At 37.2% G+C, this 288,358-nt stretch overlaps 3 protein-coding genes across 5 annotated transcripts; 1 reads left to right on the top strand and 2 right to left on the bottom strand.

Moving 5' to 3' along the window:
• Positions 1-23,457: 23,457 nt before the first annotated feature.
• LOC150085284 (solute carrier family 7 member 4-like) lies at positions 23,458-37,086 on the bottom strand. The gene is made up of 3 exons (XM_090373130.1): positions 35,472-37,086; positions 32,824-32,932; positions 23,458-23,909 (listed from the first exon to the last, which is right to left on the bottom strand). The coding sequence occupies exons 1-3, from the start codon at positions 37,062-37,064 to the stop codon at positions 23,689-23,691; spliced, it is 1,923 nt and encodes a 640-aa protein (XP_090229256.1). The 5' UTR covers positions 37,065-37,086; the 3' UTR covers positions 23,458-23,688.
• A 27,565-nt stretch (positions 37,087-64,651) lies between these two features.
• LOC150085283 (protein RER1-like) lies at positions 64,652-170,287 on the top strand. Of its 3 annotated transcripts, XM_090373126.1 has the most exons (9): positions 64,652-64,749; positions 83,799-83,887; positions 111,354-111,458; positions 127,887-127,986; positions 148,426-148,504; positions 156,082-156,217; positions 161,722-161,810; positions 166,399-166,522; positions 170,018-170,287. In XM_090373126.1, exons 2-8 carry the CDS (start codon positions 83,810-83,812, stop codon positions 166,505-166,507), a joined length of 696 nt encoding a protein of 231 aa, XP_090229252.1. In that variant the 5' UTR covers positions 64,652-64,749; positions 83,799-83,809; the 3' UTR covers positions 166,508-166,522; positions 170,018-170,287. The 3 variants fall into 3 exon arrangements, with proteins under 3 accessions (XP_090229252.1, XP_090229255.1, XP_090229253.1); XM_090373129.1 differs by lacking the exon at positions 166,399-166,522; XM_090373127.1 differs by lacking the exon at positions 83,799-83,887 and having other exon boundaries at positions 64,656-64,749.
• A 3,243-nt stretch (positions 170,288-173,530) lies between these two features.
• LOC150085282 (uncharacterized) lies at positions 173,531-258,401 on the bottom strand. The gene is made up of 16 exons (XM_090373968.1): positions 256,896-258,401; positions 251,822-251,900; positions 251,313-251,424; positions 243,442-244,180; positions 240,787-240,847; positions 229,712-229,907; positions 227,405-227,653; positions 222,916-223,151; positions 216,065-216,217; positions 212,628-212,829; positions 195,569-195,661; positions 194,403-194,569; positions 193,911-194,090; positions 182,967-183,046; positions 175,876-175,980; positions 173,531-174,666 (listed from the first exon to the last, which is right to left on the bottom strand). The coding sequence occupies exons 1-16, from the start codon at positions 258,205-258,207 to the stop codon at positions 174,518-174,520; spliced, it is 4,113 nt and encodes a 1,370-aa protein (XP_090230094.1). The 5' UTR covers positions 258,208-258,401; the 3' UTR covers positions 173,531-174,517.
• Between the last annotated feature and the right edge of the window lie 29,957 nt (positions 258,402-288,358).

The following is a 288,358-nucleotide window of genomic DNA, read 5'->3' as shown; positions in this document are numbered from 1 at the left end:
GTCAGGAGCGGGAGTGCAGTAGCACGCTCTTTGAGTAGACTGGGGTTCAAGCCCCTGACTGCTGAATACGGTCGATCTGCCAACCCACACTGGACCAGCGTGGCAGATTATGGTCCGTTTCCCTCAGCATGAATTGTTGAGGAGGCTTCCATCCTGCACTTTACTTTACTTTACACTAGCAAGACTTGTGGATTTATTGGATGACTGTTTTCTACAGCAACATGTTCAAGAGGCAACCAGAGGGAGTAATACTCTTGATCTGATTATCAGTAGTGATTCTTCATGCATTAAGAATCTGTGGATAAAGGAACCACTGGGCAACAGGGATCACAATGTATTGATGTGGGGATTACTTAAAGATGTAACTACATTAGGGCTAAAGGGAACGGCTTTTGTAAAGGTAATTATAGAGGTCTCAGACAGTTTTTAAATTCTGTACAGTGGGATCAACTGATCTTACCAACAGTGAATTCTAAATGGGAAGCCTTCAGGGACTTAATTTTGGAGACTACTAGAGTTTTCGTTCCAACTAAGAAATACTGTTCAAGGTTTAGGCCTAAATGGATGTCAGATGACTTAATGAGGCTAGTGGCAGATAAGAATGTATGTGATGCGTATAAAGTATCAGGCGATACAGAAGCCTATGGCAGGTATAAACTAGTCTGTAATCAAGTCACAAAGGAGGTTAGGCAGGCAAAGGCAGATTATGAGAAATCTTTGGCAAAGGATGTAAAGAACAGCAAGGAGTTCTTTACTTATGTAAACTTTGGTTGCAGCAAAAGAGCCATGTTATCATTATTGTAAGAAGGAAAGGGATGAATCAGATTGGATCGCTTAACATGATGGGTTGACTATTGATGATCATGCTCAGGTAGCTGATAAACTGAATGAGTATTTTGCCTCTACATTCACACATTAGTTATTCAATAAGGGGAGTGCCAGAAGTTGATCAAATGCTAACAGGGAGCCAAGTGATTTTATAATAACTTAGAGCAAAGTGTAGGAGAAATTGTTTTAAACATAAGGAAGGCACCTGGGATGGATGGGATCTATCTAGTTATATTAAAGGATATATTAAAGGAGATAAAAGTTATATTAACATCAGAAGAGATTGACTGGCTGGATACTTATCATCAGCAATGCAGAGATATAATAATAATAGGAGGCAGCAAACCCTTAGCCATAATTATGAGAGCTTCCTTAGACTCAGGGGAGGTCCCCATTCACTGGAGGTGTGCAAATGTGTCACCAAGTCACAAAGGAGGTTCAAAAGGTGACAAGTAACTACAGACTTGTTAGTTTAACTTGTGTTCTGGGGAAAATAATGGAATCACTGGTTAAAGAAGCATTGCAGGATCATCTAGACAAGACTGCAGTAATATTTAAGACATAGCATGGGTTTTTCAAAGGGAGGTCTTGTCTGACCAATTTGATGGCTTACTATGATGTGGTCACAAAGGAACTGAATGCCAAAAATAATTTTGATATCATATACTTGGATTTCAGGAAAGCTTTTGATACTGTTGCACATGGAAGACTGCTGTACAAATTGGAGAGGTATGGCATCAAGGGTAAGCTGCTACAATGGATAAAGGGATGGTTGAGTGGGAGACAGAGTGGTAATCAATGGACACTGCTCTTCATGGACAAATGTTATTAGTGGAGTTCCCCAGAGTTTGGTGTTGGGCCCATTGTTGGTTTGTATATTTATCAATGATATTGATGAATGTTTTAATGTCCAAGTTTGCAGATTATACAAAGGTTGGCATTGTTGTTAACGACAGTATGCTACTCCAACTGGATCTAGATAAGTTGGGAAAATGGACTGAGAAGTGGGAACTGGAGTTTAACATTGACAAATGCAAAGTACTGCATATGGGTAGCAATAACCAAAGAGAAACATACCAATTGGGTGGTACTACACTCAGAAGTGGAAAGTGAAAAAGACCTGAGGGGTAATTGTGCAGCCAAATATGAAGTTTGCTGAGCAGTGCAGACAGGCTACCAGAGCAGGTCATGGAGTCTTGTCAATGATATATAGGAATTTTGCTAGCAGGGACAGCAAGGTGATAATCCTGTTATACAAGGCAATGGTCAGGCCACACCTAGAGTACCGTGTACAGGTCTGGAGGCCTCATTTTAGGAAGGATGTCAAGTTGCTAGAATAAGTACAAAGAAGGGCAACAAGATTGGTGAGGGGGACAAAGGGGTGCTCTTTCCAAGAAAGGCTTAAGCTCTGCAGATTGCAGTGCCTGGAGAGTAGGCACCTGCGAGGTGATCTGATTGAGGTGTATAATGCCTTGAATGGGTTGAACAAGCTGAATGCTGATGGGATTCTTCGTCTTGCTCAGACTAAGAACCTGAGGGGGCACATTTTCAAATTGAAGAAAGATAGTTGTAGAATAGATGTGCAGAAATTCCTTTATCCAGCGGGTAGTTGATTGGTGGAACAGGCTTCCATCTTTTGTTGTGGAAGCTAATAGCCTAAATAAATTTAAGGCCGAGCTGGACAGGCATTTGGAACGAATGGAGGGATGTAATGGGAGGTTTTTTTTTTGGCTGATGCTGCATAAGCTTGCTGTCTTGCATCGTATGCCTCTACTAATGCTAAATGCACTTGGCGAATCACTTTTGGTTGCAGCAAAAGAGCCATGTTATCTTTGTAAGAAAAAGCTAACGTCTGCAATTAATTTTTTCTACTTAAAATGAAATTGGCAGGAATAACTATTCTAGGCATCCTGACACATCCATCAAAGGAGGGATAGTCTTAGAATTGGTGATTGATATAAGAAAGCAAGCTTATAAAGCATCAGAAAAAAAGAAAGAAAAACCCTTCCCAAATTACCTCACCATCCCCTCCAATAGTATATCTAGTTCTTGAATTAAAACTACTCTCCTTCACAACACCAAATGAAACTTTCTTCCAGCAATCAATTACCTGCTGGCCGAGGGAAAAGTTACATTCATCTATCTTGCAACCATCCTTCAATCTGAATTATGTTCCCTCATGTATGTAGTCTGAACAAGGAGAACAGTGCCATCGACAATGAGCTTGCTCAATCCATTCAAAGCCTTAAACATATCAATCAGATCACCTCACAGGTGATTAAGTCTACAGATGCCACAATTTGAAGAAATGAAGCCTTGCATGGTAACACCACCCTTTTTTTCCCCCCTTCTCTGCCCCATTCCAGCAGATCTACATCCTTCCTGATATGAGGCCTTCAGATCTCTATGCAGTACTCAAAATGTGGCCTAACCATTATCTTGGTGCAATGGGATAACCACCTTATCTCTGCTAGCAAAATTCGTGTGTATTATTGACAAAACCCCACGAGCATATTAATCTGAGATAACTGCTACCTATATGCAGTACCTCGCATTTACAGATGTTCAACTAAAACTCTGCATTTCTACCTGCCAAATATAACCCAAAAATTTCCAACTGCCCTATACAGGGAACAATTAATGTTTTATAATGTGTAACTTTTATTAACATGTAATTTATAATTGCAAAGTTTTTAGTATATTACATTGCTAAAATTATATAATATATATATATGTATGTATGTATTTAGAATTGTGAGCAGTGGTGTAGTGCTGTCTTGGGTAGCACAGTTGGTAGAATTGCCATCCTCTTCACACTGGATGGAAAAGACCTGAGTTAAAAGTCCTGTATTATGAGGAATTTATTTTTCACAAAGTGGCTGAGTTAGTCTGATTCAGACAAGGGTAGCATGGTATTCTCTGTTTTTCATCCAGAAAACCGACCACAGAACACAATTTACAGACAGTATGCATGGAGCAATATGGCCTTAGTCACTGCTGCTCCTATTAAAAAAAAATACACACTACAACAGTGGTGTAGCCATGGAGGAATAAATCTATAAAATATTAAATTATGCATTTTCTAAACTATATTATGATTATAGTATCAGGTCACAACGGTGAACTGCCACCAGGGATCAGCCCATGTTGAGTGTTGTGTGGTATTTCCAGCACTAATGAGCCATCAGTATTGATGAACACTTCTGTACACTTTTTATAGCTTTAAATCCAACATGTTCTTAAATGCAATGGTTTATGCTACCATAACTATGAAAGCAGTGAGAATATGCTTACTAGTCAATTTATTTTCAGAATAGCAATGGATTTCGTTTATTCTCAATTATTTGAGAAGAAATGAAATGAATACAGGGGGTCCCCCATATCTGAGTATTCATTATCCGAGTGCCTGCAGTCGTGAGGATTTGAAAATTAAAGCTTTCTCCATTGAAAAAAATTGACCAAACACTTCAATATTTTTTGTTTATTGTGTATCTACACAGTTATTATATACAGGGTGTCTCAAAAATATTGGTACAAACGTTTAGGGGAGGTAGGTAACATCTAAAGGAATGTGAATCGCATAGGAACCCATAACCGCAAACGTCACCGTAAGTCTGTACACGGCGCTGTTCATCAATTCGTGAGAGGGAAAATTTCTGGTTTACTCATTCAAGCAGTAGTTGCCGCATGAAGAGCATGCATCGATATACGAACTGTGAGCTGGCAGACATGCACGTAGTGTATGGATTAGCAGAGGGCCCACACTGTGTGCACCCCATCGCTTCGCAATAAATGTGGGCAGGTATAGTTGGTGACTGCTTAGTCGGCCCTTATCTGTTACCATCCCACAGGAACTCTGCTAAATATCGGATCTTTCTTGAAGAAGTTCTACCAGGGTTACTTGACGATGTTCCAGCAAATGTGAGACGCAACATTTGGTTTCAGCATGACGGGGCACCTGCCCATTATGGAAGGTGTGTTCGTGACCATTTGAACAGGCGTTTTGGGCGTCGATGGATTGGCTGTGGTGCACCCATTGCCCGGCCCCCACGCTCACCTGATTTATCGGGCCTTGATTTCTTTGTGGGGCCCTTAAATCTATCTTGTATGAATTGCCTGTGGAGACGGAAATGGATCTCATGGCGAGACTCGTCTGCGCTGCTGCTACTGTCAAAGAAACTCCAGATGCGTTCGACCGTGTCCGCCAATCCATGCTGCATCGGTGTCACGCATGCATCGCGTCTCATGGTGGAACCTTCGAGCATCTGTTGTAACATGAAATGCATCCATCTCGTACTCCATTGTTATTATGTCAAATAAATGTTTGCCACTAATTACTGTCTTGTGTCATTTCTGCTTCTTGTGCGTCTGCTACTACTTTCCCGTGACGTTTCCGGTTATGGGTTCCTTTGCGATTCACATTTCTTTAGATGTTGCCTACGCCCCACTAAAAATTTGTACCAATGTTTTTGAGACACCCTGTAGATACAGAATCTTAAACTCTTAAAATATGCCTAGTTGCATTTAGTTTTATTTAAACAATAAACATTACGAAAATTGGTCTCAGTTTTAAGTGGAATTTTCTGGAACTAATTATCCTCGGATAACGAGGATCCCTGTATCTTATTTCACCTTCCAAACTTTCGAATTTGAAAGTAGTTGAGTAACTTAAGTAACGCTTCACTAATAGAGAAAACAATTGTTACTAATTCTCAGTGGGTGCCACCACTCAGACGGCACCGGTGGGTGGGCAGTTTTTTTTTTATGAAAACCCCAAACACGATAGGTATTAGAACCTATAGTACTTAGTACCATGCTTAGGTTGGAGGTTGAGCAGATTTGTTGACATTAGACTTCTGTAGCATCTTTAAAATTTCAGGTGATATGTAAAAGTGAACAATTTTAAACTGAGATTGGGTAGCAGCAAATTGAGATTAATTAACATTAGCAGAGGCATGATGCAAGAAAGCAAGCCTATACAGCATTAGCAGAAAAAAAAAAAACACCTTCCCATTTCACCCATCCATTCGATCCAAACGTTTGTCTAGCTCTGCCTTCAATTTATTTAAACTGTCAACTTCTACAATGACAGGTGTTAGTTTGTTCCAACAATCAGCCACCTACTGGCTAAAAGCAAATTGATGCACACCTATTCTACAACTGTCTTTCCTCAATTTGAATTTATGTCCCCCCCACCTGAGACAATTAATCTAGGCAAGAGGAAGAATCCCATCGGCATTGAGCTTGCTCAAACCATTCAACACCTCAATCAGATCAACTTGCAGGTGCCTGGTCTCCAGGCACTGGAATTTGCAAAACTTAAGCCTTTCTTTGTAAGAGCGACCCTTTGTTCCATTCACTAATCTTGTTGCCCTTCTCTGTATTTGTTCCAGCAGCTCCGCACCTTCCTAAAATGAGGTTTCCAGACCTGCATACAGTACTCAAGGTGTGGCTTGACCACTGCTTTATATAAAGGAATATATCACCTCCTTATCCCTGCTACTCTTTAAGATGGTCTGCACCTCTCAGAAAAATTCATATCTGACTGCACAATTACCCCCAGGTCCTTTTAATTCTCTACCACTGTCAATATGGTACCACAGAGTTGATACGTTACTCTGGGATTACTGCTTCCCATATGTACTACTTTACATTTGTCAGTATTAAACTTCATTTGCTACCTCTCATCCCATCCACTCAAATTTTCTAGATACTATTGCGGTAGTGTACCGTCATTAACAACCCTGCCAATTTTCGTATAGTCTGAAAACTTACATTAAGCCTGCTGTACCTTCGTCAATATCATTAATAAATACAGAAAACAATAGTCAACACAACCCTTGGGAACATCACCAATAACAGTCCATGAAGACCAGTGTCCATTGATTACCACTCTGTCTTCTCCCACTCAAACATCCCTTTACCCATAGCAGCAATTTGCCCTTAAGGCCATAACTGCTCCAATTTGTACAGTAGTCTTCCATGTGCAACAGTATCAAAAGCTTTCCTAAAATCCAAGTATATGATATCAAAATAATTTTTTGCATCCAGTTCTTTTGTGACCACATGGTATCCAATCAAATTGGTCAGATAAGACTTCCCTTAAGAAACCCAATGCTGTGTCCGAACTGAAGTCTTGTCTAGATGATTAATTTGCACGGAACAGAAACTAAGTCTGTAATTACTTGTGTCAACCTTTGTGAACTGGGGTCACATTTGTCCATCTCCAGTCCATGGGTACCTCCCCTGAGTCCAAGGAGCCCTCTGAATTATGGCTAAGGGTTTGCTTACTTCCTTCGCTGCCTCCTTTAATATAACTGGATAGATCCCATTCATCCGAGATGCCCTTCCTATCTTCAACAAATTCTGTTCCACTTTGCTCTCAGTTATTATGAAATCATTTAGCCCACTGCCAGAGTTTAAAACATCTCTGGCATTCCCCTTCCTGAATAACTCCTCTGTGTAAATGTAGATGAAAAATACTCATTCAGTTTGTTAGCTACCTGAGCAAGATCATCAACAATTGAACCATCGATTTCAAGTGGACCAATCAGATCATCCCCTCCTAGAGTTTACATAAGTAAAGAACTCTTTGCTGTTTTTCTTTTCATCTTTTTCCAAAGATTTCTCATAATCTGCGGGATTATGATTATTAGCAATTGGATGGCTGAAAATTGGCCCTTAGCTAAAAGATAATTATGCCAGAGTAAATACTTAAATATATTATTATTATTATCCATGTGGTGCAAGGAAGCCTGAGGCTTATGCTGCACCAGCCAAAAAAAAACCCCACGTTACCCTGCGAGAGAGAAGTAGAAGGGAATCACCAAGAAGGCAAGAAAGAAGAATGATGATATCCAGCTCAGGACCTTAGGTTTGCTCTGACAATACTTGCACGATATAAATAAAGGGAGACTTTTTTTATTGCTACTATAAGAGTTTTCGTCCTTGCATCATTTCATCACTACTAGTCGTAACACAATTTTCGTAGAAACCAGTTCCTGCCATTGCACGGTAGAAACCCGTTTCTGCTTTGCAGCGGATCGGGACACTTAGCTGTGACGTTTGGCAGCCGTAGTCCTTTTGAAAAGGTTTTTGTATTAAAAAAACTATGGATGAGGCATCTGTTTAATAATAAACATTTTTATGTAAACCCGAAACACGAGGTATTAGAACCTATAGTACCTAGTACCGTGCTTGGGTTGGAGATTGAGAAGACGAAAGAAGATATTTGTTGACATTGGACTTAAACTTCTGTAGACTGTAATTTTCAGGAAATACGTATGAAGGAAGGTTGTTCCAGAAAACGGCAGTTGAACGAATAAACGAGGAAGATGAAAAATTGGTTCTGTGAGTTTGAAGTTGGACAGTAAATGGATGTTGGCTGGTGGCGGCACGTGTTTGGACTGTTTTGAAAGAGAGAACGGGAATTATAGAAGCCAATTCAGAAGAACAGTGCCCATGGAAGTATCTGTAGAAGAGGCATGCAGCAGAAACAGTACGTCTATGAGACAGCGAGTGGAGAGACTGTTAGAGATGAATCATTACCCTAACTGCCCTCTTCTGAATGGAATCAAGAAGCCTGAGAGAGGTTTTGGGGGCACCACCTAGATGTGGAAACAGTATTCCATGGCTGGGCGGATTTGCGATTTATACAGAGTGAGCAGCTGTTTGGAAGAAAAGTAAACCTGAGAGCGGAAGAAAAAACCAAGTTTTTTTGCTTGCGTTCTGCGGTCAGTGTGCCTCTTTTTTGTCAGCAAAATTCCCAGGAAAGAAAACTGCAACTTCTGAACATGACGGATTAACTCGGCCACAGTGTGAAGGCACTGTAAAAATTCTCCCTTTGACGGAATTCCAACCCAATTTTTTTTTCACAAGGTGTGAAAGCACGATGAATCGTCACCACTGCGCTACTCACAAGGAAGTTAAGATGGATCGACTCTGAAGATGAAAAAAATTTAATGTATGGTTTGCAGAAAGTCAATGAAGTGCATTTACTCTTGTAACCAACAATATTAGTTGCATTTGTGAGCAAGTTTTTTGTAATATAAATTATGAGTCTCTTTGGTATGGTGTATAGTCAACTGATGTTACTTTTTGCCTTTCTCAGTAGCCAATGATGATTTTCAGTTAATCATTGGTTTTGTAGTGCATCAGTTCCCAGCGTTCACCTGTATAATCGCAACACGTTTGAAAACGTTTCGCTAAACATGTTTTGGGCATTAAACTGAAACTAAAATATTAATTCTGAAGCTTTAAATAAATTATTACACCATTGGGATAGGAAGGATATCACCCATATGCCCTTGTTTAAAAATCGGGAAGGTGAATGAATCATTAATTGAAGAAGTTCATTAATTCTTTTCTGATTGTTCAGAACGAATAATGTAGAGATAGGGAGATCTATATGCTCTTGTTCAGAAATTATTATTATTATTAGCCATATGGTGCAAGGAAGCCTGAGGCTTATGCTGCTCCAGCCTAAAACAATGAGTTACCCTGAGAGAGAGAAGTAGAAGGAAATCACCAAGAAAGAGAAAAATGATGATATCCAGCATAGGACCCTGGGTGTGCCAAGCCCATACTCACCAGATGTGAGCCCCTGGGGTTAAATCTGACAAGGACTCAAATTACTAAAAATAATGCTATCTTAAGCTGTTTCCAAATACTCTATTTAAGGCAGTAACCATGTACAAATATTGCCTTTTCTTGTGCAAATGTAGTCAGTTTTTGATTACATATGCCTAAACATGTTACTGCCTTTGCAGCAATGCATTCCAGAATCGATTAGTCGGATCATGATTACACTTTTCAAATAACAGTTTTAATGAAATATTAAGAGTATCGAAATCCCAAGAAATCTTTAACAAAAATATAAAATACATGTACAGTACTTTGCTTTTGTTCTGGAAGCCTTTCTTGCTCTTCAGTTAGGTATCTTGTTGTATAAGGCAATGGCTAGGCCACATCTTGGGTACTGCATATAGGTCTGGAGGCTAGTTTTAGGAAGATTATAGATCTGCTGGAACGGGTGCAGAGAAGGCCAACGAGATCAGTGAAGGGAATGAAAGGGTGGGCTTACCAAAACAGGCTTCAATTCTGTAAATTGCAGTGCCTTGAGACTAGACATCTTCAAGGTAATCTGATCTAAGGTTTTAAGGCTTTGAATGGATTAAGCAAGCTCAATGCTGATGGCATTCTGCCTCTTACTCACGCTAGGGGCATAAATTCAAATTGAGGACAGATGTGAGGTTTGCTTTAGCCAGTGGGTGAATGTTGGAACAAACTTAAGTTGTGGAGGTGGACAGTTTAATAAATTCAAGGAAGAACTAGACAAATGATTGGAGGGGCGGACAACTGGTATGGGAAGTTTTTAAGGCTGATTCGTTATAAACTTTCCTTCTTGCATCATGTCACTAATAAGATTTTTCTCAGTGTAAAAAATAAAGGTGATAATGCAAGATTCTGTGGAAACGATGTTTTGTTATTCATATTATAGTGGCAAATGAGACAAGGAACCAAGTTTATCAGTAATGAAAAAAAAAAAATCAATGCACTGGTGAAACAGGGCAACAAGCGAGTGGATAGCTTGCTGCTTCCTCTTATACAACTTCTCTGGGACATTGTAGAAGGCGCCGCATCTACAGGGCGCTCCAGAATAGACTAAAATTAGAGTTCATAGAAGACAGACCCTTTAAAAAACAAATTATCGTCATGATTGTTCTGAATTATGGAATAGTTCCTAATTAAAAGATAAGAATGTATATATAGTTTATAATTATAACAATCTTTGTTCTTATTTTGGGCCCAAACGTTTTTTTTTTTTTTAACAAACATAACTTCAGTAAACTTTCCCACAAAACATAGCCCACTTTCATACTATTCAGCTTCATAAACCATTTACCGTTTCTCTTGTTTGGCTGTAAAAAATTGTCGTGTTTTAACTAAAAAAAAGCTTCGCCGTCACAACGAGTCGTCCTGATATTGCACTACTTTCAAAAAATCGCCAAAAAATTAATCTGACAGATTAAAGTTCAATATTGCGTTAGGCATTGTCCCCGAAATCCTATTACTAATATGAAAAATACTTGAAAGATGATATTATTACGACAGCATGTCACAAGACATGCTGCTCCCACTGCGGTACCTAGGTACGAGCAGACCGGATGGCCGCCCAGGGTCCGGGGGCCCGAATTCCAACGATATTTTAATTTTTTTAAATATAAAAAAATGGTTGTTTCCATGGGCGCCGGCAGGACATTTTGCAAGGCAGTGCATATAGGAATATAAATATTTATTCACCAAATTTTCGAATACATGCAATATCTTATTTTTCCATAAACTAAAGAAAATATTTAAAAAAATTGTGTATTACTGCTGGCGCCCATGGCCGTTTCTTAATATAATACTTTAATTATAAAAAAAATTCAAGTGCCTTATTTATTTTGCAGTAAATTTATTTATTTTATAATCAGATGTTAAAAAAATTAATTTTCCCCTATTTTTATTATTCAAACCTAATTTTAACGCAATATAAACCCACAATAATGGAGATTCACATTTAAAACTGTTTGCTTTGCTCTGAATGAAAAGATACAGTTACGAAATATTATAGTAGTACAACTGCATTAAATGAAATCAAGGAACAGGCCAAAGTAAAATATGCAAAACTGCAGTCTGAAATACAAGGTTTGTTAAAAGAAAGTTTCTTTTATTCTTTCTATGTTGTGAACTCCTCTGACCGTGTGGTCGTCCCGAATTATAAACAGAAAATATTTATTTTCTATTTAAATTATTTATTTAAAATTTATTAAAAGTGTAGTTGTTTGGTATGAAACATTGAGTATTATAAATAAAGTACAGCCATGCAAAGTAGTACAATTGATATGAACACCGCAATTATATTGACAGAAGGTGATCTTAGTCAACTAAACAAATTTAGAACATCAGGTCTTAAATTGTGCATGGATAAAGCCATAGGCATTGCACCTGAGTTGCAAGTACCTTCAGTGTTACCGGAAGTGCGAGTTTCTAGAAAAAAAACAACTCCAGGGGCTCACATCTGGTGATTGGCACATCCAGGGTCCTGAGCTGGGTATCATCATTCTTCTCTTCTTTGGTGATCCCTCTCTCGATAGTTCAGAAATTTTTTTTGGCAGGTGCAGCATAAGCACCAGGCTTCATTGCACCATATGGCATAATAATAATAATAAAGCGCGAGTTTACCTGTGAAACTTGCATCGGATGAACGCCCTATTGATCCAACCAAAAAGGTTCGAAACGGAATTTTAAAAAAAAAATCTATGCATCTATCGTTAGCTTACATGAAATATTTGATCTGATGAATTAAATATCCTCGGTTTTTCATCTTATTCTAAAATCAGAAAACTTCATGAATTTATTTGAAAGTGCAATAGAAACGATATATCAACACCTTGAACAGCGACATCGATGCCAAAGAGTTTCGTCAAGAAATCCAATCTTTACAACATATTTTAAAAGAAAAAAATAAAATAAAAAAAAAAAAAATATATATATATATATATATATATATATATATATATATGTGGTTGATTAGAATTATTGACAATTTATTTGTTAATTGAATTATATCCCATCACCATTTCTCTTCGGATATATTAACATTGTCAATTACGTTTGCGTCTGGAGAGTTTTTAAAAAACTCAAAATGATTAAAACATTCACAAATTGGCCAAGAAAGAATTAATGGGTTGGTCATTATGTCAATAGAACAAGATGTACTAAAAGATATAAAAACATCAGACGTTATAGATGGTAAATATCGTAAGATAATCCATGTGAAAACTTAAGTTTATATTAATAATGTACTAGTCGTTCAAGTTTAAATAAATAATTATGATTTGAATATTTTTTTTGGTGGTTTTTTTTTTAAATTTTACGAATTCCACCTTTAATTTTTGCGAGGGAGGGGTCCCAGATGAATATTTCTGCCCGGGCAAGTCTAGGTACGACACTGGCTGCTCCGGATTATTTATGGTCTTGAAATTAATTAGACTTCTTTCATCTAGAAATTCTTTTATTCGATAAAGCAATAGCTAAACGGAAGCACTATTTTTGTGCTTTCGTGGCTACCCAGAAAAGAACAAACTTTGCCTTCGCAAGTGTTCGCAGTTTAAATCCTGCTGACTGTAGAAACATGAAAATACAAGATAAAACCTCCAAAGTTTTATATAAAAAGTTAAACTTCAAATAACATGAATTTACTTAATAAAATAACAAAACTGGTGTGTTTTATGTTTTTTTATCAGTAAATATTTTCGACACCAGCTTCAGCAGCAGGACTGCAGGACATTGGAGAATTTATAAATCCATATCCTCCTCTCCCCCTCATCACATACTAATATCAAGTACATAAGAACTTAACGAAGGACTCTGTTCCGTACTTTGAACATTTGGACGTGCCCTACGATGACGTGTTCCACACAGTTAAAGCCACACCCTGCCAATCAGGATGCCGTTAATCGATAATCGAATGCGCCTGCATATAATGCATTCACCCTATCTTGGTTTATCACTTTATATTAAGTTAAAAACATGTAATTTTAATTGGTTTTAACTAGGTGAAAACCCAAGTCTATGGGATTACGAAATTGTTTGGATCAACCAATTAATTTCCTATTCTAACCCCACTGCATGTGCCAAATGCTTCCCCAAAACTTCCAGAATAATATTGAAAAGACTGTACGTAAACTGTATATGAAATCCCAATAATTGTTCTTGGTCATATAGTCAGAGGTTTTTGATTCGAGTAAGTGTGCAAACTTGGCTTTTGGTCACCATAGGCAAAAGGTCTACAGGCTCATATTTCGCATTTTTGTAACACCAATAGGGTGACGACTCAGTTACGGGATTTCACTCGACGTATTAACCTTATATTCGTCGGGAAGATTGCCCATCATTGAAAATGCTACAATGGTTTCTGCTCCTCAGTCATTGCACTGAACTATACTACACAATTTTCTATATCATGACAGTTCTATTACTCTTGATCTTATTACTCATCGATAAATTTTAAACAGCAAATGATTTAAACCCAATCCGGACCTCCAGGATATCCGTGAAGTCTTTAACAAAATATTGTGGAACCTGTCCAAAGATTCATTTTTCTTACCAGTGAAATTAAGAAATCAGTGTGGGTAGCACTCAAATTCACATTATTTCTGAACAATCTCACTCTGTTCACTTCTCTCCCTCATGACTAGAATTAGCTGCTGTAAGAAACACCCCCGCACGAGTTCACCAATACCAAATACGACTTTATATATTAAGAGAATAAGAATTATTCCTAAAAATACAGAACAGAAGGAAATTCTACCTTCTTAATGCACGAATACGCAAAAGTTTTCAGTTCAAATTCGATAAAATTTACCTACATAACAATCATGAAAATTTCACACAATTATTTTTGTGACTCCGATTTAACGAAACGATACTCACTGAGAAAATCAAATAAAATCCGTCCAGGACCCCACGATTCTAAGACCTAAAATATTTCCCAACTATCCTTTTTATACAGTGAACCCTCAGCTCAAAATAACGCTATAATTCGTATATTTTTCGTTAATAACTACTTCATTTTAAGAATGTAAAATTATTTCATAGTAATAAGAAACACTAAAAAAATAATAGTAATTGGAGTCGAAGAATATTTACACTTTCGAAATGTTATATCATGATTTTATCATTTTTTATGCTTTCAAAGCAAAGCATACTGTCCTGTGTTGAAATCACACCCAACAAAGCACAGGATCCGCAGGGATTGAACTTATGAACTTTTCTTTAACAAACTCAAATTTTTATCCCAACAAACAGTGAAGCCAATGATCCTATTTAAAGACATCGTATCTACTAATACCTCGTAGTTTTAGTTACCCTGGCACTTATGTTACTAAAAGTACTAAAAACCGAACCGTTTTCTCTTAATGAGTTGCTCCAACATCCTACAAGTTTAACATCTGAGTCTTGTTTTAGTCAAGGCCATCACGAGAAAGTTACTTATAAAGATCACTTCTGAAAAGGCAATATATATTATTACTTCATGTAGAACATTTATGGCCCTCCTTGGTAGCACAGTTGGTAGGATCGTCGTCTTCCCCACACTGGGTGGAAAAGACCTTAGTTCGAGTCCCGTCGATGACGGGAGGAATTTTTATGGGCCTTTCTCACAACGTGGCTGAGTTAGGCGAGGGTATTCATGGCTTTTTCTCCTGGACACTCGGGTTTTTTTTCCATAACACACAAAATCGACCTCAGAACACACGCAATTTACAGACAATATACACAGAACAATATGGGCTTAGTCGCCGATGCTCCTAAAACCCTACAGTACTATAATAACAATAGAACATTTATGCGCCATGATTGCTGTGTATACTACAAATCTCTCATTGCCATATCCTTAAGGAGAATGATGACTACGGATATATATTTTTTTAAGAATAGCCAGAGTAGTGTTCTGACAGAACTCTACGAACTAGGCTCCTTTTTCTGAGTCTGGATCTAGTTGTTTTAAGATAAACACCTAATGCCATGACCAATTAGTATACACCAAGCAGCCACTTTATTTCACAGTACACCTACACTTTTCATGACAGTTCCTTCAATAAGAGCATTGCATGTTCGTATGCGATATAGAGCAGGTGGAAAGATATGTAGAGATGCTGTATGTGCACGATTCAGTGCGACACTGGGCAAGACAAAGGATTAAATGACTATGAATGTGGGGCATGGTAGTCTGCGCAAGCAGCGCTAGTATGAATATCTCAGATGTGTCCAGATTAGTCCAATAACCAAATGACATCCAACCAATGTCGATTCATGGTCGGAAACAACTCGTTGATGCGAAATGTCAATAAATCAAGACACTGCCAAGACGTGCAGGGTAGGAGAAAGGCTACACTCGGTGAAATAACAACCCAGTACAACAGTGGTAACCAAAGAGGCATGTCAAAACTCATAAACCATCGTACCTTGTCATGGATGAGGTATCGCAGCCGATGACTGAATGGGAATCCACTCCAATCAGAAATAAACAAGGTACGATTATATTGGGTTTAGAAACACCAACATTGGACAGTGGAAGATAGACGAAATGTTGGCTACTCTAGCGAATTCCAGTCCCTGCTCTTTCATGCTGATAAGAGAAGCAGAACATGAAGAAAGCAGCATTATTCCATATACCCATCCTGACAGGGGTAAACATAACAGGGTGGTAGTGGTAGTTTAATGGCATTGTTGTTGTAGTAGGGTTTTAGGAGCATCAGCGACTAAGGCCATATTGCTCCATATATTGTAAATTGCATATGTTCTGAAGTCGATTTCCTGTTTGTTGGAAGAAAAAACCCGTTGGACGAAAAAACCCGAGTTTCCGTGAGAAAAAACCATGCTACCCCCGCCTGAGACCGACTAACTCAGCCACGTTGTGAAAAGGGCCCATAAAAATTCCTCCCGTCATCCACGGTATTCGAACTTAGGTCTTTTCCACCCGGTGTGGGGAGGACAGCGATCCTACCAACTGTGCTACCCACGAGGGGGTATAATGGTGTGTAAGGGGTTTTGTGATGCACACTGAACCCTCTTGATATCAGTGAAGCAATGGCTGCAGTGTATCTGTCCTCGAATAGGTTCTTCCAAAAGGATAGAGCGCCATATTACAAGGCCAGAATTGGTATCCACCCCATTAACCAGACTCAGTGCAGTTGAATTTAAGATGAAGTAGAACGAGTTCGTCGGAATAGAGATCCGCAGCCATCCAATTTTCAACAACCGCTGGAGCAATTGAGTCAACATGGAACATCTCTCACATGTGGCATGCTTTCGACACCTCATTGAATCCATGCCATGGCAAATGTAGGCTGTTGTGAGGGTTGGAGGGAGACCTGCTCGCTATTAGATGGGTGTACTGTACCTAATTAAGTGGCCACTCAGTGTATGCTATATCTTTAAAATGCTTGCATTTTATAGCATTTTTCATGCATGTGCGAAGAAAAACACTGGGTATTGAGTACCAGAATTTACGCATAGAAAAGGAATTCAACATTCTGAGCTGCTTTTTGATAACTAATGTTGTGTTCTACAATTCTAGAAAAAGATATTAAAATATGTAATTTATACAAGAGGAAGGAACCAAATTTTGCTTATATTTCCCAATTTTATTGTTGGCAATATTGTTGAAGTTTAGGATTAGGAGAGAGTTTGACCATAATGCTCTGTTGTGTATTATGAAAGTTGTATTTCCAGGACGATTTGTATGTTATGCGGGCTGAAAAACTCTGAATAACTCACAGGGAAACCCTACACTCTACGCCTGAGATCGGCTAACTACAGCTCCACTGAATTGACCTTTATTATTGGGAAATATATGATTAGTAGAAGGTGACATGCTTATAAAAGTTCATTACTTATTATTATTTTATCATTATTAAGTCATTTTACTGCGGTTTGCTTTACCTCTGAACAGACTTCAGCTATTCAGAGGGGCTAGATACAGGCAATAAATATAACAAATTACACATAAAACTAATATACATATGTATATTATTATTTATTATTTTTTTTTATGTTACAGCTGTATTAGCTGTTATAGCTAATACAGCTGTATACATGTCCTGTACCTTCTGGGTTCTATAGGCTTTCTCATCCAAGAACTTAATGCTGATCAATCTTCAGGGTATTAGTCATTTGGAGGGTGTTACCAAGGAAAAGTCTCCTTAGAGGACTGACTAACTTCCTTTACGGGAATCCACGCATCCTCGCAAATGAAGCGGGACAGCCTAGCTAGGGCCAGCAAGAAATTTGTGGACAATTTGGGGAGTCAAAACGATCGGCGAGGAGTTGAGAAAGGATACTTAAAGCCACGATAAACTGATACCAGGGGATGTAACCAAGGTTAGTATAAATTATATATATCGAGATAGTTAAAGGATGACCAGTAACATGATTCAACCATCTGAATGTCCGGTACTCGATATCTATGATTTTTTTATATATTGGGGAGGGAGATGGGGGTGCAGAGGACTATATCGTCGAGGCACACATGGCAATCAGAACAAGACATGATTGTATATGCTGATGGAAAGTTGCAGTTGCTTTGTTCCTATAATTTCCTGTCTTATCAGGTATATTGCTGACAGAGTTCTTGCCTTAAGGTTGCAGAAGTGCTGTTTGAAAATTAGATCCTCATCCCATGTAAGCTTGAGATCAGCATGATGTGAGACCTTCTGGACTCTAATACGGTTGATGTTGATGTCTAATTTTTTTTCTTCAATTTGGTAAATGATATTTGAGTTGGCTTGGTCTGGTTTATGGATAGGTCAGTTTTACCGAGTTCAAGCTCAGTTCTATTAGGGCATTGATGGCGTTAGTTTTGTCACAGTGTTTGGACGAGATGAAGAACTTAATAACAATTGCATAACTGCTGCAATCAGGATGCGAAATTACAAAGGGGTGCAAAGCAGCAGCAAAAAATAGGATAGATAGGACGCCATCTTAGGGAATTCCTCTGCAGGTAATGTAGTCCGACTAGAAGGTGTTATATTCAAATCTCAGATGCCTTTTTTGAGAATGGAACCAAGGATTTTAATAAGCCCATTGTATTTAAAATATCTTTTAAATATTGTCCTCAAGGCATTTATTGAGACAGTCGAAGGCAGTTTTAACGTCTAAAAAGATTACATCAATCTGTCCTTTGGCGCTCAGAGTCATCTGGATGCAAAATAAGGCGTACAATAAATTTGTCGCAGTCGATATCTTTGGAATCGCAGTATGTACGAGTAATTCTCAACATTCAGGCATTCATCAGAGCGCAATATCCTTGAGGGTTACGTAATGGTTAAAATAGCCCCCCTTCCATACCGAATACACATGTACTCGCCTTATAACCTTAGTAGCTTTGGTGCAGAAACAGTCAATCTTACTTTTTATTTAGAATTACCCACCTCTACAAGACTAAGTATTTATTCCAACAGTTAATCAGCCTTCGAAAAAGGGGCGTTTTTCACCCACTCCCAGTTCACCTTTTCTTAGTATAAATTTTTCCTCTTAAGCATATCATTTCTCTCGCGGATAGCACAGTAAATATAATCACCGACCTTCCACTGGTCGCAAACGCCTGAGTCGAATGACGCAAGGAATTTTTTTACCTTTTTTCGCAACGTGGCTCAGTCGGTGTAAGGTGGGGGCCGTCGTTTTTTCCTCCAAAATATTCGGGTTTTCTTCTAGCAAACAACTAATTCACAGAAGTGAAGAACACAATTAGAAACATAATGTACTGATGCCCCATAGCGAGAATACAGAGAATATCCAATTCTCTGCATTCTCACCAGACTTAGTTCCATGCGATTATCACCTTTTCTAAAAGGCATTCTAAGAGGACCACTTCTCTTTAAATGAAGAGATCAAAACGGAGGTGCATAAAAGTCTTAAACATCTTCAACAACAAACAAAACTTCTCTTGAAGAAGCTGGGCATTAGTGTAACGTTGGAGGAAGTGTTAACATAGTGGGTACTACACTAAAGATTGGCAGGATACTTTTCCTTATTTTTATTAGGAATATTACAAATTAACATATTTTTATTATTTTGCCGCTGCGTGTAGTCTAGTGGTTATAATCACCATACTCTATCCCAGGACGGAAACAGCCTGAGTTCGAATCCCATCAATAACATGAGGAATTTTTGAGACTTTTTCTCACATGGCTGAGTTAGTTGGTTTCGGGCAAGGATTACATGGTTTTTCCCCTTCAGGTTTTTAGCCAGCAAACGACGAAGTGACCAAGGAACACACGCATTACAGAATCAATATACTGAAATCTGTGTTACCCACGAGGGCAGCACAGTTCATAGAACCGCCCAAACCGGGTAGAGAAGACCTGAGTTCGAATTCTGTCAACGAAAAGAGGAATTTTTATGGGCCTTTATGACAATGTGGCTGAGTTAGTCGGTCTCAGGCGAGGGAGCATGTGTTTTTCTCTCGGAAATTTCCTCCAGAAAAAGCAAACCACTCTCCTGTGGGATCCTCCACTACTGCGGAGATCGCAATATAGGACAGAGTGGTCTATATTTGAACTGTGATAATGAAATATTTTTTACCTTTTGGGGAGGGAGTCTTAGATTTAGCATTTTAATTTATTTTTCCCGTTATCTAAATTCCTTTTTGATGAAATAAATTCTTACCTCACCAATTTTCACCACTTTATTATACATCAACTCAAATAAATTTACATAAATTTATATCACCACATATTTCTCTACAGAATTCATAATTTTATTTACATGTAGTCCCTGCGTTTGTTGATTTTTCATACATCCAGAATTTTTTTTTTTTCCATTTATTGCCATCTTTCTGAGATGTTATTAATAATTTTCAAGTTACTAACAGCCACTGCAGGTGAACTACTGGTCAGCTGCCAAACATTCAAAATATACAAAATATTTGGATTGAGATACGGATTTTGGAACCAAACATTGAATTTTGATCCAAAGTCCTTGACATTCTTTTGAAATTATCCAAGAATTAAGGTTTTCCAAAAAATAAATAATAATATACATTTATCTCCTAAATTTTTTTTTTTTGGACAACCTTAATATGGCCCTTCTATAATGGTCATATTTATATTAAACCCATTGTACCAGTTTAATAGATACACACAGGAACAGAATCTTAACCACATTATATATTAATAATACATCTTTTTAACTTAATATTAAATAAAATAAATTATACCCTATACATATGAAACTTCTGTATACTTTCCCTCAAAAGTCACGGCACATATTCAAAGCCACCAACCTTTAAATCAAAAAAAAAAAAAAAAAAAAAGGATGCAGGAGTAAGTTTTATTATTCGATTTGAATGTATTACAAAAGTGTATATATTGTACTATTAATTTAAAAAAGGTTTTAATGTAATTATCCTCGAGTTATAAAGGAAGACAGCAACTGCCTAGCCAAAATAAAATCTGGTGGACAGTGCAGTATATTGGGAAATATTTTAGGGTTCCTAAAACAAGTTACTGCTCTCTGCACTCCCACGTTATTGCATTTGGATAAACTAATGACTTTTTGACCATGGTGTAGATATTTATACTGCATTCGGTTGACCAATAAAACATATAATAAGCCAAACCTGGAGCCACAGAGTTTCCATTTCGAAACAGATATCGAAGTAGAGCAATGTAAAATGCTGCCATATGTGGGAAAAATGTGTAAGTGATCAAACAGATGGTAATACAGTGGAACTATTAAAAGAGGCAAAGAATCAGCATGATGTCGCCATCTGCAATAGCTTGAAATATCGATATTCCTTCTGTGGTGAAAGCAAAGGCCTTGTGTAAGCGAGGTGCAAGAAACTGGATTTTGCGTTAGGTACAAAGCAGAAACAATTCTATTTTAAAATTTTATAAAAATTTTAAAATAAATTCGAAAACATTCAGCGCGAATTATATATGTTTACTAAACATTCTGCTTTCATGCCCTTGTGGTAGCACAGTTGGTAGAATTGCAGTCTCCGCGGTGGAAAAGAAGAGTGGAGTTCAAATCCATCAATAATGTGAGGAATTTTTATGAGCCTTTTTACACAACGAAGGCTCAGGTAATTACAGCTGCCATTGCAATTCCAAAACATCCACCATTAAACCATGATAGAATTGACAATACACAGCAGCAAAAAAGGCTCAAAACGATGCTTGGAGGACTTTTCGACGACATCCTACTACGGCCAACCTAATAGCCTTTAAACTTGCACTCAGGAGAGGGTAGCATGGTTTTTCCTTCCGGAAACTTGGGTTTTTCATCCAGCAAACAGCAAATCAACAACAGAACACGCAATTTACAAACATATTATATAGTGTGCAATATGGCTCAAGTTGCTGATGCGCCTAAAACCCTACATAAAGTTTATTTCATTCATTTACATAGTCCAAATTGCTCACTAACTGGACATCGGTGCTGCTGAATCAGTTATTTCGAAGTGACCTGAGTCAGCCAGAAGACTGCCTCACTACAGCATTAACTGATCAACTAAAAATTCTCAAAATATCACAAAAGCAAGTAAAACTCATTAATCTATCACAGGGAAAAGATCCGTATTATGATCATAACTGCAGTTATGATTACAATTGATATACAGTTTTATTTTTTACTTTATTAAGAATAACTGAAATTCTAAAACTTACATCAGTCGTCAATACAACCTCAAATAATCTATACGTTGATCACTAGCACCACAGAATGTCACAAACCAATATATGCAATATTTGAAAAATTATTACCTACAAAAATCACGTTTACTATTTTGAAACGGTTTTAAACGACTATTTTGAGATAATACTCCACTTCACAAGCTCCTCAATACTGCACTTTCGTAGTTTTGCAGGTTATCCACAGATAGCGATACCATGAAGTGAATATAGAATTTTACTTGTAAATTCCATGTCTGCAGCACTCTTTTACTCGAAGTTATTCTCATTTCCATTCTCACTTGAAATATAGCACTGTATTTCTACATTCAACACACTGCATATGCAGACATTTTTCTCTGCATAAAAGAAAAAGCAAATGTAGCTATTTGGTTCTGTGGAAATTTTGCAAATATTCCCGAGGCACTATGGGATTGTTGGCAAAAAGATTGCAACATCATGCTGTCTCTAAACTTTTAAACGTACTACTTAATGAGAACTTTCATTGGATAATTTACATTTCTATAATTTTCTATCTCTATGTTTTATTTGTCTATTAATTAGTTCCTTTTATCATAACATATGCAACGAAATCCAACTTCTGCACTTTGATGAGTAGTATTACAGAAAAATAAATAATCTGAATGCAGCAATAAATCGATTAAACTATTCTATCCGTGAAATAGAATATTATGAATGAAAAAACAATGAATTTGGTGTTAATATATTTGCCAGTTTTTTTTTTTTTTTTCGTTTTTTTTTTAATATAATCACCTCAAAACTTACTCCTACTCCTTCACGCTAAAAATAATAACTGCCTTAGCTGCAAATAAGTTGTTTCAATAAAAATGACTTTCACTATACTTGTACATATTTCATTAATTTAGGAATCAACTACCGATTGCTTCTCTGTGACTGAGTTATAAAAATCGCAGACGAAATGTTATAAAGAATTGCAGACGAAATGTTATAAACGAATTGCAGACGAACTGTTATATAAGAATTGCAGACGAACTGCTATAAAAGAAATGCAGACGAAATGTTATAAAAAATTCCAGACGAAATGTTATAAAAGAATTGCAGACGAAAAGTTTTTAACTTTTTTTGTATAAATTAAGAAAATCAATTCTTGAAATTCTAACCTAATCAAGAAAAGAACAGAAGAAAATTGAAAGGCGGTGAATTTGAAAATTTTCAAGTACAATGAGAGTAGTAATGAGCAGAATGTGCAAAAATAGATTCCTGTTTTATTTATTTATTTTTTTTAGTTACTCTTAATTCCTTTAAAATATACAAAAATATTCCTTTATTCAAAGTCACTTTAAGAGTGGCTGATTTTGTAAATAAGGCAAAAATCTTTACCCTTTACTTCATGATGCTCTACACTATATCACATTATTAAAGTTTTTTTTTTTTTTTTTCTCATCTGTCTCCCGTTCAGATTTTGGAGATGTCTAAAGGAGGCAAAGTTGGACCTCACATTTACACAGTATCCTGAAATCTCCAGTTCGGAGTTACTTCTATAAAAATTCTTCTACAAGGAAAAACAAATAACAAACATCACCAACACAACGGAAAGGTATTTTGATACTAGTCACGTACAACTGCTCCTCACAACCCTGGATGAGAACCACATAATATATCACGGAGAGTTAGCATCTTCAAGTACTAAAGGCTGTTTATCATCAGAATCTTTTTTAGTTTCTTTTGTCGCTGTAGCCTCGGTGGCGAATTCGTGGTCCACTGAACCCCAACTTGGTGCAGGACTGAAGGCTGTTCCCAACAAGGATGATTTCGGAGAAAGTAGACCTCTATTGATTAATTTACTATGATGGATACCATACAAAAAATACACAAAAAGACCTGAAATAAAGAAAACAAGATTTGTTAGATAATAATTCAAACAAGTCATTTAAACTTTCAAAATGTTTTAGGTTTAAAGTAAACCATATTATAAAATGTATGAGTATTTTTGGAAAGGTGGCAAAATTAAACGCAAGTTCAACTCCGCTCTGTAATTCTGTGAGGCTAAAACTCTGTAAAAGGCCAGATATATATATTGTGAGATGTTTGTGTAATACGTGATGGGTAATACTGTATATGCTGTTTCTGGTTACTTTGATACTAGGAACTAGCCATCATTAGGAAAGCTACTTTTTATGGTACCAACCCTGCCATGGAGAGGCGGGCATTTACTTTGCACATGGCGTCTAAAACATGCTTAGAGTAAAAAACAATGTTGCATCTGCAGCGAGCAAAACAAGTACCCCCAAGGATGCCAGCAATTCTGTGTTACCAAGAGAGCTACCCGATGGCACCAACAAAAATCCCATCCCAAACAAGGAGCTTAAAAAAAAGGGTAGAACAGGAGAGATACAAACAATAATGAAGAAAGACGTAGAGGACAATACAAAAACAGCAAAATTCTGCACTGAAGAAAATAGTACTAGCATAGATCCAGTCCAGTATTAAAAGGTAGGATCGCCAGAAAGGTGAAAGTTAAGATGAGGAAATTAGGTCAAGTTGAGAAGCCAGAAGAAAGAAGTCTAGTTCAGTGTTACGAATCAAAAACTCCAAGAAGGTGAAAATCCAAAATCCAGGTGAAAACTATAAGGCCTAGTTGGCGAATTTGAAGGCAACATGTTGGTGGTTCTGTTGATGGTTGAAGTGATCACAGTAAGAACATCGGACAGAGATAGTGAGGTTAACTCCCATTAAATGGTTATATTATACTCTACAGGTTGGTTCAAGAGTTAGAATTGGCAATCAAAGATTTTCAATGGTAGAAGGCAGCCTTTATAAAAATCTGTGGACCATAAAAGTTTTCGCTGCATAAGAGAAGAATCAGTTTCGGTTTCAGGAGAAAAGCTAGAAATTCAAGATTGAAGCGGTTGTCACGGGTGATCCTGAAATGGGCATGTAAACAGTATAAGAGGAGTCTCCAAAGAAACAAGACAGAATTTGACAGTTTGAATTGAAATAATTTCACTTTATTATTTATATATTTAAGTGATCCATCACCTGTCGGTAGGAAAGATGTAAAAGAGTGTTGGCGAAAACTATTTTCTGGCAATTTTTGTTGTTGTAGGAGTCACATTGGATATTATAGTATTTTTGTTACAAGTCCTTTTTCTGTGGAAAACCGTTTTTATTGCCGACGATTAGCCAAATGTCTACCTTTTTCAAGTTTAGGATAGAAGCAATATTAGTGGATGTTCCTTGAAACTAAAGAGAAGTGCCACGTGGGATGAAATAACCCCTTAAACATAAAGAGTACGTCTAACGGGAGAACGCCAAAAAGAACCTGTTGGGCCGAAGTTGAGGCAGTATGAAGAAGAGAGAGGAGGAAAATTCTTTGGATGGAGGTTAGTTGTGGTTGCACAGTAGGTATGCAAGTCCCTCTGAACCAAGGACTACCAACAAATGTGATAATTGGTGATAGTTTTATACAACAAGGTGGAGTGCCTTGATATAAATCCGCCGTCTTCGGAGGGTCGTGCGGAGAAGCATGGCTGTAAAAGTCTTGACCTTATGAGCTAGATTTTGTATTTCAGCAGAAAAAGAGAAAGTTATCCATAATAACTTCAAAAATACTTAGAAGTTCTAAGAAGGTGAAGGGATTTTCCTTCAAGTTTGATGACTGGAAGTCTATTGTAATCGAGTTTAGTTTTGGAGATCATGACTTTTGATGCGGTAAGATAAACTTTAAGCTTATTTTGAAGAGTCCTAGGCATAAGTTCTGAGAGGACAACATTAGCTTGCTTTTCAAGCTGAGATCTAGAATTACCATGAATAAAAATCCAGAGATCATTGGTATAAGCCAACTGTCATACATAATTGAATGGCTAGTTTTAGGAAGAAGACAGTCATATAATACGAGAGGACCAAGAACAGCTCTCTTAGGGAAACTTTGGGAGATCATCCTATGAACAAATTGACTTTTCGTGGTATAGATCAGTTTCAAAAGTAATTTCACAACCAGATTATATAATTGAATAGAACAATGGATTTCTCTAAATCTACAGAAGTCGCTTTTCCACTAGAGCCCATCGAAAGGGCTCTGAAAGTCGACAAAATTAGGGTCACACATTAGGGTCACAGGTAGAGTCATCAATCAGTTTATGTAAATCGACAATACCATCTTCCCAGCCAAGACTAAGCTGGAATCCAAATTGTAAATAATACATATAGCGGCATCTAATCGAAGAAGGGTGATTCTGAATGTTATTAATCTTTCAAGGGCCTTGGCTAACGTTGAGTATGCAAGTTAATATATCAAATATTTTAAAAATACAATATGACAAAGAAACACATGGGAAAAATACACTGAGTAGCTACCTTATTAATACTTCTACCTAACAGTGAGTAGATTTCCCCTTTAGGATAATAACTCCAGGAGAAAAACAAAGACGAGTTGCAGATAAGGAACCGCAACTCAGGGTCGCATTTACACAGTTGGACAGTCTAGGATGATTCTTTCCAGCTAACACTTTACATGACCTAAATATGAACCCTGTAAAACTGTGCACATGCAAACCATATAGAAAAGCAGTTCTTGAAAGCTACCTGCAAATGCAGGTGTAAGGAAACAGATACAACGCCCTCGTCTTGCAGACATGAGCCGGTGGGCTTTAGGAATCCCAACTTCAGCATGGCACAGATGTCAATCTACGCCACTCTACTCCCACAGAAGAAACAGACTGCTAGAAATATTAAAATGAACTTCCATGTTTTTACGTTGTTTTATATTGTATCACTATGAAACCGGAAGTTTCATTGGTGCATGTTAATGTTGTACACTGTTTTGCTGTAAATATTTGTGCTTTTGTAAATAAGGTGAATCTCCCGCTACTGTGGGTCAATGCAGAAGTTGTGCTTTAAATGTAGCAGTATTAAGTTATTACCCGTTTGCATTAATTAAGTGATAAGCCTTAAGCAGATAACAAGATTGCATAATCCAGATATCAAATTTTACACGTATTGTATAAATCAGACAAGTATTACATGTATTTTAGAATTGTATATAGTGTTATATTCTGTACCATAATACACTGAGTAGTACATGTATCTGCACCCCCTGGCCAATAGCTGTAACCGGATGTCTCCTAGGAGAAATAAAGATAATACGTAATGATAATAATAATCTTCATAACGTATTGGACTCTTCCCACAGTTGTTCAAAACAGGATGGTTGCAGAACACTCTTCAGAATAGCTCGTTCCAGCTTGTCCCACACATGCTTGATTGGATTGAGATTTACTGACTGCAGTGACCACCACATTATGTTGAATTGACTTAGATTCCTGAAACCAGTTCTGTACAATTTTGCTTTGTGACAGGGTGCATTATTTTCTGTAAGATCCCATTCACAGATTGATACACTGCATGTGCCTGGTCGGAAACAGTTACCAGATAATCTGTCATCCAAAAGTTGCTCCATTGGTATCACGGGGCGCAATGCGACATGAAAATACCCCTCGTGCAGTTCTATCACCACTACTACTAGCCTGCACTGTTGACACCTACCAGGATTCGTCAGTCACAGTCGTATGTGAAAACTCCAGCAGGATTGTAATTTCCAAGATACTCATAATGGCGCGTCTGGCGCCGACTATCCTGCCATATTGAAAGTCATTTAAATATTTCCTCTTGCCCATTCTAGCACCGAATTGCACACATACAGCATGCTTACGTATATAGGATTTGGATTCCCTCGATTTGGAACCTAGTCCTTGATGATTGGCTGCTTAGGAGGACTGAATTTCAAAATATGCAACAACTTGCATATGCAGATGACCTTATCATTTTGGTGAATGGAAACGCAAGATCTGATTTAGAACTCTATCCCAATAAAGTACTCCTTGAACTATTATCTTGGTCCTCTAAAAACAAATTGAAATTATCCCAACCAAATCGAAGATCATGATTTTTAAACACAAATTAGACTATGGCATACCACTAGTTGTAAAACTTGACAAGAAATCATTTCCACTTGTCCGAAGCACCAAATTGTTAGGAGTCATCATTGACGACCGCTTTTCCTTTACTGCACATATTCAACATCTGTCCGTCAAAGTTAAGAGTTTTACCGCAATGCTGCTCAAAATTACCAGACAAGACAAGGGGATTGAACACTAAAACCCTACATCTATTTTATAATGCTGCCATAATCCCAATTACAACCTATGCTGCCAGCCTTTGGTTTTGACGTACCGCACTCAAAACTGTCCAAACCAAGTTATCCACTATTCAACGTTGTTTTCTCCTTAGCCTACTTCACGTTTTCCGACAGTATCAATTTCAGCTCTACAGACTCTTGCAGGCACCATACCACTTGACCTGCATGTTGTGTTTAGAGGGTTTTGCTTTTACATCCGCAGAAGAATTTCTACGGAATTTAAGGGAATCATTGTTAACCCTCAGGCTGATTCCAAAACTGAACGAACCCGATACTGGAATTTGTTAGTGAGCACCTGGCAGAACACATGGAATTCTACCGAAAAAGGAGCTATTACCAAAAAATTCGTTCCCGACGTAACTGCACTACTTTCATCATCCACCAGAAAATGGTTTTCACCCTCACTGTTTGCCTCCTACATACTAACTCGACATGGTTCGCTTAACGCAAAACTCTACCATTTCAGACAATACAATTTTCCAATACAGTCTCCTGTCGATGTGGGCTACCGGAAGACTCTCCTCACGTACTTTTTGAATGCTCCATTTACGAGGACCTAAGATTGGCTCTTAAGGCAACTGTACCAAACTTGTATCCCGGAGGTGAGAAGATACTCATTTTTGTCAACAATTTCCAGGCACCTAAAACTTTCTACAATGCTGCTTTTAATCGCAGGAAGACTTTTAACCTCAATGTTAATTCAAGAAATCAAACTGAAAACACACCATAAATCATAATACAACCTGTTGCCTCGTATGTCGTCCTGATGACATCATATACAAAATTGTTGTGGTTTTCAAGAACACGCAAAGGTTTTAACAGATGCTGCACTTTTCTGACTCATCCTTTATCAAGACTCTCTGCAACTAAATCCTTCCCTGCTCAGCGATACCGTCATCGACCAGAAACTTCTGACACCACTCCAGATTAACACAATTCGGAATTATATCTAGAACGTGTTGATCATGTTTGAATGACATTACTACTTCTGTTTGACTGGACACCTTTTCTCTTTGTGGACTACTTTGGGCAGCAATGCATAAAGACGTGGGCAAAGACATGGATAATGATTTTATTTATTTTTTATTTTTTATTTTGTTTTATTTTTGTTTTATTTATTTATATATTTTATTTATTTATTTATTTTACTTTATGCTATTCTCTTCCTTATTTCTTCGTTTTATGCTGTCCTGTCTCCTGGGAATGACTGTGTGTGCGTGTGTGCGCCCTGTTGCCGGCTTGCTGGCACGGGGTTCTTTTGAATGGCTCCAAACTGTCTTTGGACATTCTGTGCGTGACTGTTGAGGTTGATCATAGTACATGCGTAGTTGTGGCCCACCTCCCCGTGGTGTAGACGGACACTGGGTAGGCTTTCCAGGTGATCGCCTGCTTGGTGACAAAAGGGCCAGAAACAACTAAACAACACAACAACACACACTGCACGAACATGACATTACCCACATTTCTGGCCTGTACCAGTGCTCTGTAACCATCACAGTGTACAAAGACGGAGTTGAACTTTCGTTCAGGTGCCGTCCTACATAAGATACTATACATGTCTACATACACGTCTACACATGCCTACGTATTAGATACTACTGAAAGAGCGCTCCATTCCATGAATACGGTAGATGAACCTACAATACACAAAATAAATCATTAACGAAAGGAAAGTTACAAAAATATATTTGGTAGGAGAATTAGTGCAGCATATACACTCAGTAATCACTAAAATAAGACCACTCCATCCGTAATGGAATATGCTGCGTAGTTCGCAGTATAAAAATCCGCATAGCTTCGTACGCTGGAGCAGTAGTAATTTGCATCTCGTCATGCAAGTCATAGTGATAAAGTAGCAGTTATGGAACGTACTACAGATATCACAGAGTTTCAAAAGGACATGATTGTGGGAGCTCGTGCGTTGGGTGCTTCCATATCGGAAAAGGCATATCTCGTCGGTTGCTCACGGCTCACTGAGGTTAAGGTGTCCAAAGAATGGTAGCGAACGGGTAAAACCTCTACCCGACAGAATTGTAAAGGATTACGCAAGATTACGTTCGTGGTACAGCGGGTTGTACGGGCTCAACTGCATGTCTCTGTGCGACAGTTGACATCACAATACATTATGGAGGATGCAAGAACAATGTCTCAACTGATGATATGCCGCACACTTAGATGTATGGGGTTCCATAGCAGACAACACCAGAGATATCCTCTCCTCACCGTTGCTCATCGTCGACGGCGAATGCTGTGGTGTCAAAAACACGTGGCTGGACACTGGTGGACTGGAAACGAGTGCTGGTCGGATGAATTCAAATGTGCAACACGCCGAAGGACGCCTTCGTGTGTAGCGCAAAAAATAAGAGCCGATGGACCCACGGGCATGGTTCCCATTATCTAGATAGGTGGAGGTGATTTCTTAACATGGGATATGTTTTTCTGGCAAGAACTAGGACCCATGGTACGTATGGACAACGTTTCACTAGTGAGGTCTACCGGCAGCTCTCAGGAAACCATGTGTACCCTGCCATACTGCAGTTTTTCATGGAGAGAAACGGGATCTTGATGACGATAATGCGTCTTGTCATCGGGTCCGTACTGTGCACAAGTGGTTCGAGGAACACAGTAAAGATATCACCATCTTGATTGGCCTCCAAGTTCTCCTGACCTCAATGCAATTGAACATCGGTGGAATGTTTTAAAACGAGAATGAGGCGTACGAACAAGCAACCATCATCTATTCCGATACTGTGGAAAGCCTTGCAAATCGGCATGGCTGCAGGTCCCTCTGGACGTCTTAAGTCACCTAGTGGAGTCAATGCCCTTGGTAAATAGCTGCCGTTATCCGTGCGAACGGTGTTCCAAGACGGTATTAGGTAGGTGGTCATAATTCAGTGATCACTGAGTGTGTATATATATGGATCGTAATAATCTGTAAAAGAACTGAAATGGATATTGTTCAAAAAAAAATAATAATAATAATTTTAGTTGAACCATTGGGTTCAACTAAAACCTGTTGAAAAAAATGAGGGAAGAGTCAAGGAATTTTAAGATATACCCATTTTTTTTCCTTGAAAACCAACGAGTTGGAGAATGAAAAGTATAGATTAATGTAGTGTGTAGACGGATGAGCAAGGTTGGTGTGTGTGTGCAAGGGGGAGAAAATCTGAAAGGTGGTATCTAGTTGATGGACGGATATATTCCTAATATTAAGTGCAGTCCAGCCATAGCTGACATGCCTAGTAAAACTAGTCCGGAAATTCCATAATACCTGTAGATCCACCTTAGATCTCCAATTACTGTTCCACAGATTCTCTAAGCAATGCACAAAGCTCGGATAATGAAAACAGATTGATTAAAAGGAAGTGTTAGCTAAAAATAGTTTTAAAAGAAAGAAATTTTACTAAGAAAATTTCTTTCTTTAAAAAAAAGGAAATTTATAAAAAGAAAGGAAAAAATTAAGCACAAGGAAGGAAAAGAAAATAATCATCAAAGAAGTATTTAGTGTACCATACACAACGAAGAGAAAAAAATTTCTGCAATCATACCTAACAGAACTATCTAGCAACAGAAGTATTAGTGAAATCCTATTTGATACGCAGAACTTATCCAAAGAGGAAGATTCCATATATATATACAATTCGGAGATTTCTTTTGAACTGAAAGTGTTGTTTCGACGTGCGTTACTTCAGATCTCACCTTGAGAATGATTGAGAGTGAATGATATGAAACAACAACCAAAATTTCCAGTGCCAAATGATTCTAAGTGTTACAAGAATTACAGATTTTAATTCTTGTGTGAATTAAAATCTGTTCTGGTATATATGGTTGTTTTAGGGACTTTTGGCCATTGACTACGTTAGCCAAACTCAGTTCATGTGATTTATGGTGTATTGTCTATAAATTTGTGATCACGTGATTTGCATGTTGTACGGGCTGAAAAACTGAAAATTACTCGCTGAGCATTTAAGACAGAGTTAATAATTTTTCATTTTGTATAACAGGATATACAAATATCCAACTGTTGAAAACAGCTGGTTCATTTGAGATGACACCGAAGGTTGTAAGACTTGGCAAGATCACAGAAATGCTCCAATCATTAAAATTAATTGTTATTTTAACGGTTCCAGGGCGTTACCCAAATCTCTTTGTGTGTAAGAGAGTTCACGAGACGATGTGTATATGGTGGAGGTTGAAATACTCGCAATAACTCACAGGGGAACCTTAATCCCTCAGCCTGAGATAGGCTAACTACAGCCTCGATTGAAGAGGACTTTAGAAATCACTCCAGTCGTCGACGGGTTTCGAACTCGGACCTCTCCAAAACGAATGACAAGTGGTCCACTATACTATCACGTAGAACAAAATGCTATAGTCAGTCAAGTGACAACATAGTACAAGAGTGGTAACCAAAGAAGCATTTCTGAATTAAAAATACTCTTTGTACCTTGCTAAAGATAATCGCTGCAGACACTAAAATTAAATAATTAATTGAAGGGGATTTGCATATTAAATCTCATGCCTGTAACTTGTGTTTAAAGCCTCTGATTTGTTATAACACAATTAATACTGCTTTAAGACATTTAAATATATTCTTACCTACTCCCATCCAGATAATTAGACGAATCCATGTGATTGGTCTCAAGTTAGTCATCAACATGGCATTTGTCAGGATACTAAATGTAGGAAGAAGAGGAACCAATGGGACCTAATTAAATAGAAATGTCATATATATAAAATAAGATCAATGTCATTATGGAAATGGAAAAAAAATGTGTTTCTTTCCGAAAATACACTTCGAGAAGGCATAAATGCATCCATATAATTTATAGTCCGCTGAGAATTTGGATTATTTATATGTAAATATACGTGTTATTTATTTAGTAGATTAATTACAGGATGAATACAAATTAGCTTTACAACTCCATTATAAATTTAAAAAAAATAAAGAAGACACAGAAAAGGTCTGTTTAGAAAAATTCTAAAGTTAATGAGTGGTTTCATACTAAATCCGATACTCAAGCCCAAAGGAACTACCGGACAATGTATGAGATCCGATCCAGTATCACAACTATCGACGTATGCTTAGTATTAACTGTGGAAAGAGATGGACAAAAAAAAAAAAAAAAAAAACTGCTATATTAGGGTTACCGAGAACAACCTCTCATCCAACCATGAATATTATGTCAATAAATTGCGTGTATTCTGTGGTCGGATTGATTGTTTTGCTGTACGAAAAACCCGAATTTCCGGGAGAATCCTTGCTGTCCTCGCCTGAGACTGACTAACTTAGCCACGAAGTAAAAAAGCCACAAAAATTATTCGCGTCGTTGACGGGATTCAAACCCTTTCCACCCGGGATTTTTGGGATCAGCATGTTGTAATACTAATAGATTACCTTCAAAAGGGCTGTACTGTGGCAGCGAAGTATTATTCCAACCTCCTCATAAAGCTACGTGCTGCTACAAAATAAAAAAGACAGGAAAAGCTGTGAAAAGTTGTACCAATAATGCCCCTGTGCATTCCTCGCATACAGCAGTGAGGTGTGCCTACAAATGTGGGTTTGAAATATTGTCCCTATTTGCACCATCGATTTCTTCCAACCCTAAAGTACTTTCTTCGTGGAAATTATGCTAGTGATGATTAGATTTCTGCTGTCAAGTCGTGGTTTGAAGAACAGTCAGGGGACTACTACAAAACTGGCCTGAGACATTATTGAGAGAGGAAACAATGTCTCATTTTGTCTGATGATTATATTCCAAAAGTGTAATATGTGGTGTTTGTTTCAACCTTCTATCACGACTACTTCTGGGTGAATGCAAATCTTTTTTTGAACCACCCCTCCACTCGTAATAACATACCATGTCAAGATGATGTTATAGAAATTTAAATTACAGTTAGTGTTTAGTAAAATTTCCAGTGCCAATTGATTCTAAGTGGTCATTGTGTGAATTAAAATCTGTTCTCGTATATATGGTTGTTTTAGGGACTTTTGGCCATTGACTACGTTAGCCAAACTCAGTTCATGTGATTTATGGTGTATTGTCTATAAATTTGTGATCACGTGATTTGCATGTTGTACGGGCTGAAAAACTGAAAATTACTCGCTGAGCATTTAAGACCTTTAAGAATTTCTTCGGTTTAGAAAAGATTTTTCGTATTCAGCAGACTCCCATTATCGGATTAACAGAAGTCTTTATCGCCCCCGTTGAGCCTGCTTGGTCTCACATAAAGTTTCTACTCGACTACATGGAACAACATGGAAGCCCTATTTTCGATGACAAGCTAATGCTTCAAAATTTACGTAGTGCATTCTCAGAACGAAAAATATCCAGAGATAAACCAAAGTTCATTATTGTTTCCCTTTTTCAAAAACTATGTTCGTATTAAATTTTATTAAATAAATTGAGTGATTGGCGAAAGCCATTTATCTTACGTAGTGTTGAGCAAACTAAATTTGCTGTTAAGTGCACTGAATCTTTTATTGTTGAAGAACCTTCACCAGGAGTTTCCTTGGTGTTACACTAGTCCAAATAAAAAGCACTGCTCCAGTGGAGAAGTACAGTATATTGCTTTTTAATTTAAAGTATTTGCCAATGCCAAGACCCGAATTTCGACTGTGTTTGGAATTTTATCGGTGAATACTTCCGTCACTGGGTTGCTAAATTGCTTACCTACTCACTGATGAGATTAAAACTGGAGTCCTGGGCATTGACAAACACTTTAATTAAGAACTGGAGTAATGTGTCTTATTTAGAGTAGTGCAATACTAAGGCAACTCGTGGCGACGGTACCACAAGTACCATGCTTTTATAAATATGTAAATATTTATAAAAGTATTATCAATCCACTGCATTATCATTATCCACTGCAGAATGGAAGCCTACTCAGCGATTCACGTTGAGGGAAATGGATCATAATCTACCACGCTGCTCCAGTGCCGGTTGACAGATCGACCGTATTTAGCAGTCAGAGGCTGGAACCCTGGCTTACTCAAAGAGCATGTACTACTGCACTCCAACTCCTCACCACTTGGCTATCCTTGTGATAACGTTTCCGGCTTGCTGAATAGCTGGTCGATGTTCGATTCCAGTTGCTACCCTTAGTTATTCAGCATACTTGTGAATTCTGGAGGACCACCACTACTCTGCTGTATACTGACATAATATCAAAAGTGATTCTAATTACTTATATGTAATACTGTAAGTTATAACATTACTTTATTTTTTCTTTTAATATTTACTTACCTTATAACGAAGAGGTGATGTTGTCTGTTTATGCATGAGAATCACAATGAATGAACAGCAAATACAAAGGGCTAGTAGTATCGACACCAACAATGCCCACCACACATGGTCTTTCAGTTGTCTTTCCAAAAACTGCATGACAAAACACAATACAAAAAGAAAAACCACAATGATCAGTACACAAACTGTTACAACTTGACCAGGTTGTGTCTTAGATAGGAAAAGAGAATTGAGTACGTGAAATCTGTCTTTTAAAGTTCCTGAGGTATCATCCTCTATATCATGTAACTTTTCTTCCGAACTACTTCCCTCTGTAATAAAAGATAACTCTTGGTTTTCGCCAAAGGCAGCTTTTGTGGTTGGCTGGTATCGAAGGATGATGACAGAAGCGCTCACGAGCAAATAAGCAAGAAGAGTACCTATCGACATTAATTCTACTAACGTCGTAATATCCAAGGTAAGAGCAAGTATGGCGGACAAGAGAGAAAACATGTACATTGACACCAGTGGGATCTGTGTCTTTTCATTCACCCTGGAGAAGATAGCAAACAAAAGCCCATCGTCGGCCATAGCATAAATAATTCTAGTTAAGGCAAACAGCGAGCCAATCAGAGCAGTTGCCATCCCACATACGGCTCCAATTATCACAATGACTTTTGCCCATGTGGCTCCATGCGCAGCTAGGGCATCTGGCAGACCTGCGTCACTAGTTATATCTTTGTACGATACCATTAAGGTGAGAACGGACGATACACCAACGTACGCACTTGTAGCTATTCCCATAGCAATAAAAGTAGCATATGGAATGGATCGTTGAGGATCACGGGCCTCTTCACCAGATGTGGCTATGGCGTCGAACCCAATGTAAGCATAAAAACAGGAGGCAGATGCAGCAAAAACTCCTTTCCAACCATAAGGAAGGAAACCACCAGTTGCAGGATTTGTCCAGTTTTTGAAATCAGCGAAGTAGGCTCCCACACCAATGATAATCACGATGACACTCATATTTACCACGGAGAAAATATTGTTGACGTGAGAGGTAACTTTAACTCCAAAGGAAAGGAATCCAACAAAAAATATTATGATCAATAATGCCAAAAAATCAATATGTTCGGCGAAAAATTGGCCATGAATATGTCCCACAAAGCTATCGGTAGTATTTTTCACCACACCTCCCAATAACGAATCAATGTACGCGCTACAAGCACGTGCTACAGCAGCCACTCCAATCACATTCTCAAGGGCGACGTTCCATCCAACCAGGAATGCCCAAATTTCTCCAAGAGCCAAGTATGTGTAAGAATAGGCAGAACCTGCTCTTGGAAAACGTACTCCAAGTTCGGCGTAGCAAAGGGCAGCCATGAAGGAAGTCACTCCACTGATAAAAAACGCAACGACAATGCCTGGTCCAGCAATTGATTTTGCTACTGAGGCAGTCAAGACGTACACTCCAGACCCCACCATGTGACCTATTGCTAAAAGAGTTATATCGAAGGTGGATAGGCATCGTTTTAATTGGGTTTCCATCACGTCACTAGTAAGAGATTTTTTTCGAGTGAGTTTTGAGAAGAAATTCTGCAGTACGGCCGCCATGATTCGCTTGTGGACCAGCAGTCACCTGAAACAAATGATAACAGAATAAATTAGTTAGAATTATTAATAGAAAATTAATAAAGTATAAATAATTGAATGCATTCTACAAAATGCTGAAAAGACAAATTATTACTCTACAACTCACTTTACCATCTCTTTCTCACATTGGATAACTAATCCTAATATCGACCACATCTTTTATCAGTGCACTGTATGTGTGTTCGTGAGCCGATCTGCATGTTGCCTTCCTCTTTTTTTCCGCCTGTATCTTGTGCAGGCGGAAAAACCTAAAATTAACGGATAACACCTATTCTTCTTCCTTCGTATTAGTATTAGAATGGCTAAATGACACAAAAGGGACTTTTTCTTGCATTTGTCAACAACAAAAAAAAAAAAAAAAAAGTCCACACTCTTCCTGTTTCCAAAAAATAACTAAAAATTCCGCTTTTAATTTTAACGAACTCTCCACCCAGGCTAACAGCAGATAATTTATTCCAGTGATCTATAACAGCATGTTGCCGAAGATAAATTTCATGAGATCCAACTTTATTTTATTGTCTAAGACTTCATATTTATGATCCCTCCCCACACCATGTGGAAAATGCACGAGTTCGAATCGCAACTATGACGCGAGGAATTTTTATGGGCTTTTTCACAGTAGCTGAATTAGCCGGTCTCAGGCGAGGATTGCATGGTTTTTTCCTCTGGGAAGCTCTGGCTTTCGTCCGGAAAATACGCAAGGCGAAAACAGAACACACAAACAATTTACAGACAATATATAACTTGAAATATAGTCTAAGTTGCTGACAGGCCTTAAATCCTATAACAACAACTATATTCATCTGTATATAGTTTTTTAAATAAGTGGTAAGAGGTCACCCAACTGACCCATGGGTCATAAGTTTCTGATTACCAGTGTAATACATAGTTTCACTGTTAACTAACTTCAAGCTACCATATTTTACGCCCTCGTTGGTAGAATAGCTGGTAGGATCACCCTCCTCGCCACACTGGGTGGAATAAACCTGAGTTCAAGTCCACTCGACGAGGGGAGCAATATTCATGGACATTTTTTTCACAATGTACCTGAGTTAGCATTAGCAGAGGCATATGACGCAAGAAAGCAAGCTTATACGTCATCAGCCAAAAAAACCTTCCCATTTCACCCATTCATTCACTCCAAAAGTTTGGAGTGAATGGATAAAGGCAAATTTCTGCACATCTATTCTTCTACAACTGTTTTTCCTCAATTTGAGTTTATGTCCCCTCAAGTTTGTAATCTGAGCAAGAGGAAGAATCCCACCAGCATTGAGCCTGCTCAAATCATTCAAGGCTTTATACACCTCAATAAGATCACCTCGCAGGTGCCTAGTCTCCAGACGCTGCAATTCGCAGAACTTAAGCCTTTCTTCGTAAGAGCATCCCTTTGTTCCCCTCACCTGTCTTGTTGCGCATCTCTGTACTCTTTCTAGCAACTCTACATCCTTCCCAAAATGAGGTCTCCAGCCCTGTATGCAGTGATCAAGGTGTGACCTGACCATTGCCTTATAAATTGCCTTTTTTTTTATTAATTATTATTATTTAGTTATTTATTTATTTATTATTTTTATTATTTTTTTTTTTTGGCTGGTGCAGCATAAGCAATAGGCTTTCTTGCACCATGCGGCCGTTACTAATACTAAATACTAAAGGGGATAATCACCTCCTTATCCCTGCTAACAAATTTCCTGTATATCACTGACAAGTCCTGCTCTGCAGCCTGTCTGCACTGTTAGAAAATTTCATATCTGACTGCACAATCGGTCTCAGGAGAAGGCAGCACGATTTTTCTCCTGGAAACTCTTGTTTTACGTCCACTAAACAGAAAATTAACCCCAAAACACACAATTTACAGACCGTATACATGGAGAAATATGGCTTAGTTGCTGATGCTCCTAAAACAGGACAATAACAACAATCAAATTTTACCCAGAGAAAAAAGAAGACAATTTTAAAATTATGCGCTGATAAATTAACTTTACACTTAAAAACAAAAGAGATATATTTAACGTCCTTTACTTGTCGAAATCAAGACACTTACCATGAGAACAATAATCCACCAACACCTGTCTATTTTATTAAACTAATATATTAACCTGCAGGAGCAGTACAGGCAAACCATGTCACGTTCATATTGCCTGTTCGTGACATAATTTGGCAAAATCAATCATTCATTGTGATAGTTCAACAAACTGTTAAATTGTAGTGTATAATAGAAAGCCATTTGCGTTCGCAACATACAAAACCGAACAAATTAGAATCTATTACTTTTATCGCAAGTATGGCTTAATGCCAGTCCAAACAAACAAAGACAATAATTTCCACGAATCAATTCAAAGAGTTCTGGTTGACAAATCTGACCTTTATAAAAAAAAGTCCTGTGACAAAAATAGCTGCCTAACGATCCATTTACGCTAAAATGTCAGTCGTTAACTAATACAAAGTACATAAACCAAGCAGTAACAAATGTTGCACATTTGTTACTGCTTGGTTTATGTAATATGTTGCAACGTAATATTTTTTATGTAGTATCTAATGTGTTTATTGATTTAAAGAAATTTAAATCAACAAACACAATTAGGTAATTGGTAGGTCAGATCTTTTTCGAAGCTCGTTTATGGGCTACTTTTCAAGTCCTCGAGGTAGCACAGTTGGTATAATCGCTTTCCTCGCACAACGGGTGGAAAAGACCTGAGTCCGAGTCTCATATATTTTTATGGACCTTTTTCACAATGTGGCTAAGTTAGTAGGTCTTAGGAGAGGACAGCATGGTTTTTTTCTCCTGGAAACTCGGGTTTTTGTCCAGCAAACAGAAAATCAACCATAGAACGCATGCAATTTACAGACAGTATATACGAAGCAATATGGCCTTAGTCCCTGATGCTCCTAAATCCCTACAAGAACAACAATACAAGGGCCACTTTTCACATAGCGGCTGAGTTAGTTGGTCACAGGTGGCAGTAGCACGTTTTTTTTTTTGTTTTTTTTTTCTTCTGGAAACTCGTGTTCTTTGTCCATCAAACACGAAAATCAACTGCAGAACAAATTCAAATTTCAGACATAAATCGAATGTCGTGTACTTTTTTTTTTCCTTGTGTATTTTAATTTTGTTACGAACATCTGACGTGATGATTTGTTGATATTATTTTATTTGATACGTTTTAATTTTTGTAGCTATATACAGGATTTTTTGAAAGCCTCATAAAATTTTGGGGTTATAGGGACGAAAAATATGAACTTGGTCCCTAAGTGCTTTCTCTTTTCAGTTATAGCCCCTTTTTTCTCTCTTCCAATGAGTGAAGGTAAGGATGGCCGTCAAGTTTTTTTTTTTTTAATTAAAGTAATTAAAGCAGAGTTTAAGTGACCAATGAGAAAGTTTCAGTACGTCTACATTGCAGAAGGTGTTTGAAATGACCTCCTTGAACATCAATATACCTGTCAAAATGTCTTCAAATATATTATGGAACTCGTTCAAAAATTCCGGGAGCATTCCGAATTTTTTGACAACCATCCACGATTCGTTCTCGGAGAACTTCTGTAATGGGACCTTTTTGGTAATTCTTATACAACCCTATAAATGTCTCTTATACCTCTCCGACGTTTCTCGTTGTCTCCTCATTTCATCGTTATTTTAAGGTATACCACTATACCAAATTTTATCCCGCTTCATTGCAAGCAGTATCACGTTTTCTACGTGTTCTGTTACTTTTGTCGAGCAGTGTAAAATGTTTCGGCCACTCCTAATTCGACCCGCTCACAAAAGGACCTCTGCGTTCCTTAAACTCACTGCAGCTTTAAATTAAGAAAGGGACTCGATGCGCTGACTTTATACCAGAAATGGCAGAAAGTCTTGCATAACTATCATTAACGGATCCTTCGAGAGAGAGACCAAAAGGTCCATGTAACATTGCAAAAGATAAACTTTTTAGTCATAAATTATACAATTAAATTATTTGCTTACTTGCTAATTAGTTGATTTTGTTATTCCTTTGGTTAATTGGAGTTAATTACAACAAGCTATTAAAACAAACGCACCATACTATAATATATATATAAATATTAATATATTTATAAGGCAAGTGTTCTCCAAATAAACACAGCCCCATAATTATAACATATCCTCTTCTAGTGCTGTTACTAATGGATTGCAATTTTCAGTTATAATGTCCTGGCTTGTTAGTGGTGACGCATTGACGTAAACAGGAGAACAGCTGTTGATGGAAACCAAGCAAAACAGAACTAAACTGAAAGGCATGAGGAAGTTAGTTGGAAATAGGACATATGTGTTATCTGGGAAATAACCGATTCATTTATAAATGAGTAGTTAGTTAAAAATGTTGAAATCTCTACGTAATTCGTTCATGTGGCAGAGAAGAAAGTCACCTGTGATGGATGGGATCTATCCAGTTATATTAAAGAAGGCGGAAAAGGAAGTAAGCAACCCTTAGCCATAATTATGAGAGTATCCTAGGCTCGGGGTAGATCCCAATGGATTGGAGATGTGCAAATGTATCCGCAATTCATAAAGAGGAATCAAAGGGTGACACCAGTAATTACAGACCTGTTAGTTTAACTTCTGTTCCGGAGAAAATAATGGAGTTACTAGTTAAAGAAGCACTGCAGGATCATCTAGACAAGACTGAAGTAATAGTTCAGACGCAGCATGGGTTTATTAAGGGGAAGTCTTTTCTGACCAATTTCATTGGATACTATGATGTGGTCACAAAGGAACTACATGCAAAAAATAATTTTGATATTACATACTTGGATTTCAGGAAAGCTTTTGATACTGTTGCACATGGAAGACTACTGTACAGATTGGAACAGTATAGCATGCAGGCAAGTCGCAACAATGGATAAAAGGGTGGGTGGTTGAGTGGGAGAAGACAGAAAGTGGTAATCAATAGACACTGCTCTTCGTGGACTAGTGTTAGTTGAGTACCCCAGGGTTCGGTGTTGGGTCTATTGTTGTTGTTTTCTGTATTTATCAATGATAGTAATGAAAACATATTGGGTTTAATGTCCAAGTTTGCAGATGATACAAAGGTTGGAAGGGTTGTTAATGACAGTAATGACAGCATGCTACTGCAACAGGATCTAGAAAAGTTAGGCAGATGGATTTAAGAAGGGCCAACTGAAGTTTAACATTGACAAATGCAAAGCACTGCATATGGGTAGAAGTAATCCCAGAGAATCGTACCAAGTGTACGGTACTACATTGAGGGTGATAGACAAGGAAAAGGACCTGGGGGTAATTGTGCAGTCAGATATGAAGTTTTCCGTTCAGTGCAGACAGGCTGCCGGAGCAAGTCATGGGGTTTTATCAATGATATACAAGAAATTTGCTAGTTGAGATTAGGAGGTGATTATCCCTTTATATAAGGCAATGGTCAAGCTGCGCCTTAAATACTGCGTACAGGTTTGAAGGCCTCATTTTAGGATGGATGTAGAGTTGCTAGAACCAGTACAGAGAAGGGCAACAAGATTGGTGAGGGGAATAAAGGGGTCTTCTTACAAAGAAAGGCTTAAGTTCTGCAAATTGCAGCGTCTGGAGACTAAGCACCTACGAGGTGATCTGATTGAGGTGGATAAGGTCTTGAATAGGATGAGCAAGCTTAATGCTGATGGGATTCATCCTCTTTCTCAGATTACGAACCTGAGGGGCATAAATTTAAATTGAGGAAAGACAGTTGTAGAATAGATGTGCGGAAGTTTGCTTTTAGCCAGCGGGTAGAATCAGCGTAATACGCTGTACCCTTTACAGGAGAAGAAGGCGCAACAGGCGTCTGTGACAAGGTGATTCAATATAAACTCCGGCGTGGTATTCATAGCAGACGCCATTGTAAGTAGAAGACCAGTATCTCTCCATCAATGGGCTACATTGGGTGTGTCAGGTGATAAACAAGCTCTTGAGCGCTGTCGTCCTACTTCCTGCAGCAATAGAGGCGCATTGGTGAGTATTGACGGCTGCTGGAGTATAACCTACCATCCAAAGAAGGCAGCGAATGCAATGGCCTGAAACCTGCGGACTATATCTTGGACTAATGGACTACAAAACATTTTCCAGTTGAATATAAATTCTGCAGGCTGCTAATCGGCGCATTCTCATTGGAGAGCGCTAGGGTGAAGACTTCGGCAACATTGTGAAAAGAGATTGGTTTAAAGGTAGGTGCCATGGTACAGACAGGCTTCATTCTTCACGGATGTACTAATCTAAGCTTTTCGTGGATGGAAAGTCAATGAAAAGTGATACCCGGGTTGTAATCTCATTCCCTGTGTTTGATTATTTCATAGTACAATTTGGGAGTAATTCTGCCTAATGGGCGAAAACGCAACTCATATTAAGCACGCCTCATCGAATGTTTTAGGATAACAGAATAGACCTAACAGACTGGTTTCGGCGTTCCTTAGGCTTATATTTCACAAAGGATGCATGGGAAGACGTATTGTATTACGCGCACCACGTGTGATTGCTTTTAACCCCTGCTGGAAACAATACTTATCAGATGTTGGACGGTTCCCGTAATGGATGGAAGTTCATCTAAATGGTATCCAACCATATGAAATCTTTGATATTCTAAATGAAATCCTTACATTATTTTCGGTTTACAATTTTCTGATCTTCCTCCTATCTCATAATGATTTCCCTTACCCTGGGTGTTAAAGTCAAAGGATCAGGGCGCCCTATGGAAGGGGCGATCGCTATCAGACAATTTCAGGTTAAAGAAACTCAGACTGGCCAGACCAGCTGCAATCAGAGCCAGAATCCCATGCCATGCCAGCCGGAGGGGATCAGCATGGCAGTGGAGGAACAAAGAGTTTGGGTGCATCTCCAGACTTCAGTCATGTTTTGAGGGGAGTGGCTATCAATAGGGCAAGTACACAACCTGCTTCAATCACATACCTATCATTATACGAGTACGCAGGACGTTTTGATTTAAAAAAATATATATATGATTTTTTATATACTCTCACATTTCCCTTATTTCACTCAACAACTACCTTACACACTGACGGGATCACAGCACCCTGAATATGAACAGCACAGGTTACACATAACTAACACATTCTCATGTACTCTCTCTCACTTGCACAACACATTTTCAGTCATTACAGAACTCTGAATATAGACAGCTTTTCTTTCAGGTTTTAACACCATTTATTATCATACTTGGAGGGTCCCACAGAGCGATGGATCTTCGCCTGTGCAAGCCCCCTTCACACCTAATCATTCACTCATGCTCGCCTGCCCTGTACAATTATAGCTGTCTAGTCACAGGCACCCGGACCCCAACTTCGCACTGTATTCATTACACTGAGAGAGAGAGAGAGAGAGAGAGAGAGAGAGAGAGAGAGAGAGAGAGAGAGAGAGGGAGTTGTAGGATTTTTTTTATGCTCATCAGCAACTTAGGCCATATTGCGCCGTATATAAATATGCCTGTATATTGTATATTGCGTGTGTTCTGTGTCAATTTGCTGTTTGAACGAAAAACCAGAGTTTCCGATAGAAAAAACCATGCTACCCTCACCCGAGACGATTAATTCAGCCATGTTGAGAAAAAAATCCATAAAAATTCCTCACGTCATTCGAACTCGGGTCTTTTCTATCTGGTATGGGGACGACGGTGATTATAGCAACTGTGCCACCCACGAGGGCAGAGAGAAAGAGGTTTTATGATCTCAGCAGGCATAACATGCAAGACTATGAAGTATGAGGTAAAGGGATGACATCTCTTTACCTCATCCCTTTACCTCATTGTTATTATATGGTACAGTATAAGTATTATATAATAACAATTAAACAAATTATTAAGTATAACTGAATGATTGTTTTTTTCATCTCTAAAGCATTCATGCGTCAGAATAGATCGGTGGTATTTAATGCTTGAAAATTTTTAAGCATGAAAAACTTGCGCACTACCACGAGAAGCAGCTTTTAGTTTCCGAAAAATAAATTATGATAGGTTTGGAGACATGCAAGGGGATATAGTTTTTCCACTGGGGAGGGGGCTCTCGATTTTATACAAGAAATTCTAAGGATCATAACAATAAATCATCATAATAAAATAATAGATGACACGATGCCATTGAAATCAATTGTAAAGAACAAAACTTCCAAATGAATGTTCTTCGCAAACACCTGGGTAGGTATCTGCCCTTCCCAGGTGTTTTATTCATTTATTATTCAGTATTGTGTCAGGCCACATTAGTGACTGCTTTCCTTTTTCTCTTTCTTCTGCGTATTGGTTCAGTTCCCTTCTCTGATTGAAAAACCATCCTTGGAGCCCATTACTTAGTGCCAGATTTTCGATGATTGAAAACTTTTGTCATTAATAGTCTTCTTTATACCATTTCAAAGAATTCACCACCTGAGTTTCTGTAAATCAACGTTACATATATATGAAGATATCCCATCCTATGTTCTGCCTTTTTAAATGAATTTCCAGTTTCCTCTCTGTCTTCAAACTTACCAATCTATGTTGCAGTACGAGCTTCTGTTCTTTTCCACTTGGCAGATCTTCTTCAGCTAACTGGAAGATCATGAGTATATCTCCACCCTCCTGTTTAACCCTCCCCTACACAGGCACAACCCTTAAAATATACAACGGTTGCTTCAATTCTGATTTAAGCAGCTGTTCAGTTCGAGATAGCTCTCCAATATGAGATGGAAGAAAACAGTCAACTTCATATTTCTGAACACCAGTACTATCTGACCAAAACTGTTCCATAGCTAACATAGTGACTACACAATATTAAAGCTTTTCATATCAGAAAAGCAAAGTGTCTTTAGCTTATTAATAGAATAACATCTAAATATTCTTAAATATTTCCCATATCTGGGTAGGAGGGGGACCCAAAACCAACCTAAAAAGCTTCAACTCTATCGAAAAAAGACCAAAGAATGAGGGTGCACATATAAGTATGTAGTTTCCACTGTGTGTCTTTTCTATAAATTCTATGAACCCCTCTTTTGAATTGACAATCAGAATTGTGTCAAGAATTTTAAGTGCCTGGATACCAATAAGAAAATGTTTCCACCCATACATTACACGAAAAAGTCCAGTAATATTCATTTAGCCACTCCTGCTCTGGATGTAGTCGCTTCGTGGCTTTCATGTTAACACGGACATTTCTCGCATCTATAATTTTTGTTCTTTCTTCTAGCCTAGCAACGGATGTTCGTATGGGGGTAATTCTCCCCCTAAGATTATTCAAAGAGCATGTACTTGCATTCCACTCATCTGCATTCAGAAAACAGAACAATTTTTAAATGCTATTACCTCCTTGTTTTCCTAAGTTCTTAAACCCCCCCCCAAAAAAAAAAAACAAAGGCTGATTCGCCCCTATAAACTAGTGAAAGTATGTGCATCAGCTATCCAGCATCCATTAATGTTTCAATTACAAACTCTGCATTTCTTTTCTTTTCTAGAAAAAAAATTCTAATTTATATAATGAGATATTGTCTTAAAAAAAGGGCTTGGCAATCAGCAAAAAAGATAATTATTTCTCAACCGATATTTCAATATATAAATATAAACTGACTAGATATCGGATATAAAGCCTGATAACGGAAATAAGAATACCAAGATACTTATCAACTTCAAACATATGGCAGTCCCCAAGGAAACGGATGCTCATTAAGCCTAATTGAAAAACTCTACCAATATATTAAATGACCAACTCTAAAAGTGATTTTTAATTCGTATATAAATAATTAACACTAATAAAGTTAACTATAACGAAATACCATTTCAAAACAAACATCAAAGTAAAGGAAACACCCTTAGACGTACGCATACATATTATCATACAAGCAATTTATTCTTACCAACCTTGATGTATTTAAATATCGACTGTGCTTCTGCATATAGTGATAAAATACATGAACTAAGCAACAGGCTCAGGTGTGAATTGTACTTACGTGTTCCTCGTAATCAATATAAGAAGACAGGTAAGGCTTTTCACTTGTATCTTTCCCAATATCTTTAAGGAGAACACCAACACACGCTTGCAATTTCAATTACTACACTTGTTTTTTTAGCACTGACAGTAGTTATCACATTCTGAACCTTTCCCTACGTCCGATAGATAAACGCTACACTTCCGAAAATCGGAAATAAATGCGGCTGCAAATCAAAGTAACATGGCGACACTGGCTTCCGCCAGCATTAGACGCTTTTGCTGTACTACGATCAATAACTAGCTGTTAAGTTCACCGAGAGCAGAGAAGATGACGTCTCTTATCAAACAAACCAGCATACAATGACTTCGAAAGTCGTGAAATGTTAAAAGGCAATATTAAAAATAGATGGGGCTGGGCATTACGTCGCTAAAAGCATGATTAAATTAGTTTTTAATTATGTCACTAAATAAATAACACTGCAAATTTATCAATATTTATTTATTGTTACTTTTTCATTGACTCACTTTTATTCACGTTTTAATGGAAGCTGGACACTAAGAAAATATTTTTTACGTTGTTGTCTTTTACTTTGAACCAAAATAATTTAAATTTTTATAAACTTTCCTTTTCTTGGAAATTTTCTGCTGCGTGTTAACCGATTTTTATGTTGTGAGGGATGAAAAATCAGGAAAATTACTGATTTTTCATCCCGCGCATCTGATATTTCAATATAGAAATACAAACTGACTAGATATCGGCCAATTGCAATAAATAAATAAATAATAGCTGTATAAATACATCCTTCCAAGCAGTAGCATCTCTATAGTATGATTTAAATAATAACAAGTGTGAACATTAAATATAACTGCAGCTGTCATTATTTAATCAATTACAAGCGCCACAGATATCTAATATGTATTATTGATTCAATAATCTTTATTTCATTGTATTTTCTTTTCTAATTTAATTATAATTTAATACTATAATCAAATGAGTTTATGAGAAAAGCCTTATGCTACGAGAGTGTATAACATTATTGTACATGAATAGCCTCATTCTTTAAATAGCGTTGACTTTCTGATACTTAGTGACTTAGTGTACACGCATTCCGCCAAGAGTTGCCTTGGTATTGCAGTACTCTAAATAAAACGATCGTTTATTTAAAGACCTGACTTTCGGTCCTGGGTTATTCTGGTCTTCCCCATGCCTACTTTATTTTCTTATCTACTTTTTACTTTGTCTTTTATTTCCTCCTCTATGGAGCTAAGGCTTAGACACTGACAAAGAAGACCCAGAATAAGTTAAATGCTTTTGAGATGTGGTGTTACAGACGAACGTTAACAGTGTCATGGACTGATAAGATAAAGAATGATGAGATCATGAAACGAAGGAGAGGAAGCTAAAATATTTAGGACATTTGATGAGGAATGATTGTTTGTTTGAGGATTTTTTTTTTTTTTTTTTTGGCGCATTGGCGTCTGTGGCCATTGTGCACCAAATGAGGAATGACAAATATAAGATGCTGCAACTGATAATCCAGGACAAGATCAATGGAAAAAGAAGTCGAGGGAAAGAAGGAAATCTTGGTTAGAAAACCTCAGAGCGTGGTATGATCCGAAGAATGAGAGTTTGTTTAGGGTTTCTACCTCACGTTAGTTTGTTTAGGGTTTCTACCTCACGTTAGTTTGTTTAGGGTTTCTACCTCACGTTAGTTTGTTTAGGGTTTCTACCTCACGTTAGTTTGTTTAGGGTTTCTACCTCACGTTAGTTTGTTTAGGGTTTCTACCTCACGTTCGTCCATTGCAAAGATAGCAGCCAACCTCTGCAAAGAGACGACACACTGAAGAAGAAGACTTTTTACTTTTTTTTTTTTTTGGCCGGTGCAATCTTTTACTGCACCGGACAAATAATTAACCATACTGGTTAATTTTTAATAATAATGGAATGTTAACGTTTAATAATAATAATATATTTCAGAATAGGCGTTTTCAAAGTTGGGTTCTTTATGCTACTTGATCCAGGCAGTACTAACATGGTACTTATAACGAGATACATGCATGATTCAAAAGAATGATCGCATGCATCCTTAATAACGCCTCATCCCGATAAAAATATTCAGTGTGATATATATCTTGTTAATGCGATATTACATTACAGCGAAATACCAAAGCATGACAACTAGCACAAAAAAAGTATTAAATATGGGTTATATGTTATTACCATAAAGTTCATCTCTCAAGCGAAATTAAAATGTTGTAAAAACAAAAAATACTCACCTTTGAGTTTAAAATACAGCCTATTTGAAACATGAAATTCCCTGAAATATATTTTCAGACATTCTTTGCAGTCACAATTTTTGTTATTATATAAGAATATAGAAAAATAAAATTAAAAGGATATTTTCATGTTAATTATTCGGTTTTAGTGTTAATAGTAATATTAATTTAATATTATAAATACATATAATTTACTATTAATACTAAAAACTGCATAATTAATCTAAAAATATTTTACTAAATACAGGCTGCTCGTAAAATAAACATATATTTTAAAATTTTATATTCATGAGTGGAAAGCATCTCTTAGGTGAACCACAACTCTGCGAACAGCTTAATTCGTAATTTTATTTTTATTAACCAGGTACACCCTTTCATGGCAACGGTCTTTCCCTCTGCGTCTTTCAGCAGGATAATGCGCCATGCCACTCCGTCCGGATTGTTCGAGACTGGTTCGCTGAACTTCAGGAAGACTTCCAGGTATTGCCCTGGCCTCCAAATTCCCCAGACATCAATCCCATCGAGCATCTGTGATTTGTGTTCGAACAGCAACTCCGATCTGCGTCGTCTCAACCACAGACCTTACAGGAGTTAAAGGATCTTCTGGTTAGGTGTTCAGATACCACAAGGCACATTTAGAAATCTTGTAGCGTCCATGCCTCGCCGAGTACGAGCTGTTTTGGCTGCACGTGGAGGACCACCGTTATATTAGGTAGGTGGTCATAATGTTTTGTCTCATCAGTGTATTGCGGTAACTTTGGTTGTTTTAAATTTGTGTAAAATTTAACATTGTTTTAGTAGGGTTTTAGGAGCATCAGCGACAAATGCCATATTACTCCGTGTATACTGTCTGTACATTGCGCGTGTTCTGTGGTCGATTTACTGTTTTCTGGACGGAAAACCCAAGTTTCTTGGAGCAAAACCATGCTACCCTCGCCTGAGACTGACTAACTGAACCACGGTTAAAAAAGGTCCATAAAAATTCCTCCTGTCATCGACGGGACTCGGACTCAGGTCTTTTCCATCGGATGTGGGGAGAATGGCGATTCTATCAACTGTGCTACACACGAGGGCGTGAAACTTAACGTCTGTAAATTGTGTGTATGAGTGTATGGTACATTTCGCAATGAAAGATGATTCGAAAGTCGAATTTCCTTTCTAAAACAAAACAGAACTCATGATCATGAAAGTCAACGCTCAGTAACGGTTACAATTATGGCTTTCTCGCAGAAATTGGACATTTGAGAATGTAAATAAGTTGTGGTAGGATGAGTCACAGTATCTGAAAAACCTATCAAGTACTGAAAACGACAATACGTCAAGGCTATTCGTGACAGTACATGCGCGACATTGCAGAATTCTGTCCATGCATTTGATAACAATAACCCTTGGTATCATGTTCACAAAGTTACTAGGAACAAACTTTACTCCCTGAAATGTATAACTCTGTTATTGCTAACGATACAGAAACTATCACTTGTCACGATACTACACTGGTGTGCAAAACTTAAGTCAGAGGTGTTACACCCTACTTCCTGGCCCACCTCCTCGTGATAGTGGATGGCAATGGGGAACTTTTTCAAAAACCCCATGGAAAGTGGTCCCAGATGAACAATAGACCAACACAGCACTACATCGACCACACAAAATAACTCACACTATCTGGCCTTGACAGAGATTGTTCTGCAGCACAAAGTGCAGAACGCAGAGTTGGAACCTCCGGTGCCGCAAGTCCTGTAACATTAAACACTAAACACTGTCCATATCGTCTCAGTCTCGTGACATCTCACACGTCCTGTTGCTCGTGTCTCTCCGCAACGTTCCGTTTTAGGCCCACTCGTCTGGAACTTGGTTCTCAACAAGTAGCTCCTTAGGTCTACTCCTGTCTCAAAATTGACCTGTGATGATGACCTTATTTTGCTTGTAAGTGGAAATTCGCATTCTTAACTATAAACTGCTTCTAATTCTATTACGAATGATCTTTGCTCTCATTTTCTTGTAATAAATAATCTGTCTCCTCAGAGAAAACAAAAAAATTATATCTGAAAGGCAATCTTGGCATTCGACATCCTCCTGTCGTTAAATTGTTTGATCAATCATTTTCATAGTCAGCGTCCATAAATTTTTAAGTTTCATTTAAGATCGTAAATCAAAATTTCAACGGCATTGTTCTCCATATTTATAAGAAAGTTATGAAGTACGCATCCATTTTGCTACGAATTTAAAAACATTATTTGTACCTTAATTATAGAACTTTACGAACGTTTTACAAAGTGGAATTCTTTCCTATTTTTACATATATGGGGCTGGCATGTGGTTTTGGTTCTCTAGTAAAAGAGTCATTTAAAAGAAGCTTTTCTCTATTTAAAAAAGCAGTCTGCTTAGGAGTACAGCGGTTATAATCACTGTCCTCCCCACACCGAGTGATTATGATCCGGTTTCGAATCCTGTCAATGACGCGAGGAACTTTTATTGGTTTTTTTCACCCCGTGGTTGAGTAAAATCGGTCTCACGAGCGGATAGCAAGGTTCTCCTCCTCAGAAACTCGGGTTTTTCATCCTAGCTGTTCAGAGGCCCTAATATGACAGTTTTTTTTAATCCAAAGAGGCATATTACTTACCATGTATTATCGAGCTTACCGAACTGTTTCCATCCCTGCTTTGAAGTCGGTTAGTAAAGTAGAGCGTAAAGTGTGTTACCTGTCTGATGGCACCATCTCCACGTTGTATACTCTGTTTATGTATCACAGTACTCTGGGAGGCCAGAGATTTAAAAGTGTACGGGGAGTGAATGTCGTGTAGTATTATGTTGTGTTGTTCTTCTGACCATTTAGCCGTTGGGCTCCTAATGAGACCCACCGCTGCCCACACTTTGCCACGAGGAGGAAGGTCTGGCACCCAGTAGATTTTTTAAGTACTCTAGCAGGCCCTGCCACCTAGTTTCCGAAGATTTCAGTGGCAAGGACCTATACAAAAAAAGGAGAGCATTGAGGTGAATTTACAGCCAGAGTGGTTACATGTACAGTATCTTCTGTACAGCAGCTCCGGGAACGTTATTTCATCTCCACCATATTACTCTGTGATGATACAAAACTGTGTAGAATGGCCAGAAACTTGTAGTGTTATTTTTGCGTATATTATGTGTTGTTGTGTTGTTTCTGGCCTCTCTGCCACCGAGCAGGCGATCTCCTGGAAAGCGAGCCCAGTGCCCGTCTACACCATGAGGAGGTGGGCCACAACTAGATACGTCTCTAACCAAGTGGAGAGAGACCATTACACTCTTTGTCTACCTTGAAGTGGGCGAAGTCCCGCACCCACCGGAAGTAGTACTATACCAGTGGGTGCCAGCAAATCCCGTACCCATAGCTACCCAAACTTAGGGTACCATCATAGAGAAAAAAAAAAATAAATAAATAAAATAATAATAAAAAAATAATAAATTTATTAAAAATAATAAGTTAATTAAAAAATTAAAGTAAAATAAAATAAAATAAGATAATAAAAAATTTATAGATAAAAGTAGAAAAAATAAAATAAATAAAATATTTAAAAAAGTAAAATAAAAGAAAATAAGATAATAAAAAATATATAGATCCAAAGTAAAAAAAATAATAAATAAATAAAATAAAGGTGAAGTAAAATAAAATAAAATAAATAAATAAATAAAAAAGATAAATAAAATAAAATCATGCTCACAGTTCCCAGACTGGAGTACCAGCTAAAGAAATACAAGGGAAAAAAATAATAAAAATAAATAAATAAATAAATAAAATAAAAAATAAAAATAAAAGTGAATTGTCTAAGTTTGGACAAATTCCGCACCCACTGAAGGCAGTGCAATACCAGTGGGTGCCAGCAATAGTCGGGTTGCACAGGACTGAGGGAATAAAACTGAAAAAAAAAAAAGAAAGAAAAAAGAAAAAATTGGATCAATGAGGAGTTGATCTTCAAAAAGATGATCTTCTAAGAGCTATTCAAGATGGCAATATTTTAACTATGCAAGACACCACTCACTGTTGAGGCTGACAACATTATTGAAGGTGCTGGAGGCGCCATAGGAGGTGGCGGTGAAGCTGAAGCTGGATTGGCCAACAGAAGTTTTCTTCTAGCAAATAAATCAGAAGCAAATTATTGTAGGATTCCAAGGTGTGAGGCAGATTCTACTGGATGTTTTTCATTGCCAGTATTGTAGGGATTTCCGTAGATCAGAGTAAAAAGGGCAGTGATAGAGCAGGTGGTTCCAGTCTTCCAGTTGGAGATAAAGGCAAGAATCAGTACTGCTTATTCTGAACTGAACGAGTTTGGAGTTAAAAGAGCCATGTCCGGTTATGATAAATGATGTGTAGAGGTTTAAAGAGAACCATAGGGAATTTTTTCTGTTGGTGGTAAAGGAGACATCTGTTATAAATTTGTACGTAGTTCTGCCTTTAGGGGATGTATCTCAAAGATTTTGCCAATTTTTTATTAAATTAGACCAAACCGGGTTTTTTCAGCTTTGGCGTCTGCAAGGATATCATTCTGTATTCCGTAGAATTCTATGGAGGTTTGATATTATACCTCTTGACTCCCGTTTAGTTTAGGGGAAACTCGATTACTGTATCCACTTTGGAAGTAGTGGTGGTTGTAATCGCCGTCCCTCCACAACAGTTGGAAAAGGCTAACGTTCGAATTCCATGAATATCGCGGTGAACTTTTATGGTCTTATTTTTCAATCCGTTGCTGATAGCGAGGGGCTTTTTAAGTTTTTTTTTTTTTTTCGTCTAGCAAAATTAGGAAAAACAACTAAGAAACATGCAATTTTTAAGCATAAATACGTACAGGTAAATGAGGTAGTTTTTAGTGGCCTAATATTTGCAGAACTTCAGGTAGTTATTACAGCATTACGTGATCTACGAAATAATATTAGAAGTGAGCAAAAAAGCTGCTGGGACATTAAATAAATAAATAAACCTTTATTGTGAAGTACATAATTGCATACAACACAATACCCCATCATGGCGACCAGCGCCAGCGGTTCACATATAGGAGCTTGAATAAACTGATTACAAAATATAACATAATTTGTAGTCTATTTATTATATTACATCTACGAAATAATATTAGAAGTGAGCAAAAATGCTGCTAAGGGCATTGTAACTCCTCGTCACGAAGGTGAACTTCTACAATCAAAAGATGTCTTTAATCAATTACACACCTATGCTGACAAAAATTTTTCTTGTCGTTGTTCACTACGGATGTTTTCTGCTGTTTCTATTTCTGCACCTTGAAAGTGGTTCTCCTTTGTCACCTGTGACATCCTCTACTGTGGGATTCTACGAATGTCCCTCCTCTTTGTGGATTTCAGGACGCACTCATAGTGTTTTATTTTATTATTATTTTTTTTAATACTTTCAGCTTTATGCTGCAGGCTCTCTGCGTGGGTAGCACAGGGATACCTTTACTATCCTCCTCACATCGGGTTGGAAAAGCTTGGGTTCGAATAGTGTCGATGACGCGAGAAACATTTATGGGCTTTTATCACTCGGTGGCTGAGTTAGTCAGTCTCAGGTAAGGTTTTAGGTTTTTAAGGTTTTTTTCCCGGAACCCGCTGTTTTTCGTCCAGAAAAGCAAGCAAATCGACCAGAGAACACACCCAATTTACAGTCACAATACGCATTGGGTAGTTGAAGTGACTTTCTAGGTGACCTTAATGAATAGGTTTTTTTTTTTTTTTTTATGCTACATGCTGGAGCCTGGATTTGAACTTCCTGGATGCAGAAACACTGTCATCATCTGGTCTTGCATTAGAGTATGCAAATTTGTATACGTTTTTCTTTTTCTTTTATTTATTTTTTTTATGAATGACCAAAAATTCAGTGTGTGTGTGTGTGTGTGTGTGGGCATTCAGTCAGGGTATGCCATGATTCATGCTAAGTTATGATCTCCTCCTTGTGGTTTAGACGGGTACTGGGCAGGCTTTCCAGGTGATTGACTATCTGGTAGTAAAGTAGCCAAAACAACTGAACAATCACACAAACACACTGCACCAACATAATATTATACATATTTCTGGTTATTTTACAAATCCTGTAACATCACAGTGTACATGTGGGAATTGAATTAACGTTCTGATGACGCTCTGCATAATATACTATACATGACTGCATGTTTTAGTTTGTGGTAAGGGCAGTCGTAGGGAACACCGTTAATAAAATCGCCGTCCTCCCCACACTGGATGGTAAAGACCTGAATTCGAATTCGGTCAATGACACGAGGAATTTATTCGCCTTTTTCACAACGTGCCTGAGTTACTTGGTCTCAGACGGATAACATGGTTTTTCTCCCGGAACTCGGGTTTTTCATCCAGAAAAACAACAAAATGTTATTTTGTTTTTTTTTTTTTTTTTTTCATTGTAGTATGGTTTTAGAATCATCAGTGACTAAGGCTATATTGCTCCATGCATATTGTCTGTAAATTGCTTGTGATCTGTGGTCGATTTTCTAAAACAGCAAATTGATCAGGAACACACGCTACAGACATATTATATGACACAATATGGCCTAAGTAGCTGATGCACCTAAAACCCTAAAATAACAAATAAATATAAGATTATTATACAACGTTTATTGAAGAATAATCTCATCCACCCATATGTATTATGTTCATTAAATTTCATGGAGTTCTTTGGTGGGTTTGATGTTTTGCTCGACTAAAAGCCAAGTTTCTGAGAGAACACCCTTGCTATCCTAACATGAGACCTTGTGCTATAATAAAAGTTCCTTGCGTCATTGACAGAATTCGAACCATGGCCTTTTCCGCCCCGTATGGCGGTTAGTTGATTGTTTGACGTAGGGTTTTAGGCGCATGAGCAACTTAGGCCATATTGCACCATATATAATGTCAGTAAACTGCGTGTGTTCTGTGGTCGATTTGATGTTTGCTCGACGAAAAACCATAGTTTTCGGCAGAAAACGTTGCTACTGTCGTTGTAGTTAGTAGCACAGTTGGCAGAATTGCCGTCTTCCACACATCACGTGGAAAAGACGCGAGTTCGAATCTCATCTAAGATGTGAGGAATTTTTATGCGCCTCTTTAATAAAGTGGCGAGTTAGTCGTTCTCAGGCGAGAGTAGGATGGTTTTTCGCCGCAAACTTGGATTTTTCGTCCAAGAAACAGAAAATCGACCAGAGAACACAAGAAACATATAGACATATTATACACGGCGCAATATCGCCTTAATCGTTGATGCCCCCGAAACCCTAAAAAAATACTACTCTAGCCGCAGACCGACTAACTCAGACACGTTGTGAAAAAGGCCCATAAAAATTCCTTGCTTGATGGGGCTCGAACTCTGCTTTTTTTCCACTCAGTGTAGGGAGTGGTAATTATACCAACTGTGCTACCCAAAAGGGCCCAGTGCGTTGGAAAACAGTAGTTATAATCAGTGTTACCTCTGAGTACAGGCTAAAAATGAAGCTGCAACTAGATAGTTCACCTGGATTATTAAAATACCTTTTAAATGGGTAATTTTATATCCGACTAATTTAGGCTTACTCTAGTGAGTCTATTTTTTGTTTAGTGAAAGCTATGAGGCATTTGTACATCCTGTCCAAAAGCTGCGTTTATTTTTTGGTCGATTTTAATGGTTTAAAGTATGGAAAACCTGAGTATTCGGGTTAAAAAAAAAGAGCGTACAATCTCTTCCCCAGACGGTCTAACTGGGCCATGCTGTGTAACCTAGAAATAGAAGTTCCTCTTATGCTTAGAGAAAATATTTTCCTGTTTCAGCTGAAAACATAAATCGAAAGATGGCTTTTCTGGTAGTGTGAGAGATCAGTGGCACTATCTACTGCTGTACCTGCGAAGCCCTTTAAGAAGCATTGAAATGCCTTAGACTGAACACTACTGCTACTCTCGTGGTTATCAGAGTGATTATAGTCTCACCATATGGAAAAAGCTCTGAATTCAAATCTTCTCAAACAGGAAAGGAACTTTTTCTGGACATTTTTTATATTGTGGACGATTTATTTGCTTTCTGTTAATAAAGGGTAATAAAGTGCTTTCTCCCTGAAAGTCGTATTTTTTCGTTCAGCAGATCAAACAACCTGGCCGACAATACAGTTTACAGACAACTGCTTGTGTGATTGAACCACTGTTCGGGTAACCCATAAAAGAAAAAAAAAAAAAAAAAAAAATAGAAAGAAAAACTTAGATTACATGTGTTAAGTGTCAAGACAACTGAGGCTATGAGCCGTGGTATATTGTGTCTGTAACTGCATCTGATTGTCTGGTGTTTACTGACGAAAAACTCGAGTTTTGAGGAAAAAAACGATGCAACCTTCCATAAGACCGACTAACTCAGCTACTTTGTGAAAAAAGTCCATAAAAGTTCTTTCTAACGAGGTAGCTGAAAGTTGGACGTGGCCTCCAAAATGTATGTGTATGCCCATTTTCATAGTTCATTGGACCTGCAAATATAAAGAAGTGACTCAAACCGGTATATAAGGATGGCATATGAGTCTTAAGAATTAGTTGTTCTCCTAATGGCACTCAGAGCGAGCTGGCTAATTTTGAGATGGGTATTACTGTCGGATGTCACATTGCAAGCTTGTCAATTCTTGAAACTAGCGACAGCCTAAGGTACCGTCAGTGATGATTTCATGAAATGGAAACATAACGACATCACTAAGCTGTAGCAATGCACACGACAACCTCAGCAACTTACTCCACATAATAAGAGAGCACTTGAAAGATTAGTACCAGAATCTCCTCAATCATTCCTGTAAATATCCGCCAGGAATTTAAAGCATCAGCAACATTTGAGATCTGTACAAGTCCACTAAATATGGAGCTTCACAGTCTCGGTTTTCATGAGAGAGAGAGGCGGTGCATGAGTCGAACATCACCAAATATAATCAGCGGTCTCTGTGTTATGGTAGAAAGAACCCATAACTAGTCCATAGAGCAGTGGAAGTTGGTTCTATGGAGTGACGAATATTGTTACATCCGCCATCCGACACAACAATACACACACACACACACACACACACACTGCACAAAAATAACATTACACACAATTCTGTCCATTTACAGAGCTCTGTATTCATCACAGTGTACAAAAGCAGAGTTGAACTTTCATTCAGGTGCCGTCTTACATCAGATACTATACATGTCTACATCTGTCATCCGACTTCAAGGCACATCTATTAGAATGCACACAACTGTTAAATACCTTGGCGTCCTCCTCGATCATAAGTGGTCCGTGATACCGCATCTCGATTATATCAAGGACAAAATAAAGAGATACACGACCATGCTAGCCTGCGTGACGAGAACAGACTGGGGACTTAAGGGCAGAACTCTCAAACTCTTGTACTACGCAGTCCTCCTCCCAATGGTTTCATATGGTGCCCCTGCCTGGTTCAGTAGGGTTGAGAGGATCACCTTCTCCAGCAAACTTAATGGATTCAACGTCTCCTTCTCCTCCGATCCACAAGAGCTTCTAGAACTAACTCCACCCCAGCACTCCAGGTCATTTTCAGAAATCTACCATTATACCTCCACGCCGACCGGGCTAGCCGAGTGGGTAAAGTGCCTGCCTGGCAACCCAAGGTCGTGGGTTCGAATCCCGCCTCGGGCTTGGATCAGAGTAGAAAATGCAAAAACCATAGGAGGTGCAATATGGCCACAGAAGCCGATGCGCCAATAACTAACAAAAAAAAAAAAAAATTATACCTCTACATTGCTTACTGCGGCCTCTTGCACTGCTCCAGAAAGAACTTAGGAACTACCTTCATCGCTAACTCCGTTGCTACCGACGCTGACCTTGCAATCGAGAAGTAGAGACGCGGATCTGTAGTTTCCAACCTCTTGCAGTCCCTCTGGTCTATAGAGCTCAAGGGCGAGACAAGCAGAAAAATTTTTCCGGATATTGCTCTCCTCACAAAAAGTACCTTGACATCGCTGACCCTTAACTTAGAGACCACCTTTATGCTCACTGGGTACGGATCATTCAAAGCTTGTCTTCGTCATGGCGCAGTGGATGATGACACATGCATCTGTGGTGAAACAGAGACCTGGAATCACTTTACGCTCGACGCTGTGGTTTATTTAGATCTGAGACAACAACTCTTCATTCAAAGCAATTTGCCTGTTCTCCAGCCTGTACATGCTTTGATTAAACTAGAAAAATCTTCAATGCCTTCATACACTTCTGTACTGCCCTTTTCATGAGGAGGAGACACCTTCTGACTACTGCTGCTGCTCCTGCTGTCTCCTGGAACCTGACTAGGTTTCTCTTTTGGGAAACCTACTGGACTGTCCCCATTTTCTCGTCAATCTTGGGACCATCTTCATGCAAACCCTGACTTGGGACAGGATTTTCTTACTTTTATGCTGGCACACGCATCGCAGTGCAAGATTCTTCCACCTAGGTTCTTCTCTGTTAGCCTACTTACCCTTAGGAATAGGAGTAATCATAATTTTTATTTTATTGTTTTATTTATTTTATTTTATATATATATATTTTTTTTGCTGACGCGCTTCCCCTTGGCATGGGGTCTCCTGGTGCAAGCCCCATCTGCTGCCTGCTCCTTTCATTTCATTTCTTTTCTTTTTTTTTGCCATTTCTTACTTGAATGACTTTTGTTGTCCTCTCTCACCTTTTTTCAGGGTGCTCTCCCATTAGTGGTTTCCTGCCCTCCCGCTTGCCCTGAGGCCTCCCTTCCTCGAGGTCTCGGCTTTGCTTTCCCCTTTTCTTCTCTCATTCCCTTTACCCCATTTCATTTATTGACTCCTCTCCCTCCTTTCTTTGCTGGGGGTTTGGACTCCAACAGGTAAGCCTCTACTGACCTGGTCCAGCTCCTCGCACAGTGGAGCTGCAATAGCTCTTCCTAGTGAAGGGCCTTCCAGTAACTGAGAGGCCAGATGAACAACACGACATCACGCTGTCCACCATACCAACTCTACTCACACGGTCATTTGGCCTTGACATATTTTGCTTCTTCACAGCGAACGTTTTCTCTGTTTTCTGGGGGACCACTGGCACCGCTTACAGATACACACTATGTCCACTGTCCTATTGGGATCAGTAGACGGATGTAGACATGGAAGATGCCTGGAGAACTGCTGTTGCTGGAACGCATTTTGTTAATGATGTTCAGAATCGGTGGGGAAATGGTGTGGGACTGTTTCCCATATATTGGCTGAGGGCCTTTAGTGATTGTGCAAAGGAATCATGGATGCCAAACGCTATGACAGTTCATTGATGCAGATACATGCTCATTCCAAAAACACAATGTCCCCATACCATTCTGCCGGTACAGTTCTACAATTGATCAAGGATGTGAATGTATGGAGGTTGGAATTAGCGCAGCGTGCTGATTTTAACTCTATGGTATACCCATCGGACCAACTGGAACTCCGGGTGGAGGCTAGGCTAACGCGTTCCGCATTGGTTGCTCAAGTGGCCACTGTTCTGAAAAGGGGAGGACTATACTAGCTATCGTTCACTGATAGGCGCATACCTATAGGGAAGAAAAGTGTGAGCACGAGCAAGAAGCCCGAAATGATATCAATGCGAAATGAACAAGTGTCAGAGTGCTTTTTGGAGGTTAGTGTATGTTATAGATGATATGGTTACCCAAGGATCGACCTAATTCGCTAATATTTTTTAAACAAATGACGATATTTAAAGGCGAATCCGTCACTAAAAACGAAAACCTCCTAAGGTACCATTATGGCAACTGTTCGACGACTACTGGTTTCATCATCATATGATGGGAAGCTGCAGTACAATGCAAAGTATGGCTCTTCTGGTTTTTACAATATTCGATTATCAAGTATCTGCGATACTTGATTACTCTTGAACAAAAAGAGATGTGCTGTCATAAATTTTTATTTTTAAACTTGCTAAAAGAAGAAAACAGATATACAGCATTTGTAAAATGCTATTCCTACTTTTATTCTTCCATTTGTGATTCATAGATTGGACCCCTGAACGAAGCCCAGCTAGAACGCGAGAAGTAGTTCAGTGGTGCATTTAAGTGGGGCTTTTATTTGACTCTTTTTTTTTTTTTTTTTCACAACCATAGCCAAGTTAGTCAGTCTACGGCGAGAGTTGAATATTAATTTTCTCTCAAAAATTCTGGTGTTTCATTTTGCAAAGAAGACAAAGTGACCATAGAATACAAACACGTTACATGTGATTCATTAAGGTCTCATGCTCTCTAGCTGCCTCATCCATTAACATTAAACACTGCGACTTACTCATTTAAGAAACGGTCTCGCTTAGATCTTCTTAAGTCTTTCAGGGTAGAACCGTGGTCCTCTAATCTAACTACTCTGAGTGGAAAAGATCTAGTTTTAATCTTGTCAATGACGCTAGAAACCCTTACAGACTTTTTAGAACTCCGTGGTTGAGTTAGTCGGTCTCAGGCGTGAAAAGCAAGACTCCCCTCACAGAAACTCGACATTTTTGTCAATCAAAACAGCAAAATGATTAGAGAAAACACGCAGTTTACGGACAAATGCACAATGGGCAGAGGCAAAGGCGGCAGCAGTATAGTGCAAGGTGGTGCAAGTGTGGTGCATCTGGTGATGACCTTTGATTTCGAAATAATAAACAAATTTTAATATTTTCATTAATTTATTGAAATAATAAATCAATACAAATTCTACAAAAAAGCTAAAATATTAATTCAAATAGTTTATCAAAACAAAAACAAATTTAAATAACTGTTGCAAAACAGAATCAGACCCTGTTAATTTTAATCATTATCTTTAAATAAAAATTGCAATCTTCTCGGCTTCTCTGCGAATTTTGATATAGTTGCGTTCATAAAATCTTCATTACCATCAATTCTTTTCTTAATTTAACTTGACTTAATTAAGCTATTGCGTATATCCGAAAATTTGTTGAACAAAAAGTTTATTTTCACATGCACCTTGCAAAATAGACTGCCAGCGCCCATGGTCAGAGGAATTAGTTTTCAGGTGGCACTAATATAACACTTACTTTTATATATTTCCTGAAGTCCTGGTGACTTCCTGAAGTCACAGTGGTTTTAATCACAGTCTTTTTTATATGGGGGAAGTGGCACCCATTCGAATTCTATCAAAGTTGCAGTGAACTTTTATCTGGCTTTTTTCACTCCATGGCACAGTTAGTCGGTCTCAAGCGAGGACAGTAAAATTTTCTTCCCCAAAAACTCGTTTTTTTTTTTGTTCATAAAACGGGAAAACCAAACAGGGAACACATTAAATTTACAGACATAATATACGCAGGTAGATAAGGTAATTTTCTGTTGCCCTAGTATGACAGTTTTATATTTCTTGTATAGTTTCTTACAAAAAACCTTGTGATCACGTTTGAAAAAAATAGAGTTTTAACGAACAAATTAATAAAACGTGGGACAATCTTTTGCCACAGAGAGAGAGAGAGAGAGAGAGAGAGAGAGAGAGAGAGAGAGAGAGAGAGAGAGAGAGAGAGAATTCTTCCTATATGTCTGTTGCCAGTGACCTCGAATGTCGATTATAGCCCAGACAATTATTGGAAATGTGCGCATTAGAACTGAGGTCTGGATTCTGGGGCAGCCAGACCAGGCTGTTGTTGTTGTAGGATTTTAGGAGCATCAGCGACCAAGGCCATATTGCTCCGTGTATACTGTCAATAAATTGCATTTGTTCTGAGGTCGATTTTCAGTTTACTGGACGAAAGAACTATAGTTTCGGGGAGAAAAAAACTATGTTACCCTTGATGAGACCGACTAACTCAGCCACGTTGTGAAAAAGGCCCATAAAAGTTCCTTACGTCATCGACGGGACTCGAACTCAGGAGAACGGCGATTCTACCAACTGTGATACCCACGAGGGTGCCAGACCAGGCAGTTGTAAACTTCTTTATCTTCAAACTAGGTTTTCATACTGCTTTATCTATGGAACGGAGAATTGTTGTTTTGCCACAGGACTCATTTACAAAGAACCGCCTAACTGTGGGCATCACAGAATTATTCAGGATGCCAGTGTACCATTCATCATTAATAATTTTATTTTGGAGTTCAATTAATGGTGCAAATACGAACAAATAAGGTAAATAACGCACCATTAACCACATTGATTCAAAAGATATGTATGGTTTAAAAGGATGATGCTGCTCACATTGCTGAAAAAGTGAATAGGTATTTTCCGGCTACATTCACAGACGGGAAATTCTTTAGAGAAGTGGATGCCAGAAGCCTTATCGAATTTTAACAGGACTTAAATGATTTTTTGATAACTGAAAGGAAAGTGGAAGAGAAATTGTTGAAATTAATCATAAAAAAGCACCTAGCATGGATGCAATCTACCCGATTATATTAAGGGAGGCAGCAAAGGAGGAAAGCAAACCCTTAGCCATGATTGTGAGAACATCTTTGGATTCAGAGGGCCCTATGGCAAATTGCTGGTGTGGCAGTTTGCCATTTGACATTCGGTCCGATGATTAAACCACTTTGAAACACCGTATGCATCTTTCTTCAACACCTTCTGTATGTTTCCATTATTTCTACTATTGCCAGCATATTTGTAAACGAATTCCTGCTTTACACCTATCTTGTTTGCACCTTCCATTTGAAGACGTGTCGGACTACTGTTAGTAGGGTAGTGTATATATATATATATTTATAAATATAAATATTATTTTCATGTAATAAATAATATTAACTGTAAACGTTTTTTGCCTTAAACTGGGGAAATATTTTCCCTTTTTTTTTGTTTTTTGAAACTTTATTATGTCTTTATTATATTTAAACTTTATTATAAAGTTTATAAGTGGCCTAATGAATTTCATCTTTCTCTACCATGAAAATGGCCGCTGCTTGAAATGTCCTGATTCTTTTCATTACGAATTCTGTCGTTATATATAAGAAATATGTAAAATATAGTAATTCCATAAAATCATACCCCTAAAATAGATATGCGTGAAATAAACCTATGATTATTACAGTATTATGACTTGTCCTTGTGCAAGTTGATAGGTTAAATAAATTTAAGGAAGAACTGGACAAACATTTAGAGGAATTGTTTTGTAAATTTTTTTTTTTCTTTTTTGGCTGATGCTGCATAACCTCATACACTTGCTTTCTTGCATCACATGCCACTACTAGTACTTTGTTCTTATATTTGATATGCATATTTTCTTGTGTAATATTTACGAAAAGTGCAGTACCTTCTTCGCTGTTTGAAATTTGTGAAATATAATGATCGTCATTCTCAAATTTACGCATCTCATAGTTTTGATAATAGTATACCAATAATATATATTTAAAAATAATAAACATTTTTTATTTATAAAGCAATTTTATTAATATTATTGTTTATTATTTTAGAAAGTATACATTCGTATTTTGGCTGTATAGTGTCGCTGCACGTCTACTGATGTATGTCGAAGTCAAAATGTGGCGTTGACATTCCATATCCACTCGTCATCACTGAGGGATATAATCAAAAGGTATTACCCCATTTTATTCTATTCTTACCAGTAAAATTACCTTACCTTACAATATGAAGGAGTATTTGCATAATTTCCACTTTCCTTCAAATATGAAAATACACGTTCCGGCTGTAGTGCTACTGTGTAGTGTATACATCATAGCAGCAAACCTTGGGAAGCTGTGCAGAACACTTCCTTGTTTATTCATTCTATAACAAGTGTTATTTAGACTGAAATATTTATTTCTCGCATCAGTGGAGTAGCAATATTTCAAAAAATATTTGTGCTTTATGAACAACTGTATTTGATAACAAAAAATACTTTTATTTCGGAAATTTAAAGTAATCAAATTCCGCTCGTCTCTATTTTTTGCATATATCAAGGTTAACAGCATTTTAACCCGTTTTGCAAGTAATCGAAAAATTACAGGGGAAAAAAAAAAAAAAAAAAAAACGCCACCAAAGAAAGAGGATGTGCAATATCAAAGTAATGATAATTGCCAATTATATACCCATACTAATAGAATGACATAAATTGCTGTACATATAAACAGACAGATCTGACATACCTTAAAAATAACCATATTACAATTGCAGGACTGTGTTGAATAACTAATAACATTTATATAGCATCTTATGCTTCATGCTCCATTATAAAACAAAAAAAACAAAAGAGACCACTACATGTAAGACATTTACAGATATCCATTTTCAATAAAGTAGTGTATGCTGATATATGCAAAATAAATTATGGAACAAGCTTGGGCTGGGCAACCCAAGCAAAGCACGAAATAAACAAATTTTTGTTTTTCCATTGTGTCTATTCTGTTACCTGAATGACAGATCAGCCCATATACATTGCAGTGTGTTTTGTTTATGTTAATTTTAATAGGCTTTCCTTACCTTTATTGGAAAAGTACAATTAAATAATATAATCATGACTGGTTCTCGGGGGAGGTGGCTGTAGATGCACACTTGAGCCGCCATTTGAAAAGGGCCAAAATACAAATGAAGGGAAGGTACCTCCTCAGTCTCTTGACTGCCTCCATAGCTGAGTGGTCAGTAGCATACACTCTTTAAGTAGACTGGTTCAAGCTCCTGACTGCTAAATATGGTCAATTTGCCAACCTGTACTGGACCAGCATGTGCAGATTATGGTCCATTTTCCCTCAACACGAATCATTGTGGAGGCTTCCATCCTGCAGTGGATTGATAATGGCTGCAGTTTACCCTTTTTTTTTTTTTTTTTTTTAACTCCTCTGTCCCTGATAATCAAACTAATTTTAAAGTCTAAATAAGATTTAACTATTTAATGCATATGTAAACTGTTTAAACCTTACCTTGAAAGATGCATTGCAAGAAATTGATTTAATCCCATAGCCTAGCATTTCCCAAAGTGTGATAAATTGCCTGGTACCAGACCTTGAATAAAAAATACTGGGCCTTAGAAAATATACAAATAATCACATGATTCTGTTATTATTCCTCAACAATCGGGAATCATAATTGTGAAACTAGCCTCTTTTCTTTGGTTTTCTTCAAAAACAAGTGTAGAAATAGACTGAATATTGAACCAGATTTAAGGATAAAAATTCTTCTTTTGCCCTTGACATAAAGTTACTGTGTTATGTTACATGACACCATTATTCACTTTAGTTGTATCTTCTGAGTTGATTAAAAATTATAAAGACAATAAATTTTTTATTATAGCTGTAATAAATGGTTATGTTATAGGATTAAGAGTGAAATTTATTCCCTTTTTTGTTTTTTTTTTACGCCTTTAAATTTTGGGTCTCCAAAAAAAAAAAGTTGCTGAAAAACCAGTCCCTAGCTATATAAAGTTTGGGAAACACTGCCATATCCCACCAGTTCTTAACTTCTGGTTGGTTGCAGACTCTAGGAACATTGATACTGTCTAAAATTTAAACGGTGAATTAAAAAATTGCTTCAATTTTAAACAATTTTGACAGTTTTTCAATTTAGAATTTAAGCTTTAGACTTCATGCATTATAATATATGCTTTTCTAAAATTTCTCAAAAAATTTATGCACTCATTAATATTATCTTAACTATGGTGCATGAATTAAGAAATACTGTCTTAGCCTCTATGTAGGCTAGGGCAGCTTTTTTAACTGGGATCCATGAATTACTAAGAATGCCTGACATAGTTTAATAAGTGTTTTTAATTTGTTTAACATTATGCACAATAGCACATGTAAATCGGTAACTTTTATAGCTTTTGTGTATACCCTAGATACCACTTGTGATCATTTGACATCTGAATTTTTTTTTATAAAATTAATTTTGGGAATAAAATCAAATATTCCTATGTAGTTTTCCCCACCAATGTTTTCTAAATGATGATACAGTATTTTCTGTCTGTTTACAGCATATAGTTGGAAGTCGGTCAGGCACAAAACAAACAATTCAGTGTCCAGCAGACTCTAAACTGAATATGTTTCTTTGTGTCTAAAAATTGCTTTTTATTTGAGGGGGGGGGGGTTGTTGGCTGATGAAAATTTAGAAGGTTTGGGTAGGGAGGGCACAATATAATGTAAATGAAAAAAAAGTGCATACTGCACAAGACTCTGAATGGTGAGATAAATTATCCAAAGCATAATTAACAAAATACAATTTTCTTCAACAGAAAGCTAAAATCGGTTTTTTATAACAAAAAAAAAAAAAAACACAGCATCCAACATCCCACTTGAACAGAACACATCTGATATAATGTTTAATTGACATAGCAGCCGACCGGGCTAGCTGGGTGGGTAAAGTGCCTACCTGGCAACCCAAAGGTCGCGGGTTCGATTCCCGCCTCGGGCTTGGATCAAAGTACTGCAAAAACCTTGGGAGGTGCATTATGGCCACAGAAGCCTATGCGCCAACAACTACCAAAAAAAAAAAAAAAAAAAAAAAAAATTGACATAGCACAAGTTATCTTGATCAAATTACTTCAAAGCACTTCACCTTTGCCCAGTTATGTTTATCTCTGGATAATTCTGTATGCAACTACAGGATAATTCTGTCTAGATGGAACTATCCTGTAGTTGCACCATCACAAAAATACCAGAGGACCAAACTGATATTATTAGTTTGGTTATGTTTTAGGGGTGCACTGTATTAAGGATGCATGCAGTAAATATAATTATCTAGACATTGTTATGGAAGAGGGAAGTCTGCCTTATGGTAAAATATTGGCAAATATGATTGCAGAAAGTTTTTTGTTGTTGCTGACTGTTCATGTTGATCAAAAAAAAGCATAACCTTGTTAGTCAAATCAAGGTATGGAAAGGAAAGCTTGCATTAGTGAAATAAATTTATAAAGAGAAAGGTTTATATTAGTTAAATAAAGATATAAAGTGAAAGGCTGCTTTAGCCCTGTGGTTTTCAACTGGGGTAAGCATACACCAGGGAGTACATTGGGCATTTCATCCAGAATGGCAGATTTTCGTGTGCTTAGTTTTTAGTAAAATGTTTATCAGCGGATTGTGATTTTTTTCTGATTTTACAGTATATTTATTTGTGATGCCCTAAAATTTATCATGTTTTGAGAAAACTAAATCAAAACCAAACTGCCAAGCCTATCATAATGCTGAAGTGAAGTTGTGATTTCTCCATTAATCACATCTCATTTCATCTATATTTTTGTCTAGTTTAGCCCTTAGCAGTTTTTGCTATCCTAAATATAAATCTTGTCTAGGAAGGGATGTCATGTGCTGTTGCTTACAAAAATTTACATTGTAACTAATGTACTGCACTTGAAAAACGGTACCTGTATTCCCCACCAGAGGTAGCTGTTTGTAATTAGTGTTCTGCTGAACACTAATTACAAACAGCCCTTTTATTGCATCTCTAGCTGAGGGGAGAGACTGGCTCTTTACAGTAATTATTCACTGATGAATCCTGTTGTTTACAAAAATTACTAGGCTACTGAATATATCAAAGCAAATATACAGCCAATTTTTAGTTATTTTCCTCTCTTAGAAATATGGATGTATGCTAGATGAAAGTCCCAGAAATGCTTTGTGTTATGAGTTTTTGCTGGACGAATGTGGTGGTTTTTCTGCTTAACTATTTTTAATTTTTATTTTACACCATCCAATCATGGATAAATTTTTAGTATGAGGGACAAAGAGAAAGTTAGGTTCTACGGATTACAGAAAATCTTGAGAAAAGATGTGAAGATGAGTGAAGAACACCTTGATATGACAGACCAAGTGGCAAATGTAATCTTGACCATTCACCATGTCCACCTACGAGCAAATCAGCTCCAGATAAGAACCAAAAAGAAGTGACGACTTTATCAAAATGAATATTTGAAATATGTTGTGATGAGTAGAATCAAATCCCTCTGTGTTTACTATGTGAACAGAAGCTCAGCCATAACCTTATGAAACCCACTCTGTTGATGAGACATTTTTGAAAGAAATCAAGACTTGAATGGTAGGTCCATTGCTTATTTCGAAGAGAAAAAGAATTATTACATAAAAAGACCTCATTGTTAAAATCCATATTTCTAAGTCTTAAAAAAGAATTATTAGAAGCCTCACTGAAAGTGACCTATTGTATTTTGTCAAGGAGAGGCCCATGCTATTTGTGAAAATTTGATAATGCCATGCACTGTTGACATGTGCAAGGCATCATTTGGACTCAATGAATCAGCAAAGACTGTAGGAAATTTAAAATTGAGAAAGGAGTTCGACAGGGAGACACAATATCTCCGAAGCTGTTTGCTGCTGCCCTTGAGGAAGCTTTCAGAAGATTAGACTGATTGCAGAATGGAGTCAATGTGAACGGAGAGTACCTAAACCATTTACGATTTGCAGATGACATTGTGGTCATAAGCCACGATCCCAAAGAATTAGAGGAAAATCTTAATCAGTTATGCACAGTTAGTAAGGATTTTGGACTAAAGATGAATATGACTAAAACAAAAGTAATGATGAAAAGTATGCCACAGAAAGGGAAATAATGAGTGAAGGAGCAGTAATTGAAAAGGTGGAGTCATATACTTATCTGGGACAAGTTATTAGCTGTAATAATGATAAATGGCTGGAAGTCAAGAGAAGAATAAATTTTGGATGGATAGTATTCAGGAAATATAGTCACATACTGAAGAGCAATATCCCAGTTTGTCTGAAACGTAAAAAAATGAACCAATGTATACTCCCCACCATGACTTATGGAAGTGAAACTTGGGCACTCACCAAAAGAATGGAAGAGAAGCTGAGAACTACACAGCGAAGAATGGAACGAATTATATTGGGAATCAGACTGTTAGATAAGAAGAGAAACACGTGGATTAGGCAGCAAACTCAAGTAAAGGACATTCTTATCAAAACTAAAGAGCTAAAATGGTCTTGGGCAGGACACATAGCTCGAAGGAATGATGACAGATGGACTAAGAAAATAACAGAATGGTATCCAAGAGGAGCTAGAAGAAAACCTGGAAGACAAAGGCGGAGATGGATAGATGAAATTCATGAGTTTATGGGTAGTAAATGGATGGCCAGTGCTCAAAACAGAAGGAACTGGAAAGTTGCTCGAGAGGCCTTCATCCTGCAGTGGATTGAAAATGGCTGATGATGATGATGAATCAGCAAAAATAAAACGGGTGCTACTCTAACAACTCTGTAAGAAGAATTTTAATTTGCTCACCCAATCTTCTCAATGAATTCATTCATAAACCTAAGTTGTTGCCTTATTTTACCTTGCAACTCGATGAGAGCACTGATGTCAGTATTTTTTTAAAATAACTACAACAGGAGCTAATATTTTTGAAAAAAATCGACAGCTTTTTTTTGTGCTCATGAACTTAACTTAAGAATTGATGTCTGTACTGATGGTGCCAAGGCCATGCAGGACCCCATTTCAGGTGTTATTACGAGAATCAAGGCAGTAGCACACCCTTCCTGTTCAAGCAGTTACTGTATACTCTACAGGGAAAATTTAGCTGTGAAAAACATTCCTGCAAAACTGAAAGATATTTTTAAGACACTAATAGAAATTGCCAATTATGTGAAATCTAGTGCCTTAAATACAAGGCTTTTCTGGCAGATTTGCAATGAAATGGACAGCAACTGTGACTGCTTACTTTTTTTGCATGTTGGCTGAATTGAGGTAAAGTGCTGATGAAACTCTGAATTATGTTCTGAAATTATGATGTTTCTTACTGATCATAAAGCTGAAGCCACAAAAAAAACAACTCTAGGTGAACTGCAGAGATTCATCGACTTTGTCTAGTGATTATAATTCACAAGAAGTTGCATACCTTGCTGATATATTTGACACACTGAACACACTGAAGCTATCACTTCAAGGTAAAAACATGACACTTTTCTTGACTAATGATAAAATCTCTGCATTTTAAGATAAAATTATTCTTTGGAGAAAGAGCTAAAGCAGGACAATATGATATTTCTAATACATTTACTACATGGCTTGTTGAAAAAAACATCTCTGCAGAGTCAGATTTACAGAAAGCAATAATTGACCACTTCACACAGATGTCAATCTCTTTTGAAGAATGTTTTCCTGTCAATTGAAAATTACAGGTGGATGGCTAACCCTTTCTTGAAAAACCAAACTTAGCTGTCTGTAGTTACCCACTTCACCCTTTATGAACAGAAGATATGAGGTGTGGCTGTTAAATAATAAGGCTGTTGCAGTAAAATAAATAATGAAATATTTTGTAACTTACAAGTAATTTCTTCAAAATAATTCACTTGGGCTTGCACGTGCTGGCCCATATGTTTCTTCCAGGCTCAGAAACATTTCTAGAAGTCTTCTTCTGTAAGCCCTTTTAAAATGTTGGCTGTTTTTATTTATTTAATTTTTTTTTCTGTATGGACTGAAAATGGTTCCCTTAAGTACACTTTTCAGTTTAGGGAAGCGAAAAAAAGTTACAAGGGGCTGTCTGGTGAATAAGGTGCATGTTCACAAACAGGAATTTGTTTTTTCCCAGAAACTGGTGAACAGATAGTGCATTGTGTGCTGGAGCAGTGTTGTGATGGAACATCCAATTATGACCATGCCTAAATTTTAAGTTAAAATTTATCTATGTCCATATTGAGTTCTGATGCAACCATTTTAATGCTTAAACAATGATCACTTCTAATCATTGCCCTTACCCAATCCATATTTTTATCAGTTTTTGTGGGGATACTGGATGGCCTGGTCGTCCATCATCTTCCACATTCTTTCTTCCTTCTAAAAATATTTTATGGCATTCAAACTGTGAGCTCTTGGCATAGTATCCTCCCATAAACTTGATGCAACAACTCATAACTTTCAGCTGGTCTTTTTTTTAGTTTTGTTAAAATTTTGAGGTTCATTCATTGCCTGTCATTTTTCCAGCAAACTGCAAAAACATAAAGTAATGAAAACCTGTCTCACAGCAAAGTGAATGAATGTTTTGGGATGTGGTTTGGCAAGCAATTAGGGAAAGGTTCAAGATCAACTGCTGTACCTTCATTTCATAGGTGATGCTTGGTGTGTAGTGGCTTTACATGCCATCTCATTATTTAATAACTACACCTTGTACATTGCACGTCTCCAAGCTGCAGAGATTTTCCCTGAATTTAAGGATGCATTTAGTATTATTATTAAAGGTTCAACTACCTCTTACAACTTTGGTATTATGGTTCGGTGGTTGTTTAGTATTGGATTTGGAAAATGTGCTGAGGTGACCATGTTGTTGTTGTTATTATGGTTTTTAGAAGCATTAGCAACTAAGGCCATATTGCTCTGGGGATATGCGGTGGTCATTCCCTGACCTTCTGCATCCTCCGTATTTGGTGGTCATGGGCTCGAACCCTGGTCTAATCAAGAAGTGTGTGCTATGCACTGCTGCTCCTACCCACCTGGCTACGGAGGCACCCGAGGTGACCATGAAGCATTAGTATTATCATACATTGACAAATGCAAAGTACTCCATATGGGTAGCAGTAACCCAAGAGAAACGTACCAACTGTGTAGTACTACACTCAGGGAGGTGGAGAATGAAAAAGACCTGGGGGTAATGTGCAGTCAGATATGAAGTTCTCTGATCAGTGCAAACAGGCTGCCAGAGCAGGTCATGGAGTTTTGTTAATGATATATAGGAATTTTGCTAGCAGAGACAAGGAGATGATTATCCCTTTGTATAAAGCAATGGTCAGGCCACACCTTGAGTACTGTGTACAAGTCTGGAGGCCTCATTTTAGGAAGGATGCTGAGTTGCTAGAACGAATACAGAGAAGGCAACGAGATTGGTGAGAGGAACAAAGGATGCACTTACGAAGAAAGGCTTATGTTATGCAAGTTGCAGCATCTTGAGGCTAGGCACCTACGAGGTGATCTGATCGAGGTGTATAAAGCCTTGAATGGTTTGAGCAGGCTCAATGCTGACTGGATACTTCCGCTTGCTCAGATTAAGAACCTGAGGGGGCATAGTTTCAAAATTAGGAAAGACAGTTGTAGAATGGATGTGCGGAAGTTTGCCTTTAGCCAGTAGGTAGTTGATTGCTGGAACAGATCATCTGTTGTTGTGGAAGTTGATAGCTTAAATAAATTTAAGGCTGAATTAGACAAACATTTGGAGTGACCGGATGGGTGAAATGGGAAGGTGGTGTTTTTTTTTTTTTTTGCTGATGCTATATAAGCTTGCTTTTTTCATCATATGCCTCAACTAATGCTAATGCCCATAAATTTCTTGTATTCTGTACTCAGTGTCTATTTTGTGGAGCAAAAAACTTTGTTGCCCTAATGTGAGACTGACTAACTTGTCTACAGTAAGGAGGAAAGCAGAAATTCCTGTTTTCTCAATGGAAAGTATTTCGACTTAATCATAATAATAGCAATAAGAGCTTAATTGACAGTACTCACCTCAATTGATCTGTTTAGTTACATGGTATTGAAGTGGAAATGAAGTTTAAAATAAGTTATAAAGACAGAATTGTTAAAAACCTGTAATTAAAATTTGCTCAAGGAAGAAGAAGTGCACTACCTCGTCTCTGGTTGTCATTTATAAAATATTAATATGAGAACAATGTGAAGCCAATAGTCACAACGAGCAGCTTTCGTGAAAAACTTCTTCGGTTAGCGGTTTTGTGAAAAACGTTTTTCACGAAAGTCGGGGAAATAATAGAGTTATTGATTAAATAAGTAACATGGAGCTATCTATATACCACTGATTGTGTATAGATAGTGCAGTTATACTGCAGTTGACTTTTTGGATTTGTTAAGGGGTATCTTGTGTGACTGATTTGATTGTCTGCTGTGATGCAGTCAAAGGAACTGGATGCGAAAAATAATTTGGTATCATGTACTAAGATATCAAAAAAGTTTTGATGTATCAACTGTGTGGTACTACACTGACAGTGGTAGAGAATGAAAAAGACCTGGAGGTAATTGTGCAGGCAGATATGAAGTTTTCTGAGCACTGCAGATGGCCTCATGGTGTCTTGCCAATGATATACAGGAATTTTTCTAGCAGGGATGAGGAGGTGATTATCCCCTTATATAAGGCAATGGTCAGGCCACACCTTGAGTACTGTATACAGGTCTGAGTACAGAGAAGAGCAACAAGATTAGTGAATGGAAAAAAGGCTTAAGTTTTGCAAATTACAGTGTCTGGAGACTAGACACTTGCGAGGTGATCTGATTGAGGTGTATAAAGCCTTGAATGGTTTGAGCATGCTCAATGCTGATGGGATTCTTTCTCTTGCTCAGAATAATTGCCTGAAAGGGCATAAATTGAAATTGAGGAAGGACAGTTGTAGGATAGATGTGTGGAAGTTTGCCTTTAGCCAGTAGGTGGTTGATTGCTGGAACAAACTTCCATCTGCCATTGTAGAAGTTGATAACTTAAATTTATCAACTAGAGCAGAACTAGACAAACATTTGGAGAGAGTGGATGGGTGAAATGAGAAGTTTTTTTTTGGCTGATGCTATATAAGCTTGCTTTCTTACCTCATGTGCCTTTACTAATGCTAAGGCTGTTTCACATAAAAGACTACTTTTATGTGAAACAGTTTTAACGAGTACAGAGTGCATGTCTTTATTATCTGCTGCGCTAGCCAAAAAAAATTCCAGAGTTACCCTGAGAGAGAGAGAGAGAGAGAGTGGAAGAGCAAAAGTCAGAAGTAGAAAGGAATCACCAAGAAAGAGAAGGATGATGATATCCAGCTCAGGACTCTGGGTGTGCCGTGCCAAGCCCATACTCACCAGATGTGAGCCCCCTGGGGTTATATGTGTGTGTTGTTTGAGAAAGAATAAGTATGCTATTCTTTTAGGCCTGAAAAAAATGCTTCCACACTGTTGTACCCTTGTCATTTGTTTTTATTTTTTGTCCAGCCAAGTGAAATGTAAGCATGGCAAACAAAAAGAAGTCTGACAGAATCAGATGTGCTGAATAAGGTGTATACAGCATCAGTTGTATCTACAGTGGCACATTTTAATAATTGTGATTGCCAGTCTGTGAGCAGGAACATTGTCTTGTTGAAACAAGACACCTTTTGTTAGCATTTCTTTTCTTTTACCATCTCATACTTGACATAGTAACTTACCATCACCCAGAAGGGTGAGGGTAAGTTACTATGAAATGAAATTTTTCAGGATCTGTTTGTGCCCTGGCAAAAATTTTGAGAAAATCATATATGTTGACCACATTTTTAATTGGAAGGCAGAGGCTGTGCGGCCCCATCTTACAGAAGCTTCTGATAAACTTACTTCCTTTGTGTGTAGCAACTTTTCATATCCAAGGTATGTAGCAACTGTTCATATGAGATGCTTATAGCCTGCACTCTTTTGTGGGTTGATAATCACTACTCTGCCATTGCCATATCTTGTATTGCATCAATTTGCTTGGCATTTAGCAGTTGTTGGTCACCCACAGTGAAAGCTGTCTCTGATCCCCCATTTTGTCATCATGACAGATAGACCAGAGCTATGCAAATTACCATATCATCCATAATAGGATACAATAAATGAATAATAAGATAACTGCAAGGTAGTGATGGGTATAATTCATTATGAACTTTTGCTTTTGACAATTGAAAATCGCTTCCTATGGTGTGTGTGTGTGTGTGTGTGTGTGTGTGTGTGTGTGTGTGTGTGTGTGTGTGTGTGTGTGTGTATAACCAACTGGCATAAGGCAGTGCATGACTTGAGCTTTAGTTTTACAAACATTAGTTCTAATCCTCTACTGCTGTTTTCGATATCATTATTGAATGATTTCTGGAATCGATTATTTGCCCATTACCACTGTGAGGAAGTTGAATCCTTCATAACATACTTGCTGAAGAAGAATGTTAACCCTTTCTTCTTCAGGTATCTTATGATTTTCAAATTTTTCCATTATTTAAAAAAAAAGAAAAAACCCACTAAGTGCAATGTGTTCTCGATCAAATATATTAAAATTACAAACCTGTATTTTTGCATTTGTTTTTACAAAGGGCAAAATAACCAAGCAAAATTATATTCAGAATTTTATTTCTGTATGTGACTATGAACTTTATAGTATCCCCCATATGCACTTGCTGCCATGCAATTGTTTCATTTTTTAAAACAGCAGCAGTGAAAATAGTTTGGTAAATGGTCAACCGTGCATTTTTAGAGTCGTTATAGTAATGTTTTATATTATTCCATATAAATAACTTCTCTTACTGAATTGAAATTAAAAACTAAATATCTGGAGCTGAGATCATGGTAATCTTATTCAGGAGTACCAATGAATTTAGTTGTCAAATTGTGTAAAAAAGTGTTTTAATTGTCAAAAAACAATCAACATTGTTGGCTTAGATGCAAGTGAATAAATTACTACAGAAACCAGTAAGCAGTAACTTAGAGCTGTGAAATGATTTGTACTATTTGAAGACAGAAAATGTCATATGGGCTGAACTTCATTTTTGATATAATTTTCATGACCTTATACATGTACTTACTCAGATGCGTATGTAGTAAAATATTTATTCATACCAGGTATATGTCATAATTTTACACATTTTTATGTGGATCTTATTTTTTCACATTATTTTGGACCCCAGAATATTTTGTGTATACTTTTTTCAATCTTTCGGCTCCTGTTTTGTTTGTCAATTCAGATTTTATTTCTTATGTCAGCAGCTTGGTATTGGTAATTCAGCCTTATAGGATTAATAGTTCTGAATTTTGTGTTTTAATTCTAGGGAAAAATCTGCTACAGGCCCTCCCTGACTTACGTAATACATGACTTTTGTAAATTCAACTTTGCGTAAGTTTTTTCTGGCAGGTGTAAAAAAAAAAAAAACTTTTAAAAAATTGTGAAAATGTATTTTGTATCCTGTAAGAATAAATAGAGGGTGCTGTGTGAACCCAATAACACATTGTTTGGGATTTTTTTTTTTTTTTTTTTGGTAATTCAAAAAATTTCAATTGGAAATTTTCACTATATGACAGCTATTTATCTCTCTAAAAGGTCATTTTTTTTTTTTTTATGTAATGGAGTGCTATCCTTTCATCGTTATCATATGTTCTGTTATAAGAATCAATTTTGAATGGCTTTGCTGATATTTTTCTAAAGAACATTTTTGGAGGTCATGACCATACAACAATTTGCACTTTCTGATTTATTGGGCTTTTAGTGCATCTAATTATAAATGGGTAGTAAACTTAATCTTATTTCATTTGCGATAATCCCGATAACTGTAATTGTGTGGGTTTTTACATTATTATGGTGAAATATGTTCCCCTTCACTGAAATCTTCAATCATATAAGAAACATAAATAAATTTTCAGAATCTTCTCTTCGTTCCTATTTACTTATTACAATGATGAAGGCAAAATCGACCAATGGAAAGTGCAAGTGGTGGCAGTGCTAGGAAACCAAACAAGATTGATTTAGAAATGAATGTGAAAATGATTAAGAAGTAAGAAGCAGGACAAAGTTTGTCACCTATTGCATGGGAATTAAGTCTTGCTGCATCAACAGTGAATGTTATTTCAAAGAACAGTGCACGTATAAAAGAACATGTTAAAGGATTAACACATTTAAGATGAACAGTGATCACAAAATAGCGTTCAGGTGCTATATAGAAGATGGAAAAGCTATTGATAATACGGATGGAAAATCAGATTCAAAAGTGACTGCCCCCGAGTCTAATGGCCATTGAAGTAAAAGCAAGAAGTATTTATGAAGATATTAAGGATAAGTACAGCGAACCCCAAATCAAGTTCGTCTCAAGAAACGGGTGGTTTAATAGGTTCAAGCATCATGCTGGTTTCCACAAATTAAGTGTGCAGTGATGTCGCCAGCACCAATTCCACAGCAGCAGAGAAATTTTGTGATGTGTTCAAGAAAACCACTTCTAAATTTCCACAGCCATCTACCTCTGCAGCGGCGTACTTATCAGCTAGAGACGTTGATTCTGGAAACAATGCTCAAAAGGTAAAACTTGCTGACATAATGCCTGTCCCCTCCCTTTTTTTTAAATTTTATAATTTTGAAATTTTTGTAATTGCACACTTTTGTAATTTTTCCTCTGCGTGAGAGAAAAAAAAATTTAATAAATAATTCTATTTACATATTCGTCGAACATTTCTTTTTTTCTTCAATCAAATTCAGCAAGCATAGTTGTGAGTGCTGCATAAGCCTTTAGGGAAATTCCGACATGTAAATTTTGACTTGTGCAGCATTCTGCAGAACAAAACCATTACATAAGTTGGGGAGTGCCTGTATTTATTATCTTTTGAATTATTTAAGCTGTTTTGGTCTGTAGATAAATTATTGCAAATTAAAAGTATGTAGTTTTTAATTTATCAGAGAGATTCTTATCACTTTGAAGATTTGAAAAAAAAAAGGGTGTAGAATACGAATCAAAATCTGGAATTTTAATATGAATAAGCATAGGTTTTGTAATTTTGGTATAGTCTTGGAGTATTTTTTTTTTTTTTATTATTATTCTGCCTATCATGACTTGTGGACAGAAAATTTGATATTCTGCTGCTCATTCTAATTTGAGAACTATTTTGGATTTAAGGCATCGGATACTTAGGTGACTTGCTGGAAAGCTGAAGCTTTCAGTAGTTTCTTCTAGGACAAATCTCCTCAAGAGCTAGAGATCTTATACTTATTATCCAGTATTGATGACTAATTCCCTGGGATTTCACACACTGATGAATTCTGGGTTGATGTTTATGAAATAAGCTCATTCTGTGTCTAGCCATTGCCAGAAATAAGTTAATGCCACTTGTTTTTGAGCACTGCCCTTAAACTCTTAATATTTGAGATATTGATCCACATTTGTGGTCTTTTTAGTTGATAGTAAGGATGTCTTTGAAGAGGAATGTGCTACCTCATGATTCCAGCTAAACCATTTGTGTCTATGTATTTTTGAGATAATTGTTTACATTTTGTGTGGTTTTAGGCTAATTCTTTGTTGAATTATACAGCAGACTCTCGATTTACCAGGATCAGTTTAACCGGAAAGCGGATTAACTGGGACACTTCAAGACGCCAAAAGAAAAGAAAAAAAATAAACCAACCGGAAATTATAAAATTGAAGTAATAACTAGAATAGGTATAAACAGATGTTTTTCAAGTCGTAAATAAGTGACATGCAGGGCTTCATTGAGAGATAATTATATTATATATTATTATTATTATATCTTTAAACCCAACTCTAAAAAGAAAAAAAAAAAAAAAAAGATAACAAATGTTTAGTTTGTTTTAGTGCGTTGCTTCGATTGTGTTCCGTCGCACCGGAAAGAGAAAAAAATTTATTGAGCTTTCAATTAAACAAAAAACTTGAAATTATTCAAACGTTTGAAAACGGTGCATCTGTTAAATCTTTAATGAACCATTATAATGTTGGTGACCAAACCATACGCAACGTCATAAAAAATAAAGGGAAGTTATTAGATTTAAAATAGGCATCGAAAAAAATATAAAGGGAAGCATCGTATTGGACGTGTGAGTAGTGCGTGGTAAGTTTTTTTATCTATCGCCATATTTTTATGTAGGTTGCTGAATATTTTTCAATACAATAAGTCCCCGACTTACGTAACTTCGAACTTACATTAATTTTTTTTTACTGAAATTTTTTTTCTTCTTTTTTACGATTATAAAATTTAAAACAGAATAAATAATAAGCAATCAATACCGACAATCATGGCATGCACAAATTGCACAAGCGAGATGTGGAGTAACAAGCTTAAAAATGGGAATGAATACAAGATTCTTAAATTTATTTAGATTTTTTGTTATATGACTAAAGATTTCAGTGAAGGGGAAACATATTTCACCATAATAACGTAAAATCCCACAGAATTCCAGCTATCGGTATTATCGCAAATACAATACAATCGAGTTTACTACCCGTTTAGAATGAATTGCACTAACAGAAAAGTCCAGTAACCCAGAAAGTGTAAATTGTTCTTATTATTTTATGGTAGTGACCTCCAGAAATGTCTTTTAGTAAAATGTGAGCTCGCGTGGAGTGATAACAGTGAGTTTTTGCTTTAACTCTACCCCAGGGGCTCACATTTGGTGAGTATGGGCTTGGCACACCTAGGGTCCTGAGCTGGATATCATCATTCTTTTCTTTCTTGGTGATTCCTCTCTCTCTCTCTCTCTCTCTCTCTCTCTCTCTCTCTCTCTCTCTCTCTCTCTCTCTCTCTCTCTCTCTCTCTCTCTCTCAGGGTAACTCAGAAATTTTTTTTTTACCTGGTGCAGCTAAAGCCACAGGCAATTGATCAAGAAAAGGAAAGCGATCTAGTTGGATCAGAAAATTAAAATAATAAGGATGTATGAAAATAGCCAAACATTAACAAGTAACTCGCGGAATTCAGATTTGTCAGTAGCAGTGGTGAACACAATAATAAAGGACAAAGAATACGAGAAGCGGTGAAGAGATCGACACCAATGAAGTCAACTATGATAACCAAGGCTACGAAATACACTGGTGTGTAAAACTTAAGGACCAGTCAGGTTTTCACCTGTAGCTTCTTATAGGAGTGGCCTGGATACGGGAAAAGCATACCAAAGTAACCTTGTGAGGTACAGAAATGATGAAGGAAACAACACCGACACAACAATGGAAACAAAACGGTACAGAGGGACTTTATTCAAAAATGGCAACATAGCACTGGCTGCCATGATACAGATGCATCACTGCCAAAGATGGAACAAAGGGAAAAGGTGGTCCTCAGTAGGGTTAGGTTATGGCCACCCCTAATGTCGATGCAGGCTTTGCACCGCCTGTCCATACTTAGAACAATGTTGTTGATAAGTTTTTGCAGTAACATCGTCCATTCCTCTGTCAGCACCATCTTCAGCTGGTGAACATTTTCTGGTGGGTGTGGACATGCCGCTAGGCATCTCCCCAGAGCATCCCATATGTGTTCGATGGGATTTAGATCGATGGAACAGGCAGGCCAATCCATACGAACAATGTCCTCACTTTACAAAAACATATCAACAGCTGCAGTGCAATGGGCTGTGGCATTATCATCCATAAACACGAACTCGGGGCCAATGACATCTCGAAACAGATGCACATGGGGAAGGATTACCTTGGTACAGTAGCGTGCACCGTACCTGGAAGGCGGTTACAGTACCGCCTTCTAGTATCTGGAGAGTTGTGTACGTCCATCCAAGATAACGCTTCCGCAAAGGAGAACACCTCGACTGCCATATCGATCCCTTTCAGTGATGTTTGTGGGGGTGATACTGTGTGCCAACCTCTCGCCAGATTAGCTGACATCCAGAATCGCTGATGAGACTGAATCTACTCTCATCAGTAAAGAGCACCTTACCCCATTGCACTGCTGTCCAGTTCTTGTGTTTGATGAACTATTGTAAACGGTGTCTCCGATGGGCAGGTGTTAAAGGGACACAGCGTACTGGCTGTCGATTCACCTTTGTGGAGTTGTCCAACTACAGTAAATTGCGATATCCTCGTCCTGTGCAATTGATCCCGCTGTCTGGTGTCGGTCCCTCTTTACCTGTAGGAGTATATAGCGGTCATCATTGGGTGTTGTTTTTTGTCGATGACCACCGCTAGTCTTTCGAACAGCTGTACCTGTTGTTCTGAAGGCCAACAACACACGTGAGCGATGCTATGGGCGATACCGAACTCTGCAGCCACACTCCTCACACTTTGACCTTCCCAATTATTCGACCCCACGTAAAGTCATCCAAATGTTGTCTACTGGCCATTTCGTTGTCTGTAGCACTGTATGAAACCAATCGAATGTCTGTAACAATTGTGCTCACCATTCGGTAATTTGCACATACTGCTGAACTGCTGCTTTTATCTGTTTATGTTCTCTTCTCATCTGTTTGTTTTTTTCTCATCACGATTCAAATTTTTTTGGATGTGCACCAGCTTTCTGCTGAATGGCCACAGTTATGCAAATTGCCATAGGCTGTTTCATTTGATTTTGTGGTTGTAACCTTTAGAAATAGTGTTGGTCCTTAAGTTTTGCACGCCAGTGTATATATCAGATTTTACTATCAGTTTCTTCCTTTAATGTTTTCTTTTCTCTTGTGCCACTTCAGCAACTTCACCGCTGTCCCTAGATAAAGTTTTTAATTGAACTAATTAAAAATATATAACTATTTTTCTAATATATAACTTTTTTTCTTCATTCTTCTGAGGATATTATGTGGTTTTTGTAATTTTGGCATATCACGGATATAGGAGCAATATTTTATTAGTCATTCCGCGAGTTACGTAAAACTCAACTTAAGAGGTCCTGGAATGTGGCCCCTCCATAGCCAGGTGGGAAGGAGCAGCAGTGCATAGCACAAGCTTCTTGATTAGACCCGGGCTTGAGCCCATCACCACCAAATATGGAGGATGCGGAAAGGTTAGGGAAGGACCACCACATATCCCGGAGCAATATGGCCTTAGTTGCTAATGCTCCTAAAAACCAAATAACAAACAAACAAACCTGGAATGTATGTCGGGGACTTATTGTATTTTTGGATTAACCGGGAAATCGATTATCTGGGATTTTTATTTTATCCTATCTATCTTGGAAAATCGAGAGTCTACTGTATATCTAAGAGCATTGAAACTTGCTGGTGTTTTCATCTGTAAACTCCTATATAGGAATGGACTGGGAACCTCCTTTTGTATTTTAGTTGGCTAATAAAGTTATTTTATATGTATATACATGCACACGTACACATGCATGCTTTTGAAACATTCTCTCTCTCTCTCTCTGTGAGGATTATTTGTAAAGACCTTTAATTACAGAACAACAATATAACAAATGAAGGAATATTAGGACACTGTTTTTCAATGAAGTCACCCACCACATTCAGGCTCTTAGCCTGTTCTGTCATGATTCACACTCCTTTTTATAAAATTCAGGGACATTCCCACTCAACACAATGTTTAACTTCATTCATCACTGAATCAATATTAAACTGGTGTTCTATTAAAGGCCCAAACAAATGAAAGTTGGAAGAAGAGGTGGATGGGTAAGCACCTCCCATCCATAATCATGCAGCCATTGTTGGACTACACACACACACACACACACACACACACACACAGGAGCTAAACCCACAGAAAGTCTTCAACATCTTTCAGTTGCTGACAAATTTCAGTGGACATAGTTCCTTTGACATGTGGGAAGTCAGATGCCTACATGCATATGCCCTTCTTCACTGACCATGTTTCAAGGCAGGCAGCCACCTTGGTTTAGTCACCTAAATCAACAAAGTTATATAGCATCCTGTAACAACATCAGCATTTATGTGATATTTCACTGCTGTCGGATGGAAGTGTCTCCCCTAACACATCTTATAATTTAATTTCAGGCATTCGTTAATTAAATTAAAACAAACTTAATTTCATTAATTTCAGACAGCCTTTGTATTTAACCAGTTAAAAGTGTGCGATAATAAATTCATAATGCATATAAATTGATTGTTCTTGTTTCTCTGAAAGCATAAGACCTAGTGCAGTTGCACATGTAATGGTGGCCCTCTGTATAACACACACATTCACATAAATGTATATATATACACACACCTATATAACATACACACACATGTACATATATATACATACACTTTTATTATTTTTTTATTAGGTCAAAAAGCAATGGAAAGTGATTCAAGTGATGATTCGGTACAGCCACGATCATCAATCTGTGTGCGTGCTATAAATAGGGTTTCGCAGGTAATGTTAATATCTAATTAATATCCAGTATACCAAAACTTTAATTATTTTATAACAAAAGCTTTGTGTTTGGGTATACAATAATTATGAGTTGGGAAAAAGCCTGAGTTATGCATGTAGTTAAGAGCAAACTGAGTATGCTACTGAATAATTCAGTCTCACATTTTATAGAAAGTCACCATGACTGAGGCAACTTGTGATGACTTGCTTAACAATATGAAATTGTTGCATCTTATTATATATGTAAGTTGCTGTTAGCTACCTACATAACTGAAGCTTTTGTCATTTCATGTACATTGATGCTATTCAGTATAGCTTAATATATTAATTTTGTGTTTTTTTTTTTTTTTTTTTTTTTCTTTTTTGTTTTTATTATAGAATAAGTAAAATTTGTGCAAGTTAGTTGTGATCAATATCAAGTACTTGTAGTTTTTAACTTAATGAAAGTGTTTGTATTTTTATTTATATATATATATATATACACATGAGATATTTATTTTTATTTCAAACTATAAAGCTTAAGAAAAAGGTGTAACCATAACATAAAAAGGGTTCTTAACCATTTCAATATATAGCTAAGTCATACTGATTCCAATATTAACAAAATAAGCAATCAATATTACCATAATGTCGTTACTGAATAAGGCCTACACTGAAAGGCACATCAGCGGGGGCTAGCGCCTCTCAATATATGCCATCAATAACAACATGAGCTATCTGTTTCTGCTAGTTACAGGGTTCGAGCCCGTCACCACCAAATACAGAGGATGCGGAAAGGTCAGGGAATGATCACCGCATATTCCCGGAGCAATATGGCATTAGTTGCTAATGCTCCTAAAAACCAAATAACAAACAATCTGCTAGTTACATGCCAGGCTCACCATATTCATATATACTAAATACAGTATACATAATAGTGTTAAGATTAAATTTAAGTTTAAATTTAAGTAGCTAAATGAGCTAATGTAACCAAAATAAATATGAAACTCATAATAAAAAATTTGAACGGCAGACTGGCAAAATATAACTGCTAGCCCTACAGATAGCCTGGGTTTATGCCCTCACTATTTTTTCCTCCTGTCCATTTTGCTACGGAAACAGAAATACTTGTGTAAATATTCCATTACTGTTCAAGAGGTTGGCTATCTGTAGGGCTAGCAGTTATATTTTGCCAGCCTGCTGTTCAAATTTTTTATTATGAGTTTCATATTTATTTTGGTTACATTAGCTCATTTAGCTACTTAAATTTAATCCTAACACTCTTATGTATACTATATTTAGTATATATGAATATGGTGAGGCTGGCATGTAACTAGCAGAAACAGATAGCTCATGTTGTTATTGATGGCATATATTGAGAGGTATTAGCATTAGCATTAGTAGAGGCATTTGATGCAAGAAAGCAAGCTTATGCAGCATCAGCCAAAAAAAAAAAAAAAAACCACTTCCACTTCACCCCTCTGTTCGTTCAAAATATCTGTCCAGCTGAGCTTTAAACTTCCACGACAAGAGATGGAAGTCTCTTCCACCAACCAACCACCCGCTGGCTAAAGGCAAATTTCCGCACGTCTATCCTACATCTGTCTTTCCTCAATTTGAATTTATGCCCTCTCAGGTGATTATTGTGAGCGAGAGGAAGAATCCCATCAGCATTGAGCATGCTCAAACCATTCAAGGCTTTATATACCTCTATCAGATCACCTCGCTGGTGCCTAGTCTAGAGACACTGTAATTTGCAAAACTTAAGCCTTTCTTCGTAAGAGCACCCCTTTGTTCCATTCACTAATCTTGTTGCCCTTCTCTGTACTCGTTCCAGCAGCTCTACATCCTTCTTGAAATGAGGCCTCCAGACCTGTATACAGTACTCTAGGTGTGGCCTGACCATTGCCTTATACAAGGGAATAATCACCTCCTTATCCCTGCTAGAAAAATTCCTATATATCATTGACAATACACCATGAGCTACTCTTGCAGCCCATCTGCACTGCTCAGAGAACTTCATATTTGCCTGCACAACCACCCCCAGGTCCCTTTCATTCTCTACCACTGTCAGTGTAGTGCCACAGAGTTGATACGTTGCTCTGGGGTTGCTGTTTCCCATGTGTAGTACTTTACATTTGTCAATGTTAAACTTCATTTGCCACCTCTCAGCCCATCTGCTCAACCTTTCCAGATCCTGTTGCAGCAGCATAGTGTCAGTAGTGTCCTTAACAACCCTGCCTACCTTTGTATCGTCTGCAAACTTCGACATTAAGCTTGATATACCCTCATCAATATCATTTATGAATACAGAAAACAATAATGGACCCAACACCGAACCCTGAGGGACTCCACTAATAACATTAGTCCACGACGAGCAGCGTCCATTGATTACCACTCTCTGTCTTCTCCCCCTCAGCCACCCCTTTATCCACAGCAGCAATTTGCCTCCAATGCCACACTGCTCCAATTTGTGCAGCAGTCTTCCATGTGCAACAGTATCAAAAGCCTTTCTAAGATCCAAGTATACAATATCAAAGTTATTCCCTGCATCCAGTTCTTTTGTGACTGCATCATAGTATCCAGTCAAATTGGTCAGGCAAGACTTCCCCTTAACAAAACCATGTTGTGTCCGAGCTATAGCTGAAGTCTTGTCTAAATGATCCTGCAGTGCTTCTTTAACTAGTGCCTCCATTAATTTTCCTGGAACAGAAGTTGAACTCACAGGTCTATAATTACTTGTGTCAGCCTTTGATCCTCCTTTGTGAATTGGGGTGACATTTGCACAACTCCAGTCTGTGGGTACCTCCCCTGAGTCCAAGGAAGCTCTCATAATTATGGCTAAAGGTTTGCTTACTTCCTTTGCTGCCTCCTTTAATATAACTGGATAGATCCCATCCACCTCGGGTGCCTTTCTTGTGTTTATCTTCAACAATTTCTCCTCCACTTTACTCTCAGTTATTACAAGATTCTCTAGCTTACTGCTAGAGTTGAATACACCTCTGGCTTTCCCCTCGCCAAATAACTCCTCATGTGTGAATGTCGATGGAAAATATTCATTTAGTTTGTTAGCTACCTGAGCAAGATCATCAACAGTTGACCCATCGATATCAAGTGGACCAATCTGATTCATCCCCTTCCTTCTAGAGTTTACATAAGTAAAGAACTCTTTGCTGTTTTTCTTTGCATCCCTTGCCAAAGATTTCTCGTAATCTGTCTTCGCCTGCCTAACCTCCTTTGTAACTTGGTTACAGATCAACTTGTATCTATCATAGGCTTGTGTGTCATGTGTTAATTTGTATGTATCCAATGCATGTTTCTTCTCTGCCATATGCCTCATCAGTTCATCTGACATCCATTTAGGCCTAAACCTTGAAGAATATTTCTTAGTTGGTATGTATAGCCTAGTAGCTTCCAAGATAAGTTCTTTGAATGCTTCCCATTTTGCATTTGCTGTTGGTAACATCATCAGTTGGTCCCACTGTATAGAATTTAAATACTGTCTCAGTCCATCGTAGTCGCCTTTACGAAAGCAATAACCCTTCCCTTTATCCCTAATGGTAGTTACCTCTTTGATTAAATCCCACTTCAGCACACTGTGATCACTGCCACCTAGTGGTTCATTTATCTGCAGATTTTTAATGCATGAAGAATCACTGCTGATAATCAAATCAAGAGTATTCTTCCCTCTAGTTGCCTCCTGAACATGCTGATGTAGAAAACAATCATCCAATAAATCCACAAAAGCCTTTCTTGTGTGTGAGTGACCAGCCCCCAAATTCCAGTCAATATCTGGGAAATTAAAATCTCCCATTATAAGACTCTCTGATTTACTGTCCCACTCTATTTCCTTCTACAGTATCTTATTATACTCATCTGAGTCATTAGGCCTATAGCACACTCCTACTCTCAATTTTGATCTCCCAATGCTTATGTCACACCAAACTGACTCGACACTGCACTGTACAGCGATGTCCACTGGCTTCACTTCTTTGGATTTTATGTATTTCTTAACTAATAGCATAACCCCTCCTCCCTTCCTATCCAGTCTATCCTTTCTGTAGACGTTGTACTCCCCAAATTCCAGTTCTGCATTCCTTATATCTGTGTGACACCACGTCTGTGATATCCCAACAATATCTGCCTTTCATGTTTTGAGCAATACCTCAAATTCATCAATTTTATTTACTAACCTCCTAGCATTGGTGTACACGCAAGTATACATGCACCTATTTCTATTCTTAGCTACCCTAACATAACCCATGTGTTTATTTGTACCGCAATGACTCCCGGCAGTCTCTGAAATATCCTGCATCTTGTTTTTCAGGCTTCTGCTCATTCCAATAGAAGCAGTGCAAGAATCTCTTTCACCTCTGCCAGTGGCTACTGTTAATCTATTCGTCTTTGTCTCCCCCCAAGCTAGCAGTTTTCTGACTCACCTAACACTGCCTCGATAGCATCAGCAAATATTCTTGCACCCTTTCTATTTAAGTGTATCCCATCCCTGTAGAAACAATCTCTCCTGTTAACAAGTACAGTCCAGGCTGAAAAAAATTCTACCCCTTGAGCCTTGCACAATCTTTCCAGGGCCGAATTGATCGACAAGGTGCTAGCGTCTGTTGACGTGCCTTTCGATGTAGGCCTTATTCAGTAACGACATTATGGTAATATTGATTGCTTTATTGATTGTTTATTTTGTTAATATTAGAATTAGTATGACTTAGCTATATATTGAGACGGTTAGAGCCCTTTGTAGGTTATGGTTGCACTTTTTTCTTAAGCTTTATAGTTTGAAATAAAAATATCTCGTATTTTCACAGGCTTATGTAATGGTAAATAATTTCTGATGGCATTAATTTGTCCTGTCCTGAATATATCTGTAGTTTAAATGATCCAAAATTATCTAAATAATATGGATATTAGTGTTAATTCTGCTTCTTTATATGTATATATATATATATATATATCCCCCCCCCCCATAATATATATATATAGTAGTAATATAAGCAGAAAAAGGGAAAAAAAACAAAAGTTATCGTATGTCTAATGCTCCAAAACACCCATTTATTATTATTATTTATTAATTCTTATTATTTTTTTTTTTTTTTTTTGCTTCCTCAGTCCCAGTTAATTTTGGTACTAGATTTTTCAAATTCTTTCACCTGTTTAACCACTACATCACTTGCACTTTCGACTATCCCTTAAACTTCTCTTAGTTCAGGCACCATGTGTACTTTTCATTTCCATTTTTCTCAGACACTTTATCTATTTTACAAACCACACACACACACATTATGGGGGTGGGGATTCTATCAATGATATCCAGGAGCTTTGGCAGCTGGGACAAAGGTGATCATCCCATTGTATAAGGAAATGGTTAGGTTACATGTGAAATATTGTATATAGGTTTGGAAACATCATTTTAGGAAGGATGTAGATCTGTTGGGAAGGATGCAGAGAAGAGCAACAAGGTTAGTTGGGGACATAAAATGATATTCTTACTAAGAAACATTGGGGTTCTGTAAACGCAACATCTAGAAACTAGGCATCTGTGTGGTGATCTAATTGAAGTGAAGACTTTGAAAGGGATAAGTAAATTTAAATGCTGATGACATCTTTACACTTTCTCAGATAACAAATGAGACACATTTAAATTGAAAAAGAATGGTTGCATAATAGAAGTGCAGAAATTTGCATTTAGTTGTTAGAATGAATAGACAAATCAAGTGAGTATTTTTTTTATTGGTGCTTTATAAGATTTGCCTCTTTGCATCACATTGCTAATAATAATAGTGATCGTCCCTATTTAGAGCTCCCTGGAATGTAGCTTAATTGAAGGAAATGCAACAAGATTTTTCTGCGAACAGTTATTCTGTTACATGATCTGTGTGTTTGCACATACCTCAAATGAAGAACATGCTGCTAATATCACTGTATTGTTTGATGTTTTCGTGTAACAGCAGTACATTACACATGGCATGGCATACTGCTGTCAAGCACATTGCATGACACTAACAGTGTGGTGGTTCCTGTTTCAATTGGTGATATTGGATTCATCAACTGAGCTTAGTACATCCCTTGCTATGGTCACTGTTGTGGTCTTTGAAACTCAGACAAAGTAACAGCATGGTCAACTGCAGAACATACAGTCAGTTCTGCTATAATGCAGTACATGTGTTCCTAAAAATCTCTGTGTTATGGTATTTCACACATTAAAAACAACAGGGCTTATGGGAAAAATAGGGATAGGGGCAGAGCACTTATAAAAAATGTTCAGGGTGGTAAATAAAACTAAAAAAAGTTAGAAACCCAATAAAATTGCTGACACAGGTTTAAACATCTTAAATTTCTAATAAGTAAATAACTATGACAGTAAATATAGCACTGTAATATATACATATTAATTGATATTTCTGTTCACTGACTTTTTTTTTAATCACAAAATTTAAAACAGTAAAAAAAGATAAGCAATCAATAACGACGAACACTGCATGCACAAGGAGATACTCAGTAACAATTTTGCATATTAAAAATATGAAGCTTAAAAAATAGGAATGAAGGGAATATTCTGAAATTGTATTTATATTTTGATGTGAATAATGTCTATACTGGGGGTACCCTAGGATGCTCAGGGTGTCACGAAAAGTGAAACGTCTAACTGCTGTTATATCTCTGAAACTAATAGACAAAAGTATAATAAATTTATACTTATTTTGTCAGGTATATGATGCCGTTGATGAATATGCAAGAAAAAATTAGAAATTTTGATATCTAATATAATTTTTTTTCGAAAAAACTAAAAAGTTAACATTTTAGTCATTTGCCATAGCGCCTTGGTTACGTTCACTCTCAATAGCAGTGATGCAACAAGTTGCGTACATTTGAGCAACAAAATTGTCATCACCACAACAACACAACTGCACTACTCTACAAGGTTATATAAATTGATTTCAAATCAGGTTTTTAGTGTTCAAGAGTTGAACAACTCGTTGAAGTAGCTACTTTGTTCAGTTACTTCGCATTTGTTGAGCAGTGCAGTTGTGTTGTTGGCCTATCCACCCGTAACCTGTTTGAACTGGTTTCAAGCAGTATGAATCAGAGTTATCGACCGTCAGTGGGATGATGTCATTTGTTCTGAAGATCCTTTGCTCAGTTACTTTTCATTTGTTGAGCAGTGCGGTTATGTTTTATTTAGTTAATAACATCATGTGAAATGAAAAAATACAATTTAAGCTTAATAAAATCAGCTTTATTTAAACGGTATTTTCATTTCACATGTTATTCATGGATCCATGGAGATAACATTGATTTTTTTATATGATTGAAGATTTCATGGAAGGGGAAACACATTTCACCATAATAACATAAAAACCCACAGAATTCCAGCTATCGATATGATCGCAAATGCAGTAAGATCAAGTTTACTTCCATTTATAATTAGATTGCACTAACAGAAAAGCCCAATAAATTGGGAACTGCAAATTGTTTTTATTTTTTTATGGTAGTGACTTTTATACTTCGCGTCGCCCTTTACTTAAAAACCCTTTGTCAGTGAGAAATTATGGGAATGAATTTGAAAAAAATGTAATTGATGATGTTGAAATTTCACGTGTTTATTTAATGAAAAAACTTTCGAGCCTACAGACCAGTAAAGCTCCTAGGGTTGATGGCATATACCCTATAATCTTAAGGGAGGCAGCAAGTGAATCCATTGAACTATAGAGGCTAATTATGAGAGCATCAATGGACTTGGGAATGATTTCATTGGATTGGAAAAGTGCCAATGTATCTCCATTACATAAGAGTGGTTTTAAAAGTGAAGTGGGAAATTACTGGCTGGTTAGTCTAACTTCACTATTAGGGAAAATCATGGAGATAATGATCAAGGGTGGAGTTTTGTAAAAGGGAAATCATATTTAATACGTTCCCACTAGGGCATTTATTTAACATGATGCCTAAGAGATGGATAGACTCACGCCTTTTATTTCCTAAATGACGATTGTTTTTTTCATAATTTGGTTCATTTAAGTGACAAATAACACAGTATGTGCAGAAAAAATGGGTTGTCATTTGTTTTTCGTGAAAATTTGATAGCGGCCCACCTGTGATTTGCCCCCCCCCCCCTCCGTGGCGCTATGCATTGTCAATGAACAGGGATAAATGCCAGTGAGTCGCCAATGCGCATGCTCGAATTACTTCCTGGTACCACCATGAGCATTGTTTTCCAATTTGTTCGTAGTCTGCGAGACTGACAATAGTTATTGCCTCCATATAGACTTCATTTCAAATATGTGCATGTGTGGAGAACATTTTTGTTTATCATTATAGTCTAGAGATTGAGGTAAACTCTTTAGATATTTCGAATTTTCGTTTATCGTATTTCGTATTTATAGTTACCTATTTCTAAAAGATTTTGAAATGAACTCCTCCAATTTTTACGGAAAACGAGCTAAAGACAAATGTTTGATGAATAGAAGTGATAGTGATGATTCAGATGTACCTCTTTTGAAAGAAAAAGGTACCCAAAACATGATGAAAATGGTCCAGGGATATCGAGAACAGAGTTGAATTTGCAGACAAAAGAGAAGCCACAATATTTCTTTAGTGATGAATCTGACGACAGGTCATGATTTAGACGTACATTCCAATTACAGTGATGGTGATAAGATCCAAACCTCAGAAGAATCTGATGAAAGTGATGAATATCATGAAATCAGTGATGAAAATAATGACCCAAATTCTCAAGTAATCACCAATGCATCCAAGTCTGAAAATATTATTTGGCAAGAGGTAAGAAAAACTAAAATTTCAATTAATAAATATAATAAAGATGCTGAAATCCTTGTTGATGTTGATTTGAACCAACCTTACCACATATACAAACTGTTTCTAACTGACGATATCCTTTAGATGATGGTGACTGAAACCCAACAGATATGCACAGTACTGTTTGTCATCAGCAGCTAGTAATATACGAACACCCAAAAGGAAGAAAGCTGATTGGAGACCAACCACTGAACTGGAAAAATTTCTTGGAATATTATTGATAATGGGAATTCATGTCCCAGATATTAGATTACACTGGCCAAAAAAAGATTTATACTCGATTAATCCCATTAGGAAATCTATGAGTAGAGATCGTTTCCTAGATCTACTGAATTATTGGCATTTCTCTGACAATGAAACTGTCAGTGGACAAGACCATCTCAACAAAATCAGAATTTTATTAGATAAAGCCAATAGGGATTTTCAAAGCGTATTAAAGCCAGGAAAACACCTGGTCATTGATGAAAGTTTGATCCCATGGCTTGGAAGACTACTCTTTTGCCAGTATATCCCTAAAAAATCTCATAAATATGGGATCAAATTTTATAAATTATGTTTGCCTGAAGGATATACTCATGAAATCTCTATTTATGTTGTTGTTGTTGTTTGGTTTTTCGGAGCATTAGCAACTAAGGCCATATTGCTCCGGGGAATATGCAGTGGTCATTCCCTTACCTTTCCGCATCCTCCGTATTTGGTGGTCACGGGCTCGAACCCCGGTCTAATCAAGAAGCGTCTGCTACGCACTGCTGCTCCTGCCCACCTGGCTATGGAGGTGCTCTCTATTTATACCGGAAAGGGTGATTCAGTGGAAGGAAAAGGACATGCCCATGCCTTCACAACGAAACTGATGGCTAATCCTGCTCGATGAAGGACATGTTCTTTATTCAGATAATTTTTACACCAGTTTCCCTCTAGCACAAAAGTTATTAAAAAAGAAAACCTTTCTCTGTGGGATTCTAAGAAGCAATCAAAAAGGAATATTACAGAAAAAAATGAAACGGGGAAACATAATTGCTCTTCAGAATAACACAGGAGTGAAAATCATGAAATATATCGATAAAAGACCAGTGATGATGCTAACAACATGCAAAACTCATCAGTTTAAAATTATTGAGACAGGAAAGAACAATAGAAAGGGAGAAAAAATCGAGAAACTTATGTTATTATCAGCTGCAATCAAGCAAACAAGGGAGTGGATATATCTGACCAAATGTTAAGTCTGTTTGGTGTGACATAAGCACTGGGAAAGGAAAAATGAGAGTAGGGGTGTGTGTTATAGGCTTAATGAATCTGATGAGTATAATCAGCAATTCTGCAGAGAAATAAGAGTGGGCCAGTAAATCAGTGTCTTATAATAGAGGATTCTAATTTTCCAGATATTGACTGGAATTTGTGGGATCGTCACTCACACACTAGCAAGGCTTTTGTGGATTTATTGGATGATTGTTTTCTACAGCAGCAGCATGTTTGGGTAGCAACTAGAAGGAGTAATACTCTTGATCTGATTATCAGTAATGATTCTTCATGCATTAAGAATCTGCAGATAAAGGAACTACTAGGAGGCAGTGATCACAGTGAGCTGAAGTGAGATTTACTCAAAGAGGTAACTACCATCATGGGTAAAGGGAAGGGTTTTTGCTTTCATAAAGGTGACCACGGTGGTCTGAGACAGTATTTAAATTGTATACGGTAGGACCAACTGATGATATTAACAACAGCAAATTCAAAATGGGAAGCATTCAAAGAATTAATCTTGGAGGCTACTAGGCTTTTCATACCGAACTAAGAAATATTGTTCAAGATTTAGGCCTAAATGGATTTCAAATGCACAAATTAGACATGTGGCAGAGAAGAAAAATGCATGAGATACATATAAATTAACAGGTGACACAGAAGCCTATGATAGATATAAGGTGGTATGTAATGAAGTCACAAAGAAGGTTATGCAGGCAAAGGCAGATTACGAGAAATCTTTTGCAAAGGATGCAAAGAAAAACAGCAAAGACTTCTTTACTTATGTAAACTCTAAAAGGAAGGGGATGAATCAGATTGGTCCACTTGATATTGGTGGTTCAACTGTTGATGATCCTGCTCAGGTACCTAACAAGCTAAATGAATATTTTGAATCTACATTCACACATGAGGAGTTATTCAGGGAGAGGCATGCCAGAGGTGTATTAAACTTTGGCAGTAAGTTTTTTTTTTTTTTTTTTTTGGCTATTGCTGCATAAGCTTGCTTTCTTGCATCATATGCGTCTACTAATGCTAATTATCTTTTAATAACTGATAGTAAAGTGGAGGAGAAATTTTTGAAGATAAACATAAGAAAGGCACCTGGGGTGGTTTGGTTTGTTTTTTTTTTTTTTTTTTTTTTTTTAGGAGCATTAGCAACTAAGGCCATATTGCTCCGGGATATGCGGTGGTCATTCCTTGACCTTTCCGCATCCTCCGTATTTGGTGGTGACGGGCTCGAACCCCGGTCTAATCAAGAAGCGCGTGCTACGCACTGCTGCTCCTTCCCACCTGGCTACGGAGGCGCCTCACCTGGGGTGGATGGAATCTATCCAGTTATATTAAAGGAGACAGCAAAGGAAGTGAGCAAATGCTTAGCCATAATTATGAGAGCTTCCTTGGACTCAGGGAGTTACCCATGGACTGGAAATGTGCAAATGTGACCCCAATCCACAAAGGAGGATCAAAGGAGGAGACAGGTAATTACAGACTTGTTAGTTTAATGTCTATTCCATGGAAATTAATGGAGGCGCTGGTTAAAGAAGCATTGCAGGATCATCTAGATAAGACTTCAGTTATAGCTCAGACACAGTATGGGTTTGTTAAGGGGAAGTTGTCTGACCAATTTGATTGGATACTATGATGTGGTTACAAAGAAACTGGATGCAAAGAATAATTTTTATATCATATATTTAGATCTTAGAAAGGCTTTTGATACTGTTGCACATGGAAGACTCTTGCACAAATTGGAGCAGTGTGGCATTGGAGGCAAATTGCTGCTATGGATAAAGGGGTGGTTGAGTGGGAGAAGACAGAGAGTGGTAATCAATGGATACTGCTCTTTGTGGACTAATGTTATTTACAATGGGCAATGGACCCAATTCTGAACCCTCAGGGTTCAATGTTGGGTCCATTGTTGTTTTCTGTATTCATTAATGGTATTGATGATGTTATATCAGGCTTAATGTCTAAGTTTGCAGCCGATACAAAGGTTGGCAGGGTTGTTAATGACACTCATGACAATACAATGCTGCAACAGGGTCTAGAAAAGTTGAGCAGATGGGCTAAGAGGTGGCAACTGAAGTTTAACATTGACAAATGTACAGTACTGTATATGGGAAGTAGTAACCCCAGAGTAATGTATCAACTGTGTGGTACTACACTGACAGTGGTAGAGAGTAAAAAGGACCTGGGGGGGGGGGTATTTGTGCAGGCAGGTATGAAATTTTCTGAGTAGTGCAGACGGTCTGCAAGAGTAGCTCATGGTGTCTTGTCAGTGATATACAGGAATTTTTCTAGCAGGGATAAGAATGTGATTATTCCCTTGTATAAGGCAATAGTCAGGTCACACCTTGAGTATTGTATACAGGTCTGGAGGCTTCATTTTAAGAAGGATGTAGAGCTGTTGGAATGAGTACAGAGAAGGGCAACAAGATTAGTGAATGGAACAAAGGGTTGCTCTTACGAAGAAAGGCTTAAATTTTGCAAATTACAATGTCTAGAGACTCGGCACCTGCGAGGTGATCTGATTGAGGTGTATAAAGCCTTGAATGGTTTGAACATGCTCAATGGTGATGGGATTCTTCCTCTTGCTCAGAATAATCACCTGAGAGGGCGTAAATTCAAATTGAGGAAAGACAGTTGTAGGATAGATATACAGAAGTTTGCCTTTAGCCAGAGGGTGGTTGATTGCTGGAAGAAACTTCCATCTGTCGTTGTAGAAGTTGATAGCTTAAACAGATTCAATATATTTCACAACTAGACAAACATTTGGAGCGAGTGGATGAGTGAAATGAGAAGGATGTGTGTGTTGTTGTCGTTTTTTTTTTTTTTTTTTTGGGCTGATGCTAAATAAGCTTGTTTTCTTGCATCATGTGCCCTTTCTAATGCTAATATCTCTAGAAATGTACTCCTTCTCTCATGCTATCCCGCCTCACGAAATTTCTGTTTGAACTGAAAAATAAGAGCACATCTAAAGAAGAGTCAGCCTACAATATCACATGTTATCTTGTGAATACAGTGAATAATAACAGTGTCTCTGACCAATACAATCACAGTAAATGGGAAATATATAGCTCTCACACATTTTGTGCACTTTTTAAGCTTCGTAAACTTGTATATATTGCTGCACAGGTTGCTATGTTCAGCTTGGTACAGGTTTTGCCTTCACTTGGTGTAGCACCCATGAGCCAATGTGAAAATTGTGTTATACTCATATTGTTCCCTAATATATTAGTCTCTTTGGAGCAAATTTGCATTGTCAAAATGTGTGTTATAGCAGAACTCACTGTACATATAATGGGTTGATATTCCTTATGTGCTGTGTGATGCTATCCTTTGTGGCTGCTAGGTCAGGAATTATGCCACAGTACTCATCATCCTCCAGGCAGCTTAAAGTCAAAAGTCACAAGAATAGATTTCTGTTCTTTTGACTTTTGTCAGGTGATTGAAGTTGTTACGTTGTAGAAAATTGGAAATAACTGATCACACTTTGAGTGGTAAAAGGCTGTTGCAGCTCTTCTTATACATGTTTTCTGATATGTAGAGGTGAGTCTTGCCGAAAACTGTTGTTTCCTGGCATCCTTGCTGTGGTAATTGAGAATAAAAATAATTGCTAATGTACCTTGGCACTGCTTGGTAGTTACTGAGCATATTACAGGCCCATTAAGATTATTTTTAAGTAAAGTGCCCATAATGGAGGTCATCATGAAACCATGCCATGCCAGGTGGCTTGTAAAGCGACTTCCTCTTGTAAAGCGATTGTAGTTTTAGGCATTTATAATTCCGTTCAAGTAGAAATGAGCCTTGTCTCTTGAAAGGATATTCCATGACCATTTTGTTCGCATATAACTCTTATTTATATCAAGAAATTGAGAGCAGATGTCAGTTGAGTTTTGGCATTACTTGCCTGCAGTTGTTGCACGTAATGGAGTTTGTATAAGTAGAACTGAAAAAGCATATGCAACACCTTCCATACTGTTCCATATGGGATATCCAGCTACCTTGCTGCTGCAAGTGCACTAATACTAGTATGCCACTGTCCGTGGATCCTTCTACAACTGCAATAGCAATATTCTCAGTCCCTTATGGTTGAGAGGTTTGCATCTTCTTTCTGACTTCACTTCTAGACGTTGTTTTCCTGAACTGGGCAGTCGTTTTTCTGATTCCATATGGTGTCATCAGCCCTCTTTGCTTGTGCCTGTATTGCCTGTAATCCAGAATTGCTGCTGCTGTATTGCTTCCATTCTGGTAGTTGAGCTTCACAAAATGATGCAAGGAATCACAGCTTATTAGTATCAGCAATAAAAAAAAAATAATAAAAAATAATAATAATAATGGCCACTTCATTTGCCTCTTCCTACTAACAATTTCTCCACTCTTTCAAATTTATTCAAACTATCCTTTCCCACAACACTAGGTAGAAAATTTATTCAAACAATCAATTACTGTCTAGTTGAAAGTATATTTCCATAAATCTGTTCTGTAGCCATCCTTTTTTAATTTAAATTTATGTTCCCTTGTGTGTCTGGCTCTCAAGTTCATATTAATTTCTTGCTGTTAATTTGATGTGCCAGAGAATTATGTAATCTTTGGTAACGACATTGCAGCCAAGGTCAGAAGAGTTTACAAGGAGATTAAAAAAGTACAGTTAACAATAAAATTGGTTTTATTTGCATTAGGTCAGATATGAATATAAATGGGGGGGGGGGGAGAAACACAAACACAACCTTTGGTAACAACATACCCATTAAGGCCAAGGCCAAAAAAAGGTATACAAGAGATTAAAATAATATACACATAACAATAATACAACCGAATTTATTATTATGTTTATAATAAATTGAGTTTTGAGTGAAACAAATAAAAATAGAAGCAGAAAAAAAAAAAAAAAATGCACAAACACACACATAGACATTACAAATTAGAAGATAGAATGCATTAAAAATTCACTTGCAGTACTCAGGAGTAATGGGCAAAACCTCATTACTGCCGAGAAGAATATGCCAGCCAACTTTACCCCCTATACAAGGGATCTGCTATGCATTTGAGAAGGGTTTGGATACTGCACGCACTGATTTTATCCATAGTTTAAATTTTCTTTTATTATGATGTGAGAGATGGTATATTCATAGCCAGTTCATAGGTTTGTTCAAGTTGATAGCCTATATTCCACAGAGAGGAGACTCTTAATGTAAGAGGGTGCTGCAGCAGACCGAATTTCTGCATATAACACTGAAGGAAGAAGATTGGTTTTTAATGTTGTGGAGGACAATAATCAGGATTGAGACAGGAAGCAGCTATTGTCTTAATATCCACATCCTAGAGTTTTAAGAAGGTTATTGCAATGAACAGCAAGTTTTGTCAAAGAGTACATCCAGATCTTTATAAGAAGAATTGATTTAACAGGCTGGGTTCCAATGAGGGGAGTGGGAGCTAGATTAAAAGGTGAGGGTTTCCTAGATAAAAAAAATATGGGCACACTTATTAGTGCGAAAGCCAGAAATATTTTCTAGGTCTACCATGCCAACTGAAAAAGAGGGTCAAATATAGCAAGGATTAAGGGAAAGGAGGAACCTTCTCCTTAAAATAGCATATGGGGACTTTGCAGTGGAATTGCAGAATCTCTGTATGCCATTTTAAGATCAAGTGTTTCACTTGTGGGCTTCCTGATTTTAAAGGAAAATTTAATATACACACATTGCTCAGTGCACTCCGACATTTTGAAATACAGTGAGATGTGAAAATGCCTTTGTTATCGACTGACAGTAACAGACTGAACAACTTACTGCATTGGGGTAAGGATGAGACATGTCTAAACGTGTTATGTTTTTTGTAATGTGCTCTGTCGTCTCAGCCTTTAATAACAAGCATAATCCAGATATTTTGTTAACGGACTTGGTATATTCACAATGGTAAGATTCCTGACATGGACAAGTTGCAAACAAATTTGCGCCAGATTCAGCCTGTAATTAAACTGTAATTAAACTGTAGAGATCTATTCTATACAGGAATCATAAATAGGAAGTTGTTCTTTCTCAGCTTGTCTTGGTATCATGACTGTCTCACATTCTTTTTTTTGACGAGGATTAATGGCCTTCTTGTGTATGACGACTGACACATTTTAAACGTTAGGTACATTTTATTGAATTTCCAAATTTTATTAGTGCCTATAATTTATCTGTTGCTTGTTTTAACTGGCTGATTGAGTGTTATACATTCAGATTTTATGTGAATACATAACACTTAAAAATTAAAAATGTTGGATACAACATTTATAATTTTTTACAAACCATAAACCTGTTATCAAAACATATAAAATAGTTTTATCTTATTTTAATCTTATTTATTTTTAATATTTGTAAATACAGAAATTTATGCAGGTGTTTTTTTGTTTTTTTTTGTTAATTTGTCATTTTTTCTGACTTTCTATTCCTTTGCTTATTAACATTTACTGCTTAGTACCTTCAAGCTACTTTATTCTTGGACTTGGCACATTGTGGATTAAGCTGATGACGTATCACTACGAATCAAATCAAATTGATTACAGTGGAAACTCGTTATCCAGACTTTGATTATCTGGATTGCACAGGGCAAATATATAATATATATTACATTGTACAGAAAAATATATAAAGCGGATATTATGTTATGCAGTGTTGCATAATGCACAGTGAAGCAGTAGATAACGGGCAGTACATGTGTCAATATGGCATGTAACAATTCGGCATTTGGAAATACACCCATTTCCTTTATCTCATGGGTATTCCCAACCTCGTATTGTTTGGCATTACAAGAATGCAAAATGGGATGACCTGCGAGACTTCTTTTCTTCTTTTTCTTGGTCTGATTACTGTTTCAAAACTTCTGATGTCAACGTTTGCTCAGATCGTGTCAGTGAAATTATTCTTGCAGGAATGGAATCCTTTATCCCACACTCCACTTTAAAATCTCGTCCCTTATCTAAACCTTGGTTTTCCAATAAATGTGCTAAGGCTGTCCAAGAGAAGAATGTTGCATATCGTAATTGGCTTGTTTCTAATTCTTCAGTTTCATTTTCTGCCTACACCAAAGCTCGCAACAATTGTAAAGCAGTTATTAATCAGTCCAAACTAGAGTTTGAACAGGCTAAGAGTAGAAAACTTGCTTCTTGCCCTAATGGTAGCCGAGCATTCTGGTCTCTTGCCAAAGCTATTGGCCGCAACTTTTGCCCCTCTCTGCTCCCACCTCTGTCCAAACCAGATGGTTCTGCTGTCACTTCAGCCAAGGATAAAGCTGACCTGGTAGCATCCCATTTTTCTTCCAGCTCTTGTATTAATGATCTTGGTAAAACACCTCCCACCATTCCTAACACGCTCCATTCAATGCCTCCTGTGGTCTTCCGTCAAAAGGATATCAGAAGGATTTTGATGAATCTTGATGCTAAGAAAGCTCCAGGTCCTAATGGTATTTCTCCAGTTGTTCTCAAAACCTGTGCTCCTGAACTTACTCCTATTCTTTGCCGCCTTTTTTCACTTTCTTATTCCAAAGGTGTTTTTCCTTCTGCTTGGAAATTTGCTCATATCCAGCCAGTTCCTAAAAAGGGTGACAAATCCCTCCCATCCAATTATCGTCCCATTGCAATTACTTCTACTCTTTCTAAAGTAATGGAGAAATCAATTAACCGCCAACTCTTAAACTACCTAGAAACCTTCCGTCTGATCAACGATCGCCAGTATGGATTCCGTCAGTGTCGATCCACTGGTGATATTCTGGCTTATGTTACCCATTTATGGACTAATTCAATGGAAAGGTTCGGTGAAACACAAGTAGTTGCTCTTGACATCTCAAAGACTTTTGATCGTGTTTGGCATAAAGGTCTTCTAAACAAGCTTCCATCTTATGGTTTGCCAACTGTTTTTAGTAATTGGTTATCCAGTTTTCTCTCTGATCGCTCACTGAGGGTGATGGTAGATGGCTCTCTGTCTTCTAACTTCTCCACTAATGCCGGTGTCTCCCAAGGTTCAGTTCTTTCCCCCGCTCTTTTCCTCTTGTATATCAATGACCTTCTTCCATTGACTGGAAATCCTATCCATAGTTTTGCCGATGATAGCACATTGCATTCAACTTTCCATTTTGAGAAACCTTGTCCTGCTCAGTCAGCTTCAAGTTCTCGAAAATCTGCTGCCAATTCCTTAAATGCCGATCTTCAGGTAATTCTCCAGTGGGGCAAAGACAACTTAGTTGATTTCAACCCTTCTAAAACTCAAGTCTTGTCTTATATCTCGCAAAAAGGATTCTTCTGCTCCTATGGTTATCTTTAGTGACACTCCAATTTCTAGGCAAAATGATATATCTCTTTTGGGGATTACCCTGACTTGTAATCTCTCTTGGCACAAGCACATTACAAATATTGCTTCCTCTGCATCTAAAAAACTTGGTTTTCTCTTTCGCTCTCGGCGTTACTTTTCTTCCAAACAGCTGCTCGCTCTGTATAAATCGCAAATCTGCCCTGCCATGGAATATTGTTCCCACATCTGGGGTGGTGCCCCCAAAACCTCTCTCAGGCTTCTTGATTCCATTCAGAAGAGGGCAGTTAGGTTAATTAATGATTCATCTCTAACAGAGTCTCTCCACTCGCTTTCTCATAGACGCACTGTTTCTGCTGCATGCCTCTTCTACAGATACTTCCATGGGCACTGTTCTTCTGAATTGGCTTCTATAATTCCCGCTCTCTCTTTCAAAAGAGTCCGAACACGTGCCGCCACCAGCCAACATCCATTTACTGTCCAGCTTCAAACCCACAGAACCAACTTTTCATCTTCCTCATTTATTCATTCAACAGCTGTTTTCTGGAACAACCTTCCTTCATACGTATTTCCTGAAAATTACAATCTACAGAAGTTCAAGTCCAATATCAAAAAATATCTTCTTTCGTCTTCTCAACCTCCAACCCAAGCACGGTACTAAGTACTATAGGTTCTAATACCTCTCGTGTTTGGGGTTCACATAAAAAAAAAAAAAAAAAAAAAATTTCCTGAGTGCAGCTAGCCAATGCATCGATTTGTTTTGAGTGGGTATTTTTTCAGTTGCAGTTTATAAAAAAAATTGTTTAATCCTTATATGTCACCAAAAAGAAAATATGTTGTGCTAATGTTAAAAGACAAAATGATAATAATCAAGGCCTTGAAAAGGAGTGAATCAGGATGTTTTTTGGCAGAGAAATATGATATGGAGTTAGCACATCAACAATCTCAGGCATGAAGAAAAATAGTGAAAGCATTATAAAATTTTCTAATCATCTGATGAACGAGAATGGCAATTTAGAAAATGCAGTAAGCATTATGAGAAAAGTCCAAAATGAAGTTGAATAGGCTGTCTAAAAGTGGTTTATTCAAAAGCAATCTTCTGCACAGCCAATATCTGGTGTTTTATTATATGAAAAAGAAATTTTTTAAATTCAAAATTAAATGGAGACTAGAACTTCAAAGCAAGTTCCTGTTGGCTCAGGAAGTTTAAGGCATGACATGATATTAGAGAACTTGAAATTCATGGAGAAAAGTTTTCTGCTGACATACCTTCAGCAAACACTTTTATAGAAACATTGAAATTGTTTGTAGAGGAAGAAGGATAAAATGAAGACTTCATTTATAATGCTGATGAGAGATTTAAACTGGAAAGCACTCCCCAGCAGAATAGCATTAGTAAAGACACATAATGCAAGAAAGCAAGCTTATATAGCATCAGCCAAAAAAAAAAAAAAAAAAAAGATTATTAGCCTTGTGCCATGAGAGTACTGCACCAGGGTACAAAACAAGCAAAGAATGTGTAACCATAATGGTTTGTGCCAATTCAACTGGCAGACACTAAATGCTGTTGACTCTTATCAGGAAGTCAAAAAATCTTAGATGCTTCAAAAATTGATGGGGAACTCCTTAGTTTCCCACTTATGTATGGTCATCAGAAAAAAACATGGATGATTGGTGAAATGTTCAAATAATGGTATAAAAAAAATGTTTACTATGGAAGTGAAAGAATATCAAAAATCAATTGGTAAAGAGGAAAAAATATTATTATTACTCGATAACACATCCGTTTCCCATCGATTGATAGAATGCCAAAACCAGATTGGCAAAATGGTTATGGTTAGATTTCTTCCACCAAATATTACATCTGTAATACAACCAATGGATCAATGTGTAATGGAAACACTAAAATGCCTGTATTGAAAACAATTCCTTTGATGGCTCTTGTTAGCTGAAGATAATGATGAGGAATCTGTTATAAATTTCTTTAAAAATGGCAACTTAAAGGACTGTTGCTACATGTTAGTGGAATGTTGGAATTCTATAGATCTATAGATTATAAAAATGAGGTGCCAACTCAACATTGTTATGGTCCTTTATGAGAGCTTGAAGAACAGGGTAGATTCCCTCGAAGGACTTAAATTGAGGGGGCCCATCAAGCTGTCAGCTGCTCACATCAATGCCAGAGCTTGCCCTTGAACATCAGGCAACACAGTGGCAATCCCCAAGGCAGAATGCACTGGTCCCACAGGAACTAGTTGTTTTTGGTGACTCTATTGTCAGGGAAATGGGGAATATGTTGTGTAGAAAAGATAGGTGGAACAGGACCTATCTTAAGGGCACAAAAGGTGATATTGTTGTACACGTTAGCATCAATAATATTAAGAGTAGGAGAATGGCGGAATTATTTAACAAGTACAGGTCAGTGTTAAAAAATAGCCACGGTTTAGGGTTGAATTTGAAGGTGTCTGCAATTCAGCCCTGGAGAGATTGTGCAAGGCTGAAGTGGTAGAATTTTTCTCAGCCTGGTCTGTGCTTGTTAACAAGAGAGACTGCTTCTACAGAGATGGAATACACTTAAATAGAAAGGGTGCAAGAATATTTGCTGATGCTAGCGAGGCAGTGTTAACTGGGTCGGAAAACTGCTAGCTTGGGGGAATACACAGCCTAATAGATCAACAGTAGCTGCTGGCAGAGGAGAAAGTGATTCTTGCACTGCTTCTATTGGAATGAGCAGCAGCCTGAAAAAAACAAATGCTGGAGATTTCAGAGACTGCTGGGAATCATTGTGGAACACGTAAATACATGGGCTGTGTTAGGGTAGCTAGGAATAAGAATAGGTGCATGTATACTTGCGTGTCCACCAGTGCTAGGAGTGTAGTAAAGAAATTTGATGAATTTGAGGTGCTGGTCAAAACACCAAAGGCAGATATTGTTGTGATATCAGAGACGTGGTGTCACCCAGAAATAAGGAATGCAGAATTGGAATTTTGGGAGTACAATGTGTACAGGAAGGATAGCCAGGTTAGGAAGAGAGGAGGGGTTATGCTGTTAATTAAGAAACATAAAATCTAAGGAAGTGCATCAAGGTGATGTGGGTAGACAGTGCAGTGTTGAGTCTGTTTGGTGTGATATAAGCACTGGGAAAACCAAGTTGAGAGTAGGAGTGCTATAGGCCTAATGACTCTGATGAGTATAATGAACAGCTGTACAGAGAAATAGTGGGCCAGTAAATGACATTGTGTTATAATGGGGAATTTTAATTTCCCAGATATTGGCTGGCACTTGTGGGTTAGTCATTTGCACACTAGCAGAGCTTTAGTGGATTTATTGGATGATTGTTTTCTACAGCAGCATGTTCGGGAGGCAACCAGAGGGAGTAACCAATCTGCAGATAAAGGAACCACTAGGTGGCAGTGATCACAGTGTGCTGATGTGGGATTTACTCAAAGGAGTAACTACCATCAGGGGTAAAGGGAAGGGTTTTTGCTTTTATGAAGGTGACTATGGATGTCTGAGATAGTTTGTAAAGTCTGTACAGTGGGACCAACTGATGATGTTACCAACAGATAATTCTAAATGTGAAACATTCAAAGAATTAATCTTGGAAGCTACTAGGCTTTTCAAATCTACTAAGAAATATTGTTCAAAGTTTAGGCCTAAATGGATGTCAGATGAACTAATGACATGTGGCAGAGAAGAAAAATGCATGGGATACTTAAAAATTAACAGGTGACACAGAAGCCTGTGGAAGTTATAAGCTGATCTGTAATCAAGTCACAAAGGAGGTAAGGCAGGCCAAGGCAGATTACAAGAAATCTTTGGCAAAGAATGCGAAGAAAAACAGCAGAGTTTTTTACTTATGTAAACTCTAGAAGGAATGGGATGAATCAGATTGGTCCACTTGATATCGATGGTTCAACTGGTGATGATCCTGCTCACGTAGCTAACAAACTGAATGAGTATTTTGCATCTACATTTACATGAGGAATTATTCAGGGAGGGGGAATACCAGAGGTGTATTAAACTATGGTAGTGAATTAAATGATTTTTTAATAACTGAGAGCAGCAAAGTGGAGGAGAAAGTTGAAGATAAACATAAAAAAGGCACCTGTGGTGAATGGAATCTATCCAGTTATATTAAAAGACGCAGCAAAGGAAGTAATCAAACCCTTGACCATAATTATGAGAGCTTCCTTAGACTCCGGAGGTACCCATGGACTGGAGATGTGCAAATGTGACCCCAAATCACAAAGGAGTATCTAAGGGTGACACAAGTAATTACAGACCTGTTAGTTTAACTTCTGTTCTGTGGAAATTAATTCATAGAACTTATCTTGGAAGCTACTAGGCTTTACATACCAACTAAGAAATATTGTTCAAGGTTTAGGCCAAAATGGATGTCAGATGAACTAATGAGGCATATGGCAGAGAAGAAAAATGCATGGGATACTTACAAATTAACACATGACACAGAAGCCTATGATAGATACAAGTTGATATGCAACCAAGTTACAAAGGAGGTTAGGCAGGCAAAGGCAGATTACGAGAAATCCTTGGCAAGGGATGCAAAGAAAAACAGCAAAGAGTTCTTTACTTATGTAAACTCTAGAAGGAAAGGGATGAATCAGATTGGTCCACTTGATATTGATGGGTCAAGTGTTGATGATCCTGCTCAGGTGGCTAACAAACTAAATGAATATTTTGCATCGACAATAACACATGAGGAGTTATTCAGCGAGGGGAATGCCAGAGGTGTATTCAACTCTAGCAGTAAGTTACAGAATCTTGAAATAACTGGGAGTAAAGTGGAGGAGAAACTGTTGAAGATAAACACAAGAAAGGCACCCGGGGTGGATGGGATCTATCCAGTTATATTAAAGGAGGCAGCAAAGGAAGTAAGCAAACCCTTAGCCATAATTATGAGAGCTTCCTTGGACTCAGGGGAGGTACCCATAGACTGGAAATGTGCAAATGTGACCCCAATTCACAAAGGAGGATCAAAGGCTGACACAAGTAATTATAGACCTGTGAGCTTGACTTCTGTTCCAGGAAAATTAATGGAGGCACTGGTTAAAGACGCACTGCAGGATCATTTAGACAAGACTTCAGTTATAGCTCAGACACAGCATGGTTTTGTTAAGGGGAAGTCTTGCCTGACCAACTTGATTGGATACTATGATGCAGTCACAAAAGAACTGGATGCAGGGAATAACTTTGATATTATATACTTGGATCTTAGAAAGGCTTTTGATACTGTTGCACATGGAAGACTGCTACACAAATTGGAGCAGTGTGACATTGGAGGCAAATTGCTGCTATGGATAAAGGGGTGGTTGAGGGGGAGAAGACAGAGAGTGGTAATCAATGGACACTGCTCATCGTGGACTGATGTTATTAGTGGAGTCCCTCAGGGCTCAGTGTTGGGTCCATTATTGTTTTCTGTATTTATAAATGATATTGATGATGGTATATCGGGATTAATGTCCAAGTTTGCAGACGATACAAAGGTTGGCAGGGTTGTCAAGGACACTACTGACACTATGCTTCTGCAACAGGATCTGGAAAGGTTGAGCAGATGGGCTGAGAGGTGGCAAATGAAGTTTAACATTGACAAATGTAAAGTACTACACATGGGAAACAGCAACCCCAGAGCAACGTATCAACTCTATGGTACAACACTGACAGTGGTAGAGAATGAAAGGGACTTGGGGGTGGTTGTGCAGGCAGATATGAAGTTCCCTGAGCAGTGCAGACGGGCTGCAAGAGTAGCTCATGGAGTATTGTCAATGATATACAGGAATTTTTCCAGCAGGGATAAGGAGGTGATTATTCCATTGTATAAGGCGATGGTCAGGCCACACCTAGAGTACTGTATACAGGTCTGGAGGCCTCATTTCAAGAAGGATGTAGAGCTGCTGGAACGAGTACAGAGAAGGGCAACAAGATTAGTGAATGGAACAAAGGGGTGCTCTTACGAAGAAAGGCTTAAGTTTTGCAAATTACAGTGTCTGGAGACTAGGCACCAGCGAGGTGATCTGATAGAGGTGTATAAAGCCTTGAATGGTTTAAGCATGCTCAATGCTGATGGGATTCTTCCTCTAGCTCAGAATAATCACCTGAGAGGGCATAAATTCAAATTGAGGAAAGACAGATGTAGGATAGACGTGCGGAAATTTGCCTTTAGCCAGCGAGTGGTTGGTTGGTGGAACAGACTTCCATCCCTTGTGGTGGAGGTTGATAGCCTAAATAAGTTTAAGGCTCAGCTGGACAGGTATTTTGAACGAACAGAGGGGGTGAAGTGGAAGTGGTTTTTTTTTTTTTTTTTTTTTTTTGGCTGATGCTGCATAAGCTTGCTTTCTTGCATCAAATGCCTCTACTAATGCTAAGGCACCTGTGGTGAATGGAATCTATCCAGTTATATTAAAAGACGCAGCAAAGGAAGTAATCAAACCCTTGACCATAATTATGAGAGCTTCCTTAGACTCCGGAGGTACCCATGGACTGGAGATGTGCAAATGTGACCCCAAATCACAAAGGAGTATCTAAGGGTGACACAAGTAATTACAGACCTGTTAGTTTAACTTCTGTTCTGTGGAAATTAATGGAGCCACTGGTTAAAGAAGCACTGCAGGATCATCTAGGCAACACTTCATTTATAGTTCGGACACAACACGGGTTTGTTAAGGAGAAGTCTTAGTCTGACCAATTTGATTGGATACTATGATGTGGTCACAAAGGAACTGGATGCAAAAAATAATTTTGATACCATATACTTGAATCTTAGGAAAGCTTTTGATACTGTTGCACATGGAAGACTACTGTACCAATTGGAATAGTGTGGCATTAAGGGCAAAATGCTGCTATGGATAAAGTGATGGTTGAGTGGGAGTAGACAGAGAGTGGCGACCAATGTCATTAGTGGAGTCACCCAGCGTTTGGTGTTGGGTCCATTGTTGTTTTCTGTATTTATTAATGGTATTGATAAATGTATATTAGGCTTAATGTCTAAGTTTGCAGACGATATGAAGGTTGGCAGAGTTGTTAATGACACTAATGACAGTATGCTACTGTAACAAGATCTAGAAACGTTGAGCAGATGGGCTGAGAGGTGGCAACTGAAGTTTAACATTAACAAATGTAAAGTACTGCATATGGGTAGCAGTAACCCAAGAGTAACATATCAACTGAGTGGTACTATGCCCTGTGGTAGAGAATGAAAAGGACCTGGGGGTAATTGTGCAATCAGATATGAAGTTTTCTGAGCAGTGCAGACAGTCTGCAAAGTAACTCAATGCGTCTTGTCAATGATATACAGGAATTTTTCTAGCAGGGATAAGGAGGCGATTATCCCCTTGTACTGGTCAGACCACAGATTGTGTACTGTATACAGATCTGAAGGCCTCATTTTAGTAATGTTGAGCTGCTGGAATGAGTACAGAGAAGATTAGTGAATGGAACAAAGGATTGTTCTAGCGAATAAAGGCTTAAGATTTGCAAATTACAGTGTCTGGTGACTAGGCACCTGCGAAGTGATCTGATTGAGGTGTATAAAGCCTTGAATGGTTTGAGCAAGCTCAGTGCTGATGCAATTCTTGCTCTTGCCCAGATGGGACATAAATTCCTGAGGGGACATAAAAATGGAAGTAACACAAATGAAAACATTATAAAAGAAGTCACTGAAACATTAAAACAAATTTCAATATGCAGAGAATGCAATGAAGAAGATGTCAGTGCATGGTTAAATTATGATTTTGATGAACGTGGATTCTAAATTTTGAACAACGATGAAATAATCAAGTCCTTGTCAAACATGGAAGTACAGGAACAGAACTGAGAAGATAATGAAGAGCGAAAATATTGGTCCTTCACATTCTGAAGCCTTCCAATGTTTAGAGGATACTATGAAGTAGTTCCAGAGACAGGAAGAATATGACCAAGACAACTTTTATTTTTAAAAAGTGTGAGTGACTTGGCAGCTATGAAAAGGAGCACAACTTTTAATCAAAAGTCGGTGACTTTATTCAAGAAACAATAATTTTCTTTATGTATATTATTATTATTATTATATAATTATTTATTTATTTTTTAATAAAACATGTATTAAAATTTGTAAAACTATTTTTTTCTTCGTTTTTTTATATAGATTTTTCATTATCCAGATAGATATCTTATATCCCTGTTAAACTGGATAATCGAGTTTTTACTATATTTATATAATCAGCAAAGGTTCCTCTACTTTGGGGACTCCAATTGTTTAGTATATTGATACTGATATTCCAGAATTAATGACAGTCTTAACCCTTTAAACCTACCATTTCTTGCGCCCTAAATGGAACAAATGCATTTCCATGTGCAGCATCTGTGAGACACCTTTTTTATTTTAATTATGAAAAATTATTTTTAGCTTTTTTACTTACTTGAAAATTGTGTTCTGTTAATTATGATTTGCCAAACTTAATTTCAAAAAAATTGAACAAGAATAAGCAAGAGAAAATAATAATAATAAATGTTTTAGTGATTTTTTTTTATGTTTTCAAGGTCCCCAGAATTGAAATATACAGACTTTCACGTGGCTTCTGGTAAATGCAATGTGAACATCTGTATTTTGTCAGCTATTTGCATTTAGTTTCTGCAAAGCCAGTGAAACCAAAGCTCTGTGGCAAGATTATATAGCTCTCACTGGCATCTCACATATGCCATATGCATGACATCTATTAAATGCAAACAAAAACTTGATTTCTTTTAATTTATAAAATCTCAAAACGAAAATAGCAATATATTGTATATTCATTTAGAGAATAATGGAAAGGTGTACAGGAGGATTTGATTTCATTTACAAAAAAATAAAAATAATAATAATTAAAAAAATAAAAAAGCAGTGTCTGTCACATTCCATTTCAGCAGCTGAAGATTAATTAAGATGGCAATGTATTTAAAACTAATTAGTCCAATATCAGATATAGAATTTCATGTGAAGTATCTGAGAGATAAATTAACTATGAAGATATAAACTGTTAAAATTTGGGACTGTAAAATCTTCAGGCATAATTTAACACCAAAGGGTTGAATATATTTAATGTAAAATAAATTCAGTTTTTGAGTTTGAAAATATTTTTAATGTTTATTTCTTTATGTTCTAGCTATATCAGCATTTACTGGATTCATGGACACCATATTCTGCTTTCAGATGGGTTGGAACTTTTGTCCTTTTGTTTCTCTATATGATCCGTGTTTTGTATTTACAGGTGAGTTATTATTAGTTTGATCACTATCTCTATTTTCTCCTTTGTTGATCTTTTATCATTTGTCTTTGTTTTAATTGTTTATCCCTTTGTACAAGGCCATGATTGGGCCACATCTAGAGCATTGGATATAGGTCTGGAGGCCTCATTTTAGGATGTAGATCTGCTGGAATGGGTGCAGAGAGGGGCAACCAGATTGGTGAAGGGAACAGAAGGGTGCTTTTACCTAGAAAGGCTTCAGTTCTGCAAATTGAAGCATCTGGAAACTAGGCACCTGTGGGGTGATCTGATTGGGGTATTTAAGGCCTTAAATGGATTGAGTAAGCTGAATGTTATTATTATTAACTATATGGTGCAGGGAAGCCTGAGGCTTATGCTGCACCAGCAAAAAAAAAAAAAAAAAAAAAAATCCTGAGCCACCCTGAGAGAGAGAGAGAGAGAGAGAGACAGACAGAAAAAAGGGAATCACCAAGAAGAGAAGAATGATAATATCCAGCTCAGGACCCTGGGTGTGCCATGCCCATACTCACCAGATGTGAGCCCCTGGGGTGTGAATGGGATTCTTCCTCTTGCTGAGACTGCACACATGAGGGGACATTTTAAGTTGAAGGATGGTGTGCGGAAGTTTGCTTTCAGCCAGCGAGTGGTGGTTGATTGTTGGAATAGATTTCCATCTGTTGTTGCAGAAGTGGATAGTTTGAATAAATTCAGGGAAGAACTAGACAAATTCTTGGAGCGTAAGGATGGATGAAATGTGTGTGTGTGTGTTTTTTTTTTTTTTTTCTTTTGGTTAATGCTATATAAGCTTGCTTTCTTGCATCATTTGCCACTAATTCCTAATGTATTGGAAAATCCTACTAGAGAGGGTTTTCTGAGCTTGTTTCAGTATTAACGTTAGTTGAAACATTCAAAAGTTATTAATGTTCTGATATTAATTAAAAAGAACATGCTGATAGTTTGTTGTTGAGGGTTTTTAGTGCATCAACTGTTTTTTCATAATGTTCCAGTTTATTTGAATTATTGTGCATTATATCTGTACAGGTATGATCAGGACTGATTTGCATGTTGTGTGAGCTGAAAAACCATGAACAATTCATTGAGGAGGAGGACTGCTCCACGTGCCTAAGATCAGCTGAGTACAAATCCAAATGAAGAGGCCTTTAAGAATTCCACTGTGAATGTAAAATTTGAACCCAAACCTCAAATTTTTTAATGAAAATCCCAAACATGAAAAGTATTAGAATTCATAGTGCTTAGTACCATGTATGCATTGAAGGTTGAGAAGATGGCATTAGACTTGAATTTCTGTAGATTGTAATATTCAGGAAATGCATGTGAAGGGAGGCTGTTCCAGAAAATGGAAGCTGAAGGGATAAATGAGGAGGAAGAAAAGTTGGTTTGTGGGTTTGAAGTTGGACAGTGAATGAAGTTGACTGGTTGCAACATGTGTTTGTACTGGTTTGGAAGAGAGGGGGAATTATAGAAGACAATTCAGAAGAACAGCACACGGGGAAGTGTCAATAGAAAAGTCATGCAGCAGAAATAGAATGTGTATGAGACAGAGTGGAAAGACTTCGTAGGAGATGTTATTAATTAACCTAACTGCCCTCTTTTATGAGGCACTACCCGAGTTGTGGGAATAATATTAGTAGGATTGATTTGAGATTTGTACAGAGTGAATAACTGTTTAGAGGAAAAGTAACACAGAGAGCAAAAGAGCAAGCCCAGTTTTATAGATGCAGGGGAAGCAGTATTTGTGATGTGCTTATGTCAAGAAAGATTAGAAGTCGGGTAATCCCCAGTAGAGATATGTGATCTTGTCTAGAAATCTGAGTGTCATTGAAGATAATCATAGATGCAGAAGAATCACTCATTGTGAGACAAGGCAGAAATGAGTTTTAGAATTATTGAAATTAACTCAGTTTTCTTTGCCCCATTGGAGAATTTCCTGGAAATCAACATTTAAGGAATTGGTAGGAATATTTGAGAAGTAGAAGCTGTTTGTGCAGGGTAAGGTTTTTCAAACTAGAGAGCAGACTGCAATATGCTGTCATGAACAAAAATATGGGCAGGATATCTGGTTAATGGAAGAAGGTCATTAATATACAAGAGGAAGAGAGTGGAAGAAAGAACTGAACCTTGGGAGCACCAGGAATAGTGGAGCAGTTAGAAGACAGCAATGTATCGTCACTCACAATGGGATGTCAGAGAGAAAACTGGATACCCAATTACAAAAAACAGTTGGCAATCCATAAGATGAAAGCTTATTTAGAAGACATTTTTGGCAGACATGATCAAAAGCCTTAGAAATATCAAATGCAGCTGCTTAAGTTTCACCAAAACTTTTCCATTGATGCAGTCCATAGACAGGTAATTAACTATATAATATCGGTGTAGATACACCATAGTTTACCCATAAATTTGAACTACATATGTAGTGTAAAGGCATTGTTTTAATTGTATCTCATATTGTGGGCGCCTTCACAATGAGATACTTCAAATAAATATCGCTTCTCTAGTAGAGAAGGCTACTGTTATTTATTTTCAGTGGATACCACCACCCGGACGATCGTTTCAAAGGTAGTTGGCTTCATCATCAGTGAGTGGGCAGGTACCCTGGTAATGCAACATGCCATTACAGTTGTGAAGTTATTTCCACAACATGAAGGCACCCACAATATGAGATACAATTAAAACGATGCCTTTACACTACATACGTAGTTCAAATTTATGAGTAAACTATGGTGTATCTACACCGATGTTATATAGTTAATTACCTAAACCCATAAGAAATTATGCGTTGTGCATTTCGTCTTCTAATAGACAGGTAACATAAGTCAGTATATCACTAGTGGATCGACATTGATGGAATCCACATTAGTGATTATTGATCAAATGGAAGGTTTCAAGATAGTGGAGTTGGTGGTTATAAATTTCTCCATTACTTTAGAAAGAGTAGAGGTGCAATGGATGATAATTGGCTAGGAGGGATTTGTCACCTTTTTTAGGAACTGGCTGGACACAAGCAAATTTCCAAGCAGAAGAAAAAAACACCTATGGAAAAAGAAAGTGTTAAAAGGTGATGAAGGACAGGAGCACAGGTTTGGGAACAACTGAAGAATTACCATCAGGACCTGGAGCTTTCTTAGCATCACGATTGTTCATAATTCCTCTGACATCCTTTTGATAAAAGGTCACAGTAAGCATTGGGTGGAGTGTACTGGGAATGGTAGGAGGTAGTTTACCAAACTCGTCAGTAAGAGTTAGAAAAACAGTAGGATGCTAGTAAGTTGGATTTATCTTTAGCTGAGGTGGCAGTAGAATCATAAGGTTTTAACAGAGGTGGGAGAGTAGATGGGCAAAAGTTGCAGCTACTAACTTTGTCAGGAGACTAGAATGCTCCCCTACCATTTGGCCAAGAAGCAAGTTTTGTACTCTTAGCCTGTTCAAAATCCAATTTGACTGATTAATAACTGCTTTACAATTGTTGCAAGCTTTGGTGTAGGCAGAAAATGAATTTGGGGATTGTGATGCAAGACAATTGAAATATGCAATATTCTTTTATTTTTTTAGCTTGAACAGTCTTAGTACATTTACTGGAAAACCAAGGTTTAGATAAAGGACAAGATTTTATGGCACAGTGTGGATTAAACGATTTCATCCCTACAAGAATAATTTCCCTGACCTGATCTGAGCAAACATTGACCTCATAAGATTTAAATCAGTAATCGAGCCAGTGAAAAAGAAGAATGGAAATTTTGCATTTTTGTAATGCCAAACAACATGAGGCTGAGCATGACCATAAGAAAAGGCTCCATGCCAACTGGGTTAGCCAGGTGGGTAAAGTGCCTGCCTGGCAACCCGAAGGTTGCAGGTTTGAATGCCGCCTCGTGCTTGGATCAGAGTAAAATGCAAAAAAACTTTGGGAGGTGCATTATGCCCACAGAAGCCGATGTGCCAACAACTAACAAAAAAAAAAAAAAAAAGTGCTCCATTGGAGAAGACCATCAATCAAGTTGTGATCTGAGGTGCTTAGAGGTCCACTCATTTTGACTGTACTTGGAAGGGTTGTTCGCGAGAGAAAGAGCCGGCGCCTCCGTAGCCAGGTGGGAAGGAGCAGCAGTGCGTAGCACACGCTTCTTGATTAGACTGGGGTTCGAGCCCGTCACCACCAAATGTGGAGAATGCGGAAAGGTCAGGGAATGACCACCACATATCCCGGAGCAATATGGCCTTAGTTGCTAATGCTCCTAAAAACCAAATAACAACAACAACAGCGAGAAAAAGATCAAGCGTGTTGAGTGGTTAGGATTGTATGGTATTCTGGTTGGTAAATGAACAATCTGTGCAAGGTGATTAGTAATTGCAAACGTCTCTGCATCCACCTGGGTTCATGTGACTAGAGCCTGAAGCCAGCTGGAGTTGTGAACATTAAAATCACCAAGGAAAATTACCTCATTGTTAGGAAAGTTGGACTGCAGGAAGTAGAGTTTCAAAGAAATTGAAGTCAGATTTCTTAGTGATTAGTGGAATTGAGAGATCAATAGAGGAAACAGATGAAAATGACACAATGGGTAGAGAGATTTTAAGCCAGAGAAGGTCAAAAAGAGGAGATTCCAAATTATTAAGTCTCTGACGAACAAGGAATACTTGGGCAGACATATGCACAAGTACCACCTTTGAAGCGAAAGGAATTGTGTAGCGATTAAGTAGAACAATTGAGGTAACTAATGGTCGAAGAAACCAATAATTGGGATTCTGTCAGAAAAGATAATTGGGGCTTGGCAGACTCTAAGTGAAAATGGACCTCGTTGAGATTGGAGCTGAGACCACGTATATTTGTGAAATGAATGAGGGAGGACGTGTTTGGGAGGTTTGACTGTTTTTGATATATTCAGTAATAAAGAAAAGATGGAGGGAGATATGTATGAAGTAATGAAATTTTTGATATGGCATATACCCAGCCCTTTGACATTGCGTAGTCTCAACAATACCCCCTCACATACACGCTACTCAGGCTCCCTCCGGTCATTTTCTGTCAGATTATAGGCAGTGGGATTATACACTATCTGATCCAGATGCCTTCCAGAGAGTTGCTAATAGGTCCAGTTCAGTGGATGTGTTTGGGATGGGGTGAACACTGTTTTGCAGCTTTGCTGAAGAGACTAGATGGGTTTCACCACTTCAAGCCTCAATAAGCAAAGTGGTGGTATTAAACCAGTCAGTGAGAGTCATCTGCCATCTAGTATTACCTAGTGACACACAGGAGTGGCATTCCTCGGTGTGGTATGGACACCACACCTCGACTTCTGCTTACATTGATTCACACCTAGGAGATCACCTCCAGTATTTTAGGACTTGCATACAGGGGTTATACTAAGGGTTACTACTAGTCTCACCATTGTGAAGGTTCCACAAAATGACCGGACTTCATTGAAATTCGGTCCACTTAACTTAGTTATCACCTGAATATCATTCCCATCAGAATTTTAGACTCCCAGGTAGCAAGCCCCAGCTTGTCATATCGGAGAGATTGTCTGTAACAAGCCTTAAGGACCAAAAATCGAGTCCTTAAGGACTCAATTTAATCGCCTGAAATCTGAGGCAATCAAATTATACGTTAACCGTGAGCTGGCTAAAGGAAAAATTCCATACAAGAAAGTGAACCCTCACTTTCCTTTACAACTCGATCCTGAATTGTGGCTCGATTTCGTCACAAGATTTAACCGTAATCCTATGCCAAACTCAGATCTAGCTCTACTAACATAGCCCATCCAGCAAGAAGTGTTGAACAACATTCAGATTACAAAACAACAGCTGATCGTAGCCATCAATTCTCTACCTGCCTCGTCAACCACCGGTGATGATGGAGTTCCCCAATTCATGCTCAAATGTCTAAGTCCGTACATTATTCAGCCACTTTTAATTATCTTCAACCAGTTACTCTCGAACAAAATTTTCCCACAGCAGTGGAAAAACTATCTCATCAAACCTTTAGCCAAAGTTCAGTCGCCATCGAAACCTAAACACTTCCGACCCATCTCCAACTCCTCCAGCCTACTGAAGCTTCTGGAGAAGGCCTTACTCCCTATCCTCACTAAGCAGATCTTGCCCAGTAATCCAGCCCAAATTCACTACTCCCTTCCAAACAGATCAACGATCACCAATCTGCTAGCCACCACAAATACTATCTTGTCAGCATTGGAGAATAGGCAGGAACTAGCTGTGACTTACTTAGACATTGAAGCTGCATTTGATGCCGTCCAAGTATACCAACTTCTCACTCTCCTGGAATGCCACTTCCAGATCACAGGGAACATATTATGCTTTCTCTCCTCTCTTCTGAATAACAGAGTTATAAAGCTTCATGCAGGAGATCGCACCCTTACTAGATCCGTCACTGCAGGAGTCCCACAAGGAGGGGTCCTTTCGGGCCTTCTGTTTTCATCCATTATCTTCCCACTGGTTGCACATTCTCGATGTCTACTAAGCTATGCGGACGATATCAAGATACTCACTCCCATCATCCCCGGTCAAGACCTAGATCTGGTGAAAGTGGAAATTAACAACACTCTCACCACAGTCACATCTTACCTCTGCCAGTTTGGGCTCAAGATCAATCCTGCTAAGTCCGAATTCATGGTGTATTCATTGAAGCAAACTCCTTCTTCTCTCCAGCCTTCGGTCGGCAACACCCTCATCCCAATTGTGTCCAGCCATCGTGATCTGGGCGTTGTATTCGACCCAAAACTTCGATTCAACGCCCACATGGATATGCTCCTCACACGTGCTTCAAGACTCCGGTGGATAGCAAAACAACATCTCCTTCATATCACAGATAAAAAGATAACCGTGAGGTACATAAGAACAGTTATCTTTCCACCTTTACTCTATGCTGCTGAAATTTGGGCGTCAGCGGCACCGTCAATAAAGAAACCACTCTTTGCCACAGAATTCTGGCTCCTAAAGTGGGCCAACAGGAAACACAATCTTCCAGATCTGATTCGGACCACACAGCTTGCCAACTCTCTCGGAATTCCACGGCTTCCCACCTTAGTCGACGACCAACGCCTCCTAGCAACAGTCAAGATGTTAACAGGCATAATGGCAACACCTTCATTCTGGGATACCTGTGGCTGGAGGATCCCCCCTGCTGCCCTTAGGGCCAATCCCGAGCTCCACTCGCTTTCAGCACGACTCCATCTCTCGGACAGGTTCCTTCCTCAGCAGATGCTCAAGCAAACCCAGGCACTGGACGCCGACCTGAACAAATTCGCTGCTGACCGGACTTACCGAAAAAAAATTATGACGAGTAGGACTAATCAGCAATGACTGATGTATACTTTGCATCTGTTCCTGTCTGATTGAGCTGGTTCTCTTATCTCGATGTTAAGCCAGCTCAAGCAGATTTAACTCTCGTAAGGAGTTCTCTCCTTTGTATTATAATATGTTTTCTGTTTAAAATTACCTTTTTGTAAATTTTTAATTGTTCAATTTTCCCGGAAGTTTGGGAAACTGTAAGCCCCTGGCTTTATGGCCGTGAAGGGTAATAAAGATTATCTCTCTCTCTCTCTCTCTCTCTCTCTCTCTAAAAAATGAATGATAGTGGCAGACCACTCTGATATTTTGAGTTTGGTGCAGTGATGAAATTTTGAGGTTAAAACCAAAATAGAAACAGAACAGTAATTTTATTTTAAAAAATTCAATAGATATGTATTTGGGTAAGATCATAGTAAAGGTCTTAGTCACAGAGAATTGTCCCCAAATGCAAAATAAATATATGGATATACATTGATGAGCCAAAACATTATGACCACCTACCAGATATGATGTTGACCTCCACGTGCAGCCAAAACAGCTCGTACCCGGTGAGGCATGGATGGTACAAGATTTCTAAATGTGGCTTGTGGTATTTGGTACCAACACTTAACCTGCAGATCGGAGTTGCTGTTCCAACACAAATCACAGATGCTCGATGGGATTGATGTCTGGGGAATTTGGGGGCCAGGGCAATACCTGGAAGTCTTCCTCATGTTCCGCGAACCAGTCTCGAACAATCTGGGCAAGGTGGTGCATTATCCTGCTGAAAGATGAAACTGTCAGAGGGGAAGATCTTTGCCATGAAAGGGTGTACCTGGTCAGCAATGATGTTTAGGTGTTTGGTATCCTGAGGGTCTAGCGGATCCTGAGATTAGCATTAGTAGAGGCATATGATGCAAGAAAGCAAGCTTATGTAGTATCAGCCAAAAAAAAAAAAAAAAAACTTCCACTTCACCCTTCCGTTTGTTTGAAATACCTGTCCAGCTGAGCCTTACATTTATTTAGGCTATCAACTTCCACAACAATGGATGGAAGTCTGTTCCACCAACCAATTACCCGCTGGTTAAAGACAAATTTCCGCACATCTATCCTACATCTGTCTTTCCTCAGTTTGAATTTATTCCCTCTCAGGTGATTATTCTGAGCAAGAGGCAGGATCCCATCAGCATTGAGCATGCTCAAACCATTCAAGGATTTATACACCTCTATCAGATCACCTCGCCAGTGCCTAGTCTTCAGACACTGTAATTTGCAAAACTTAAGCCTTTCTTCGTAAGAGCAACCCTTTTTTCCATTCACTAATCTTGTTGCCCTTCTCTGTACTCGTTCCAGCAGCTCTACATCCTTCTTGGAACGAGGCCTCCACACCTGTATACATTACTCAAGGCGTCGCCTGACCATTGCCATATACAAGGGAATAATTACCTCCTTATCCCTGCTAAAAAAATTCCTGTATATCATTGGTAAGACACCATGAGCTACTCTTGTAGCCTGTCTGCACTGCTCAGAGAACTTCATATCTGCCTGCACAATTACACACAGGTCCTTTTCATTCTCTACCACTGTCAGTGTAGTACCACAGAGTTGATACATTGCTCTGGGGTTGCTGTTTCCCATATGTAGTACTTTACATTTGTCAATGTTAAATGTCATTTTCTACCTCTCAGCCCATCTGCTCAACCTTTCCAGATCCTGTTGCAGCAGCAAAGCATCAGTAGTGTCCTTAACAACCCTGCCGACCTTTGTATCGTCTGCAAACTTGGACATTAAGCTTGATATACCATCATCAATATTATTTATAAATACAGAAAACAATAATGGACCCAACATTGAACCCTGAGGGACTCCACTAATAACATTAGTCGACGATGAGCAGTGTCCATTGATTACCACTCTGTCTTCTCCCCCTCAACCACCCCTTTATCCATAGCAGCAATTTGCCTCCAATGTCACACTGCTCCAATTTGTGTAGCAGTCTTCCATGTGCATCAGTATCAAAAGCCTTTCTAAGATCCAAGCATATAATATCAAAGTTATTCCCTGCATCCAGTTCTTTTGTGACTGCATCATAGTATCCAATCAAATTGGTCAGCCAAGACTTCTTAACAAAACCATTCTGTCCGAGCTATAACTAAAGTGTTGTCTAGATGATCCTGCAGTGCTTCTTTAACCAGTGCTTCCATTAATTTTCCTGGAACAGAAGTTAAACTCACAGGTCTATAATTACTTGTGTCAGCCTTTGATCCTCCTTTGTGAATTGGGGTCACATTTGCACATCTCCAGTCTATGAGTACCTCCCCTGAGTCCAAGGAAGCTCTCATAATTATGGCTAAGGGTTTGCTTACTTCCTTTGCTAGCTCCTTTAATATAACTGGATAGATGCCGTCCACCAAGAAGTATAGTAAATAAATTTGATGAATTTGAAGTGTTGGTCAAGACAGAAAAGGCGGATATTGTTGGGATAGCAGAGACGTGGTGTCACACAGATATAAGGAATGCCGAACTGGAATTTGGGGAGTACAATGTGTACAGAAAGGATAGACAGGACAGAAAGGGGGGAGATGTTATGCTGTTAATTAAGAAAAACATAAAATCAAAAGAAGTGCATCCAGTTGATATAGATGAACAGTGCACTGTTGAGTCAGTTTGTTGTGACATAAGCACTGCGAAAGCAAAAATAAGAGTAGGAGTGTGTTATAGGCCTAATGACTCGAATGAGTACAATGAACAATTGTACATAGAAATACAGTGGGCTAGTAAATCGGAATGTCTTATAATGGGGGATTTTAACTTCCCAGATATTGACTGGAACTTGTGGGTTGGTCACTCACACACTAGTCAGACTTTTGTGGATTTATTGGATGATTGTTTTCTGCAGCAGCATGTTCGAGAGGCAACCAGAGAAAGTAATACTCTTGATCTGGTTATCAGCAGTGATCATTCGTGTATTAAGAATTTGCAGATAAAGGAACCACTAGGTGGCAGTGATCACAGTGTACTGATGTGGGATTTACTTAAAGATTTAATTACCATCAGGGGTAAAGGAAAGGGTTTTTGCTTCCGTAAAGGTGAGTACAGTGGGATCAACTGACGATCTTACCAACAGTAAATTCTAAGTGGGAAGCATTCAAGGAATTAATCGTGGATGCCACTAAACGTTTCATACCTATTAAGAAATATTGTTCAAGGTTTAGGCCTAAATGGTTATCTAATGAACTAATGAGACTCGTAACAGAGAAGAAAAATGCATGGGATACATATAAATTATCAAGCGACTCAGAAGCCTGTGGCAGATATAAGCTAGTCTGTAATGAGGTCACAAACGAGGTTAGGCAGGCGAAGGCAGATTACGAGAAATCCTTGGCAACAGATGCTAAGAAAAACAGCAAGGATTTCTTTACTTATATAAACTCTAAAAGGAAGGGGATGAATCTGATTGGTCCACTTGACATCGATGGTTCGACTGTTAATGATCCAGCTCAGATAGCAAACAAACTGAATGAGTATTTTACATCTACATTCACACATGAGGAATTATTAAAGTTTGAAAATGGCAGAAGGTTATCATATTGTAGCAGGATACTTAATGAATTTGTAATAACTGAAAGCGAAGTGGAGGAGAAATTCTTGAAGTTAAACATAAGAAAAGCACCTCGGGAGGATGGGATCTATCCAGTTATATTAAAGGAGGCGGCAAACAACTAAGCAAACCCTTAGCCATAATTATGAGAGCATCCTTGGATTCAGGGGAGGTCCCCATGGACTGGAGATATGCAAATGTATCACAAAGGGGGATCGAAAGGTGACACGACTAATTACAGACCAGTTAGTTTAACTTCTGTTCCGGGTAAAATAATGGAGTCACTGGTTAAAGATGCATTGCAGGATCATCTAGACAAGACTGCAGCAATAATTCAAACACAGCATGGATTTATTAAGGGAAAGTCTTGTCTGACAAATTTGATAGGATATTATGATGTGGTTACAAAGGAACTGGATGCAAAAAATAATTTTGATATCATATATTTGGATTTCAGGAAAGCTTTTGACACTGTTGCGCATGGAAGACTATTGTACAAATTAGAGCAGAATGATATTAAGGGCAAGTTGCTACAATGGATAAAAGGATGGTTAAGTGGGAGAAGACAGAGGGTGGTAATCAATGGGTGCTGCTCTTCGTGGACTAATGTTATTAGTGGAGTCCCACAGGGCTCGTTGTTGGGTCCACTGTTGTTTTGTTTATTTATCAATGATATTGATGAAGGTATATCAGGCTTAATGTCGTAGTTTGCAGATGATACAAAGGTTGGCAGGGTTGTTAATGACAGTAATGGCAGTGTGATACTGCAACAGGATCTAGATAATTTGGGCAGATGGGCTAAGAAGTGGCAACTGAAGTTTAACTTTGACAAATGCAAAGTACTGCATATGGGTAGAAGTAACCCCAGAGAAACGTACCAACTGTGTGGTACTACACTTAAGGTGGTAGAAAATGAAAAAGACCTGGGAGTAATTGTGCAGTCAGATATGAAATTTTCTGAGCAATGCAGACAGGCTTTCAGGGCAGGTCATGGGGTTTTGTCAATGATATATAGGAATTTTGGTAGCAGGGAGAAGGAGGTGATTATCCCTCTGTATAAGGCAATGGTCAGGCCATGCTTTGAGTACTGCGTACAGGTCTGGATGCCTCATTTTAGGAAAGATGTAGATTTACTTGAGCGTGTACAGAGAAGGGCAACAAGATTGGTGAGGGGAATGAAGGGATCCTCTTACCAAGAGAGGCTTAAGTTCAGCAAATTGCAGTGGCTGGAGACTAGGCACCTGCGCGGTGATCTGATTGAGGTGTATAAGACCTTGAATGGGTTGAGCACGCTGAATTCTGATGGGATCCTTCTACTTGTTCAGATTACGAACCTAAGGGGGCATAAATTCAAATTAAGAAAAGACAGATGTAGAATAGATGTGCAGAAATTTGCCTTTAGCCAGCGGGTGGTTAATTGCTGGAACAAACTTCCATCTGTCGTTGTGGAAGTTGACAGATTAAATAAATTTAAGGAGGAACTGGACAGGCATTTGGAGGGAATGGTGTGATTATTTTATTTTATTATTTATTTATTTTTATTTTATTTTTTTTTTTTGGCTGATGCTGCATAAGCTCATACAGTTGCTTTCTTGCATCACATGCCACTACTACTACTACCCCAGGTGCCTTTCTTGTGTTTATCTTCAACAATTTCTCCTCCACTTTACTCTCAGTTATTACAAGATTATCTAGCTTACTGCCAGAGTTGAATACACCTCTGGCATTCACCTTGCTGAATAACTCCTCATGTGTGAATGTCGATGCAAAATATTCAGTTAGTTTGTTAGCTACTTGAGCAGAATCATCAACAGTTGAACCATCGATATCAAGTGGACCAATCTGATTCATCGCCTTCCTTCTTGAGTTGACATAAGTAAAGAACTCTTTGCTGTTTTTCTTTGCATCCCTTGCCAAAGATTTCTCGTAATCTGCCTTCGCCTGCCTAACCTCCTTTGTAACTTGGTTACAGATCAACTTATATCTATCATAGGCTTCTGTGTCATGTGTTAATTTATATGTATCCCATGCATTTTTCTTCTCTGCCATGTCTCATCAGTTCATCTGACATCCATTTTGACATCCACCTTGAACAATATTTCTTAGTTTGTATGTAAAGTCTAGTAGCTTCCAAGATAAGTTCTTTGAATGCTTCCCATTTTGAATTTGCTGTTGGTAACATCATCAGTTGGTCCCACTGTATAGAATTTAAATACTGTCTCAGACCATCGTATTCACCTTTACGAAAACAATAACCCTTCCCTTTACCCCTGATGATAGTTACTTCTTTGAGTAAATCCCACTTCAGCACACTGTGATCACTGCCACTTTGTGGTTCCTCTATCTGCAGATTCTTAATGCATGAAGAATCACTACTGATAATCAAATCAAGAGTGTTACTTCCTCTAGTTGCCTCCTGAACATGCTGATGTAGAAAACAATCATCCAATAAATCCACAAAAGCCTTACTAGTGTGTGAGTGATCAACCCACAAATTCCAGTCAATATCTGGGAAATTAAAATCCCCCATTATAAGACTCTGATTTACTGGCCCACTCTATTTCCCTGTACAGTTTCTTATACTCATCAGAGTCATTTGGCCTATAGCACACTCCTACTCTCAATTTTGATCTCCCAATGCTTATGTCACACCAAACTGACTTGACACTGCACTGTACAGCGATGTCGACTGGCTTCATTTCCTTGGATTTTATGTGTTTCTTAACTAACAGCATAACCCCTCCTCCCTTCCTATCCTGTCTGTCCTTCCTGTAGACGTTGTAGTCCCCAAATTCCAGTTCTGCATTCCTTATATCTGTGTGACACCACGTCTCTGATATCCCAACATTATCCGCCTTTGATGCTTTGAGCAATATCTCAAATTCATCAAATTTATTTACCAAACTCCTAGCATTGGTGAACACGCAAGTATACATGCACCTGTTCTTTTTCTTAGACACAACCCATGTGTTTACTTGTACTGCAATGACTCCCAGCGCACCTCCGTAGCCAGGTGGGCAGGAGCTGCAGTGCATAGCACACGCTCCTTGATTAGACCGGGGTTTGAGCCCGTGACCACCAAATATGGAGGATGCAGAAAGGTCAGGGAATGACCACCGCATATCCCCAGAGCAATATGGCCTTAGTTGCTAATGCTCCTAAAAACCAAATAATAACAACAACAACTCCCAACAGTCTCTGAAATATCCTGCATCTTGTTTTCCAAGCTTCTGCTCATGCCAATAGAAGCAGTGCAAAAATCACTTTCACCTCTGCCAGTGGCTACTGTTAATCTATTAGTCCTTATATCCCCTCAAGCTAGCAGTTTTCCGACCCACCTAACACTGCCTCGTTAGCATCAGCAAATATTCTTGCACCCTTTCTATTTAAGTGTATACCATCCCTGTAGAAGCAGTCCCTTCTGTTAACAAGTACAGACCAGGCTGAAAAAAATTCTACCCCTTGAGCCTTGCACAATCCTTCCAGGGCCGAATTTCTTCTATCTCCGAGGTGTTCTCTGTATCGAGTGACAGAAGGCTGTCAAGCCAGAGAATTAAAGTGTGTGGTCTGTTGTGCCCATTGTTCATCTTGCCTATTGGCCTTCAGCCACTTGATGGGACCCAACCTTGCCCCTACCATGCCATGGGGAGGCTCGCCAGGTGTTACCAGTAAAGAATTAGTACTCTGACAGGTCCTGCTATCTACTTTCCTGAGATTTCATTGGCTGGGACCTGAAAAAAAAAAAAAAAAAAACTGTTGTTTTATCATAGAGATTTGTTTTAAAAGTGAGAAGGGATTGTATGCTGAGTGAGTTTTATTTTTGGCCGTAAAGGGTTGGGCAAGCTATTTTATTGTAGTTACAATTTTGGCATGTGGCATTGTGCTCTGTGAAGGTAGACAGATTTGGGTGGGGAGGAGGAAGGCTGGAGGGTAGAAGAAGAAAGGGACTGATTGAGAAGGTGGCCCCTAAATGTTCAGTGGGCATGCCCATGCCACACCAGAAGAAAAGTGGGTTTGGCAGGGTGGACAGGGATGTCACCCCCACCAGGTAAAGGAGATAAAGCAGGCCCGGCAAGGTGTCAAACCTTGGTCACCATTGTTTAGGTAGCTGGCAGACATCAGAGTGCCCGACACATGGATGACTGGACCCAGGGTATCCCAGCAGAACATCACCCAAAGCATGACACTGCTGCCACTGGCTTGTTTTCATCCCACAGTGCATCCAGGCACCATCACTTCCCCAGGTAAACAATGCACATGTACCTGGCTGTCCACATGGTGCAACAGGAAATATGATTCATTGTACCAGACAACCTTCTTCCAATCACCGAAGGTCAAGTTTCGATGCTCGCATGCCCATTGTAGGTGCTATCGCCAGTGAACCATGGTTAGCATGAGCACTCAGAGTGGGCTGTAGCTACGCAGCCCCATTTTCAGCAGGGTTCGATGTACTGTGTGTTGTGACACATTACTCCCGTGACCAGCATTCCAATTACTGGCGAGTTGAGCCACAGTCGCCCTTCTGTTGCCACGTACCATCGAGGAGAGCCTTCGCTCACCTTGGGTATCGATGAGCCATGGTCGTCCAATACCTCGCCGGCTGTTCGTAGGTTTTCCCTCCTCAGACCACTTTCGGTAGGTACTAACTACGGCTGACCATGAGCACCCCACCAACCGTGCCGTTTCGGATATGCTCTGACCCAGTCGTCTGGCCATTACAATTTGGCCTTTGTCAAACTCGCTTAAGTCCACTGCCTTTCTCATCTGAAGAACAAGAGTAACACTGATTAACGGAGCTCAGTATTAGGTGTTTTTTATACCTTGTCCCGACCCATGCATGCGCCGTAGTTCACCTGCAGTTGCTTCGATTTGCATAACGACTTGCTGGTCATAATGTTTTGGCTCATCGGTGTACATGAGGAGCATATACATTTGTTGATGAATGAAAACATTTGTAAAATTTACTGAAGCTCCAGAAAACCTTGAAGTGAATATCAGATTACATATGAACTTCCCAAATCAGGTAATCCATTTTTGATGATGCTTACACCTCAGGTAACTGGCCCTCATCATTTTGGTAAAGCTGATTTCACCAGTAGCACTTTGATGTAAAAAAAAAATCTATTTTTTTTTCTAATAGTGCATAGGTGGATAATAAGTTCCTTTGACAACTTGTTGAATGCTGATTTTCCTCTGCATTCGACAAGCAAATCCTCTCTAGATCACCGCATAAGTTTTATAGGATTGGAACATCTCTGCTGTAGACTTGTAAAATAAGTATTTCAGAAGAATTTGATGAGAATGTTTCAGAAGAATGTTTTTTATGTTACTCAGAATGTATCATAGAACTAGTTTATAAATATTTGTTGAGTAAGTTACCAGAATGAGCTTTTTTTTAAAGTTATTGAATCCAATTGAAGTGCAGTAAGAATTTTATAATTTTAACCAAGGTTAAAGAAAAAATAATTAATTTCTTTTGATTTCATTAGTGTCCTTTTTACTAGATATTTTAAAATAAATTTTCTTTACAGGGTTGGTACATAATCACATATGCCTTAGGTATTTATCACCTGAACCTTTTTATAGCCTTTCTTACCCCTAAAATAGACCCAGCTCTTAGTGATGACTATGGTAAGTGTCAGTAAATTATACTTACATATATTTGTTGCTTATTTAATTTTAGCTACATTGTTTTTCATGATAACTAATTATTTTGATAAAATTCAATTACAGTTCCAATAAGATAAGTAGTATACGAACCGAAAACATTATTGATATCAAATGATGCTTTTTTATTTATCCAGTAAAATTTTATTTGTATCAGAACATGAAATTTTATTGTGAATTTTTTTATTATATTATAATTTTCTATTTGATGGGATTTGAGTCAATAGAAAATATATCCTGAATTATCTGGGAGGTTACTAGGGCACCATCAGATATAAAACAAAGACTAACAGAAGCAATGGTAGTAAACACTAAATACAGTAAATTCTCGATTTAACGGACTAATAGGGAGAAGGGGTGTCAGTTAAATAAAATGTAACCTGGGGGGGGGCATTTTTTATTGTTCTTAATGTAAAAAAAAAAAAAAACTTTATTACAATATACAGTACTGTACAATATAAAATTATGTTGCAATTTGGCCTTTGATTTACGGATATCAGAAATATCAGGAATCTGCTGACGAGGCTACTAGGGGACGGTCGTGTTCAAAGCCGCTAAGTGGATTTTTCTTATTTATTGATTTGAAATTATTGTTTTTCTAAAACTTTTGATTTAAATTTAGTAGTATAACATTATTTTGTGATTTTCTGATTAATTTGGTGTATTTATTCTTTACTCAGCCTTGTAATTGCATAAAAGTATCGGTAAGGGTATCCACGTGTTTCCAACTCCGCTGAACGAGAAGTTCTTTAGCCATATTTAGCCGCTTGATTGAATATTTTTTACATCGAATTATTTCTGTAAGTAGCTTATAGACCTAGTAAGGATCATTAGTTTATTCTGAATTGAGACAGCGAGATTTGAAAGTTAATTAATACTTAAGTGTCCGTAGATTTACCGTTCGTAACTTTCCCGCCTTTGTGATACGATAGTTATATACCGTACTAGATAGCGTTAGTTGAACTTCGTTAGCAGTTAAATTGTACTTTTAAATAAATACATATAACGACTTAGATTACAAATGTAATATAATTAATTATATTTAACATAATTAATAACATAACATAATTAATTATAATTAATTAATAAATTAATAGAATCATGACTCAGACCAGAGCAGCAAAGCAAAAGGCTCAAGCTAATGGAAGTGCTGTGGCTCAGAGCAGAACTGAGGGGGGCAGTTGTCCTCTGACTCACAGCCTTATAAAATGCACTGTTTGCTTGATGTTTGCAGGGCAATCAGGTACGGGACATGATACTGCCATGGGGGATGTCTTTGTGTGTGTGCGCGCGATGCAAGGAGTGTATCGATATCAGGCAACAACTCAGTGTTCTTGTGGGCCTATATGAGAGCTTGAAGGACAGGGTGGATGCCCTCGAAGAAACTAAATTGAGGGGCCCATCAAGCTCTCAGCTGCCCACATCAACGCCAGAGCTTGCACTTGGGCATCACGTGACACAGAGGCAACCCCCAAGGCAGAATGCGCTGGTCATGAAGGAACTAGTAGTTGTTGGTGACTCTATTGTCAGGGAAACGGGGAACATGCTTTGTAAAAAGGATAGGTGGAACGGGACCAGGGTATGTCTGCGAGGGGCAAAGGTTGATGACGCTGTAGAGCGAATATCATCTTTTAAGGGCACAAAAGGTGATATAGTTGTACACGTTGGCACTAATAATATTAAGAGTAGGAGACCGGCAGAATTACTTAACAAGTACAGGTCACTGTTGAACAAAAGCTGAGAATTAGGGTTGAATTTGAAAGTGTCTGCAATTCTGCCCAGACACGATAGGAGGGAGTATATGATGAGAGCCTTGTCGATCAATTCGGCCCTGGAAAGATTGTGCAAGGCTCAAGGGGTAGAATTTTTTTCAGCCTGGACTGTACTTGTTAACAGGAGAGATTGCTTCTACAGGGATGGGATACACTTAAATAGAAAGGGTGCAAGAATATTTGCTGATGCTATCGAGGCAGTGTTAGGTGGGTCGGAAAACTGCTAGCTTGGGGGGAGACAAAGACCAATAGATTGACAGTAGCCACTGGCAGAGGTGAAAGAGATTCTTGCACGGCTTCTATTAGAATGAACAGAAGCCTGAAAAACAAGATGCATGATATTTCAGAGACTGCTTGGAGCCATTGCGGTACAAGTAAACACATGGGTTGTGTTAGGGTAGCTAAGAATAGAAACAGGTGCAGGTATACTTGCTGGTACACCAATGCTAGGAGTTTAGTAAATAAATTTGATGAATTTGAGGTATTGCTCAAAACATCAAAGGCAGATATTGTTGGGATATCAGAGACGTGGTGTCACACAGATATAAGGGATGCAGAACTGGAATTTGGGGAGTACAACGTCTACAGAAAGGATAGACAGGATAGGAAGGGGAGAGGGGTTATGCTATTAGTTAAGAAACACATAAAAACCAAGGAAGTGAAGCCAGTCGACATCGCTGGACAGTGCAGTGTTGAGTCAGTTTGGTGTGACATAAGCATTGGGAGATCAAAATTGAGAGTAGGAGTGTGCTATAGGCCTAATGACTCTGATGAGTATAATAAGAAACTGTACAAGGAAATAGAGTGGGCCAGTAAATCAGAGAGTCTTATAATGGGAGATTTTAATTTCCCAGATATTGACTGGAATTTGGGGGCTGGTCACTCACACACTAGCAGGGCTTTTGTGGATTTATTGGATGATTGTTTTCTACATCAGCATGTTCGGGAGGCAACTAGAGGGAGTAATACTCTTGATTTGATTATCAGCAGTGATTCTTCATGCATTAAGAATCTGCAGATAAATGAACCACTAGGTGGCAGTGATCACAGTGTGCTGAAGTGGGATTTACTCAAAGAGGTAACTACCATTAGGGGTAAAGGGAAGGTTATTGCTTCTGTAAAGGCGACTACGATGGACTGAGACAGTATTTAAATTCTATACAGTGGGACCAACTGATGATGTTACCAACAGCAAATTCAAAATGGGAAGCATTCAAAGAACTTATCTTGGAAGCTACTAGGCTTTACATACCAACTAAGAAATATTGTTCAAGGTTTAGGCCAAAATGGATGTCAGATGAACTAATGAGGCATATGGCAGAGAAGAAAAATGCATGGGATACTTACAAATTAACACATGACACAGAAGCCTATGATAGATACAAGTTGATATGCAACCAAGATACAAAGGAGGTTAGGCAGGCGAAGGCAGATTACGAGAAATCCTTGGCAAGGGATACAAAGAAAAACAGCAAAGAGTTCTTTACTTATGTAAACTCTAGAAGGAAGGGGATGAATCAGATTGGTCCACTTGATATTGATGGGTCAACTGTTGATGATCCTGCTCAGGTAGCTAACAAACTAAATGAATATTTTGCATCGACATTCACACATGAGGAGTTATTCAGCGAGGGGAATGCCAGAGGTGTATTCAACTCTAGCAGTAAGCTACAGAATCTTGAAATAACTGGGAGTAAAGTGGAGGAGAAACTGTGGAAGATAAACACAAGAAAGGCACCCGGGGTGGATGGGATCTCTCCAGTTATATTAAAGGAGGCAGCAAAGGAAGTAAGCAAACCCTTAGCTATCATTACGAGATCATCCTTGGACTCAGGGGAGGTACCCATAGACTGGAAATGTGCAAATGTGACCCCCAATTCACAAAGGAGGATCAAAGGCTGACACAAGTAATTATAGACCTGTGAGCTTAACTTCTGTTCCAGGAAAATTAATGGAGGCACTGGTTAAAGAAGCACTGCAGGATCATTTAGACAAGACTTCAGTTATAGCTCGGACACAGCATGGTTTTGTTAAGGGGAAGTCTTGCCTGACCAATTTGATTGGATACTATGATGCAGTCACAAAAGAACTGGATGCAGGGAATAGCTTTGATATTATATACTTGGATCTTAGAAAGGCTTTTGATACTGTTGCACATGGAAGACTGCTACACAAATTGGAGCAGTGTGACATTGGAGGCAAATTGCTGCTATGGAGAAAGGGGTGGTTGAGGGGGAGAAGACAGAGAGTGGTAATCAGTGGACACTGCTCATCGTGGACTAATGTTATTAGTGGAGTCCCTCAGGACTCAGTGTTGGGTCCATTATTGTTTTCTGTATTTATAAATGATATTGATGATGGTATATCAAGCTTAATGTCCAAGTTTGCAGACGATACAAAGGTTGGCAGGGTTGTCAAGGACACTACTGACACTATGCTGCTGCAACAGGATCTGGAAAGGTTGAGCAGATGGGCTGAGAGGTGGCAAATGAAATTTAACATTGACAAATGTAAAGTACTACGCATGGGAAACAGCAACCCCAGAGCAACGTATCAACTCTGTGGTACTACACTGACAGTGGTAGAGAATGAAAGGGACTTGGGGGTGGACGTGCAGGCAGATATGAAGTTCTCTGAGCAGTGCAGATGGGCTGCAAGAGTAGCTCATGGAGTATTGTCAATGATATACAGGAATTTTTCCAGCAGGGATAAGGAGGTGATTATTCCCTTGTATAAGGCAATGGTCAGGCCACACCTAGAGTACTGTATACAGGTCTGGAGGCCTCATTTCAAGAAGGATGTAGAGCTGCTGGAACAAGTACAAAGAAGGGCAACAAGATTAGTGAATGGAACAAAGGGGTGCTCTTACGAAGAAAGGCTTAAGTTTTGCAAATTACAGTGTCTGGAGACTAGGCACCAGCGTGGTGATCTGATAGAGGTGTATAAAGCCTTGAATGGTTTGAGCATGCTCAATGCTGATGGGATTCTTCCTCTAGCTCAGAATAATCACCTGAGAGGGCATAAATTCAAATTGAGGAAAGACAGATGTAGGATAGACGTGCGGAAATTTGCCTTTAGCCAGAGGGTGGTTGGTTGGTGGAACAGACTTCCATCCCTTATAGTGGAGGTTGATAGCCTAAATAAGTTTAAGGCTCAGCTGGACAGGTATTTTGAACGAACAGAGGGCTGAAGTGGAAGTGGGGTTTTTTTTTTTTTTTTTTTGGCTGATGCTGCATAAGCTTGCTTTCTTGCATCAAATGCCTCTAGTAATGCTAATGCTAATCTGTGCAAGGTCATTAGTAATTGCAAAAGCCTCAGCATCTCGACCAGCTGGATCGGTGTGACTAGAAAATGGAAGCCAGCTGGAGTTGTAAACATTAAAATCTGCAAGGAAATTTACCTCGCTTTTAGGAAAGTTGGACTTGAGAAAGTCAAGTTGTAAAGAGAGGAAGTCAAATAGCTCCAAGTGATTAGTGGAGTTGGGAGAATGGTAGAGACAACAGATGAATTTGACAGAATGAGGTAGAGATTTTAAGCCAGAAAAGATCGAAAAGAGGAGATTCCAAATTACCACGTCTCTGACAGGGAATATCGGAATGGACATATGCACAAGTACCACCTTTGATGCAGACCTGGCTAGCCGGATGGGTAAAGTGCCTGTCTGGCAACCCAAAGGTTGTGGGTTCAAATCCCACCTCGGACTTGGATCAGAGTATAAAATGCAAAAACTTTGGGAGGTGCAATATGGCCGCACAAGCTGATGTGCCAACAACTAACAAAAAAAAAAAAAAAAAAAACCACCTTTCAGGCAAAAGGAATCATACAACGAATAATTTGGGCAACTGAGATGAGCAGTAGTTGAATGATCCGATAACTGAGACTGTTGTCTCTACCGTTCTCCCAACTCCACTAATCACTTGGAGCTCTTTTACTTCCTCTCTTTGCAACTTGACTTTCTCCAGTCCAACTTTCCTAACAGTGAGGTAATTTTCATTGGTGATTTTAATGTTCACAACTCCAGCTGGCTTCCATTTTCTAGTCACACCGACCCAGCAGGTCGAGGTGCTGAGGATTTTGCAATTTCTAATGACCTAGCACAGATTGTTCGTTCACCTACAAGAATACCGGACAATCCTAATCATACAGCCAATACGCTTGATCTTTTTCTCACAAACAACCCTTCTAAGTACACGGTCAAAGTGAGAGGTCCTTTAGGCACTTCAGATCACAACTTGGTGATTGCCTCTTCTCCAATGGAACCTTTATCTCATGGCTATTCCCGACCTCGTGTTGTTTGGCATTACAAGAATGCAAAATGGGATGACCTGCAAGACTTCTTTCTTCTTTTCCTTTGTCGGATTACTGTTTCAAAACTTCTGATGTCAGCGTTTGCTCAGATCGTGTCAGTGAAATTATTCTTGCAGGAATGGAATCCTTTATCTCACACTCCACTTTAAAATCTTGTCCTTTATCTAAACCTTGGTTTTCCAATAAATGTGCTAAGGCTGTTCAAGAGAAGAATGTTGCATATCGTAATTGGCTTGTTTCTAATTCTTAAGTTTCATTTTCTGCCTACACCAAAGCTCGCAACAATTGTAGTAAAGCAGTTATTAATCCGTCCAGACCAGAGTTTGAACAGGCTAAGAGTAGAAAACTTGCTTCTTGCCCTGATGGTAGTCGAGCATTCTGGTCTCTTGCCAAAGCTATTGGCCGCAACTTTTGCCTATCTCTGCTCCCACCTCTGTCCAAACCAGATGGTTCTGTTGTCACTTAAGCCAAGGATAAAGCTGACCTGCTAGCATCCCATTTTTCTTCCAGCTCATGTATTAATGAACTTGGCAAAACGCCTCCCACCATTCCCAACATGCTCCATTCAATGCCTCCTGTGGTCTTCCGTCAAAAGGATATCAGAAGGATTTTGATGAATCTTGATGCTAAGAATGCTCCAGGTCCTGATGGTATTTCTCCACTTGTTCTCAAAACCTGTGCTCCTGAACTTACTCCTATTCTTTGCCACCTTTTTTCACTTTCTTATTCCAAAGGTGTTTTTCCTTCTGCTTGGAAATTTGCTCATATCCAGCCAGTTCCTAAAAAGGGTGACAAATCCCTCCCATCCAATTATCGTCCCATTGCAATTACTTCTACTCTTTCTGAAGTAATGGAGAAATCAATTAACCGCCAACTTTAAACTACCTAGAAACCTTCCATCTGATCAACGATCGCCAGTATGGATTCTGTCAGTGTCGATCCACTGGTGATATTCTGGCTTATGTTACCCATTTATGGACTAATTCAATGGAAAGGTTCGGTGAAACACAAGTAGTTGCTCTTGACATCTCAAAGACTTTTGATCGTGTTTGGCATAAAGGTCTTCTAAACAAGCTTCCATCTTATGGTTTGCCAACTGTTTTTAGTAATTGGTTATCCAGTTTTCTCTCTGATCGCTCACTGAGGGTGATGGTAGATGGCTCTCTGTCTTCTAACTTCTCCACTAATGCCGGTGTCCCCCAAGGTTCAGTTCTCTCCCCCACTCTTTTCCTCTTGTATATTTAATGACCTTCTTCCATTGACTGGAAATCCTATCCATAGTTTTGCCGATGATAGCACATTGCATTCCACTTTCCATTTTGAGAAACCTTGTCCTGCTCAATCAGCTTTAACTTCTCGAAAATCTGCTACCAATTCCTGAAATACAGTCAGTCCTCGCATAACACGTGTTTACACTACACGTATTCAGTCGTACACAATTTATAAACAGGGGAACGATATCTTGTATAACACAAACCGAATTCGCTTATGCATGATTCGCCTTTGTGTTTACAAGAAATGGCAGTTGAACGCAGAATCACCCCAACCGAACGCAACACGATAGGAATGAAGAGAAGATTCTGAAAATGTATTTATGTTTTTTATATCAGTGAAGGGGAAACACATTTCACCGTAATAACATAAAAACCCACACAATTCCAGCTATCAGTATAATCACAAATGCAATTAGATCGAGTTTACTATCAGTTTATAACAGATTCCACTAGCAGAAACGCAACTGGAAATTGTTTTTATTGTTTTATGGTAGTAACCCCCAGAAATGTGCTTTAGTAAAATGTGAGGTGTTAATAGTGTATCTCTGCCTTTACAGTGTTGTTTATTCAGTTGCTACACGCGCGCAGCTTTGTTTATGTGTATCAAGCGTGCCTCCTCATTTTGTAATTGTGCTTTATTCCCTAAAAATTAGTAAAATACTTAAAAGGTGTGAAAAGGAAGCGTCCTGGAAAAGGAAGACACTGCAGATTCAGAGAGAAAAAGAAAAGCAATATCGATAAACATAGGCGGACTGGGTCAAAAATTCTTACCCAGGAAAATTTATAGTGGCCTCATACTATGGTTTATGGCCAAAATTACACTGTCCCACTGGGATTTCCCCAGTAAGTCTTATGGCCAGTCCACCTCTGTCGATAGAGAAAAAAATATGAAATTGTGAAACGCTTTGAGCAAAATGAAAGACCATGTCATATTTTGTGAAATGAACTAGAACGTGTTTGGGAGGTTTAAGTCTTTTCGCAGATAAGCTTACTCTATTAGTTTGTCAATTCATGGTATATTCAATAGTAAGAAAAAGTGGGTGGAACATGTATGAAATAATGAAATTTTTGGATATGCCGTAAGAATATACCCAAATCCTTGACATAACGTGGCCTCGACAATCCCACCCACATATACACTACTCGGACTCCCTCCAGTCACTGTCTGGCAGAGTAGAGGTTGCAAGAATAAAAACTATAAAGGGCATTTTTATAATGGAAATTGCACTACACTTTCATTATTATCATATGTTCCGTTATAAGAATCAATTTTTGAACGTCTTTGTAATATTTTTCGAAAACACATTTTTGGAGGTCACTACCATAAAACAATAAAAACAATTTGCACTTTCCAGTTTATTGGGCTTTTCTGTTAGCACAGCCTATTATAAAAGGGTAGTAAACTATCTTATTGTATTTGCGATAATACTGATAACTGGAATTTTGTGGGTTTTTACATTACAGTATCATGGTGAAATGAGTTCCCCCTTCACTGAAATCCTCAGTCATATAAAAAACATAAATAAGTTTTCAGAATCTTCTCTTCATTCCTATTTACTTATTATTTACTTATTACAATGATGAATTGTAAGTACCGGAAACGAAACAGAATTGATTTAGAAGTGGAAGATGATTAATTAAGAAGTACGAAGTAGAACAGAGTTTGTCATCTATTGCACAGAATTACGTCTCGCTGCTTCAACAGTGAATACTGTTTTAAGGGACAGCGTGCGCATAAAAGAACATGTTAAAGGATCAATGCATTTAACATCGACAGTGATCACAAAACAATGTTCAGGTGCTATGTCGAAGATGGAATAGATATTAATAATATGGATGGAAAATCAGATTCAGAAGCGAGTGCCCCTGAGTCCAATGGCCATTCAAGCAAAAGCAAGAAGTATTCATGAAGATATTAAGGATAAGTATGGCAAACCCCAAGCCAAGTTCGTGGCAAGCAAAGGGTAGTTTAATAGGGTCAAGCATTGCGCTGGTTTCCACGATGTTTAAGTATGGGTGAAAGACGCCAATGCCAATTCTGCAGCTGCAGAGAAATTTTGTGATGTGTTCAAAAAAAAAAAACCCTTTTAATCTCCACAGCTCTCAACTTCTGCAGCAGTGTGCTTATCAGCTGGATAGTTAATTCTGGCAATGATGCTCAAAAGGTAAAACTTGCTGACGTTATGCATGTCTCCTCTCTCTTTTTGTAATTTTTCCTCTGCATGAGAGAAAAAAAATTTAATAAATAATTCTATTTACATGTTCGTCGAACATTTCTTTTTTTGCTTCAATCAAATTCAGTGTGCATAGTTGCGAGTGCTGCATAAGCATTTAGGGAAATTCCAACTTACATAGAGTTCTGTGGAACACAACCTTTACATAAGTCGGGGAGTGGCTGTATTAAAGTCCAGGCTTTTATTTAAATGAAGGATAAATTAATAGAACTCATATTGTTTCAGAAGTGGTAATCCATGTTATAAGATACTGTCTGTGGATATATTCAAAAGTAATTCAGCGTTGTCACTTGATTTCAAGATTTTAATTTTTGTGAAACCCTCAGTTATTACGACAAGAATAGTGATTCTCTTGTAGCATCTCTAACTTGTTGATACAGAAAACACTCCAAATAGCTCCTCATTTTCTAGTCCTTAATTTCATTCCTTTTACATCCTGTTTTGATTCTGTCACAACTTCATCTTGAGATAAAATCTATTCTATTAGTATCTTACTTTTCTGGCATTGATTACTGGTAAAATTTCTTCTGCCACACTGAATATTTTCCACTCTGTGTATTCAGTTTTTTTTTTTTTTACAGGGAGAAGTTAGAAAATTCAAATAATTTTGATATCAGCAAATCTCAAGGTTCTAAGAGCTTTTCTTTAGTTCTTAAAACCTGTGCTCCAATGTGAAAAAGTTGACAGAACTCCCCATTTGGCACCTTTTTTACACTTTCATTCCACTAGTGCATTTTCATCTGCATGGAAATTTTCTTATATCAGAGAATTCTTCTGACCACATGCATTAATTAGTCAGCATCCATTCATAATAAAAATACAAATTCACCATACTAACTTCTATATTTACACTCTGGAACAACCTTCTTTCATATGTATTTCTGGGAAATTAAAACCTACAGAAATTAAGCATTAGGTTCTTCAGTTTTTTGGCTCTTGTCTCTTCTTGATTTCTAATTTTAACAACCATTTGCCATTGGCATCCTAAAAAATGGATGGGGACTCATCTAACCATCCCTTAAATGCATTGAGATATCAGATCATCTCAGAAAAACAAGTTTCTGATAATAAGACATTCTGCTCTGCTAATCTACTCCATTAGTCTGTATAGACAAATATTATATTCTTTTTAGTTGTTTAGTGTTTAAGAGGTATGCTCAACCTGCAGACTTAAAGTAATTCACTTTATGTTAGACAGCCTATGGACATGTAGCCTATGGCCATGTTTTAATAATATTCAATTTTTATTTATTGTGTTCTTATGATATTTTTGTACTTCCTCAACATTTAACATTTTTGTCATTTGTATTATATTATTACAGCCATATAATAAGAATGTTTTTTAGTATAATAATAGTATTATATTTTTGTATTTTTTTTTTTTATGAGAACCCCAAACACGAGAGGTATTATAACCTATAGTACTTAGTACCGTGCTTGGGTTGGAGGTTGAGAAGACGAAAGAAGATATTTGTTGATATTGGACTTGAACTTCTGTAGATTGTAATTTTCAGGAAATACGTAGGAAGGAAGGTTGTTCCAGAAAACGGCAGTTGAATGAATAAATGAGGAAGATGAAAAGTTGGTTCTGTGGGTTTGAAGTTGGACAGTAAATGGATGTTGGCTGGTGGCGGCACGTGTTCGGACTCTTTTGAAAGAGAGAGCGGGAATTATAGAAGCCAATTCAGAAGAACAGTGCCCATGGAAGTATCTGTAGAAGAGGCATGCAGCAGAAACAGTGCGTCTATGAGACAGTGAGTGGAGAGACTCTGTTAGAGATGAATCATTAATTAACCTAACTGCCCTCTTCTGAATGGAATCAAGAAGCCTGAGAGAGGTTTTGGGGGCACCACCCCAGATGTGGGAACAATATTCCATGGCACGGCGGATTTGCGATTTATACAGAGTGAGCAGCTGTTTGGGAGAAAAGTAACGCTGAGAGTGAAAGAGAAAACCAAGTTTTTTAGATGCAGAGGAAGCAATATTTGTAATGTGCTTATACCAAGAGAGATTAGAAGTCAGGGTAATCCCCAAAAGAGATATATCATTTTGCCTAGAAATCGGAGTGTCACTAAAGATAAGCATAGGAGCAGAAGAATCCTTTTTGCGAGATATAAGACAAGATTGAGTTTTAGAAGGGTTGAAATCAACTAAGTTGTCTTTGCCCCACTGGAGAATTACCTGAAGATCGGCATTTAAGGAATTGGCAGCAGATTTTCGAGAACTTGAAGCTGATTGAGCTGGACAAGGTTTCTCAAAATGGAAAGTTGAATGCAATGTGCTATCATTGGCAAAACTATGGATAGGATTTCCAGTCAATGGAAGAAGGTCATTGATATACAAGAGGAAAAGAGTGGGGCACACCGGCATTAGTGGAGAAGTTAGAAGACAGAGAGCCATCTACCATCACCCTCAGTGAGCGATCAGAGAGAAAACTGGATAACCAATTACTAAAAACAGTTGGCAAACCATAAGATGGAAGCTTGTTTAGAAGACCTTTATGCCAAACACGATCAAAAGCCTTTGAGATGTCAAGAGCAACTACTTGTGTTTCACCGAACCTTTCCATTGAATTAGTCCATAAATGGGTAACATAAGCCAGAATATCACCAGTGGATCGACACTGACGGAATCCATACTGGCGATCGTTGATCAGACGGAAGGTTTCTAGGTAGTTTAAGAGTTGGCGGTTAATTGATTTCTCCATTACTTTAGAAAGAGTAGAAGTAATTGCAATGGGACGATAATTGGATGGGAGGGATTTGTCACCCTTTTTAGGAACTGGCTGGATATGAGCAAATTTCCAAGCAGAAGGAAAAACACCTTTGGAATAAGAAAGTGAAAAAAGGCGGTAAAGAATAGGAGTAAGTTCAGGAGCACAGGTTTTGAGAACAAGTGGAGAAATACCATCAGGACCTGGAGCTTTCTTAGCATCAAGATTCATCAAAATGGGGTTTGGAAGACTGCAAGTGGAAATGGACATCGTTGAGATTAGAATTGAGACCACGTATATTTGTGAAATGGATTAGGAAGTCCTTGGGAGGTTTAGATCTTTTCGCAGATAAGCTTGCTCTATTATTTTGACAGTAATTGGTATTTAATTGTTACCCATAAAAAATTAAGCTGTAAATATAAGCACTGATAAAAAAAAAATTAACTCCTATTTTTAAAAATGTTTAATTTATGGTAAGGAACTATTTTTGGTCTGCAACCATTAGGTTGGACACCCTTAGTCTGTAACATATACTTTTATTTTTGCTTTTCCATTTCTTAAATTGCACTAGATCAGAGCTTCTCAACCTGTCCGTTGCAATGCCCTGGGGAGGTGCCGTAATTTACCAGTGGCGTCACTGACAGTGTAATAGTTTATGTAAGATTTCCATGGTGAATATTAAAAATATATTAAGAACGATTTTTTTACTGTTAAGATATCTACTACTATTTGATCTGTATTATATTTTTCAGGCTGTCTTGCCTGACCAATTTGATTGGATACTATGATGCAGTCACAAAGGAACTGGATGCAGGGAATAACTTTGATATTATATACTTGGATCTTAGAAAGGTTTTTGATACTGTTGCACATGGAAGACTGCTGCACAAATTGGAGCAGTGTGACATTGGAGGCAAATTGCTGCTGTGGATAAAGGGGTGGCTGAGGGGAGAAGACAGAGAGTGGTAATCAATGGACACTGCTCAACGTGGACTAATGTTATTAGTGGAGTTCCTCAGGGTTCAGTGTTGGGTCCGTTGTTGTTTTCGGTGTTTATGAATGATACTGATGATGGGATATCAAGTTTAATGTCCAAGTTTGCAGATGATACAAAGGTTGGCAGGGTTGTTAAGGACACCACTGACGCTATGCTGCTGCAACAGGATCTGGAAAGGTCGAACAGATTGGCTGAGAGGTGGCAAATGAAGTTTAACATTGACAAATGTAAAGTACTACATATGGGAAACAGTAACCCCAGAGCAACGTATCAACTTCTGCGGTACTACACTGACAGTGGTGGAGAATGAAAAGGACCTGGGGGTAATTGTGCAAGCAGATATGAAGTTCTCTGAGCAGTGCAGACGAGCTGCAAGAGTAGCTCATGGTGTCTTGTCAATGATATACAGGAACTTTTCTAGCAGGGATAAGGAGGTGATTATTCCCTTGTATAAGGCAATGGTTAGGCCACATCTTGAGTACTGTATACAGGTCTGGAGGCCTCATTTCAAGAAGGATGTAGAGCTGCTGGAACGAGTGCAGAGAAGGGCAACAAGATTAGTGAATGGAACAAAGGGGTGCTCTTACGAAGAAAGGCTTAAGTTTTGCAAATTACAGTGTCTGGAGACTAGGCACCAGCGAGGTGATCCGATAGAGGTGTATAAAGCCTCGAATGGTTTGAGCATGCTCAATGCTGATGGGATTCTTCCTCTCGCTCAGAATAATCACCTGAGAGGGCATAAATTCAAATTGAGGAAAGTCAGATGTAGGATAGACGTGCGGAAATTTGCCTTTAGCCAGCGAGTGGTTGGTTGGTGGAACAGACTTCCATCCCTTGTCGTGGAAGTTGATAGCCTAAATAAGTTTAAGGCTCAGCTGGACAGGTATTTTGAACGAACAGAGGGGTGAAGTGGAAGTGGTTTTTTTTTTTTTTTTGGCTGATGCTTTCTTGCCTCAAATGCCTCTACTAATGCTAATGCTAATGCTAATTATTAATGTAAATAATTATAGAAAATATTTGGGGTATTTTTGAGGAAGAGAACGCATCGTGTTCCGTGACTTCATTCATAGGATCTGGTAACTACGAGCGATTGGTTCGTGTATTTTGCACATTATTTGACCTTGCATGAGTCTGAACAAGGTGACAGTGGAAATCTGCTCGAGGTAACTGCATATTCAGAGTACAATCAGCCTTTTGGTCTAAGTGTACATGTATTTCTAATCACATATGAACGTCAACATTTTACATACGGTGAGTAGTGCAGTTTATATTAGACTAGTGTTGCACATATGTTAAAAGTAACTATATTAAAAAAAACCAAAAAAACCATAGGGTTACGTTACATCGTTGTTTTGTGTTTTTCAATCTATTATTTTTTTATAGTTGACCATGGCAGAAAAAATGTTTAATGTGAATAAAAAAGCAAGCACAAAACATCATATTAATGTTTTTTAAGAATAAAATAATATCCTGATTATTAGTTCTTGTATTAATAATTATTGTATTAACATATTAAAAATAAAAATTGCACAATTATAGATGTTTACTTCAAGGGAGGTGTCCACTCAAAGTTTGAGAACCTCTGCACTAAATGTTTGACTTATTATTATACTGACACATATTATTATACATACAAGTTTCATCTTGACTGTTAGATGTGCTCTTCTTTTATCTGTGTGCATTATAAACAAGAGCATACCTCTTCCATACTTTTGCAATATCTGTCGTTTTTGCATGCATTGTTCATATCACATTCAATTGATAATCCTTAAGTTAGAGTGCTGTTGTGTTTGTATTATTCCTATTATGTCAGCATTTGTTGTTTTTTTCCAGTACTTTCAATGTCATCAGATTTATTTACTGTCTTGGTGGTGTTTAACATATAAGCAAATGTCTGCCTCCTTGTACCCTTTCTTACTCTCTTTTTGTTTGTGACAGAACCTGTCCCCATCACTTCCAATTGTAAGTATATATCTATATACACTGAGTGGACAGAAATCATGGGAATACCTACTACCTAGTAATGGGTAGGCCCACCTTTTGCCTGGATAAGGGCAGTCATGGTAAAGTATTGAGTCCACTAGTTCAGGAAAGCATTCCACAGGTATTTCCATTCATGCTTGCTGCACCGCTTTCTATAATTCCATTGCATTCCTGGATGGAGGATCCAAAGCTCGAATGGACCTTCCCGTAGCATCCCAAAAATGCTCCACAGGTTTCATGGTGGTAAAACCTGCAGAATGCTCTTTGAACCATGTTCTTGTCACCACAGCTCTGTGGGGAGGACAATGCACCTCCCCACAGCTCTGTGGGGAGGTGCATTGTCTTGCTGGAAGAGTCCATTACCCTGTGGGTGCAAGATGACCATGAAAGGATGCAGGCAAGGATGGACATGTGACCTGGACCGTTCAGAGATGTGTCTAGACCATGGGTCCCTAAACTTTTAGAGAAGCGGGCCACATATGAATTTTTGGTGGACCCGAGAAAGTTCCTAATTACTGAAACTACGTTCTCTGCACAACTTTAATGTTATGCAAAGAAACAAATCTGTAGATATAGGTAGAAACAAATTTTTACCTATATCTACAGATTAAAAAATAAATCAATGGATATGTAATATAACATATACCAGTTTGTTTATATCAAATTTTAATTACTTATTTATTGTACTAATCACAAAAATACAGTTAGTAGTACAACGAAATTATAATTAAAGCAATGAATGTGGTCGTAGAGTGCGACTAAGTTTCGTAATATCAGGTTTTAAAGTACTATTTCCAATTCTTAAAAAGTCATGTAAACGTAGGTCAGTTAGACGTGATTGTATTTTTGATTTTACATATTTCATTTTTGAAAAGGTCTGCTCACATATATGTGTACTTCCAAAAATTGTTGTAACCTTTCTTGCAAAATTTTTAATTTTTAGGTAATCTGAATCAGCTAATGTTGAATAAAATTGAATTAGATTGAAAATCTACCAACCCTAATTGTAAATTCTCATCAACGTCATTGACGGGTACGTCAAATGGATTAAAAAAGTTCAAACACCTTTGAATTATTTTTAAATTCACAAAATCTAGTTGCAAAATTTTCCTACCACAAACTAACGTTTTGAATGAAATTTTCAGTGGAAAAATTACAACTAGCCATATTTTTAGATAAATTATTGCAACATGGAAAACAAAAAATTATTCCAAAGTAGCTGACTTAAATAACTTCCTTTTTGTTTCAAATGCTTTGACATTATAATACGTTGATGTTTGTGTCATCCTTGTAGTTTCATATTAAGAAAATTCAGTATTCACATATATCTGTTAAAAATTTAAGGTTCTACAACCATTTTAAGTCTGACAGTTCCGGAACAGGTTTCAATTTTTCATTCATAAATAGATCTATTTCGATCCTAAGTTAAAAAATCGCTTCAACACGGTACTGCGACTCAACCATCATGCTTCAATGTGGTATAACAAATCACCATATTCAGCCTCAATAGTTTCAAGAAAATTTTTGAATTGCTGATGATTCAGACCAGTCTTGCAAATAAAATTTACTGTTGATATTACACTTGACATGAATGAATCTATGCCCAAAAATTTACTGCACTTTGTGCGGAAAATTTTTGGTTTTTTAATATTTTTACTCAAGATATTTATAAAGCTGACCCATGAAACCAATTTTAATACTGACCATAATTTTAGTGCCGTCTGTCGTAACTGCTGATAGCAAATCCCAATTCAATTTGAGGCCGTTGATTGCTTCTGACACAGTAAAAAATATATTTTCACCTGTTGTTGTACCTTTCAAGCCTTTTAATGCAACTAACTCTTCAGTTACTGTAAAATTTTGATTTACACCTTGGATATAAATTAGTAATTGAACTGTATGACTTGTATCTTCACTCTTATCAATTGCTATTGAAAAATGTGTGAATTCACAAACTTTTTCTACGAGTTGATTTTGAATGTTGGCTCCTAAATCTTCAATTCTTCTCGTTACAGTTGATGATGATAAACTTAGATGCAAAATTCTCTACTTTCTCAGAACATACTTCTGCAATTGCCAAACTAATTCGTTTTACAAATTCTCCATCCATAAAGGCTCTTCCTTCTTTGGTAATGATTTGGGAGGCTCGAAAACTAGCTCTAACTGCAGATAAATTTTGATGAGTAAAAGTTCTAATCTTCTGTTGTTAACTTTGAAAAGTGTGTGTTAGTTCTTGGAGTTTTTTCTGTCGCAAAGCTCCTTGAAATTTATAATTTGAGACATGTTTTGTGGTGTAGTGACACTTCCCATTATATTCCTTGATCACCGACAAGACTTCATTTCAAATAAGACATGTGCAAGTATCATTGAGCAGTACAAAAAAGTAATTAATTGGCCACTGCTCATTAAAAACGCGACACTCCACATCAACTTTTCTTTTTTTTTTCAACATGATTTTTATGGGATCACTCGAATAAATAAAATACTCGTGAATATTGAAGTAAGTAAGCACTGACGTGTCTTAAAATTTTGTGAAATATTTTAACATATGAAGTTTATTATTATATTCTTATCACTCTTATATCATGTGAAATTAATAATATAGTTTATTAGGCTGTTTGTCTAATAAACTACATTATTATAATATAAGTATAATATAATAATAATATAATATAATAATTTAATAAGGTGATGTATCTTATTGATACCCATCATCAGACCATCATCATCAGAGTGGGGAAAACAAAAAGGGCTACAAATCTGAATATTTTAGAATATTACAGTTACAATTACCAATAATACAATTGCAATTACCAATGTTATAATAGAAAGCAGAAAATCTAAGGTAATACAAGAGTTAATTCATATCTGCTTCCTCTTGCCGATGCTATCAGAAACTTTGTGTATACAGGCTGCTAGCAGTTAATTCATAGCAGAGGGATTAACTTCATTGACCAATAGAATAGTGTCATGTTTTTATCTTGGATCCAGGGTTCTTATATACTAGAAGCCAGAGGTGACCATTGTTTCCATACTCTGAACATCAGGGTTCATGTGCAGGCTGGTTCAGGATCTTACCAATACCAATCATCAGATCATACTGCTGGTGCCAGGTTTTATCCTAGATCCGGGATTCTTGTGTAGTGAAGTTTATGGTGACTTTTGTTCCCATACTCTGGACATCAGGGTTGGTGTGCAAGCTGTCAAGGGATTAGGAAATCCCTAATTACTGTCTCTAATGCCTATTGTATTTAATGATAGGGTCAAGATTAACAGATTATTTTAACGATATTTCAAAGAATAGCTTTGTGTGGAAATAACAGAATTAATATCTAACACAAGACTAAGCTTACGACACAGAGGCGTGAACACTATTAATCAACCAACGAATGTTAAAATTATCTGTAAAGTATGTTTTTCATAAATTTTATTGTGATCTGATACAAACGTTAATTTTTACGATCTAATTGAAATATCCATGGCCCAGATAAAATTCTTTCACAGGGCATATTTTTGGATCACTGGTCTAAACAGGGCACACGTTGGAACCTCTGGTTCCAACATGTGCCAGTTGAACACACCCCAGACAAATTGTCCACCTGCTGAATAGTTCCTTGTTGACGTGATGCCGTATAGCTTCATGCAGTTTCTGCAAGATACGCACCCTTCCATATGCTCAAAACAACTGGAAACGGGACTTGTCGGACCAGGAGACCCATCTCCAATCATCCAATTTTCAGTGCCAATGTTCTTTTGTCCAGTTAAGCTGTAGAGCCCTGTGTCGTGGTGTTAGCAATGTAACTCTGGTGGGTCGGCAGCTCCCATAACCTGTTGCGGCTAATGATCACCTGTTGGTCTTGGTGGAGACGTTTCTGGCACCTCCCTTGAAGTCAGCGGTGATTTGTGCCACTGTTGCTCTCCAGTTGGCTGAAACAATGCGAGATAGACGTCAATGGCCACTTTCATCTACCACCTTTCTTTGCCCACAACACTGTCCACAATGAGATGTTATTCTGGAAATGGCATATTCCCGATGTATACTCTCAATACTGTCAAACGGGGATAGTACAATTTCTGTACCAGCTCTGTGATAAAGTGACCTTTGCATCGGGCACCCACTATCATCCCTCTTTCAAAGTCTTTTAACTTGAATTATCATCTACGTGAATGCATTGTGGCATACCTATATACCAAGCAGTGGGTTCATCCACTAGTGAGAGGGGTGACTGTGTTGCATTGCCCAGGAACCTGGTATTCCATAAATTCTGTCCTTTCGGTGTATAGATACTCTGCAAAAAATTTACCTCTATATTTTAGTAATCATTAAAATATGCATTAAAAATGTTTTTTTCCAGTCTTGATCCTTTTCAGAGCCCATCTCAACTTCTTTAATATTGTTTCCTGTACTGCTTATTATTACTTTTAATGTAATTGTATTTCAGTAGAACATTTAAAATTCTAATTTTGTCAGTACAAGTTGGGAATTCATTTCTTTCTTTCTTTCTTTCTTTTAATTATTATTATTTTATGAGGATGGCTCATATTTGACCTAAATATGATTCAACATTTGACTTAAATGTTGGGCCAGTGTTAGCAAATAAGATATTAAAATTCCTGGAGCAGAGACATATTGTCATTGCCACCTCCTACTGTAGTATACCAAGGGAATTGTTCTAAATTTATATCACATATAACAAATATAACTAAATGGGGGTGTATTTTCTTCAGAACATCCACTTTCTCATATGAAATTGGTGGCTCTGTATGCCTTTCCATTTGACTTTTTTTTTTTTTTTTTTTTTACTTCTGAGGAAGCACCTTGCAACACAAATTTTGCATTAGTTATGAAGTAAAGGACTGCATGATGGAATTTGTCATTATGCTAAGTTCTTCTAGACCAGTATCAAGAGGTTTCTGTGCTACTGGCAGTTTTATGTGATGAATGAACACAGGTATGTTGAATATTGACTACAATATCATGCAGCTCTTGTATGCTCATAATCTCTGGTTGAAATTTGAAACACACTTGTAATTGCTTTTATATCTTGAAAGTAAGATTAATTTTATTGTAAAATATTATTTCCACAATATAAATTGTAGTTTTTTGTTTTTATTTTTGTAGATGATGGGCCAACATTACCAACTAAAGCAAACGAAGAGTTTCGTCCATTCATTAGAAGGTTACCAGAGTTTAAATTCTGGTGTGTAAATTTTTCAGAACTTGCATTTGAATTCTAATCAGTACATTATTTTTCTGATGATAGCACTGTACAACATGCATTTTCTCCTTGGAGTAAAGTTTGGTGATTTTAGTGTATTTTTATGCTCTGATTACAAAAATGTTTCCAGATACGTTTCATCATCTGACTTTCTTTGACAAAAGTGCATTTGTGATTTCTTTAAAAAATATATGAACACTGAACATCTTACAAAGATTTTTTTTTTGTAGAGTGTCAAATGTGCAGCTGTTGGTCAAATTTCGCTTAACCTTTAGTCAGTAGATTGTTTCATGTGTTTATTGGTTGAAAAATTGCCATCTTAATTCCAGCCAGCTTTCTTACTGCCTATTGAATATTAGTTTTGATCTTTGTTTAATTACTCTCTCTGGCATGCCATAGAACAGCAATTTAATCTCTCAAAACTGTCCCAGTAATCACAATTTATTTTGTTATATGCTTGAGAATTGACTCTTGTCAATTCTAAAGCATATAACAAAATGTGTTAACACTTATTATTTGTTGTGTGTGAAATTGACTCTGTCAATTCTACACACATACATAATAAGTGTTTGCTCTAGTGATCAAGAAGGTATATGCATTATATTTTCAGTGCATGATTGGAGATTAGGATAAACGCTTAGCTTTTCACATATGTTACAGTTTGTTAGTTAGATTGTTGAGAGGATAGTTACAGGATTCTTGTTTATCAATGTCATTTGCCATTTTAATGGTATGAAGAAAGCAAAAGGGCCACTCAAGTGATTGCTATTTTTGTTTGGTTCATATATCTGAATTTTTTAAAACAAAACATTCTGTACAGTATCCAGTAGCTAACCAGTATCTCAGTGACCTGTAGGATGGACTCAGAAAGGAGGATCAAGTGGTGATCCACACAATGAATCGAATACTGTATCTCAGTATTCAATTCGTTTAACCAACTGTATCAGCGACCTTTCTTAATTTCAAAATCAGAATAAAATTATCTTTTTCAAGACCTGAACTTATCAAAAATCAGCTGAAGCCCTTAGTTTACAGATTGCAATGTTACAGCAGAAATTATGGTGATATTGTTAAGACAGTGCTAATTGCCTTTAAAAATGGGTTGTAATATCCTTAAGGTTATATTTCCAGCATTCATATTTAGATTTTTTTCCAGCAGATTTATGCTCTTAGTGATTAACTTGGTTTGGTTTGATCAAGAGATATCTGATAAGGAAAGAGATACTAGAGAAAGTAGAATCCGTATATGCCAGCTGAATGTTGTTGGAGATTGATCAGAGAAGCTCCATATGTCAGTTATAAAAGGAAAAAATTAAAATGTTTTGTGTTTAATTTGTTATATTATTAATTACAATGTAATTTTATTCTTTTATAAGTCTATTTTCCTTTCCCTTAGTGAGCAGGACAAAAATTTAAATTCAGCACATTCAAATTTGTTAGAATTACCTGTTTCTCTTTAACAGGGAGAAAAAACAAAATTGTACAGTGTAATGCATTGTCAGAAACCTAATATAAACTTGTCTAATTAGTCCAGAAACCTAAAGTGTAAAGCCATCTATACTTTCTCATGCATAATAATATACATCATGAGCTAAATGTCAGACCAAGTTAATTAACATTAGTTACACTGGTCTGTCGGATTATGTAAATGTAATAAATTGGTTTTATTGGCTTTCTCTGCCAATTAGTCCTGACTTGGTTCTTACTCTGGGGAGTTTTAGAAATTATGTACCATAGGCATTGTTCAGATTTACTTAGTATAGTGAACTCTTTAAAATACAGCATCCTTGGGAATTGAGAGGTGCTGGATTATAAAATTTTCCAGATTTTATAGAGGTATATCTATTGGTTGAATGGTTTTAAAGAGTACATTTCAATAACTATCAAGCACAAACAGCTGAACGTCTTTATATCTGTAAATAAGTTCATCTGTTTGGGCATGATAGTTATTAATAGTCATCTTTAAAATGATTATGCGTGATGAAAAGATAAACATTTTAAAGATGCAAACAGCAGGATTTAAACTTCATGGATGACACAGTGGTCTTAATTCTTACAGCAGAACAAACTTGCCTTTGTAATGAGTTAGCTAGATATTTCACAACTTTCAGCAGATAGCTTTAGCTGTATTACCATTTCAAAAGCTAATTTCATATACCGCATGGAAGCTCACATTGGGTGATACTGTATATCATGAAATAGCAATTTTGTCCGATTCTAATTTTCGTAGAATTGGACAAATGCTAATAATTTATTGTAATTTTTCCTTGTAGAGGATCTGCTATCTCATTATGGATTTAAAATAAACTTTGTGGATTTTTTGAAAAGGGTAGTATAGGCTGTTTTTGGAAATTTTAAAGGAATATTAAATTTTAAGAATATTATATATATATATTTTTTTTTTAACACAGAAGAATACTCATACCTGGGATTTTCTTCGTGGACGGCTGCATCTGGGAGAGGTGTAATTCAGAAGGTGTTGAAATTGCAAATTATATGGAAGGAGGACGAAGGAAAGGCCAGCTTTTGTCCTAAATCCTTGCATGGGGAGTAATTGTAGGCATAAAGGGAGATGATGTCCTGAAGCTTTTCATTAATACCATCTTCAAAGGAGGGTGAATATGTGTCAAGGCCATCTTTTATAGCCAGGGCACATTCCATTGCCGTATTTCAAAAGCATGGTGGGGGATTGAGTAGTTGGAAAAGGGTGAAGTAGAGTGGGGGGAAGGAAGAATATTCTGCCTCATCATATTACGCTTATAGTTTGGGAATTTGGAAATTGTAGGTGGTTTTTTTTTTTTTTTTTGAAAAAAAAGTTAGGAAAGGGACAGAAAGAAAAGGGTTTCACTCGGAAATTCAGGTGCATGACTATCCGTTCCCGTTAATAGAGGTCCTGGATTTGAAGGGGGTTTATGTTCTGTTATTAAAATTTAACTTATAGAATATTTGTTTTAGGTTCCATTCTTCAGAGATTATTATTGGCCTATGTATATTTATTGATTTGTTTGTTGATCTTATTGCTAGTGCCTCACTGGTTTCTAATTGAAAATTTGTGTTTTGTTTGTCAATTATTATCATGTTTTCGAAGGAGCGGTAATGTCCTGTGTCTAAGTGGTGAGCTAAAAATTCGGAACTATTATTTTTTTCCCGTTCGGTCTGTTTTTGCTTTATTATTTGCAGCTACATTTAAACTGCTTTTATGTTTTTGGATTCTTGTATGTAGCAATGTTCTTGTGCTGCCTATATATATGCAATTACAATCCAGTGCACAGGGGATTCAAACAGCAAACAAACGTAGTTTGTTTGCTGTTTGAAATCTTGTTTTTTTTTTGTTGATAGCTGAGCTTTTTAGCTATGTCTATAGTTTCTTGGAGCTGCCAAAGGCTAGATTTACTCTGGAACCTTTGAAGATTTTTTTCAATGGTTGTTGGTATGTTTCAATGTACGGGAGTCCTATCCATTGTTTTTTTGGAACTTCTTGTTTTGGTTTTTCTTTACTGCTTTTTTCGGCTGTATTTAAGGTGCTGTTTATGAGCCATTTTGGGTAACTGCTGTTGGAAAATCTATTCTTAAGTGTTTCAATCTCCTGTTTGTGTTCATCCTCCGTAGATGAATACCTGAAAGCATTGTTGAACTGGGCTGTTAGGATTGATTTTTTTTTTTTGTGAGAGAGGGGGCCACAGCTGTCAGAATATAATTCCCCTTATTGGTAGGTTTGTCGTGTATTTTTACGTTGATTTTGGTGGCATTTCTTATTAATGTTAAATTTAGGAAGTTGATGCTGTTGTTTTCTTCAATTTTAATTGTGAATTGTAGCCAATCATCTACATTATTCAACTCATGGAAGATGGTATTTATGGTGTGTGGTTTGCCTATAAGCAGACAATCATCTATATACCTTCCATAAACTTTAAGGGATGGGGAAGAGTACTTGGAAATGATGTGGTTTTCTATTTCCAGGAGGTAAAATTCGGAGAGATGTCCACTTATGGAACCGCCCATTGGTACCCCTATACTTGTTGGTAAAAATCTCTTTCATGGGTGAAATAATTCGCTGATAACAGTATATTTAGTATTAGTAATGGCTGCATGGTGCAAGAAAGCCTATGGCTTATGCTGCACCAGCCGAAAAAAAAAAAAAAAAAAAAAACCTGAATAAAACAATGATAATAAATAAATAAATAAATAAATAATAATTAATAAAAGGAAAGGAAATTAAACCTATCATCCTATGTGCTTCCCTGACCCGAAGGTACTATCCATATGACCTTTGAATTTCCCCAAACTGTCGGCCTCTACCACCCATGTAGGCAACTTATTCCAGTAATTTATAACTCGTTGGCTAAAATAAAACTTCCTGCAGTCCAATCTAAACATTTCCCCCCGTAACTTGAATTTATGTTCCCTAGTTCTAGCGTCATTTATAATCTTGAAAATTTTGTCCTCGTTCATTTTACTGCTGCCTCTCAGAGCCTTAAACACCACAATCAAATCTCCTCTAAGGAGATTGTTTGTGGTGTCTAAGGCTCTACCAGGGTTACTTGACGATGTTCCAGCAAATGTGAGATGCAACATTTGGTTTCAACATGATGGGGCGCCTGCCCATTATGGAAGGTGTTTTCATGACCATTTGAACAAGTGTTTTGGGCATCGATGAATTGGCCGTGGTGGACCTGTTGCCTGGCCCCCACACTCACCTGATTTATCGAACCTTGATTTCTTTCTGTGGGGGGAGCCCTCAAATCTATCATGTATGAATCGCCTGTGGAGACGGAAATGGATCTCGTGGTGAGACTCGTCTGCGCTTCTGCTACTGTCAAAGAAACTCCAGGTGTGTTCGACCGTGTGGTCGCCAATCCATGCTGCGTCGGTGTCACACATGCATCGCGTCTAATGGTGGAACCTTCGCGCATCTGTTGTAACATCTTGAAATGCATCCATCTCGTTACTCCATTGTTAATATTATGTCAAATAAATGTTTGCCACTAATTACTGTCTTGTGTCATTTCTGCTTCTTGTGCCTCTGCTACTACTTTCCCGTGACGTTTCCAGTTATGGGTTCCTATGCGATTTACATTCCTTTAGATGTTGCCTACCTCCCCTAAACATTACCAATATTTTTGAGACACCCTGTATAGTACTTCTGTTTAAAATATGTGCCTCCGTAGCCAGGTGGGCAGGAGCAGCAGTGCGTAGCACACGCTTCTTGATTAGACTGGGGTTCAAGCCTGTGACCACCAAATACGGAGAATGCGAAAAGGTCAGGGAATGACCATCGCATATCCCGGGAGCAATATGGCCTTAGTTGCTAACGTGCCTAAAAAAAACCAAATCTGTTTAAAATGCGTTCCCACTTATATTACTTTTTTATGAGTTCTGAGATGCTTGAAATAAATCTGGATATAACCACTCCTTTTCCTTTGGTTTTGGAAACTGGTGATAGAGATTAAATTCTAGGAATCATTTATTGTGCAGTGTGCTTACTTCACAGAAATTGTTTCTGTTGTAGGTGACATTTGTTTATTTTATATTTAACTCAAAATCTTCCCATTTATTGGTTTATTCACAAGCTCTTCTCACCCTTTTTTCTTTTTTTTAATTCAACATTATCTACTTTCCTTTCATCAATTAATCAGCATTGAAGGTTTTCAGTGTGGCATCAATAAATTTCATTAGCGGCAGGATCATTATTATTATAAAAAAATTATTATTAAGTTAATACAACTTCATTGTGTTTATTAGTGCTCAAGCTATGTTTAGCTCAATTTAATATAATATATATATACAAAGGGTACTAGGAAAGTTTTGCAATACAGCTTTGTTTATTTAATTTTTTCAAAGTAATTTCCTCTACATTCAATACACCTCTCCATCCTCCGAAACCAATCTTTAAACCAGTTCTGCCAAGTTTCACTAGGGAGTAAAGCACACTCGTTGTCCCAAGCCCGTAGAAAGTCCTCATCACTGGAAAACCGCCTCCCTTTTAGCTTCATTTTCACATGCGGGAACAGTGCAAAGTCACAGGGAGCAAGGTCTGGACTGTAGGGAGGGTGCTCGAGAAGTTTCAGTCCTGTCGTAGTCAAATATTCGGTGCAAGCTTTGGCGCGGTGAGCTGCAGCATTATCGTGATGGAGGTACCAGGTGTCCATTCTTGACTTTGGCCGCAGGTTCTTCATAGATCCAATGACTTTAGGCAGGCATTGTTCAGTATACCACTTAGCTGTGACTGTCTTCTGCGTGTCCAAAACGACACGTTCCACAATTCCACTCGATTTGAAAAATACAGCTATCATTTTCTTCTTTACAGATCGGGATTTTCTGACAATTACGGGTGTGTCGTCATCATCAAAGACCCAAACTTTGTTTTGAGCCTTGGTCGGCAGATCGTAATAGTACAGCCAAGTCTCGTCACCTGTCACGATGTTGTTCACATACCGAGATTGTCCCTTATCAAACTTTTTTAACATCTCCCGGCACCAAGTCACACGTCGTGTCATCTGCTCTTCAGTCAGTTGATGCGGCACCCAGAGAGAACAAAGTTTCTTCACGTGCAAATGATCTTGCAGAATCGAACGAATTGCTGGTGCATTTAGGCCCAAAGTATCCTCTATCTGTTGGTAGGTCACTCGCCTGTTTTCGTCAAGCATTTTCCTCACAGCAGTAACGTTTCCTCTGTAACTGACGTTCGTGGCCTTCCCGGCCTCTCAGAATCCTCCAGAGTGAAATTTCCCCTTTGGAATTCTCTATACCACCTGAATATCGTTGTACGATGTGGACAATCATCATCTAGTGCAAGAGTCATTTCTTCTAAGCACTGGTCTATGGTTAAACCACGCACGAAATTATACCGCGAAACTGTCCTTATCTCATTTCGTGACCACGATGCCATCGCAAGCACTTTACACTCTCACTACTAATGAATAACTGAGCCCATCGACTTGGCGCGGTGGCTACTATGCACGTATGAACATGTCTCAACATGCAGCAACAAGCAGCTTCCTGTGATTCATTGTTGCGTCATATTGCAAAACTTTCCTAGTACCCTTTGTATATATATATTTTTTTTTTCATTCTTGTTAATAGCATGCAAAGAAGGTTGCATTTAATGTGTAGGTTTTGCAAGTGACATAAAAATCAATATTATCCACCAGAATATTGATCTGCTTATAATCCTTCAGAAAGTGCTGTTATGGGAGTTTACTGAATTAAAAAAATGGTTTTATTATATCTATTGTTAAATACTGTTGCTATTTCTGTAACAATCTATTCTGCCAGTAATTCAGCTTACCGGTATATTCAGGAAAGCACTTCTGGTTTATTAATAAAATATAAAAAATGGAAATAAAATTGAAGAGTAGCACTAAAGGAAGTTAACTGATGAATCTTAAATTCTGTTTGCAGTAATTTTGATAAGATAATGAGAATCTTCCTTCAAATGCTTCTTTACTATACTTTTTTGCATTTCTTGTTGCTTATAATTCTATAATTAAATCAAATTTTCACTGTATATTTTATGTATCCTGCTTGCTTTTATCTCAAATACATTTATTTTCCTTTAGGTATTCAGCAACTAAGGCTATTCTTGTTGCAATGTTTTGTACCTTCTTTGAGGCCTTCAACATTCCTGTATTTTGGCCTATTTTATTGCTGTACTTCATAACACTCTTCTGCCTGACAATGAAGAGACAGTTAAAGGTAATTACATGAAGTAGTAATATCCTCTGAGTGGAATGGATAAATATGCAATAGATCACTTATCCATTTCATATTTATTAACAGCTGTTATGTAGTAATGAGCTCCATTTCTTTTGGACATGAATTATAAATGACTATTATCAAAGCCTATTCAACTGATGCTACACATATTTTACAAAAGTTATCTTTTATCCACTTGGTTTATTGTAAAAATGTCTGAAACATATATGTTAGCACAAATGCATCATGTTTATACATAGTACAGTAAGCTCGAGTTACATAATTTTTTTTCACTTAGTTTTTTTTTTTTTTTTTTTTTAAGGATTGTAGAATTTAAAACAGTAAAAAATAATAATAATAAGCAATCAATAATGACGAACACAGCGTGCACAAATTGCATAAGTGAGGAATGGAGCAACAAGTTTACAAAACTTAAGAAATAGGAATGAAGAGAAGATTCTGAATATTTGTTTTTTTATATGACTGAAGATTTCGGCAAAGGGCACACACATTTCATCATAATAACATAAAAACCCACAAAATTCCAGCTATCAGTATTATTGCAAATGCAATAAGATCAAGTTTACTACCCATTTATAATAGATAGCCTTAACAGAAAAGCCCAATAAACGGGAAACTGTAAATCGTTTTTGTTTTATGGTAGTGACCTCCAGAAATGTGCTTTAGTAAAATGTGAGCTCGTGTGAGGTGATAATAGCGTTTCTGCCTTAACCTTGCAAAGTTCTTCACAGAAATTTTAATTTTGACCATTATCATGGTGCCAACTAAGAGATTAAGTGACAGCAGTACTAGTAAATCTACTGAGAAAAGGAAAGCAATCGAATTTGGATCAAAAAATTAAAATAATAAGGATGTGTGTAAATGGTCAAACGTTAACAAGTATTGCACAGAATTTAGATTTGTAAGTGTTGACAGTGAACACATAATGCAGAACAGTTTTTTTTTTTTTTTTGTTGGTGCATCAGTTTCTGTGGCCATATTGCACCTCCCAAGGTTTATGCATTTTCTACTCTGATCCAAGCCCGAGGTGCGATTCAAACCTGCAACCTTTGGGTTGCCAGGCAGGCACTTCACTCACCTGGCTAGCTCAGTCGGCTGAGAACAGTTGTAAAGGAATCGGTACCAATGAAGTCAACTATAATAACCAAGGCTACAAAATACATATCAGTTTTTACAGTACAACAACATGCATTTTGTTCTTCCTTTTATGTTTTTTTTTTTCTTATGTACCACTCCGGCTGCTTCACCACTGTCCCCAGATAAAGATCTTTATCTGGGGACAGTGGTAAACTAATTAAAAATATATAACTATTTTTCTATATATATAATTAATATATAAAATTTATAACCTTTTCTTCATTCTTCTGAGGATATTGTGGTTTTTGTAATTTTGGCATATCAGGTATATAGTAGCAATATTTTATTAATCATTCCCAGGTTACGTAAAACTCGACTTGCATAAGAAGTCCTGGAACATATCTCTTACCTATGTTGGTGACTTACTGCGTAGTTAACTGAAGTTAATTGTAATAGCATCATTTCATTGCATCTCATATTGTGAATGCCTTCACAATGAGTTGCCTCTCCACTTATACTTCAAATATGTAATGCTTCTCCAATAGAGAAGACTTGTTATTTATTCTCGGTGGATGCCACCACCCAGAGCAATTTCAGGCTATTTGGTCTTCGTGGGTGGGCGGGTAGACACCCAATGGTATAATGGCTGGCAACCCAGTGTTAAAATAACTCCACAGTATGGGTGGTGGTATCCACTGAGAGTAACAATAGTCTTCTCTATTGGGAAAGCATTAAATATCTGAAGTATAACTGGAGAGGAAACTCACGAAGGCATTCACAATATGAGGTGTTATGAAACGATGCCATCATAATTAATTTTGGTTAACTATACTACACATAGACATGATGCATTTGCACCAACTTATATGTCTGTAAGTTTTTATGTAATCTGAGGCTTTTAGTTCAATTTTTATTGTCTTAAATGTGTGAAATTAAAAAACTAAGAACTTACTCCACATGAAGGTGCAAATTAGCATAATGGATTGTCATTCTACTAAAAGTTAAATAAAACATTGAAAAGAAAAATTTAAGATGAAGTGTTTTTGGATACCCAACTTCATGTGTACTATGACTCAATGAGTGGAGAGAGGTTAACTTAAATGACAGAAAGAATGTTAAGGAATCATCTAGTATAGATGTCATATACTTAACTCTCTGACTGAAGGAAACTCATTTCAAATTCAATATGTCCAAAAATTCATTTAAACGTTTAATTGAACCGTTAATCAAATGTTTAAAAGATTCATTTGGGGATATTTCTATCTGAACCGAGATATGACTAGTGATTCATAAATCTTTAATTTCAATTTGTGACAGATCTAATCACAAATCCAGACATTCAGATGGTCACTGAAGATGGTATAAACTTCTGCCAAGTTAAACAGAAGTTTATATTACTTCTGCTGAGAAAAGATTAACAGTCAGGGTTATCCCATAAACACATATGATCTGGAAGTCTGACTGTTGTTAAGATGAGCATGGGAGTATCAGACTTTTATGATAAATAAGCCAGGATTGGGTTTAAAAGGACTGAGGTTGACTTAAGTTTTATTCTTCCCCTTGGAGAATTATCTATAGATCAGTATTTAAGGAACTGGTGGGTGATGCATATTCAAAACGTAGATATTTTAGGCAGAGAAGGATTTGTGGAATGTGAGATCATGGTGTATTGTCATCAGCAAAACTATGAATAGGATTTTCAGTTAATGCGAGAAGTTCTCTGATATACCTAAGAGAAAAGGAGTGGTCAAAAGAACGGAACCTTGGGGCGCCTCCGTAGCCAGGTGGGAAGGAGCAGCAGTGGGTAGCACACGCTTCTTGATTAGACCGGGGTTCGAGCCTGTCACCACCGGATGCGGAAAGGTCAGGGAATGACCACCACATATTCCGGAGCAATATGGCCTTAGTTGGTAATGCTCCTAAAAACCAAACAACAACAACAGAACCTTGGGGACTCCAGCTTTAGTTGAAGTGGTGACAGAGCCATCCTCCACTCCATCACATACACAGGAAGCATTCAGAGAGAGAGAGAGGAAGCTGGCTACCCATTTGCAAAAGGCAGCCCATAAGATGACAGTGTGCTTAGAAGATCTTCATGGCAAGTACACTCACAAACCCTTGAACTGTCAGGAAGAGCTACCTGAGTTTCTCTTTTTCTTGTAAGCTTTTCCATGGAATTTATCCGCAGAAGTTTATAAGCCAGCATATCACCAGTGGATCGGCACAGATGGAATTAATCTTTTTAGGAATTGACTGGTTATGAGCAAATTTCCATTCAGAAGGAAAAACACCAGTGGAATAATGAAGGCTAACAAAATAGGAGTTAAATCTAGAGTACAAGATTTATGAACAGGTGGATAATTGTCATCAGAATCTGATGACTTGGTATTAAGACTGTTCAGGATTCTTCTAATCCAGCAGTGGGCAAACTTTGTTCATCTGTGGGCCAGGTCATAATTTTATATATTGCTGCATTCTGCTCATATATATGTGTGTGTGTGTTGTTTATATATATATTTATTTTTATTATTATTTTTTTTTATGTGAATGTGTAAATTACATTTTCGAGCCTAAATTTAACTTCCATAAATCAGAATTGCACTAACTAGTAACGTAGTTGATATCGGATAGCCATGCCCATCTGAAATTCAAAGCAACAACATGTAATACTACAGAAATCTGTGTATACTAAATATGCCAAATTAAGAAAAACTAAAAAAAATAAATTAAAAAATGCTAATTACCACATATTCACCATTAGAAAGACACAATATGGCCCTAGCAGCCTATGTGTCATTAAACTCAACAACAGCTAATTACCATTTACCCACTGATAGGCCTTTGTCTGGGCCAACACCTATCAATGCATAAATAATAAGTAATTAGTTTAATTATTATCTGTTTCTGTGCACTTTATACCAGCATTACATAGGCCTAGTGATGAAAGCTCTAAATAATTTTTTAACCTTACCGAGGGCTTCATTTTGTATCCTTACCAACTAGTCTGCCAAATAAGTGAATACCATTCACGATTCAAAATAGCTGCTATGTGAATACTAATGTTTTGCTGACAAGAACTAGGATCCTTAGTGCATATGGGCCAATATTTCATTGCCAAAGTCTACTGCAGCTCTTAGAGACCATGTGAACTCTGTTTGGAAGATCCAGTTCTTGGACAGAAACTGGATCTTCCAAGGTGATAGATAATATGCCATGGCATTGGGTCTGCACTGTGCATGAGTGGTTAAAGGAACACAGTGAAAATAGCACCCATCTTGGCTAGCCTCCAAATTTGCTTGTTCTCAGTCCAGTTGAATCACCTGTGAAATGTTTTGGAATGGGAAGTGATATGTATGGACACATAACCGTTATCTGTTCCAACGCTGTGGAAAGCTTTGCAGGCAGCGTGTAACAGATTCCTACAAGACCTCTAGTGGAGTACATGCCTAGGCAAATAGCAGCTGTTATTTGTGCAAACTGTGGCCCAACACAGTATTAGGTAGGTGATCACTGAGTGAAAGATCTCTATATGGTTTATAATTTCATGTTTAGCCATTACTTTTTATATTTGCATTTGATTTAGAACTGCTGATTTGCTGGTTCAGTGTTAAAATTTACATTTTATGTTATATTTGCTTTTTAAGGATGGTAGCCATGGCATTTTACAACTTGAATTTTACAATTCAAGTTTACAATATACTAAATTTCACTTTACAATTTGAATTTAGTCATTCATTATTTTCTCTCTGCATTTGTGGCATAGCAGTTAACATTTGGCTGGATAGCGATTAGTGACTGAAATATGATCCTTTTCAGATTTACAAGCACTGATGTCTTCTTGAAAAGGTGGTACTTGTAACATCCCTGTCTTTATTTATTTCCATTTATTTATTATGAAAATGCACTCATGGTGGTGAGTGTTGAAGGTGCATAACCTTGGGTGTTGAGTTATGCAGTTGCACTACTGAAAGTGAATGTTGCTTTGTCTGTTTTTATTTTGAATATTGGAGTATCTTGATACCCAGGTAGCAGAATCACACCTTGCAAAATTTAATCCTGATTGTAGCATTAATTTGCCACATTTGTTAGTTGTAATTAGTATTTATTTTTCTGTGGTAGCAAATCACAGAAAGTTTAGAAGATTGTAGTTAGAAATAGACACATATCATTGAGATCATTGCCAGAATATGGGAAGCATAATGAAATTTCATTATTTGAAATTGTGAAAAAAAGAAACTACTGTTTTTATAAATTATTGAGAATTAGAGAAAGATACTTTAATGCATAAAAGGACATTAAAAGTAATAAAAATTAACAATGATATTTTTTCTTTCTTTGCTATTTTTCATTAATGCTGACATAAACCTCTTAATATTTATTTCTCACAAGAAATGTTTGACTTACAGCATATGATCAAGTATAAATATTTACCATGGACAACTGGGAAAACCATTTATAGAGGCAAGGAAGATACAGGAAAAGTGATTCTAACCACGTGAGGACTTCTTTGTTTCTTGTACATAATCTAATGAAATTGTTGCCTATTCTAGCATGTATTAAAAAAAAACAAAAAAACTTGCACGTTTATTCCAAATGTGGCGATATTGAAATAAATTAATTTTCAAAATATATCCTTAAATGCAAGCAGTTTTTAAATTTTTTGAAGTAAATTATTTTGTTTACTCTGGTTGTGATGTTTATTACCATTTTTGTAAATGACTTTAATGATAATTAGCAGAATCTCACTTAATCAAATGAAAATTGACATTCACAAATTTTTTTCTTAAATGCGCACAGATAAATTGTATGCGTATTGCATTTGCATCATGTTCCTGCCCACTTACAAATGAAAATTTGTGATTTTTATTCATTTTTGCATTCTTAAAAACTCTTTCGTGAGATTTTATATGTAATATTTCACTTTATTTTAAACATTTTTTCTGTTAAGATCTAATTGTGATTTTCTTTTTCACATTCGTAAAGCATTTCGTCAGATTTTATGTACATTTCTTGAATGCCAATTTGTTTTGACTTCTTTTTTTAATTAAGAGTTTAAACATAAAGGAGATATGAATATTGCCATTTATGGCACATTTATTTGACACCTCTCTTTTAACTAATGATTGCTTAAAATAGCTTAAATATTAACATTTATGACATAGGATTGGTGATTGTTGATGTTCAAGATCCCAACTTTCTTGTGCCTTCTTGAAATACAGTTTCACTATATAATCTTAAAAGTTTATCAACCAAGGACTGCATGTAGGACACACAGTATGGCTGGCATGCTAGCTATGCCTAATCCCCATGGAGCCACTGAAAGGAATTGTATATACCAAAGTAGACGTGCAAGATAGAGCATTATAGTATTGCTAAATGCCTATTGTTATATTTTTTGTACTGAAATCAAAAATTAGAATAAAACATGATGAACAATTTGTGTTGTTTTCAACATACCACCGCATCATTAAAGTTACATAGGCCACCATATATGATAACCTGTGTTACATGTTAAACTCATTTATTCTCTGAGGGCCTATCTCTTAGAGGAGTATTTAAATCTCTGGTGGTTACACTAAAGAGAAGTCATGAGCTGGTGTTTCACAGAACTAGTAGGTGCTGCATTACATTAAACACCCAATATCTTGTGTAAGTGGCAAGAAATACGTTAAAAATGGTGCCCATTAATTCTCTTCTTTACTTTTCATACCTTATTGGATAATAAAAATTAATATTTTTAGTAACAGCAGTCTTGTTAACCATAAAAAAAATTTTCATGATTACCTCATTTCCAATAGTGATAGACATCAATACCAAAAACAAATTCAAAGCGCACAATAAAGAATGCCACTCCATGAATCAGTTACACCAGTGGGTGTGAATTGCATTTTATACACATCTGATATTTTTTTATGCTGTACTACTTTAATTAAAAAAATGAACAGTGGTGCAGGTGATAATACCGTGTTTGAGGAATGCTACAATTCCCGCTGTTATTTCCAGTAGACAATTAAATTTTTAAGTATAAGTTTTGCATTAGATTAACTCCTGTAGGGGTAAGAATTGATCTGTATTTCTAATTGTACTTAATATTTATTCAAAAACAAATTGTTAAAATGTTTGCTTTTTCAAAGAACAGAAATGGATTGTATTTAATGCAAATATTATTGCACCTGATTTAGTTTACAATTTCAATGATTATTAGTAGTAGCAAATGATTCAAGGAAGCAAGCTTATACAGCATCAGAAAAAAAAAAACTACCACCTCATACCCTTCTAATAATTTGTCCAATCCTTCCTTAAATTTCTTGGCGCCTCCGTAGCCAGGTGGGCAGGAGCCGCAGTGCGTAGCACACGCTTCTTGATTAGACCAGGGTTCGAGCCCGTGACCACTAAATACGGAAAGGTCAGGGAATGACCACCGCATATCCCTGGAGCAATATGGCCTTAGTTGCTAATGCTCCTAAAAACCAAATAACAACAACTTAAATTTCTTCAAACCGCTCACCTGCACAATACCAAATGGAAGTTTGTTCCGACAATCACTCTCTAGATGAAATAAATTTGCATGTGTCTATTCTGCAAATGTACCTTTTTAGACACTTCAGTCAGATCTCGGAGGTGTCTACTTTCCAGACAGTTTTTAGTTTGCAGAACCGAAGTGTTTCTTAGTAAGAGTACCCTTTTGTGTCCCTGACTGAACTTTTTACTCTTCTTTCCATGCATTCTAACAGATCCATATCCTTCCTAAAATCAAGATTCCAGACCTATATGCAGTACTCAAGATGTGGCCTAACCATTGCCTTATACAATGAGATAATTGGTTCCTAGTCCCTCTGGTAAAATTCCTGTGTATCATTAACAGACCTCAAACCCCGTGAGCTGTCCTAGCAGCCTGTCTGCACTGGTCAGAGAACTTCTTGTGAAACTGTACAATTACCTCTGTCTTTTCTGTTCTCCATTACTTTGAGTGTAGTACCACTCAGTTGGTATGTTATTCTGGGATAGCTGCTACTCCATGTGCAGTATCCTGTTGTTGTATTACTGCACTTAAAAGAAATTAATTCCTACATTACACAAGACTTTATACATTTGAAGTAAATACATTTTGTTTTTAAATTCCAAGTTAACAGTCATTCTTAAATTTATAAGCTTCAAATCAAACATTGTGAAACAAATCAGTATGTAAATTCAAAAGCACATTTTAATCAGAGGGATTTTTTAACCACATTTTTTTATGAATTGCAAGGGGAATTTGAAGTGCTTCTTTTCAACGTAGTCCCCTGTGGGGTCAATACATTTTTGATACTGATGCTGCAATGTGTTGATCCTAGCTGTGAAGAAAGTTTGTTTTCTCTTGGGGCTCCAGGAATGCATCCACTGCAGCAGTGATGCTACTATCGGTGGGGAAATGGATGCCAACCAGGCATTTTTTCAAATTAGGAAATAGGTGGAAGTCCAACGGTGAAAATGAGGGATGGTCCAAGATTTCAAAGCTGTATTCATGCAGTGCAGCCATGGCAGTGACAGACTTGTGAGCAGGCATGTCGTCCTCATAGAACAAGACCCCTTTTATGAGTTTTCCCCAGCATTTGTCATTGCTTTCACACAAATGCCACATAAGGTCTGCATAACATGTCCCTGTGACTGTCTGACCTTTCTGAAGGATCCACTAGCAGTACTCCATCAGCATCCTAAAAAAACCAATGCCCTCACTTTATCAGCACAAGGAATTTACTTAGCTTTCTTTGGAGGGAGAGAACCACTGTTTGGACTGTCCCCTTGTCTCTGGCTAAAAGTGATGGACCAATGTCCCATCTGTGGTCACAAACTTTGCAAGGAAATTTGTGGTATCTGCTTGAAAATGATGCAAATGTTCACTCAACTTTGACAAACTTGTGCATTTTTGATCTGCTCTCAATAATTTGGGCCATCATGCTAACACCCTTATCATAGCGACATAGTTATTATATGATATGTTGAGATGAGATGTCCAAGATGCTGGCAGCATACTGAACTGTCAACTACTTCTGAAGTGATGGATGTTGCAGGTCTTCCGCAGCATGGGTCATCTTCCAAGTTCTCCCTCCCTCTTTTAAATTGTGCTGCCCACTTCTTAACCATGGAACAGGAAGAGGCATCTGTTCCAGTGTTGTAACCATATCCTCATGAACTGCCTTTGGCATTAGTCCCTTTTTTTTTTCCAAACATTGGATGACTGCACAGTGACTTTGTTTTGTCCATCTTTTCTTGTTCACACAACTTTGTTGACTTCAGGATCTGTAATTTAAAAAAAAGACACTGAAACTTAGTGGGTTACTGTTTGATGTATTTTATGTTAATTACAGAAATTTTTAACACTGTGCCACTAACCTTTCATACTCAGGCCACAAACTTTAAACCCCTATAATGTGGTAGAAGATTTCAAATGTATGCTAATATGGCAAAATCTCATTACAGTTAAATTTCTGCAATTTTTTTTTTTTTTTTTTATTGCTTTTTAACCCTAATAAATTTGTTTCTATCAAATGGTAGTCTGTCCTTAGTATTGACAGTGTGGGATGTCTTTTCTTCAGTTTTAACAGAATGTGTGCCCAGAGTTTGATAAATTTTTCAGATGATCACTCTTCTTTTATATGAATGTACATGCTTTAAAATTTTCTTAACTGTAACAAGCATTTCAAATAGTTGAAGAATTTGAAATTTCAGGATTTAGTGAAATCCCTCCTCAAAATATATCAAGATCGTGTATTATTCAAAAAAGGCATTAAATTGGTACCATATACTAGATTTAATCGCAATTGCTAGAAAGGGGCTCCTAAAAAATAACATGAACACATTCGCATTCTGTGATATTCTTCAGCATGTCTGGTTTCCTTGGTGTTTTGCCTGTTTCCTTTGTCCTGCATGTTTAATGAATAATTCATTAGAAATTCTAATGTCTGGTATGCTCATATTTTGAAAAGTATTTCTTATAATAAATAACTGGATGGATGCATTTTGTCAAAGTCCTCATGGTATAAATTCTTACTCAATATTTGGCTGTTATAGCTCCACCTTTAAGTCTAATTTTTACATTACAGGGGAGCCTCCTACCTACCCTCTGATGAGACAGCGAATCTGGAGAAACCAGTATCAGGGTTGTGGAGACTCCCAAATAATCAAAAGAAAGATGAAATTACTGAGGAATAAGATAACCTTTTTCTGGTATAGCCATAAAAACTTAAGGAATTCAAATGCATACTCCAAGAAAAATGCATGTTGTCTCTTGTAAATTCATAAACTGGAAAGATATTTTTTATTTCTTTAAATAGTTCATTAATTTATATTTTAATTTAAATGTCTACTATAGATAGAGATCAGCTCGGATACGGATATCTACAGATATCCACATTAAGATGTTCACGGTGGATACAGTTAAATATGAGGGTATGAATACATGATACAAATTGATTTTTTGTCAGCCTGTTTAATATTATGGTTGCTAATTAGCCACATATTCAAAAAACTTACTTGAGAGAATTTAAGACTTGGAATTTTAGTTAGTTAGCTCTTTTTGTGGAGATAGCCTCTCCATTTGTAGAAAGTAAAAGCTGTTTCCTTTCTGTTCATATAGATGCAGATATTTGTAAACTAATGTTCATTTGTAGTAGATTAGTCATTATAAGACTGACAGCCATACTGTGGAGTGACTGTCCGAATAGACTTACAATCTGCATTCCATTCTGTTTGCAAATAACAAGGACTCTGATCGATGACTGAGGCTCGGGCTAAAACTTTTGCCCCAGAACCATGAAAGTTTTTTTCTGCTTTTCAATAACATTGGCTAGTCACGTTTTTTTTTTAATTTTTTTATTATTATTTTTAATATTCTCTTTCCAGGTTATTTCAGTGTTTTGCTAGAAATACAATGTGCATCTGAGAGAAAGAAGCTCTGTTTGAAATACAGAATAGTTAGTTACGAGCATACATTCTAAAATAAAGAATATTGATATTAATCTCCATTTTAATTGGAACATTTTTGTCCCCAAATCACAATACAAGTAAAGTTTCACCACTTTGGACCTTATTTCAGCCATTTAACAAAGACTTCGTATTTCGATTTCAGTTGAGAAAAATATATTAGGTGTTGGCAGTTTTATTTTTGCAGATGTAGATAAAAGCTTTACAAATGTGGTGTGGTTGTGAATCCAATTTCTGTTATCCGCGCAGAGCTCTAACTATAGATATATAAACATAAATTTTGTAATTGGCTGTTTGAGGACTTTGTAACCCATAGTAAGGGTTTTTGTGTAATATATGATTTGTTCCATTAATTTTTAAACCAAAGTAAACAATGATTTCTATCATTGACCAAAGATCCAGATCAGATTTAGAATGTCAGTACTGTATCGATTTGTGCCAAATTCTCATTCATGGCATGTACTGTTTTTAGGAAATGTTATTATTATATCACAATTATACCTGTTTATGCTAAATTTATAACATAATTATTTGTTTTAATATTTAATTTATTTCTGAGTTGAATTATTAATTATTGACAGTTTGCTGTGCTTTTTTTTTTTTTTTTTTTTTTTTTTTTTGCAACATCAAGTTAATTTATAGTTAATACAGAGAAAACTGATATAACTATTGCAGCTATTTTTATTTTCTAACATTCATTTGGAACCTTGCTCAGTTCATTACTTCAAAATCTAATCGTATTCTCTTCCGTATCTGTTTTTCTCTGAAATTTAGCTACCTTAATTTTTTTATTATTATTAAATATATATTTTTTTTGTTAAATAATACTTTATTATTGTAAAATCCCTGTGTACTAACTGGTCATTTCAAGAAGTACATGATTGCTTTTGATTTGTACATATTGCATTGGAAATTGTTTATGATAAATTAACACTTTTAAAACAAGAGAAGGTTATTTTTTAATAAGTGGAAAAGGCAGAAAATTTTAAATATTTTTTTCCCTCTTAATAAATCTGGTTTTACATATTTTTCTTCCTTGTTCAGTATAAACTATGAATTGCAAAATGCAGGAACTAGCCATAGTTCATTTTAGCATGTTTTAATATACATGTACAGTAAACTCTGTAAAATCTGGCACTTTACAATCTGGAATTCTTTAAAATCTGGCACATTTTACAAAGAAAGCAATCCAGCATTTGTATTGCACTTTTGTCTTTAATCACATTTGTGTTTAATAATCCATTGCAAAAAAGATGACTCTTCTCTCTTTATAAGATGCCTGTAGGGACTAACTTATCTAATCTGTTTTTGTCACTATATGGACTTAAAAACTACATGGATACTGCAATGGTCTTAATTCTTGCAACAGAACAAAACAAAACAAGTTGCTCTGGTATTGCACTACTTTTAAACAATGGCTTCACCAAAAGGTTAATTGGCTATTTGTTTATAAAGTGAGACACTGCTATGACAGCTTGTTTCAGGACTAACTTGTCCCCAGCCAGGTAGCAGGTTGATCACCAGACACTAGATAACCAGACAAAACAGCTGTAAATAAGTTGTTTGGTGTGAACTGCCATGCAGCATACAAAATCAGAGCTTCAAAGTTGTAATATAACTAAAGTTATCTGTTTGGTTTGAGTTTTGTCACTAGAGGCCGTCTGCTATCTGATGAGGGACTGGTTAGCAGTATCTCATATCTTGAAAAGTGGCCAATTAACATTTTGGCAAAGCCATCTGTTTGGAAGTAGTGCAATAGCAGGACAGCCCATTACTAAAGCAAGTTTGTCTGCTCTGATAATTAAGACCATTGCATTTTCTGTGTGGTATAAATCCTTCAGATATCTTATTTGTCTGAGGTTGTATAGCTTTAGTTATATTATAGCTTTGCAACTTAGTGTGAACTGCTCTTTCAAATTACAACTCTGTGGCTAGTTATAAGGATTGCAATAACTCATTATACAGCTGAAGAAGCCTATGTTAACCTCTTCCATAAACAGTAACTTAGTGATGTGCACATAACAAGGTTTTTGCCACCATTAAAACTAATGATACAGCTCATCAGCTGCATGAATAAAATAGGGAAAAAACAACAGGTGACTCAAGGTCATGTGGCTTCCCAATCTGTACTTAACACTGGAAAAAGCCCTCCCTATTTTATTCATGCAGCTGATGAGCTGTATCATTAGTTTTAATGGTGGCAAAAACCTTGTGATGTGTACATCACTAAGTTAGGCTTAAGGCTTCCCAATCCATACTATGGATTGGGAAGCCTATGGAATGATCCTGAGCCATCTGTTGTTTTTCTGTCTACTATAGTTGTAATGGTGGTAACAACAAAATGTAGCAATCTTTGTTATTATCAAGCATTCAATATCTATTTATTGCATCAAGTCAATACAGAGTGCTTAAGCAAACAGACTACACAGACCAAGAAGCTAGAATAAGACACTAGTATTGCCTTCTAGCCATTATAAATGTTTACAGACGTAAATAATTTCAGTCTGTAGCGCTTAACATTCATTGAAATATGCTTATAGAAAACTGCTAAACGTTAGGTACACCTCTCTAAAATCCAGAAAACTTTAAAATCTGGCATCTCTCAATCACCAGATTTTTAAAGAGTTTACTGTATAAATATTTATTTGACAATTATGAATTTTCTTTATTTTTGTGTGTATTTGTGAGAATAAGATCAATTGTTTAAGCATGCATCAAGAAAAATTGTTTTGCTTACAGTAATGGCCAGTAAGGAAGCTGTATTCAGAAGAGAAGAAAACTGCCTGGTTTGTTTGAACCTTTTAGGTGCTTTCTCTGTGTCAGTGTAATTGTTAGTTGGGGTGCCATCACTTAAAGTGAAGTAACTTGTACAAATATGTAAAGCTTAAGTGTGTCAACACACAACTGAATAAAATTATTGTTATGGATATATTAATCTTCTGGACATGAAATTTTCTTCTTAATTTCATAAAAAGCAAAATATTTATAAATGATTTTTAATATGCACTTTTATCCCAATTCTTTATAGTGAAGAAGTTTAGTTTGAATTTGTTCACCATGCTTGCATTTTTTCTGAGAATAACACAGTACAAGAGTTTTGTAAATACTGATGCATATACATGGTTATAAAATGAATCATTGTCAATAAACTGTTTCAAGTTTCTTTTGCTTGTTTTAGTGTTCATTATATACAGATTTCATATAATTTATAAGATTCAATAAAAGCTCTATATTTCACCATACTCAAATAATTAATGAAGGCAGTGAAAGATTGAAGTGATGAATTGTTGTCACACCTACCCTATTTTCCAAGTATGGCTCTGCCAGATTATGTGCTTCTGCACTTAAATATTTTATAAAGGGCAACATTTGGAATAGATATTATTCATGCAGTCATTGAGTGATGAGAGGACCAAGATAGCATTAGTAGAGGCATATAATGCAAGAAAGCAAGTTTATAGAGCATTCGCAAAAAAAAAAAAAAAAATTCAGTCCAAAAGTTTATCTAGTTCTGCTTTGAATTTATTTAAGCTGTCAACTTCCACAATGACATATAGAAGTTTGTTCCAGCAATAAACCGCCCACTGTCTAAAGGCAAATTTCTGCACATCTATTCTACAACTGTCTTTCCTCGATTTGAATCTATGCCCCCTCACATTCTTAAATCTGAGCAAGCAGAAGAATCCCATCAGCAATGAGCTTGCTCTAACCATTCAGGGCCTTATACACCTCAATCAGGGCACCTCCATGGGCAGGGGCAGCAGTGTGTAGCACACGTTTCTTGATTAGACCAGGGTTCCAGCCCGTGACCACCAAATACAGAGGATACGGAAAGGTCAGGGAATGACCACCATATATCCACGGAGCAATATGGCCTTAGTTGCTAATGCTCCTAAAAAGCCAAATAACAACAACCTCAATCAGATCACCTCGCAGGTGCCTAGTCTCCAGAAGCTGCAATTAAACTTTTCTTGGGAAGAGCGATCCTTTGTTCCACTCCCAAATCTTGTTGCCCCTTTCTATACTCATTCCAGCAGTTCTACATCCTTCCTAAAATGAGAACTCCAGACCTCTATGCAGTAATCAAGGTTTGGCCTGACCATTGCTTTATACAAAGGAATAATCACCTCCTTAACCCTGCTAGCAAAATTCCTGTGTATCATTGACAAGACCCCATGAGCTACTCTTGCAACCTGTCTGTACTGCTCAGAAAACTTCATAACTCAGAAAAACTTCATTTTCATTCTCCACTACCCTGAGTGTAGTACTGCACATTTGGTATGTTATTCTGGGGTTACTGCTACCCATATGCAGTACTTTGCATTTGTCAATGTTAATGGTCCTCTAATTTTAATCTTCTATGTAAGGGGTGTAGAAGCATGGTTCTACAATACTAAGGTGATTTAAACACAAAATTTAGTACTGTATTAGTGTTAACTTGTGACACTTAAGTGCTGACAGCTTCTAAATACATAGAACAAGATTGTCCTCCGTCTACTAATTTAGTTTGAAGGCCACACAGCTTTTGCTTTATCAAATAGAAGTTTTAGATTTGCACTGTTAAAAACTGGAATTTACTTTTTGTGTATGGTTCTATTCATTATACAGTGAATTATTTTTGGCAGATAATAAATATTGGTTTAAATGTTGCTCATGAAGGTCACATAATACCTTGAAGACCTTTTGATGGTAATAAGGAAAAGAAAGAAGACCCAAAGTATTGAATAATGTTGTACAGCCACCGATTGCTACAACAACATATTGCACATAATTGATCATTATATTACATGTCCATCCAGTTATCATTGAATAACTAGATGAGGCTTTGCCAAAGTCCTGGTGTGAATTCTTACTTAATATTTGGCTGTTATATCTTCACCTTTTAAGCCTAATTTTTAAATTACAGGAGAAGCCCTCCTTACTCCCTGATGAGAAAATTAATTTAGACAAACCACTATCAGAGTTATGGAGACTCCCAAATAATCAAAAGAAAGATGAAATTACTGAAGGATAAGAATCTTTTTTCTGGATAAGAATCTTTTTTCTGGAATTGCTATAAAAATATAGTAATGCAAATGCATACTCCAAAAAAAAAAAAAAAAAAAATGCTGTTTCAACTAATAGAAAATAAATCTAAACAATTTTACTTAAATGTGATCTGAACAAAACTTAATTGAATCAACCAATTCATCTTTTCACATAAAGAAAAACATTAATATTAGTGTGGATATCAGCTTGTGAAGTTTGACACATACAAGTACAATCGTTTCAAAGGTTTTATTCCCTTTCATTTTCTTTGTGTATTACCATATGTATGTCTCAACCTAACATTTGTTTTTAAAATGTCATTGGGCTGTTTCTAAATTTTATTATCACAAATAAGTTCGGTTTTATTCTAGTCATGGAATACCAATCAATGCAAGTCAGAATGGTCTTAGTCAAAGGCATCAAATTGTGACTGTTTTTAAATGAACAAATTAGAATTTTATTTAACAGAACTCATTCTAAGGTTAATTTCTTATATTCCCATGCTTTCGCCAATTTTTTAAAAGGAAGTTGGGTTGGGTAAATTAGGGACATTAGGTAACATTTTGCAGTAAACCAAAGTGAATGGATGTACGTAAGTAAATCTTGTTTGCTTCTCATTCATTTTATCTCTAGTAGTGTAGTGTAGCATTTCTTAACTTAGACCATATGAAGATTACCATATAGGGATTCACATTCCTAAAAAATTTTCACAGAAAGCATATTTTATATAATTTATGAAATCATTTTACTTAAGGTTCAAACAGCTAGAAATGAGAAGTACAATCCCAGTTTTATGTTCTGGTTGGAAATGGAAATTTAATTGGAAAAATGTCAAAATTGTTTTAAACTTAAATACATTTAAAATTTTAATAATTTTACAATTAAAGTTATTAAATTTTAAGCAATATCACACTTGTGGATATCTAAACCTATATCTAAGTAGCATTAATACACTTGGGGGCAGGTTACCTGTGTTTTCCAACTAGCAATTGGATCCACGGCTTCCTGAAGGTCTAGAACCACTGTTCCAGTATATTTGTAATTAATTTTGCATAACTTAGCTTGGGTCCTGATCCTAAAGCATAAATTGAGACAGAGACAGGCAGAAGTTTGTTACAGGTTGATATTTATTACAAAAATGAAAGGAATAGATGAATCGTTTCACACTTTTCATTATAACTAAATGAATATGTATAGGTTTTTTATTTTAAATATTAGCCTACTTTGAAATGGGAAATATTTAATTCATTCCTGTTATAAACTTTTTTGAAAGCCCAGTTATGGTTCCTCCTCCCTACCTTTAATGGGAGTTTCTTCAAAATCAGATTATATGAATCCAGCAAGTTACTTTATATATTATCATATAGAGAATTTGATAGTCTGTCCATATAGATGTTCTCCAAGAATTTATTATAAAAGAATGGCAATTTACACTGGTAAATTTAGCACTTGTATACAATCTAAAATTGTTTTTCATGAATTCCAGCTTACATGTGGAAACTAATGCTCTGCTCTTTAAATTTGAAGAACAGGCACAAAGAAAGAATAAAAATTAGCACCACATCCTGTTTATGTAACAAGGTTTGCAAATATGCACATTTTGATTATCTAGTTTCTTTTAAAACTAAGCTACTCTACACATTACATTATTAATCTATTTCACATTTTATATATATCTTCTCCTGAATTAATGGAAAATGTAGGATGGACTGTTTGCTTCAATACTTAATTCAGCAGTTAAATTATTTTTTGAAATATGGATTTGGTGGGTTTTTGCTTTATTGTATTTTTTTTTCACCTTAACTACCTTTGGAGTTCCTTATATGTTTAACTCTTTATGCTTCTATTCACAGGAGACAAAGAGATGTGTAACATTTCTGGCACAGTGTTCAGTATACATGAGTGTTTGGCATTCCATTTAATCACTAGTTCTGTTTGTTAATAGGCACTATTAATTACAGTACACTTCACATTTGGCAGTAATTTGTAGTAACAGCCTCTTGGTCTTGCTAACATATGAGTGTGCATTTTTGAGCTATATTGGTACCAGCCATCAGTGCTGATCTGCTATGGCAGACTACCTTTTTTTTTTTTTTGGATTATGTGCCAGTACCCAAGTGATGCACATTTTCTGTTTGGTGTGCCTATTATAACATAAAATTCCACTTGTCTATAGATTTCAGCTGATGGTAAATAGCACTGCATATCGTTTCAAGCATTTGATGAAGTTGATGAAACTAATAATCTATAACACTGCCTTAGGCTGCAAGCATGCATACTTGAACAAGTGATGCTCACAACGTGAGATGCAGGAAACCAACCATGAGAGCCATCTTGAAGCCTTTTTCCTTCACACCACCCTGTTAAAGGTATAAAAAAAAATTATTTATTTTCATAATTTTTTAAAATATGAAATAAATCCAAACATTAAAACACACACACACACTCTTTCATGTGGCTTTTGGTGCAATATAATTAACACCTGTACAAAATATACATTTGTAATTATTTCCCGTTATGCAAACTCTCAAGAACAGCTCAATTATTGTCCTTTTAAATTTAAGACTTCCTGCATTCTTCTTATAAGGAAGTCTATTTTTATTCTGATTTGATTTTTGACTCTAATGTTGGTCAATCAAGTCAAAATAAGAATAAATTAATATTTATAATATTTTATAAGTATTTACATACAAAGCGTTCATTTTACAAGTCTTAAAATTCAAAAAATTCCACAAAGAAATTCAGGCTTGTTCTAAGAACTTGGAATGTGAAATTATTAATAGTACATCATGACATTGATAACAAATTTATTCTATGAAGAAAGTGCTACAGTAAGCATTAAAACTGTTCAGTGCAACGTTATTAATTTTTTTCAAAATAAATTATATATTATTAATATCATGATGTGTCATGCTTAGAAATAAATCACTAATATACACACATATATATTTTGTTTTATTTCTTATAGTTACCAATTTATTTGTGATGTCATTAAGAAGTAATGTAGACAAGACACATTGCCTTTAACCCTTTCAGCAGTGAGTTTTCCAAGTATTGTATGTAAATGCTTTAAAATATTAATATGTTCTTATTTTGACATTATTGCCCAATATCAGAGTACAATTATTGTCAAAATTCAAATCAGAATCTTGTAAAAAAAAAATCTGTAAATAAAACCCATCATTACTTTTTTTTAATGCAACAGCACCTTCTACATCTATGTATTACTTGATTTGGTTTCATCAAATTTTGGATATGAATTTGATACAAATTCTTCAATTTTCGCTTTTATAAGTCCAAATTGGACAATGAGATCAATAGGTGCAATCTACAATTTTTAAAACTATATTTGTGTTGCTACTGACAAACTGTCTCCAGTTAATTGGAAACATAAGAGATGGCCATGCATGCTAGCAAAATTAAGAAAATTTTATTATTATGCATGGCCAATTGTCTAAATATAATGCTTGAAGTGATATTCAAAATGTACATCTATATATGTACTGCCAAAAAGGTTAAAGAAGATATACTGAAATTGTAAGTTATTTGAAAAACTTTAATGAACTTACCATCATCAATCCTCCTTAAAACAGTGATTATATCAGAGACTTGAAGGGTCAGTTCATCGGGCTGTTGAGCAATATAATTCTGAACACACTGTACTTGAGAATACTCTATATATAAACAAAACTTTTGGTAAGAAATAATTTACCTTTTTTTAAATACACATTAGCTACACTTTATTTGAGAGCAAATAAAAGTCACTTAAGTTTAATAACCTTTCTCATGATAAAATGTTACTTGATCCAGAAAAGCTTGACTTGGTGCTTTATGGCCTAAGTTTTCAATGCACCATTAAACACAAAATCAAACTGATCCAGAAAAGTAATGTTAGTCATGTTATCTTAATTCAAACATAAACGACACTGAACGTTGAATTCAAAATTTCAGCTTCCTAATTATATAAAGGGTGATTTGAAATTCATTACCTATATATAAAGAGATATTGTTGGAGTACTGTAAGACAAATGGGTTGCTGAGAAATGAACAGATTACTGACAATGGGCTGAAGTTAAATACTGGTAAATGCTTTGTCATGCCATTCATCAAACCACATAAAAAACACATCAACTATCTTTATAAAACAAGTGAAAATATAATAAAAAGATGAATGATTTAGGTAGATCTGGATGTTCATTTCGCTCATATTAAGTTCTTATGGAACCCATATAAGAATAATTGTAAATAAAGCTTCTAAAAGGTTAGAAGAGTCTGATTAAGAGAATAATGGTAGACTTCCATGATGCTAAATTTTTAATTACAGTTTACCAAATGAGTGTTATTTCTATCCTCAAGTATGAATTGTGAGTCTAGTCTTCTTAACACATCTAGTCACATTAAAATGATAAAGTTTAGAAGTCATTTATCAGATACTTAACCTATAAACTGAAACTGGACTGTAACTAGAAAAGCTACTCTGAATAGTGTCATTTTAAATTGATGATGCTTGAAAAATGAAGAAATTTGGATCTGACTTCAAAAAATAAATTAATAATGGGCTCAGTTCATTCCCCAGATTTATTAGTTTTAAATGCTTGTCGTGTCTGTTTAGAGACCATCAGCTATTTCAAGTTAAATTTTCGAGAACTAATTATTGGTATATGTATTATTTTTATTGAGTAACTAAAACACTTAATGAAATAGATACTGATTTCTTCTTGAAAGATTCATGTTTTAAGAAAGAAATTAAGAATGCCCTTATCAAACCCTGATTTCTTAAAGTATAAATTTTATGTTAATACAATCCTATATAAATTAAAAATCACATCTGGATTTATCAAACAGAAATGTCAACTTGATTTCATGTATTGTTAATGCAATAATTGATCGTAATTTTTTTTTTTTTTTTTAATTATATGTTTATTGGATAACATTGTTTTTATATCTGCAGTTTTAAGGCATATTTCATGCTGTTTTTGTATAAATTTATTTTTAAAAAAAAGTCAAATTTTATACCATTTACTTCACATGTTCAAATCTCAGCATAGGCACCAGCACCGTCAACCTTTCTCAATCTGAGGGCTGTATTTTTCATTGAATGTGAAGGAGAAAAAAAAAAAGTCTACAGGAATACCAACCTATAATGATTTCTTCCAGTTCAACAGCTTTTTATTAATTTTTTTTTGGCACAACCTCAAAAGAAAAAATGAAGTAGGATTAAAAATTAGGGCTCTGTTTGTCCTCATTTGCCAGTCTATCTGTTAGCGAAATTAATGTTAAGCCAGTTTTACACTGCACAATACCACCAAAGTGTGATTAAAAGAGAACTGTCTTTCTTTTTAAAGAACATCTCACATTTAGGCATGACTTTAGATTTAAAAATTGCAAGATATCTTTCTGAATTTATCACACTTTGTAAAATGTGTATAGGCTTAAATCTGTCATTTGTTATGCCACACCACTTACTTTTGGACAACTCTGCATGGCCACTAGTAAATGTTGCCTCCAATTTGCTAAGTGGTTTCATCTGACCAAATAATGTTCTTTATGAGTCTTGTAAGTCCTCCAGCCATTTATGTATGATTTTGGAAAACTTCTTCCTTCAGTTCCAGTCCTGGATAAAGCTCCTGTATGTAGTTTACTTCAGCTGTTTTCAAATTTTTCTGTACAGAATGGCTAGCATCTTTTTTACTATCATAATATTCTTGACACAAAAGTGGGTAATCTTCCACTGCAATTTCTACCAGCACAGATCCTGTTATCGTCAGTTTTTAGTTGCATTAATGTGGTTTCATGATTCAGTGTTGCATTCCTTTCTCCTTCAACCCACCACCCTCTCTGAACAGCTTTGTTGAACTATCTAGCTTCAAATTTCACTCAGCTGCTAATACTTAGCTTCCCAATCATTGCACATGTAAAACAAAATAGCAAACCTACAGTGCAGTATATTAAATGGTATTCTCTATTAAAGTAATCTGAATGAATATTTTGTGATTTTGCACTTACAGCAGCATTTTAAAAACTGGGTAGCACTTTTTAATCACTCTGTACATCTGGTTAAGTTGCATTTAAAATACTGGGATGTGCAAATAACATTCTGTTTTTCATAGCTTGTTGAGACATGATTGTGGAAATTGGGAAAAATGCATAACTCATTAAAAGTCTAAATTGTTAAAACAAAGCAGTTACTACAAGGGGTTTCCAAAAAGTAAGGTAACACATTTTTTCCCTAATAATGGTGAAGGGAATGAGATGAAACACAGTGGACAGATAGACCTGTTAATAACGTTCAAAAAGAGCACCAGTGCAGGGTTGCAGTACTGTCACCTCACAGCAGATTCCAGTTGCAAAATGGCAGCTACCGTGTGACTGTGGTCCAAAACAGGTGTCTGTGAAGTTATTCGCTTTTTGCAAGCAAAAGGGTCTTCATCAAGTGATATTCACAGTGAACTGGTTGCTGTGTATGGTGAAAAGGCGATGACAAAGAAGCAGGTGTGTTTTTGGTGCAATGAATTTAAAGCGGGCCGTGTTGACACTGGGCGAGCAGGCCTTCATCGAGCAAGATAGAAGACAACATTTCATGCATTAAGGGCATCGTTCTTGAAAACCAATGAGTGACATTGCACAAATAGTGAATGTAATTAAGTAGACTGTTCACGATGTCCTTGTCTTTTGAAAGGTGTGCCGCTGCTGGGTGCCCCGACAATTGTCAGAGGAGGACAAAGCAAAATGCATGGGGATGTGTCTGGAGAACTTGTTGTGATACAGCGACAAAGGAGAGGATTTTCTCACTCGCATAGTCACAGCAGACGAAACGTGGGTTCATCATTTTACCCTGAAGAGCAAACAAGACTCTGACCTGGAAACATCCACAATCTCCTGTGTGCAAAAAATTCAAAACTGTTCCCAGTGTTGGAAAAGTCATGGCCACAGTGTTCTGGGATCGCCAAGGCATTCTGTTGGTGGATTTCTTGCCAAAGGGAGGAACAATCAATGCACAGCTTTACTGTGCAACGTTGAAAAAACTGAAAGCCGACATTCGACGCAAACAACCAGGACTCCTGACAAGCAGCGTGATTTTGTTGCACGACAACACAACTCCACACACACTGCCCACACCACTCATGAGTGGTTGCACCGTAATCTTTGGGAAACTCTGTCACATCCCCCCTACAGCCCAGACTTAGTGCCTTCAGACTTCCATTTGTTCAGCCCTCTGAAAAAACACCTTTCAGGAAAGCATTTCACTATGGATGAGGAAGTTCATCAGGTGGTGCAATGTTGGTTACTGCGTGTGGGCACGGACTTCTTCAGTACTGATATTGATAAACTGATTCATCGTTGGGACAAGTGCATCAATAAAACTGGAGACTTTGTGGAGAAGTAGTGCATGTTCACTTATTTCTTGGTGTGTAATTTCAACTTCGTATTATTAAACATCATCAAGAGAAAAAATGTGTTACCTTACTTTTCGGAAACCCCTCTTAGTGGTATACCAAAAATTTGACTCATTTAGAATGAAGGGAATACCTTTTTTGTTTGTTGCATTATTTTGATTCAAAAATAAATAAATGATAATCCTATACAAATCCCAAACTTCTCTAACCATACAATTGTTTCCTGGAATAGCTCAACCCAAAACTTCTAAAAATTCTCAACTCTGTTTCTAAATAGAACAGTCAAGTTAATCATTAAAAGAGAAAAAGAAATCAGAAAACCTTTTGAAAGTAGGTTTTTATACTGAAAGGCATGTGTGCATTTTTTCTGAATAGGAGTTATCCCCCCCCCCAAAGCCAAATGGCCCTAAGGTAGGTGGTAATACTGGTATTCATAATTACTAACCCATCTCTGTTCTAATCATGTTAGAAACTTTTTATGGAAGTGGCTTTTAGTGACTGACTGTAGATGCATCTTCCAACAGGATCTGGAAAGGTTGAGCAGATGGGCTGAGAGGTGGCAAATGAAGTTTAACATTGACAAATGTAAAGTACTACACATGGGAAACAGCAACCCCAGAGCAATGTATCAACTCTGTGGTACTACACTGACAGTGGTAGAGAATGAAAGGGACTTGGGGGTGGTTGTGCAGGCAGATATGAAGTTCTCTGAGCAGTGCAGACGGGCTGCAAGAGTAGGTCATGGAGTATTGTCAATGATATACAGGAATTTTTCCAGCAGGGATAAGGAGGTGATTATTCCATTGTATAAGGCAATGGTCAGGTTTTTTTGGTTTTTTTTTTTAGGAGCATTAGCAACTAAGGCCATATTGCTCCGGGATATGCGGTGGTCATTCCTTGACCTTTCCGCATACTCCGTATTTGGTGGTGACGGGCTCGAACCCCGGTCTAGCAATGGTCAGGCCACACCTAGAGTACTGTATACAGGTCTGGAGGCCTCATTTCAAGAAGGATGTAGAGCTGCTGGAACGAGTGCAGAGAAGGGCAACAAGATTAGTGAATGGAACAAAGGGGTGCTCTTACGAAGAAAGGCTTAAGTTTTGCAAATTACAGTGTCTGGAGACTAGGCACCAGCGAGGTGATCTGATAGAGGTGTATAAAGCCTTGAATGGTTTAAGCATGCTCAATGCTGATGGGATTCTTCCTCAAGCTCAGAAAAATCACCTGAGAGGGCATAAATTCAAATTGAGGAAAGACAGATGTAGGATAGACGTGCGGAAATTTGCCTTTAGCCAGCGGGTGGTTGGTTGGTGGAACAGACTTCCATCCCTTGTGGTGGAGGTTGATAGCCTAAATAAGTTTAAGGCTCAGCTGGACAGGTATTTTGAACGAACAGAGGGGTGAAGTGGAAGTGGGTTTTTTTTTTTTTCTTTTTTTTTGGCTGATGCTGCATAAGCTTGCTTTCTTGCATCAAATGCCTCTACTAATGCTAATGCTAACAGGTCTGTAATTACCTGTGTCTCTCTTTGATCCTCCTTTGTGGATTGGGGTAATCTGCCTTTGCCTGCCTAACCTCCTTTGTGACTTGGTTACAGACCACTTATATCTATCATAGGCTTCCGTGTCACTTGTTAATTTATATGTATCCCATGCATTTTTCTTCTCTGCCATATGTCTAATTAGTTCATCTGACATCCATTTAAGCCTAAAACTTGAACAATATTTCTTAGTTGGTATGAAAAGCCTAGTAGCTTCCAAGATTAATTCTTTGAATGCTTCCCATTTTGAATTTGCTGTTGGTAACATCATCAGTTGGTCCACCATATAGAATTTAAATACTGTCTCAGACCACCGTAGTCACCTTTACGAAAGCGAAAACGCTTCCCTTTATCCCTGATGGTAGTCGCCTCTTTGAGTAAATCCCACTTCAGCACACTGATCACTGCCACCTAGGGGTTCCTTTATCTGCAGATTCTTAATGCATGAAGAATCACTACTGATAATCAGATCAAGAGCATTACTCCCTCTAGTTGCCTCCCAAACATGCTGCTGTAGAAAACAATCATCCAATAAATCCACAAAAGCCTTGCTAGGGTGTGAGTGACCAACCCAAAAATTACAGTCAATATCTGGGAAATTAAAATCCCCCATTATAAGAAACTCTGATTTACTGGCTCACTCTATTTCTCTGCACAATTGTTCATTATACTAATCAGTTTCATTAGGCTTATAACACACCTACTGTAATTTTTCCTTTCCCAGTGCTTATTTCACACCAAACATACTCAATATTGCATTGTCCACCAACATCAATTTGATGCACTTCCTTAGATTTTGTGTTTCTTAACTAACAGCATAACCCCTCCTCCCTTCCTGTCCTGTCTAACCTGGCAGACATTGTACTCCCCAAATTCCAATTCTGCACTGCTTATGTTAGGGTGACACCATGTCTCTGATATCCCAACAATGTCTGCCTTTGATGTCTTGACTAGCACTTCAAGCTCATCAAATTTATTAACTATACTCCTAGCATTAGTGTACATGGAAGTTTACATGGACCTTTTTTTCACTCTTAGTTACCCTCTTTGACTGCCAGCAGTCCTGGAAAATCCAGGCTGCTACTCATTCTAATAGAAGCGGCACAAGAATCACTTTCACCTCTGCCAGCAGCTACTATTGATCTATTAGGCTGTGTATCCCCCCCAAGCTAGCAGTTTTCTGACCCAGCTAACGCTGCCTCGATAGCATCAGCAAATATACTTGCACCCTTTCTATTTAAGTGTACCCCATCCCTGTAGAAGCAGTCTCTCCTGTCAACAAGCACAGACCAGACTGAAAAAAAATTCTATCCCTTGGGCCTTGCACAATCTCTCCAGGGCCAAATTGATCAACAAGGCTCTCATCTTATACTCCCTCCTATCGTGTCTGGGCAGAATTGCAGACAATTTCAAATTCAATCCTAACTTGGCTTTTTTTTCACATCCCAGCTGAATGGGGAGGGGCAGATATAATCTAGTAAATGCAATTAAAATAAATATGAAATATCATACTGAACCAGATGTGAATCCTTTGTCATTTTAAAAGCTAAAACAAACAGTGGTCTTAAGACAATGGCAGAGGTCAGCCAGAAGTTTTCACTTTTTACCCAGTAATTTGAGAAATGCCAATTTTTGCTTTTGTTTCAGAGAAGAATTCTAACATCACTAAATTCTTTTATGAGTATTACAGTACATATCATGGAATACAGTTATTCAGAAATTTACCTGAACTATAAATGTCTTCTTCACTGCCATTTCTAAGGTATGTGGAATTTATTGCTTCTGTCCATCTGATCTTTTCACTCCTGTTAAATATAATGTATGAATTATAGAATTATGTAAGTATTAATGTCATATTGTAGCAAATGGTTTACACTTTACATCTTTCACAATAATACATTTCAGAAAAGATTGCATTCTAAATTAAAAAGGAAAAAAAAATGTACAAAGTGGTTATTAAATCATAGGTAGTAAATAGAATTATTTACTGCCTTGAAAGAGCATGAGTAGAGTTGTGTTGCCACATCCCAGCACAGGAAACTCAAAATTCCAGACAAAGTCCAGATTTTTACATTTCATATACACTGATATTCTTGCATGTGTGAAATTTAATATCTATAATAAGAATATACAGGCAATCCCCCTCTAACACGATTGATAAATTGCGGCAATCATCGCACAACACGGTACTTATATAATACGGTTTCACCCTAACATGGTTAGAGAATTTCGGCAAACCTCGCATAACAGGGTATTTTTGAGGTTTTGTGGGGGGAGGGGGAATCTTGCTATTATGTTGGATGTAATTTTTCAACATTTCCACCACTCTTTTTGAATTGGCACTGTTGACTCACTAGTAAAAAAAAAAAAAAAAAAAATTATTGAGAAATCCCTGTATATTATTTTGTTGGGAAATACCCATGTTATGTTCTGTGCTACTGAACTTGTGGAAAAATCTAGATTTCAAAGTTTTATTACTATTGGACAGCATGCCAGGCCATCCAAAAGATTTAAGTCATCCAAACGTTGAAGTTATGTTTCTACCACCACAGTTGTACTAGGTTAATACAACTTCTTTCATTCAGCCATTAGATCAAGGGCATTATATCCACCTTTAAAACTTGTTACCCCAGGAAATTGTTACAATGGATTTTGGAAAAAATTGATTCCGAATCTATTGAAGTAAGGGAGGCATGGAAACATTTCTCAATTGTGGACTGTATCAGAATCATAGCTTTGTTACTCAAGGAAGTAAAACCATCAATGTTAAATGCATGTGGAAAAATGTATGGCCAGAGTCAGTTGATTCAACAAATATGATTGAACCAGCAGAAAATGGAATCGGTGCGATAGTAGAACTTCCTACTTTGGTAAGAGGGTAAGGTTTTGATGATATGACTATTGAAGCCCTTGTGGGTAGCACAGTTGAATCACCCTCCTCCATGATGGGGGGGGGATTTTACGGGTCTTTTTCACAATGTGGCTGAGTTAGTCGGGTTCAGGCGAGGATAGCATGGTTTTTTTCTCCTGGAAACGTGGGTTTTTTGTCCATCAAAACAGAAAATTTATAGACAATATATGCAGAGCAATGTGGCCTTAGTTGCCGATGCTCCTAAAAAAATAAAATAAAGATATGGTTACTGATACTGAAGACATTCAAGAATTACTGGTAGAAAAAGAGGCTGGTGAAGCGGATTTAGTGGAATTGGCATCAGAGGTAAAACCAAATTAATTCAGAGGATGATAGTGCAGATGAAAATTCTAAACTTCCAAATTTTACACTAAAAAGAATACAGGAAGGCATAAAGTTAGCCGAGCAATTAGAATCTTATATTTTGAATGCAGATTCTTGAATGAAAGGAGCCCAAAGTTCAAAATGGAGCTTCAAAAATGCTTAGTTCCATACAATGAAATTCACAGATTTATCAAGTAAAAGTAAACAAAACCAGATTACTGATTTTTTAAAGAGAGCAAAGATATACGAAATCTAGAATGGTGTATTTTTGTTAGTTTTGCTAACGTTTTATTAACGAAATAGTGTATTTTTGTTAGCTTTTGGAACGTAACCCCCCCCCCCTTTTGTACTTTTTTCTTAGTCCCATATAACACGGTTTCACACACACGACATTTTATAGGAACCTAACTACTGTGTTATATGAGGGTTACCTGTATAGATATAAATTATTAAATATCTTTTTATTACTGTGGTTACTATTTATGAATTCATAATTAATAAATAATTAAATTAAGCTGGTAAACATCCTACTGAAGTGCACCAAAAATTCAAATAATTTTATCCTGTGCAGCCACCATTACAGCCATAGGAGTTCAAAATTGTACTGTCAACTGTTTTATTGCAGCAGATAAATGAACACAATGAGTTGTGAAAACTACAAATATGAGAATCACATACGGTACATACTTCTGCTATATTATGTAATTTCCTTTTCCTTTTTTGTGACAGCATATGGGCTTGACTTACAATGTGCACCAGCATAAGTTATTCCAGGACTGTTCCAATCCCAATTTTATAAAATTACTTCATTTTAGCCACTAGGCTTTTTGTTCCAACTAAGAAATACTATTCTAGGTTTAGGCCCAAATGGATGTCAGATGAACTAATGAGACTCGTGGCAGAGAAGAAAAATGCATGGGATGCGTATAAATTATCAGGTGATACAGAAGCCTATGATAGATATAAGCTAGTCTGTAATCAAGTCACAAAGGAGGTTAGGCAAGCAAAGGCAGATTATGAGAAATCTTTGACAAAGGAGGCAAAGAAAAACAGCAAAGACTACTTTACTTATATAAACTCTAAAAGGAAGGGGATGAATCAGATTGGTCCACTTGATATCAATGGTTTGACTAGATCAGTGGTGTCCAACCTATGGCCTGCGAATAATTTTTATACAGCCCACATGGAAGGTGGACTAAAACAACATTTTAGAGAGTCGCACCACTGTGTGTACATGCATGCAAGTGTCGAGCTCGACTGTATTAAACGTTCACCTGCAGTTCAGTGCAGCCATACGAGTATGTATGCTAAATGCAGTTGCGTATGTATCAATCTTTTTATATTATGAAATTCTACTAACACAAAATCAAGGAAATTCATCTATTGGAAGCCACACTGGAAATGAAAAAAAAAAAAAAAACTGGTGTAAAACTGATAACACTACAATATGCATTTGATTAAAAAAAAAAGTTTGTTTACTGTAATTGTTTTTAGGAAACAATATCAGTACATCACATTTTCTGGGTGTATATTTGACCTTCTAACAAAATTTCAAGAAAATATATTTATTGTTAGTTCTATTATAAACTTTGAAAAATGGTGTGCAAAAGAATAAAAAAAATCATCCGCTATGAATAATGGATTATTTTTTGTAATGTATATTGTTACAAAAATTACAATATTTTGTAACAATACAAAGAACGCTATGACTAATGGATTGTTCACAGAATATTGTTATTATTTGTATTGTTACAAAATATTTCAATATATCCTTGTAGTGCATTTGATGTTATCACAAAGGAAGAAATTCATTTTCAGTACAAGCCAAAAAAAATTCACCATCCAGAGTCATATACTGTTCGAAGTCTGCATTTCCTGTTTTGAGCTGCAATAAAAAGATATATCCTATTGAAAAATTGATACTCTCTCTCTCTCTCTCTCCTCTCCCTCTCTCTCTCTCTCTCTCTCTCTCTCTCTCTCTCTCTTCCCCCCCCCCTTTTTTTTGGTTTTACTATAACTTGAGAAGGGGTTGTTTCCCCACAGTGAATACTATCCAGATTGCAAGCCATTACTGCTCCACTCTTCTAAATTGCATTGTCTTGAGATTATCCCCTTTGGGAAAATACTTACATCTGTTAGAAGCAGAAAACAGTTTATATTCCTCCACCATAACGAATTATCTTTGGTAACATAAAGAGTAACTTCCTGTTTGATTTTACCACAAGAGACTTCTCAGAAGAAAACACTTAATTGTTAGTCTTCACTGCAGTTGACATTATTTCCAGGTGGAATATCGACAAGTACTTTCCATCCATTTGAAGCAATAAACATTCCCCACTACCCACATTACAGGATTACTTTACATGCAATAAAGGATTGCCACTGGTTAATTTTACGAATGTTCATGCGAAGTTGCTCTGACACCAGTTTTTGAAGTTTATTACACAGCTATCTATTGATAGCTGCTTTATAAATTTCGCAGTCACATTTGACTGTACCAAACGTGTACCTGTAGCCCAGTGCAGCCATACGAGTAAGTATGCTAAATGCAGTTAGGTATGTATTAATCTTTTCATGTTGTGAAATTCTATTATTTTGATAACACTTGTTCATTTTATTGAATTATTATTAATTTGTACTGAATTCAAAAATCGTCCTTAAAAATGTCCCAAAAGAGGAAAGTAGATTTGGAGTATTGTGATTTTAATCAAAGGTGGACTGAAGACTATTTCTTCATTGAGTACGACAAAAAAGCAGTGTGTTTGGTGTGCAAGGAGACTATGTCAGTTTTTAAAGAATATAATTTAAAATGACACTATGATTCTTATGAAATAAGACTTATGATAAATATAAAGGAGTGTTACGAAAAGAAAAGTGTTCAAAGTTACAAAACGAATTAAGAAAACAACAAAACATACTGAAAACGTATCAGTCAAAAAATTGATCTGTTGTAAGTGCCAGTTATCAAGTAACACATTTGATCGCTTTTAAAAGTAAACTGTTCAGTGATGGTGAATTTATTAAACGGTGTTTGTTAAAAGTCTTGGAAGAAATTTGTCTGGAGAAACAAACAGTGATACAAGACATTAGTTTGTCTCAACAAACAATTATGTGAAGAGTAGAAGATATTGGAAAGAATTTGTTAGAACAACTTTTGGAAACCATAAAACAAACGTTTTATGGTTTTCATGACAGTATTGATGTAAATGACACAGCCCAACTCCTTATCTTCATACGCGGAATTAATGCTAATTTTGTACCAGTTGAGGATTTAGCTGATCTACAGCGTATGCATGGAACAACTACAGATGAAAATCTTTTTGAAAATTTTTGCCAATCTATTGAAAAGTTAGAATTAAATATTAAAAATCTGGTAGGAGTCACAACTGACAGTGCAAAAAATATGATTTGTAAAAACATTAGGCTTATGGGTAGAATAACCAAGAAAATTATAAATATTGGAGCTGAACCTCCGATTGGAATTCACTGCATTGTGCATCAAGACGTTCTCTGTGGGAAAGTATTGGATCTCCAACACGTTATGAATGTGGTTATTTCAACTGTAAATTTTATAAGATCACATGGCTTTAATCCCCATATGTTTCAACAGTTTCTTTCAGAAATTGAAGCTGAATACGAAGATGTAATTTTACATAGTTCGGTGAGATGGCTTAGTTGCAGCAAAGCGTTATATCGTTTCTTTAAACTGTGCCATGAAATCGATATTTTTATGACAGAAAAAGGAAAACCAACAAAACAACTATCAAATATGGAGTGGCTTTTGATCTTGCAATTCTTACAGACATTTCTAGTCATTTAAATGCTCTTAATTTAAAACTACAAGGGAAAGGAAAATTGGTCTCTGATTTGTATGGTGACATCAAATCATTTCAGAATAAGTTGTTATTATTTGAATCCCAAATTGAGCGAGACAATTTAGTTCACTTTGAATGTTGTACTGAGCTAAAAAAGAAACACACATTTCCAAAGAATCATTGCCTCTCATTATTAAAATTACTTTTTGATGAGTTTGAAAGTCAATTTGCTGATATAAGATCCCATGAAAAGGCATAAGCTTGTTTGAGAATCCATTTACTTCTGTGGCTGAAAACTACAATCCCAGCTTGCAGCTTGAAATTATTGATCTTCAAGCCAAAACATTATTCAAAAATAAGTATATAGACTGTGAAAATAAACTACTTGAATTCTACAAGGCTCTCCCATCTGAAGATTTTCTGCTAATAAAAGAAAACGCCATGAAAATGGTTACTTTGTTCGGATCATCGTATGTTTGTGAGCAAGTTTTTTCATGCATGAAATCAAATAACTATTTTAAAAGAAATAGAATAACTGATGAGAATCTTCATTCCGTATTGAGAATTGGCGTCACAAATTTTCAACCAAATTTTGAACAGTTATCTAAAAATATCCAGCCTCAATCATCTCATTAAAAGTTTTGTTCAGTGTATTGTGTGTTGTTATATTTATTTATTCACCTTAATATTGAAAAGCAGTGATCCTTTTCAGATTTTAAATTTTCCAAAGCGAGAATATAAAAGCAAAAGTAAGGTATTAAAAAACAAAAGGTATATCACGCTTAATGTCGAAGTTTGCAGATGATACAAAGGTTGGCATGGTTGTTAATAACAGTAATGACAGTATGCTACTGCAACAGGATCTAGAAAAGTTGGACAGATGGGCTGAGAAGTGGCAACTGAAATTTAACATTTACAAATGCAAAGTACTGCATATGGGTAGCAGTGTAACCCAGCGAAATGTACCAACTGTGTTTTTTTTTTTTTTTTTTTTTATGTAAACCCCAAACACAAGAGGTATTAGGACCTGTAGTACTTAGTACCGTGCTTGGGTTGGAGGTTGAGAAGACGAAAGAAGATATTTGTTGACATTGGACTTCAACTTCTGTAGACTGTAATTTTCAGGAAATACGTATGAAGGAAGGTTGTTCCACAAAACGGCAGTTGAATGAATAAACGAGGAAGATGAAAATTGGTTCTGTGAGTTTGAAGTTGGACAGTAAATGGATCTTGGCTGGTGGCGGCACGTGTTTGGACTGTTTTGAAAGAGAGAGTGGGAATTATAGAAGCCAATTCAGAAGAACAGTGCCCATGGAAGTATCTGTAGAAGAGGCATGCAGCAGAAACAGTACGTCTATGAGCGAGCGAGTGGAGAGACTCTGTTAGAGATGAATCATTAATTAACCTAACTGCCCTCTTCTGAATGGAATCAAGAAGCCTGAAGAGGTTTTGGGGGCACCATCCCAGATGTGGGAACAATATTCCATGGCAGGGCGGATTTGCAATTTATACAGAGTGAGCAGCTGTTTGGAAGAAAAGTAATGCCGAGAGCGAAAGAGAAAACCAAGTTTTTTAGATGCAGAGGAAGAAATATTTGCTTGTGCCAAGAGAGATTAGAAGTCAGGGTAATCCCCAAAAGAGATATATCATTTAGCCTAGAAATCAGAGTGTCACTAAAAATAAGCGTAGGAGCAAAAGAATCCTTTTTGCAAGATATAAGACAGGACTGAGTTTTAGAAGGATTAAAATCTACTAAGTTGTCTTTGCCCCACTGGAGAATTACCTGAAGGTCGGAATTTAAGGAATTGGTAGCAGATTTTTGAGAAATTGATGCTGATTGAGCAGGACAAGGTTTCTCAAAATGGAAAGTGGAATGCAATGTGCTATCAGTGGCAAAACTATGAATAGGATTTCCAGTCAATGGAAGAAAGTCATTAATATACAAGAGGAAAAGAGTGGGGGAAAGAACTGAACCTTGGGGAACACCGGCATTAGTGGAGAAGTTAGAAGACAGAGAGCCATCTACTATTACCCTAAGCAAGCGATCAGATAGAACACTGAATAACCAATTACTAAAAACAGTTGGCAAACCATAAGATGGAAGCTTGTTTAGAAGACCTTTATGCCAAACACGATCAAAAGCCTTTGAAATTTCAAGAGCAACTACTTGTGTTTCACCGAACCTTTCCATTGAATTAGTCTATAAATGGGTAACATAAGCCAGAATATCACCAGAGGATCGACACTGACGGAATCCATACTGGCGATCATTGATCAGATGGAAGGTTTCTAGGTGATTTAAGAGTTGGCGGGTTAATTGATTTCTCCATTACTTTAGAAAGAGTAGAAGTAATTGCAATGGGACAATAATTGGATGGGAGGGATTTGTCACCCTTTTTTAGGAATGGTTGGATACGAGCAAATTTCCAAGCAGAAGGAAAAACACCTTTGGAATAAGAAAGTGAAAAAAGGGCGGCAAAGAATAAGAGTAAGTTCAGGAGCACAAGTTTTGAGAACACGTGGAGAAATACCATCGGGACCTGGAACTTTCTTAGCATCAACATTCTTCAAAATCCTTCTGACATCCTTTTGACGGAAGACCACAGGAGGCATTGAATGGAGCATGTTGGGAATGGTGGGCGGTGTTTTACCAAGATCATTAATACATGAGTTGGAAGAAAAATGGGATGCTAGCAGATCAGCTTTATCCTTGGCTGAAGTGATAACAGAACCATCTGGTTTGGACAGAGGTGGGAGCAGAGATGGGCAAAAGTTGCGGCCAATAGCTTTGGCAAGAGACCAAAATGCTCGGCTACCATTAGGGCAAGAAGCAAGTTTTCTACTCTTAGCCTGTTCAAAGTCTAGTTTGGACTGATTAATAACTGCTTTACAATTGTTGTGAGCTTTTGTGTAGGCAGAAAATGAAATGGGAGAAATAGAAATTCTCCAATTTACGATAGGTAACATTCTTCTCTTGAACAGTCTTAGCACATTTATTGGAAAACCAAGGTTTAGATAAAGGATGAGATTTTAAAGTGGAGTGTGGGATAAAGGATTCCATTCCTGCAAGAATAATTTCATTGACACGATCTGAGCAAACGTTGACATCAGAAGTTTTGAAACAGTAATCCGACCAAGGAAAAGAAGTCTCGCAGGTCATCCCATTTTGCATTCTTGTAATGCCAAACAACTCGAGGATGGGAATAGCCATGAGATAAAGGTTCCATTGGAGAAAAGACAATCACCAAGTTGTGATCTGAAGTGCCTAAAGGAACTCTCACTTCGACCATGTACTTAGAAGGGTAGTTTGTGAGAAAAAGATCAAGCATATTGGCTGTATGATTAGGATTGTCTGGTATTCTTGGAGGTAAATGAACAATCTGTGCAAGGTCATTAGTAATTGCAAAAGCCTCAGCATCTCGACCAGCTGGGTCGGTGTGACTAGAAAATGGAAGCCAGCTGGAGTTGTGAACATTGAAATCACCAAGGAAAATTACCTCACTGTTAGGAAAGTTGAACTGCCGAAAGTCAAGTTGCAAAGAGAGGAAATCAAAGAGTTCCAAGTGATTTGTGGAATTGGGAGAATGGTAAAGACAACAGATAAATTTGACACAATGAAGTAGAGAGATTTTAAGCCAGAGAAGATCAAAGAGAGGGGATACCAAAGTGCCAAGTCTCTGACAGGGAATATCAAAATGGTCATATGCACAAGTACCACCTTTCGGGCGAAAGGAATCATACAGCGAATAATTTGGGCATCCGAGATGAGCAGTAGTTGAATCAACCGATAACTGAGATTCTGTCAGGAAAAGTACATGGGGTTTGGCAGACTGTAAGTGGAAATGGACATTGTTGAGATTCGAATTGAGACCACATATATTTGTGAAATGAATTAGGAAATGCTTGGGAGGTTTAGATCTTTTCGCAGATAAGCTTGCTCTATTAGTTTCACAATTCATGGTGTATTCAATAGTAAGAAAAAGTGGGTGGGACATGCTGTATGAAGTAATGAAATTTTTGGATATGGCGTACATATGGTAAGAATATACCCGGATCCTTGACATAACGTGGCCTCAACAATGCTCCCCGCATACACACTACTTGTACTCCCTCCAGTCATTATCTGGCAGAGTAGAGGTAGCAAGATTATACACTAGCTGATCTGGAAGCCTCCTAGAGAGTTACCAATAGGTTCGGTCCGGTGTACTAACTAGCAGACAGTCTGCGAACACCGTTTTAGAGCTGAACCCTCGAAATGTAAGGAATATTGGATCTCACCACGATGTTCATCATAACCTCAAAACTCATCAATCATACTGCATGATGGAAGAGATGGGGAAGGTTTGACCAGAACTTAGCTCTAGAGTCCAAACATGGGTTCCATCACTTCAAGCCTCCAATAAGCAAAGTGGTGGTATTGCACCAGTTGATGAGAGTCATCTACCACCTAGTACTGCCTGGTAACATAGAGGGGCGGCGTTCCTCCATGTGGTGTGGGCGCTACACCTCGACCCCTGCTTACGTTGGTTCACACTCGGGTGGGTCACCCACCATGTACTTGTGCATGGAGGTTATACCCAGGATTACTAACAGTCCCACCATCGTTGAAGGTGCGGGCAGAGGATTTGGCTGTCACAGACCCGGACTTCGCCGAAATTGGGTCCACTTGACTTGAGGGTCAGCCGAATATCAGTTCCATCAGCGTTTTAGACTCGCAGGTAGCAAGTACAGCTTGTCTGGCATATATGAGAGAATGTCTGTGACAACCTCAAGGAGTGTGGTGTTACACTCAGGATAGTGGAGAATGAAAGAGACCTGGGTGTAATTGGCAGTCAGATATGAAGTTTTCTGACAGTGCAGACAGGCTGCCAGGCTACTGGAATGAGTACAGAGAAGGGCAGTGAGATTTGGGAGTGGAACAAAGGATCGCTCTTACAAAGAAAGACTTAAGTTCTGCAAATTGCAGTGTCTGGAGACTAGTCATCTGCGAAGTAATCTGATTAAGGCCTTGAATGGATTTAGCAGCCTCAGTGCTGATGGGATTCTTCCTCTTTCTCAGATTACAAACCTGAGGGGCATAAACTTGAGGAAAGACAGTTGTCGAATAGATGTGCAGAAATTTGCCTTTAGCCAGCAGGGAGTTGATTGCTGGGAAAAATTGCGATCTGTCATTGTGTAAGTTTATAACTTAAATAAATTCAAGGAAGAAGTGGGCAAACTTTTGGAGCGAATGGTTGGGTGAAATGGAATTATGTTTATTTTATATTTTGGCTGATGCTTTTATAAGCTTGCTTTCTTGCATCATATGCTTCTACTAATGCTAATGCTAAACAATTATATGTAGAATATTTATAAATAATAATGGGGCACAAAGAAGATTCTCATTTCATTTAGATTATTATTATAATATTAGCCATATGGTGCAAAGATGAGAGAGAGAGAAAAGAATGATGATATTAGCTCAGGACCCTGGGTGTGCCAAGCCCATACTCACCAGATGTGAGCCCCTGGGGGTTGTTAGGAGTATACAAAAGACAAAAGTTAGGAAATGCAGGCATACTGGCTTGTCAATATACTAGTTAAATAACAAATGTAAGCAAATGCATAAATTAAACTTACTCAAGGGCACAACAAAGAACTAATTCCACAGTTTTTCCTTCATGATTTTCTGCCAGAGTCATTTTGATCATATGTTTGAAATTATCATGGACTAGAACAGAAAGGTGAGCATAAACATCTGTATCAGCTACTATGCTTTTGTCTTTTGGACAGTAATCAATAACATTATAGCATTCTTCACTGGAAATAAAATAAAATAAAAAAAATCAGTTTAATAACAAAAATTCTTTATTATTATTAACAATTACTCAAGAATCACAAAAATAATGTTAATTCTAATAACTGTTTATCAACATGAATGAGGCACTTTTAAATTTGTTATTAAAGTTGCTAGTTTTACTTATTAAAATTAGTTATTATTTTTCTCAAATTTATTTTTTTATTTGATTTATTCTTATGTAGTTAAATAAGATAAGTAATGCAATAATTTATGATTTTCCATCATGTTTTAAACAAATATTTTATTATCTTGGCTTGCATATAACAACTTACTGTTTTCTCTTAGTTATCACAAGCATATCAGAGAACAGGAACAGGTACAAGGGCGTTTTTGATATACGGTTTGTGCGTCCAAATGTTTTCTTTGGAGATATGTAATTTATTCTTAGTAATTGCCCTCTTTTCAGCAGTTGGCGAGAAGAAGAAATTACTGAAATTGCCTAGAGTAAAAATGGTTAATAAATTTGGATGCAGACAGTGATTTATATGAGTAGAATAAACATATTAATAGAATTTACAGAAAAAAGTTTATTTCACTTAACCTGTCGGTGATACCATGGATGGAAATTTCATCTCATCCACACCTAAAAATATATAACCAAAAAATATATAATCATATGTAAACAAAAATTTATGATCATGCTATACTCATCAGTTCCTTTCAAAGAAACTCCAATGATGAGTTCATAGCAATCAGTTTCAATGAAGTTCAGCATACTTGGAAAGTGTTCTGCTTCAAATTTAGTTTCAGGTGCTTCTGGGTATATACCTAATCCATTCCAACACTCATGTTACTGTTTGAAAAAGGCTAAGATATGTTTTTCACATATCTAAGCCTTTCCACATATTTGTGCCATTTATTCTTGATACTTACCAGTAGTGGAGATAGCTTGCAGGGGCGTGGAAGGCATAAAATACTAGTTGTTACTACTGGCAAATTTTCCCTTTGCCTTTTTAAATAATGCTTGCGTGTGTGCCCTGCTCATTTTATTTGAACATTACTGTTCTGGGAAAGTGATTAGAAGAGTGTGGAAAATGAAAACAATATGTTTATAAAAAATACCTACTGTTAACTTTGAATTTATATGTAAGGTAATCATAACATTAATGTCCAGAAAAAATTTCAATTTCAGTTAGAAATATTCACATGGCAGCATTATATGTTTCCGAAGGATGATATATGAAAATCAGCAGCTGACCACTGGGATTAAAAATTAAAGAAGAAAAAAAAGACTATTGTACGATCATAACATTTTAAAGTTAAAAAGAAAAGTGTTGTATTAAACAATAATTTTCAATATGAAGTATCCACAACTGCTCATGCTCTAAGTATTTTAAGATGGGCCGGAACATCTAACCCTTGCCATTGCAGATATAGACTGTTAATTTGAATCTTAGTTCATCGAAAAATACAGAAAATAACGTGTCTATTTACTTACTTTGCATTCTTTAAAATCAAGTTGTCCACTGAGAAGCAACATTTCTTCTAGTCTTTCCATCCTACGTGCTCCTTCATTACACTCCATAACAATCTGTTTAAAAAAAAAAAAAAAAAAAAATCAACTGTTTTTCTATGAATTCATTATACAATATTATTATTATTATTATTATTATTATTATTATCATCATTAGCCACATGGTGCAGGAAAGCCCGAGGCTTATGCTGCACCAGCCAAAAATAAAATAAAATTTTCTGAATTACCGAGAGAGAGAGAGAGAGAGAGTGAGAGTGAGTAGAAGGGAATCACCAAGAAAAATGATATCCAGCTCAGGACCCTGAGTGTGCCAAGACCATACTCACCAGATGTGAACCCCTGGGGCCTATGTAATAGACACTAAATAACAAATGATACTGATTTACTATTAAGCTGCATAAGGATCACGTTTGCTTCCATTTGCCTTCAATTATGCAGTGATAATGGATCATGAATTAACAATGAAATTCAGTCTAAAATTTAGATACTGTAGAGTGCTTATAAATAGTAGGCCACAATCAATCTACTGACAGATCATTAATTAAAGAAAGTGGTAGTAGTGGCATGTGATGCAAGAAAGCAAGTGTATTGCAAAAAAAAAAAAAAAATTTACAAAAGAAATCCCTCTAAATGTTTGTCCAGTTCCTCCTTAAATTTATTTAACCTATCAACTTCCACGACAGATGGAAGTTTGTTCCAGCAATTAACCACCCGCTGGCTAAAGACAAATTTCTGCAAATCTATTCTACATCTGTCTTTCCTTAATTTGAATTTATGCCCCCTTAGGTTCGTAATCTGAACAAGTGGAAGAATTCCATCAGAATTCAGCGTGCTCAACCCATTCAAGGCCTTATACACCACAATCAGATCACCTCGCAGGTGCCTACTCTCCAGGTGCTGCAATTTGCAGAACTTAAGCCTTTCTTGGTAAGAGCACCCCTTTGTTCCCCTCACCAAACTTGTTGCCCTTCTTTGTACTCGTTCTAGTAACTCTACATCTTTCCTAAAATGAAGCCTCCAGACCTGTACACAGTACTCTAGGTGTGGCCTGACCATTGCCTTGTATAATGGGATAATCACCTCCCTGTCCCTGCTAGCAAAATTATTATTATTATTATCCATAGAGTGCAAGGAAGCCTGAGGCTTATGCTGCACCAGCCAAAATAAATTTCTGAATTACCCAAAGAGAGAGAGAGAGAGAGAGAATCAGAAGTAGAAGGGAATTACCAAGAAAGAGAAGAATGATGATATCCAGCTCAGGACCCTAGGTGTGCCAAGCCCATGATGTGAGCCCCCAGGTTCCTATATATCATTGACAAGACTCCATGACCTGCCCTGGCAGCCCGTCTGCACTTCTCAGCAAACTTCATATTTGACTGCACAATTACCCCAGGTCTTTTTCACTTTCCACTTCCCTGAGTGCGGTACCACACAGTTGGTGCGTTTCTCTTTGGTTATTGCTACCCATATGCAGTACTTAGCATTTGTCAATGTTAAACTTCAGTTGCCACTTCTCAGCCCATTTTCCCAACTTATCTGGATCCTGTTGCAGTAGTACACAGCCATTACTGTCAATAACAACTCTGCCAACCTTTGTATCACAGTGATCACAGTCTGCAAATTTCGACACTAAGGCTGATATACCTTCATCAATATCATTGATATATATATATATATACACAAAACAATGGTGGACCCAACACCGAACCCTCTGGGACTCCACTAATAACATTAGTCCACAAAGAGCAGCATCCATTGATTACCACCCTCTGTCTTCTCCCACTGAACCATCCTTTTATCCATTGCAGCAATTTACCCTTAATACTATTCTGCTCCAATTTGTACAGTAGTCTTCCATGTGCAACAGTGTCAAAAGCTTTCCTGAAATCCAAGTATATGATGTCAAAATTATTTTTTTCATCCAGTTCCTTTGTAACCACATCATAATAACCAATCAAATTTGTCAGACAAGACTTTTCCTTAACAAACTCATGCTGTGTCTGAATTATTGCTGCAGTCTTGTCTAGATGATCCTGCAATGCATCTTTAACCAGTGACTCCATTATTTTACTCGGAACAGAAGTTAAACTAACTGGTCTGTAATTACTTGTGTCACCCTTCGATCCTCCTTTGTAAATTGGGGATAAATTTGCACATCTCCAGTTCGTGGGGATCTCTCCTGAGTCCACGGATGCTCTCATAATTATGGCTAAGGGTTTGCTTACTTCCTTTGCCACTTCCTTTAATATAACTGGATAGATCCCATCCACCCCAGGTGCCTTTCTTATGTTTAACTTCAACAATTTCTCCTCCACTTTGTTCTCAGTTATTACAAAATCATTAAGCACCCTGCTACAATTTGATAACTTGGATTTTTAAACTTTAATAACTCCTCATGTGTGAATGTAGATGCAAAATACTCATTCAATTTGTTTGCTCTCTGAGCAGGATCAACAGTCGAACCATCGATATCAAGTGGACCAGTCAGATTCATCCCCTTCCTTTTAGAGTTTATATAAGTAAAGAAATCCTTGCTGTTTTTCTTAGCATCCTTTGCCAAAGATTTCTCGTAATCTGCCTTCACCTGCCTAACCTCCTTTGTGACTTGATTACAGACTAGCTTATATCTGCCATAGGCTTCTGTGTTGCCTGATAATTTATATGCATCCCATGCATTTTCTTCTCTGTCACGAGTCTCATTAGTTCATTTGATAACCATTTAGGCCTAAACCTTGAACAATATTTCTTAATAGGCTTTTAATAGCTTCCATGATTAATTCCTTGAATGCCAATTAGTAATTAGTAGGTACAGCTACGAATTACTAATATCAACACTAATGCCAATACCTTTCTTTAACAGGCTATGAGGGTAAGGCCTCTCCACTAGAGCTGATTTTCCACTGAACTCCAAATAACTATCTCCCTGAGAGGCCATAGTCTGAAGGCAAACAAATGAAGTTTATGACTGTATTCAAGGACTCTCTAACCTTTGACAGAAAACTGATATTATTCATAGAAGTAGTAGCAAATGATGTAAGAAAGCCAGCTTATACAGCATTAGCCAAAAAAAATCATATTTTATATCCATCATCCTCTCTAGTAGATTCCACAACATGTGCGAGTTTATTCCAACAATCAACCATCTTCCTGTTGAAGGCAAATTTCCACACAATTCAATCTGCAACAATCTGAATAATTTATGTCCCCTCGTGTGTACAGCAAGAGGAAGGAGTCCAGAATACACATGAGGGAACGTAAATTCAAATTGAAGAAGCATGGTTGCAGGTTAGATGTTCAGAAATTTGCCTTCAGCCAAAGGGTCATTGATTGTTGGAACAGACACCCATCTGGTGTTCTGGAGGTGGGTAGTTTGAATAAATTGAAGAAAAAACTAGATAAACTGTTAAAGGGAATGGATAGGTGAAGTGGGAAGTGTTGGCTTTTTTTTTTCTGTTGATGCTGCATAAAGCTTGCTTTCTTGCATCATACCACTACTACTAATAATAATATCAGTAATATGAGGCAGTTATGTTATGAGGCAGTTATGTCACCACATCCTGTATGGACGAAAAGCATAGTTCAATGGATGCTATCTGATAATCTGAGGTCCATTAAAGTGAGGATTTAACATTATTGGAACTGAAATCTAAAAAAATGGAACAATCTTCAAAAATAATGGCTATATTAACTGAAAAACTGTGTAGGAATACTATATTAATATGAGTTAGGTTATAAACTGAGAACAGATAGAAAATCTTGCATATTATATGTTGTGATTATGATGTTATGAACATGAACATTAATTCATATAAATATTATCAAGAGATGGCTGGCATTACAGTATATATATATATATATATATACTGTAATAGTAGTATATATATATATATACACACACACACACATACACACACACTATAATAGTAATAGTATATATAGTCGATTCTGGTTATTTGGGACACATTGGGACTAGTGCATTTTGACACGATTAAGCGGCAGCCCCAGTTATCCGAAGTTTCACGTAAATAATTAAAAATACAATGTAACCCCCCTTTACAATTAGTTCACTCTACAATCAAATCACGTTACAACGAACTCACCATAGTAAAGTACTGTTCACTATACGATGTGTAGTAAGCGCCGGTCATTGTGATCACGTTTGTGAACTGAATTTTAATTCTATTAAACAGCAATTCTAATTATCGGTGCCTCTGTAGCCAGGTGGGAAGGAGCAGCAATGTGTAGCACACGCTTCTTGATTAGACCGGAGTTCGAGCCCGTCACCACGAAATACGGAGGATGCAGAAAGGTCAGGGAATGACCACTGCATTTTCCCGAAGCAATATGGCCTTAGTTGCTAATGCTCCAAAAAACCAAATAACAACAACAACGATTCTAATTAGCGAAAATAGGAGGAATATTATCCACAGGCTATAAAAGCAAAGATATATTAAGCACAAATTTACCCTTTATTACCTTACCAATTAAAAAATTAAATGATATGTGAAATTCGGAAGAATATACGTGATAATCGGAATAATTAATACGTACTGTAATATGTACGTACTAACTAAACTAGTTGACATTTCTGTTCACTGATATTTGTGGGAGGGGATTAAAATTTAAAACAGTAAAAAGATAAGCAATCAATAACAAAAAACACAGTGCACACAAATTGCAAGTAACACAATACGCACAAGTGAGAACGGACTAAAGAGTTACAAAGCTTTAAAAATAGGAATGAAGAGAAGATTCTGAAAATAATTTTTTTTTTATGTGATTGAAGATTCCATGGAAGTGTAAACACATTTTACCATAATAACCCACAGAATTCCAGCTGTCAGTATTATCGCAAATTCAGTAAGATCGAGTTTACTATCCATTTATGATAGATTGCACTAACAGAAAAGCCCAATAAACAGGTGACTGCTAATTGTTTTTATTGTTTTATGGTTGTGATCTCCAGAAATCCGACCGAACTACGCGGTACGGTCGGAGACAATCATAGGGTAATCTCCAGTGCTGCGCGATTAAACAGCATTTTGTCCCAATTAAGCGAAGTAAACCCTGGCTATTTTCTCGATTGGGTTCTGTTTTTTAAGATTTGTCCCAAATAAACGGCTGCCCAGATTAACCGGTGGCCCAAATAACCGGAATCCACTGTATACAGGGTGTTTCAGTTAAACGTTTCAGAACTTCTAAGAGGGGTAGGGTACATCCTGACAACTCGAAATCACATAGCAATGTGGGGTCGGAAATGCTTTCCTGAAGCGGTGTTGTACACAGAAGCACCATAAAAAGAAAAGAGACCATAAGTGAGAAATCGTTTTAATAATACATGAAAAGAAGCAAAAGGTACATGGATTAAAGTAAGTGTTCGAAGTTTCTTCCACGGGCTACAATGCACGCCTCATATCTCCGACGCATGGACATCCGAACATTCTGGAATACTCCAGGCGATTTCGAATTTCTTGAACAAGAACGCCAAGTTAGTAGGATGGATGATTACACGAATGCAGAGTTAGCCGATATGCATTTGGCGTACGGGGCTGCAAATTGTAGTGGGCCAGCCGCACAGCGTTTGTACGCGGCACGATATCCGACGAGGCGTATTCCCAGTCATAATTTCTTTGCAAGACTGCACCAGAGGTTAGCTGAGAGAGGTTCATTTGAAAGAGCTGACAGGGACAGGGTAAGAACAGCACGGACTCCAGCCGTCGAACAGAATGTGCTGCAGCATGTACAGGGGAATCCAAGAACGAGTACACGAAGTCTAGCAAACGCAGTTGGGGTTTCCCATTGCAGCGTCTGGAGGATTCTCCGAGAACAAGACATGCATCCGTTTCACGTGCAGCGTGTCCAGACACAGCAACCGGAGGATTATGCACCTCGTATTGCTTTCGCACAGTGGTACCTTGGAAAATGTGCTACAAATCCCCTTTTTCCTGCTGAAGTGTTGTTTTCCGATGAGGCATCCTTCACAAGGGAAGGAATTTTCAACACGCATAACGACCATATCTGGGCGGTCGAGAACCCGCATGCAATACGACGTCGTGCAGCACAGATTCGATTTTCGGTCAATGTATGGGCCGGTATTATGGGAGATCACCTCATCGGACCTTACCTGTTACCGTGTCGTCTAACCGGACCTATCTACTTGGTCTTTCTGCAGCAAGTATTGACACAACTTTTGAGAGATGAACAGATTTCTGCATCGACGCAACACACAATGTGGTTCCAACACGATGGAGCCCCTGCCCATTATAGCGGAGATGTTCGTAACTACCTGGATGTCACATTTGGTCAACAGTGGATTGGACGTGGTGGTCCCGTGCGTTGGCCTGCTCGGTCACCCAACCTATCATGTCTTGATTTTTATTTCTGGGGTCATATGAAATCGCTAGTTTATGACACCCCTGTTGACAATGCTGAGGAGCTGGTTGCAAGAATCGCAGTAGCTGCCGAAGAAATTCGAAATTCACCTGGAGTATTCCAGAATGTTCGGATGTCCATGCGTCGGAGATGTGAGGTGTGCATTGTAGCCCGTGGAAGAAACTTCGAACACTTACTTTAATCCATGAACTTTTGCTTCTTTTCATGTATTATTAAAATGGTGCTTCTGTGTACAACACCGCTTCAGGAAAGCATTTCCGACCCCACATTGCTATATGATTTCGAGTTGTCAGGATGTACCCTACCCCTCTTAGAAGTTCTGAAACGTTCAACTGAAACACCCTGTATATACTGTAATAGTATATAGCAATACATATATATATACACACTGCTATATACTATTACTACTATCTATATATATATATATATATATATAAGTAGTAATATTGACCTGTTAAGATGCAAAATAAGCAGAAAAAGGAAAATAACAAAAGTTATCATATGTCTAATGCACCAAAACGTGCAGCACAGCAGTAAAGGAAACAAAAGGATATAAATAATGTGTCTGTGAAAATGGAAATGAAAAATACAAAGTGCCTGAACTAAGAGAAGTTTAAGGGATAGTAGAAACTGGAAGTGAAGTAGTGGTTAAAAAGTGAAAGAATTTGAAAAACCTAGTATAAAAATTAACTGGGACTGAGGAAGCAAACAATATGCAAAAATAATTTTATACAAATAAATAAATAATAACAAAAATTAAATAAATAAATAACACTGTATTCAGATATGGGAGGGCAATTGGGTCCTTGAGGTTGTCACAGACATTCTCACAGATATGCCAGACAAGCTGTACTTGCTACTTGGGAGTCTAAAACGCTGATGGAACTGATATTGGGGTGGCACTCAAGTCAAGTGGACCCAATTTCGGCAAAGTCCGGGCGGTCTGTGACAGCCAAATCCTCTGCTTGCACCTTCATGATGGTGGGACTGTTAGTAATCCTGGGTATAACCTCCATGCACAAGTACATGGTGGGTGACCACCCAGGTGTGAACCAACATGAGCAGGGGCTGAGGTGTGGCACTCGCACCACACGGAGGAACGCCGACCCTCTATGTTACCAGGCAGTACTAGGTGGTAGATGACTCTCATCAACTGGTGAAATACCACCATTTTGCTTATTGGAGGCTTGAAGTGGTGGAACCCATGTTTAGTCTCTAGAGCTAAATTCCGGTCAACCCTTCCCTATCTCTTTCATCATGCAGTATGATTGATGACTTTTGAGGTTATGATGAACATCGTGGCGAGATCCAATATTCCTTACATTTCTAGGGTACAGCTCTAAAACGGTGTTCGCAGGCCGGCCGCTAGTTAGTACACTGGACCGAACCTATTGGTAATTCTCTAGGAGGCTTCTGGATCAGCTAGTGTATAATCTTGCTACCTCTACTCTGCCAGATAATGACTGGAGGGAGTCCAAGTAGTGTGTATGCGGGGAGCATTATCGAGGCCACATTATGTCAAGGATCTGGGTATATTCGTACCACGTGTACGGCATATCCAAAAATTTCATTACTTCATACAGCATGTCCCACCCACTTTTTCTTACTATTGAATACACCATGAATTGTCAAAATAATAGAGCAAGCTTATCTGCAAAAAGATCTAAACCTCCCAAGGACTTCCTAATTCATTTCACAAATATACGTGGTCTTCATTCTAATCTCAACGATGTCTATTTCCACTTGCAGTCTGCCAAACCCCATGTACTTTTTCTGACAGAATCTCAGTTATCCATTGATTCAACTACTGCTCATCTCAGATGCCCAAATTATTCGCTGTATGATTCCTTTTGCCTCAAAGGTGGTACTTGTGCATATGTCCGTTCTAATATTCCCTGTCAGAGACTTGGAAATTTGGAATCTCCTCTCTTTGATCTTCTCTGGCTTAAAATCTCTCTACCTCATTGTGTCAAATTCAGCTGTTGTCTCTACCGTTCTCCCAACTCCACTAATCACTTGGAGCTCTTTGACTTCCTCTCTTTGCAACTTGACTTTCTCCAATCCAACTTTCCTAACAGTGAGGTCATTTTCCTTGGTGATTTTAATGTTCACAACTCCAGCTAGCTTCCGTTTTCTAGTCACACCGACCCAGCAGGTCGAGATGCTGAGGCTTTTGCAATTACTAATGACCTAGCACAGATTGTTCATTTACCTACAAGAATTCCGGACAATCCTAATCATACAGCCAATACGCTTGATCTTTTTCTCACAAACAACCCTTCTAAGTACACAGTTGAAGTGAGAGGTCCTTTAGGCACTTCAGATCACAACTTGGTGATTGTCTCTTCTCCAATAGAACCTTTATCTCATGGCTATTCCCAACCTCATGTTGTTTGGCATTACAAGAATGCAAAATGGGATGACCTGCGAGACTTCTTTTCCTTGGTCGGATTACTGTTTCAAAACTTCTGATGTCAACGTTTGTTCAGATCGTGTCAGTGAAATTATTCTTGCAGGAATGGAATCCTTTATCCCACACTCCACTTTAAAATCTCATCCTTTATCTAAACCTTGGTTTTCCAATAAATGTGCTAAGGCTGTTCAAGAGAAGAATGTTGCATATCGTAAGTGGCTTGTTTCTATTTCTTCAGTTTCATTTTCTGCCTACACCAAAGCTCGCAACAATTGTAAAGCAGTTATTAATCAGTCCAAACTAGGGTTTGAACAGGCTAAGAGTAGAAAACTTGCTTCTTGCCCTAATGGTAGCCGAGCATTCTGGTCTCTTGCCAAAGCTATTGGCCACAACTTTTGCCCATCCCTGCTCCCACCTCTGTCCAAACCAGATGGTTCTGTTGTCACTTCAGCCAAGGATAAAGCTGACCTGCTAGCATCCCATTTTTCTTCCAGCTCATGTATTAATGATCTTGGTAAAACACCTCCCATCAATTCCAACACGCTCCATTCAATGCCTCCTGTGGTCTTCCGTCAAAAGGATATCAGAAGGATTTTGATGAATCTTGATGCTAAGAAAGCTCCAGGTCCTGATGGTATTTCTCCACTTGTTCTCAAAACCTGTGCTCCTGAACTTACTCCTATTCTTTGCCGCCTGTTTTCACTTTCTTATTCCAAAGGTGTTTTTCCTTCTGCTTGGAAATTTGCTCATATCCAGCCAGTTCCTAAAAAGGGTGACAAATCCCCTCCCATCCAATTATCGTCCCATTGCAATTACTTCTACTCTTTCTAAAGTAATGGAGAAATCAATTAACCGCCAACTCTTAAACTACCTAGAAACCTTCTGTCTGATCAACGATCGCCAGTATGGATTCCGTCAGTGTCGATCCACTGGTGATATTCTGGCTTATGTTACCCATTTATGGACTAATTCAATGGAAAGGTTCGGTGAAACACAAGTAGTTGCTCTTGACATCTCAAAGGCTTTTGATCAAGTTTGGCATAAAGGTCTTCTAAACAAACTTCCATCTTATGGTTTGCCAACTGTTTTTAGTAATTGGTTATCCAGTTTTCTCTCTGATCGCTCACTGAGGGTGATGGTAGATGGCTCTCTGTCTTCTAACTTCTCCACTAATGCCGGTGTCCCCCAAGGTTCAGTTCTTTCCCCCACTCTTTTCCTCTTGTACATTAATGACCTTCTTCCATTAACTGGAAATCCTATCCATAGTTTTGCTGATGATAGCACATTGCATTCCACTTTCCATTTTGAGAAACCTTGTCCTGCTCAATCAGTTTCAACTTCTCGAAAATCTGCTACCAATTCCTTAAATGCCGATCTTCAGGTAATTTTCCAGTGGGGCAAAGACAACTTAGTTGATTTCAACCCTTCTAAAACTCAATCTTGTCTTATATCTCGCAAAAAGGATTCTTCTGCTCCTATGCTTATCTTTAGTGACACTCCGATGTTTAGGCAAAATGATATATCTCTTTTGGGGATTACCCTGACTTCTAATCTCTATTTGCACAAGCACATTACAAATATTGCTTCCTCTGCATCTAAAAAACTTGGTTTTCTCTTTCACTCTCAGCGTTACTTTTCTTCCAAACAGCTGCTCACTCTGTATAAATCGCAAATCTGCCCTACCATGGAATATTGTTCCCACATCTGGGGTGGTGCCCCCAAAACCTCTCTCAGGCTTCTTGATTCCATTCAGAAGAGGGCAGTTAGGTTAATTAATGATTCATTTCTAACAGAGTTTCTCCACTCGCTTTCTCATAGACGTACTGTTTCTGCTGCATGCCTCTTCTACAGATACTTCCATGGGCACTGTTCTTCTGAATTGGCTTCTATAATTCCTGCTCTCTCTTTCAAAACAGTCCGAACACGTGCCGCCACCAGCCAACATCCATATACTGTCCAACTTCAAACCCACAGAACCAACTTTTCATCTTCCTCATTTATTCATTCATCTGCCGTTTTCTGGAACAACCTTCCTTCATATGTATTTCCTGAAAATTACAATCTACACAAGTTCAAGTCCAATGTCAACAAATATCTTCTTTCGTCTTCTCAACCTCCAACCCAAGCATGGTACTAAGTACTATAGGTTCTAATACCTCTCGTGTTTGGGGTTCACATAAAAAAAAAAAAAAAAAAAAAAAAAACTTTTCGCAAGATGTTGAATCAAGGGATGGTAAATATGCAAAATCTGAATACAGTAAATGAAAAGCTGATACAGTCAGGAATATTCCTGGCTATGTATCATCTTTTCATTTACTGTATTCAGATTTTGCATATTTGCCATCCCTTGATTCAACCTCTTGCTAAAATTGCCCTCCCATATCTGAATACAGTGTTATTTATTAATTTAATTTTTGTTATTTATTATTTATTTATTTGTATAAAATTATTTTTGTATACTGTTTGCTTCCTCGGTCGCAGTTCATTTTTGTACTAGGTTTTTCAAATTCTTTCACTTTTCACCACTACTTCACTTCTAGTTTCTACTATCGTTTTAACTTCTTAGTTCAAGCACTTTGTGTATTTCTCATTTCCATTTTCACAGACACCTTATTTATGTTACAAACCACACATTATATATATATATATATATATATATATATATATATATATATATATATATTCATTATTTAATTTTATCTGTAAGGCACAAGTTTATCTATGAGTAGCTCATACAGATGTTTATGCTCACCTTTCTGTTCTAATACGTGATAACCTCAGAATCCTTGGTTCTGATCATAATGATGTTTCTTTACTAACAATAACAGTTATTATATTAGAAAAAAGAAGAAAAATAGGAAAGAAAAAATTACAAACAAGGATAGATTCATGGCTGACATAATTCATTCTCATATGTAATTTTGGCGAAGGTAAAGAAAGCCAACACGAGAACAACGAGAAACATCAGATAACTTACGCAGAAAATTAATTTTCCAATACGGCACTCTAGCGCTGCTCGCTCGGTAAACAGATGGTATATGTTAGCGGTCTGGAGCAAAGTCAAGAATGATATATTGATTGACTGGTAGGCGTGGCAAATGATGTGCTGATTGTCGCGTGAACACAAGGCACCTCCGTAGCCAGGTGGGAAGGAGCAGCAGTGCATAGCACACGTTTCTTGATTTAGACCGGGGTTCGAGCCCGTCACCACCAAATACGGAGGATGCGGAAAGGTCAGGGATGTTATGTTATTTGTTATTTGGTTTTTAGGAGCATTAGCAACTAAGGCCATATTGCTCCGGGATATGCGGTGGTCATTCCCTGACCTTTCCGCATCCTCCGTATTTGGTGGTGAGGGGCTCGAACCCCGGTCTAATCAAGAAGCCTGTGCTACGCACTGCTGCTCCTTCCCACCTGGCTATGGAGGCGCCGGAAAGGTCAGGGAATGACCACCGCATATCCCCGGAGCAATATGGCCTTAGTTGCTAATGCTCCTAAAAACCAAATAACAAACATAACAAGCGCAAACACAACACACTATAACATCAGTTTAGTATCACTTCAGTAGCACTCAGAAGCACTAATGGTAACTTGCCCTAATGAAAGCTTTCCATAATGGTGAAAAAAGGTCAGGTTACTTCCACTTGAATCCCATGAGAGTTTGAGCCCCCTTCTGAAGTGGAGGGGTGACCTACCCCTTTTTTTTAGAATCACAGTCATATTTATAAATACATTCATAAAAAAATAAATTTTTTTATAACTGTATTTTTATTTTTGTTTAATAATATGCCCTAATGGTGAAAAAAAAAAAAAACCTCCACTTGAATCCCATGGGAGCTTGAACCCCTCCCGAAACAGAGGGGATAACCTAACCTTTTTCTTTAGAATCATGGGTGGACTAGTGCATAAACTGTTTATTAACAAAATATTAATTTTTTATTACTGTACTTTTATTTTTAAGGTCTGGTTACGAAAAATAAAGAAACCTTTTCCTTTTTTTCGTAACCAAGCCTAAATCAACAGTATATAAAAAAACACTCATGAACTCCAAAAATCTGCTTTTAATAATGAGAAAAAAACATAATGAAGAACATAAAAACAAACAGAACGAAACTTTTATTAATTTAGTTTTCTTCAAAAAATCAACCAACGTTTTATTTTCCTTACAAATTTCTTCCATCTTTAAAAGATTCATCGCTACTATTACCTCTTTATCTCACATTCACTACTATTAACTCTTTACATCAGAAAACTATTATGCACCGTTCTTTACTCATAAATATACACTATAATGTCAACCAATGACTACACAGTAGATTGTCGTCTGTCACACCCACCACCAATCATTTCATTGTTGCCACGCCTACCTGTCAATCAATACAGGGTGTCTCAAAAATATTGGTACAAACGTTTAGGGGAGGTAGGTAACATCTAAAGGAATGCAAATCACATAGGAACCCATAACTGGAAACATCATGGGAAAGTAGTAGCAGAGGCACAAGAAGCAGAAATGACATAGGACAGTAATTATTCGCAAACATTTATTTGACATAATATTAACAATGGAGCACGAGATGAATGCATTTCATGATGTTACAACAGATGCTTGAAGGTTCCCCCATGAGACGCGATGCATGCGTGAAACCGACGCAGCATGGATTGGCGGACATGGTCGAACATACCTGGAGTTTCTTTGACAGTAGCAGCAGCACAGATGAGTCTCACCCCGAGATCCATTTCCGTCTCCACAAGTGATTCATACACGATAGATTTGAGGCCCCCCCACAGCAAGAAATCAAGGCTCGATAAATCAGGTGAGCATGGGGGCCAGGCAATGGGTCCACCACCGCCAATCCATCAACGCCCAAAATGCCTGTTCAAATGGTCACGAACAAACCTTCCATAATGGGCAGGCACCCCGTCATGTTGAAACCAAATGTTGGATCTCACATTTGCTGGAACATCGTCAAGTAACCCTCGTAGAACTTGTTCAAGAAAGAACCAATATTTAGTGGAGTTTGTGCGGGATGGTAACAGGTATGGGCTGACTAAGCAGTCACCGACAGTAGATTGTAGTACCATACCTGCCCACACATTTATTGTGAAGCGATGTTGTGCCGCATGGGGGCGCACACCGTGTGGGTTGTCGTGTGCCAACACACGAGCATTGTGCTGATTGAATGAGCCTTCCCGAGTGAAATAAGCCTCATACATTAACAAAACATAGGCTGGAAAATTCAAGTCTTGAATACTTTCTTGGAGAAACCACTGCGCAAAAGCCACACGTGCAGGATGATCTTGGGGGAGCAGTAACTGAACTCTTTGGAGATGAAAGGGGTGTAAGGAATCGTCGTGCCAGACACACTGTACACTGCAACGAGACACTCCTAAGGCAGAGGCAACGGCACGTGTGCTGGTAGGATTATTCAGGACGGCATTCAACACACTTTTTTCCATGGCGGGAGTTCGCGTCAAACTTGGTCTGCCCGCACTACTCCTGTTACCTCTAAATGACCCATAATTGCACAAATTTTGATGCACATGTGCAAACAAATGGTGGTCCGGTACATGTCTGTCTGGGAAGCGTTCTCCATAAATTTGTTGAACGGCTCGTCCATTGCCCTCTGCTAATCCATACACTAGGTGCATGTCTGCCAGCTCACAGTTCGTATATCGATGCATGGTCTTCATGCGGCAACTAGTGCTTGAATGAGTAAACCAGAAATTTTCTCTCTCACGAACTGATGAACAGTGCCATCTACCGACTTATGGTGACATTTCCGGTTATGGGTTCCTATGCGATTCACATTCCTTTAGATGTTACTTACCTCCCCTAAACGTTTGTACCAATATTTTTGAGACACCCTGTATTCTTGATTTCGGCTCCAGACCGATAACACCTACCGTCTGTTTACCGAGCAAGCAGCACTATAGTCCGGTGTCGGGAAACTAATTTTTCACGCAAGTTATCTGACATTTCTCGTTGTTCTCGTGTTGGCTTTCTTTACCTCAGCCATAATTTTTTTTTCTTTTCTTTTTTTCTCTATTACCATTGGACTATTAGTAATATTTCACATTTGAGACTTAATGAGAGGATAAAATGAAAAGGCTGCCATCCCTTGATAATATTCATAACAGTTTATCATGCAATATTATAATATACATTCAAATGAAGCACAGCCCTCTTGGTAGCAGAAACTTCCCATACATATATCACTCTTTTCTGTGAAGAAATTGCTAACTTTACAGGGTTTCTAACAATTTATTATGCAGTTTACAGACATTTCGTTGAAGAAGCAAAATGAGACTGTTCCAACAGGACAGCATGACAGCTCATACTGCTAATTCAACAAATTGATGGTTCTTTTGAGCATCTCTTGTGGTACTGTTATTAACCCCAGGGGGCTCACATCTGGTGAGTATGGGTTTGGTACACCCAGGGTCCTGAGCTGGATCTCTCTCTCTCTCTCTCTCTCTCTCTCTCTCTCTCTCTCTCTCTCTCTCTCTCTCTCTCTCTCTCTCTCAGGGTAATTCAGAATTTTTTTTTTTTTTTTTTTGCCCGGTGTAGCATAAGCCTCAGGCTTCCTTGCACCATAAGGCTAATAATAATAAACATTACTAGCAGATGCGTAACACATAACTTGACATAACACAATATTACATATATGTTTGTGAATTCAAATAGCTAAATAAAAATTATGTTCATCTTGGGTTGTTTTGATTTTATGTTCTCTTCTACTTCTTAAAAGTTGTTTTAAAATTGATGGGGCACTGTTTTGCTCACATCTGTGCTGTTAAACACTCCTAAAAAGCATTGTGCTTAATTAGAAGAGGAGTCATCAATTCATTTTCTTTGAGGTCCATATTAGAAAAAAATGGAACTGTTTTTGGCAATTAATTAATAAAAAAGAGTAAATATTTTTATTACATTTTATTTATTACAAAATGCTTACTTGTTATTACTGAACACAAATAAAAGTGCATAAATATAATACAGTGGATTCCAGTTATTTGGGCCACCAGTTAATCAGGGCAGCCATTTATTTGTAACAAATCTTAAAGAACAGAACTCAATTGAGAAAATTGCCAGGGTTTACTTCGCTTAATTGGGACAACATTCTGTTTAATCGGGGCAGGAGACCACAGCACTCAAGATTGTCTCGAGTGCTGTGGTCTCCATATGATGGTCTCCGACCATACCACATTGTCCAGTCGTATTTCTGGAGGTCACAACCATTAAACAATTAGCAGTTTCCAATTTATTGGGCTTTCCTGTTAGTGCAATCTATTCTAAATGGATAGTAAACTCGATCTTAATGAATTTGTGATAATACCGACACCTGGAATTCTGTGGGTGTTTACATTATTATGGTGAAATGTGTTTACACTTCCATGAAATCTTCAATCATATAAAAATATAAATTTTCAGAATCTTCTCTTCATTCCTATTTTTTGAGCTTCACAACTCCATTCTCATGTGCACGTATCGTGGTTACTTGTGATTTGAATGTGCTGTATTCTTTGTTATTGATTGCTTATCTTTTTTACTGTTTTAAATTTTAACTGCCACCCACAAACGTTAGTGAACAGAAATATCAACTAGTTGGTATGTACATATTACAGTACGTATTAATTAAGCTATGCACGTAAGCGTAAATTTATTTTTGCTAACTTGTGGAAAATATTCTTCCGATTTTCATGTATCATTTAATTTTTTAATTGGTAAAGTAATAAAGTGTAAATTTGTACTTAATATATCTTTACTTTTATAGCCTGTGAATAATATTCCTCCTATTTTCGCTAATTAGAATTGCTGTTTAATAGAATTAAAATTCAATTCACAAACATGATCACAATGACCAGCGCTTACTACATATTGTATAGTGAATGGTATTTTACTATGGTGAGTCCATCGTAACGCGATTTGATCGTACAGAAAATCAATCGTAAAGCTGTATTTTTAACTATTTATGTGAAACTTCACTTTGTTTTTTTTTTTAAATGTCACATGTTAAGCCGCGAGAATTTACAAAAATGCAAAGTTAAAAGTAATTACTTTATGTAGAAATTACTGACTTAACAGGTTCAGATTACTTACAGTATTAGAAAAACTATTAGCAGTCTGAGTACAGACTATAGTCTGTAAATTGGTGACCCACAAACTAGAAGATATACTGAAAATCACTAAAATGAGTAGATTATCAATGTAAAAATTACCTTGTGAAGAGAATCTAGCGTCGATTTGCAAATGCTATAAGAAGGGCACTGTGGAGACAACCAATGAAAAATGATGTCGATCATTTGTGGAATACGAGAAATATGTTGTATGGGAAGGATCAAAAATGATTCCAATGAGAGACCTTGGCATTCTGGACTACTTTCCAAACTTTTCAAAATTTTTAAGAAGGAAGGCTTTTTCCTGTTAAATTAAACAATAATGCACATTGAAAAACTTATTCAAATAATGTGAATATCTTCATGATAATCATAATTTACTAAATAATGCTGTTTAATAAGATCAAGAATCTGTTCTAATCAGACACTTAAACAATCTAGATAAACAATATTAATCAATAAATATTCTGTGCTTGTACATGGAGATAGGATGATTGTCATCTAGTTGGAACCATTCCTGTTATTCAACCTGATCACTAAAAATGCTTGGAAAAGCTTCATTCTGCAATTATGATAAATTTGCAAATGGAAAATACTTAAAGTAATGGGAAAGGGTAATTCTATTTCCCAACTCACTTAGAATGAATTCTAAGTGAGTTGGAAAATAGAATTTTTCAACAATAAGAAATGTTAGTAATGTGAGTTTAACTTATGAGGTGTAATCAAAAAAGTCTGGGGACTGACTTTATATCTTGCACTTTAATAATTGTTACATCATAGCAATATTTCCAATAGTTTCAATGTGCTCAGTGACTCACACATCGCAACACTGCTATGTGTCATTCAACAACTTTTCAACAGTTTGTAAAGTTTAAAGACTGCTGCTTCTCCATTGGGGATGATCATCACTCTGGCTGCTCTTTAACTTCAAAACCAATGATTTGATTGCTCATGTTTATGGTCTGATCAAGAGCGATTGACATTTAACTATTCATAAAGTTGTGAAATTAATATTTCTTATGGGACATCTCACAAGATTTGGGAATGTGATGTGTTTCAGCTAAGTTAGCACCATGCATACTCAGTGGTAATCACAGAAAGCAGCAACTTCTTGTCAAAATTTCTGTCAGCACTCTGCTGCTGACCCACACTTTGTTTCTTACATCATTACTGGTGATGAAACGTATCGCTATGATCCAGAAACAAAAGCTCATTCCTCTCTGTGGAAGACTTTTATCCAAGGCCCAAAAAAGCAGCCAACTTGATCAAATGGAAGATCATGCTTATCATTGTAGATAAACAAAAACTCTCCTTTTGAGAGTATAAACCAAGATGAGCTATTAGCAAGGGAATTTATAAAACAATCTGTTCAGTCTCCCTCCATCATAGGCACAAAAATTCTCTTCTCCTTTGACAACCAAGTACCTAGTGATAGTGGCTACTCTAAACTGGAGGAAATACCATAAACTCCACATTAGAAACCCTTCCCCCTTCTTTCTCTCTCCCACCATCACTCTTGCACTGGCCTTTGCCAGTATGTGTGCTGGTCTCCCACCAAAATACCAAACCTTTCTCCCCTCTCCACAACATAAACAGCTCTACTGACACCCTGTCACCCTCTCACATCTCCAAGCCACCTTTGCACTTAAATCCATCCCCCACAATAGTACAGTAGACTTTCAGAATAATGGCACCTTCGAGGATTCAAGGTTCCGTTATTTCAATTTTTCTGTTATCTATAAAGTTTTATTTTTAATACATTTAATGCAGAAATAATGAGGCTAAATAACAAATAGAGAGATTAAGAATGCAATTTTATTAACTGCACATAAAAAAACATAAACATGTTGATGATCCAATGTTATATTCTGCCATTAATACACTCTGAAATGATTCTTAATTATTGTGGATCCTACTTATGCCCCGTTCTATTTTCTTTATTATATCAAGTTTAGTCTGCATGGTAGAACAGTAGTATCATCACCATCCTCCCCACACCGGGTGGAAAAGGCTTAGGTTCGAATCCCATCGATGGTGCAAAGAACTTTTATGGGCCTTTTTCACTCTGTGGCTGAGTTAGTTGGTCTCAGTTGTAGATAGCAAGGTGTTTTTCCCAGAAACAGGTTTTTCGTCTAGCAAAACAGGCAAATTGACCAGGGAATACACAATTTACAGACACAATACAATTTGGTATATGAATTAACTTTCCAGGTGACCCCAATGTAATAGTTTGGATTATATCAAGTTTGTCACTAAGCTTTAATGTTGTTCTTCTTTTCTTCTCTGTATGAGATTTATTAACTTTAGGAGCCACAGTGAGGGGTTTTTAATTTAAAATAAATGTAAAACAGTGGTATAATCCATGATATCGGTACAGAATTCACTGTCAAAATGGCAAACGTAAACAATACAGTAATCATGTGACTTGCCATTTTTGTTTTGTTTTTTTTCAGCACTGCAATACATCTGTGCTGTATGTAAATATTCAATCTCAATGTGCTGTTATTTGGGATGTCATTATTTCAACAGTCTACTGTATATACTTATGTCTTCTACTAAGAGTTACAAAAATAACTTCAATGACATGGCATGTATCATTCTTTGGTCAACCAGATATCCTCCTCAAAAAGGCCTTCCTTTTCATACGAACTATTCAGAATAGACAACTAAAGGCAAAATAAAAGAAAGCAGCCTAGGAACACAAAATATAATATCTTATGCACAGAAACCATGGCCAGTCACAACTGGTCATGATGGGAGGAACACAGTCTAATACACAAATATGGCACAGGCCCAATGAGGAAGATGAGCTTGACCATGGTGTTCTGGGAGGCATACATTACACTAGCACACAGGGGTTAATACCAGTTCAGCAGTGGTCAGTGTTACATCCCACAGAGTTACACAGCACGTGTACACTATCTAGCACTGCTATTCTCTCCCTCTGTTGCCTCTTGCACCTGCTAAGCAGAAGCTGCCAAACAGCATGCAAATGTTGTAAAACACACACAATGGAGCTGATGGCAGCCATAATCTATGTCCTCTCCCAAGAGTTTCTTTCTCTGTCTCAACCCTAATCTAATCCTAACTTTAACTCCTATCAACTCTTTTTTTCTCATAGAGTTTTTTGTTTTTTTTTTTTTTAATTTATATATTTTTTTAATATTTCTCTTTCTTTTTTTTTACAGGGCTCACTCTCTGGCACCCCAGGGTCCCAGAGATCAGCTCAATACAGAGTATCAATGAATGATGCAGATCACCTGCCTCCTCATGGCAAGGGCTGGAACTAGCCAGAAAATGTACATGTAATATTCTGCTGGTTGGTTGCTAGGTGGCAAATCATACAACACAGCACATGGATAACTGGCTACGTAGAGATGTTACACCTTTTTCATTCTTTTTCATTCTGTTTTATCAATAAAGTATATTAAAATGAAATGCATTAAAATACATTTGAAACACAAGAGAACTATAAAGCATTAAGCATCATTAATAATTTAATATTCTAATTGACTCGATACAACAATTTCTTCACTCACTTTAGTTCCCTTAGTGTTCTTTTCTGATAAACTCTATTAGAAGAATATTTTATATACACAGAAGAATGCTGAGTGACATGCTTATAAAGGATTTCACATATATCTGGAAGAAGAACACTATCACTCCACTGTGCCATGATACTTGCCATTAACCTAAAAAGAATACAAAATTATATTTTCATGGAAATATAAATATATATAATAAATAAATATATGTATTTCATGGAACTTTTCATGAAAAATTGTGCTTGTTAACAGGAGAGACTGCTTCTACAGGGATGGGATACACTTAAATAGAAAAGGTGCAAGAATATTTGCTGATGCTATCGAGGCAGAGTTAGCTAGGTTGGAAAACTCTGACCTTGGGGGATACATGGACTAATAGATTAACAGTAGCCACTGGCAGAGGTGAAAGTGATTCTTGCACTGCTTCTATTGAAATGGGCAGCAGCCTGGAAAACAAGGTGCAGGGGATTCCAGAGATTACTGGGAGTCATTGCGGAACAAGTAAATATATGGGCTGTGCTAGGGTAGCTAAGAATAGAAACAGGTGCATGTAAACTTGTGTGTACACCAATGCTAGGAGTTTGGTAAATAAATTTGATGAATTTGAGGTGTTGGTCAAAACTTCAAAGGCAGATATTGTTGGGATAATAGAGACATGGTGTCACACAGATATAAGCAGTTCAGAATTGGAATTTGGAGAGTGCAATTTTTTTTCAGCCTGGTCTACAAGGGTGCAAGAATATTTGCTGATGCTATTGAAGCAATGTTAGGTGGGTTGGAAAACTGCTAGCTTGGAGGGGATACACAGACTAAAAGGTTAACAGTGGCCGCAGGCAGAGGCAAAAGTGATATTTGTACTGCTTCTATTAGAATGAGCAGCAGCCTGGAAAACAAGGCAGTGGAGATTGCCAGGATTGCTGGGTCATAGTGGAACAAATAAATACATGGGCTGTGTTAGGATAACTAAGAGTAGAAACAGGTGCATGTATACTTGCTTGTACACCAGTGCTAGGAGTATAGTTAATAAATTTGATGAGTTTGAAGTACTAGTCAAGACATCAAAGGCAGACATTGTTGGGATATCAGAGACATGGTGTCACACAGACATAAGCAATGCAGAATTATAATTTGGGGAGTACAATGTGTACAGGAATGGAGGAAGGGTTATGTTGTTAGTTAAGAAACATAAAATCTAAGGAAGTGCATCCAATTGATGGTGGACAATGGAATGTTGAGTCTGTTTGGTGTGACATAAGCACTGGGAAAGGAAAAATGAGAGTAGGTGTGTGTTATAGGCGTAATGGATCTGATGAGTATAATGAACATTTGTGCAGAGAAATAGAGTGGGCCAGTAAATCAGAGTGTCTTATAATGGGGGATTTTAATTTCCCAGATATTGACTGGAATTTTTGGGTTGGTCACTGACACACTAGCAAGGCTTTTGTGGATTTATTGGATGATTGTTTTCTACAGCAGCATGTTCGGGAGGCAACTAGAGGGAGTAATACTCTTGATCTGATTATCAGTAGTGATTCTTCATGCATTAAGAATCTGCAGATAAAGGAACCACTAGGTGGCAGTGATCACAGTGTGCTGAAGTGGGATTTACTCAAAGAGGCAACTACCATCAGGGGTAAAGGGAAGGGTTTTTGCTTTCGTAAAGGTGACTACAGTGGTCTGAGACAGTATTTAAATTCTATATGGTGGGACCAACTGATGATGTTACCAACAGCAAATTCAAAATGGAAAGCATTCAAAGAACACATCTGGTTGAGTATGAGTTTGGCACATCCTGGATATCTGGATATCATCATTCTTCTCTTTCTTGGTGATTCCTTTTGTCTCTCTCTCAAGGTAACTCGGGAATTTTTTTTTTTGGCTGGTGCAGTATAAGCCCCAGGCTTCCTTGCACCATGTAACTAATAATAATAATAATTAATCTTGGATGCTACTAGGCTCTTCATACCAACTAAGAAATATTGTTCAAGATTAGACATGTGGCTGAGAAGAAAAAATGCATGGGATACATATAAGTTAACAAGTGACACGGAAGCCTATGATAGATATAAGCTGGTCTGAAACCAAGTCGCAAAGGCAGATTACCCAATTAGGCAGGCAAAGGCAGATTACCCCAATCCACAAAAGAGGATCAAAGGGAGACACAGGTAATTACAGACCTGTTAGTTTAACTTCTCTTCCAGAGAAATTAATGGAGGCACTGATTAAAGAAGCATTGCAGGATCATCTAGACAAGACTTCAGTTATAGTTCGGACACAACATGGGTTTGTTAAGGAGAAGTCTTTTCTGACCAATTTGATTGGATACTATGATGCTATAGCATAGGTCCGCCTTGGCATTGGGGCATGTGCTAAGGGCACCGGTATCAGAAGTGCACCACCGACAGGCCACATCAGTTCAGTGCCAAGCTGTTTCGACATACAAGGCTAGCTGACGAAATGGCACCCCTAGATGATTTCTCATCAGAATGCATGCAGCGGGTGGGGTGAAATTAATTTTTCAGAGGATGAATCAAGTGTATTTTCAGAGGGTGAATGAAGCCTATATGCATCCTTAAATCTGAATACATACTGCATATCAGCATAGCTCTATTTGCTGCCAGAACGTAATTTTGAAGGAACCAATCAGGCAACCACTTCATGAGCGCATGCACGAATGCAAGTTCGCAATTCACGCACTGTGTACATTCTACGATACTGAATAAGTTAGAAGTTATAAATAATGTATGTATAGTGTTTTTGTGCTTGCTATATAAAGATTTAATCTTAAATATTGTGATTTATAATTTAAATAAAACCTCCCCAGGAATGCCATCAATTAAAGTCAAAGTAGGACAAAACCCCCTTAGTTAAAGTAAAACACGACAAAAGCCCCCATTTTTTTCCGTTTTCGGTCTTTACCACCATTATAAAAATTTTAGAGAGGATCTTTAGAAATAGAAAAAAAAAACTAAAATTTAAGTAATTTTAATAATGATGTAATCCTGAAGAATATTATAATCTTTGCTTGTGTTGGTTCACTCTACTTGATCTTTTTTTTTTTTTTTTTTTTTGTCTACCTGAATAATCCTCCAAAAGTGACCTGATGCACCAAGGTCGCTATTTAGTGATCATGTGACCTCACTTTGTATCTTAGCAGCCTGCAAGCGGTTAAATCAGAATTAACCTCAAGTCATTGCTGGGAAAAGCAAGTCAGATGTGTATACAAGGCTACTAGATTTAACCTGAGGCATCAGTTCCACTTCAGCTACCATAGTGTTAACTTCTGTGGTATTATACTGTTGTTGTAAGCTTTGTAGTGTTTTTAAAAGTTGGTTATACTCTTTGAGTGACCTGAAAAATCTGTCTTTCTTCAATCACCATGGAGATCATCAAGAATAATAAAGGAGGTTCTAAACTGTGAGCAGAAAGCTACTTATATACCTACTTATACACCTACTGTTTGAGCTCAAGAAGAGCTCAAATAGTAGACGAATAAGTTGGGAATGTTTGCAGAGGAATGCACTTTCTTGCAAAGGTTTTGCTCATACAGATTTGGAGGTGAAGCAACTACTTTCTGTGACTGAACACAGCCACGACCCAGATTCTAAAAAGGTTAAAGCAGCCAAAGTAAGGAGCACCATAAAGACAGCTGTTATGACTAACAGGGTCAGGATAACTTGGGAATTTTTTTTGGCTGGTGCAACATAAGCCTCAGGCTTCCTTGCACCATATAGTTAATAATAATAATAATAATAATATATTGTTGCAGAAGCCATATATTAACAACCACTTGAAGTCCGTTGTGCCATTGGTCAGCTAGACTCTTTAAAACGTAATGTTCAATGTTTACAGAAAGGAGCATTTCCAAAGGACCTAACACTTGTCGTTGCATCCAGCCACCAGCTCTTCCTGATGGACTACTTCCAGTATTCATGAGAAAGATTTTTCCTGGTTCCACCACAGTTATGGAATGTCCATCAGGCAACCATTGATGAGGAGGCTCGCACCAATATCCTATGCGAGAGTTGGAATTTTGCTTTCCATGGGCCTGTGGGGCATGACCACCCAACCATCTGGAAGGTCATTAAAATTATTAGAAAGGATCAGGCAGTATCAACAGCCCTGATTAAGGATTCTCATGGTAAGCCTCCAAGAACACGAGTCAAACGTGCCACAAGGAGTATCAACAGCATTTGAAGAACCTTTGTCTAGACTATGTGAATGAGAGAAAGACCTTGAAGGAATTTCTGAATGGCGTAGGTCACAGCATCATGTGGAAGAAAAATGAACTTTAAATGATCCTTAACGCTTAATGAGATTTTCAATATTGTGCTTTATTTGTTGATTTTTTTTATAGATACGGTATGATGTTCCTTTTATTATGTTCATTTTTATGATTGTGTAAATAAGTTCGTTCTTCTGTAAAGCAGTGAGCTATAGATTTATAATGCAAGTGTTTATAATTTATAATGTAAGTATTAAAGCAATGCAATACTTATAATGCTTTCCTTATGGCATGCTTATGACATAACATATGTAATATTTTACTTCAGAGAAGTGTTCATAAACTATAAATAATAAGAACAAATATTACGATTTCAAAATTTCGTGTTATTATTTGTCCCAAGTTTTTTTGTCCTACAGAGTTTTTTCCTATGGGTGTTTTGTCCCAGGGTGTTCTATCCTACACTGCTCCTGAACATAGTGTTAAGTACATATCCTGTCACTAATGGCCGATGTTTCAATAAATAGTGGAAATACAAAAAATGAAGTTATTGAAAAAAAGAATGGAAATAGTTATTTTATTGCAAAAATAAAGATGCAATATATTGTTTTCCGTACCTCTTATTTGTATCTGGCACAAATAACGTTCCATTTTGCAGCTCAGATAGATTTAAGGACTGGAAACATGGAAATCCAAACAATCTATTTCATGAGAATTCGTTAAAACACATAACAAATTTCACAAAATGGAAATTGATAGAAAAGGGTCTTCAAAAATGTGGACTAATTGACGACGTTGCACAAGCAGCACTAAGAAACGAAATTTCGAAAATAACATTAAAATGTATATTGTTCTCTGCTGAAAATAATTTGACATTTCGTGAACAAGTTCATTAAACAGAGGTCCGATTGTACTTATTATTATTTATTATGATTTTACCAATTATCGAAAAAAGGCATGTAGCGATGAATTTGCCAAAGGTGCCAAAAACCTAGCTATGCCTCTGCTATGATGTGTGTCACAAAGGAACTGGATGCAAAGAATAATTTTGATATCATATATTTGGATCTTAGAAAGGCTTTTGGTACTGTTGCACATGAAAGACTGCTGCATAAATTGGAGCAGTGTAGCACTGGGGGCAAATTGCTGCTATGGATAAAGGGATGGTTGAGTGGGAGAAGACAGAGTTTGTTGTTGTTTGTTTGTTAGGAGCATTAGCAACTAAGGCCATATTGCCCCTGGATATGCGGTGGTCATTCACTGACCTTTCCGCATCCTCCGTATTTGGTGGTGACGGGCTCGAACCCCGGTCTAATCAAGAATCGTATGCTACGCACAGCTGCTCCTTCCCACCTGGCTACGGAGGCGCCGGGAGAAGACAGAGAGTGGTAATCAATGGACACTGCTCTTCGTGGACTAATGTTATTAGTGGAGTCCCCCAGGGTTCAGTGTAGAGTCCATTGTTGTTTTCTGTATTTATTAATGATATTGATAATGGTATATCAGGCTAAATGTCCAAGTTTGCAGATGATACAAAGGCTGACAGAGTTGTTAATGACACTATGCTGCTGCAACAGGATCTAGAAAAGTTGAGCAGGTGGGCTGAGAGGTGTCAACTGAAGATTAATATTGACAAATGTAAAGTACTGCATATGGGAAACAGTAACCTCAGAGTAACCTATCAACTGTGTGGTACTACATTGACAGTGGTAGAGAGTGAAAAGGACCTGGAGGTAATTGTACAGACAGATATGAAGTCTTCTGAGCAGTGCAGATGGTCTGCAAGAGTAGCTCATGGTATCTTGCCAATGATATACAGGAATTTTTCTAACAGGGATAAGGGTGATTACCCCCTTGTATAAGGCAATGGTCAGACCACACCTTTAGTACTGTATACAGGTCTGGAGGCTTCATTTTAAGAAGGATGTAGAGCTGTTGGAAAAAGAGTACAGAGAAGAGCAACAAGATTAGTGAATGGAACAAAGGGTTGCACTTATGAAGAAAGGCTTAAGTTTTGCAAATTACAGTGTCTGGAGACTAGGCACCTGCGAGGTAATCTGATTGAGATGTATAAAGCCTTGAATGGTTTGAGCATGCTCAATGCTGATGGGATATTTCCTCTTGCTCAGAATAATCGCCTGAAAGGGCATAAATTCAAATTGAGGAAAGACAGTTGTAGGATAGATGCGCAGAAGTTTGCCTTTAGCCAGCATGTGGTTGACTGCTGGAACAAACTTCCATCTGACATAAAGTTGATAGCTTAAATAGATTCAAGGCAGAACTACACAAACATTTGGAACGAGTGGATGGGTGAAATTAGAAGATTTTTTTTTTTTTTTTTTTGGCTGATGCTATATAAGCTTGCTTTCTTGCATCATGTGCCTTTTCTAATGCTAAATCCATTAGTTATTCTTTAAATATGCAAATTTAAAATTAACTTTTTTTAGCATAAATATTTTTTTGTTTTAATGAAACCTTTCAATTAATAGTGTCTGAATAAGAAATTTATAATATTTCCTTAATAGTCATTAGGTGTTGTCTATAAAGGACATAAAAGAAATGAAAGCTGCTTATTCAAGCAGGCAAATTAACTGTATTTTGAATTAAGCTTTATAGTTACCTTTCACTTGCTTCTTTTACAGGAATGATGTCAGAAAATAGGATATGATAATCCTGCTGATTTAAAACACAAAGTGACGATAGCTCACCATTGAATTTTGGGCACTGAAGAAAATGTTCATATAGAAATTTTAAGCTTCTCATGTATGAACCTTCTGATTGAATAACTTCAAAAATTGCTTCTTGAAGTTTAAGTTCTTGGGCTGTTATTCTTTCTAAAATGCCGCTTCTTTTAACCTATAAATATGTTTCAGAGAATATTATTTTTGAAATTTGATCCATTAATATCATCATTATTGCTTTTCCACAGTGCAAAATCATTAAAGTCAGCACAAAGAAACAACAAAATTAGAATATAAAATTAACTTAAAGGCCTATTATATAATTAGCTAATGAATTTTTAATAACCTTTCTGTATTAGTTTCAGGAAAGAATGCTTCTCTACATTACTTTTTCTCAAAATATTCTGATACTTGCATTCAAAGAGTACCATACTCCTCTACTAATCTTTAACTTTCTATATTGTTTATATCTGTTAAAGAGAATGCATCAATATTATAACTATTAATTAATTATTACTTACATGCAAGTAAAACAGCTCTGAGAATGAAATCCATTAAAGGTTTAACAAATAAGTATTCTAAGTTATAAAACTAAAGCATTGCATTTCAAGTAGTTTTTTGGTGATATTATTAAGTATTGAAGTAAAAGGAAAGTAGTGACTTGACTTTACATTCTAATAACTCAGCAGTTTATGCCAATTTTATATGGGATTTCAAACTCACTGTGGAGATTGTTTAAGTCATAATTCATTTGTGTTCAACCATGTAGGTGTCCTGTCCTATAAGTCTAGAATATGAAGATCACCTTATTCATTTTGCTCACTGAATGTCATTGTGCCTTGGTAGAATGGCAATGGCAAATGTGCTCTTTTTTTTTTTTATAACAAAGAGCCTGTGTCATTTATTTTTTCTTTTTAGAGGCAAGTATAAGTAGAGCTCCTTGTTCTCCTTTTTAGCTCTCTTTACCATGGTCATCTCGCATTGTGTTATACTCATATGAGTTACCCTATAACTGTAAATAAATAAATAAATAAATTTTTCTGTTTATACTCCGGCACGACAACCAAGTCAGTAGAGTTGTCCCATTCTTACTTCATTTGCTCTTTCAAATCAGCTACCTAATCATCCACTTAGGCCTTTCTTGTACAGTACCTGGTTAAAAGCAGAATACAATTTGTGGTGTAAGCCCTGAAAAAATTTTTCATAATTCATTTGTGTTTTACATATACAGGGTGTCCAATAAGTCTGGGACCAAAAGCTATATGGTTTTTTATTTTTGTCATGGCTGATGGCACTGAATATAGATGGGTATGTTTTTTTTATGAAAATCTCAAGCATAAGAGATATTAGAATCTACAGTACTTAGTATACCATGCATGGATTGAAGGTTAATGTGGAAATAATTCCGCTATGTGGAGATCATAATCATCACAAGTTGCAAATACAAAAATCCACATTGCCCAGAGCAACCTTCCAGTTACCCATTCCTATGTATGCAAGTTAGTATTAGTAATGGCAATTGATGCAAGAAAGCTTTCTCTGCATCAGCCAAAAAAAAAAAAAAAAAAAAAAAAAAACACTTTCCACATCACCTGTCTATCCCTCCAATAGTTTGTCTAGTTCTTCCTTGAATTTATTCAAACTATCCACTTCCATATGTAGTACCTTGAATTTGTCAATATTAAACTTCAATTGCCAGTTCTAAGCCCACCTGCCTAATTTTTATAGATCTTGTTGCAGTAGCATACCTTGATTACTGTCAGTAATCTCCCTGCCAACTTGTATATATCATCTGCAGATTTACACATTATGCCTGATATACCTTTATCAATATTATTAATAAATACAGCAAATACTTAATATTAATAAATACAGTATACAGGTCTGGAGGCCTCATTTCAAGGATGTAGAGCTGCTGGAACGAGTACAGAGAAGGGCAACAAGATTAGTGAATGGAACAAAGGGTTGCTCTTACGAAGAAAGGCTTCAGTTTTGCAAATTACAGTGTCTGGAGACTAGGCACCGGCGAGGTGATCTGATAGAGGTGTATAAAGCCTTGAATGGTTTGAGCATGCTCAATGCTGATGGGATCTTGCCTCTTGCTCAGAATAAATCACCTGAGAGGGCATAAATTCAAATTGAGGAAAGACAGATGTAGGATAGATGTGCGGAAATTTGCCTTTAGCTAGAGGGTAGTTGGTTGGTGGAACAGGCTTCCATTCCTTGTTGTGGAAGTTGATAGCCTAAATAAATTTAAGGCTCAGCTGGACTGGTATTTCGAACGAAGGGAAGGATGAAATGGGAGTGGGCTTTTTTTTTTTTTTTTTTTGGCTGATGCTGCATAAGTTTGCTTTCTTGCATCATATTCCTCTACTAATGCTAATTCTAAATAATAAGGGATCCAGCACCAAACCCTGGGTGATTCCACTAATATTAGTCCATGAAGAGCAGCGTCCATTGATAACCACTCTTTGTTCTCTCCCACTCCAACTTCCCTTTATGCATTGCAGTAACTTGTCCTTAATGCCTTAAGTTGTTAGGAAAATTCAAGGAATGGGGTAAAGAATGCAGTGGCCTTCACAAAGAGTTTCTGAGGAAGCAGCAATGACACCAATGTTTGGAAGGTTTGCACTCAACCCAAACAAATCTCTTGAAACACATGTATACAGAAATAGGGGTGTCAAAATCTAGTATTCACATCTTGAAGAGGAAATCAGCTGATGTCCTTAGAAAAACTGCAAATTCTGTTATAACATCCCTTGTAGCAGCTGAAGCATGACTTTTCTGGTAAAGATGCAAGTTGGCAGCAATTCCAAAACTGGAATTGCTGTCGATGCATGTCCATTCTCCTATCCCTTATGTAAGTAAGGATGACCTGATAAATGCATGACAGTCTGAATGGGTATGCACTTAGTGCAAGAAAACCTGGTTTCAGAATAAGCATGCTTTTCAGTGATAAGACAAATTTTTGTATTCAGTGAGGTTCAGTAAAACATCACCACACCAAAAGTAACTCTAATTGGATTGGCCCACCTAAAGAGCAAAGTAGCAGTCATGTATGGTATGGTATGGTGTAGTGTAGTGTAGTCTCTGGATGGATCAAATAATTGGCCCCTTTTCCTTCCAAAACATAATGACAAGAGAGATATAGAGTAGGCGCCTCCATAGCCAGGTGGGAGGGAGCAGCAGTGTGTAGCACATGCTTCTTGATTAGACCGGGGTTCGAGCCCATCACCACCGAATACGGAGGATGCGGAAAGGTCAAGGAATGACCACCGCATATTCTCGGAGCAATATGGCCTTAGTTGCTAATGCTCCTAAAAAACCAAATAACAACAACAACAAGATATAGAGTGTGAGAGAGAGAGAGAATTGTATCTTGTAGAATGAAGCTTTTTCAGCATTCTCAATAATCAGAGTGAATAACAAGAATGGTTCCAGCAATATGGCACAGCTGCTAATAGCTGTGCAGTTGGAGAATGGCTGAATGAACAATTCCTTCAAAATTGAATTTGATGACATGGACCAGTGTAATAGCTACAATCACCTGACCTCATGCTATATGAAGCCTTCTGAAACAAAGTTGTATGATGTAAAAATACACAATGTTGAACATCTTATAGAATGAAATGTCACTGCATGCAATAGTGAGATCACACTTCAAACAATTTATGCTGTTCTCCTGCTGGCAGAAATAGTTTGTAGTATTGTGTTTATGTGAATGATGCATATATCAAACATACGTTGTAACAGTTCCTTATAGTTCCAGACTTATGAGACACCCTGTATTTATTATCCCAGTGGATAGTGCCCAAAATACCTAAATCGGTTGTAATTCTCTGTTTTGAATTTGAAACTCATACTACCAAATGCTTACTCACTAACAAGTGCCTCAGAGACTGAGCCCATCCTCAAGTGTATTCAGAGCTTCTGAAAACAAAGAAAGAATAGTACTAATCTGCTGAGAGTCTGATACTTTCAAGTCAAACAATAATAATTTTTTGGTAATATACCATCTCTTATCTGCTGTCATTATGTAGCAAAATGCAACCAAGAATTCAAGACATTATTTTTAGTCATAGCAGCTGTAAAAGAAGCTATTATTAAAGAACTCATTCCCACAAATATTTTACAGCCAATAATGCAACAAACAATGCAAAAAAAGGTAGTCAGGCTATTTACCTAGCATCAGTCTGCTGGGCAGTAATCTGTATTGCTTAGCTTTTCATGACTGCTGGGAAGTCATTTTTCTTTAATATTAAAGAAAATAATATTTTTTACAGAATGTACTCTTATAATCTTAATCCGAAATGTTATTTCTCAGTGATAAAAAATATAACATAACAGAAAGATTTCTTAATTTTCTATAGTAATACTGTATAATAACTTTTAATTATATATTTATTAAGTCATCAAAATTCAACTAACCTCTGGAAGCTCACACCAGAGAAGTTTTCTATTTACTCCATCTGGACTTAAGAGTTTCATGACAGAGTAATCACTGTTTGAAAGAGGGGATGTGCCATTTGGATAAATGACAGTGCTATTAGATACAGGGCAAGATAAACAATTATTTGAATTACAACATGCATAATCATACAATAGGTTTTGGGGAGTGTAGCAAGTGACTGTCATGTTTGACATGCCCTTCTGGTAAAACTGGTACAGAGGGACAGCCTGAAAAATAAAGAAAAGTTTAACTATTAATGTAAGAAATTTTACTTATACATAAAATTTTAAATATATAATTTATTTTAAAATATTGGTCTCTTTGTAAGAATTAATATAAATTTTAGAAAGTGGTGAAAACTGAACTGTTGAAAATTTTATGAAAATAGATTGCAGATTATAATAATTTGTATTATAAATGCTTTGTTCAATTTCATCAAAAACCTTTTATCATCATCATCCAAATATCAGATCTACTCCTTTCTCACCAGATGTTTAAAAAATTTTACTAATACATTAAGAAAAGATTAAAAGCAATATTTGGATGATGAAATGCCCCATGATTAGATATAAGATACTGACATATCAAATGGTTAAATAGCCATACAGGAAGAGTTAAAAAACAGATTCCAAAAATTTTTTTTGCAGTCTGTAAAAACAGCAGTTCTCAATCAATTGGTTATGACCCAAAGAAAGGGACACTGTGCAATAATTTCAGAGAAAATATAAGGGCAAAAAAGCAATGTGTGTCAAATATTAAAAAAAAAAAAAAAAAAAAAAAAATTTAACAAAAAAAAAAAAAACAGAAATAAAATTTAACGAAAAAAAATAATAAAATAGGTTGGCTGTACTCCTGGAATAGAATGAATGACCACCAAGGCCTATGCTGTGAGATTAAATCTAAATGTAGTTACAACAAATGTAAGGCCCACTGTTAACCTACAATGTGCATAATTATTTAGGATTTTGGAGTGGGATCATATCCTCCCATATACCTTGTTCCACCAATTTTCTCTAATGGTGATGCATTAATACATGTTTTCACTTTGATTTACTATGAGATAAAAGAAGTTAAGTTGGTGTTTATATTTTTTGTAATTAGTTAAGGGTGTACAAACATCCCTCTTTCAAAAATTAATAATTCATAGTATCCCTACACTATCATTTTTATTATTTTTTTATCACTATCATTCTAAAATTGAACCATACCTATTATATGTATTTTTCTGAAATTTGCATTTCATTATGTGTTTGCAAGATGAAAACTATGATGAAAACAGTTATTTGGTTTTTCATCATTTTTATCAGGATATAAAAGAAGAATGAGCAAAAAAAAAATAAGATACAGCATAAGAAATTTCAAGTGTTAAGGAATGAGATAAATTAAGCAAATCATAATTTATAAAAAATGAAAAAAATAAAAATTAAATCTTAGAATAAGGACAAAAACTTATATAGGGGAGAAAAGGATGAATGCACGAATTACAAGTGTGCACATTTTAACATTATGTGCATCATTTAATTAAATTTTTTTATATTAGTTCTTTCTGAGGAGTAATTTTAGCTCCAGTGTTCTTGATTAAGGTTTCCATTAAGAAAATATTTAATGGTTAATAGCAATGATTTCTTCCTTTGATTCTTAACTTAATACTTTACAGCTAAGGTTGCCATAGCATGGGCCACATTCTATAAATCCATTCCCCTATGACAGAATTTAGGGGGTTACTATGGCATTTGTTACTTTCATTCCCTGAGGTTTTGTGATTCCTGATGAAATGAAGCCCTTGAAGATGAAATCCTTCTTTATATAATTTTTATATTTATGTTTGGCTAGCATTCATTTTAGATTTTATTAGGTTTGGCTTGTGCAACAATCAGAAATTCCAATGGAACTGGCAAGACAGACAGTAAATATCTCAGAAAGTTTGGAAAATTTTCTGTTAATGGCTTTTCATTTTATTTTATCTTTATAACTCTTCAAATGTGCGAGCTGCTAAGAGGACAAAATAGTTTCGCCAAACACATGTCTGGTCATCAGGTACATATGCTTGATATCCTTGCAAAATCAATGCGGTGTACTATTAAAGCATACATAAGAATGGCATATAGTAGATACTAAGCAGATTCCACTTAGAGGTTTTTGCTGTGTTCCATTTAGAGGAGCAAGTTATGGAAGTTAACCGCAGAATTAGTATATCAACATCCATAAGCAGTGCTCAATCTGTTTAACAGTATTAATTTTATATATATCAGCCAAAATTGAGTAATTTATTTAATAATATATACCTTTTCATCAACAGCTTGAAACTGAAAGTAGCTATGATTGCTTTTCAGTGATGGTGATCTTTTTGATATTTTTATTACATTCACATCAACAACTTCATCATGTTGTGCAATTTTATTCCTTGCTTTCTTTTCAAAAAACGAATGAGGTAGAGTTGCAATGTCATCTGCTTTGATATATGAAGAGCCCAGTGACCATCTGTTAATAAAAAGAAAGAATAAAATACATCATATAGTTTTTAAATGTATACTGCATAAGTAAATAGTGTTATCCATTTATTACGCAACCCACTAGTCAGTGGTGTACAGTGGTGTATACAAGCCACTAGCCAGCTGTAGGATTTACAAGCTATGTGCAAAGTGGCTGCATTGAGGCTGGATGCAAACTATCTGTGTGGAGTCAGCAATTAGTATTCAAAGAATTGTTTTTTTTTAATAAAAATAAATAAAAGTTACAGAATACTTAATATCATTACAGAAATAAGAACATGAGATATAACTATAAACTTAAACATCAGCTTTCCAAAATATAAAATAAAACATAATTCTTTTAATATACAATTTATAAAAATTGTGTGTTAATACAGAAACATGACCAGATAGTTATAACCAATGACAAAATACATCATGGAGTCAGGTGCAGTATAACTCACACACAAATCTATAGCTGGCACTGATAACGTTCACCAGCAAAGCCAACAGAGTAGATGATTTCAACTGATAATGAGCAAAATATTTTTAAACACATGACAAAAGGCAGTTTCATTGTGACCAACCAACAGTATTTGGAGAGCAGTACAGGATTTGTAAATGAGTATTATGGGCTTTCTCAAACAAATGATAACAAAATAAGAACATGCTTATTTTGGAAAATAATTTCCATCGAAATTGTTTCAGCAATATCAAGAGATCAGGGTAAAGCTTATACAAACAACTTACATACTCTTATTATTATTATTATTAGTCATATGGTGCAAGGAAGCCTGAGGCTTATGCTCCACCAGCCAAAAAAAAAATTTCCACGTTACCCTGAGAGAGAGAGAGAGAGAGAGAGAGAGAGAGAGAGAGAGAGAGAGAGAGAAGTAGAAGGGAATCACCAAGAAAGCAAGAAAGAGAAGAATGACGATATCTATGATCCTGCGGTTTGCCAAGCCCATACCCACCAGATGTGAGCCCCTCTTGATGAGAACTGAAGAAAAACATTTAGAACTGCATTCATGCCAGTGATGATCATAGTCATTGTTGAACTGCATCAAAAGACTGAATGTATATGAATAAGATAGACACATTTGCAGCAGTTTTAATTAAATTATGTATTTGTTTTTAAAAAATTTTGTGTACTGTAAAGTGGGTTGAATTATCATACAAAAATTGGCAATATCCTCAATTCTGTACACAGCAAAGAGCAAACTAAGTTTGCTACAAAATGCACCAATCATATATTACAAAAAAAGTCCCTGCAAGTTGCCTTGGTATGATGCCTGCATTTCAAAGAAAAAGCACTCATGTTAAGATGTATGCCATTACCCATATGATCCTTTCACTGCTTATTAGCACCTTGCCTATGGGCAAGTGGAAAAGTCAGTAAAGACCTGACAACTCAGCAATGAAGTATTTTCAATATGAGAGATTCCAAATGGTGTCAAAAATTAAAAATAGAGTAAATTTCAGACAAAATTTTAAGGCATACAAGTATGGCTCTCCACAAAGTTCTTTGTGTACAGTAATGTTTTACAGCTCTCTTACACACCTGAAGATTTTGCACATACATAACACTAATATTTTTGAAATATTTCATTACCGATTTGTCAGTTCTTTGCTGACTGTGCCTACTTACCCACAATGTTACAGGAGGAGATCTCTAAACATCTCCCACTGTAACTTTAAGTGCCAATAGGCAATTAAACAGCAGTAAGGGTAATGGCATCCATTTGTAATAAACAGAAGCATACATCTCCTTTGGGGGCAGTGCTTTTTATTTGAAGTTTAGCTGCAATACCAAGGCAACTCATAGTGACTTGCTTTTTAATATAAGGCAAATATAGTCTGCAGCAAACTTATGAGCTCTGTTACGTACATAATCAAGGCTTTTGCCAATCCTTACACAGAATTTTTTTTGATAGCATATAACAGAGCTATAATGCTCAATATGTTCTACATTGACATCAATATTTGTAGAAGAATAACAGATTCGTTAAAGATATTGAATTTAAGATTGTGGCCATATCAAAAGGGAAATTACATGCATACAATCGCTTAGTCCTTTCCTCTTTCGCAACACAAATAAATGACTTGGTATACATTTCTTGCAGTGATTGTGACTTGTCATAGTATTGGTATTAGCAATGGCCACATGGTGCAAGGAAGCCTATGGCTTATGCTGCACCAGCCGAAAAAAAAATAAACAATAATAATAATAAAATAAAATAAATAATAAGAATAAAAATAAAATAAAATAATAAGAATAAAAATAAAAATAAAATAATGATAAGAAGAAAAATTTTAAAAATAATAATAATTAATAAGAGAAAAGGAAATGGACAACCTATACCTATGTGTTTCCCTCCTCCCATAGGTAATTATCCAGCTGACCTTTGAATTTCTCCACACTGTCAGCCTCTACCACCCATGTAGGCAACTTATTCCAGTAATTTATCACTCACTGCCTAAAATAAAACTTCCTGCAATCGAGTCTAAACATCTCCCCCTGTAACTTGAAATTATGGCCCCTAGTTCTAGAATCATTTATAAACAGGAAAATTTCATTCTCATTCATTTTACTTATGCCTCTCAGAGCCTTGAACACCTCTATCAAGTCCCTTCTAAGGTGCCTAGTTTTCAAGCTGTGCAACCCACATATTCGAAGTCTTTCCTCATACAGACGCCCTTTTGCCAATCTCACCAGGTGACTTACTCATCTTTGAACCCTTTCAAGGAACACTATGTCTTTCTTTCAAGTCAATCTTATCAAGAATCAACGCGATTTCCACTGAATGTTCAAGTAAAACAGCACGTATCCTCAGTTCGTGCTTCTCATTCAGCAACATCAGAAGTAGCTTTTCATGCCGTTAGTGAAACCATACATTTTTATTTAACGAGACCAAAATACTTAAGTGTCCAACGTAATTATATGAGACTATTAAATGCAGAAACCATCAAAATTAAATTACATGAGAATTCTATTAATGTTCATCGTCCATATCTAATCTCTGATTCATGGTCTTTTATGTGCATGCGCGAAAACAAATAATTGTGGCCTTTTATGTACATGTGCAAGGTCATATAATCTCTTTATTTAAGATTCAAGCTCACATACTCCGTAATTCCCATTCTTGTGATCACGACATACGGTCGAAAAGGCACTGTCAGTTTTGTGAAGGAAAATTGTTTTTCAAAATTTATGTTAAACTTTTTAAAATTTATTTTAAAAAAATTAATTAACTGTTTTTTTTAATTTTAAATTAATTTTTGATTTGTTTTAAATTGATTTTTTACTGTAATCATTTTGCGTTAATCTTTTATTTGTTTTCATTTATGGAGAGTACCATACAGAAGTGTTCTATGTATCACATTGATTTAAATTTCTCTTATTCTTCTACAAATACAGAAATATTTTATAATTCTCATATACCCATAGCTTTGGCTTTAAATTTACTTGAGTTTTTACAGGGTTGTGTTTTAATTGGGTATCCTTGTATATTCAACATTATACTTCAGCTTTTGATTCTACCTTTTAACACTTACAAATTACTTAAATTTTTTTTTTTTTTTGTTAAAAGCTCAGGAGGAAAAATCATATACAGTAATATCTCAGTTAATGAAGCAGATGTGTTCCATCATACCAGTTCTTTATTTAAAACACTGTTACCAGAGGCATAACAGAGATGACACGGGAAACTATTTCCAAGAAAGCATTAAAAAAATAGCAATTTTTCACTTGTAGCATTTCTCTTTGCCATACAACTTCTTTCAAAGTTGGTATTATTCTCTGAAAGAATCTACTGCATGAGGAACTATGTTCAAACTATCAGACAAAATTTTGAAAAACTATTTCTCTGCCATTTGAATTAACCATCTAGCCTACTACTCGATCAATTCTTCCAGCTTCTACACACTGTCATTTCAACTTCCCCACAGTTCACTAACTATATTATTTGTGCAATATCAGTGTTAATGACCAAAATCTCAGATTCTTATTATATTTGGCCATATCTTCTCCAAACACCTTTAAAATTAATAGGCACTTCTGATGTTAATCATTTTCATGATGTGATCCTTCCAAAATTCATCAACTGTTGGAGTGATCATTATTAACTTTGATAAGATGGCTAAATGTGAATTTTAAAGGTTGGAATAAACATAATTTCACTAGCAATTAATGTCTGAAGCAAGACAAGGTTGTGGCTGAAGGTTATCTAACGGCAACAATATTTTGGACTCTAAGTCAAATGGGGAATATAAATATTCTCCATTCAGCTGCATTTACAAGGCAAAATCATTCAATATTTTCTTTTCACTTGCACTACATAATTTCTGAATTTTGTTTTCAATTTTTTAATTTTTTTGGGCTAAGGTAAAGAAAGCCTGCACGAGAAGCATGCAAAAGTTTGATGAAATTTACCGGTAAAAGTACTTTGCCGTAATGGCATTTGTATTGTTGCTCGCTTGGTAAACAGACGATGGGTGTTATTGGTCCGGAGTAGAAGTTGAATCCTACAGGAGCTTGAAACCCTCCCAAAGTGGGGGTGGGGTGTGGGGGGGTAACCTGACATTTTTTCTTTAGAATCACTAATTAAATCACGAACAGAGTCATATTGGAAGTTCTGGTGTCGTAAAAAATGTTCATAACGTAGTTTCACCGGTAAACCTTTTGGAAGTTTGCCGTGATTCTCGTGTGGGCTTCCTTTGCCTTTTTTTTTTTTTTCTTAATAAACAATTTATCCACTAGTCCACCAGTGTTTCTAAAGAAAAAAGGTCAGGTTACCCCCTCCACTTCGGGACAGTTTCAATCTCCCATGGGATTCAATTTCTACTCCTGACCGATAACACCCGTTGTATGTTTACTGAGTGAGCAACAATACAAATGCTGTTACGGCAAAGTACTTTTACCAGTAAATTTCATGAAACTTTTGCGTGCTTCTCGTGCAAGGCTTTTTTTGAAAAAAAAAAGATAGTTGTTAATTATCCTTCCACCAGAGTACAACTCGCTGATACTGCTTTGATAATGACGTTGCCACTAAAAACTGCCATTTGTCTATTATCCTCCTGTCAATGTAAGTTACAAGTAAATCTAACTTAAGATCCTAACCAGTATATAATGGTGATGGCATAACTATTTGCAGGAGGATAATTAACAAGTACTACAAAAAATAAGCAAACATTATAAAGGATGCTACAGACTTGAACTATTATTATTATTATTAGCCATATGGTGCAAGGAAACCTGAGGCTTATGCTGCACCAGCCAAAAAAAAATCTGACTACCCTGAGACAGAGAGAGAGGAGGGGACTCACCAAAAAAGAGAAGAATGATGATGCTCAGGACCCTAGGTGTGCCAAGCCCATACTCACTCAAAATCAAAACAATGCTGCAGATTTGAAAAATCCCCTTGCAGCATCATTTCCAGAGTGTTTCTACTCCATTTCTACTCTCTCACGTGAGAGAGTAGAAATGGAGTAGGATGAGAAAGTAGGTTATAGGGAAAAAACCTACCCCCAACCTGAGAATGGCTAATTACAGCCCCAAATGAGGAGGCCTTTAAGAATTCTTCTAGTCTCTGACAGGTGTCAAACCCAGACATCCCATATGAGTGGCAAGTGACAAAACCATTATACTGTCAGAGGACAAAAATCTACATAAATAAATTTCATAATTAGGCTAGTATGTCTGTGTTCTGAGATATGCTAGCAAAAGAAAAAGAATAAAAACTAAAAATCTATAAAAATGTAAAAAATTAAAATTTATAAAAAATAAATTATGAAACATTTTTAGTAAGTATTAATATTAGTAGTGGCAAATGATGCAACAAAGTAGTAGTAGTAGTGGTGGTGGCATGTGATGCAAGAAAGCAAGTGTATGAGCTTATGCAGCATCAGCCAAGAAAAAAAAAAAAAAAAAAAAAAATCACACCATTCCCACCAAATGCCTGTCCAGTTCCTCTTTAAATTTATTCAACCTATCAACTTCCACAACGACAGATGGAAGTTTGTTCCAGCAATTAACCACCCGCTGGCTAAAGGCAAATTTCTGCACATCTATTCTACATCTGTCCTTTCTTAATTTGAATTTATGCCCCCTTACGTTTGTAATCTGAACAAGTGGAAGGATCCCATCAGAATTCAGCATGATCAACCCATTCAAGGCCTTATACACCTCAATCAGATCACCGCGCAGGTGCCTAATCTCCAGCCACTGCAATTTGCAGAATTTAAGCCTCTCTTGGTAAGAGAATCCCTTCATTCCCCTCACCAATCTTGTTGCCCTTCTCTGTACACGCTGAAGTATCTACATCCTTCAAACGAGGCCTCCAGACTTGTATGCAGTACTCAAGGCGTGGCCTGACCATTGCCTTATACAGAGGGACAATCACCTCCTTTTCCCTGATAGCAAAATTCCTACATATCATTGACAAAACCCCATGACCTGCCCTGGCAGCCTATCTGCATTGCTCAGAAAACTTCATATCTGACTGCACAATTACTCCCAGGTCTTTTTCATTTTCTACCACCTTAGGCGCCTCAGTAGCCAGGTGGGCAGGAGCAGCAGTGCATAGCACACGCTTCTTGACTAGACTGGGGTTCGAGCCCGTGCCCACCAAATACAGAGGATGTGGAAAGGTCAGGGAATGACCACCGCATACCCCCAGAGCAGTATGGCCTTAGTTGCTAATGCTCCTAAAAACCAAATAAACATCTACCACCTTAAGTGTAGTACCACACAGTTGGTACGTTTCTCTGGGGTTACTTCTACCCATATGCAGTACTTTCCATTTGTCAAGGTTAAACTTCAGTTGCCACTTCTTAGCCCATCTGCCCAAATTACCTAGATCCTGTTGCAGTAGCACACTGTCATTAACAACCCTGCCAACCTTTGTATCATCTGCAAACTTCGACATTAAGCCTGATATACCTTCATCAATATCATTGATAAATATACAAAACAACAGTGGACCCAACACCGAACCCTGTGGAACTCCACTAATAACATTAGTCCACGAAGAGCAGCACCCATTGATTACCACCCTCTGTCTTCTCCCACTTAACCATCCTTTTATACATTGTAGCAACTTACCTTTAATACCATTCTGCTCCAATTTGTACAATAGTCTTCCATGCGCAACAGTGTCAAAAGCTTTCCTGAAATCCAAATATATGATATCAAAATTATTTTTTGCATCCAGTTCCTTTGTAACCACATCATAATATCCTATCAAATTTGTCAGACAAAACTTTCCCTGAATTATTGCTGCAGTCTTGTCTAGATGATCCTGCAATGCATCTTTAACCACTGACTCCATTATTTTACCCAGAACAGAAGTTAAACTAACTGGTCTGTAAGTACTCATGTCACCCTTCGATCCCCCCCCCCTTTGTGAACTGGGGATACTTTTACACATCTCCAGTCCGTGGGAACCTCCCCCGAGTCCAAGGATGCTCTCATAATTATGGCTAAGGGTTTGCTTAGTTGCTTTGCCGCCTCCTTTAATATAACTGGATAGATCCCATCTACCCCAGGTGCTTTTCTTATGTTTAACTTCAACAATTTCTCCTCCACTTTGCTCTCAGTTATTACAAAATCATTAAGTATCCTGCTACAATTTGATAACCTTCTGCCATTTTAAACCTTAATAATTCCTCATGTGTGAATGTAGATGCATAATACTCATTTAATTTGTTTGCTATCTGAGCAGGATCATCAACAGTTGAACCATCGATGTCAAGTGGACCAATCAGATTCATCCCCTTCCTTTTAGAGTTTATATAAGTAAAGAAATCCTTGCTGTTTTTCTTAGCATCTTTTGCCAAAGATTTCTCGTAATCTGCCTTCGCCTGCCTAACCTCCTTTGTGACCTGATTACAGACTAGCTTATATCTGGCATAGGCTTCTGAGTCGCTTGATAATTTATATGCATCCCATGCATTTTTCTTCTCTGTTACGAGTCTCATTAGATAACCATTTAGGCCTAAACCTTGAACAATATTTCTTAATAGGTATGAAACTTTTAGTAGCATCCACGATTAATTCCTTGAATGCTTCCCACTTAGAATTTACTGTTGGTAACATCGTCAGTTGATCTCACTGTACAGAATTTAAAAACTTTCTGAGACCACTGTACTCACCTTTGCGGAAGCAAAAACCCTTTCCTTTACCCCTGATGGTAATTAAATCTTTAAGTAAATTCCACATCAGTACACTGTGATCACTGCCACCTAGTGGTTCCTTTATCTGCAAATTCTTAATATATGAATGATCACTGCTGATAACCAGATCAAGAGTATTACTCTCTCTGGTTGCCTCTCAAACGTGCTGCTGCAGAAAACAATCATCCAATAAATCCACAAAAGTCTGACTAGTGTGTGAGTGACAAACCCACAAGTTCCAGTCAATATCTGGGAAGTTAAAATCCCCCATTATAAGACATTCTGATTTACTAGCCCACTCTATTTCTCTGTACAATTGTTCATTGTACTCAATCGAGTTATTAGGCCTATAACACACTCTTACTCTTATTTTTGCTTTCACAGTGCTTATGTCACACCAAGCTGACTCAACAGTGCACTGTTCATCTATATCAACTGGGTGCACTTCTTTTGATTTTATGTTTTTCTTAATTAACATCATAACACCTCCTCCCTTTCTATCCTGTCTGTACACATTGTAATCCCCAAATTCCAGTTCCGCATTCCTTATATCTGTGTGACAACATGTCTCTGCTTTCCCAACAATATCCGCCTTTTATGTCTTGACCAACACTTCAAATTCATCAAATTTATTTACTATACTTCCAGCATTGGTATACATGTAAGCATACATGCTCCTATTCCTAGTTACCCTAACACATCCCATATACCCACCTATTTCACGATGACTACTATCCATCCCTGAAACCCCCAACACCCCTCGCTCCAGGTTGCTACTTATTCTAATAGAAGTTGTGCAAGAATCACCTTCACCTTTGTCTGCGGCTACTGTTAAACTATTAGTCCTTGTATCTCCCCCAAGCTAGCAGTTTTCCGACCCAACTAACACTGCCTCGATAGCATCAGCAAATATTCTTGCATCCTTTCTATTTAAGTATATCCCATCCGTGTAGAAGCAGTCTCTCCTGTTAACAAGTACAGACCAGGCTGGAAAAAATTCTATCCCTTGAGCCTTGCGCAATCTTTCCAGGGCCAAATTGATCGACAAGGCTCTCATCATATACTCCCTTCTATTGTGAGGCGCCTCTGTAGCCAGGTGGTAAGGAGCAGCAGTGCATAGCACATGCTTCTCGATTAGACCGGGGTTCGAGCCCGTCACCACCAAATACGGAGAATGCGGAAAGGTCAGGGAATGACCATCGCATATCCCCGGAGCAATATGGCCTTAGTTGCTAATGCTCCTAAAAACCAAATAATAACAACAACAACCTTCTATCGTGTCTGGGCAGAATTGCAGACACTTTCAAATTCAGCCCTAATTCCCGGCTTTTTTTCAACAGTGATCTGTACTTGTTAAGTAATCCTGCCGGTCTCCTACTCTTAATGTCATTTGTGCCAACGTGTACAACTATATCACCTTTTGTGCCCTTAAAAGATGATATCCGCTCTACAACGTCATCAACCTTTGCCCCCTGGCAAACATACCCTGGTCCTGTTCCACCTATCCTTTTTACAAAGCATGTTCCCCATTTCCCTGACAATAGTCACCAACAACAACTACAAGCTTATACAGCATCAGACAAAAAAATCAAAAGACCAAAAAACACCAGGGTAGTGTAAAATGAAAAAGACCCAAAGTCTTTTTATTTTATGCTCCCCTGAGTATAGCATCATTCATCTCCCTTACTTAGGTGAGGGAAATGTAAATCTCCCTCATTATCTTGACGCCGCCTCTGTAGCCAGGTGGGAAGGAGCAGCAGTGCGTAGCACACGCTTCTTGATTAGACCGGGGTTCGAGCCCGTCACCACCAAATACGGAGGATGCGGAAAGGTCAGGGAATGAAAACCGCATATTCCCGGAGCAATATGGCCTTAGTTGCTAATGCTCCTAAAAACCAAAATAACTAACTCATTATCTTGACTAATGGTGAGCAATTGAAAAACCCACATGCTTCAGCAATTACATCCCAGCCATCATTCCATGACACAAAACCAGACAGTGCAACAACTGGATGTGCTGCCATAAAACATAAAGTGAGCATGCTTTAATAATTGGATGCAAGAGATGCCTCATTGGTGCCTCCGTAGCCAGGTGGGCAGGAGCAGCAGTGCATAGCACATGCTTCTTGATTAGACCGGGGTTCAAGCCCATGCCCACCAAATAAGGAGGATGCGGAAAGGTCAGGAAATGACCACCGCATATTCCCGGAGCAATATGGCCTTAGTTGCCAATGCTCCTAAAAACCAAATAATAACAATAAGATGGCTCATTCTTGTTTTTCAGCAGTGCATATAATTATGAAGAATAGGCTTAATTGAATCTTGCAATTGTACTATCTGCACAATAACTAAGACTTTTCTTCAACTTTCAGTAGAGAAAGCAAAGAAAGAAAAAAACAAATTTTGTTGAAAAGTATTGGGAGTTTCAGCTGTATGAACCAAGTAGAAGAGCATGAAGTCACTTGTGTGGAGTCTTGAAGGTCCTGTGCTCTGATCTAATCTAACTGCAGTCAAAACAAAGGAATAAGTACTATGATTGAATACTAAAAGGAAGTATGCATATAATTATTATTCAGTTTCAAAACAAATATTCCAAGATGAATGTAATGTGTCACCTTTTACATTCATCAACCAAAAAACAATGTATTCTGCGGAATTTTTTGACAGGCAAGATGTGAACATGAAAAAGGATTGAAAAAATATGTTAAATGACTGACCTTTCTGCATCAGTTGCTTCTTCTACCATTTCCAAATTACTGCCAATCTCTCCCGAGCATCCTTTTTTTTAAAAGAAAGGGGTAGGATTAGTTTATCTGAACACCCATTAAAGTCTGTAATATGAAACAGTGTGTGTTGATATTACACTTAACAGAAAAGCTGTTTAATATTTAAAAATTATATTGTTGCAGCACTGCTCTTCCATTTGTATCTGACAAGAAAAAAAAAATTCAAAGAGAAATACCTATTTATATATTATAAGCTTCTAAATTTTTGGGTAGGAAAATTCAGTCATGCAACCACTCAGTTACAAAATAATAAATAATGACTAATAAAATAATTTTTTTAGTTTTGCAGTTCTTTTAGTATTATTAATGAGTAATAAAATTATTAATAAAATATTTTCATATGTGGTCATCACATTATAAGCATCAGAAAGTTGGGACATAAAAAAGTACCTCAATTACTACTTATGTTATGAAAATTTAAACTGTTTTTTAAATAACTACTAAGTTTAAAAAAATATTTTTTTTTATTCTTATAGTAGCATCTATCTGTGAATGCATTTGTGAAACCACTTGGATTCAATTTTCTTTTAAACCCCTGAACGTTGATGTGGATGTCCTCATATCTGCAATAAATTAAATTAGTGATGAGTACAATCAAATAGTTGATAATTTAGCAGAAGTAGTGAGTGTGTGTGTGTGTGTGTGTGTGTGTGTGTGTGTGTGTGTGTGTGTGTGTGTGTGTGTGTGTGTGCGCGCGCGCGCGCAGAACTTAAGCTTTAGTTTTGATCACATCAGTTTGATTCCATTCACTGTCTTTTCTTTTTTCTTTTTTGGGTTTCATAATCGATTATTTTAATAATAAAAATAATTGATTATGAATCATTTGGTTATGCCAATCACCACAAATAAATCACTATTTTATGATTGTCCGAAAACAACATCGTCACTAAAAAGATAATAATAAAAAAAAACATAACAGCTGTTTTCATTTTGAGTAAACCAGTCCAGGAAGATCCAATAAAATGTATGCCGCTTCTCCTAGTTATGTTTTGTGATCACTTGCAACAGCAAAAGCCTGTAGGATTTCATTTAACATGCTCTGACTCCTTTTACTACTCTAAATGAAGTCTAGTCTTCCTTCAGGGAGTAGTAAAGTAAGAAAGATGTTTTTCATAGGGTGTTGCCATCATTGCTGACCAAAAATAAAATGCTAAAATCTATTATTTTAATTTTAAGTTTTAATCTAAATAAACCTTTATTTAGATTAAATTTTTAAAAATGACTACAACTATATACAAAATACCTACTTATAATAAAACCAACACAACACTGTAGTTTTCAATTATTGGATGTGATTTAGTTAGTTAGTTAGTTATTTCGTTTTTAGGAGCATTAGCAACTAAGGCCATATTGCTCCGGGGTATACGGTGGTCATTCCCTGATCTTCCCGCATCCTCCGCATTTGGTGGTGACGGTCTCGAACCCCGGTCTAATCAAAAAGCGTGTGCTACGCACTGCTGCTCCTTCCCACCTGGCTACGGAGGCGCCTGGATGTGATTTTCCTTAGCAGTAACTTACACTCTACTGTTGCAACAAATTATGAACTTATCTTTGACAAGCACATAGAATGGCTCATGCAAGTTATTCTGTATATGCACAGTTAGAGAACTCAAGAGCTAATATGGGGCCCAGTGAAAACTGTATGGTAAGCCCCTCTTGTGTGTGTGTGTCCATATGTAAATGTGATGGTTAAAAAGTGCAAAAATCAATTCTAATATTTAATAAATCAATAAGATAAAAATTTATAAAATAAAAACATTTTATTATTTTAAGTTTGCCAATTATTAAAAATGAATTTAATTACTTAAAATATATGCTATTAAGGAAGAACTGAGGACCAAGGTACTATAGACTCCTAATCTCTCTCCCCCTTCCCTCTTGTTGGGCCTACACACAGTTGAAAACCTATTTCCATTTTTGAATGCTGATTCTCATCCCACCCAAAAACAAATGATGCAAAGGCAGGATGAATGTGGTGTCCTCAGTTCCAATTAAAACTACGTGGTTGGGTTGTAATATGTAAACTTTCAGTCTATTTTCTAATCTGTGCACTCAGTCAAGGATAGGTATCTCTTCAAGTCAGATCTTGTGGTTACCTATCAAGTAATACTCAGCTATAGCAGAATGAAACCAGCCTTCTTGATTATTCTGAGCATTCTTTAATGCAATCTTTTATTCACCTACCTGTTTCTCCTATTGGCACTGAAATGGAAATTGGAAGTACTGTAGTGGTAGATAACTTGGCCAAGTGATTTGCTCTGTGAGCTTGTCTGAATTAAATATATAATCTGCTGCAAAACAGAGCACATATTATTGCAAGGAAAATTGCATCCAACATAAACCTTTTTATAATATAATTGAAGCATAAAAAGGTGTTCTGCTCTAAGCTCCAGAAATCACATTATCTTAAAAGAAAATTATAAAATTATTTCTCTCATGCACACATACATATCCCCTTAGAATCTCACAACAAAGGTTAACTCTAAGGCTAAACAAAATCAGTTTTTTTTTTTTTTTTGGTATATATACATCTCAAATATATTTTTAGTTTAGATCTTATTATGTATATAATATAAAAATGCTTACTCGAATTTCCTGCTGCAATAAATGAAGCACTGCTGTCTCCACCATTTTTATGGTATTGTTCTTGGCTTTCAGTTCTATTTACAGCAGTTCTATTCTTACCAAAAACTGTGTTATCATTTCTACAAAGAACTCCTCTCTTTGGCAGTGGAGGTGGCTTTGTATCATCTGCATCACATGCTATTCCTATATATTTTTCTTTTTTAGGCTTAATATATGTAGCAGTTGGCTGAACATGTGACTTAATTTTATACCCTTTCTCTTGTATATGAGATCGTCTTTTTCTCATTGGACTATTATTAGGACTCTTACTAGCTCTTGAGCACTGAACATAGAAAGTGGACTTCCTTTTTGGTTGTGGTAACACTTTATAGAGAGAACTATCAGCATATGTATACGGCAACACTGAGTTCATAAAAGTTTTCTTTTTTGAAGGTCCATTTGAAATATGTAACAAATTATTCTGAAGCTCCTCACTTTCACAGGGCTGATCTGGTGATGTAGAATTTCTTATTCCTATACTATTATCTTGTGAAACTGGAAGTGAATGTGTGTTGAAATTATATGGAAACTTATTTAATGTTGATCTATCATTGGTACATCTGCATTCCCTTGTTTCAAGTCTTAAATCAGAATTAGACCAAAGTGATTCGGAGTCAGAAGAATTGCTTGTTTCATCAACAGTCTCATATAGGTGCTCTGAGAGTATGGAAGTTAAAGAACGACTTTTGTCTTTATTAGCCTAAAATCATAAAACATTTCACATTAAAACATGCATAAATATCATTCACTAAGACAAGTATCATAAGCACTGTACACAAAGTATGTAGCTCAGTCATCATTTTTCAGCTTCCCAACAAGAAACTCTACAACCTTGCCCTAAAACTAATCAACCTAGATATATATACTAACTCAGAAAAAAACAAGTAACTGATTTACAAGAAAAAAAAATTATCACAGGAAAAAAAAAAAAAAGTATATTTTTGTACTTAACTTTTTTTTTATTTTTTTTTTGTTAGTTGTTGGTGCATCGGCTTCTGTGGCCATAATGCACCTCCCAAAGTTATTGCATTTTCTACTCTGATCCAAGCCTGAGGCGGGATTCGAAACTGCCACCTTTGGCAGTTTCGAATGGCTGGGTGGGTAAAGTTGCCAAGCAGGCACTTTACCCACCCAGCTTGTACTTAACTGGACAGGGCAAGTTGATTAGTAAATGTTTGCATACGATATAAGACCGTATCTTTATATTAAGTATAAAAATAAACTAAATTTCTCTTTTTGCATGGATACAGTATCTTCTTGTAAATCGTATTACTTAAGTTTTCACATAACATCCTTTATAAAATGTTCTAATCAAAAAAAGTTCTAGTCATTAATGGGATTCAAGCTTTGGAAAAGTGATCTTCTGATGTTTGTTTGTTATTTGGTTTTTAGGAGCATTAGCAACTAAGGCCATATTGCTCCGGGGATATGCGATGGTCATTCCCTGACCTTTCCGCATCCTCCGTATTTGGTGGTGGTGACGGGCTCGAACCCCGGTCTAATCAAGAAGCGTGTGTTACGCACTACTGCTCCTTCCCACCTGGCTAGGGAGACGCCTATGATCTTCTGAAAAGAGCTACATTATTTGTAACTTTAAGCTCACATCTCTCTCTCTCTCTCTCTCTCTCTCTCTCTCTCTCTCTCTCTCTCTCTCTCTCTCTCTCTCTCTCTCTCTCTCTCTCTCTCTCTCTCAGGATAATTGAGAAATTTTTTTTTGGCTGGTGCAGCATAAGCCTCAGGCTTCCTTGCACCATATAGCGAATAACAATAATATAAATTTACATAATATTTGGCATTGTTTCTGCTTTACTAAAACTTTAAGGTTAGACCTTATACAAAGTGTATTTAGTGTCTAACGGCACCAGCGGTTTCCCCCATCTCCGAGTTGCTTTCATTGTGGGTGTGCCAGTTTGCTGGGAAGGCCAGAGATTTAAAAGTGTGTGGACAATGGATATGTTTAGTGTTATGTTCTGTTGTTCATCTGGCTGTTTAGCCACTGGACCCCCTGTTGAGGCCCAACGTTGCGCACTTGGCCCCATGGAGGTAGACCAGGTACACCAGTATTTTTAAATCTAGTTAGCCTGAAAGAGGTTCCAAATGTGTCGAGTTTGGCATTTTAAAATTTTTCGTTGTGTGGGGCATTCGCTTTTTGCTGAGAGTAGGGGAGAGAGATGGAAGGCTGGGAGAAAAGACAGAAATATGGGGTCAATAGAGAAGGTGACCCCATATATATTAGTGGGGTATGGCCCATGCCCCACCAGAGGGTAAACAAGGGGTGGTGGGGAGGAAAAAGACTGTCCCCTCAACCCATCAGGGATGGGGAAAGAAAGTGGGCCGGGAAAGGGAGCCCCGCCCAGTTTGCCATAGTGCCATAGTGGCAATTTGCAGTGCCCATCAGCAAGTGCAGTCCAATGCTGAGTCATTGGTGGGGCCTAGTCCTCTTCTATGTGTGTGGGTCCTATCTGGTGTGGATTCATCCCGAGAGCAACCACATCCTAGCTGGTTTGTTTGTTTTGTTTGTTATTTGGTTTTTAGGAGCATTAGCAACTAAGGCCATATTGCTCCAGAGATATGTGGTGGTCATTCCCTGACCTTACCGCATCCTCCGTATTTGGTGGTCACGGGCTCGAACCCTGGTCTAATCAAGAAGCGTGTGCTACGCACTGCTGCTCCTGCCCACCTGGCTACGGAGGCGCCTCCTAGCTGGTGCTACTCCCATTGGTTCCTAGGTCAATGCTGTTTCAGTAATAGTACTGGTGCTCCATTTATTCTGCTGCATATTATGCTGTAAGGGTCTGCTCTTTGTGTGTTTGTCCTTAGTATTTTGCCGTCATTTCCTCCGTGTTGATGTTCATTATCAGTTTGACTCTATTTATTATTTATTGTGCTTATCTATTCGTTGTGGATGGCTATTTCTGTTCATCGTCTGTTGAAGACGTCAAGTGCAAATTGGCTGAGGGCTTTGAATTCATCTTCTGAATCCAGGAGATGGTACTCTTGATTTTTTGGCAAGTAGTGGATCTCAGTTATAAGTCTACTTCTGTGTTCTTTGTAGCATTCATAGTTGTGCATAATATGCTGCCAGGTTTCAGGTTCTCCACAGGTGCATGTGGACTCTTATATTATTCAGAGTACATTCAGTTTTGCTTTAGACCTTATACAATGGGATAATCACAAGCTGTTTGCTAACTGAGTCATATGTGTGTAGTCTGAGCAAAAGGAAGAATTCCATCAGCATCAAGCTTGCACAATCCATTCAGAAGCCTTAAATAGTAGTACCTTGTGTAACTTTGTAAATTACACACCAGGTCTACTCATGACAACTACAAGACTATTCAGCAAACCTTCATCCATATGGCATGTTCTAATTTTAAATTTTACATCCTTTCTGAAGAACAATTAACTTTACTATACAATGAAGCATCAAATGGGCTGGATATACATGATATTATAATAGGCAGCTAGAGTCTGTTGCACAGCCTCTCCTTCATTAATAGTATTTTGCTCTAAAGTTGCTCACTGATTCAAGACTGTATGCATCCATTTAACATTGCAACAATCATTATTATTCTAGACTTAGGTGTAGGCCTCACAGAAGAGCTTTGCAAGTTACATGATCATCCATGAAACAAGCGGTTAAAGACTCCTGCTCAACACTACTTTCATGATGCAAACACAAGCTGTTTGCTAACTGAGTCACATATAGTTTGAGCAAGAGGAAGGATTCCATCAGCATCAAGCTTGTTCAATCCATTCAGAGCCTTAAATACCTCAATCAGATCTTTTCACATGTGTCTGGTTTCCAAATACTGCAATTTGCTGAAGTGAAGCCTTTCCTGGTAAGAGCTCTTTTCTGCACCTGCCACATCCTAACGAGGCTTCCAGATCTGCATGCAGTACTCAGAATACAAGATGAATGTACAGGCAGTTCCAATTTTACGAGTTTTTGCTTTGAGAATTCCCAGGTTTACGAATTCTTTTTTTCAAGTATCAACAAAATCGAAAATATGCACATTAATTGCAATAAATAAATAACATTCCATATTTATTAATGCTAAACATTCATAAATATGAAATATCAAACCATGATCGTAGCTATACAATACAGTATTACTATGCGTCCATTTGTTTGTTCAGGCAGAGATAAGGAGAGAGGTTTAACTCTTAAAGAATTTTGGAAAGAATTCCATATTTTAGATGCAATTAAAATAACAAAAAACGATCATGGGACAAAATTATGGAGAAGAACATGAAGCGTGTTTGGAATAAACTCTGTCATCAGTTTATTGATAACATTGAATGATTTCAAGAACCAGCAGAGATTGTACAGAATGAACAGAAGCAATTGTAAATGTTGCTAACTAATTGAAACTCGAGGTTTCTACAACTGATGTCACTGATCTGCTTCAAGTACACAATGGAGAGCTCACAAACGAAGACCTTACTGAAATGGCAAAACGTGAAGAAGCTGAGGAAGAAGAAGAAGGTTTTAACATCTGAAACTCCCATTCGTTCTTTCACTCTCAAGTAACGTGATGAAAATTTTCAACACAGAAAAAGCAACTGAGATTTTCGAGTCATGAGATTCAAATTTTGAGCACACTGGAAAAGTTGCTACAGATTTAAAAAATGCTTATGCATGCTACTGTGAAATTTATAAATAAAAGAGAAGATTGTCTTGGAAACAAATGACTCTTGAAGCATTTCCGAATAACACGACTCCATGTGCTTCCAACAAACCAACAATGAGTGATGAACCATCAACAAGTGTGGATTTAGTCAATGATGATGAATAATAAACATTAACATTTGTATGACAAATAATTTCTTATTAGAATTTGCTAGATTTTAAAGGTTATGTTTTCATTTCTTTGGATAAATAAATCATTGTTTAAGCACCTTTATTTAACATTACTATGGTCAAATTTCATTGTTAAGAACGTTACTCCTGTTTTTAGCATTATGTCCATAGGAAATAAATTCCATGTTTATGAGTTTTTGCTTTACAAACACGCACTAGGAACAAATTAACTCATAAAGTTGGGAACTATCTGTATGTGAATGCATTCAGAATGCGATACTTTGCAATATATTCAAGATGCATTATGCAATGAGGTAATTCAAAATGCCTTATACAATGGGATAATCACCTTTTTTATCTGCTTTTTCCCAATGTTTATCTAATCTTCCTATAAACCTATATAAGCTGTCCACTTCTACAAGGCTAGGTAGTAACTTGTTCCAATAATTGATTATTCTTTGACTAAAAGGAATTTTTTTTATATCCAGTCTGCAATCATCTTTCTTTAATTTTAATCTACATCCTCATATTTGCATCATCCTAGAAAGAGAAAATATGCTTTCATCATTAAGACTTCATAATTAATCCTTTTAGGGATTCAAACACTCAATTACAACTCCACACAGATATCTAGTTTCCAAACTTTTCAGCTTATAGAACTGAAGTCCCTTATTGTATGAGTATCTCATTGCATAAACTGATAATTCTGTCTGTAGTCCTTCTTTGTATCCTTTCAAGTAAGATGATGTCTTTCCTGAAATGAAGCTTCTACACCTATATACCAAGATATGATCTAACCACTGATTTGGACTGTACAATAATAATCTCTTTATCCTTACTGGAAAAATTACTATATATCTATCGCTGACAGTATTCTATGTGCTGTCCTTGCAGCCTTATTATGCTGTTGAGAGAACCCCACATCAGACTATCTTCAAAATTGGGTGTGGGCTGTCCCCTAATAGATGTCTCCCAAAAATACAATTTCCCACTAAAACACTTGAAAATCCTACTGTAAAAATGAAAATATGTAAGATGTTAAATGCTAAATCACATTTCTAATTAAACAATTAAGTGTTTGCAAATAAGTTTCATATTAATTAAAATCTTGTTAAAACAGATGGGATTATGTCCATTGTTTCAAAAGTTATTTGCTATAGAAAAGGACATGAAGCCTTACACTAAGGTTTTACAAAGAAATGGTGATATACTTCATGCAAGTTAATGTATATCTGAAGTGCAAACTGTGGGGTTCATGTCAATTCATTGCAAGACAATTTTCTGTACAACAGTTCTGTGCAAGACAATTTGATGTATGCAACAATTCAGTGTATCATACAGAGATCAGAAATTTAAAAAAAAAAAAAAATTCAGTGCAGAAAAAGGTTCAGGAAACAGGAGAAATTTTGGTGACTTAGAAAGAGGAAATGAATAAATTTAGAAAAAGGAAAATAATATATTTTTTATTTCATTTATTTTGTATTAAAGGATTCATACCACCAATTTTAAACACACACACCAACCGTTTATGACTGATTGAATAATGAAATAAAATAAAATAAAATGATAGAAAAGACTGTAAAATAATATTTGCAAAAAAACTTTTAATTATTTACAAAAAACTAAACTATAACAAAAGTAAAAAAGTTAAAATGCATTAAAATATAAATATAAAAGCGATAAAAAGACGATAAAAAACACTACTAGAGCTTTTGGAGGTGTCTTCCTCCTTCCTCAGTAATAGTGAGACTTAAACGACACATCCTTAAATACCAGGTTCACGGCACACGTGGATGACCAGGCGCATACATCCTTAAATACCGTGAACCTGGTATTTAAGGATGTGTCGTTTAAGTCTCACTATTACTGAGGAAGGAGGAAGACACCTCCGAAAGCTCTAGTAGTGTTTTTTATCGTCTTTTTATCGCTTTTATATTTATATTTTAATGCATTTTAACTTTTTTACTTTTGTTATAGTTTAGTTTTTTGTAAATAATTAAAAGTTTTTTGCAAATATTATTTTACAGTCTTTTCTATCATTTTATTTTATTTTATTTCATTATTCAATCAGTCATAAACGGTTGGTGTGTGTGTTTAAAATTGGTGGTATGAATAATCCCAACCTCAGAGGCCTTATTGCAGATATTAAAGGATTCATGCTGAACCCTTCCATAGGCAGGCTGGAAAGTGGGTACATGCCTATTTCAGGATGACTCCATCCATGTTGTAACACCTTTATTCCATATAAGATTATTTAATATTATTTTTATTAATATACCTGCTCAGTTTAATGTATGGAGCAACAACTACTCCCCTATGTGTATTTCCTAAAAAATGCAACTTACAGAAGCGAAAGTAAAGTGCGAACAAGGTTCCCTTGTATCCTGATCTTGAACCTGTCCATTGAACCTTTTTAATAAGATCTACTAAAAAAAAGTAGAATGTGCATTAAAAAATGAAGGCAGATAGTATGCTCCATCAAAAATATAAAATATCAAGGATGGTATCAAGGTCACTAAATTTGCCATTCACAGTACGGCATGTTAAAAGTTTGTATTTTCTGTTTTGTTTGCCATACACTGAATTCTCCTAAAGAATTCACTCAATTGTTATACTCATCAAATTATTGTACTCACCGAATTGTAGCTGTCTTACTCAACTGTTGTTATGATCACTAAACAGTAGCCACCAATTGTCTTTTACCAAATTGTCATCTGAGAGATCAATTTCTTAATGTAAATGGTTTCACTTCTTCCCATAGCAAATTTCCATTTTAATATCACCCTTTTCTATAGTAAACAGATTGTATTTTTAAACACCTGCTATTTTTAGTGAATATTTATTTATTTTTAAATTGCCTCAGGTATTCTTGCACCATATGGCTAATAATAATAATAATAATAATAATAATAATAATAATAATAATAAGTATGACAAAAATATAGTTGTGTATAAAGATTGCATGCTGTAATTCTTCCCCCTGCCAAGACACAAATACACATGTAAAGAGTATGTAAAAACCTCATATTACCAAGCAAATGAAACCTTCATTACAGCTGATGTCCTCACCAGCTGAATGATAATTAGAATGGCTACATCTTCTGAGCTTGCACCCTGTAGCTTTTCTTTTCAAAAGTTGTGTCCTATAATTAATAAGAAATAATATTAAATTTATATATTAAAAACAGTGTTAAAATTAGTTCTAATAATCGTATTTAATAAAGAAATATGCTTTATTGCACCTGGGCGTACTTTCACCATACACATCAATCTCCTCTATGAGGAGCCTCTTAAGTGGACATTAGATAAAAATTAAAGTAACTATTTACATACATATAAATTAAAAGCATAAAACTGAAAAAAGAGAGATCAAAAATTGTTGGATGGCCGGCTGTGCTGAATGAATACTGAAACTAAAATAGCCTAGAACTGCAGATCTCTGTCCAACTGAACAAGAGAGAGAATTCTGTTTTCCTTTAGTATAAATCCAAAATATAAATGATATAAATATAAATCTGAAAGAATAAATATAGAACTCACTGAGAATTAGAAATTCCTTCCAATGTTTCATTTTCAGATTCACAAATGTCAGTCCATTCAGTACTCTCTGCTGTTGATGCTAAAAAAAGTTCATAATTTTAAGATCATACTTTTAAAATTGTAAAATCATTATATAATGTTAAGCCAGTTACATACAAATGTATATTATTATATTATTATTATTAGCTATATGGTGCAAGGAAGCCTGAGGCTTTTGCTGCATGAGCAAATAAAACAAAAAAAAAAAAAAAAAAAAAAAAAAAAATCCCCAATTTATCCAGAGAGAGAGAGAGAGAGAGAGAGAGAGAGAGAGAGAGAGAGAGAGAGAGAGAGAGAGAAGAGTAGAAAGGAATCACCAAGAAAGAAAAGAATGATGATACCCAGCTTAGGACCCTGGGTATGCCAAGCCCATACTCACCAAATGTGAGCCCCTGGGGTTAATATGGTGGAAGGAAGCCTGAGGCTTATGCTGCACCAGCCAAAAAAAATTTCTAAACTACCATGAGAGAAGGGGGGTGAGAGAGAGAGAGAGAGAGAGAGAGAGAGAGAGAGAGAGAGAGAGAGAGAGGGAATCACCGAGGAAGAGAAGAATGATGATATCCAGCTCAGGACCTTGGGTGTGCCAAGCCCATACTCACCAGATGTGAGCCCCAGGGGTTAAATGATGGAAATCAAATAAGAAATAGTAATATTATTTCCAATCTAAAAATTGTGTTTATAGAATGGTGTTCATTATGCTAATAAAAAGCACACAGAATGCTTTCTATCTTTGTAACTTTTATAATTATATGTTTGATGAATCCAAAAACTGAATAAATAATAATTATTTCACTGTCTTCTCCTCCTCCCACATTGTGGGAAGAGATGAAGCTGAAAAAAAAAATGGGAAATATTTTACCTGACCAGAATCGTTGTAATGAGAAGTCTCAAGTGACCTTGGATATTTTAATCTTTTCCCTCAATGGTATAAGAAGTATTGTTGTGTATTTTACAGGAATATCTCAATGTGAATATTTTCTCTAATTGCATTAATGTAATTAGATTCTATCCCAGTGTAACAAAGAAAGCCCAGTAAAAGAGAAAGCTAATGTCACCTATCTCAAATTTGATGTTAAAAGTGTACAATACCTTCTACTGACTATTTGGGGAAAAGTATTAGTAATATGTATTGGGGGGGGGGGAAGTTTCTCAAACTATGCATACCACTGTCTCCTAAAATGATAAATGAAAGTGTGTAATTACCTCCTTCACTATGAATAAAACTAATGATTTCATTTGGTTTAGAGTTGGGAAGAAATAAATATGTATTACTTACTTTTAATAATTAAACTTTAATTTATTATCAAATAAAACAATGATAAAATCTTCCTTTATGAAATAAAACTATTTCAAAAAAAATCAAATTTAATACCTGAGGAAAAAGTTAAAAAATTGTGACCCCCTCACCCCAAGTGTTTACAACCCCCTGATGGTCGATTATCACTGCTGGTGGTAGTTATTCAAAGGAATATCCTTTGAGCTATTACTGCCAGCAGTGATATGTGTAGCACCTGCCTAACTATGGTCACATCACCTATAATTTCCCCATAAACATTCTTCAAAAGTCTGAATCTCAGTGCAATGGGGACTCAGATGTCAATAACACATCATTGCTTCATATGCACATCAGTGCTCCATTTTCACAAACTACTACATCCTTGCAAACAAGCCTGCAGTGTTGAAAGTTGTAGGATACTGGCAGTAACATTATATTTTCACCTGTCATAATTATGTTTTGTATGCAACATCACATGAGCAGAAAAAAAGTTTGGAGGCATTAGTTTTGGAGTAGCTTTTATAGAAGGAGCAGGACTGGATTATGGTAATGACTCTTGATTAGTGAGTTAGTATTAGTAGTGGCAAATGATGCAAGAAAGAAAGAAGTATACACAGCATCAGCCAGAAAAAAAAATATATAAATAAATAAAAATAACCAACACTTCCCATACCATAAATTCATTCCCTCTAATAGTTTGTCAATACCTCCTGTACCACCTGCCCATTCTCTCCAACAATAAACTATCTCTGGCTGAGGGCAAACTTTTGCACATCTCTCCTACGGCCATCCTTCTTGAATTTGAATTTATATCCCCCTTGTGTTGTAGTCTGAGCAAGAGGAAGGATTCCTCTGGTATTGAGCTTAAACAATCCATTCAGAGCCTTAAACACCTTAATCAGATTTCCTCACAGGTGCTTGGTCTCCAGACATTACAAATTGCAGAACTGAAGCCTTTTCTAATAAAAGCACCCTTTTGTTCTCCTCACTAAACTTGTTGCTCTTCTCTGCATCCATTGCAACAGATCCATATCCTTCCTAAAATGAGGCTTCCAGATCTTACAGTACTGAAGGTGTGGCCTAACCATTGCCTTATACAATGGGATAATTACCTACTTATCCCTGCTGGAAAAATTCCTGTATTTTTTTTGCCACCCTCTCCCATGAGATGTTCTGGCAGGCTGTCTGCACTGCTGCAACTCTCATCCTTGGGGGGAAGGTGAACAAAAAAAATGCTGGGTAATTGCAATGTATTATAAATTAAAACATCAGGAGCAAAACTTATTATGACCAGTAAGAGAGTAACAAAACTGTTTCTGATTTTGCCCAAACTCAGAAGGCTTCAGAAACAGAATGCTCAGCACACTTAATCTAGTGTTGCTGAGCATTTGCACACCATAACTATGTACACTGGGTGGACAGAAATCCCACTTTATCTGGGAGAAAGGTGGGCCTACCTAGTAACAGGTAGGCCCACCTTTCTCCCAGATAAAGGCAGTCACACAGCAAGGCATTGAGTCCACTAGTTCACAAAAGCATTCCACAGGTATTTCCATCCATGCTTGCTGTACCGCTGTCCATAATTCCATTGCATTCCTGGGTGGAGGATCCAAAGCTCGAACAGACCTTTCATAGGGTTCATGCCCGATGAACTGGGAGGCCATTCCATGGTGGTAAAATCTGCAGATTGCTCTTCGAAAACCATGTTCAGTTACCACGACTCTATGGGGAGCACACTATCCTGCTGGAAGAGTCCATTGCCCTGTGGGTGCATGGTAACCATGAAGGGATGCAGATGGTCTGCAAGGATGGACACGTAACTTGGATCATTCATAGATGCATCTAGACATACCAGAGGTCCCAACATGTGATAGTTTGACACGCCCCAGACCATTACTGACTGTCCACCTGCCTGAACAGTTCATTGTTGATATGACGGGTGCACAACTTCGTACGGTTTCCGCCAGATGTGCACCATCCAGTCCATTCAGAATAACTGGAAATGGGACTCATCAGACTAGGAGACCCATCTCCAGTCATCCAAGGTTCAGTGCCGATGTTCGTTCGCCTAGTTGAGGCACAGAGTCGTGTTGTGGTGTTAGCAATGAGACTTTGGTGGATCAGCAGCTTGCACAACCTACTGTGGCTAACAACTGCCTGATGGTGTTGGTGGAGACATTTCTGGTACCTCTCTCATTGAAGTCGGCGGTGATTTGTGCCACTGTCATTCTCCAGTTGGCTGAAACAATGCGAGACAGAGACATCGATGGCTACATTCATCCACCACCTTTCTCCACCCACAGCGCTGTCCATGATGAGATATTATTCCGGAAATGGCGTATTCCCAATACCATCTTAATACTGTCAAATGGGAATAGTGCAATTTCTGTACCATCTCCACAATAGACTGACCCATGCGTCGGGCACCCACTATCATCCCTCTCTCAAAGTCAGTTAACTCATGATGTTTATCCATATTGACATCAAATTACTGTCTATGTGAATGCAGTATATCTATATACCTGCCAAGTGGTGAGTTCGTCCACTAGCAAGAGGGGTGACAGCGTCACATTCCCAGGAACCAGGTATCCCACGAATTCTGTCCTTTCGGTGTAATATGTAGTTTTACAGATGGTTATTGTTAAAGGGTTCAGTTACTCTGTTTCTATGCTCTTTTTAAGTATTCTAAAACTTCATTTCTTACAATGTAGGAAAATCTGTCTGTTTTGTTGCCTTTTCACGATTCACTTGCATGTAGACCTGCCAGGGACATTGAGAAGAAAATGGACAGGTTAACTGCCCCAAATAACTACCATAAGCTATATAAAAGAAGGGTTGGAGGAAAAAGTGGAATTGGTGAGGCTATTTGTCTCTGGGACCATGCAGGCTCTCAGCACCTTAAGCATTGCAATTAATTACTATAAAAGGTTCAAAAAATATACGTACTTAAACAGGAAGCATCAGTTAAGTCAAGGAGTAATGAAATCTGAATAAGTGTCCTTTCATAGCCAAGTGATGAAACATGAGGGTATAGTAGTTCATGCATTTGAAGTGATTGTGGTTTTAGTCCACACTCACTTCAAAACATAGCATACAGAACATTACTATATGCTATGTTCTATTATATGTACTATTATTAGGAACACCGAAAAAGGTTTCTCAGTGGCCACCTGCCCCTGAGACCAGTGGAAGGATGCTCTCATGATAATGAGTAATAATATTGACTGCCCAGGATGCATCCCAAAAAAAGTTTTGTACTCTTGAAGTTTGGGAGAAAACCTTTGAACTATAAGCTATAGAGTGGCTTAAACCCTTTGTTTTCTGGGGAAAAAAAAAGTGAATTTTTTGTTGTAGTCCAAAAATTATAGTGTCATCTTATGTAATAGTCCAAAAGTAAGTATGATAGAGTCTAAAACAGATATGAGTACAGAGTATTCTAGAGAATGAGAATTTTCTTGAAAAGATTATTCTCAAGAGATTCATTTCAATTGTACAAATATGTGGTAATCATGGATTACAATACATTATCAGTGAATGCTCGAATTACATTATCAAAAATTGTCTCTAAAGTACTGAATAAAACTAAAACTCTTCTAAGGGGTATGCAAAGAAAATGCAGAAAGAACAAATTATTAGTAAATTTCTCATAAACCAACATAACTTTTATAGTCACGGTATTCAGTCTAAATAAGAAACTTAATATTGCAAATATTGATAGAAATAAGAATATTAGTTAAATGTAAAACTTGCAATACTTACAGTGAGTGGAGATCACATCTTGGGCAACAGAGTTGGCACAAAAATCAGATACCTTCTCATAGTAATTGCCTTCTTCATTTTCACTGCAAATAAATCTTCCTTCTTGCATATAATTACTTTTTGCATGGATATCACAGTAAGTGTATGGATCTCTTCTGTCTCTATGTTGTAATTTTTCATAATTTTCAGACAATAAAGTTCCTTGGATATTCACATACAGCGGTTGCTGGTACCTTGTTTTAAGAGTCCTAGTACGAGGTTTTGGTACAGGTGTCTTTACTTGTTTTGGAAGACTGTGTGATGTACTATGGCATTCTCCATGATATGGGGTTGCCACTGCTCCACTGCAGTTATTGTTCAGGGGAAAATGAGAATTGTCAATACCAGTTACTGTTTCACTAACATGAGAATAATGTTTTTCTTTAGGAAATGTTCCCCAACAAGAATGATTAGCATTCCAGTTAATTTCACTTTCACGTGTTGGGCTTTCTTCAAACTCTGTGCTGTTTGATGCTTCATAATGTAAGTAATCATCTTCACTGACTCCACTGTCATCATTAGAAAGTTTCTGAGTGCACACAGGTTTTGGAGTACATACAGGTTTAGCTAAATCTGTGCTTAATTTATTATTCAGTTTTGGATCAGATGCTTTGCTCCTTTCATAAACAGTCACATCTGTTTTATTTAAAATCTCCTTGTTTTCATGTCCTTTAGAGTCATCAGTACTGTTAGAATGGTGTAGAGAGAAAAAGTGATTATTGGTAAGTGAATTTTTAGTAAAGTTTTGATCGTTTGAATGCTGCTGTGAGGATCGCTCCTCATATATCTTAACAGCATTTTTAACTCGATTAGATGTTGTGCCAGATTCAGTTTTTGCCTCTTTTTTTATATTCTTTTCTTCATGATATACCAGCTTGGTATTCTTCAATTTAGTTGCCAAATTCTTAATGCTTTCATTATCTCCATCTCTTAAGTACACATGTTTAGGTTTTTGTAAATTTAACTGTTCATGAAAATTAAAAGAATTTTTGCTAACAAGGCTGTTGTTAACAGAATTTTTCATAATTTTAGTGCAATTGAGATGATTAGATAATCTTACATTAGAAAAAGTGCTAACAGTGTGCCTAATCCTATACTTATTTAATGAGGTGTCTTTCCATATATTATCAAGACTGCAGCTTGTTCTATTGTCAGGAATATTATTATGACTGTTTTCAAACCTTGCTTTAATATGTGCCCATTTTTCACTTGCTTCTAAACTTCCAATAGTTTGGTGATTTTTTCTTCTTAATATACATAAATTTTCTGACATCGTTTTAAGACCCAAATTCGGTTCTTAAAACTCAAGCACTTTATTATATGAAACAATGAAATTAAGATTTTAAATTAATGAAAACACAAGCATGAGCTGTTTATAAATTTAGTATTCCAACTTGATAAAAAAAATATTTCATTATTCATCTGTAGAACAGGAAAGTTTATATATTTCTTCCTCACAATGGTGTTTCTGCCTCCTCAGTGCTATACCTGAAAATATAAGTAATATGACATAATTAATTTTTTTTAAAAACTGAAATGATTAGATAACCTTACATTAGAAAAAGTGCTAACTATGTGCCTAATCCTATACTTTATTATAATTATTTTATAGAAATGTCGCTATACATTTTTATAAAATAATTATAATAAGCTTTTATAACAAAGTATAACAAATTGTGATACATGCACAGTGTGGGTGAAAAGTAAGAAGAAAAACATTCTAAAAAACAACAAATGTTAAGAAAAAGAATTTATTATTAAAATCATTCATAATGGTCCCCATGGAACTCTATAAACCATTAGATCTCGATCTCTCTCTTTTAATCACTGAAAGAATTCTTGTAATTCCTACAAAGTGATTTCCTAGAAATGGTCATTCATTCATTAATTTATTGAGTAAAGCAGCCAAAAAAATCTGGCAAATCCTCCATACATATAGACATGATATAGTACAGTATACAATTATTAACAATATTCTTATATACATGAGACATTGTATATCATCAATCAATTCAATTATCACATTACAAATCAACTATACTGTGCAATGTTTGTTTTGTTTGTTTGTTATTTGGTTTTTAGGAGCATTAGCAACTAAGGCCATATTGCTCCGGGGATATGCGGTGGTCATTCCCTGACCTTTCCGCATCCTCCGTATTTGGTGGTGACGGGCTCGAACCCCGGTCTAAATCAAGAAGCGTATGCTACTCACTGCTGCTCCTTCCCACCTGGCTATGGAGGCGCTGCACTGTGCAATGGTCATCCCCTCAGCTGCAGCACAATGAGCTGGACAAGCAGGCTACAACAGAAACTGATGAAGAGACCGTCTACAGATGAGCAACATATCCTACAGACTGATCATTGTTGGCAATCTCCAAAAGATAAACAGTTCAAGGAACAACCATCCACCAGCAGTCAGAGAACTCAACAGAAGTTACTCTTATTGACTAGCAAAACCAAGCTGGAAGAAGAAACAATTTGCAGGATCAAATCCAAGAAAAAACAACAACTAAGGCTTCTTGCCAACTGTGTTGTTGGCTAGAGCAGAAGTGGACACCCACCCATTAAGGAAACAGAGCACCAAAATCCAGTCAACCTTTGCAAAGAAATTTATCTGTTCCTATATAAAAAATAACATACTGTTCCATGAAATAAGCAGGTACAATCCACCAATTCATCCATTATTCAACCTTAACTCTTCCAACTGCAAAAGAATATTCCTTCTCACGAAAACCGAATTTGCAAAATTTTGAAAGGCAATAAAATTTTGGTCAGTTACATCCTTTTAGATGTTTTGGATGATATGAAATTAGTTTCTCTTTTATCTTCTTTGAACTTCAGAAAGATAAAAGAAGTCAGCCAAAACGAACTCAGGTGAACGATAAGAAGGTGATCTCAGTAACTTAATTTTTGCAAAAGAAATCGTCAAACAATTAATGCAGAACATGCAGGTACATTATCGGGGTACAAAAACTAGTTCTTGTTATTTTGAAAGTCTCATCTGAGCCAATGAATTATTTGCAACAATTGTATTTAGAAGTTTTGTAATGATTTTTGCAAAGAGGGATTACCAAGATATACATCCCCTATTCACCAGATTTGGCTCTGGCCAATTTCTCTCTCTTTCCAAAGTTAAAAATGAAGATGTATAAAATAATTTAATACCATCCAGAACAACCAAAAGAATGTGACTGACCATATCATAAAGAGATAACTTTTGCAGGAATTTCAAGAAGGCTTTCAATGTTTAAAACAGAGATGTAATAAATGTACAGAATCCCATGGAGACTATTTTGAATGATTTTCATAATAAATTCTTTTTTCTAATGTTAGTTTTTTTTTTTTTTTTTCGCTATTTCTGTCTTATTACTTTTCAGGTGCATTGTGTATGTATTATCATAATAAAAAACTAACTGTGTATTAATTATTTAAATTGCAAAGGCTTGAAATAGAAAAAAGATTCTTTGTTTGGTAGCATGTGGATTAAGTGAAGAGCACCATTAAGTTTTAGTAATGATTAGGATGATGCTTTGGAGATGATGATGCTGTGAAAAAAGAAAGTGGCAAGTGCCACAAGTTGGAGTCCTTTTTAATTTGAAAAATACAATTACCTTAGAAAAGTATAAATTTCATAAGAGAATTTTAATCTACCTGAAGACCATACCATTCAGCAATATGATCAGACCCAAATATGGACATTACAGTCTGTATAATTAATATGCAAGAAACAATGGTCACAAAACTTACTGAAACTTTTCAACAACTATAAAAAGTAAAGTGCAGCCATTATCAACCCACTGCAGGATGGAAGCCTCCTCAACAATTCATGTTGAGGGAAATGGACCATAATCTGCCATGCTGGTCCAGTGCGGGTTGGCAGATCGACCGTATTCAGCTGTCAGGGGCTTGAACCCCGGTCTACTCAAAGAGCGTGTGTTACTGCACCCCCGCTCCTGCCCACTCGGCTACGGAGGCCTCAACAACTATACTTCTTCTAAATGATAAGTATTATTATAATTTTTTTTTATATGTATAAATCCATTTTTCTGGCTTCCCCACTAATTACTGACAGGGGCAGTCCCAGGATTTGTTAAAGGAAGGAACTAAAATAGTTAAAGGTGGGGGCTAAATTTAAGTGGAATCGTTAAGCTTTAAATCATAAGGCAACATTAAATAAATCCACATTAATTTGATCATAAGGCGGGCTACAGCCCTTTCAGCCACTACCGGGGACTACCCACTGGTCGGGGCATATGCCCCCCCCTTAACCAAAAATTTGAAATTAAAGAAACAGAATGTAGGGGCATTCTCAAAAGCCTAGTAATCTAGTAGTCTAATCTAGTAGCCATGCACCCCTTACAATGTTACCTGGACCTGGTTGTCATGCCCCCCCCCTTATGATGACACCTGGATTGTTTGTTTGTTATTTGGAGCATTAGCAACTAAGGCCATATTGCTCCGGGATATGCAGTCGTCATTCCCTGACCTTTCCGCATCCTCCATATTTGGTGGTGACGGGCTCGAACCCCAGTCTAATCAAGAAGCGTGTGCTACGCGCTGCTGCTCCTTCCCACCTGGCTACGGAGGCGCCGATGACACCTGGATACACCACCACTCTTTGTCACTGATAAGCCAGCACAGGCTATGGAGAAAACTGCCTGGTCCAGTTGGGCTAACCTCCCTTGCCCTGTGGGAGGGAGTGTAACTGGAGCCTGGGCACCCTTCACAAATATCCCCAAGCCAGGGCTACTGACTCACTTGCTCCTCATGCTCTTCTGGACACTTGTGATTATATCGCAATGGTCCTGGAGGTGGCCCAGTACAATTATTAATACCTATATACTCATGCAGCAAGTGCCACAGAGATCAACTATCACTGACACTTAGCAGAACCTTGACTAGGTATTCCTGCACCTGGGGCTAAATATTGCATTCCCTTGCCTCCCCATAAATAAACATTATAAATTAACAATGAATAAATAAATAAATAAATACTTCCAAATTCCAAAGGATTTATGATCAACATGTTTGCCAAAGCCAGGATTTCATATCAACAGGTTTGCTGAGTCCAGGATTTCTTATCAACAAGTTCTGCCAAACTACCATGAACCTCCTGCAGCTCAGTTCTGATTACTATAGAAAACAGTATAGAGAAGGAATGAAATTAAGAAGTTAGTTCAGTGAATTCAAGGTTTAACTATAAATAGATGCTGACTGGTTGCTGCACTTGTTCAAACTATGCGTAGTTTAGAATCAAATAGAATTACAATAAGAATTCATAAGAATAGTACCCATAGAAATATCTGTACAGCTGTAAAAATGCTTGAAGAAAACATAGTGAGGTGTTTCTACAACAAGTGGAATACAGCAGTGGAAAGCATTTGCAAAAGAGGACTCACTGATTCACTTGTTCTCTTGTCTAGTTATCTCAGAGTTACTGTGATTAATTCTCAGTGGTATATTCCAAAAAAAAAAATAAATAAATTTAAAAAACCCCAAAGAGCATTATAAAATTTAATTAATTTAAAAAATGAAGAAAATATGTAATTTAAATATACATTAATATATATTTAGATAATAGATTAATTAAATAGAATAAATAATTTAAATATTAATTACAAATTGACATTTATAATTTAAAAGGTTATTTTAACATTTAAAAAGATAGTACCTTCGGGTGGGGGGGGGGATTCGTCCATGCTTTGCAAAGTCGCCTGAATTGCAGGACAGCTGAAGATGTGTTCCGGAGTAGGCTGTTCTTTCGGACAGTTTCTGCAAAGTTTAGAAGTTCTGGAAAGATTGTGGACTTAGCTAAAGCAGTGATATCAGCGCATGGTTCAATTTGACTTCAAATGGACACTACACCAACCAACCAACCTTCGGGTGGGGGAAACGGGAAACGCATAGGATGATAGGTTTAATTTCCTTTTCTTTTATTAATTATTAGGTTTTTTTTTTATCATTGTTTCATTCGTTTTTTTTTTTTTTTTTTTTTTTGGCTGGGGCAGCATAAGCCACAGGCTTTCTTTCACCATGCGGCCATTACTAATACTAATATTTAGAAATTTAAGAATTAATAAAAATAATTTGCGTACATAAATTATGTACTAAAATCAATTTAAACTCTTAAACTCTGTCAATTACAATATTATACATGAATTGTTATATTCGATTATGTTTAATTCCGAGAGTTATTTTTGTGAAAAAGATAACACAACTTATGTAAATAATGAAACTTGATTTTATTTATTGATTAGAAAACACATGATCAACGACGCAATAGATTAGTGTGGTCTCAATCATAGACGGCGAATCACACGGGTAGAAAGGAGTTTTAAAAAGAAACAGAATAACCGAAATTTTAATACAGTATATCCTTAAAATATAACTACAGTTGTTATTTTCTAAATCAATTATTATAAAAGTCTGTCACAAATTTGTTAATGACGGAGATTTTTCCTCCGTAATAATAATATAATATAATATAATATAATATAATATAATATAGATAATAATAATATAATCTATACCAACGATGGAAAACGTTTACAGTGTGCGTACAAAAAATAACCTGACACAAAAATATAGCAATTTTCGTGTACAGTAAAAAAAAAAAAAAATTAAAGAGATTACTAAAATTAGTAAACAAACATTCTTTATTGATATTATAAAAAGGTAACGATAATAACTGAAAGTTTCTAATGAGAACTTTATTGTGTACAGATAACCATAATACATAAACTGAGTGATCACTGAATTATAACCACCTACCTAATACTTCGTAGGTCCTTCTTTTGCCCTCAGTACAGCAGCTATCCGACGTGGCATTGATTCAACAAGATGTCGGAAGCGTTCGGGAGGTATCGCCAACCAAGCTGTGTGCAATGCGGTCAGCAATGCAGGTATGGAGGTGATTGGTGTATCCAGACGCATGATATGCCTTTCCATAGTGTCCCACAAGTGCTCTATGGAATTGATATCGGTGAAGTTCGGAGGCCAATCGATATGCTGGAAGTCAGAACTGCGTTCCTCAAACCATTCATGCACAACAAATGCCCGATGGCTCGGCGCATTGTCATCTTGGAAGACACCATCGCCATTCGGGAAAAAGTGTAACATAGCGGGGTGTACACAGTCAGCGAGCAGTTGGCGATAGCGGAGATCACTGATACGTTGTTCCACATGCCCGTTCAGGTTCCTGCCAGTGAAACATGCTCCATACCATACAACCGCCTCCACTGGCCTGCACTTTTGATACCATGCATGATGGATAAAGAGCCTCGTGTTGTTAACGCCAAATCCGTACACGACCATTCACGGTGTGGAGTAAATAACGTGACTCATCTGACCAGCACACCTTCTTCCAGTCTTCTAACGTCAACTTGCATGCTCTTTGCACCAGGCCAGTATTTTGGGCCTTTGGACCTTGGTTAGGAGAGGATGGCGTAGGGGTCGTCTGCTGGTATAGCCCATACGTGCAAGCATGCGACACATGGTCATGGCAGATATTGTTCCCGGTTGGCCCTGTTGTATTGGGTAATCAACTCTTCAACAGTGTTGCGCCTGTACGAGTCGTCGGACCCGGCGCTCGCCTATAACATCAACCTTTCGCTGACCTTTGCAGTTTTGCGGTCGGGTCGTTGTTTGACCGTTTTGAGGCTAGTCCTGGTACACTTTAACTACAGCGGCTGTCGAACACCCCACCAGTTCAGCCGTTTGGGAAATCGAGGCACCACTTCGTCAAGCACCCACAATCTGTCCTTTATCAAAGTTCGATAAATCCTTCCTTTTCCCCATCACGCTCGGAATTTTACTACCTACTGAACCACTGACACCTTATCTATGCTACGTAGGTCGACTAACTCCGCACTCTCGTACCTCACATGGTCATCGGGTCGCATTCAGTTTTCATAGGGGGTTGTCATAATTCAGTGATCACTCACTCAGTGTATATTCGTGGCTTACATTTCAGTCATTTTTTAATGATAATTGTTACTACTTTAATATTTTTTTCAAGAGGTTTAGCCCTGATTTTGCACACAGTGCTCCTCCTTATGTATAATACAATGCTAACCAATCGGATGGTGACCGCACGTGTTTAAAATAGAGATACAAAACCAGCTTCTTGGTCCGCCATTCTGTTACTATGGATGCCACTTTTGAGATGTCCAATTGTAGGCTTAAATCCACTTATTAACTGCCTCTCATATATCTTCCCCTCCAGCATTTGTAGGTAAGTAAACCAGTGAGGATAATTTTTCAACATTTCCTTACTACCTTTAGAATAGCGATAAGCGCTACACAAGAGAAGTTTACAGGATAGAGACCTCAGAACATCGCTGTATTTAGCAATCAAACAGTCTTGAACCACGGTCAACTCAAACTCATTTACTAATGTACCTTCACGTTTCACCACTCAACTAAAGCCATACGTTATACTTTCATGAAAGACAAATTCAAGAGAGCCTTGAAGGGCGTGGGTAAGTAATGTAACCTAACTTCTGATATTTCTATTCAATTTCAGTATTCTACATTTTACAGATTTTAATTTCTCAATGCATTTTGGGCATTAAGGAATTAAGCGTTATGTCATTGTTTCTCAAAATATTTGAATAAATGTGGTGTATGTAAAACTCAGTACAGTTTCTTTAATTATAACCTTCTTCACTAAACAGTTTACAATTAGAGTGGCTACCTTTTCAAAATCTCTGACCCAGAGATGATTTTGGAGGAGGGGATAGTGAAAACATTCTGAAAGTTTTCAAAATAATGCATATTTTTAAGTAACTTTTTCCAACTAAAAATTAACTTGTTAAATGTTATTTATCAGAAAAAATTCCTAAAAAGACTTTTGGGGAAATTACTGTATTTCTTATTTCCAGCTTATGACATTACCAATGCTTGTTTAAAGTATTGAATAATGATAATATTATAGTAATATCACATTAGCCTCAAAACGGAGGGGAAGTTTAATTTTTTCTCTACCATTCTATGAAACTAGAAGAAAACCCGGAGCCCAGACATGGTTTGTATGGCATGCTTCAACCCGAAGACTACGAGTCAAACCCGGAATGTCCTCGTGGGTAACACAGTTGGTAGAATCACCGTTCTCACCACAACAGATGAAAAAAACCTGAGTTCGAATCCCGTCGATGACGTGAGAAATTTTATGGGTGTTTTCCCAACGTGGCTGAGTTAGTTAATCTCAGGCTGAATGAATAACCTGAGTTTCTCTCAGAAACTCAGGTTATTCATCCAGTAAACAGAAAATCAATCACAGAACACGCGAAATTTACTTTTCTTTTCTTTTATTTATTTTTATTATTATTTTTTTTATTCTAGTCGATGTCAACAATATTGTTTACATTTCACTCCCGACCTCTAAAAAAAATGACCTTTACAGTTAATTACCTCGTCTGAGACCGATAACTCAACCAAGCTGTGAAAATGTCCATAAAAATTCCAGGCGTCATTGACAGAATTTGAAGTCAGGTCTTTTCCACTCGCTGTGAGGAGGACGGTGATTATACCAACTGTGCTACCACGAGGGGCTGCTAAGAGTAGTCTTTACACTCTGTTGTAGACAAAAGATATCTGTGAGTGGTTTCATGATTTATGACTGATGACCTTCTGCAAACACATCTGAACACAACACGCATAATACTTTATTTTCTTTGCTATTCATTCCATACTTCAAATTTTCTTCTACTTGTACTTTCTTTCGATTTCACTCCTGAGTGATTGACTACCCCAAATGAATTTCTGCATTGTGATTACTTACAAGAAACTGAACTCGATTTAACGTCCATTATAATTTACTGATATCAACAATGGATCAGTTATATTCCGTTTGAAGTAAACTAACTTAACCAATAGCAATGGCCACCTGTTGGCGGACAATGTATTATAATTTTGCGCCCAAATTACTTAGTTTTCAAACAAAAATGCTTTTTTTAGAATATAAACTTTGTGTGACATAAAGTTTGTACTCTAAAACAACGCACCCCGACTCCGCGTGGTGGCGGACTTGGAGTTATGGTATTTGCCTGCAAGTACTGTATATTCTGTACGTTTCACAGATCCTGGATTACAGAACTATCATTTGCTCACTAGATATTTGGAGCAACTCCAAAGAATTTCATAAAGTTCATAAACTATTTATGTTATCGGCAACATTCTGATTACGCTAATCGTACCTGCAAAGGAAAGTAATCACTTTGGACTTTTACCTTCAATTGGAAAGAAGTGGCAGGACTAATTTATGCTTTTTAAATAAAATAATAATGGAACCTATCATCTTAGCAAAGATTACTTCATATTTATTCTGCGACAAGACCGCTAAATATTCCTGCTGTCAATCTTTCTCTTTTCTTAATAAATTATAGACATTATCAGTTTTATAATGGTAAAAAAGATTAATTTCGACCATGAACTCATCTGTTTATCTGTATTTTAAAGAATGAGAGCTGATACCAAAATCCCTCTTACCAAATTCCATGATGCAACCTAAACCTACAATATTTTATTGTTTATCCGTTTTAAGAGATAAATGCGAATATTTTTAGAATCTCGCTATGGTTAAAGTGCAATATCTTAATGTATAACTTTAGCTATACCTGTTTGGTAGTTATGTTTTTAGAAACGTATTAATTTTCCATATAGTGAAAAGCGTTTAAAATTTTAACGTTAGTTATTTATACTTTTAAGTTTACGTCAATAATTAAAAATATTCCCAGCCGTGGAGTATCTTCTTTAGCCCAATATTTTGGGTCACAAAAATTTGAAATACAAATCCTAACACTCAAAATTTTATAGAAGTAGAGGAACCCTCAAATCCGATAGCCACTTAGGGGATCCCAATTGATTTAAACACTCAACTCGAGCTGGATCGAAGCGTCAAGCTTACAGTTCTCTCATCATGAGTCAACATAGCATACCACATTGGCAATCAATCCAGGGCTATAGTGGAGGATATACGTCGTATATCCTCTGGATTTTTTTTTTTAGGTGAATAGCATGTACCTTCTAGTTTTTGAAAGACTTAAAAAAAAAAAAAAAAAAAAAAATATATATATATATATATATATATATATATATATACACACACACACACACACACACACACACTGTATAGACAAATGTATATTATCAGTGTATTGGGTAGGGGTGTTGGCCTGTCAAGTGTAATTACCATGGAAAAAATTAAGAATGCCTGCAAGGTAAAAGCAGATTAGCTGAAATTAAGATTAACATAAAAATAATAATGATAACAACGATGGTGCCTAAAGCAGTGGGTCTTAGGACTTTAACTACTTCATCAAGGGGCCGGAAGCCAAAACCGTAGGAGCCACCGCAATAAACAAGGTCTCTTGCTTATTTGCGAACGATTTAAGTGGCCTCCGTAGCAGGTCAGGAGCGGGAGTGCAGTAGCAAATGCTCTTTGAGTAGACCGGGGTTCAAGCTCCTGACTTTTCACGGGCTTGAACCCTGACTTTTCAGGGGCTTGAACGACGGTCCTTTTCCCTCAACATGAATCATTGAGGAGGCTTCCATCCTGCAGTGGATTGATAATAGCTGCATTTTACCTTTATTACTGATTAGTTTAAATTTTCCAATTACAGTTGTCAAAAAAGCAGAAGTTTTAACTGTTGAATATGCTGAAGTTTTCCAGGCATACGGTACGTCTTAAAAGCATAACTGCTACTTTGACTTGCACGACCAGATGCAAATTACCACTGCTGTAGGCAAAATATGGCCTTAGCAGCCCTTGTGCCATTAAAAAACAAACCAACAACAACAACCACTGCTGTAGCATGAAGCTGTTCGGTTTTTTATACTGCGAGCTATGAGGAATAGTCCCTTATGGATGGGGTGGTCATAATTCAGTGGCCACTGAGTGCATATGCGAACGTGCTTAAAAATCTTTTTGCATGTTTACATATATCATTTTTCTAATTTAGACTTTCTAAATTAGCATCTCTTATCTTGTGAGTTAAATTGCCCATGGATTTTGAAATGCCGCACTATGGAAACCACAGAATCCTTTCTTTGTTCAAATGTATTTTGTACAAAATATGTAATGCCTGCTAAACGAAAATTCGTTTCATATATTTCGGGTCGAATAACTTAAGAAAATTATGCATTCCATTATATCATAGTGTCATTTCTTACACCTATTACAGCAGCTGTTCCAGCTTCTGTAACAAACACGAAGGTGTTTGCCACCAGCGGAAACTGTTTCATTGGCATAAATGAAACAGTTGTTTCCACTAGCGGAAACTGTTTAATTTATGCCAATGGAATCATCACGCTGGGATCAAAAACTGGATGTTGCTACCTAATGACACCGCGTGATGCAATCCCTTATTAAAGCCGGTTTCCTGGAACACACCTCACTCATTTTTATTTCTAAATGGGCATCCCGTATGGGCGTGGAGTGTAGCTTACAGGGGTGTAGCTTACATCAGAAGATCTTGTTATTAAATAAAGTTAGTTAACGATATTCCATTTGGAATTATTATATATAAATATTAATAATTCTTAATTGATAACAACCACGTAACGTCCTTCCTTAACTATATTATAACGATATTTCATTTGATTTTTAATTCAAGAAAAATTTGCATTATATATTTACATTCTTTATTTTCAGGCATTTTAGTTTGTTAACTACAAATTTCATCATTACTACGAACTGTATCTAGAGATAGTCCCAAAATTATGGTTCCAGTTCTCATATTAAGCACATGAGATATCTTATTCTAAAAGTTAAGTTATAATCATGAAAGTTGAGATATCCGGAAAATATACAATTTATAGATCTGTATCAAATCTTTCGTGAAATAGTCTGAGTCAATTATCTTTGATTTTGAAAATCAATATGCCTCTGCTTTCGTTAATCATAATGATAAGTTAATAAATCATTTTAATAAAGCCCCTCTGTACAATCTTGGAGCATGGCATTTTCTAGGAGGAAGCTGGCTTATCACAGTTCATCTCCATAAAGCACCGCAGACATGACCAGTGGGGTTTAGGTCTAAAGATCTCACGGTTCACTTCATCTGAAGAAATGATTCTTTCAAAAAATTTAAGGAATCCACCAACCAGCTGAGCCCTGTGTGAAAAAGCAGTTGTCTTCCAAGAAAATGAATTCGGTGTCAGTGACTCTTCTGGAATGCTTTGTATAGGATCCAAGAGTCTCATTCCCCATATCTCCGAGCAGTTAAGGTACCTTTTTGGAGATGTGGAGATCAGAATACCTATTCATCACGATGCCTACGGCCAAGATAGTGATCCATTTCCCTGATGTTAAAGGGATGAAAGAATGTTTCGCATTCTCCTGAGATGGAGGCGTACAGAAAATCAGTTTTTTCAAGAATCTCGATCCAATGGGCCAATGTATATTGAATTTGACATCAGAGTCGGTATTATTCGCACTAAGTCTGGGCTCTCCTAGGATAGGGAACACAAACGATAGGGGATATCACACCGAGTTCTTCCTTTTCCTGAAGCCCTCTGTACAAAATTTTCCTTGAAATTTTCGCTTCTATGCCTCCGAGAGCTCTAGAGAATGCTTCTTGTTTTCTCCCGATGACGTCTCCCGTTACCTCCGATTGGGGTCTGTTAGAGCCGGACCGCTATCATCCTAGATCATGGAAGTTATAACTCATAGTCCATCTCGAAGTTGAATTAATAAATAAAGAAATGAGTGAATGAATGAAATATCAATTCATAATGTATAATAGTTTCAATGCAAAATGGTATCTGTGTTAGATTACAGCGTAACAGAAATACGTAGCATACTTAACAGAATACAGCGTAACAGAAACACGTAGAATATTTAGAATACAGCGTAACAGAAAAATTAGTATATGTAACAGAGTACAGTACAGCGTAATATGAAATACACAGATTTTTAACTTAAGAATTTTGTGCATTTGCAACTTTTGACATTGTACAAATATTAATTTTGTATGAGAAAAGTATAATATTCGCCTTTCAATAAAAACAGTACCTTGGTAGAAATCGATGTTTTTAAGTACAACATAAACCATTATAACAATTAAAACTTGCCAAACCTGATTCATAGCGATTCAGAATAAGGTCGTTCTAAAAGCACGCGTGTCATCGCTGAAGGAAGTTCTCAAGTTGTTTTGGAAACAGAATTTGTTTGGAATGTTATGTCGTTGTTGTTGTCGGGTTTTAGGGGCATCAGTGACTAAGGCCATATTGATCCGTGTATACTGTTTGCAAAAAGCGTAAGTTCTGTGGTCGATTTTCTGTTTGCCGGACGAAAAACCCGAGTTTATGGGAGAAAAAACCATGCTACCCTCGCCTGAGACCGGCTAACTCAGCCATTTGTGAAAAAAGGCCCATAAAAATTCCTCACGTCATCGACAAGACTCGAATTCAGATCAGAATTAGACGCGGTGTGGGGAGGACGATGATTCTACCAACTGTGCTACCCACACGGGCGGAATGTTATGCATGCATATAGGATAGAATCTATGCTTGAAGGCTTCTGGCTAGTTGGTAAACCATATTCCACCGGTTAAGCTGATTTGCATTATTCTCATCAAAAGTTAGGTATACTAAGCTAATGTAATGATTCGAAGTGTATATGGTTTTATAAAGCATCATAGCCTATTCCACATAAGACCTCTAAGAAAAAGGCAATGCCAGATTCGATTTTATCTTAATAGGTAAATAAAAATACGGAGAAATTAGCCCTAACAATAAGCATATCCTATGTCTCAAGATGTTGCTAATATATTTGATAACGATCAGTTAACGACACTGTAGTTTATAGTTGCAGTAATGTCATGTTGCATATACCGATTTGTTTATTTAGCTGGTGAAATCATTGTGTTGTCGCTTCCTTATTATCAGACAATTTTTCTTTAAATTATAGATTGCTTAAAGAGAAGAACCAATGGTTTATCAAATTGAGCAGACCAAATTTTTAGAATGTTAACATTTGCCCTAACGTGAATTCTTTAATAAAAAAAGGGTGCTGCAACTTGCATGTTCTGGAAGTACCTGTTATTTTCTGCAGGTACAGAACCAGTTCACCTTCCAGTATAATCACCATGTGAACTGGCGAAGTTCCAAAGGAATCATTCAACTAGTTTTTGACTGTATCTAGAAAGACTGGATTTTTGTATTTTTTTACATAGACAGAACTATAAATGAATGAGAAATATGAATTATACACCCACTAACCTAATTACAAGGACCCATAATTTCACACGCAAAGTAGGCTGTCGTGCAGAATATAGCTCTTATCTAACATTCCTGCGATTAAAACAACCAAAATACTCCTGTAGAAACCAGATTTAAAATAAGGCCGTGAAAGCACATGAACATCTTAACTTTCCTTAACATTTGGTTAATAAAGTAACCGACAGTTTCACTCAGTAACACTTCGATGAGTTATCAAAGGGATAGTTTCATCCTCAGAATTAAAACTTTCCAATTCGCTGGTTAAAAATAAATAATTTAGCCATATATTTTCTTTACTTCCCATCCGTAATAATAGAGATTTCTTTTCTTAGGACCTTAATTAGTCGCTTGAGGAAGGAGGAGTAATATCTAAAGTTTTTCTTCCCAGAAACTCAAGGTTTCTTCTCTCACGTGCATGCAGATTAACGTTACAATACAAGCAATTTAGAGATAACATATTTTAAGATTCGACTCGATGAAGGATATTCGATTTCGATGAGAATAGTTTATGGCTCTTTCTTGAATTTATTCCAACCAGTGAATCTCCTCTGATAGGGTTGGGTTGGGTTATATTTTAGGCATATCAAAGACTATGGCCATAGTGTTCCGTGTATACTGTCTGTAAATTGCGAGTGTTCTGTGGTAGATTTTCTGTTTGCTGGACGAAACCCCGATTTTATGGGAGAAAAAACCATTCTACCCCGCCTGAGACCGACAAATTCAGCAACCTTGTGAAAAAGGCCCATAAAAATTCCTCATGTCATCGGCGGGACTCGAACTCTGGTCTTTTCCACCTGGTGTGGGAAGGGCAGCGATTGTACCAACTGTGGGCTCCCTTTGATAAATTATTCACTCCCGCTTTATGAACTACAACAATGAACTACAACAAATGGCAACCCAGATAAGAAACAATAAATGTCCAGGCCTGGACTACTTAGAACCCGAAATTATTAAGAAGACTGTGGAGATCGTTCCAGATCTCCTCTTACACCTATATAACAGCTGCTTGGCTAAGGGCATCTTCCCCAAAAAATGGAAGACAGCAAAGGTAAAATTAATCCCCAAAAATTCCAACAAACCACCCCACCTGCCAAACTCCTATCGGCCAATAGCCCTACTGCCGGTTGCAAGCAAACTGCTAGAAAGACTACTCTGCGCAAGGATAAATCAGCATTACCAGACAGCGAAACTCACAGAGACATCGCAATACGGATTCAAGCAGGGTTCGTCTAGTGTGGAAGCCTTGCGTAGCCTATCGGAATCAGCAGCAAACTGCAATAATAAATATCTACTAGTCATCTCCGTTGACTTCGCTGGGGCGTTCGACACCATTTGGTGGCCGAGCGTACTGGCAAGACTAAGGCAGGCACAAGTGCCGATCAACTTATACTCCATAATTAGGTCATATCTCTCCGAGAGACGCATCATCGTGGAAGCACCTTATGGTAGAGTGAATCATGATGTCCGCAGGGGCTGTCCCCAGGGTTCTGTTCTGGGGACACTCCTGTGGAACATGGTTCTGGACGGGTTCTTGGCTTTGCACCTCGGTGATGTGCGCTCCCAGGCCTTTGCTGATGATTTGGTCCTCACCATCGCTGCAGATAGCAGGACACAGCTAGAGGAAAAGGCCAATCAGGCAATGCTGATATTGCAAAACTGGACCAGAACCCACTGCCTGACGATATCAACAACAAAGACGTCCTCCATCCTGCTAAAAGGCAAGCTTGATATACGTAGACCGCCACAAATAAAGGTGGGACCTACCACAATAAAATTAGTGACCCAGTTAAAATATTTAGGGTTATACTGGATGGTAATCTTACCTTTAAACACCATCTAACTTATATCAGAGCCAAAATTAAAAGATACTCTGGATTGGTGGCTAGGATCGCCAGGCGGGACTGGGGTTAAACCAACGCACCCTGTCATTGTTTTTTAAAACAACCTTTCTACCGATCATCACTTACGCCTCAGCAATATGGTTTCTCAAAACAGCAACTGTAGTAAACCGACGCATCCTTGATGCAACGCAAAGAACCATCCTACTGACAGTTACATGTGCTTGTAGAACAACCAGTACCCACGCACTGCAGGTCTTGGCAGAGGCTCTCCCCCTTGACTTAGAGATCACGCGCAGGGGAATGAACTACCACATAGAGAAAGGAATACCTTGTACATACCATGGCTATACTGTGGAAGTTAATGCGCCACAAAAAAATGAAAAGACAAGACTGCAAAAACGCCTGATGCAAGTTTGGCAGGAGCGCTGGGCCAACTCAAATAAGGGAAATATCACCAGGAAATTCATTCCGAACATCGACAGGATGTACCCCAGTCCCCCAACTTGGTTTCAACCTGGCTTATACACCATCTATTTACTGACTGGTCACGGGGCCTTTAAAGCCAAGCTGACAGCGCTGGGGATTCAGGTGGATCCGAGCTGTGCCTGTGGGGAGCTTGAGTGCTGGGAGCACATTATGTACGATTACACTCATTATGAGGACCTCAGGTGCAGACTGATTACTGCAATACACTACCTCCCCAAGAACTTGGAATCACATCTATTGGACTCACTAGAGGAATACAGGGAGCTAAGGGAATATGCCCAAAAACTATTTGGTAGGCGTAAAACATTGATAACCATCTACAGAAGAAGAAGATAAAATTAAAAATAAATAAAATAAAATAAATAAATAAATAAATAAAAAGAGACACAGAACACACGTGGAGAGAACTCAAAGAGAACCTCCATCAGGAACCTGCTCAATACTAATCATCTAAAACCAGCGATCGCAAGAATAGCTCCATGGAGATGCGGATCTTCCCATGATGAAGAGAACCACAGCCATTGATAACAGACTAACAACGGACCTGACCAGTGTTCATAGCTGAGGACACATCTAGATACTAAAGGCCACCGATGACAGAGAAGACCGACGAAGATAGAGAAACTCCAAGTTGCTGCCTTGATGGAGTCATATTGGCTCAAGGCTCTGCACTCTCTTGTGCAGTGCAATTCTTTTACTCCCACACCCGGCAGGGGAGGGAGGTGACGGCTTGCTGTCTCCTCTCTTCCCTGCCACACCATTCCTTCCCTCTGGTGGGGCATGGGCATGCCTCACTGAATAATTGGGGGTCACCTACCCTATCGACCCTCTTCTTCCTATTTCACCCCCCCAGCACTTTCTCTTGCACAGTGTATAGCCCTACACGTCCAAATTTAAAATACACCAAAAAAATTTCGCCCAACCTTTTAGGCACTTCAGAAACAGGCCTTCAGCGTCAAACCCCATACTAGCGCTTTAATGTAAGTGAATTAAAATGAACCGCGGTCGTTCCAATTTTATTTTATGTCCTAGCCACTAAAATCCCAGGAAAGTAAGTGGCAGGACCTGCCAGAGTACAATTGACTAAATGGTAACACCCGGCTAGCCTCCACGTGGCGAGGTATGGGCAACGTCGGGTCCCATTAGGAGCCTGGCGGCCAATAAGCCGGATAAACAATGGGCACAACATATAACACTACTCATGACCCACACACTTCTAAATCTCTGGCGCCGACCGGGCTAGCCGGGTGGGTAAAGTGCCTGCCTAGCAACCCAAAGGTCGCGGGTTCGAATCCCGCCTCGGGCTTGGATCAAAGTACTGCAAAAACCTTGGGAGGTGCATTATGGCTACAGAAGCCGATGCGCCAACAACTACAAAAAAAAAAAAAAAAATCTCTGGCTTTGACAGGATACTGTCACCGATACATAGAACATTCGCGGAGATGGGAGAAATCCCAGGAGCCACTAGACCCTCAATATACCTCATATCTCCCGCTTTATGGAGAAAGTTCTGGCTGGAACTGTGTGGTACGAGAAAAAAAGCTTTGTGTGACAAACAAAAAAGTGACAAATCACTTAACGGGAGTGAAGAGTGGGCTGTCCTTGAAGTCCACTAAATTCAATAGTTTCCCCTTGGCAAAAGCTAAATAAACTCCAACAATATAGTTAATCCCTTTACATAAAGCATTCAATATTTAACAGATTTTAGCCAGGACGCAATGAGTTTAATTTTTAAAAAGTAAATTAATCATCCGGAAAGACTCTTGTGTAGCACATTTGGTAGGATCGCAGTCCTCCCCACACCGGGTGAAACCTGAGTTCGAGTCCCATCGATAACGAGAGGAATTTTTCCACAATGTGACAGTTCGTCGGTCTCAGCAAGGGTAGCATGTTTATTCCTCCCGGAAACTCGGGTTTTTCGTCCAATAAACAGAAAATCGACCACAGAACACGCAATTTACAGACAGTATACAGGGAGCAATATGGCCTTAGTCGCTGATGCTCCTAAAACCCTACTATAACAACAACAGCCGGAAATTGGTTCTTTATTAATTTTCAAGTCCAGTTAAATTTCCAGGTCTTGTTTTGATGGCGTGTCACAGACGGAATTGCAAATGGTGCAGGGGGGAGGGTCTTTTATATGATGGATAGTCGGTGTTTCTTGGCTTAATTAAATTATGTGTTAGCATACTAAGAGTTCAAATGACATTGATATTTTTGCTATGTTTATTATCTAATTTTTATCTTTCTGTGCTAGTTTAAGTCATGTATTTTCTAATAGTATTTCAGTTTCGTTATTTTCAGGAAATTTCCGTATTTTAGAAGGAAAAAAAAAAAAAAAAAAAACCCTTCTCCTTATTAGTGCCGATAAGACCAAATGATGCAAGGAAGTGGGCTTATTTGGCCGTGTAATAATAATAATAAAACAAAATATTCATGCTATTTCCATTCCCACAAGGTAGCCAACCAACCCTGCTATATTTTACATCTTCAGCGCCCACGTTTGACATTTAAGATTAAAATGCGCCGGTAAATGTGAATCTGCAATGGAAAAGGGTGCGTGGCCTCAGGGTCGATGTGCTAACCGATCTTTAACAATCCACACTCCTCCCAGTAGGTTTAGTAAACTTTAGTGTTCATTCGGTTGAAGCATAGACAGGAAACAGCGGTAAACCCGTTCCACGTGTTTAACAGTGACTCATGTGACAAGCTTTGAAAGCCACTGACCGCCCCACTGATATGATCCAAAATGTACATAAAATCAACACGACGTCTCATCGCCTTTTCTTGTCACTGTAGGTTTAGCAGTTAACACTGAACTTGGACAAAAGGTCGAATACATTACTCAATGCGTATAAAATAGGAAATACGATATCCGTTATTAGAATGAGTGTACTTACACATATCTCAAAAGACATTGAGATGGTTGCGTAAAAAGTAAAAAAAAAAAAAAAGTACTATAACGTAAAACAGTAATGCCTTTTGAAAAGGAGTGGGTGTAACCAAGTTTATCAGGCACTAGTAATTCATGGGAAAAAAGGACAGAATTACCTCTGATAAAAACTTTGGCTATTAATTGATCCTTTTATAAAATACCAATTTTAACTAAAAAGCGAAAATGATATTGAGTTTTCGAATTATTCATATTATTGCTCAAATGCCTGAAAAAATACATATTTTTTTGTATTCTATCTTTATATAAATCATGTTTAGATTATTTTCCAAATCATTGATCCATAGTAAATACAATTAAAATTATTAATAATGTGCCAATTATTTGTGGTTTCAAAGAAAAAAATAAAAGGAAACTTTTCGAAAGATTCTGTGATTCAACAATCGTTAATTTGTGCCTGAAATTTGCTCATTTTAGTTTAAATTTAATTTCTGATTAATTATTTCATTAATTATTTATTAATTACTGAAATAATTATTAATTTCATTAAATAATTATATGATAAAAATTTGTCATAAATTTCAGTAAAGTTAAAACTGTGATGACCAAATTTTCAGCGATACAAAGCGAATTCTGAAGATGAAAAAATCGGGACAAAACTCATTCTAGTAGAAAAATCGGGGCATTACAGCGTCCCATTTATAAATCCCAGGAGACGACGTAATTTTTATCTCGCTTTTTCTAATATTAGCATGGTTAATACTATTTCATAAAACAGTGCACAAAAGAAGCTATAATATTATTTTTGGTTAAGTAAAATTATCAGTTCACTGTAGGATCGAAAAATTCGAACCAGAGTCGAATAGTTAAAAAAAAAAAAAAAAATCCGAGCAAGTCAATCTGTAATCAGGTGCTACTTGCAAAGGCGTTTCCAGCGTACAGAACTTTTTTTTTTTTTTTTTTTTTTTTTCAGTGAGTGGCCAAGTTAGTCGGTCTTGAGCGAGGATGACTGGGGCTATCACCTGATACTTGAGCCATTCGTTTAGTCAAACAGCAAACCGACCGATGAATAAACTCTATTACAGAAACACTATATAATATAGATACACCATAGTTTACCCATAAATTTGAACTATGTATGTAGTGTAAAGGCATCGTTTTAATTGTATTCACTACATACGTAATTCAAATTTATGGGTAAATTATGGTGAATCTACACCTATATTATACAGTTAATTACCTAAACCCATATGAAATTATGCCTTGTGCATTTCATTTTATAATTACAGAAACACATATATTGGCGTTTCATAGCCTTAGCTGCCATGTTACTTAACACATACACCACCACCATCATTTCTGGTTCTTTAAAAATGTGATCACTGTTTGATCACATTTTTAAAGAACTCTGCCCATTTTTTTAGCAGTACTGCGAATATTAAATGAGCAAAAACTCGGCATCGCTTTTTTAATCCTTCATCGGAATAATAAAAATAAAGTTTGGTAAAAATAGAATCTATCTATTCAGAAAAATTTGTATCTAAGGCGTGTTAATATACAGAAGCTGTATCCGGCGCAAACTCTGACGTACCCTTTACATGTAGTAAAAGGTAACATTTGCCTGTTTGCAGCCTGTTAGGCCCTCGTGGGTAGCACAGTTGGTAGAATCCCCGTCCTCCCCACACCGGGCGGAAAAGACCCGAGTTCGAGTCCCGTCGATGAAGTGAGGAATTTTTATTGACGGTGTTTATACCAACCGTGCTACCACGAGGGCATACTTATCTACAAGAGCAACTCTTAGTGCATGCATACCACTTGAAAAAATCGACGTGCTCCCTAAATCATGACTAACACGCTTAGTGAAATTTAGACCTGAAGATCTGGCTATCCATCGATTTGGGCCCCATGTGAAAGACACTTGTCGTCCATGAAAATTAATTCAGGGCCTTTTGCGATATTTCTGATAAGTCTCACATAAGGAACAAACACCTTATCTGTGTATTTTTCTGGTCATGATGTCTCCCACACGGATGTGGAAACTAGTGCGGTTGTTCATCATGATGCATTAGCATTAGTAAAGGTATATGATGAATGAAAGCGAGCTTATACAGCATCACCAAAAAAGAAAAAAAAAAAACTTCCCATTTCACCCATCCATTTGCTCCAAAAGTTTGTCCAGTTCTAACTTGAATTTATTTAAGCTATCAACTTCCACAGCAATAGACGGAAGTTCGTTCCTGTAATAAACCACCCGCTGGTCAAAAGTAAATTTCCCCACATCTGTTCTACAACTGTCTTTCCTCGATTTGAATTCATGCCCTCTCAAGTGCATAGTCTGAGCAAGAGAGAATCCCATCAGCATTGAGCTTGTGGGATTCGTCCCACATGCCTTTCCATGAGATTAATCATGGTGCTTTTCTCTGATGTTACCGGATGGGAGCTTCTTCCATGTTTTTTTTTTTTTTTCTGGATGAGAACGCATATAGTTTCAAGAACGAAGCTGTGAAGAGAACAGTGGTCGATTGTTCTTCTTTGGGATAGTATGGTAGTCTATATTGAGTCAGATCCGCTCTCTTGTGGGAGATGAAAATCGGCTTGTGAAACACTTGTAGAAAACAAGATAAAGATAGAAGCTTGTCCCATATGAGCTAGGACACTATGCCTGAAATAAATGATAAAATCCCTTAGTGAAGAAAAAATGACTAATATGGGGAAGAAAAAAAAAAAAACTTTAAGCTTCTGTGATGAACTCAACAAAATACATATTAAAATTAATCTTGCCTCAAATATTTGCGTTCTTAGCAAACTCCATTTGTTATATATCTGAGCAGCTGTGTTTTTAGTTGGCATCTCAGACATTTGCACAATTAGTATTCATATATCATAATATCTCTATATCATTCCCGGACAGTAATACAATGCAATATGATGCAGAAAGCCTCTTCATCAAACACATAAAAAGTTGTTCTTTTAAGGAATACGATATTTCATTTCGAGTTCTCTCTTTTATTTTTCATGGAATATTTGAATATCTTAAGTCTGCCCTCAAATTCATCGACTGCCTTCTAGAGTTCATATAAATGCTATTCTCAACAAACTGTAGTCAAGACTAGAGCAGGAATACGCATACTATGCATTGTAAGCCATCTCACAGCGATGCTCCAATATTAACCCGACCCTTCAGGGACTTGTAAGCTGGTTCCCGTACCAGGAGGAAGCTGGTGACTGTTGACACTTTGTACGAAAAAATGAATCAATTCTTCTCCACACCTAAACCGGTTTTATTGGAGTTGTTTCGTTTCCTGTTATGTTTCTTCTGAGAACCCGTCTTCAAACTTTTGAAGCACAAATTTATTGCACAGTATTATATAAATATCTACACAGTTTCTTTTTAATTAATCCAATATTTCTAAATCTTCTTCGGGGAGGGGGGCTGTTTTCGGTTATGTTTCTTCTAAAATTATTTTTTCTTCAAATATTCTCTGAAGACACGGTTATGGAAGCCTTGCAGCTACATATTTCAGATTGTTCTATGGTTTGAAGATCTTAGGTTCTAAATCTGAACTGAGATATTTACTGATCAAAAAAAAAAAAAAACCAAAAAAACTTTTATACAGTATCGAATAGGGCGGCCTTTGTTTCGAATAACAGCAAGTGTGCGGCGTGGCATGGCTTATATAAGATGTTTCAGAGCGTTCTGGTATAATTGTAGCCATTCTTCCAACAAAATATCGCGTAGCTAACAAAATAGGAGACAACTTCGTTGCCAAATAGCGCTCTCAGCATATCCCACAAATTCTCAATAGAATTTAGATCAGGTGAATGTGGGGGCCCAGGGAAGATGGTTGAAATTCATCTCATGTTCTCCGAAATATTCTTACACGATTCTGGCACGACGTCCTGTTGCATTGTCATCATAAAGTGGCCATCACCTTCGGGATAAAAATGTAACATTACAGGGCACATTAGCTCTGATATAAAATTCAGGTGCTCCTTGGATGACATTCGACCTTTCTCCGGTATCAATGAACGTCCGTGCAAACAAAATATTCTCCGTTCCATGATGCCACCTCCAGATGCTTGGGGTGTCTTAACAAGGTAAGTAGGGTCCATCGCTTCGTGAGGTTCTCGCTACATGGCATATTGTGATTCGTCTGACCACATGACTTTCTTTCATTGTTCCACTGTCCAATCACGTTTTAGGCACCACTGCAAGCGATTTTTCTGTTTACGGTTGAAACAGGGCAGTTCTGAGGTTGGTTAAATTCAGATGTTATTTGCTGCACACTGGATGTCCTATTTTTCCGTACAGTCCTCCTCAGAGTACGACGGCTTCCTTCTTGAAGTACTGTTTTTCTGCCACATTTACGTCTTTGAGATGTGGAAGAACCGCTTGTTTCCAGTTGTTAAAATCCTTTGAGATGGATTAACTTGTTACTCAAACATTTCTTGAATCGTGGCTCCTGCTAATCGAGCACCCACAATAAGACCTTTTTTAAAGTCTAATAACCATACGTTTTCCCCATTCTGCCTTCAGATTACTGTAGGCGAATAATAAATAAATAAATAAATTTTCTGTTTATACTCCAGGACGACCAAACGGTCAGAGGAGTTCACAAGATAGACAGAATACAAGAAACAGCACCGTATTCAGTAGTCACGGGAATAGCTTGTGCAGTCTTTATATTCAACGAGGCAACACGTCATAACCTCACGTAACAGTTTTCTTTGAATCTATTTGCATTTCTTTTGTCTGTGACTGTATTAATACTAAATTTCGTTCGTATTTTTTTTTTTTTTTTTTTTATGGCCAGTGTGTGTAATTACTCAGGCCTACATTGGATTTTGGGTTCTGGCCAAGAATACTTTAATAATTCATGGACACAGAGTTCAGGCGCAATCAAAAAAGACTTAAACATTCTGTACAGAGATACAAACTGAAGAAACCAATTTTCACACGATACGAGCATTTTGAAGGAATGATGGCCATAGTTAAAACAAAAGCATGGACTGGCTTCAAAACTATTGTTTCTAACTTCTTAGAGGACAAGAAAGATGCTAATCATGAAGAGGAGTATTGGACCTGGAATTGGAGATTGGACTCCCTACGGAGAAAGGTGAACTAGCCAGCCGGGATATTTGCCCTAAGGCCCACGCTAGCTGTCGATAACATTGCTTATGAAAATGCTATTCAAAATATTCAAGGAGAAATATCCAGAAAGTTATACAACTTCCAGTTATGCAACCTGTACTGTTTTTATTTTATTTATCAAATGAAGTTGGTATATAATTATATCAATTTCATTTGATTTTTAAAAAAAAATAAGATACCACAGAGCAATACAGTCGGGTGCAAGGACATTTACAACTCAATACTCAGCGAAGGCACTCTTAGACAGGATCAGTTTTTTGTGCCTTTGCATAGACGAGACAAGTGCAGAATGGTGTGATCACAGCTTCTCTATGATCATAATTCAGTTTTAAATTAAACATTCCCTATAATAACAATTGCAGGTAATATATATATTTTTTTAAACTAGAAGGTTTGCAAAATCAAAACCACAATTTTCTTATATCAGGAACAGTCCATAGTCCTTCCACGCCGTGCGGCCCTGCCGCCAAATCCCGTCTTGATGGAACAAACTTTTATCAGCTTTTTTCATACAAATGTTTTTTCAATTTGAAAAATACAATTTTTCATACTTTTGTAATGTGATTGAGTGAGTCGGCTTCGACGATGGTTGCATATTTTTTGATTCTGGAAACTCGAGTTTTCATCCAGCAAACAAGGTTGGTTAGTCGTTGGTTGTTTTAAGGCTTTAGGCGCATCAGCAACTTAGGCCATATTATACCGTTATATATAATAATAATCTGTAAATTGCGTGTGTTCTGTGGGCGATTTGAAGTTGGTTTCTGGAAGAAAAACCAAAGTTTCTGGGGGGGAACCATGCTACCCTCGCCTGAGACTGATCAACTCAGCCACGTAGTGAAAAAGACCCATAAAATTTCTTAACGTCATTGACGGGATTCGAACTCGGATCTTTTCCATCCGGTGTAGGAAGGACGGCGATTATATCAACAGTTTTACCCATTACCCATGAAGGACCCAACAAACAAGCAAACCGAGTGAAGAATACGCGCTATTTACAATATACATACTGACGCTTCACTGTCTCAGTTGCTTTCGAGGTTAACCTTTATATCACTATTATAGTCATTATCGTCGACAGTCAATTGCACCTGGTATTGAAATTAGACCCAAGAGTTGAAAGTCAAATGGGATATTCAAAGGTGTCTCCAGATTCATTCTACAGTCGATTCTCGACATATTCCCATCGGTAAAAAAAAAAAAAAAAAAAAAAAGGAGAGCGACTACAGACCAACTTATAAATATCAGGCAAAGATAAATTTATCTGCTCAGAGCATTCCATTGCATTATGCCTACCGGGCCAGCCGGGTGGGTAAAGTGCCTGCCTAGCAACCCAAAGGTCGCAGGTTCGAATCCCGCCTTGGGCTTGGATCAAAGTACTGCAAAAACCTTGGGAGGTGCATTATGGCCACAGAAGCCGATGTGCCAACAACTACCAAATAAAAAAAAAATTCCATTGCATTATGGGCAGTCATAATTCAGTGCGATACTCTGAACAGATAAATTCCAGGTCATCATCCCCTCCACCCCTAGAACTTTATGAATTGAATTCAACTCTCCTGGAAAAGTGGATTTAGCTACCGCCTGGACTCTTCAACACTCATTAACAGCATGGACTTCTGTTGTTGGTTTTGCTTGGCAACCAAGGGAAATCTTAACCCCTTATTACAGCATACAGTCTCTACTGGATACTAATTTTGAGATACACTGCATTTCAGAAATGACACTTTTTACTAAGTTCATAAACAGCACTGTTGCGTCATAACATAACGTATTTCTATACCAAATTTCATCGACTGGCATGAATTATTTTGTAAACTATTGCACTTCTGTCATTTAGGGGTAGAATTTTTTTCATCCTGGTCTTGCTTGTTTACAGGAGAGACTGCTTCTACAGGGATGGGGTACACTTAAATAGAAAGGGTGCAAGAATATTTGCTGAAGCTATCGAGGAAATGTTAGGTGGGTCGGAAAACTGCTAGCTTGGGGGGGATGAGATACACAGCCTAAAAGGTTAACAGTGGCCGCAGGCAAAGGCATAAGTGATCCTTGCACTGCTTCTATTAGAATGAGCAGAAGCCTGAAAAGCAAGGCAATGGAGATTTCCAGGACTGCTGGAAATCTCCAGTCATAGTGGAATAAATAAATACATGGGCTGTGTTAGGGTAACTAAGAGTAGAAACAGGTGCATGTATGCTTGCATGTACAACAATGCTAAGAGTATAGTTAATAAATTTGATGAGCTTGAAGTGCTAATCAAAACATCAAAGGCAGATATTGTTGGGATAACAAAGACGTGGTGTCACACAGACATAAGCAGTGCAGAGTTGGAATTTTGGGAGTACAATGCGTACAGGAAGGATAGACAGGACAGGAAGGGAGGAGGGGTTATGCTGTTAGTTAAGAAACACAAAATCTAAGGAAGTGTATCCAATTGATGTCGGTGGACAATGCAATGTTGAGTCTGTTTGGTGTGACATAAGCACTGGGAAAGGAAAAATAAGAGTAGGTGTGTGTTATAGGCTTAATGAATCTGATGAGGATAATGAGCAATTGTGCAGAGAAATAGAGCCGGCCAGTAAATCAAAATGTCTTTTAATGGAGGTTTTTAACTTTCCACATATTGACTGGAACTTGTGGGTTGGTCACTCGCACACTGGCAAGACTTTTGTGGATTTATTGGATGACTGTTTTCTACAGCAACATGTTCGTGAGGCAACCAGAGGGAGTAATACTCTTGATCTGGTTATCAGCAGTGATTATTCATGCATTAAGAATCTGCAGAAAAAGGAACCACTGGGTGACAGTGATCACAATGTACTGATGTGCGAATTACTTAAAGATGCAACTACCATAAAGGCTAAAGGGAAGGACCTTTGCTTTCGTAAAAGTGACTACAGGGGTCTCAGACGGTTTTTAAATTCTGTACAGTGGGATCAACTGATGATGTTACCAAAGATGAATTCTAAATGGGAAGTCTTCAGGGACACAATTCTGGAGGCTACTAGGCTTTTCATTCCAACTAAGAAATACTGTTCAAGGTTTAGGCCTAAATAGATGTCAGATGAACTAATGAGGATCGTGGCAGAGAAATGTATGGGATGCATATAAAGTATCCGGTGACACAGAAGCCTATGGCAGATATAAACTAATCTGTAATCAAGTCACAAAGGAGGTTAGGCAGGCGAAGGCAGATTACGAGAAATCCTTGGCAAAGGATGCAAAGAAAAACAGCAAAGAGTTTTTTACTTATCTAAACTCTAGAAGGAAAGGGATGAATCAGATTGGACCACTTAACATAGATTGGTTGACTACTGATGATGATAGGGTAACTGATAAACTGAATGAGTATTTCGCATCTACATTCACACATGACGACGAGTTATTCAATGAGGGAAGTGCCAGAAGTTTATCAAACTCTAACAGGGAGCTAAGTGATTTTGTAATAACTAAGAGAAAAGTGGAGGAGAAATTGTTGAAGTTAAACATAAAAAAGACACCTAGGGCAGATGGAATCTATCCAGTTATAATGAAGGAGGCAGCAAGGGAAGTAAGCAAACCTTTATCCACAATTATGAGAGCATGCTTAGAGTCAGTCCCCATGGACTGGAGATGTGCAAATGTATCACCAATTCACAAAGGGGGTTCAAAAGGTGACACAAGTAACCTGTTAGTTTAACTTATGTTCCGGGGAAAATAATAGAATCACTGGTTAAAGAAGCATTGCAGGATCATCTATACAAGGCTGCAGTAATAGTTAAGACACAGCATGGGTTTGTTAAACGGAGGTCTTGTCTGACCAATCTGATTGGATACTATGATGAGGTCACAAAGGAACTGAATGCCAAAAATAATTTTGATGTCATACTTGGATTTCAGGAAAGCTTTTGATACTGTTGCACATGGAAGACTGCTGTACAAATTGGAGAGGTATGGCATTAAGGATAAATTGCTACAATGGATAAAGGGGTGGTTGATTGTGAGACGACAGAGAGTGGTAATCAATGGACACTGCTCTTCGTGGACAAATGTTATTAGTGGAATCCCCCAGAGTTCAGTGTTGGTCTGTATTTATTAATGATATTGATGCTAAATGTCCAAGTTTGCAGGCGATACGAAGGCCGGCAGAGTTGTTAATAACAACTAATGAGAGTACGCTGTTGCAACAGGATCTAGAAAAGTTGAGTAAGTGGGCTGAGAGGTGGCAACTGAAGTTTAAGATTGACAAATGTAAAGGTTGGCAGGGTTGTTAACGACAGTAAAGAGATATGGATAGCAATATGTCTTTACTCTCGTACTGCATATGGATAGCAATATGTCTTTACTCTCGTACTGCATATGGATAGCAATATGTCTTTATTATCGTACTGCATATGGATAGCAATATGTCTTTATTCTCGTACTGCATATGGATAGCAATATGTCTTTATTCTCGTACTGCATATGGATAGCAATAACCGAAGAGAAACGTACCAACTGTGTAGTACTATACTCAGGGAAGTGGAAAGTGAAAACGACCTGGGGGTAATTGTGCAGTCAAATATGAATTTTGCTGAGCAGTGCAGACGGGCTGCCAGGGCAGGTCATGGAGTCTTTTCAATGATATATAGGAATTTTGCTAGCAGAGAGAGAGAGAGGGAGGAAATTATCTCATTATACAAGGCAATGGTCAAGCCACACCTACAATACTGTGTACAGGTCTGAAGGCCTCATTTTAGGAAGGATGTAGAGTTGCTAGAACGAGTACAAAGAAGGGCAACAAGATTAGTGAGGGGAACAAAGAGGTGCTCTTAACAAGAAAGGCTTAAGTTCTGCAAATTGCAGCGCCTGGAGAGTAGGCACTGCAAGGTGTTCTGATTGAGGTGTATAAGGTCTTGAATGGGTTTAGCAAGTTGAATGCTGATGGGATTTTTCCTCTTGCTCAGATTAAGAACCTGAGGGGGCATAGATTCAAATGGAGGAAAGACAGTTGTAGAATGGTTGTGCGGAAGTTTTCCTTTAGCCAGCGGGTGGTTGATTGACGGAACAGACTTCCATCTTTTATTGTGGAAGTTGATAGCCTAAATAAATTTAAGGCTGAGCTGGAGAGGCATTTGGAACGAATGGGGGGGGTGAAATGGGAGGTTTTTTTTTTTTTTTTTTTTGGCTGATGCTGCATAAGCTTGCTTTCTTGCATCATATGCCTTTACTAATGCTAATGATAACGTACCTTGAATTTTGTGTATTAATCAAACCGAACATGAAGTATTTGCCTCACTATCGTAAAAAAATCCAGTACTTGCCTCACTATCGTAAAAAAATTCAATAGGGAGGGGACGATCACACCTTCGTGTGGGGGGAAGAGCGAAAGAAACGTTAGTAACTTCCACAGACTAGCTGCAGTCAACGACTTCGCGAACCGAAGTTCCATGAGCAGAAAGGAACGCGTGATGTCGCCCCAGTTCAAGGACAGGATCATTGTCTGACGCCTAACACCAAACTACAATTTTTACCAGTGTCTAGCAAAAAATCTGCTTAATTAAACAGTACAAGTTTTAGCAATAGAAATCTAGTAATTAATCTAAATAGCATTTAAATACTAAGAAACAGCTTTTATTTCAATAGTTGCTCTTAATGGGTTTCAGGAAAAGGAAAAATACCATTCATAATATGGGGGCTATCAAAAACATTGAAAGTAAATATAAAACACCATCATTCATAATAATTAGGGGTATACTTGTAATTATTATTATTAAATCAGTTTTATTACACATGTAATTAGTTGTGTATTAATCAAACACCCAATTTCTTTCCTTAAAATTAGGTTTTAAAGTGAAAAAATTTTATTTAGAAA

The sequence above is a fragment of the Mastigoproctus giganteus genome, chromosome 5, assembly GCF_048544385.1.
Source record: "Mastigoproctus giganteus isolate SK-2022 chromosome 5, ASM4854438v1, whole genome shotgun sequence".
Lineage (NCBI taxonomy): Eukaryota > Metazoa > Arthropoda > Arachnida > Uropygi > Thelyphonidae > Mastigoproctus > Mastigoproctus giganteus.
Note: the sequence above shows the minus strand (reverse complement) of the source record. Positions and strands in the feature narration are given on the sequence as shown.

What these genes read in the sequence shown, in the direction of transcription:
- LOC150085284 (XM_090373130.1), bottom strand. Translation starts at nt 37,064, where the DNA reads ATGGCGGCCGTACTGCAGAATTTCTTCTCAAAACTCACTCGAAAAAAA. An exon ending in CATCACCTCTTCGTTATAAG is followed by an intron (nt 32,933 to 35,471) that starts GTAAGTAAATAT and finishes CTATTTAATTAG; the next exon opens with GTCCCATTGGTTCCTCTTCT. An exon ending in AATTATCTGGATGGGAGTAG is followed by an intron (nt 23,910 to 32,823) that starts GTAAGAATATAT and finishes TCTTTATTTCAG; the next exon opens with GTCTTTTTGTGTATTTTTTG.
- LOC150085283 (XM_090373126.1), top strand. Translation starts at nt 83,810, where the DNA reads ATGGAAAGTGATTCAAGTGATGATTCGGTACAGCCACGATCATCAATC. An exon ending in CAATGAAGAGACAGTTAAAG is followed by an intron (nt 156,218 to 161,721) that starts GTAATTACATGA and finishes TTTGACTTACAG; the next exon opens with CATATGATCAAGTATAAATA. An exon ending in GGAAAAGTGATTCTAACCAC is followed by an intron (nt 161,811 to 166,398) that starts GTGAGGACTTCT and finishes TTTACATTACAG; the next exon opens with GGGAGCCTCCTACCTACCCT.
- LOC150085282 (XM_090373968.1), bottom strand. Translation starts at nt 258,207, where the DNA reads ATGTCAGAAAATTTATGTATATTAAGAAGAAAAAATCACCAAACTATT. An exon ending in TTCAAGCTGTTGATGAAAAG is followed by an intron (nt 227,654 to 229,711) that starts GTATATATTATT and finishes TTTATTTTTCAG; the next exon opens with GCTGTCCCTCTGTACCAGTT. An exon ending in GTAAAAGAAGCAAGTGAAAG is followed by an intron (nt 216,218 to 222,915) that starts GTAACTATAAAG and finishes TATTCTTTTTAG; the next exon opens with GTTAATGGCAAGTATCATGG.